This window comes from Girardinichthys multiradiatus, chromosome 4 (genome assembly GCF_021462225.1).
Source record: "Girardinichthys multiradiatus isolate DD_20200921_A chromosome 4, DD_fGirMul_XY1, whole genome shotgun sequence".
NCBI classification, from domain to species: Eukaryota; Metazoa; Chordata; class Actinopteri; order Cyprinodontiformes; family Goodeidae; genus Girardinichthys; species Girardinichthys multiradiatus.
Window position 1 is genome coordinate 47,745,782 of NC_061797.1, and position 267,500 is coordinate 48,013,281.

A 267,500-nucleotide genomic window follows, 5' to 3' on the forward strand; every position below is an offset into this window, starting at 1 on the left:
GGAAACATGTGACACATAAACTCAATCTGTTAACACTGAATCTCTTCCTGACAAGATGTCAGCAGCAGACACATAAAACCTGATTTCTTTTATGGATGGATTTTACAGTACTGACATGAAGGTATTTCCATAGAACTGTGGTTTATTTCTTATACTTCTGTTGAACATCAATGTGTCATTTTTCTAAAAGAAGACTGGGACAGGTTTTTTTTTATTTCATTCCGCCTAAATTAGAAAGTTTTATTTCTAGCCGATTGATCTGTTGACACAGTGATAACAAAGTGAACAGTCAGCAGGCTGAGCTGAGAACAGCTGCAGACTCAGGAATTATGACAATGATGCAATCAGAAACTATTCAAAAAAGCATAGAGAAACAAGCAACTGTTCATTTTATTTTTTATATGTCTACATGTTTACATTTTCAATGAAAAACACAATAAACATAAACAGGAACAACGAGACAAAGAACAAGGGGTTTTAGAATCATCTATAGAAATTGCTATATGATACAAATAGTACAGAGGGTCACACCAATTCTGGATGCTTTAACCTAATGTATCTTTCCATTTATTCCATATCTTATCAAATTTATCAGACTGGAGTCTACTGGAGAATGTGATTCTTTCCATAGTAAACAAACCAGGCACAATCTGCTGCCAATCCTCCAAATATAGAACATTTGTATTAACATTACTTGGTAATACAAACTGTCAGTCTTACCATTATAGCCCAGTTTTCCAAACCTTGCCATGTTGTGGCATTAAGTAGAAAGGGGATTAATGCAGCAAAATCATCTAATGAAGACAAAATTGAGAACCACCTTGCAGACTATAACCCAAGGCAGGTGTGGCAGGGATTGCAGCATCTCACCAGCTATAGACAAAATTTACCTCCACAACCACAATAGACAGTATCTCTGGCTGAGAGGCTGCGGAGGTCTTTTGTTCACGCTCTTCCTGAGTACTGATACACCAGTGAACAAACTGCAACAACATCAAGTGAGACAGGTGCTCAGGTAAGGAAGGGACCCAGAGACTGTCACCATGAACTCTGTGCTGTCTTCACCAGCACCTTCAATCGATCTCTTGCAAAGTCTACAGTCCCATTTTCTCTTAATTCATCATTATTCTTGCACGGTGGCGCAGTTGGTAGCACTGTTGCCTTGCAGCAAGAAGGTCCTGGGTTCAATTCCCAGCTGGTGGTCTTTCTTCATGGAGTTTGCATGTTCTCCCTGTGCATGCGTGGGTTCTCAGTGGGTACTCTGGCTTCCTCCCACAGTCCAAAGACATGCCTGTTAGGTTAATTGGTAACTCTAAATTGCCCTTAGGTGTATGAATGAGTGTGTGCTTGGTAGTTTGTGTGTTGCCCTGTGATGGACTGGCGACCTGTCCAGGGTGTACCCCACCTGTAGACTGCTGGACATAGGCACCAGCTCTCCTGCGACCCACTATGGAATAAGCGGTAGAAACTGACTGACTGTAGAACATAATCATAAAACTTTCAGCCCTAAAGAGAAATCTCTTAAACTGCTTAAACTGGTCCGAACTTGATCGGATCCGAACCTGCAGCTCCTTTTTCCTGACTCAACCTGCAACATGTTTGAACAGAAACAGCAGGACTCCATAATAATGAAGCGCAGTGAGAAGTTCACAACATCTTTCAGCTGCTGAAATGAATGCAGGTTTCTCTGGTTCCGCTTTATTCTGCTGCTCAAACGCTGCTCTCTCTGGCGAAGCTTTTATTTTGTTAGCTGTTGTTTCTACTTCTTGTTACCATGTTCACAATCACAAACTGGGATTGTGAGATTTTTCTTGATGTTAATACAGTTTTACTCTTCCTTGTGCAGTTACAGAGTGGACAAAGCTGGAGCCTAATGATCAATCCAACAGCAACTGATTTCGCTTTGCAGTCTGCCCAGGTGCACCTTCTACAATACATGAGCCAACCCTGGCATACCAAAACCAGAATATCTTTATTACAATGTTGTCAAATTCAGAGTCAATGAGACTGAAAATCAACAAGCAAGGACACAAAATGACTAATACTCATACTCGTCGTCATACACTCATCCGGGTCGTGGGGTCAGCAGTCTCAGCAGAGATGCCCAGACATACCTCTCCCAAGACACCTCCTCCAGCACCTCTGGGGGAAGTCCGAGGCATTCCCAGGCCAGCCGAGAGACGTAGTCCCTCCGGCGTGTCCTGGGCCATCCTCTGCCCTGGGCCTCCTTCTGGTGGGACGTGTGTCTGGAACAATTCCCAGGAGAGGTGTCCAGGAGGCATCTGAAACAGATGCCCGAGCCACCTCAGCTGACTCCTCTCGATGTGGAGGAGCAGCAGACCAGAGCAGCGTCCGCATTACTGCTGTATACTGAGTATACAAGATTTACATAGAAAATTGTAAAAGACAAGAATCACTTACTATAGTTTTCACATTTTTTCTGTTGTCACTGAGTGACCTCTGTTTGTTCAGTGTAAAAAGATAACTACTCTTCAGCTAAAGATTATTAGAATAAAAACTAAAAACAGAATCAAGATTAGATTTAATATTAATTTATTCTCTAAAGAATTATGAAGCAACAAGAAACAAAAGAAAATGAGAAGAAACACCTTAGAAACAACAACAAACAACTAATTTAATTAATAATAAAAAAACGTTTAAAATAGAGAAAAAAACCTTTTCTAAACTGAATGAAATATAATATTTATTAGGAGTTTATCTGTCTTTCTGTGGCCTAAAGAAAAGGTTTTGATTCTAACACCGACTTTAAAGAGAAATAATACCAACTTTTAAAACCAGTCCTGATATGGCAGCTTCAGCACCAGAACCGGCAACATAGAACTGAACAGAGCCATACAGTGTATGTCATTCTTGGGTTGACCTCAGAGCTGAGAAACAGATTTTCCTAAACCATGTCTCAGACTCAGCGAGACCTTCTTAACCGGCTCGCTATGGAGAGAATTATTTAACGATAAGAAACTATTTCAGAGGTATGAAACCCATTCAATTCAATTCAGTTTTATTTATATAGCCGCCAATTCACAACACAGGTCGTCTCTAGGCACTTCAGAAAAGTCAGGTTCATACATTCCAATTAATCCTAATCATTGAACAGTGCAGGCAGAGTTAGTTATTTATTCAAATTGGATAAAAAGTTTTTCTGTCTAAGGAAACCCAGCAGATTGCATCCAGTCAGAAATTTGTAGCAGTCGCTCCTCCCAGATGAGCATGTAGAGACAGTGGACAGTCACTGGCGTTGACATTGCAGTAAACCCTCATACTGAGCATGCATGTAGCGACAGTGGAGAGGAAAAACTCCCTTTTAACAGGAAGAAACCTCCAGCAGAACCAGAACCAGGCTCAGTGTGAGTGGCCATCTGCCACGACCGACTGGGTGTTTGAAAGAACAGAGCAGAGACACAAAGAGAACAAAGAAGCACTGATCCAGGAGTCCTTTCTATGGGAAGGAAAAGTAAATGTTAATGGATGTAGCTCCTTTAGTCGTTTCACCTAGAAAGAAAGAACAGATAAACACTGAGCCAGTTTTCAAGGTTAGAGTCTGAAAGAGAGCACATACAGGTCCTTCTCAAAATATTAGCATATTGTGATAAAGTTCATTATTTTCCATAATGTCATGATGAAAATTTAACATTCATATATTTTAGATTCATTGCACACTAACTGAAATATTTCAGGCCTTTTATTGTCTTAATACGGATGATTTTGGCATACAGCTCATGAAAACCCAAAATTCCTATCTCACAAAATTAGCATATTTCATCCGACCAATAAAAGAAAAGTGTTTTTAATACAAAAAACGTTAACCTTCAAATAATCATGTACAGTTATGCACTCAATACTTGGTCGGGAATCCTTTGGCAGAAATGACTGCTTCAATGCGGCGTGGCATGGAGGCAATCAGCCTGTGGCACTGCTGAGGTCTTATGGAGGCCCAGGATGCTTCGATAGCGGCCTTTAGCTCATCCAGAGTGTTGGGTCTTGAGTCTCTCAACGTTCTCTTCACAATATCCCACAGATTCTCTATGGGGTTCAGGTCAGGAGAGTTGGCAGGCCAATTGAGCACAGTGATACCATGGTCAGTAAACCATTTACCAGTGGTTTTGGCACTGTGAGCAGGTGCCAGGTGGTGCTGAAAAATGAAATCTTCATCTCCATAAAGCTTTTCAGCAGATGGAAGCATGAAGTGCTCCAAAATCTCCTGATAGCTAGTTGCATTGACCCTGCCCTTGATAAAACACAGTGGACCAACACCAGCAGCTGACACGGCACCCCACACCATCACTGACTGTGGGTACTTGACACTGGACTTCTGGCATTTTGGCATTTCCTTCTCCCCAGTCTTCCTCCAGACTCTGGCACCTTGATTTCCGAATGACATGCAGAATTTGCTTTCATCCGAAAAAAGTACTTTGGACCACTGAGCAACAATCCAGTGCTGCTTCTCTGTAGCCCAGGTCAGGCGCTTCTGCCGCTGTTTCTGGTTCAAAAGTGGCTTGACCTGGGGAATGCGGCACCTGTAGCCCATTTCCTGCACACGCCTGTGCACGGTGGCTCTGGATGTTTCTACTCCAGACTCAGTCCACTGCTTCCGCAGGTCCCCCAAGGTCTGGAATCGGCCCTTCTCCACAATCTTCCTCAGGGTCCGGTCACCTCTTCTAGTTGTGCAGCGTTTTCTGCCACACTTTTTCCTTCCCACAGACTTCCCACTGAGGTGCCTTGATACAGCACTCTGGGAACAGCCTATTCGTTCAGAAATTTCTTTCTATGTCTTACCCTCTTGCTTGAGGGTGTCAATAGTGGCCTTCTGGACAGCAGTCAGGTCGGCAGTCTTACCCATGATTGGGGTTTTGATTGATGAACCAGGCTGGGAGTTTTAAAGGCCTCAGGAATCTTTTGCAGGTGTTTAGAGTTAACTCGTTGATTCAGGTGATTAGGTTCATAGCTCGTTTAGAGACCCTTTTAATGATATGCTAATTTTGTGAGATAGGAATTTTTGGTTTTCATGATCTGTATGCCAAAATCATCCGTATTAAGACAATAAAAGACCTGAAATATTTCAGTTAGTGTGCAATGAATCTAAAATATATGAATGTTAAATTTTCATCATGACATTATGGAAAATAATGAACTTTATCACAATATGCTAATATTTTGAGAAGGACCTGTAGAGTTAGTCACAGTAGACGCTCAGTCAGCAGCCATGTCTAGGAGAGAGAAAGGGTTAAACACTAAAAGACAGAGCCATGTGGATCATCTGTAGAAAGTGAGCATTAAGTTGTTGCCAGCAGAAGCTCGGACGATTCCCCTCTCCAGAAAGGTGTCACAGGTAGACAGAGAGTCAGTCCAGTTGTAGCTTCTAGGAAGAGAAAAGAGAGAACATAAAGTTAAAAGCTGAAATAACAAATAATCCAAAATTGGAAAGTAGTGTGAGAATGTAGCGAAGAGGGTGAAAGTGGTCATTATGTCCTCCAGCAGCCTAAGCCTATAGCAGCATAACTACAGAGATAGCTCAGGATAAACTAAGCCACTCTAACTATAAGCTTTATCAAAAAGGAAAGTTTTAAGCCTAGCCTTAAAAGTAGACAGGGTGTCTGCCTCACGGACTAAAACTGGGAGCTGGTTCCACAGGAGAGGAGCCTGATAACTAAAGGATCTGCCTCCCATTCTACTTCTAGAGACTCTAAGAACCACCAGTAAACCTGCAGTCTGAGAACAAAGTGCTCTGTTAGGAACATATGGAACAATCAGATCTCTGATGTATTATAGAGCTAGATCATTAAGGGCTTTATATATGAGGAGGAGAATTTTAAATTCTATTCTGGATTTAACAGGGAGCCAATGAAGGGAAGCTAAAATAGGAGAAATATGATCTCTCTTTTTAATTTTCATCAGAACTCTTGCTGCGAGATTTTGGATCAGCTGAAGGCTTTTAACTGCATTTTGTGGACATCCTGATAGTAAAGAATTACCATAGTCCAGCCTTGAAGTGACAAATGCATGGATTAGTTTTTCAGCGTCATTCCTGGATAGGATATTTCTAATTTTGGCAATATTCCGGAGATGAAAGAAAGAAATCCTAGAAACCTGTTTAATATGGGATTTAAATTACATGTCCTGGTCAAAAATAACACCAAGGGTTTTACTTTATTAACGGAGGTCAATTTAATGCCATCCAGGTTAAGTGATTGACTAAGCAGTTTCTTTTTTAAAGACTCCGGTCCAAAGACGACAACTTCTATCTTGTCTAAATTTAGAAGCAGAAAATTTAAAGTCACCCAAGTTTTTATGTCTTCAAGACATGCTTGTAGTCTATCTAACTGGTTGGGCTCATCAGGATTTATGGATAAGTAAAGCTGAGTATCATCAGCGTAACAGTGAACATTTATCACATGCTGCCTAATAATTTGACCTATTGGAAGCATATGTATAGTAAAGAGAATTGGCCCAAGTACTGAACCCTGTGGTACTCCACAATTAACCCTGGAGTTTTAAGATGATTTATCATTTACATGAACAAACTGGAATCTGTCAGACAAATAAGATTTAAACCAGCCTAGCGCTGTTCCCCTGATCCCTACAGCATATTCCAGCCTTTCTAAGAGAACTTTGTGATCGACTGGATCAAATGCAGCACTGAGATCTAACAGAACCAGAACAGACACAAGTCCATTATCTGAGGCCATAAGAATATCATTAGTGACTTTCAGCAGAGCTGTTTCAGTGCTATGATGAGCTCTGAAACCTGACTGAAACTCTTCAAACCGGTCCTTGCTGTGTAAATGCTCACACATTTGATTAGCAACTATTTTCTCAAGAATTTTAGATAAGAATGGAAGATTGGATATAGGTCTGTAATTTTTCAAGTCATCTCGATCAAGCGAAGGTTTCTTAAGCAAAGATTTAATTACAGCTACCTTTTACTAAAGATAGATTAATCATATCTAGAATGGAGCTGGTAATCAGAGGGAACACTTCCTTAAATAATTTGGTTGGGATTGGGTCTAACACAAGTTGAAGGTTTAGATGAAGCTAATATTTCTGATAACTCAGGAAGCTCCACAGGATCAAAACAGTCCAAACACAAATCAGGTTCTGCAGTTACTTCCAATGTTGTCTCACTTGCTGAGGATAAAGTAATTATCTTTGGGAGTATTTTCTTTTTAATAGAGTCAGTCATTTTCTACTGCTTATTCCATAGTGGGTCATGGGGGAGCTGGTGCCTATCTCCAGCAGTCTATGGGCAAGAGGCAGGGTACATTCTGGACAGGTCACCAGTCCATCGCAGGCCAACACACAAACAACCATGCACACACTCATTCATACACCTAAGGGCAATTTAGAGTTACCAATTAACCTAACAGGCATGTCTTTGGACTGTGGGAGGAAGCCGGATTACCCGGTGAGAACCCACGCATGCACAGGGAGAACATGCAAACTCCATGCAGAAAGACCCCTGGCTGGGAATTGAACCCAGGACTTTCTTGCTGCAAGGCAACAGTGCTACCAACTGCACCACTGTGCAGCCCTCTTTTTAATAAATAAAATATAAAAACAATTAAATAAATATTAAATAAATACAATTGATTCTATCTTTTTAATAGAATCAATTGTATTTAAGAAGAATCCCATAAAGTCATGACTGCTAAGAGCTAAGGGAATGGATGGCTCAACAGAGCTATGACTCTGTGTGAGTTTAGCAACTGTACTAAAGAGAAACCTAGGATTATTCTTGTTCTTTCTATTAATGATGAGAAATAAGCTGTTCTGGCTTGGCGACGTGTCAACAGTAGGCTATTTTTCCAGATTAAATAGGAATCCTCAAGGTGTGTAGAGCGCTATTTTCTCTACAATTTTCTAACACTGTGCTTTAAAGTACGCAGCTCTGAATTAAACCAGGGAGCTAGCCTCCTAAGAATAATTACCTTCTTTTTCAAGGGGGCTGCATTGTCTAATGCACCACGCAATGATGGAGTAAAACTATCAACAAGAGAATCAGTTTATGAAGGGGAAGAAACAAAATTATGGCCCTCCATTGTGCTTTTCTGTGATAATGAGGAAATCAAAAGTGGAACCGATTCTTTAAATGTTACAGCATCGCCTGATAATGATCTACTATCATGAAATTTTCTTTCAGTTGTGGGGTACTCTGTTAAATTAAACTCAAAAGTTATTAAAAAGTGGCCAGACAGGACAGGGTTATGAGAAAATATTGTTATGTATTTACACTCATTGCCATATGTCAGGACAAGGTCCAGAGAATGAAGACAAAGATGGGTATGTTTGTTAATGTTTTGAGCAAAGCCAATGAGTCTAAGATAGCATTAAACGCTATTTTAAGGCTATCACTTCCAGCGTCTACATGAATGTTAAAATCCCCCACTATAATAACTTTATCTGTATTTAACACTAAATCAGATAAAAGGTCTGAAAACTGATCTAAAAATTGAGAGTAAGGGCCTGGTGGACGGTACCAATCAACAAACAGAAGAGGTTTTAGTGCTTTGGAATTTGGATGAGGAAAACTAAGGTTTAAAATTCAAAAGAGTTGTAGCTATTGATTGGTCTGGGACTAATCAATAAATCAGAGTGAAAGATGGTTGCTACTCCTCCTCCTCGCCCAGTATTTCGAGGAATGTGAAAATTTTAATAATTAGTGGGAGTTGACTCATTTATAATAACATAATCCTCTTGCTGCACCCAAGTTTCTGTGAGGCAAAATAAATCAATCTGATTGTTACAAATCAGGTCACTAACTAGCAATGTCTTTGAAGAGAGAGATCTTATGTTCAGTAAGCCACATTTAATAGTTTTATTTTTTCTTTTTAGTCTGAGTTGTGTTTACTTTTATAAGATTTTCCTGATTTCCTCCTTTTAGATTATTTTTTAATCTATTCAATTTTGGCCGTAGGCGAGACACTGTCTTAATAGGGTGATGGATGGGTAGCAGTACAGAAGCTGCAGAGAGGAGTGTTAAACTACGACCCTGCTTCCTGGTCTGAACCCTGGGTTGTCAGAGTTCTGGAGAACTAATAAATTTGGCCAGATTCCTAGAAAGAAGAGCTGCTCCATCCAAAGTGGGATGGATGGCGTCTCTCCGGATCTGACCAGGTTTTCCCCAAAATGTTCGACAATTATCAATGTAGCCCACATCGTTTTCTGACTCCATCAGCTTTGAAGGTTTAGAAATAGATCTTATGAAAGTTTTCTAAATTTCTGAATAAATAAAAGATTATTCATACAGGAAGACATTTGACGTATCAACACCTGGTTTCTTCTCTGACAGATCTTTTCTGACTCTGCTCTTCCAACCATCAGCACATGTAGGTGGACTGGTTGCCATAGAGACTGAGCCAACGCCTGATGATCTGCATGATGAACCGGATCATTTATTTCATACTGACACAAAAACAAACCCTACAGCGAATCATCAGAGAGGATGAGGAGGAAGAACATAATTATTATTGATCACTTGGAGTTTATCTGTTTCATCGCCTGATGTTTAGAGAAATATGGCAAAGACAGTGTACGCCTCAGTGTACTTCCTAGATCAAAAATAGACAAGAAGTATATTTAAAACACTTATTTTTAATTAATGTTTTTCTCAATAATTAACTGAATTTCATCTGTTGACAACAGAAACATTAAATATTTTCTCATGATAATCTGATAACTTTCATTAATTCTCTGCCTGGATCCTGGATGTTTCATAGTGAAACCTGTTGAAGTGGGTGTAACATCAGGAGATGGACTGAATCCAGGTTGTGTCTGCTCCGTCTCTGCTGCAGGTTCCTCTGTGTCTCGGGTCTCTAAAAGAAACACCACATTTTTCTCTCCTCTGAGGTGTCATCAGAAACAAAACAACCCTGCACGCTGACTCTGGTCCTCCCCACAGTCTGTTCCCACTGGGTTTAAGCAACATTACAGTCATATGATAACGGGTCTCATGGTGTTCACCATCTAGATCCCAAAAAACAATTACATTCTGACAATATCTGTGATGCTCACGTTCTTTTAAAGTCCGAATCTGGGTCTCTGCAGAGCAAATGTGGAATATTCTGACTCTTTTGGACCACATCGGACCACATTGATAGAAGATCATATCACAGTAGCACAACTCCACCGCAGGTATCGTGATAAACATGAACTTTGATAGCATCCTATCTCTAAGGTCAAATAAGTTGATGGATCCATCGTTGCCAGCAACAGCAAGCTTAACTATTCTCTAAACATCTTCAACGAGGTTTAATTTAGACGACTCGGAGGATTTTCTAGCATCAACTGCATGTGTAAGACTTAAGTCCCGACTTCAACTAGGCCACACCTTCATGTCTTTTCATTTGAGGCATGCCCAAATGGACTTGCTGGTGTGCTTCAGATTAATGTCAATTAAATTCAGTTCTGTTTATTTACATTACTATTTATTAAATCAGAAAAATTCTTTAATTGTGCTACTATGTATTTTATTTTTTTATTTTCTCACTTTTACCTCTTTTTGTCTCGATATCGTCTTGTTTTTATTCTGGCATCTAAAGCACTTTAAGCACTGTCTATTTATATAGCACTGTTGAAAAGTGCTATATAAATAATTGTTGATTGAACTAATCACATTGTGTTTTTATGCATCACATTAGGGAAAAAAGGCGCAAAAAAACTGATATACATAAAGGATATTTTAAGCATGGTTTAAGTGGGATTCACATCCCTCTTTGCCATGTGTTTTTCAATGCATCACACAAGATTAGGGCAAGATGAGACCTTTATGCTGTGTTTCCAACTGCAAGGGGTGATGCAGTTAGTAACACAGCATAAAGGTCTTTGGTAAAGGCTACAGTCCTTGATGCAGCCGTCGCAGGCTCGGGTCCCAGCCCGTTGACCTTTGCTGCATGCCTTCCTTTCTCTCTCCACCTCCTTTTCTGTTGGTCAACTAACAAAATATAGGCCACTAGTGCCACAAGATGTAAAAGTAAATCAATCGACTGAGGATGCAGTTCAGATACCCAAGGGCACACCCCAACCATCCCTCCAATCCAGAAGCACCCATTAAACCTGACTCTGTGACTGGCCTCCACAGAGTCCTGCCTTTAACCTTATTAAACACATTTGGGATAAATTAGAATGGAGGCTGCAGTTCTAGTGGCCTCATTTAACTATGAACACTCTCAGAAGCTCTTAAGCCCAACGGACCCACTGGTGGGTCCAGCTGCGACACCGTTTTTTTCTCCACCTCTAAAATCACGTCAGACACAGCTGTTTTTTGTTTTTTTTTCATAAATCCCGAACAAGAGGAGGCTTAATGTGTATAAAACAACTCATCAAATGAGTTTCACAAAACATTCAGTTTTACAGTGTTGGAATTATGAATCTGACAATTTTAGTTAATATTTAATATTAATATTTCACCAAATATTTCGGTCTGTTTAGGGTTGTCCTGTGAATACCAGCCCAGTAAGGTGATGGTATTAGGACAAAATAGAAATGTGTGAGACGAGTTCTGACATTATTGAACAGCATAAACTCTGCACACATGGAATGAATTCACATAATTTCTTAAAATACAAGAATTTATTAACAAAAATAAGTCAACTCAAAGTCAAACATATTTCAATCAACAAACTCTTTACTTTGCTAAAACAATCCAACTAAACTACCAAGCAGAATTAAAGAATAAAGACTAATGGGCTATGTACAATATAAACAAGTTGATTAAAGATGATTGGAAATTATGACCAAAAGAGTGATGCAACATTACCATGCAATGATTATGTTTGAGAACCAAGGATTATCTTGAAGAATCTGGAAATGAAGTTAAATTATTCTTGGAACTAATTTAGGAAATAATCAGCAAACGTTTACACAACCAATCACAATGTAAGATCAGATAAAATATTATTTTAATAAAATAATGTTTTACATAATGATCTGTTGAATAAAACAAACCTTCTGGATGACTAATTCTCATCAGTGTCTCATTAGCTGCCTTTATTTATTAAAATAATATTTAAAGAAATATTATTAAGGGAATATTTTGGAAAAGAGCCAAATCTTTCTGGAGAAATGGGGCTTAATGGTGTTTACTTAGTTATCAAATCTAGTAAATGATGTTCAGGGACTATTATTCCCTAGCTTGAAAACGAACAACCTTTCTGTTAAATACTCTTTAGTAGCAGCACGTGTTCTCACCGGTTAGCAGTTAAGCTAACAAAGAAGCTAATAGCTTAGCACCAGAATCAACACATACCTTTAAAATACCAGGGTTAATAAAAGGGTTAAAATGCATGAGCGCGGACGGCGCGTTATGATCAATGTTCTGTTTAAAAATCACCCTTTAAATAAAGCTTGTCTTAACTTTAAAAACACACAAACACAGAACACAACCAGGGCACGTGTGCTGCAGATAGCCTGCTAACACTAAGGTAGCCGAGTTTCACACAAACAAAACTTATAGAATGAAAAACGTTCAGGTCATTTCATCCTAACTGTTATTCTGCCCAAACCTAACCTCATGAACTGTGGTAAGTAATGTTGTCCAAAAGACGATGAAGTTTGAAGAATGTATCCACAGTGAACAAAGGGTTAGCTTCCCGCTAAACTCCAGCTGTGGATGAAGAACGGCTCATTGTCCACCAACTTCACTACATGATGATGCGGTCTCTGTTGTCTTCCTTCCAGACTGGGAGACCGCTCCACTCGGCTTCATAGAGACCGCTTCTCTGTAGGGAACTTCTCTGGGACAATTTGCTTCTGCAGGCCTCAGAAAGAAAGTAAGCAATTCTTACACCTTAATTTCCCCGTTCATGAATGAAAATACCAGATACACAAACAGTATTTCATTCGTACTTATCTTTACATATGATCGATGATCGTATGGCTTCCTTGGATCCAGTTGAAGAGTTTATGTCTGTTTGCCAGCAAAAAGACATCAGCGCGCGTGTCTCCCCTATCCCGATGATCACCGGTGGAAGAGGGCGGATGTAGCAACAGCTGTGCTTTTATTTGGGTAGTGGCGTCACAGGAAGTCCGCAGTTATCCCGTTTCCTGGCTGTGCCGGAAGAATGGTTAATGCACGCTATTTTTAAAGTTTCAGAATAGGTGGAAATTGCTTCTAAAATCTCTTAAGTGGCTTAACATGTTGAATCAATTCTGCAAAGAAGAGTGGGCCAGACTTCCTCCACAGTGATGTGAAAGACTCATATCCAATTCAGTCAGATGACTCATGTTTTAATGTTTAAATACACCTTCATTAGCCAGTGTAGTATAATATAATATAATCACTCCACATGCAGGCTGCTCAACATGTCATGGAGGGAGGACTGATCTCTACCCACTGAACATCTCTTCCACATATCAAGAAGATGGAACCAGGCAGAAGTTGGCAGCAGGACCAGCAGCAGGACCAGAGCAGGACATGTAAAATCGAGGTTTTACATCTAAAATAAACCACCCAATTCATTATTATATGCTTTATTTTTCTGCAGGGTGTGAGAAAGGTCTCGTGTGAAGCAGCAGTTCACTTATTACAAACTCCTAACGACAGCTGTTGCTTCCAAGGGCGGCACAACCAGTTAGTTTAGGGGTAAATTATTTCCACGTGCTTGGAAAGCTTTTCCCATAATCAATGAAATCCCCATTTCAAAACATTTAAGTGGGACCAGCAGCAAAACAAGAAGAAGTGTGTAGGGGGTAAATAGTTTTAAACAGCAGTGTATTTTATTTGGGGTAGATTTATAGAACTGAAAGAAACTGGCAAAAGTCACAGAAAAATAGGTTAAAAATATCAAGAAAATGAAAGCAGATTTTATTTCTGAAAATAACATTGATGGAAAGCATTTTCAAAATCTAAAAGATAAGCAAGGAAAGTATAAAAAAAGAAATGGCTTTTTCATTTAAAATTGTTAATCTTTTTTGCTTTAACATCAAGTATTTTTTAGATACCTTCTCAATCTTCATTACTTTCATTAAACCATTTTAAATCCTGCCAAGACAAGGGTGTTAGTTTCTTGACAACGCAAAAAAGACACAGAAACATGTTTCAGATATAAAATGTTAACATTTTATTGAAATACATTTTTGCATTTGAACACTATAGTATTGAAGTCATATTATTCCAGGTCATGTTTGGAAATAACTAATGAAACAAACAGAGTCACTTATTTTTACTGAAGTTGCCCTACTGGGTCCATCCTAGCATCTCAGCATTTAGTTGGCAGCGAGGATCTGGTCCACCCATCCTCTCAGCTCGGTGACGCGAGCGTAGACGCCTGGGATGCTGGTGGAGCAGCGCCAGCTTCCCCAGGACACAATACCCACTAGAGTCCAGACGTTGTCCTTCTCACAGACCAGAGGGCCACCAGAGTCACCCTGAAACACAGCAAACATGTTAGCCATGAAGGCACAAAGGGATCCAATCAGGTGAGACAGGTAGGTGGGCGAGGTTTCACCATGCAGGAGCTAGCTCCAGCTCCTCCAGCGCAGATCATGATATCAGAGATTTTGCTACCCCAGTACAACTTACAGTCACTGTTGGAGAGCAGAGGCAAAGCGGCCTGCTGCAGATTATTGGGAGTATTGGGAGCTGTGGGAGACAGAGGCACAGATGAACGCCTAAAACTGATCTTGGGTCAGCTGCCTGTGAGGGTTTAATAAAAAAAAAACCACCATTATAGCGGGTCAGACCCCAGCCGGAGGTCACACAGGTGGAGCCGGGGGCGAAGTAGTCAGATGACTCGGCGAGGCAGACGGGGGACACGTTGGTGCCCAGGCGGGCGGGGGTGGCCAGCTTGATGAGGGCAATATCGTTGTTTTTGGTGGAGGGGTTCCAGTTGGGGTGGTTGAACACCTGAAGGAGCAGAAGTGGTCAATTGGGGCGCGGGCCTTTGTTTCTGAAAACTGATTGGCTGAAGGTTTCTGCTTACCTGGGCAGGCTTCAGCACCTGGACATCTTCATTGGAATAGTAGCTCTTGTCGTGCTCTCCAGCGATAACCCGGTGGTAGGTCCTGACGGGAAACATGAAAACACATTGAACACATGATGGCAATACAACAAAATATAAACATAGTAAGAATACAATGGAAACACATCAATATAACACATCATATAAACAAAACACAATAAAAACATGGTGGGAATACAGCCAAATAAAAATATGGACTGAAAACAGGACTTAAACAATAAGAATGAAAACATGACAAAACCCCAATTAAATTGGAAAATATCTTATAAACTATAATTCCCAGTTACAGCACTGCCTTTTGGCCGACCGCAATGAGAACATTTGACCGGAGATATAAGCCCTGCTGCATGAAACAGCACAATTAATCTGAACAGGACTCTGTTTAAAGAAATAAAAGTAGTAGAATGATTTATTTCTGGGGTCTGGGAATCACTAGGAATCACAAATGGTTGTTGGTTCCATGTTTGTGTACGTACGTGACGTTACAGTGAGCAGCGGTCACCACCCAGTACTCGTTGATCAGGGATCCTCCACAGAAGTGGAAGCCGTTAGATTGCTGCGGAGACAGAAACAGAGGTCAGGCTATGAGAAAGAACAGGAAGCTGTACGTCTCTGCTGACTCACCTGCAGAGACACCTGCCAGGGCCAGGAGTGGGGCACCGCTTCTTCGCCATTCACAATGCGGGCATAGCCAGTCACGCGGGGAGGGGTGGCAGGGACACCGCAGCCTAAGCAAAGGACAGGAAGGAGATTTTAAAGGACTATTTTGCTGTTTCAAGGTATTGTTTTATAGTCATTCAATGTTTAATCCACCAATCATGTCTGAGCTCATCTGAGTCTCTACAGGGGTTGAGATCTTTTCTTGTTCCTGTTTGTCCATGATATGAGCTGCTGAATTATTTTACAGTTAAAGTTCAGAAGCTAAAACAACCATTAGTCCGTTTTATATGAATGTGCTGCTCAGTCTGCACAGTTAATCAATCTAAGAGGCAGGTCAGTGCACTCTGCTGCCCTCTGCTGATCATCTTTTATAACTGCTTATAACAACATTTTTAAGAGCTCTATTTTACATCATAAACCAGTGTAAGTTTACACAGGTCCAGTAAAGCTGCAGTTTGAACTAGATTGAAGCTCATTTCAAATTCAAGACTTACCATAGGCGGTGCTGATGAATGCAAGGCTGGAAACGATCCAGAGGATGGCCATGGTTTAGATCATGACGACGATTTGACACTGCAATTTTATGCTGAAGGCCAAAAGGCAGTAGCTATAGTTTTCACATTTTTTCTGTTGTCACTGAGTGACCTCTGTTTGTTCAGTGTAAAAAGATAACTACTCTTCAGCTAAAGATTATTAGAATAAAAACTAAAAACAGAATCAAGATTAGATTTAATATTAATTTATTCTCTAAAGAATTATGAAGCAACAAGAAACAAAAGAAAATGAGAAGAAACACCTTAGAAACAACAACAAACAACTAATTTAATTAATAATAAAAAAAACGTTTAAAATAGAGAAAAAAAACTTTTCTAAACTGAATGAAATATAATATTTATTAGGAGTTTATCTGTCTTTCTGTGGCCTAAAGAAAGGGTTTTGATTCTAACACCTACTTTAAAGAAAAATAATACCAACTTTTAAAACCAGTCCTGATCTGGCAGCTTCAGCACCAGAACCGGCAACATAGAACTGAACAGAGCCATACAGTGTATGTCATTCTTGGGTTGACCTCAGAGCTGAGAAACAGATTTTCCTAAACCATGTCTCAGACTCAGCGAGACCTTTTTAACCGGCTCACTATAGAGAGAATTATGAAACCCATTCAATTCAATTCAGTTTTATTTATATAGCCGCCAATTCACAACACAGGTTGTCTCAAGGCACTTCAGAAAAGTCAGGTTCATACATTCCAATTAATCCTAACCATTGAACAGTGCAGGCAGAGTTAGTTATTTATTCAAATTGGATAAAAAGTTTTTCTATCTAAGGAAACCCAGCAGATTGCATTCAGTCAGTGACTTGCAGCATTCCCTCCTCCCAGATGAGCATGTAGAGACAGTGGACAGTCACAGGTGTGTACTTTGCAGCAATCCCTCATACTGAGCATGCATGTAGCGACAGTGGAGAGGAAAAACTCCCTTTTAACAGGAAGAAACCTCCAGCAGAACCAGAACCAGGCTCAGTGTGAGCGGCCATCTGCCACGACCGACTGGGGGTTTGAGAGAACAGAGCAGAGACACAAAGAGAACAAAGAAGCACTGATCCAGGAGTACTTTCTATGGGATGGAAAAGTAAATGTTAATGGATGTAGCTCCTTTAGTTGTTTCATCTAGAAAGAAAGAACAGATAAACTCTGAGCCAGTTTTCAAGGTTAGAGTCTGAAAGAGAGCACATAGAGTTAGTCATAGTAGACGCTCAGTCAGCAGCCATGTCTAGGAGAGAGGAAGGGTTAAACACTGAAAGACAGGGCCAAGTGGATCATCTGTAGAAGGTGAGCATTAAGTTGTTGCCAGCAGAAGCTCGGACGATTCCCCTCTCCAGAAAGGTGTCACAGGTAGACACAGAGTCAGGCCAGGTGTAGCTTCTAGGAAGAGAAAAGAGAGAACAAAGTTAAAAGCTGAAATAACAGCAAATAATGCAAAATTGGAGAGTAGTGTGAGAATGTAGCGAAGAGGGTGAAAGTGGTCATTATGTCCTCCAGCAGCCTAAGCCTATAGCAGCATAACTACAGAGATAGCTCAGGATAAACTAAGCCACTCTAACTATAAGCTTTATCAAAAAGGAAAGTTTTAAGCCTAGCCTTAAAAGTAGACAGGGTGTCTGCCTCACGGACTAAAACTGGGAGCTGGTTCCACAGGAGAGGAGCCTGATAACTAAAGGATCTGCCTCCCATTCTATTTCTAGAGACTCTAAGAACCACCAGTAAACCTGCAGTCTGAGAACAAAGTGCTCTGTTAGGAACATATGGAACAATCAGATCTCTGATGTATGATGGAGCTAGATCATTAAGGGCTTTATATATAAGGAGGATAATTTTAAATTATATTCTGGATTTAACAGGGAACCAATGAAGGGGAGCTAAAATAGGAGAAATATGATCTCTCTTTTTAATTTTCATCAGAACTCTTGCTGCGAGATTTTGGATCAGCTGAAGGCTTTTAACTGCATTTTGTGGACATCCTGATAGTAAAGAATTACCATAGTCCAGCCTTGAAGTAACAAATGCATGGACTTGTTTATCAGCGTCACTCCTGGACAGGATATTTCTAATTTTGGCAATGTTCCGGAGATGAAAGAAAGAAATCCTAGAAACCTGTTTAATATGGGATTTAAATGACATGTCCTGGTCAAAATTAACACCAAGGGTTTTACTTTATTAACGGAGGTCAATTTAATGCCATCCAGGTTAAATGATTTACTAAGCAGTTTCTTTTTTAAAGACTCCGGTCCAAAGACGACAACTTCTGTCTTGTCTGAATTTAGAAGCAGAAAATTTAAAGTCATCCAAGTTTTTATATCTTCAAGACATGCGTGTAGTCTATCTAACTGATTGGGTTCATCAAGATTTATGGATAAGTAAAGCTGAGTATCATCAGCGTAACAGTGAAAATGTATTCTATGCTGCCTGATAATTTGACCAATTGGAAGCATATATATAGTAAAGAGAATTGGCCCAAGTACTGAACCCTGTGGTACTCCACAATTAACCCTGGAGTTTAAAGGTGATTTATCATTTACATGAACAAACTGGAATCTGTCAGACAAATAAGATTTAAACCAGCCTAGCGCTGTTCCCCTGATCCCTACAGCATATTCCAGCCTTTCTAAGAGAATTTTGTGATCGACTGGATCAAATGCAGCACTGAGATCTAACAGAACCAGAACAGACACAAGTCCATTATCTGAGGCCATAAGAATATCATTAGTGATCTTCAGCAAAGCTGTTTCAGTGCTATGATGAGCTCTGAAGCCTGACTGAAACTCTTCAAACCGGTCCTTGCTGTATAAATGTTCACACATTTGATTAGCAACTATTTTCTCAAGAATTTTAGATAAGAATGGAAGATTGGATATAGGTCTGAAATTTTTCAAGTGATCTCGATCAAGCGAAGGTTTCTTAAGCAAAGATTTAATTACAGCTACCTTAAAAGCCTGTGGTACATATCCATTTACTAAAGATAGTTTAATCATATCTAGAATGGAGCTGGTAATCAGAGGGAACACTTCCTTAAATAAATTGGTTGGGATTGGGTCTAACATACAAGTTGAAGGTTTAGATGAAGCTAATATTTCTGATAACTCAGGAAGTTCCACAGGATCAAAACAGTCCAAACACAAATCAGGTTCTGCAGTTACTTCCAATGTTGTCTCACTTGCTGAGGATAAAGTAATCATCTTCGGGAGTATGTCAAAGATTTTATTTTTAATAGAATCAATTGTATTTAAGAAGAATCCCATAAAGTCATGACTGCTAAGAGCTAAGGGAATGGATGGCTCAACAGAGCTATGACTCTGTGTAAGTTTAGCAACTGTACTAAAGAGAAACCTAGGATTATTCTTGTTCTTTCTATTAATGATGAGAAATAAGCTGTTCTCGCTTGGCGAAGTGTGAACAGTAGGCTATTTTTCCAGATTAAATAGGAATCCTCAAGGTGTGTAGAGCGCTATTTTCTCTACAATTTTCTAACACTGTGCTTTAAAGTACGCAGCTCTGACTTAAACCAGGGAGCTAGCCTCCTATGAATAATTACCTTCTTTTTCAAGGTGGCTGCATTGTCTAATGCACCACGATATGATGGAGTTGTTGATTATATCAACAAGAGAATCAATTTGTGAAGGGGAAGAAACAAAATTATTGCCCTCCATTGTGCTTTTCTGTGATAATGAGGAAATCAAAAGTGGAACCGATTCTTTAAATGTTACAGCATCGCCTGATAATGATCTACTATAATGACATTTTCTTTCAGCTGTGGGGTACTCTGTTAAATTAAACTCAAAAGTTATTAAAAAGTGGCCAGACAGGACAGGGTTATGAGAAAATATTGTTATGTATTTACACTCAATGCCATATGTCAGGACAAGGTCCAGAGAATGAAGACAAAGATGGGTATGTTTGTTAATGTTTTGAGCAAAGCCAATGAGTCTAAGATAGCATTAAACGCTATATTTAGGCTATCACTTCCAGTGTCAACATGAATGTTAAAATCCCCCACTATAATAACCTTATCTGTATTTAACACTAAATCAGATAAAAGGTCTGAAAACTGATCTAAAAATTGAGAGTAAGGGCCTGGTGGACGGTACCAATCAACAAACAGAAGAGGTTTTAGTGCTTTGGAATTTGGATGAGGAAAACTAAGGTTTAAAATTCAAAAGAGTTGTAGCTATTGATTGGTCTGGGACTAATCAATAAATCAGAGTGAAAGATGGTTGCTACTCCTCCTCCTCGCCCAGTATTTCGAGGAATGTGAACATTTTAATAATTAGTGGGAGTTGACTCATTTATAATAACATAATCCTCTTGCTGCACCCAGGTTTCTGTGAGGCAAAATAAATCAATCTGACTGTTACAAATCAGGTCACTAACTAGCAATGTCTTTGAAGAGAGAGATCTTATGTTCAGTAAGCCACATTTAATAGTTTTATTTTTTCTTTTTAGTCTGAGTTGTGTTTATTTTTATGAGATTTTCCTGATTTCCTCCTTTTAGATTATTTTTTAATCTATTCAATTTTGGCCGTAGGCGAGACACTGTCTTAATAGGGTGATGGATGGGTAGCAGTACAGAAGCTGCAGAGAGGAGTGTTAAACTACGACCCTGCTTCCTGGTCTGAACCCTGGGATGTCAGAGTTCTGGAGAACTAATAAATTTGGCCAGATTCCTAGAAAGAAGAGCTGCTCCATCCAAAGTGGGATGGATGGCGTCTCTCCGGATCAGACCAGGTTTTCCCCAAAATGTTCGACAATTATCAATGTAGCCCACATCGTTTTCTGACTCCATCAGCTTTGAAGGTTTAGAAATAGATCTTATGAAAGTTTTCTAAATTTCTGAATAAATAAAAGATTATTCATACAGGAAGACATTTGACGTATCAACACCTGGTTTCTTCTCTGACAGATCTTTTCTGACTCTGCTCTTCCAACCATCAGCACATGTAGGTGGACTGGTTGCCATAGAGACTGAGCCAACGCCTGATGATCTGCATGATGAACCGGATCATTTTTTTCATTCTGACACAAAAACAAACCCTACAGCGAATCATCAGAGAGGATGAGGAGGAAGAACATAATTATTATTGATCACTTGGAGTTTATCTGTTTCATCGCCTGATGTTTAGAGAAATATGGCAAAGACAGTGTACGCCTCAGTGTACTTCCTAGATCAAAAATAGACAAGAAGTATATTTAAAACACTTATTTTTAATTAAACGGGATCCGCCAGGGGAGACGGAGTTAAGGAAACTGAAGTAGAGTTCACAGCACTCGTACACTCCGTGGGAAGTGAGCGGAGGGTGAAGCTGGAGTTACGTTGGAGGGGGAAGCTGGAGTTACGTTGGAGGGTGGACAGGTCTGCAGGAGGAGTACGCTTGTCGTAGAGTAGCATAGGTCCAGTGAAAGATTGAAGATTGCTCGGTCCTGGAGGGTACGCAGAATCCAGACAGGTAATACAAAAGCTCCAAGCGCTAGAGGAACGATTCGAGGGTCGTCGCACAAACAGGTTACAGATACCACATAGGCTCAACACTCAGGCGACGAGTAGCAGGCAGCCACGGCTTAAGTAGCGTACACAGCAATCAGAAGATGGAAAACACCTGTCCACGTTCCTCCTGTAGCTTCGACACCCACTGCTGGACGAATAAGGTTAGCAGAAAGCAAAAAACAGACAGGCTCCCAGAACCCGACATTTTTTAATAAATGTTTTTCTCAATAATTAACTGAATTTCATCTGTTGACAACAGAAACATTAAATATCTTCTCATGATAATCTGATAACTTTCATTAATTCTCTGCCTGGATCCTGGATGTTTCATAGTGAAACCTATTGAAGTGGGTGTAACATCAGGAGATGGACTGAATCCAGGTTGTGTCTGCTCCGTCTCTGCTGCAGGTTCCTCCGTGTCTCGGGTCTCTAAAAGAAACACCACATTTTTCTCTCCTCTGAGGTGTCATCAGAAACAAAACAACCCTGCACGCTGACTCTGGTCCTCCCCACAGTCTGTTCCCACTGGGTTTAAGCAACATTACAGTCATATGATAACGGGTCTCATGGTGTTCACCATCTAGATCCCAAAAAACAATTACATTCTGACAATATCTGTGATGCTCACGTTCTTTTAAAGTCCGAATCTGGGTCTCTGCAGAGCAAATGTGGAATATTCTGACTCTTTTGGACCACATCGGACCACATTGATAGAAGATCATATCACAGTAGCACAACTCCACCGCAGGTATTGTGATAAACATGAACTTTGATAGCATCCTATCTCTAAGGTCAAATAAGTTGATGGATCCATCGTTGCCCGCAACAGCAAGCTTAACTATTCTCTAAACATCTTCAACGAGGTTTAATTTAGACGACTCGGAGGATTTTCTAGCATCAACTGCATGTGTAAGACTTAAATCCCGACTTCAACTAGGCCACACCTTCATGTCTTTTCATTTGAGGCATGCCCAAATGGACTTGCTGGTGTGCTTCAGATTAATGTCAATTAAATTCAGTTCTGTTTATTTACATTACTATTTATTAAATCAGAAAAATTCTTTAATTGTGCTACTATGTATTTTATTTTCTCACTTTTACCTCTTTTTGTCTCGATATCGTCTTGTTTTTATTCTGGCATCTAAAGCACTTTAAGCACTGTCTGGACTGTTGAAAAGTGCTATATAAATAATTGTTGATTGAACTAATCACATTGTGTTTTTATGCATCACATTAGGGAAAAAAGGTGCAAAAAAACTGATATACATAAAGGATATTTTAAGCATGGTTTAAGTGGGATTCACATCCCTCTTTGCCATGTGTTTTTCAATGCATCACACAAGATTAGGGCTAGATGAGACCTTTATGCTGTGTTTCCAACTGCAAGGGGTGATGCAGTTAGTAACACAGCATAAAGGTCTTTGGTAAAGGCTACAGTCCTTGATGCAGCCGTCGCAGGCTCGGGTCCCAGCCCGTTGACCTTTGCTGCATGCCTTCCTTTCTCTCTCCACCTCATTTTCTGTTGGTCAACTAACAAAATATAGGCCACTAGTGCCACAAGATGTAAAAGTAAATCAATCGACTGAGGATGCAGTTCAAATACCCAAGGGCACACCCCAACCATCCCTCCAATCCAGAAGCACCCATTAAACCTGACTCTGTGACTGGCCTCCACAGAGTCCTGCCTTTAACCTTATTAAACACATTTGGGATAAATTAGAATGGAGGCTGCAGTTCTAGTGGCCTCATTTAACTATGAACACTCTCAGAAGCTCTTAAGCCCAACGGACCCACCGGTGGGTACAGTTGCGACACCGTTTTTTTCTCCACCTCTAAAATCACGTCAAACACAGCTGTTTTTTTGTTTTTTTTTCATAAATCCCGAACAAGAGGAGGCTTAATGTGTATAAAACAACTCATCAAATGAGTTTCACAAAACATTCAGTTTTACAGTGTTGGAATTATGAATCTGACAATTTTATTTAATATTTAATATTAATATTTCATCAAATATTTCGGTCTGTTTAGGGTTATCCTGTGAATACCAGCCCAGTAAGGCGGTGGTATCAGGACAAAATAGAAATGTGTGAGACGAGCTCTGACATTATTGAACAGCATAAACTCTGCACACATGGAATGAATTCACATACTTTCTTAAAATACAAGAATGTATTAACAAAAATAAGTCAACTCAAAGTCAAACATATTTCAATCAACAAACTCTTTACTATGCGAAAACAATTCAACTAAACTACCAAGCAGAATTAAAGAATAAAGACTAATGGGTTATGTACAATATAAACAAGTTGATTAAAGATGATTGGAAATTATGACCAAAAGAGTGATGCAACATTACCATGCAATGTTTATGTTTGAGAACCAAGGATTATCTTGAAGAATCTGGAAATGAAGTTAAATTAGTCTTGGAACTAATTTAGGAAATAATCAGCAAACATTTAGACAACCAATCACAATGTAAGATCAGATAAAATATTATTTTAATAAAATAATGTTTTACATAATGATCTGTTGAATAAAACAAACCTTCTGGATGACTAATTCTCATCGGTGTCTCATTAGCTGCCTTTATTTATTAAAATAATATTTAAAGAAATATTATTAAGGGAATATTTTGGAAAAGAGCCAAATCTTTCTGGAGAAATGGGGCTTAATGGTGTTTACTTAGTTATCAAATCTAGTAAATGATGTTCAGGGACTATTATTCCCTAGCTTGAAAACGAACAACCTTTCTGTTAAATACTCTTTAGTAGCAGCACGTGTTCTCACCGGTTAGCAGTTAAGCTAACAAAGAAGCTAATAGCTTAGCACCAGAATCAACACATACCTTTAAAATACCAGGGTTAATAAAAGGGTTAAAATGCATGAGCGCGGACGGCGCGTTATGATCAATGTTCTGTTTAAAAATCACCCTTTAAATAAAGCTTGTCTTAACTTTAAAAACACACAAACACAGAACACAACCAGGGCACGTGTGCTGCAGATAGCCTGCTAACACTAAGGTAGCCGAGTTTCACACAAACAAAACTTCATAGAATGAAAAACGTTCAGGTCATTTCATCCTAACTGTTATTCTGCCCAAACCTAACCTCATGAACTGTGGTAAGTAATGTTGTCCAAAAGACGATGAAGTTTGAAGAATGTATCCACAGTGAACAAAGGGTTAGCTTCCCGCTAAACTCCAGCTGTGGATGAAGAACGGCTCATTGTCCACCAACTTCACTACATGATGATGCGGTCTCTGTTGTCTTCCTTCCAGACTGGGAGACCGCTCCACTCGGCTTCATAGAGACCGCTTCTCTGTAGGGAACTTCTCTGGGACAATTTGCTTCTGCAGGCCTCAGAAAGAAAGTAAGCAAATCTTACACCTTAATTTCCCCGTTCATGAATGAAAATACCAGATACACAAACAGTATTTCATTCGTACTTATCTTTACATATGATTGATGATCGTATGGCTTCCTTGGATCCAGTTGAAGAGTTTATGTCTGTTTGCCAGCAAAAAGACATCAGCGCGCGTGTCTCCCCTATCCCGATGATCACCGGTGGAAGAGGGCGGATGTAGCAACAGCTGTGCTTTTATTTGGGTAGTGGCGTCACAGGAAGTCCGCAGTTATCCCGTTTCCTGGCTGTGCCGGAAGAATGGTTAATGCACGCTATTTTTAAAGTTTCAGAATAGGTGGAAATTGCTTCTAAAATCTCTTAAGTGGCTTAACATGTTGAATCAATTCTGCAAAGAAGAGTGGGCCAGACTTCCTCCACAGTGATGTGAAAGACTCATATCCAATTCAGTCAGATGACTCATGTTTTAATGTTTAAATACACCTTCATTAGCCAGTGTAGTATAATATAATATAATCACTCCACATGCAGGCTGCTCAACATGTCATGGAGGGAGGACTGATCTCTACCCACTGAACATCTCTTCCACATATCAAGAAGATGGAACCAGGCAGAAGTTGGCAGCAGGACCAGCAGCAGGACCAGAGCAGGACATGTAAAATCGAGGTTTTACATCTAAAATAAACCACCCAATTCATTATTATATGCTTTATTTTTCTGCAGGGTGTGAGAAAGGTCTCGTGTGAAGCAGCAGTTCACTTATTACAAACTCCTAACGACAGCTGTTGCTTCCAAGGGCGGCACAACCAGTTAGTTTAGGGGTAAATTATTTCCACGTGCTTGGAAAGCTTTTCCCATAATCAATGAAATCCCCATTTCAAAACATTTAAGTGGGACCAGCAGCAAAACAAGAAGAAGTGTGTAGGGGGTAAATAGTTTTAAACAGCAGTGTATTTTATTTGGGGTAGATTTATAGAACTGAAAGAAACTGGCAAAAGTCACAGAAAAATAGGTTAAAAATATCAAGAAAATGAAAGCAGATTTTATTTCTGAAAATAACATTGATGGAAAGCATTTTCAAAATCTAAAAGATAAGCAAGGAAAGTATAAAAAAAGAAATGGCTTTTTCATTTAAAATTGTTAATCTTTTTTGCTTTAACATCAAGTATTTTTTAGATACCTTCTCAATCTTCATTACTTTCATTAAACCATTTTAAATCCTGCCAAGACAAGGGTGTTAGTTTCTTGACAACGCAAAAAAGACACAGAAACATGTTTCAGATATAAAATGTTAACATTTTATTGAAATACATTTTTGCATTTGAACACTATAGTATTGAAGTCATATTATTCCAGGTCATGTTTGGAAATAACTAATGAAACAAACAGAGTCACTTATTTTTACTGAAGTTGCCCTACTGGCTCCATCCTAGCATCTCAGCATTTAGTTGGCAGCGAGGATCTGGTCCACCCATCCTCTCAGCTCGGTGACGCGAGCGTAGACGCCTGGGATGCTGGTGGAGCAGCGCCAGCTTCCCCAGGACACAATACCCACTAGAGTCCAGACGTTGTCCTTCTCACAGACCAGAGGGCCACCAGAGTCACCCTGAAACACAGCAAACATGTTAGCCATGAAGGCACAAAGGGATCCAATCAGGTGAGACAGGTAGGTGGGCGAGGTTTCACCATGCAGGAGCTAGCTCCAGCTCCTCCAGCGCAGATCATGATATCAGAGATTTTGCTACCCCAGTACAACTTACAGTCACTGTTGGAGAGCAGAGGCAAAGCGGCCTGCTGCAGGTTATTGGGAGTATTGGGAGCTGTGGGAGACAGAGGCACAGATGAACACCTAAAACTGATCTTGGGTCAGCTGCCTGTGAGGGTTTAATAAAAAAAAAACCACCATTATAGCGGGTCAGACCCCAGCCGGAGGTCACACAGGTGGAGCCGGGGGCGAAGTAGTCAGATGACTCGGCGAGGCAGACGGGGGACACGTTGGTGCCCAGGCGGGCGGGGGTGGCCAGCTTGATGAGGGCAATATCGTTGTTTTTGGTGGAGGGGTTCCAGTTGGGGTGGTTGAACACCTGAAGGAGCAGAAGTGGTCAATTGGGGCGCGGGCCTTTGTTTCTGAAAACTGATTGGCTGAAGGTTTCTGCTTACCTGGGCAGGCTTCAGCACCTGGACATCTTCATTGGAATAGTAGCTCTTGTCGTGCTCTCCAGCGATAACCCGGTGGTAGGTCCTGACGGGAAACATGAAAACACATTGAACACATGATGGCAATACAACAAAATATAAACATAGTAAGAATACAATGGAAACACATCAATATAACACATCATATAAACAAAACACAATAAAAACATGGTGGGAATACAGCCAAATAAAAAAATGGACTGAAAACAGGACTTAAACAATAAGAATGAAAACATGACAAAACCCCAATTAAATTGGAAAATATCTTATAAACTATAATTCCCAGTTACAGCACTGCCTTTTGGCCGACCGCAATGAGAACATTTGACCGGAGATATAAGCCCTGCTGCATGAAACAGCACAATTAATCTGAACAGGACTCTGTTTAAAGAAATAAAAGTAGTAGAATGATTTATTTCTGGGGTCTGGGAATCACTAGGAATCACAAATGGTTGTTGGTTCCATGTTTGTGTACGTACGTGACGTTACAGTGAGCAGCGGTCACCACCCAGTACTCGTTGATCAGGGATCCTCCACAGAAGTGGAAGCCGTTAGATTGCTGCGGAGACAGAAACAGAGGTCAGGCTATGAGAAAGAACAGGAAGCTGTACGTCTCTGCTGACTCACCTGCAGAGACACCTGCCAGGGCCAGGAGTGGGGCACCGCTTCTTCGCCATTCACAATGCGGGCATAGCCAGTCACGCGGGGAGGGGTGGCAGGGACACCGCAGCCTAAGCAAAGGACAGGAAGGAGATTTTAAAGGACTATTTTGCTGTTTCAAGGTATTGTTTTATAGTCATTCAATGTTTAATCCACCAATCATGTCTGAACTCATCTGAGTCTCTACAGGGGTTGAGATCTTTTCTTGTTCCTGTTTGTCCATGATATGAGCTGCTGAATTATTTTACAGTTAAAGTTCAGAAGCTAAAACAACCATTAGTCAGTTTTATATGAATGTGCTGCTCAGTCTGCACAGTTAATCAATCTAAGAGGCAGGTCAGTGCACTCTGCTGCCCTCTGCTGATCATCTTTTATAACTGCTTATAACAACATTTTTAAGAGCTCTATTTTACATCATAAACCAGTGTAAGTTTACACAGGTCCAGTAAAGCTGCAGTTTGAACTAGATTGAAGCTCATTTCAAATTCAAGACTTACCATAGGCGGTGCTGATGAATGCAAGGCTGGAAACGATCCAGAGGATGGCCATGGTTTAGATCATGACGACGATTTGACACTGCAATTTTATGCTGAAGGCCAAAAGGCAGTAGCTATAGTTTTCACATTTTTTCTGTTGTCACTGAGTGACCTCTGTTTGTTCAGTGTAAAAAGATAACTACTCTTCAGCTAAAGATTATTAGAATAAAAACTAAAAACAGAATCAAGATTAGATTTAATATTAATTTATTCTCTAAAGAATTATGAAGCAACAAGAAACAAAAGAAAATGAGAAGAAACACCTTAGAAACAACAACAAACAACTAATTTAATTAATAATAAAAAAAACGTTTAAAATAGAGAAAAAAAACTTTTCTAAACTGAATGAAATATAATATTTATTAGGAGTTTATCTGTCTTTCTGTGGCCTAAAGAAAGGGTTTTGATTCTAACACCTACTTTAAAGAAAAATAATACCAACTTTTAAAACCAGTCCTGATCTGGCAGCTTCAGCACCAGAACCGGCAACATAGAACTGAACAGAGCCATACAGTGTATGTCATTCTTGGGTTGACCTCAGAGCTGAGAAACAGATTTTCCTAAACCATGTCTCAGACTCAGCGAGACCTTTTTAACCGGCTCACTATAGAGAGAATTATGAAACCCATTCAATTCAATTCAGTTTTATTTATATAGCCGCCAATTCACAACACAGGTTGTCTCAAGGCACTTCAGAAAAGTCAGGTTCATACATTCCAATTAATCCTAATCATTGAACAGTGCAGGCAGAGTTAGTTATTTATTCAAATTGGATAAAAAGTTTTTCTATCTAAGGAAACCCAGCAGATTGCATCCAGTCAGTGACTTGCAGCATTCCCTCCTCCTGGATGAGTATGTAGAGACAGTGGACAGTCACTGGTGTTGACTTTGCAGCAATCCCTCATACTGAGCATGCATGTAGCGACAGTGGAGAGGAAAAACTCCCTTTTAACAGGAAGAAACCTCCAGCAGAACCAGAACCAGGCTCAGTGTGAGTGGCCATCTGCCACGACCGACTGGGGGTTGAGAGAACAGAGCAGAGACACAAAGAGAACAAAGAAGCACTGATCCAGGAGTCCTTTCTATGGGAAGGAAAAGTAAATGTTAATGGATGTATCTCCTTTAGTTGTTTCATCTAGAAAGAAAGAACAGATAAACTCTGAGCCAGAGTCTGAAAGAGAGCATATAGAGTTAGTTACAGTAGACGCTTAGTCAGCAGCCATGTCTAGGAGAGAGGAAGGGTTAAACACTAAAAGACAGGGCCAAGTGGATCATCTGTAGAAGGTGAGCATTAAGTTGTTGCCAGCAGAAGCTCGGACGACTCCCCTCTCCAGAAAGGTGTCACAGGTAGACACAGAGTCAGTCCAGTTGTAGCTTCTAGGAAGAGAAAAGAGAGAACAAAGTTAAAAGCTGAAATAACAGCAAATAATGCAAAATTAGAGAGTAGTGTGAGAATGTAGCGAAGAGGGTGAAAGTGGTCATTATGTCCTCCAGCAGCCTAAGCCAATAGCAGCATAACTACCGAGATAGCTCAGGATAAACTAAGCCACTCTAACTATAAGCTTTATCAAAAAGGAAAGTTTTAAGCCTAGCCTTAAAAGTAGACAGGGTGTCTGCCTCACGGACTAAAACTGGGAGCTAGTTCCACAGGAGAGGAGCCTGATAACTAAAGTATCTGCCTCCCATTCTACTTCTAGAGACTCTAAGAACCACCAGTAAACCTGCAGTCTGAGAACAAAGTGCTCTGTTAGGAACATATGGAACAATCAGATCTCTGATGTATGATGGAGCTAGATCATTAAGGGCTTTATATATGAGGAGGATAATTTTAAATTATATTCTGGATTTAACAGGGAGGCAATGAAGGGAAGCTAAAATAGGAGAAATATGATCTCTCTTTTTAATTTTCATCAGAACTCTTGCTGCGAGATTTTGGATCAGCTGAAGGCTTTTAACTGCATTGTGTGGACATCCTGATAGTAACAAATTACAATAGTCCAGCCTTGAAGTGACAAATGCATGGACTAGATTTTGAGCGTCACTCCTGGATAGGATATTTCTAATTTTGGCAATATTCCGGAGATGAAAGAAAGAAATCCTAGAAACCTATTTAATATGGCATTTAAATGACATGTCCAGGTCTAAAATAATACCAAGGGTTTTACTTTATTAACGGAGGTCAATTTAATGCCATCCAGGTTAAGTGATTGACTAAGCAGTTTCTTTTTTAAAGACTCCGGTCCAAAGACGACAACTTCTGTCTTGTCTGAATTTAGAAGCAGAAAATTTAAAGTCATCCAAGTTTTTATATCTTCAAGACATGCTTGTAGTCTATCTAACTGGTTGGGCTCATCAGGATTTATGGATAAGAAAAGATGAGTATCATCAGCGTAACAGTGAAAATTTATTCTATGCTGCCTGATAATTTGACCAATTGGAAGCATATATATAGTAAAGAGAATTGGCCCAAGTACTGAACCCTGTGGTACTCCACAATTAACCCTGGAGTTTAAAGATGATTTATCATTTACATGAACAAACTGGAATCTGTCAGACAAATAAGATTTAAACCAGCCTAGCGCTGTTCCCCTGATCCCTACAGCATATTCCAGCCTTTTTAAGAGACTATTATAATCGACTGTATCAAATGCAGCACTGAGATCTAACAGAACCAGAACAGACACAAGTCCATTATCTGAGGCCATAAGAATATCATTAGTGACCTTCAGCAAAGCTGTTTCAGTGCTATGATGAGCTCTGAAGCCTGACTGAAACTCTTCAAACAGGTCATTTCTGTGTAAATGCTCACACATTTGATTAGCAACAATTCTCTCAAGAATTTTAGATAAGAATGGAAGATTGGATATAGGTCTGAAATTTTTCAAGTCATCTCGATCAAGCGAAGGTTTCTTGAGTAAAGGTTTAATTACAGCTACCTTAAAAGCCTGTGGTACATATCCATTTACTAAAGATAGATTAATCATATCTAGAACGGAGCTGGTAATCAGAGGGAACACTTCCTTAAATAATTTGGTTGGGATTGGGTCTAACATACAAGTTGAAGGTTTAGATGAAGCTAATATTTCTGATAACTTAGGAAGCTTCACAGGATCAAAACAGTCCAAACACAAATCAGGTTCTGCAGTTATTTCCAATGTTGTCTCACTTGCTGAGGATAAAGTAATCATCTTCGGGAGTATGTCAAAGATTTTATTTTTAATAGAATCAATTGTATTTAAGAAGAATCCCATAAAGTCATGACTGCTAAGAGCTAAGGGAATGGATGGCTCAACAGAGCTATGACTCTGTGTAAGTTTAGCAACTGTACTAAAGAGAAACCTAGGATTATTCTTGTTCTTTCTATTAATGATGAGAAATAAGCTGTTCTGGCTTGGCGAAGTGTGAACAGTAGGCTATTTTTCCAGATTAAATAGGAATCCTCAAGGTGTGTAGAGCGCTATTTTCTCTACAATTTTCTAACATTGTGCTTTAAAGTACGCAGCTCTGAATTAAACCAGGGAGCTAGCCTCCTATGAATAATTACCTTCTTTTTAAAGGGGGCTGCATTGTCTAATGCACCACGATATGATGGAGTAAAACTATCAACAAGAGAATCAATTTATGAAGGGGAAGAAACAAAATTATGGCCCTCCATTGTGCTTTTCTGTGATAATGAGGAAATCAAAAGTGGAACCGATTCTTTAAATGTTACAGCATCGCCTGATAATGATCTACTATAATGAAATTTTCTTTCAGTTGTGGGGTACTCTGTTAAATTAAACTCAAAAGTTATTAAAAAGTGGCCAGACAGGACAGGGTTATGAGAAAATATTGTTATGTCTTTACACTCAATGCCATATGTCAGGACAAGGTCCAGAGAATGAAGACAAAGATGGGTATGTTTGTTAATGTTTTGAGCAAAACCAATGAGTCTAAGATAGCATTAAACGCTATATTTAGGCTATCACTTCCAGTGTCTACATGAATGTTAAAATCCCCCACTATAATAACCTTATCTGTATTTAACACTAAATCAGATAAAAGGTCTGAAAACTGATCTAAAAATTGAGGGTAAGGGCCTGGTGGACGGTACCAATCAACAAACAGAAGAGGTTTAAGTGCTTTGCAATTTGGATGAGGAAAACTAAGGTTTAAAATTCAAAAGAGTTGTAGCTATTGATTGGTCTGGGACTAATCAATAAATCAGAGTGAAAGATGGTTGCTACTCCTCCTCCTCGCCCAGTATTTCGAGGAATGTGAACATTTTAATAATTAGTGGGAGTTGACTCATTTATAATAACATAATCCTCTTGCTGCACCCAGGTTTCTGTGAGGCAAAATAAATCAATCTGATTGTTACAAATCAGGTCACTAACTAGCAATGTCTTTGAAGAGAGAGATCTTATGTTCAGTAAGCCACATTTAATTGTTTTATTTTTTCTTTTTAGTCTGAGTTGTGTTTACTTTTATGAGATTTTCCTGATTTCCTCCTTTTAGATTATTTTTTAATCTATTCAATTTTGGCCGTGGGCGAGACACTGTCTCAATAGGGTGATGGATGGGTAGCAGTACAGAAGCTGCAGAGAGGAGTGTTAAACTACGACCCTGCTTCCTGGTCTGAACCCTGGGTTGTCAGAGTTCTGGAGAACTAATAAATTTGGCCAGATTCCTAGAAAGAAGAGCTGCTCCATCCAAAGTGGGATGGATGGCGTCTCTCCGGATCAGACCAGGTTTTCCCCAAAATGTTCGCCAATTATCAATGTAACCCACATCGTTTTCTGACTCCATCAGCTATGAAGGTTTAGAAATAGATCTTATGAAAGTTTTCTAAATTTCTGAATAAATAAAAGATTATTCATACAGGAAGACATTTGACGTATCAACACCTGGTTTCTTCTCTGACAGATCTTTTCTGACTCTGCTCTTCCAACCATCAGCACATGTAGGTGGACTGGTTGCCATAGAGACTGAGCCAACACCTGATGATCTGCATGATGAATCGGATCATTTATTTCATTCTGACACAAAAACAAACCCTACAGCGAATCATCATAGAGGATGAGGAGGAAGAACATAATTATTATTGATCACTTGGAGTTTATCTGTTTCATCGCCTGATGTTTAGAGGAATATGGCAAAGACAGTGTACGCTTCAGTGTACTTCCTAGATCAAAAATAGACAAGAAGTATATCCCTAACCCTATCCCGATGATCACCGGTGGAAGAGGGCGGATGTAGCAACAGCTGTGCTTTTATTTGGGTAGTGGCGTCACAGGAAGTCCGCAGTTATCCCGTTTCCTGGCTGTGCCGGAAGAATGGTTAATGCACGCTATTTTGAAAGTTCCAGAATAGGTGGAAATTGCTTCTAAAATCTCTTAGGTGGCTTAACATGTTGAATCAATTCTGCAAAGAAGAGTGGGCCAGATTCCTCCACAGTGATGTTAAAGACTCATGTCCAATTCAGTCAGATGACTCGTGTTTTAATGTTTAAATACACCTTCATTAACCAGTGTAGTATAATATAATATAATCACTCCACATGCAGGCTGCTCAACATCTCATGGAGGGAGAACTGATCTCTACCCACTGAACATCTCTTCCACATATCAAGAAGATGGAACCAGGCAGAAGTTGGCAGCAGGACCAGCGCAGGACATGTAAAATCGAGGTTTTACAGCTAAAATAAACCACCCAATTCATTATTATATGCTTTATTTTTCTGCAGGGTGTGAGAAAGGTCTCGTGTGAAGCAGCAGTTCACTTATTACAAACTCCTAACGACAGCTGTTGCTTCCAAGGGCGGCACAACCAGTTAGTTTAGGGGTAAATTATTTCCACGTGCTTGGAAAGCTTTTCCCATAATCAATGAAATCCCCATTTCAAAACATTTAAGTGGGACCAGCAGTAAAACAAGAAGAAGTGTGTAGGGGGTAAATAGTTTTAAACAGCAGTGTATTTTATTTGGGGTAGATTTATAGAACTGAAAGAAACTGGCAAAAGTCACAGAAAAATAGGTTAAAAATATCAAGAAAATAAAAGCAGGTTTTATTTCTGAATATAACATTGATGGAAAGCATTTTCAAAATCTGAAAGTTAAGCAAGGAAAGTATAAAAAAAGAAATGGCTTTTTCATTTAAAATTGTTAATCTTTTTTGCTTTAACATCAAGTATTTTTTAGATACCTTCTCAATCTTCATTACTTTCATTAAACCATTTTAAATCCTGCCAAGACAAGGGTGTTAGTTTCTTGACAACGCAAAAAAGACACAGAAACATGTTTCAGATATAAAATGTTAACATTTTATTGAAATACATTTTTGCATTTGAACACTATAGTATTGAAGTCATATTATTCCAGGTCATGTTTGGAAATAACTAATGAAACAAACAGAGTCACTTATTTTTACTGAAGTTGCCCTACTGGGTCCATCCTAGCATCTCAGCATTTAGTTGGCAGCGAGGATCTGGTCCACCCATCCTCTCAGCTCGGTGACGCGAGCGTAGACGCCTGGGATGCTGGTGGAGCAGCGCCAGCTTCCCCAGGACACAATACCCACTAGAGTCCAGACGTTGTCCTTCTCACAGACCAGAGGGCCACCAGAGTCACCCTGAAACACAGCAAACATGTTAGCCATGAAGGCACAAAGGGATCCAATCAGGTGAGACAGGTAGGTGGGCGAGGTTTCACCATGCAGGAGCTAGCTCCAGCTCCTCCAGCGCAGATCATGATATCAGAGATTTTGCTACCCCAGTGCAACTTACAGTCACTGTTGGAGAGCAGAGGCAAAGCGGCCTGCTGCAGGTTATTGGGAGTATTGGGAGCTGTGGGAGACAGAGGCACAGATGAACACCTAAAACTGATCTTGGGTCAGCTGCCTGTGAGGGTTTAATAAAAAAAAAACCACAATTATAGCGGGTCAGACCCCAGCCGGAGGTCACACAGGTGGAGCCGGGGGCGAAGTAGTCAGATGACTCGGCGAGGCAGACGGGGAACATGTTGGTGCCCAGGCGGGCGGGGGTGGCCAGCTTGATGAGGGCAATATCGTTGTTGATGGTGGAGGGGTTCCAGTTGGGGTGGTTGAACACCTGAAGGAGCAGAAGTGGTCAATTGGGGCGCAGGCCTTTGTTTCTGAAAACTGATTGGCTGAAGGTTTCTGCTTACCTGGGCAGGCTTCAGCACCTGGACATCTTCATTGGAATAGTAGCTCTTGTCGTGCTCTCCAGCGATAACCCGGTGGTAGGTCCTGACGGGAAACATGAAAACACATTGAACACATGATGGCAATACAACAAAATATAAACATAGTAAGAATACAATGGAAACACATCAATATAAAACATCATATAAACAAAACACAATAAAAACATGGTGGGAATACAGCCAAATAAAAAAATGGACTGAAAACAGGACTTAAACAATAAGAATGAAAACATGACAAAACCCCAATTAAATTGGAAAATATCTTATAAACTATAATTCCCAGTTACAGCACTGCCTTTTGGCCGACCGCAATGAGAACATTTGACCGGAGATATAAGCCCTGCTGCATGAAACAGCACAATTAATCTGAACAGGACTCATTCATTGCTGTTTAAAGAAATAAAAGTAGTAGACTGATTTATTTCTGGGGTCTGGGAATCACTAGGAATCACAAAAGGTTGTTGGTTCCATGTTTGTGTACGTACGTGACGTTACAGTGAGCAGCGGTCACCACCCAGTACTCGTTGATCAGGGATCCTCCACAGAAGTGGAAGCCGTTAGATTGCTGCGGAGACAGAAACAGAGGTCAGGCTATGAGAAAGAACAGGAAGCTGTACGTCTCTGCTGACTCACCTGCAGAGACACCTGCCAGGGCCAGGAGTGGGGCACCGCTTCTTCGCCATTCACAATGCGGGTATAGCCAGTCACGCGGGGGGGGTGGCAGGGACACCGCAGCCTAAGCAAAGGACAGGAAGGAGATTTTAAAGGACTATTTTGCTGTTTCAAGGTATTGTTTTATAGTCATTCAATGTTTAATCCACCAATCATGTCTGAGCTCATCTGAGTCTCTACAGGGGTTGAGATCTTTTCTTGTTCCTGTTTGTCCATGATATGAGCTGCTGAATTATTTTACAGTTAAAGTTCAGAAGCTAAAACAACCATTAGTCCGTTTTATATGAATGTGCTGCTCAGTCTGCACAGTTAATCAATCTAAGAGGCAGGTCAGTGCACTCTGCTGCCCTCTGCTGATCATCTTTTATAACTGCTTATAACAACATTATTAAGAGCTCTATTTTACATCATAAACCAGTGTAAGTTTACACAGGTCCAGTAAAGCTGCAGTTTGAACTAGATTGAAGCTCATTTCAAATTCAAGACTTACCATAGGCGGTGCTGATGAATGCAAGGCTGGAAACGATCCACAGGATGGCCATGGTTTAGATCATGACGACGATTTGGCACTGCAATTTTATGCTGAAGGCCAAAAGGCAGTAGCCAATCAGAAAGGCTGCAGCCTCTAATCTCCGCTGCTTATCACATCTGAGGCAGAAGCTGTGTTCTCACGAGTCCCACGCCTTTACATGAAGCTCTCTGATTGGCTGGCATATATGTGTTCATACCCACTGTGCCTTAAACTGATCATACAGAAACTGAACGGGAAACATTAAAATGTAACAAAAAACTGATACTAAGATAATAACTACTGCCAGTGGAAACATGTGACACATAAACTCAATCTGTTAACACTGAACCTCTTCCTGACAAGATGTCAGCAGCAGACACATAAAACCTGATTTCTTTTATGGATGGATTTTACAGTACTGACATGAAGGTATTTCCATAGAACTGTGGTTTATTTCTTATACTTCTGTTGAACATCAATGTGTCATTTTTCTAAAAGAAGACTGAGACAGGTTTTTTTTTTATTTCATTCCGCCTAAATTAGAGAGTTTTATTTCTAGCCGATTGATCTGTTGACACAGTGATAACAAAGTGAACAGTCAGCAGGCTGAGCTGAGAACAGCTGCAGACTCAGGAATTATGACAATGATGCAATCAGAAACTATTCAAAAAAGCATAGAGAAACAAGTAACTGTTCATTTTATTTTTTATATGTCTACATGTTTACATTTTCAATGAAAAACACAATAAACATAAACAGGAACAACGAGACAAAGAACAAGGGGTTTTAGAATCATCTATAGAAATTGCTATATGATACAAATAGTACAGAGGGTCACACCAATTCTGGATGCTTTAACCTAATGTATCTTTCCATTTATTCCATATCTTATCAAATTTATCAGACTGGAGTCTACTGGAGAATGTGATTCTTTCCATAGTAAACAAACCAGGCACAATCTGCTGCCAATCCTCCAAATATAGAACATTTGTATTAACATTACTTGGTAATACAAACTGTCAGTCTTACCATTATAGCCCAGTTTTCCAAACCTTGCCATGTTGTGGCATTAAGTAGAAGGGGGATTCATGCAGCAAAATCATCTAATGAAGACAAAATTGAGAACCACCTTGCAGACTATAACCCAAGGCAGGTGTGGCAGGGATGGCAGCATCTCACCAGCTATAGACAAAATTTACCTCCACAACCACAATAGACAGTATCTCTGGCTGAGAGGCTGCGGAGCTCTTTTGTTCACGCTCTTCCTGAGTACTGATACACCAGTGAACAAACTGCAACATCAAGTGAGACAGGTGCTCAGGTAAGGAAGGGACCCAGAGACTGTCACCATGAACTCTGTGCTGTCTTCACCAGCACCTTCAATCGATCTCTTGCAAAGTCTACAGTCCCATTTTCTCTTAATTCATCATTATTCTTGCATGGTGGTGCAGTTGGTAGCACTGTTGCCTTGCAGCAAGAAGGTCCTGGGTTCAATTCCCGGCCGATGGTCTTTCTTCATGGAGTTTGCATGTTCTCCCTGTGCATGCGTGGGTTCTCACTGGGTACTCTGGCTTCCTCCCACAGTCCAAAGACATGCCTGTTAGGTTAATTGGTCACTCTAAATTGCCCTTAGGTGTATGAAAGAGTGTGTGCTTGGTAGTTTGTGTGTTGCCCTGCGATGGACTGGCAACCTGTCCAGGGTGTACCCCACCTGTAGACTGCTGGACATAGGCACCAGCTCTCCTGCGACCCACTATGGAATAAGCGGTAGAAACTGACTGACTGTAGAACATAATCATAAAACTTTCAGCCCTAAAGAGAAATCTCTTAAACTGGTCCGAACTTGATTGGATCCGAACCTGCAGTTCCTTTTTCCTGACTCAACCTGCAACATGTTTGAACAGAAACAGCAGGACTCCATAATCATGAAGCGCAGTGAGAAGTTCACAACATCTTTCAGCTGCTGAAATGAATGCAGGTTTCTCTGGTTCCGCTTTATTCTGCTGCTCAAACGCTGCTCTCTCTGGCGAAGCTTTTATTTTGTTAGCTGTTTTTTCTACTTCCTGTTACCATGTTCACAATCACAAACTGGGATTGTGAGCCGCTGCTGCTGTTAATAATAATAATAATAATAAACATAGCCGGTTTAAGGCTGTATGGGGACACAACACCTAGGATAAATAAGGCATGTTTGAACGTTTTACACATTTTTAGCTCTTTTAGAGATTCTGTTGTGTCTTCTGGATATCCACATTAATAATAATAATAATAATACAGATTATTTAGATTTTTCTTGATGTTAATACAATTTTACTCTTCCTTGTGCAGTTACAAAGTGGACAAAGCTGGAGCCTAAAGACCAATCCAACAGCAACTGATTTCACTTTGCAGTCTGCCCAGGTGCACCTTCTACAATACATGAGCCAACCCTGGCACACCAAAACCAGAATATCTTTATTACAATGTTGTCAAATTCAGAGTCATTGAGACTGAAAATCAACAAGCAAGGACACAAAATGACTAATACTCATACTCGTCGTCATACACTCATCTGGGTCGTGGGGTCAGCAGTCTCAGCAGAGATGCCCAGACATCCCTCTCCCCAGACACCTCCTCCAGCACCTCTGGGGGAAGTCCGAGGCATTCCCAGGCCAGCCGAGAGACATAGTCCCTCCGGCGTGTCCTGGGCCATCTTCTGCCCTGGGCCTCCTTTTTGTGGGACGTGTCTGGAACAATTCCCAGGAGAGGTGTCCAGGAGGCATCTGAAACAGATGCCCGAGCCACCTCAGCTGACTCCTCTCGATGTGGAGGAGCAGCAGACCAGAGCAGCGTCCGCATTGCTGCTGTATACTGAGTATACAGATTTACATAGAAAATTGTAAAAGACAAGAATCACTTACTATAGTTTTCACATTTTTTCTGTTGTCACTGAGTGACCTCTGTTTGTTCAGTGTAAAAAGATAACTACTCTTCAGCTAAAGATTATTAGAATAAAAACTAAAAACAGAATCAAGATTAGATTTAATATTAATTTATTCTCTAAAGAATTATGAAGCAACAAGAAACAAAAGAAAATGAGAAGAAACACCTTAGAAACAACAACAAACAACTAATTTAATTAATAATAAAAAAACGTTTAAAATAGAGAAAAAAACCTTTTCTAAACTGAATGAAATATAATATTTATTAGGAGTTTATCTGTCTTTCTGTGGCCTAAAGAAAGGGTTTTGATTCTAACACCTACTTTAAAGAAAAATAATACCAACTTTTAAAACCAGTCCTGATATGGCAGCTTCAGCACCAGAACCGGCAACATAGAACTGAACAGAGCCATACAGTGTATGTCATTCTTGGGTTGACCTCAGAGCTGAGAAACAGATTTTCCTAAACCATGTCTCAGACTCAGCGAGACCTTCTTAACCGGCTCGCTATGGAGAGAATTATTTAACGATAAGAAACTATTTCAGAGGTATGAAACCCATTCAATTCAATTCAGTTTTATTTATATAGCCGCCAATTCACAACACAGGTCGTCTCTAGGCACTTCAGAAAAGTCAGGTTCATACATTCCAATTAATCCTAATCATTGAACAGTGCAGGCAGAGTTAGTTATTTATTCAAATTGGATAAAAAGTTTTTCTATCTAAGGAAACCCAGCAGATTGCATCCAGTCAGTGACTTGCAGCATTCCCTCCTCCTGGATGAGCATGTAGAGACAGTGGACAGTCACTGGCATTGACTTTGCAGCAATCCCTCATACTGAGCATGCATGTAGCGACAGTGGAGAGGAAAAACTCCCTTTTAACAGGAAGAAACCTCCAGCAGAACCAGAACCAGGCTCAGTGTGAGCGGCCATCTGCCACGACCGACTGGGGGTTTGAGAGAACAGAGCAGAGACACAAAGAGAACAAAGAAGCACTGATCCAGGAGTCCTTTCTATGGGAAGAAAAGTAAATGTTAATGGATGTATCTCCTTTAGTTGTTTCATCTAGAAAGAAAGAACATATAAACTCTGAGCCAGTTTTCAAGATTAGAGTCTGAAAGAGAGCACATAGAGTTAGTTACAGTAGACGCTTAGTCAGTAGCCATGTCTAGGAGAGAGAAAGGGTTAAACACTAAAAGACAGGGCTATGTGGATCATCGGTAGAAGGTGAGCATTAAGTTGTTGCCAGCAGAAGCTCGGACGATTCCCCTCTCTAGAAAGGTGTCACAGGTAGACACAGAGTCAGGCCAGGTGTAGCTTCTAGGAAGAGAAAAGAGAGAACAAAGTTAAAAGCTGAAATAACAGCAAATAATGCAAAATTGGAGAGTAGTGTGAGAATGTATATATATATATATATATATATATATATATATATATATATATATATATATATATACACATATATATATATATATATATATTTGTATATACATAGGGGTTGGACAATGAAACTGAAACCACAATAATTTATTAGTATGGTGTAGGGCCTCCTTTTGCAGCCAATACAGTGTCAATTCGCCTTGGGAATGACATAAACAAGTCCTGCACAGTGGTCAGAGGGATTTTAAGCCATTCTTCTAGCAGGATAGTGGCCAGGTCACTACGTGATACTGGTGGAGGAAAACGTTTCCTGACTCGCTCCTCCAAAACACCCCAAAGTGGCTCAATAATATTTAGATCTGGTGACTGTGCAGGCCATGGGAGATGTTCAACTTCACTTTCATGTTCATCAAACCAATCTTTCACCAGTCTTGCTGTGTGTATTGGTGCATTGTCATCCTGATACACGGCACCGCCTTCAGGATACAATGTTTGAAACATTGGATGCACATGGTCCTCAAGAATGGTTCGGTAGTCCTTGGCAGTGACGCGCCCATCTAGCACAAGTATTGGGCCAAGGGAATGCCATGATATGGCAGCCCAAACCATCACTGATCCACCCCCATGCTTCACTCTGGGCATGCAACAGTCTGGGTGGTACGCTTCTTTGGGGCTTCTCTACACCGTAACTCTCCCGGATGTGGGGAAAACAGTAAATGTGGACTCATCAGAGAACAATACATGTTTTACATTGTCCACAGCCCAAGATTTGCGCTCCTTGCACCATTGAAACCGACGTTTGACATTGGCATGAGTGACCAAAGGTTTGGCTATAGCAGCCCGGCCGTGTATATTGACCCCGTGGAGCTCCCGACGGACAGTTCTGGTGGAAACAGGAGAGTTGAGGTGCACATTTAATTCTGCCGTGATTTGGGCGACCGTGGTTTTATGTTTTTTGGATACAATCCAGGTTAGCACCCAAACATCCCTTTCAGACAGCTTCCTCTTGCGTCCACAGTTAATCCTGTTGGATGTGGTTCGTCCTTCTTGGTGGTATGCTGACATTACCCTGGATACCGTGGCTCTTGATACATCACAAAGACTTGCTGTCTTGGTCACAGATGCGCCAGCAAGACGTGCACCAACAATTTGTCCTCTTTTCAACTCTGGTATGTCACCCATAATGTTGTGTGCATTTCAATATTTTGAACAAAACTGTGCTCTTACCCTGCTAATTGAACCTTCACACTCTGCTCTTACTGGTGCAATGTGCAATCAATGAAGACTGGCTACCAGGCTGGTCCAATTTAGCCATGAAACCTCCCACACTAAAATGACAGGTGTTTCAGTTTCATTGTCCAACCCCTATATATATATATATATATATATATATATATATATATATACATATATACATATATGTATGTATGTATGTATGTATGTATGTGTGTGTGTATGTGTGTGTGTCCCTGCCAACATGGTGGCATTGGATTTACCTGAGCACGACGTTCCACAGATGTTCTATTGAATTTAGTTCAGGGAAGCATGGAGGCCAGTCAATGGTATCAACTCTTTCATCCTCCAGGAACTGCCTGCATACTCTTGCCAGATGAGGCACCAGGAGGAACCCAGGATCCACTGCACCAGGAAAGGTCTAACAACAGGTCTAAGGCTTCATCCTGATACCTAGGCAGTCAATTCAATTCAATTCAGTTTATTTATATAGCGCCAATTCACAACACATGTCTCAAGGCACTTCACAACAGTCAGGTACATACATTCCAATTAATCCTAACAATTGAACAGTGCAGTCAGATTCAGTTATTTATTCAAATTGGATAAAACGTTTTTCTATCTAAGGAAACCCAGCAGATTGCATCCAGTCAGTGACTTGCAGCATTCACTCCTCCTGGATGAGCATGTAGAGACAGGAAAATGTTAATGGATGTAGCTCCTTTAGTCGTTTCATCTAGAAAGAAAGAACAGATAAACTCTGAGCCAGTTTTCAAGGTTAGAGTCTGAAAGAGAGCACATAGAGTTAGTCACAGTAGACGCTTAGTCAGTAGCCATGTCTAGGAGAGAGGAAGGGTTAAACACTAAAAGACAGGGCCAAGTGGATCATCTGTAGAAGGTGAGCATTAAGTTGTTGCCAGCAGAAGCTCGGACGATTCCCCTCTCGAGAAAGGTGTCACAGGTAGACACAGAGTCAGGCCAGGTGTAGCTTCTAGGAAGAGAAAAGAGGGAGAACATAAAGTTATAAAATAAAAAAGAAATTAAAAAAAAGAACAAAAAGTTGAAATAACAGCAAATAATGCAAAATTGGAGAGTAGTGTGAGAACGTAGCGAAGAGGGTGAAAGTGGTCATTATGTCCTCCAGCAGCCTAAGCCTATAGCAGCATAACTACACAGATAGTTTCAGTTCAGATTATTTAGTTAAACTGCGCTTATTTACAACAATGTCATCTCAAGGAACCCCACAAAGGGTCTCACTGATGGTCATTGTTATACTAAAAACCACAAGGATTGGGATACCTCTCTCTGTCAGACTGATTGTAACCATTGGAAAAGAGAAGGGGTCATACAGGTAGCAGAAATGGAGGGTGTGTTGTGCACCTCAACCATAACTGAGCTGGTTTAGGCTAAACCTGACTCCCCCCCTTACTCCAACCAACAGGGAGGGAGGAAGGCTCCTTCCCTGATAAACTAAGCCACTCTAACTATAAGCCTCATCAAAAAGGAAAGTTTTAAGCCTAGCCTTAAAAGTAGACAGGGTGTCTGCCTCATGGACTAAAACTGGGAGCTGGTTCCACAGGAGACGAGCCTGATAACTAAAGGATCTGCCTCCCATTCTACTTCTAGAGACTCAGTCAGGATAATTCATCCTGTACAGGTCTGTGTATCCCTCCATGGATATGCCTCCCCACACCAACACTGACCCACCACCAAACCCGTCATGCTGAACAATCTTTCAGGCAGCAGAACATTCAACACAGCTTCTCCAGACCCGTTCCCTCAGTGAGACCTGAGGTCACAGTGAACCTGCTCTCATCTGTGGAAAGAACAGGGAGCCAGAACCCAACCCTGCCAAATCCAGTGTTGTGTGGCAAATGCTGATGGAGCTTCATGGTGCCGGACGGCGAGCACAGGTCCTACTAGATGACATCAGGCCCTCAGGCCACCTTCATGAAGTCTGTTTCTGATGGTTTGGTCAGAGACATTCATGCTAGTGGCCTACTGGAGGTCGCTTTGTAGGGCTCTGTCAGGACTCATCCTGTTTCAGAAAGGAGCAGATTCTGGTCCTGCTGATGGGTTAAGGATCTCCGACGGCCCTGTCCAGCTCTCCTAGAGTAACTGCCTGTCTCCTGGAATCTCCTCCATGCTCCTGAGATTGTGCTGGGAGACACACCAAATCTTCAGGCAATGACGTATTGATGTGTCATCCTGGTGGAGTTGGACTGCTTGTGCAACTTCTGCAGGGTCACGGTATCTCCTTGCTACCAGTAGAGACACTGACCATGGTTGATCAATGCAGGACCATTGAACAGCAGTCAAAACAAAGGTCTGTGTCTTCCACCCGCAGAACTATTCCTGTTTCTGGGGTCTCATTTGTTGTATTAACACCAAACCAGCTGACACTGATTAACAACCCCCTCTACTGCTGTACTGACCAGATCAACATTCCACAAGTTTAACTGACTTTATATTAGAATTTATAGTAATATGATAATATAATATTTTTTGATCAGTGTATATGTATATGGGTGTGTGGCAGGGTGTGTACATACCACTGCAATATTACTGAAAAGTTCATTTATTCCAGTAACTCCATCACAAAGTGAAACAAATTATACACAGCATTTAAGATTAGAATATTGCATCTTTATATATTGCAACTCTCTTTATGCAGGGTTGGACAACTGCCTTCTATGTCACCTGCAGCTGGCCCAAAATGCTGCTGCCTGTCTGCTAACGGGTAATAAGCACATTTCAAGAATCAAGAATCTTTATTGTCACCACGGACCCATAATTACTTTTTTGTCGAGACACTCGGTTCAGAATGCACATATGTAGAGATAAAAAACACATAGATAAAACTTATAAGTCGTGTCAGGAAGAAATTTAGAGCACTTATAGCAGCTGAAAAACATCTCTAAAGAGAAGTATGGAATATGTACATGGGGATGTACCATGGTGTATTTATATAAAGTGCAGCTCATGCTTGAGCAGCCTATGAACAGACATTGGTCATGAAATGGACTATTGAGTGTCTACAGGGGGACCATTGCCTTCACTGCTCTGGGAAAGAAACGGTTTTTAAATCTGTTTCTTTTGGATTTAATGCAGCTGAACTGCCATTCAGATGGAAGTGGGACAAACAGCTAATAGCCTGGGTGGGATCTCTGGCAAGGCGTCTGGCCTTCTTCTGGGCTCATGTGACATAAACCGAGTCCAGGTCTGGCAGACGGCAACCCACAATCCCCTGTGATGTCTTCAACACCAGTGCTAAGTCTTTCCTCTCCTGTGCCATGCAGCTATTGTACAACAATGCCATCTAGATCAATTTAACTCTCTGAGAAAGAAGAGCCATTGTTCTTCACCAAGTGTTCTCAGTCCAGGAGAGGTCAGTGGAAATGTGAATGCTCCAGAACTTAATGCTGTCCACTTTTCCACCACCTTCTCCTGTATGCATAGGGGAGCGTGTTTAGTCCTCCTGGACCTTTTGTAATCCACTATGACGTCCTTGGTCTTGCTGGTGTTCCGAATTAGGTTATTCCTGGAGCACCACAGAGTCACTTCACGATTGTGTTATGGATGGCCGAGCAGTTCTGTGTGAAGACAGTAAAGAGGGCAGGGCTGAGAACACAACCCTGTGGTGTGCCATTTAATAAGGATCAGTGGGGCAGAGTTTCCCTATCCTCACCATCTGGGGCCTGTTGGTAAGAAAGTCACTGATCCAGGAACAGAGTGATGCAGATAAACTGAGGTTGAGGAGCTTCAGGGCCAGGCTGTCTGGGAGGACGGTGTTGAAAACTGAGCTGAAGTCCACAAAAAGCATCCTAACATACAGTATGTGTCAGCATGTTGCAGATGAGTCAGGGCCAAGTGGAGTGCTAATGAGACATCGCCTGTAGAACGATTCTCCCTGCAGAGAACTGCCGGCTGTCCAGGCTGTCCTTGATGTATTTCAGGAAAATCCTCTCAAAGCACTTCATGATGATAACTCCATATTGTCTTCCCTGCACTGGTTGCCTGTACATTTTAGAATTGATTTTAAGATTTTTATTTTGGTTTTTAAATGTTTAAATAGTCAAGTACCTCCCCATCTAACAGAGCTTCTGCACAAGCACGTCCAATGAACTTCTGTTGATTTAGATGTTCCTAGGACTTGTCTTTTAACCAGAGGAGACTTTCTGTTGTTGCTCCAAATCTCTGGAACCATCTTCCTCTTGCTATAAGGAAGGCTGCTACCTTAAATGTTATTAACTTCCTTTAAAAAACCCATCCTTTTACCTTTGCTTTTAATTCCAGTTGAGCAGAAATGTTAGCCTGTTTATAATTATTAGTCTTTTATTTTTTCTTACTTGCTGTTTTTAATGTATTTAGCTATTTTTTTTTTGTTTTGTTTTTTTTTTGTTCTTGGTTATTTGTGGTATTGTTTGTGTTTCTGTCTTTTGGTTATTTTAAAATTTCTGTTTGATTAAAATTTTTGAAGCTGTGCAGCACTTTGGTCACTTTGGTGTGTAAAGCACTCCACAAATAAAGGTTGATTGATTGATCAGACCAATAAAAAAAATTTAATACACAAATATGGGCTTAATGGATGTGATCTTGTATACCAGATTAAAGGTTATTATTTTTCAGAAGGTGATTCACTGCTTAGTCAATCACTTAACCTGGATGGCATTAAATTGACCTCCGGTAATAAAGTAAAAAACCTTGGTGTTATTTTTGACCAGGACATGTCATTTAAATCCCATATTAAACAGGTTTCTAGGATTTATTTATTTCACCTCCGGAACATTGCCAAAATTAGAAATATCCTATCCAGGAGTGACGCTGAAAAACTAGTCCATGTATTTGTTACTTCAAGGCTGGACTATTGTAATTCTTTACTATCAGGATGTCCACAAAATGCAGTTAAAAGCCTTCAGCTGATTCAAAATGCTGCAGCAAGAGTTCTGATGAAAATTAAAAAGAGAGATCATATTTCTCCTATTTTAGCTTCCCTTCATTGGCTCCCTGTTAAATCCAGAATAGAATTTAAAATTCTCCTCCTCATATATAAAGCCCTTAATGATCTAGCTCCATCATACATCAGAGATCTGATTGGTCCATATGTTCCTAACAGAGCACTTTGTTCTCAGACTGCAGGTTTACTGGTGGTTCCTAGAGTCTCTAGAAATAGAATGGGAGGCAGATCCTTTAGTTATCAGGCTCCTCTCCTGTGGAACCAGCTCCCAGTTTTAGTCCGTGAGGCAGACACCCTGCCTACTTTTAAAGCTAGGCTTAAAACTTTCCTTTTTGATAAAGCTTATAGTTAGAGTGGCTTAGTTTATCCTGAGATATCTCTGTAGTTATGCTGCTATTGGCTTAGGCTGCTTGAGGACATAATGACCACTTTCACCCTCTTCGCTACATTCTCACACTACTCTACAATTTTGCATTATTTGCTGTTATTTCAGCTTTTAACTTTGTTCTCTCTTTTCTCTTCCTAGAAGCTACACCTGGCCTGGCTCTGTGTCTACCTGTGACACCTTTCTCGAGAGGGGAATCGTCCGAGCTTCTGCTGGCAACAACTTAATGCTCACCCTCTACCGATGATCCACATGCCCCTGTCTTTTAGTGTTTAACCCTTTCTCTCTCCTAGACATGGCTACTGACTGAGCTTCTACTATGACTAACTCTATGTGCTCTCTTTCAGACTCTAACCTTGAAAACTGGCTCAGAGTTTATCTGTTCTTTCTTTCTAGATGAAACGACTAAAGGAGCTACATCCATTAACATTTACTTTTCCTTCCCATAGAAAGTACTCCTGGATCAGTGCTTCTTTGTTCTCTTTGTGTCTCTGCTCTGTTCTCTCAAACCCCCAGTCGGTCATGGCAGATTGCCGCTCACACTGAGCCTGGTTCTGGTTCTGCTGGAGGTTTCTTACTGTTAAAAGGGAGTTTTTCCTCTCCACTGTCGCTACATGCATGCTCAGTATGAGGGATTGCTGCAAAGTCAACGCCAGTGACTGTCCACTGTCTCTACATGCTCATCCAGGAGGAGTGAATGCTGCAAGTCACTGACTGGATGCAATCTGCTGGGTTTCCTTAGATAGAAACACTTTTTATCCAATTTGAATAAATAACTGAATCTGACTGCACTGTTCAATGATTAGGATTAATTGGAATGTATGAACCTGACTGTTGTGAAGTGCCTTGAGATGACAAGTGTTGTGAATTGGTGCTATATAAATAAAACTGAATTGAATTTTAATCTGACAAACGGGCCACATCAGAATCCAGATTCTAATTTATTGAACTGTGGGTGTATTGTTTTTAACTTGATTTTATTTGTGTTTTACAGCATTTGATTAATAAAGTTATCTTACTAACTGTTTGCAGTATTCTTTAATGTATTTAGTTTATTGATTTATGCACATTTACTCAGATATATCTTTGTGTTTTTATTCATGTAATTAATCTACTGTTTAATGGTTTATTTTCCATAATTTTCCCATCAGTTTCCTCTCCTTGCCACATTATTTCAGTTAGTATTTTCCTTTTCTGGCAGTATTCCTAAAACCCCAAACCTGTAAATAATCTGTTCTTGTATGAAGGAATCATTCTGTTTAATTCCACATAAGAACCATCTCAGCACCAACTCTTTGGTGACTTTCTATTCATAACTTAGTGATTAATTAATCTCCAGCTTTACTTTAGAACCTCAGTCTCAGCCTGACCTTCATGTTCCTGCCCCTTCAGGTGGAAAAACAACCGCACCTGTCCAACCTCCCACCGTTTTCTGATAAGATATCTCTGTCGCTCGTCCAATCATGTTGCTTCACTGATGTATAAAAGCAGCGGGACCAGAGGGAGTCTACATGATCAAGCCATGGCCTTCCTGTGGATCCTTTCCTGCCTTGCCTTCGTCGGCACCGCCTACGGTGAGACTGGCCTTCAGCAGCAGTCATTCAGGGATGAACACGTCTGCAGACCATTTATGCTGCACAAATTTACCCAGCATAGATTGAAGGGAGAGCAAACAGAAATATTTCACCTAACATGTCTGCAGTTTGTTTTTGAATGTTGTTGATAATAATGTAATGATGATGTCATCAGGTTGCGGCTCACCCGCCATCCCTCCCGTCATCACCGGTTACGCCCGTATTGTGAACGGTGAGGAGGCTGTGCCTCACTCCTGGCCCTGGCAGGTGTCCCTTCAGGTAAACTTCATCAACAAAGATGCTTCATTCAGTCAACTTCAGGGATGCACAACTTCACTTTTTATCAATTTCTGATCCATGATTATTGTTGCTACAACTTAGAGACTACAGCATTCATGTATCTTCAACCTTCACTCCTCAGACGATTCCTAACACATCCCCCTGAGGATCATGAGTTACATGAGATGAAGGGTGATTTGATGATCTTTGAATTTTGTTGGACATTTATTTGTTCACGTGAAGCCAAAATTACATGTGCTGTGCAGTTTCTGAAGGACTGGATTTTCTAAATATTTTTAAAGTTTGCCAACTTTTAACAGTAATTGAACAGATCAAACACTTGGGGATTATTTTAAAGGTTTTTCTGAGCAAATAATTTTCCCAGAGTTTTGATGGTCATGGTTGTTAATTCAGGGCTGATTAGCTGTGGCCCTAATTTGGTCTAAGAGAAGATAGAAAGTTGGTTTCATTTAGTTTAACACCGAAAAGGTGTTAAACTTTAGACTTTATTTTGGTTTAGGTATATTTATGTAAAAGCAGCATTCTTCTGTTTTCAGAAGAAAGGCTGTAGATAACAGAAATGCTGCATACTCAGACCAAAAAGAACATATGTTTGTAATTCTTAAACTGCAAATTCCTGAAGTTTGATTGAAAGAGTTCACAATTCAATATTTGGTGAAATATTCCAGATTTTTAATCATAGCTTCTATGCTTCTCGACGTGCTCCGCACCAGTCTGTCATGTAGTGACCACCTGATCCATCCACAAGTTGTGACACTGGATGGGAATTGCTGTCATTCCTGCAGAGATGCTGATTTCAGAAACAAATCGTTGCAGTCTCTTAACTTCTCCAGGAGTGTAAAATACCAATATCTCCTCAGTTCTTATCAAGTACCAACCTTGATGCAGAGCCGTCATCTCCCACAGTTTATAAGATTCATGTATGATCTGAGGTCTGTGCTGCAGTGAGTTAAAAAAATGTGCACAGATGTTATCATCAGACCAATCTCTGTTTCAGGATTACACTGGCTTCCACTTCTGTGGAGGCTCTCTCATCAGTGAGACCTGGGTGGTGACCGCTGCTCACTGCAGTGTCAAGTAAGCATCACACCATATGGTCTTTTTCACCTGAGAAGAAATAATAAAACTTTTGATGTCTTCGGTTTGCAGGACCGGCGACCGTGTGGTCATCGGAGAACATGACCGCTCCTCAAATGCCGAGAGCATCCAGGTGATTTCTCCTAGCAAGGTAAGTGAAACCCATCACATCACATCACATCCTCTTTCTTTTAACTTGACACCACTAATGATGTCACTTCCTGCCAGGTGTTCAGACACCCCCAGTACAACGGCTACACCATCAATAATGACATCACCCTCATCAAGCTGTCCAGCCCCGCCCAGCTCAACATGCGGGTTTCCCCCGTATGCCTGGCTGAGACCGCCGATAACTTCCCCGGAGGCCTAAGGTGTGTGACAACTGGCTGGGGTCTGACCCGCTACAATGGTAAGAGTTTCAGTCAATTCCTTTGGTACATTGAGGCTGGTTCTCCAGTTTTTATAAACTAATATGTCGTATAAATATATCCGGCATGAAAACCATGTGCTTATGTAGTTCAGAAGACAACTGATGAGTTTATAGATCAACAAACAGAACATGCATTATGTTCCTCACTTGAACCAATAACCATCCAGCTGGGGAGTCATTAGAGTAGCTCTTCATCATAACAGTCAAATATCATCACCAAGGATAAAATAAGGAAGAAGCCAAGAATTTATTTCTACTGTTTGTTTAAACCCCAATGGCCAATACAAACAGAAAAGTATAAAACAGCATAAAATTAAGACGTAAGAATTCCTTTACAAAATCTACAGAGGAAAAACATTATAAATATAATTAGAAAATAACACATTTAGTAATCTTGACTGATTTTAAAGGGACATTACTTAATCTCACATCATCTGGGAACATCAACTTTATTATGTAGTTTTAACCATTTTTTTAGGGCCTTTCAACAAACCTGAAATATTTGGGTTATTTTCTTTGACAAGTTATTCTACTGCTCAGTTCTGCTGTACAAGAAGCAGTTTATATGCAAAATGCTTCTACATTTCTCATGAGAAAAATCTGTTAAATTTCCCTGAGTGAAGTACCACAGATTAATCTTATTGCACAACCATTGATCACCTGTTTCAATAAGAGATTGCAAGCAACCGAAGCTTAAATGCTTAACGAATAGTAAATTAAATAAAGGGCCAGGGATACTTCCCTGTGGTTCTCCCTATCCCAACGTTCTTTTCACTTGATAGAGCTCCATTTACTTCTACCATCTGAAAGCAGTTTTAAGATAGGAGCGAAGCATTTATTGTGACAATATTATATATTGTGACAGTAATTATTTTCTAATGGTCTACCACATGAAATGCTTTTTGCACGTCAAATATGCAAATGCTTCTGACCTATTGGTTCTCAGAAGAAATCTTTCTTCGCTTGTAGAGCCATTTGATCTACTTGAATCTTTGAGTTTAAAACGTTGAGGTTTGACAGATTTCTACTTTTTTTAATTTCTCAAAACTAGAAAATAATTTTCTTATCGTCTGGAGTTAGTTTTATATTTTTCAGACCTTTTTTGATTCTGTTTTCAATGGGTCCACTTGGTTCCGTGAATCTATGAAAACAGAAGTTGAAGTGATTTAATGCATCATCCAAGTTGCAATCAAGATCCCAGTAAAATGTTTTTATTCCTAACCCTTCAATTAACGTATCTTTACTGTCTCCTTTAAAGTGAGCAGTGCTGAGGTCTTTTAGGCCTTATTAAATAATTTCATGACATTTAGGCTATTTCTTACAAATCATTTAATGTCATTTTCTCTATATAAATAGTCAGAAAAGCTTTATGTAAATCTTCCTTTACATCTGCAAGATGGCACTGTTGTGTGTGGCTTGCTGTCTGCCTCTGCCAACTTTGTTTGTTATCGTAATTTTGCTGACTTTTTTTATGAACATCAACTCCATGCCGGTGTAAAGATGCCAAACACTTTTAGAGCTTTGCTTTGCTGTGGATAAAAACTTTAAAAAGTTTGATGAGAAAACTGCATGTCCCCCGGTACTGTCAGAAGTACCAGCGCACCTGCTTAGAGCACCCGCTCCATCTTCTAGGACGTGTCGGCCCTGGGGAAAAAGCTTTAGCAAATGTGGTGGCCAGCAGGTGAAGTTAGAAACCTGTATGACACTTTAATGCCCCCAGGGACGTGAGGCCGTGGGGTGGAGTAGCGATGGTCAGTTTTAATTGCTAGCATCTCTCGACACCGATCACTCCCTCCAGGTTTGAGTTGATTATATTTGGTTTGGGTCTCTCTCACCCGGTCCTATGTGCAGTGATCTACCGCCTAAGTATAGTCAGGACTTGTTAAATGACTTCCGTGATCTCTTGGCTGGAGCGATCGCTAAATATGATTGGATCTTAATTGCTGGGGATTTGAACATCCTGAAAAGCCACTGGATAAAGACTTCTTAAATCTTATTGACTCTTGTCCAGTCTGTGACTGATTCCACACATTAACATGGGCACACACTGAACTTGCTTTAATCATCTTGTTGTGGTCATTATACACACAGTATTTATGTGTGGTCTAATCACCTGCCTGTTTTGTTCTGCTCCCTGCTTGGATTCAGTGCCCGCTCCGGCTCGGCGCTGTTGTATGTTCAACCGTTTCGCTTCTGCTCGGTTCTCGCCTGCTTTCAATGATAAACATTTACTCCAAGTGATCTAAAACTGAAGAGTTGACATCAGAGTTTCTGTCAGCCTATGTCCTGTCATGTAAGCTGGTGGCGCCATTAAAACCCAGTTATCCCAAACACAACCATTAGCCCTGGCTAACTGACCTCTCTTGCTGCCAGACGGTTCTTCAGGAGTACTAAGCACAGTTGGAAGAAAGACAAGTTTCAAGTGTCCTTTGACATGTTGAAAGACAGTTGGCATATTTCTCAGACCACTGTAAAAACTGAAAACTAGAAATATTTTTCAGAAATGATTTCCTCCCATTGTCACAAGCCACACAAGACACCATAAACTACATCCTTAATGTGCCCCTGCCCGTCAGTTTGAAAGCTTCATCTGAAATCAGAGAATTTTTTACATTTCTTTGTTGAAAAGGTTTCCCTTACCAGAACCCTAACCCTCTTCTCACCTCCTTCATAAGACCCCCTCCATTTCAGCCTCTTGCTCTGCTGCTTTTAACTAGCTTGAACCTGTCTCATGGTTCTCAAGGAACTTGTTTATCAGATGAAACCTTCTGGTTTCCCCAGTGGGCCTATTCTCCCTTGCCTACTTAAAGATTTTAATACCACAAGTCTTTCGGTCCTGGCTGGTGTAAATAGCACTAGGCCAATCTACAAACGCCCCTTCCTCTCAAAAATAATGGACAAAGTTAATTTTACACATTTAAAGAAAGTTTTCTTTTATGGGTTTTTAATGCTATATTTTTGCTACTAATGCAAGTAATTATGTTGTTCTTGTGCTTTTAGACCTCACAGCTGCCTTTATCACAATGGATCATGGCATGTAAACTTCTCACCTATAACATGGTGTTGCTATTAAAGGTGCAGCCTTTGAGTGGTTTCCGCCTTACCTGAATGAACGTTTTGTGTCAGCATAAATAGGTTTGTGTCATCTGCAGTGTCTTTTGGCTGTGGGGTGCCTCAGGGATTTAAACTAGGACCCTTTCTTTTCTCTGTGTGTCTTGTGCTCTTGGGTCCCGTTCAGAGGAAATTACTTGTTGTTGGTATGCTTATTATTGTCAAATCTACAAGATGCTCATTCTCATTATCCTTTGTTAAAATGTCTAAGTGGAATCAAGGCTTAATGGTAAAAAGACAGAGGTTAAATCATTCAACCCGAGTGGCCTTTGTGGCACCTGCCATGTGAATCTTAGCTCTTTGACTCAATTGATAAAATTCACCGCCACCAATCTGAGGGTGAAATTAGATGGTGACCTGAGATTTCATAAACAAGTCAACAACGTATTAAAAACAAGCTTTTTCCAGCTGTGACAAATTGCTAAAATCAAGGCAATTTCATCCAGGCAGGGTTTTGAAAAGATTGTTCACGCCTTGATTATTGTAACACGCTGTACTTTTGGCATCAAATAGGCTGCTCTCTTTCGCCTTCAGCGTGTCCAAAATGCAGTTGCTCGTCTTCTAACTCGATCTCACAGGCGAAGAAACGCCACTACTGTTCTAGTTGTTCTTCAGTGGTTCAGTGTTTGATTTTGATTGATTTTAAAATCCTTTTATTTGTTTCGAATGTCTTAATTGGCTTGCTCCACCCCCTCTCTCGGACTTGCTTCACCCATACTCCCCTTCACGGTCTCTAAGGTCAGCTGACCAGACAAGGATGAAGCTCAGAGGTGATGGGGCCCCTGAAATATGGAATGGGTTGCCTCTCCATGTTAGGCAGGCTCCTTCACTGTTGTCTTTTAAATCCTTTTTGAAGACTCATGTTTTGTCTCTGGCGTTCAACATAACCTGAGTTGTTTGTTCTTCTGCATGAGTTGTTGTGTCAAACATTGTTTTATGTCTGTTTTTACTTCTTCTCCAAATGTACAGCACTTTGGTCAACCTGTTGGTTTTAAAGGACACCAGAAACAAATCAATAATAGCGGTTGATTGTTGTTGGTTCTTCATTAGTTAACATCACTCAGAACCTGTTAAAGGCCTTAGAGGACTCACAGTTATTCATATCTGTGTTCAGACAATCCAGTTTAAGTCTCTGTTATTTACAAATCCAAATTGTGTCTCTTTAATTAATCATAAATCACTGACATGACCACAAATCGTGGGCGTTGCTAGGAATAGAACCAAGCCTTGGCACAACATGGCCCCATCCACCGAGCCACTCCATCATATAGATACATATTTATATTTAGCTTACAGTTTGGTCCAATGAAATATGTTATTGGGCTATGTGTTAAACCAGCTTTTACTGCTTTAATATTACTGCAAATGTTATAAAATGAAAAAACAAAAACAAAAAGATAATGCAAACGTACATTCATGATTATAAAAACACTGACATTGATATAAGACACTTTGCTCAACCCATTAAAGGAAAACAGTTGAGGCATGAGTCATAATGATCTTCACAGAACCTGCTGAAGTAAACCTAAATAGTTGTTTGTCATGATAAGACTCGTCTGTGTTTGCTGTAAACCGGTCAGATTTAAAACAGCTAAACAGCTAAAACAACTACTGCATGAAGAAACAAAGAGTCAGCCATTATTAATTACTAATTATCAGAGCAAGGAAAAGAACAGAAATTCATGTCGCAGCAGATGGAAACATTCACATATTAAATATGAGAGGTTTAAAAACCTTCAGGACAACCAAGAGTATTATTTCTGATATCAGAACATGTAATGATAGGAGCATTTAACAGATTATAACACTGTCCTAATCTGTTAATTATAACTATGACCCTTTATTAACAAGGAGACAGATTTGTCACACATGAGCTTTAGCTTGGTGTTTTTAGATCTCAGTTCAAATCAATGAGAAAGCAGAAGGTTAATGATTTGAGACCTGACTGCCCTGCCAGTAGATGGCACCATTGTTCTTGTATTGCATGAATATCCTGGTAACAGTGCGGTGTGTTTGTGCAGCCGCCAACACCCCCGCCCTGCTCCAGCAGGCCACTCTGCCCCTGCTGACCAATGCTGAATGCAGCAAACACTGGGGCACCAAGGTCACAGACCTGATGATCTGCGCTGGAGCCGCTGGAGCCTCCTCCTGCATGGTGAGTGATTCGTTCTGATCCAGTTCTGTTTATTCTGTATGACCTCACAGTTTTCATTAACCAGCAGGGTTGTCATTGCTCTCCTCAGGGTGACTCTGGTGGTCCTCTGGTCTGCGAGAAGAATGGAGTCTGGACTCTGGTGGGTATTGTGTCCTGGGGCAGCGGCACCTGCAACACCAGCACCCCTGGAGTCTACGCCCGTGTCACTAAGTTGCGCGCCTGGGTCGACCAGACCATCGCTGCCAACTGAGGATGCTCATTGTGCCTCCACTTCTAGCCTGATCTTCAATAAAACACAGAAACTGTGACAAAACCTGCTGCCATGTGTTCTTCTCCCGTAGACCCTCATCTTCAGTCTGATCCTAACATAGGTGTTGGAATTATGAATCTGAGATTATTATTTAATATTAATATTTTAATATTTTATCAAATAATATTTGGGTCTGTTAAGGGTTGTCCTGTGAATACCAGCCCAGTAAGACGATGGTATTAGGACAAAATAGAAAGGTGTGAGACGAGCTCTGACATTATTAAACAGCATAAACTCTGCACATACATGGAATAAATTCACACAATTTCTTAAAATACAAGAATTTATTAACAAAAATAAGTCAACTCAAAGTCAAACATATTTCAATCAACAAACTCTTTACTATGCTAAAACAATCCAACTAAACTACCAAGCAGAATTAAAGAATAGGGAAGATTAATGGGCTATGTACAATATAAACAAGTTGATTAAAGATGATTGGAAATTATGACCAAAAGAGTGATGCAACATTACCATGAAATGTTTATGTTTGAGAACCAAGGATTATCTTGAAGAATCTGGAAGTGAAGTTAAGTTAGTCTTGGAACTAACTTAGACAATAATCAGCAAACGTTTAGACAGCAAGCAATTCTTACACCTTAATTTCCCCGTTCATGAATGATAAAATATTATTTTAATAAAATAATGTTTTAAATAATGATCTGCTGAATAAAACCAACCTTCTGGATGACTAATTCTCAACGGTGTCTCATTAGCTCGCTTTATTTATTGAAATATTTGAAGAAATATTATTAAGGGAGTATTTTGGAAACAAGCCAAATCTTTCTGGAGAAATGGGGCTTAATGGTGTTTACTTAGTTATCAAATCTAATAACTGATGTTCAGGGACTATTATTCACTAGCTTCAAAACTAACAACCTTTCTGTTAAATACTCTTTAGTAACAGCACATGTTCTTACCGGTTAGCAGTTAAGCTAACAAAGAAGCTAATAGCTTAGCACCAGAATCAACACATACCTTTAAAATACCTCGGTTAATATAAGGGTTAAAATGCATATGCGCGGACTGCGCGTTATGATCAATGTTCTGTGTTTAAAATCACCCTTTAAATAAAGTTTGTCTTAACTTTAGAAACACACAAACACAGAACACAAGCAGGGCACGTGTGCTGCAGATAGCCTGCTAGCACTAAGGTAGCCGTGTTTCACACAAAACTTCATAGAATGAAAAACGTTCAGATCATTTCATCCTAACTGTTATTCTGCCCAAATCTAACCTCATGAACTGTGGTGAGGGAACGTTGTCCAAAGGCAAAGTTTGAAAAAACGTCCACAGTCAACAAGCGGTTAGCTTTCAGCTAACCTGACCTCCAGAGCTGTGGCTTGAAAGACGGCTCGTTCTGTCCGTCAACCAGCTGGTGGTTACAGTAACCATGGTGATGCGGGCCATTGTCCTTCCTTCAGACTCGGCTTGTAGAAACAGTTTCTCTACTGGGGATTTCTCTGCGACACAGTTTCAGCAGGCCTCGGAGAGAAAGTCAGCAATGCTTAGACCTTAATTTCCCCTCTTTATGAATGAAATCACCGGGTACACAAACAGTGCTTCACTCATACTTAACTTGTGTATATGATCACGTGATCTTATGACACTCTTGGATCCAGTTAGAAGAGTTTAATGTTTTTTGCCAGCAAAAGACTTTAGCGCGCTGGGCCTCCCCTGACCGGTCCCACTAGAAGCCATGTTGAAAGAGGGCGGATGTAGCAACAACTGTGCTTTTATTTGGACAGTGGCGTCACAGGAAGTCACCAGTTATCCCGTTTCCTGGCTGTGCCGGAAGAAGGTTAATGCACTTTATTTTGAAAAGTTCCAGAAAATTCTGTACCGGAGTTTAATGTTGAAATCCATGGCTGTGGGTCCCAACATAGGGGAACCATAAAAATAAAAAAAAACTGACAATGCCACATAGCATAAGTCATAGAACAGAGTAGCAAACAGCAGGATTCAGTAAAGAACAATAACAACCAAACAGCTTATATAAAGAAAGAGAGTGAAGAGAAAGACGGTACAAGCGGTTATGAGTAACAGCTGAGACCAATAAAGACTGAGGGACCTAAGGGAGAGAGGAGTAATGAGCAGAATAAACACACAGATGAAAACCCAAAAATTCAGAACATAACTGGTTCCATGAGAGCAACATTAAGAACAAAGGGAGTGTACTGGCGTGGTTTATGGGGCTCCATGTTGTTTACACTGCTCTGCTGTTATTACATCCTAAGCACTACCAATATTTGCATCATTGGTAATATCAAACAGCCACAAAAACGACATGGGAGTAACCAGAGACGTTGCCGTCAAGACAATCAAGATGGCATAACATGGCTGAATAATACTGTGATACGCAAGAAGTCCTGTGGCTGCTGCAGAGAACTTGATGAGTGATTTAATACACCTATGGAGAATGAGATAAAAGGGAACAGGAGTAGAGACAAGGGAGTTGCTTTTTCTTTCTGTGATTGTTTGACTGGGCACCAGGAGGGAGGATGCAGCAAGCACTGCCTTATTCCCTTTGTGGTGTGCTGTGTAGTGTTTAGACCGTGGGGTATAGCGGTCCTGTTGGGTTGCAGTTTTGTGCTGTGCAATCACAGGGGTTGGGTTTTGATTTTTGCAGTGACTGTGTATTGTGGAGTCTCAGAGTAGGAAACCTTACCTAAACTAACCTTGGATGTTGGCCTATTGTAAAGCAAATAACTATAACTAAAGAGACGTTTTAAGTACAGTTTAATGGTCTTCGTACACTATTCTCTGCCTATTTATATTACAATACCATCATTTGCTTTCTATGCACTCTGTCTCGCACTTCTGGTGCTCCCAGTACTGTACATTTATGTCATACAAAGGTATCCGAATGTATGACATAAGTATCCGAATGTATACTTAGTCATGGTCATCGTGACTTCTTAGTGCTGTTTTTTTTGGCCTTGAAGATTCCAGTAATAGCCACAAAGCTGGCTGTAGACTCATCCTCCCTTCCTTGCGCTGGTCTTCAAAAAGATTCGCTGTCAGCATGCAGCTGGCTCTCGTCACTCCTAGTCATCCTACAGTTCTTTCCCTAATCTGCTCAGTTTTAAACTTTACACAGTATTACACATTCCTTTCTCTGCTTTCTACATTTACTTTAAAACACTGTTACAAAACCATCACTTCATTCTTTTTATTCATACATCACAAATGATCAATGTTATATCTCTTTCATATATAGCTGATTGAGACTTTTAAACCTTAATGTTCATTACTTTTATTGTCAGTTCTTAGCCGTATTTCAATCATACATCTTTTAACTTGATAATCAAAGATTTCTAATTTCATTTATTACTTGTAAAAGAATGGAAAATCATCATTTCTTTGGATACACTTGTTCATATTTCTGCCAAAGATAAGACAGTTAATATGTAGCTCCACGCAGGCCTCTCCAGTCTCTCAGTCCCAGAATATAAGAATATGCTTGTTTCACTCTCTACTGCTTCAACTGTGTATTTGAATAATTATTGCATGGATTACCCAAAAGGATATTTATTGTAATTTTTATGGATTTAACTGTGAGCAGTTAATAAATGTTGCATGGAAAGATCTCACCTTATTTTGACAATAGTCACAACATATTTATGGCGTCCCTCTGGTGAGCATTATCATGAACAGCTTGCACTGTACATAAATGCGAATGAATGAACCACAACTGCACATTATTGATGCACCAAGTGATCGGCTTAAAATCAGCTGTCACTGGTCACAATAGGACTCAAAACATCAGAGTTCTAACATCAAATGTCACTGGTTATATTTAAGAGAACAGTATAACTCGTGACATTCCAGGATTTTGCAATTTTAGACTTTCGTCAAATTAATAACTCCAATATCTCCGTGCTAGTAACAATCAACTCTGCTACATAGGCAAATTTTAGATGTTCGGACTCAGTCTGGTTTCTTCTGTGTAAGCAATAACTTGAGACTTGGTTTAACTTCAGTTAACCTCACTGTCCAGACAGTTGCTGCACATCTGTATCCAGAGGCTATGTTTTGTGTAAGACCACAATTTGAAACTTAATTAACTTTGCAGTTAATTTTAGTATCTGACCTAATTTTGATGCATGTATCCATTCAGGAACTTTATAGTTTTGTGTTATGTTTTGAAAGAACAGGATTTATTGCCAGATTAAATCCCAAATTTAATCTAATCCACCCTGCCATAAAGGGGGTTGTATCAAAAGCCAAGTTGCAATTATTACACGTCGAGGTGTTGGAATTATTTCTTTTTCCTTTACATTTTTAAACACAATTCCCTTAAAGGTTAAGAGTAGTGTCTACTCACTAGTTCCTCCCAAGAAAGGTGAAAAATTAATGCTAAAATCACAAAATATCCTTAGAGAAAGGAGTAGCATTGTAACACTTAGAGCATAGTGTTGTCACAAGGCACAGGTTGAATGATCAACTTTTGTGCCCATTTTACAATCATACAAATGTTTCCAATGTATGTATAGTCAAATATACATATATAGCTGGACATACATTTGTTGTTGCTTTTAGCAATTTCTCATAACTTTGTTGTTGTTTTGTAGTGTCTGCCAGAATAATGGAATCAAACTCCATTATGAATTCAGCAGACGTGGAGATGCAGAAAGTGGTGGTTGCTGATCTTATCCGTTTGTCTCCAGATGAGCGGGATGTTTTAAATCAGTTTGACCTTGCCGCATGTGATGAGAGGATTCAGGTGTTGGTAAACTTCATTAAGTGTCTGACTAGAGATGCTCTTATTTCAGATGTTCTTTGTCAGTTTACCTTGTTGTATCAGCAGAAATCACAACTGGAAGCGAAAAGATATTTTCAGATACAGACCGAACATCAGATGGCCCTCGAAACAGAGAATGCTGTTTAGCTTGAGCTCTCAAAAGCTGAGGAGAGGATGGAGAAAGCTGAAGCACAGTTAAAGGACCTGAAATCAGATGAGCTCAAGAGAGCTTCATCCCAAAAGCAGGAACAGACCCCCACCTCTCAGGTACCTGATTTGCATTTTCACTCACAGCAGCTGCAGCAGTCACAGCAGGGGGCAGACTCAGACAGCAGACATCCAGCACCTAGGTCAGAGTCTCCCCTTCCTAAATTTAGTCAAAGTGTTCAGCTTACTTCCACAGACCTTAACAGAAGTGTTGGAAGACAGATGGTCTCCAGTGGTTTCCTGCCAAATCCCATTGCAGTGAACAACCACCAAGATGACCGAGTGTCAGACTCAGTGTGCACAAGTGGCCCAATTCGGTGGGAGGAGCAACCTTCCAGCCTGATCGGCACCCCTCTCCTTTCTGACTCTGTGTTGACCCCTAGGGGCCAGGAGAGACGCACGTGGCTCTCAGGTGACTCAATCCAACCTGACCCACCACCACTTGCATGAGTCCATTCGTTAGAAAGCTCTCATTTAAATCATGAGAAAACTTGTTTCATTCCCCAGAGGTTTTATCATGGTCCTCCACCATTTCATGAACCTAACCAGCATGACTTCTCAGATGGACATGGTCCACCTTGGGAGCATGGTGTCCATTTCAAACAACTTGAATCCCTTGCTAAAGACATAGATGTTTTTGATCCAGGTAGCCAGGAGTCAAATATTGAGGCTTACCTGCTTGAGGTTGAACATTGTCTTCTTGACTTGCATTTTCCTTCTGATCGTGAGAAGCTGAGGCTTATTTGGAAAACAACAGCTAAGAGTGTTCATGTGTTCATAAAACCTCTTCCTCCAGAAATTAGTGACAGCTATCCAGCTCTCTGCCAGGCTCTTAGAGAGGAGTACTATGTTTACAGAGATGAAGCCGCTGCCACTATTGATGCTTTGGCAGTTTTACAAAAACAGGATAAACCTCCCAGAGAATATTTCCACCGTTTGAAGACAGTTTATTTTCAGGGACGTTATGCTCCAGGTCTTGAAAAAAAACACACTTTTAAGTCGTTGTTTCTTCACAACCTCCAAGTTAGCGTGCAGTATGACATGACCATGCATTGCATAACAGAGAATCTCTCTATGCAGGAGACTCATAGATATGCACAGCCTTGTGTGGCAAACACGTGTCCGTTCAGACAGAGCAGGAAAAGGCAAAGTTAGAGTGTTAAACATTCAAACAGAGAACAGGCCTAAGAAGAGGCGCAAAGTCAGTCCCCAAGTGATGCAACAGAATCAGGGGGGTGGTAACTGGCGCCAGCCAAAAGACAAGCAGCCAGTTAAAAGACAAACACCTTTTCACTGTGCAACATCGAACTGTAAGGTTGGTGGTACAGAGTGGAGCCCCTCCAAAGAAGTCATCACAAAAGAAGAGTTTGAGATGATCTGCAGGTGTGTTATAACTGAGGTAACGGCGTTCCTAAAAGACATGGCAAGCCGTTGCAGTCCAGAATCAACCCTGTAAATCTATCAAACAAGGTATGAAGATGGTAAATAATTTCCAACACCTTATATTCTGTTTTAATCTTTTTCTTTCTTATGGTTCTGAACTTGAGAAATTAAGGTTTTAAAAGCAGTATTATTATGGTGTGAAAATAATTACATAACTTTTGTTTTTGTTTTTTCTTTAAAACATTTTATTAGTGTTAGTCTCTGCCCAAACCTGCCTCACTCCTGTCCAAACACTAACCTCTGAACCAAAAATGAACTGTTGAACTCTTCACATAGCTGAGGACTGATGGTTAGCCCCAAAGACTGAACTTCATCTCATTCTTCGAAACTAAAGGGGGGATGTTGGGACCCACAGCCATGGATTGCAACATTAAAATCCGGTACAAACTATTCTGGAACTTTCAAAATAAAGTGCATTTAACCTACTTTCGGCACAGCCGAGCAAACTGTAACAGCGGACTTCCCATGATGCCACTGCCCGTATAAAACCCCCACTTCTCCCACAAGTCGCTCTCTTCCACGCCAGTGATCATCAGGACAGGAGAGACAGCACGCTAATGTCTCTTTGCTGGCAAACAGACATAACTCTTCAACTGGATCCAAGGGTGTCATAAGATCACGCGATCATATGCACAAGTTAAGTACGAATGAATCATTGTATGTGTATCCGGTATTCATTCATAAAAAGGGGTAAATTAAGGTACAAGCGTTGCTTGACTTTCTCTCTGAGATCTGCAGAAGCGAATTATTTCCAGAGAGTTCGCAGCAAGCCGAGTGAAGCAGTTTCTGAAAGGAGGACAACAGGGACCGCATCACCGTGGTTACCGGTAACATGCAGTTTTGGTTGGCCAGACAGCGAGCCGCCCCAACAGCTCCGGAGGTTAGCTGAAGCTAACCTTCTTTCAAAGTGGATGTTTCTTCAAACTTTGTCGCCCCAGACAACGTTTCCTCAGCACGGTTCATGAGGTTAGGTTTGGGCAGAGAGAAGGGCTTTAGGATGAAATTATCTAAACGTTTTTCATTTTATGAAGTTTGGTTTTGTTTGTGTTGCACTCAGCTATCTTGGTGCTAGCAGGCTATCTGCAGCACACGTGCTCAGTTTTGTGTTCTGTGTTTGTGAGTTAAGAAAAACTTTATTTAAAGGGTGATTTTAAACACAGAAGATTGAGCCTTCTCCATCAAGTAGAGTACTTGAAGGAGAATGAGCCCAGGAAAGCTGCTTCCAGGAAGGGGGGAGAGACCCCCACATGCCACGTAAAATGTTTGCACAATCACTCCCAGCAACAGCCACATCAGGAGACAGGCTCAGACAACATGTATCCAGTGTCTAACACAGAACCTAGATGAGAGTCGATCTTTCCTAAATTCAGTGCACAAACGTCAACAGTTTTTAGCGGTGCCTTGCCACATCCCATCGCAGTGGTCAACCGGCAAGGGAATCAGAAGCCAGACTCAACAGGAGTAAGTGGTACAAAAGGGAGGGAAAAGCAGCTTCCCACCCCCTAGGGGACAGGAGAGTCACACATGGTTCTCAGGTGAGTTAATCCAACCTGATCCACCAACACATGCATGAGCTCACACATTGAAAAGCTCTCATTTACATCATGATAAAACTCATTTGCTTTCCCAGAAGGTCGATAATGATATTCCAGCATTCTATGAACTTTACCAACTTGACTTTTCAGAATGGCATAGTCCACCTTAGTAGTACAGTGTTTGTATTCAACAGGTTGAGTTGCTTGCTTGGGACATAGAGGTTTTTGATCCACATAGTCAGGAGTCAAATATTGATGCTTATCTGCTTGAGGTTGAATTTTGTCTTCTTGGCTTATGTTTTCCTTCTTCTCAGGAGAAGCTGAAGCTTATTTGGAAAACAACAGCTAAGAGTGTTTATGTGTTCATAAAAACTATTTGCTCAGAGATGTGTGACAGTTTTTCAGCTCTTTGTCAGGCTCTAAGAGAAAAGTACTCAGTTTACAGAGATGACGTCACTGCCACTATTTAATGCTTTAGCAAACATATTGTCACCACTTGAAGACTGCTTATTTTCACGGATGTTATGCTCCAGGTCTTGAAGAAGGCCACTTTTTTAAGTCTTTGTTTTTTCATAACATCCATGAGATTGGGCAGAATGATGTAACCATGTACTGCAGGACAGAGAACCCCTCCATTCAGGAGATTCATAGATATGCTCAGCTTGTGTGGAAAACACGTGTCCGTTCAGACAGAGCAGGAAAAGTCAAAGTTAGATTGGTAAAAATTTTAACTAAGAACAGGCCTAAGAAAAAGTGCAAAGCCAGTTCCCAAGTGATGCAACAGAACCAGGGGGATGGAAACTGGTGCCAGCCAAATAGATAAAAGACAGACACCTTTTCACAATAAAAAACCAAAGCCTAAGGTTGGTTGTAAAGAGTGGAGCCACTCCAAATAGGTGGAGAGTTTAAGACAATCTGCAGGTGCGTTATCACTGAGGTAACGGTGTTCTTAAAAGACATGGTGAGTCCTTACAGTCCAGAATTGACCTTGTAAAATCTATTAAACCAAAGGTATAAAGACGGAAAATAATTTACAACACACTATATTTTGCTTAATCTTTTTTTCTTGCTTATGGTTTTGTACTTGAGAAATTAGTAAGGTTTTAAAAGCAGTATTTTGATGGTATGAAAATAGTTTGTTTGTTTTTACTTAAACTTTATAAACATTTAATACATGCTGCCCCAATGTGGCCACAGATCGCAGCTAACGGGGAGGCACGCTGAAGACATTAGCTGAAGGTCTTTCAACTCACTGGTGAGTATAAAACAACTACTTCACAGAATCCTTGGATCCAAAGTGACTACAATCTGACAGTGGAATACTTGCCGATCATAACAACTACAAAGTTATGTATGATCTGCTGCTAAAATGCTCGTTTATATGAAAAGGGGTTATAAAGTAGAAGTGTGGCTTGAACTTTCTTTCTGAGGCCTACAGAGAAGCAACCAGAGAGGTCCCAGCAGAGACCCTGTCTCTAACAATGTCGAGTGAAGTGGCTTTCCCCACGACCTTGTAGAATAGGTATCGGAACCTCAGCCCAACCCCACTACACAGCCACTGAAGTAGCCGCAACAGTTCCTTTGTTCTGCCCGCCACGAGACTGGATCGGAACGGACAACTTTGCGCCCCAACTTGTCACCCAGAACATCTGTACTTCAGAACGGTTCACGTAAGAGGTGGTGCTTGGGCAGAGAAAATTTGTTTAGGATGAAATATTCAAAATACTGTTTATCTAATGATGTTTGCTTGTTTGTGTTGAGAAAACCCAGCTACTCAAATGCTAGTAGGCTATCTTCTCAGCTAATATGAACCGACTTTTCAGCCTTCAGGCCAGTTATTTGTTCTGTGTTGTGTTTAAAGGTTAAGACAACTTTATTCAAAGGGTGGTTTTAAATACACATCGGCTATAATGCACCGTCAAGACTCAGACTCATTTTTTTCCTTTTATTTATGGTATTTTAAAGGTACATGTTTGACTTTAAGAAAGCTATAGGCCTTTGTTAGCTGAACTCACTAATGGCAAATGCTGGACAGTCCAGACGTTTACCTTCAACTCATTGCCATCTTATGAGTCCATAGGCGTTCCTCATCGCAATCTTAGTAGTAAGTTACTCCAGGTGTGGCTAGTAAACACCATTAGGAATCATTTATCCAGAAATGTTGTTGATTCCCATTCATAATAATATTTCCTTAAATATTATTTTACTAATTGAAGATAGCTAATTAAAGAACATTGAGAATTACTAATTGAGAGTGTTGGTTTTTGAGTTAAATAATTTTTGTTAATAAATTCTTGTATTTTAAGAAATTGTGTGAATTTATTTCACGTGTGTGCAGAGTCTGCAGTAATGCAAGAGCTTGAGTCACCCTTTTCTCATTTGTCCAAATAGCACCGCCACATTGGGTTGGTATTAAGACAACACGTAACAGACCAAATGGTTATTTCATTAAATATTTAATAATATAATCATATTAATAATCATAGCACTACTAAAAGTAATCTCAAATAAATCTGAACTAATCATATTAGGAGATATGATTAGTTCTTTTTCAACCTTTTGAAACCTTAGCCTCTGACTTAAACCAGCTAACTGATGTGGTGACATCATACATCAGTTTCTGTGAGGACATGTCTGTGCAGACCAGGACCTTCTGCACCTTTGGGAATAACAAGCCATGGTTTACTTCACACCTCAGGAATCTGCGCAGGGAAAAGGAAGAAGCTCACAGCAGTGGAGATTGGGCGCGGTACAGGCAGGCCAGGAACAGACTTACAAAGGAGATCAAAGCAGCCAAGAGAAGCTACAGTGAGAAACTGAAGATCAGCCTTTCTACTGGTGACACTTCAGCTGTATGGACTGGTCTGAGAAACCTGACTGCCTATAGGAGCCCCTCCACCCATCCTGAACAGAGTCGTCTCCTTGCCAACCGTCTGAATGGCTTCTACTGCAGACATGACAAGAAGCCATTCACACCTCAAACCATCTCTTCCAAATCCCATTCAGGACCAATTTCCTCCCATAAAGTAACCAACACCCTACTTTCAGATCCTCTGCCTGCACTAAAGATCTCCGAGGAAGAGGTAAACAGGCTCTTTCAGCGCATGAAAACAAAGAAAGCTGGAGGACCTGATAACGTCACCCCATCATGCCTGAAAGCCTGCGCATATCAACTCGCTCCAATCTTCACAAGGATCTTCAACAAGTCACTGGAGAAATGTGAGGTCCCCTCCTGCCTCAAACGATCCACCATCATCCCGGTTCCCAAGAAACCCACCATCGTAGGATTAAATGACTACAGGCCTGTAGCCCTGACGTCTGTGGTCATAAAATCCTTTGAGCGGCTGGTGTTGAAGCACCTGAAAGACATCACAGGCCGCCTGCTGGACCCCCTGCAATTTGCTGACCGAGCAAACAGGCCAGCAGATGATGCTGTTAACTTAGGTCTACACTTCATCCTGCAACACCTCGACCACCCAGGGACGTACGCCAGGATCCTGTTTGTAGACTTCAGCTCGGCCTTCAACACCATCATACCAGACATCCTCCACCAGAAGCTCACCCAGCTCAACGTCCCAGCCTCCACCTGTCAGTGGATCAACAGCTTCCTGACGGACCGACAGCAGCAGGTGAGACTGGGGAGCATCTTCTCCCGATCTAGAACAATAAGTACCTGTGCCCCCCAGGGTGTGTTCTATCCCCACTCCTCTTCTCCCCGTACACAAATGACTGCATCTCACCGGACTCATCCGCGAAGACGACACCACTGTCATTGGACTGATCTAGGACGGTGATAAGTCTGCATACAGACAGCAGGTGGATCGGCTGGTACACTGTTGCAGTCAGAACTACCTTGAACTCAACCCACTCAAGACTGTGGAAATGGTGGTGGACCTTCGGAGAACACCACCCCCATACACCCTCCTCACCATCCTCAACAACACTGTATCGGCTGTGGACCACTTCAGGTTCTTGGGAACCACCATCTCTGTGGACCTGAGATGGTCTTCACACATAGACACTGTTCAAAAGAAGGCCCAGCAGAGACTGTACTTCCTGAGGCAACTCAAGAAGTTCAACCTTCCACAGGAGCTGCTGGTCATCTTCTACACTGCCATCGTTCAATCTGTCCTGTCTTCATCCATCTCAGTGTGGTTTGGCTCATCCACAAAACAGGACAGGTGCAGACTGCAACGAATAATCAGGAATGCAGAGAGAATAATTAGGGCTGACCTTCTCTCCATCCAGGACTTATAGAGGTCTAGGGTCAAGAAAAGAGCTGCTAAAATCTCTGCAGACCCCACACACCCTGCACATAAACTGTTCAGAACTTTACCTTCAGGCCGCCGCTACAGAGCACTGTTCGCTAAAACCAGCCACCACAGAGACAGTTTCTTCCCCGAGGCTGTTTCTCTGATGAACATTCAATAGAGTAAAAAACAACAGCATACAGATGTTGCAAATGCACGGTTTTATTTATATATGTGTATATTGTACATTGTAAATATGTATATTCTGTAATGCAAAAACAAAACCAAAGAGCAAAGTGTACCAGAGTCAAATTCCTTGTTTGTATGCACGAACTTGGCAATAAAGCTGATTCTGATTCTGATATAAACATAGACTGGTTTTACAAAAATAAGAGGAAAAAATTAACGCTAATGACAAAATTTCATTTCTGTTAGGTCAGCAAAAAGGGGGCTACACAAATCACAATATCCAGTAAGACTCAAAAATATTTATTTTTCTTAAACAGAGAACAACAAATACTAAAGTCATGTATTTTTTTGACCAGATTGTCTGGTCATAGCGAGAAAACTATCTAAAAAAAAATATTCATTAATTTTAATGAGCCAAAATCTAATAGGATAATCCCACTTTTTAAATCGGGAAAAGCAGACCAGGCATGTAACTATGGACTAATTAGTACTCTTTCGGTGTTGTCCAAGGTGTTAGTAAAGATTGTCTTTTCTGCAGCCTCAGGACATACTGCCTCCCCTGCAATTTGGTTTTCGCCCACAGTATTCTACAGAGACTGCCAATTGCTTTTTTATTGAACAACTTAAATTAGCAATGATAAAGGTCAATAAGTTGGAACAGTATTTTAGATTTGGATAAAGCTTTTGATTTGTTAAACTATGATGTCTTATTCACACATTTTCCATATTGAACTTTCACAAACAACATTAAAGTGGTTTGTTATGGATTTTCTTATCAAAGTGGGAGAGAAATCAACCCATTAACAATTAGAAAGACCAGACTTTGTCTTTATAAATTTATTCAAAGGCATTCCGGACTTTATCTTATAAAGTTGATTCAAAGGCATTTCAGCGTTTGAAGACTGTGTCACTGAGTTTAGTCAGTGAAGCAGAGCCCAGAACAAGAGTTTACACACAGTATTTAAACAGTATGTGGGTGTTACCTCAACTTAAAAGAGTTTTAGAATTATGATCCCCTGACCCTCCCCAGGTCAGAGGTAACAATGTTATTTATGAGGGCACCCATCTACCATCCCTTGAGGTATACCCTTCAGGGAGTGTTAACCATAAGCCTCCTGATAATGAATTTACAGCCAAGCTCCCTTATGGTATCTACACCATGCCCAAAAGTCGACATTTATTGCTTTATTGTCCATACAGCCGGCATTTACTGCTTGCAGTTGTTGAGAACTTCCTAACCTCTGTTTCATCCTTGTTCCATCCTGACTCCTGCTGTGATCTGTGATTCCTCCTCAAGGCTCACTCATGTTAAATCTCAGTTTAATGTTCCCACAGGTAAACTAAACTAATAGCATGAAAGTACATGATTTTAATTCTCAACATAAGCAATACCCATTAATCATTCTTCTTGACATTAAAAATAGGTGTCCCACAGAGATCAATACTTGGTCCACTTACTTTTACATTGTATACAAATAATTTACCAAAACGTTTTCCAGATGGGGGATTCTAAATGTATGCAGGTGATGCAGTTGTGTATGTGAGTGTAAAAACGTCCAGTCTGTTACCACATAACTACAACAAAACCAAGAAGCTGTATCATTATAGTTTAAATCATCCGGTCTCGCACTTAATGTCAGTTAAACAGTGCCAGTTTGCTTTCCTTGTAGTGTTCGCCCTGCTGAAGACTTGCATTTAAAATTCAATGGTCAGTACATTGTGCAAGTGAAGGAGGTTAGATATCTTGGTCTAATTAAAAAGGTTGTAAAACTAGCAAAAGCAAGTTTGTATAGTTTCAGATTGTTTGCCATTTTCTGTTGCTAATTTTTTAATGCATCCAATGATTTTCTGTCAGTTGAGTTATTGTGTAACTTCCTGGTTGCAGGAAACAGCCAAAACAATCAAACTATAACAGAGCTTTGAAAGTTCTAGGTAGAAAGCTCATTCGAACACGCCACTGTCAGGTTCTGCAGAGGTTAAATGTAATAAGTTTGTAAAATGTTGTAAAGTATTGAATTTAAAGTGAATGTATAAATGTTTGTACAGGCAAGTCCCTCCTGTTCTCTGAGAGCTTGTAGTTTCACTCACAGCAGTGGATCCATTACACAAGGAGTCTCCAGTGAAAACCTTAAAGTACCTCTGAGAAAACCATCTTTTGGACAATCAGCCTTTTCTTTTTTAAATCATTATTTTGTTTCTTTTTTTTTTTACCAACTTGCATCTGGCCAGAACTGTTCCCTGACAACTGCATGATTCATTAATCTCATATTAGATAACTACAAAACATGCTTTTAGTAAAAATTAGATTTATTGGAAAACAAAACCTGATCCAAAAGTACAGGCAATTAATACCTTGACTGTCTAATCACAAGCGAATATTTCTGTAAAGTAGAAGATGCGTAGACAGTAAAAAAGGAAACTGAGCTTCTGAGAATTTTTATCCAAACCTGGAACTGTGGTCTCTCCTCCTGCAGAGTGGTCTGCCTAAAACTATGAAAAATTTAAAATTTTACATAAATACATATTAGAGGTAAATAAATATGAGTTCAAACTCCACTAAGTTAGGTTTACATTTAAAGGGAAATGTGTATTTTTTATGTACATGGAAAATTTAAAGTGCTCTTATCAAAAACAATAACTAAAAATGTCACAATTGTTTGGTAAAAATATTTTGTTTTATTTTCTTGTACTTGCGGCTATTGACCAAATACTTACTAAACACTTTATATTCACTTCAGCCGCCACAAACATATAACAGGTAGCGGGAATCCCAGAGTGCCAGGCCGAGATCAAGCAGCGGTTAGTGGCGAAGTCTCCGTCCAGCTGGCCAGTTAACTTAGCTTAGTTTAGCAGTCAGACCAGCCTGTATGCAGAGCTCTGCTGCTCCGACCATTTACCCGTGAGAGTGAAGCCCCAGGAAAGTAATATAACCCAGGCAAATTTGTATTAAAACGCGACCTGGGTTTTCAAAAGCATATGCCTTTCTACAAGCAAAAGGGCCAATATTGACTAATTTCAGCTGATTTATTGATTTTTTTTAGGTCATATCGTGAATAAATTCCCATTTATGTTTAGTAAGTGCGGGCTATCATGCGAAACCGAAAAGTTCCCTGTGAGGAATATATGAGAACTGATCAAACATTAAATATTTATTTCAAGCTGCAGCAAACTGTTCATATGCAGTTACCACTATACAGAATCTCATCACATAAGAGAAATAAATATGTTTATTCATCTTCAGTTCTTACAGTTACACAGCATCCTTAGAGGAGACAAATCCATCAGAACACACTTTCAGTTTATTTTACAGGACCAGGTGTAACCAAATGGATCAAAACATCATGAACTGTGCTCAGGTGCCTCTGTGTGGGCAGGTATGGCCCACGGGACGGCAATAGCAGATGGCGTTGAAGAAGCGGCAGTAGCAGGTGTCGCAGGGGTCGCAGCAGGGCAGCGAGTAACCCAGACAGAACTGCTGGTGAGGGATACAGCGGCGAGGGGAGCGCACAGCTCGGCCCTGCAGCTGCAGCGCAGACAAATCCTGCAGGACAAGAGAAAAGTGCTCAGGAAAGTCAGTTCGGTGCAAGCTTACAGAGGGCAGCAGACCTGATGCTGAGGACAATCCTGCACCTCATTGTTGGAGCCTGCCTCCATCAGGAAGCGGTCTTCCTCTGAGTCTACAGACAGGAGGCCGGTTTCCTGAAGAGGGTTGGAGGCGTGGCCTCTATCTGCAGAACACAGGAAGGAAAAAATTATTCATTACCTGAATTGTTCCAACATCTGGTTTGATTGGCTCCTCCATATAACTACATATCCAAAACTGAAACCATTAACACCAGTAATTCTGGAAGGTGGAGGGCCTACAGGCAGAACTTTTTAAAGGCACCCATCAAGGTTTACAACCTTGTTACATAAAGGCTGAGGTTTCACAAGGGAAGGTTTTTGTTTTCATTTCAAAATAAGTGCTGAAGAACATCAGCTGAAAGTCTGGCATTATCTGAGCTGTGGTGTGTCAGCTGACTGCAGAGCTCTCTGATTGGACATGTGTCACTGACCGATGTCAGTAAGGTAAGAGGTGTCGGTATGGAGACCGCGAACCGGGCCGTCATTCAGTTGGATACCCCCATGAACCAGAGAGGAGGAGAGCCGCAGCAGACTGAAGGACCAGCAGCAGAGCAGCAACCTGCCAAACATCCTGCTGCTGTCACTGAAGAGAAGAAGAAGAAAAATCTGCACTGAAACTCCCACAATCCTCAGCTGCTCCGACAAGAACCTCTGAAAGGAGGAAACAGGAAACAGAAGCTGTTTTATTTTCCTGCCACCTGTTTGGAAATCTGAAGACGTTCAGCCCAATTGTGCATAAAATAATCTAACAATAAAGCTATAACAGTGACTGGCCCTAAAAATCAAACGATAATAATTATAATAATAATATGATCTCATTTTCAAAGGGGTGATATGATTAGCTTCAATATATAGATTGCAACTGATGTGCTGTACAGAGCGCTGATGTTCAACTCATGTCCCTAGTTGGACTTTTACATAAGGATAACCACTAATAACTGTAGCTAAAGCTACATTATACCATTTAATAAAATAAATATACATTATCAGTACATTTAGAGAAATAAACATAATTAAACAACACGCACAGCTCAAAAATAAAAATAAACATCTTCTAACACTGGGACCTGCATCAGTATCCAATGCATGAATAGGAGCAGCTTTGTTTTTCCTTCAGCCAGATTTTAAACTTCTAATTAAGTTCAGAAATGTGTTGATTAATTAAGACAGCCTAAATGTAGTTCTTCTCCAGAGTGACATATTACATTCACCATTCTCCGTGATCCTGGTTACTCTGTTCTCATCAGCTCATTGTATGTGAATGGGCTTGTTAGCTATTATTTTCAGAGCTTCATCATACAGAGATGAGATGCCACTAGATATAGATAATGATGCTTGAGCCCAAAAATAATAAAATATCTCCAATTATAAAACTAAGTGCCCTTTTAAAGAATGACTAAAAATTATGAATTTCAAGAACTAAACAAATGTAGGAAAATAAGAATTAAAATCAGTTTGCATTTATTTATTCATTCGTTTATTTATCCAGTTATTTGGTCAATATTTTAAATGCAATATTTTATTTATTATAAGTTAATGTTTCTTACTTCCTTTTTATTGATATTTTGTTTTTATTTTATGTTATATTATTGTGCCCTTTTTAACTTCATCTAAGGTGGCAAAAACTGTGTATATATATTGTATTCTCCACTAATTATTTTCGTGTTATTTCACAAACATACAATTGATCCATCAAAGTTTATTCTATTCTGCTGCGCTAGTCTGTGTTTTTACAGATATATCAATAAAGTATTTATCTTGGATATCAAAGAAAACAACAAATATTTGTAACATTTATGGAAAATATATCATGGATGGAAGCAAATAAACTTGAGAAAACTTTCATTCAGTCTTACACCTGATCACCATCATCAGGGATATAATATGGATCCCAAACACACATTTCAAAGAGTTCACAGCATTAAACAGAAAATTGAAAAAGACTAAAAACTCACCTTCTGGCTGCTATTCCTGCTGTGGTTCTATTTCTGAGGAGATGAAGGTGATTTAAAGCCCAATCAACAGGAAGAAGTCACATGACCAGCTGGGTGGGCGTCGCTGACTTTGCATCATTTTGTGAATCTGGAATAAACACATCATGACACAAAACATGAGTTAGAAGCAGTTTTTTCTGCATTTTTAAAATCCCTTTTAATAATTCTTCAGAATTCAGCTAAGTGAGGAATTTTACTAATAATTTTTTACCAGCTACCAACCAACGGGTTATAAGAAGGCAAAGATGACGAAAACAGAGAGAAATAAGCAAATGGTGCAGTGGGCAACAGGAGGAAATCATAACAATGACAAACAAAACAGAAGGAAAATATTGAAACCAATAATTATTATAATAATAAAACCACAGGACATAAATAATTTATTGTGTCTACAGCATCTATGGCTATATGAGTAACAAGTAGAAAACCCTTTTAATTAGCTGCTGCAGGCTCCCCTTGTGTGCATGTGATTGTTTCCATGTAGACATGATGGGTATGACCATCGTGTCTAAAACACGTTTAGTGGTTGAAACCAAACGAACAGATTCATACACCAGATGTTGGTGGACTAGAACAAACATTGGCAGCTTTGGCTATTAAAGTAAAATTTAATAAATAAAATGATTATATGTTGCCATGAAAATAGTCAGTTGACCAGATACTTTTCAGCAACTGAAAATTCAGTTTCAACAAAATTGTCAGAACAACTCAGTAACAACTGTATTGAAAGAGACACATTACTCTTAAACAATACTATAAAACATGACTCCTGCCTTTAATAAAACAAGACAGAGAGGAGTTAATCCAGGCGTTTCTGCTCCAAAATACCACACTGAGTGTTTGTTTCTCTCCGTGGGACCCAGACAGTTTCCTCACATGTTGAGGTGTTTATGTTGCAGTGATTTTTGCTGCAGTGTTTTCTAAACAAGATTATTATATTAAATGGCAGGAATGCTATCTTTTTATCTGCTTTCGTGACTATTTCCACTTGTTTTGGTCACCAAGTCTGTTTTATTTTTATGCTTTTTTGCAGCACAAGTGGCCTATATTTTCCTTTTTTTCCGACAGTAAGTTGACAGGAAACGGGTGGAGAGAGGGGACACGCAGCAAAAGTGGCCTGGACTCGGAGTCCAAGGCGCCACTGCCGTCTCCTTCCATTACTGTTTTATTGTCCCCATCTGCACTCCCATTAAGACCCAGTAACCCTAAATATTTAGCATTCATCCATCTAAACAATCAATTGATTGGCTGACCAGAAATCAATGAATGTGATTGTCTAATGGCACTGTTTACAAACTAAATCACATAAAAACCATGATAATAGAAAGATCAAAGATAAAATTAATTTCTGCATCAGTCTACCCTCCATCTATCGAATAAAAAGGTTTCATTTTCCTTGTATTGTTTTCAGCTACAACTTTGAGTTTTCATCTTAAAATGTTTGTAACAAAATATCCAAACAACCTTCAACATAAAAGGGCTTTTAACTTTTCATACCCTTTTAATGTTCTAGAAGAAAATTTAAAAAATATTTGAATATCATTAACAAAAATCTATTATCCAGTCTAAATTTAAGATTAAACAAATAAAAATAAAACATTCTCTAGTAATAACAAGCTTCCATAAACTTCAACCTCTTCAACATAAAACCTTCAGAAGATTTAACAGTCTCCTTTCCTATCAGTAAATGGGTTACCAGTAGTTTATCTACAGGTGCAGCTTTTAACTTCTGTAGTACAATTTGCATAAACCCTTTTAGAATCACCCAGAATAAAATAAAATTGTCTGCACCAAGGGTCTGAGAGAAAGGTAATTTCAATCTTCTGTATGTCCTATAAATATTGTAGAACTGACAATAAGTTGACTTTAACTTTGGCTGCTCTGAGGTGATGTTTGGTGTCTGTCTGCTAATGTGGCCTTTAGGTGCTGCTCTTGGGAGCATGTTGGAGTGTTAGAGCTTTTCTACTGTTCTTACTTTGCACATCCAAGTGACAAATTAACACACACACCAAATCAACACAAACACACTTTAATCTCTACACTCTTCTTTTCATTTCTATAGCCTAATCCTGACCTTACCCTAAACCTAACCTTTACCAGTATAAACCTAAATTCCCTTCCTACCCTAAACCTAACCCATGTCCCAAGAACGGAATTTGGAAAAGTGTGGACCAGGAAAACGTCCTCACTTTGTCAAAATGTCCTCACTTTGAAATAAAAATACAAAAAATGGTTCTCCCTCAGCAGCAAGTACAAGAACACACACACACACCTAAACAATGACAAAATGAGGATAAAACCCTACAGACTGCGTTGCACGTGCTAACTGTGTAGCAGCTAACTAGCTAATCTATGTGGTTAGCTTGTGTCAGTTCGCTACTTTATCCCATTTTGCTTTATAGTTGGAACATTTACAGAATGTATTTAAAGGTTTTTGTCCAGAAGTGTTTTTGGTTTGTCTTAATAGAAATGTGCTACAGTAATGGGTTAATGAAGAACATGGAAGAGGCATGCTTTCCGACAAGGACGGGAAACCTCTGGAACCTGACTGGAAACTCAGTCAGGTTTCAGAGCTCATCATAGCATTCAAACAGCACTGGTGAAAGTCACTAATTATGTTCTCCTCATCTCAGATAATAGTCTTGTGTTTGTACTTGTCCTGTTAGATCTCAGTGCTGCATCTGATCCAGTCCATCACAATATTCTCTTAGAAAGGCTGGAACAAACTGTAGGGATCAGGGGAACAACACTAGGCTGATTTAAATTTTATTTGTCTGACAAATTCCAGTTTGTTCGTGTAAATGATAAATGGCTTAAAACTTATCTGTTTAGCTGCTTAACTCTCCTAGGTGACACCATAAAAAGAGCTACTGTTGTTATTAAGTCTTTAGATTTTTTTATAACCTACAAGGTACTTCTAGATTAGTGCTTCTGGGTTTATGGCAAATGGCTGCTCACACAGAGCCAAGTTCTGCTGGAGGTTTCTTCCTGCATGCATCAGGAACTGCAGCAAAGTCAGCCACTTGTTGCAGTCATCAAGAAACCTTCAATCCTTACAACTCACTTGGAAGGGTCAATTGAAAGGGTGCTCTTCAAACAGGTCAGACAATACCTTACACAAAACAACCTCCACAACCCAAACCAATCTGGGGTTCAAATGGGGCCAGTCCATCCAAACAGCTATGTTGGCTGTAAGAGAAGCCCTAAAAGAAGGCAAATTGGCAACCAAGTCCTCAGTACTTAGTCTGCTCAACTTATCAATTGCATTTGATTCTCTCAAAAACTGCATACTTTTCAACATACTGTCTAGCATGGGCATCACAGGGCGAACGCACTCCTGGTTTTTAATCATACCTCACTGATTGACCATTCAACACCATTCACACTTCTGCAGTGCACCACCTCACCACAGGCATTCCCCAAGGCACAGTACTTGGACCTCCTTGCCAAACAACACCTCAATGGGCCAAATCATACGATTCGGTGGCTTTTTATACCACCCCTATGCTGACAATAACCAGTTCTACAGTGTGTTGCAAATGTATTCTCCCCCTTAGATGATTATATTTTGGCAGTGATGTGGAGCAGTTCTGGAAGCTGGATATTCTTGAAGGATTCTTCATCATTGCAAGACCATTGTGTAAACCCACGCTCAATCCGTCTCGTTGTGTCTTTGGGAAAGACCCTTCACCCGCCTTGAGTGCTGATGGTGGTAAGAGGACTCGATTGTACGGCAGCCTTACTTCTGTCTTTCTCCCCCAGGGTAGCTGTGGGTAGTATGTAGCTACAGCTACATTGCTTCAGGTCATTGTCCTGATTGAAGGTGACATCTGGCCGAGTATCAGATTGTTGGGACCCACAGCTATGGATTACAACATGAAAGTCCGGTACGAACTTCTCTGGAACTGTCAAAATAAATCACATTTACCTACTTCCAGCCAGACAGCAAACTTCCCGTGATGTCACTGACTGTATAACCCCCCCTTCCAACGAACTGACCTCTTCCACACTGATCTCGAGAGGATATGGATAGGAGAGACAGCGCGCTAATGTCTCTTTGCTGGCAAACAGACATAACTCTTCAAACTGGATTCAAGAGTGTCATACGATCACACGATCATATGCACTAAGTTAAGTACGAATGAATTGCTGTTTGCGTATCCGGTATTTATTCATGAACGGGGGTAATTAAGGTACAAGCGTGGCTTGACTTTCTCTCTGAGGTCTACAGAATCAAACTGTGTTATAGAGAGTTCCCAGCAGAGACCCTGTCTCTACTACGACGAGTGGAGCAGTTTTCCCGGTCTGAAGGAAGGACAACGGGGGCCGCATCACTGTGGTTACAGCTGTAACATGCAGTTTAGCCGGCCGACAGAACGAGCCGCCCACCCCACAGCTATGGAGGTTAGCTGCAAGTTAACCCTGTTGTTCACTGTGGATGTTTCTTCAACTTCGTCGACCCAGACAACTTTTCCTCAGCACGGTTCACTTGAGAGGTTAGGTTTGGGCAGAGAGAAGTAATTTAGGATGAAATAATCTAAACATTTTTTTAATTTTATGACGTTTGGTTTTGTTGGTGTTGAAACTCAGCTATCTTAGTGCTAGCAGATTATCTGCTCAGCACACATGCTCAGTTTTTAAAGTTAAGACAAATGTTATTTAAAGGGTGATTTTAAACACAGAAGATCGGCCATAACGCGCTGTCCATGCTTATGCATTTTAACCCTTTTATTTGTGGTATTTTAAAGATATGTGTTTTTTTCTGATAATAAGCGACAAGCTTCTTTTGTTAGCTTTAACTGCTAACAGCTAAGAACACATGCTTGCATACTAAGATATTTTACTCAAAAAGGTTGTTGGTTTTCAATCCAGGAAATAATATTTCCCTAAATATTATTTACTAAACTTGATAACTAAGCAAACACCATTAAGCCCCATTTCTCCAGAAAGATTTGGCTCTTTTTCAAAATGATATTTCCTTAAATTTATTTTACTATTTCCTTAATAATATTTCTATAAATCTTATTTTAATAAATAAAGGCAGCTAATTAAACACTGTTGAGAACTGGTCATCCAGAAGGATGGTTTTATTCAGGAAATCATTCTTAAAATATTATTTTATTAAAATATTTGATCTGATCTTGCATTGTGAATGGCTGTCTAAAAGTGCCAATTATTGCCTTAGATCCAAGACTAACTTAACTTCATCAACTTGTTTATATCGTACATAGCCCATTAGTCTTCCCTATTCTTTCATTCTGCTTGGTAGTTTAGTTGGATTGTTTTAGCATAGTGAAGAGTTTGTTGATTGAAATATGTTTGACTTTGAGTTGACTTATTTTTGTTAATAAATTCTTGTATTTTAAGAAATTGTGTGAATTCATTCCATGTGTGTTAAGAGTTTATGCTGTTCAATAATGTCAGAGCTTGGCTCATCCCTTTCAATTTTGTCCTAATGCCACCACCGTATTAGGCTGGTATTCATAGGACAACCCTTGACAGACCAAAATATAATTTAATAAATATTAAAGTATTGATATTAAATATTAAATAATATATTCAGATTCATAGTCACAATACTTCAAACCACAATGTTAGAAAACTAGAGAGAAAATGGCATTCTACACATCTAGAGGACTCCTACTTAATCTGGAAAAATAGTCTACAGTTGTATAAAAAGACATTTTGCCAAGCTCATTATTAACAGAAGATAATAAGAATAATCCTAGGTTTCCTTTTAGTAAAGTTGCTAAACTTACACAGTCATTTCTCTGTTGAGCCATCCATTCCCTTAGCTCTCAGCAGTAATGATTTTATGAGATTCTTTATAAATAAACTTGATTCTATTAAAAATAAAATCCTCAGCATACTCCTGAACATGATTACTTCATCCTAAGTAAGACAGCATTGGAGGTAACTGTACAATCATGGAAAGTACTTCTGGATCAGTGTGTCTGTGTCCTTTTGTCTCTCTGCTCTGTTCTTCCAAACCCCCAGGCAGTCATGGCAGATGGCTGCTCACACTGAGCTTGGTTCTGCTAGAGGTTTCTTTCTATTAAAGGAGAGTTTTCCTTTCCATTGTTGCTACATGTACAGTGCCTTGCGAAAGTATTCGGCCCCCTTGAACTTTTCAACCTCTTGCCACATTTCAAGCTTCAAACATAAGGATATAAAATTATAATTTTTTGTGGAGAATCAACAACAAGTGGGACACAATCGTGAAGTGGAATGAAATTTATTGGATGTGTCAAACTTTTTTAACAAATAAAAAACTGAAAAGTGGGGCATGTAATATTATTCGGCCCCTTTACTTTCAGTGCAGCAAACTCACTCCAGACGTTCAGTGAGGATTTCTGAATGATCCAATGTTGTCCCAAATGACTGATGATGATAAATAGAATCCACCTGTGTGTAATCAAGTCTCCGTATAAATGCACCTGCTCTGTGATAGTCTCAGGGTTCTGTTCAAAGGGCAGAGAGCATCATGAAGACCAAGGAACACACCAGGCAGGTCCGAGATACTGTTGTGGAGAAGTTTAAAGCCGGATTTGGATACAAAAAGATTTCCCTAGCTTTAAACTTCCCAAGGAGCACTGTGCAAGCAATCATATTGAAATGGAAGGAGTATCAGACCACTGCAAATCTACCAAGACCCGGCCGTCCCTCTAAACTTTCATCTTGAACAAGGAGAAGACTGATCAGAGATGCAGCCAAGAGGCCCATGATCACTCTGGATGAACTGCAGAGATCTACAGCTGAGGTGGGAGAGTTTGTCCATAGGACAACAATCCGTTGTACACTCCACAAATCTGGCCTTTATCGAAGAGTGGCAAGAAGAAAGCCATTTCTCAAAGATATCCATAAAAATCTCATTTAAAGTTTGCTACAAGCCACCTGGGAGACACACCAAACATGTGGAAGAAGGTGCTCTGGTCAGATGAAACCAAAATCAAACTGTTTGGCCACAATGCAAAACGATATGTTTGGCGTAAAAGCAACACAGCTCATCACCCTGAACACAAGATCCCCACTGTCAAACATGGTGGTGGCAGCATCATGGTTTGGGCCTGCTTTTCATCAGCAGGGACAGAGAAGATGGTCAAAATTGATGGGAAGATGGATGGGACCAAATACAGGACCATTCTGGAAGAAAACCTGTTGGAGTCTGCAAGAGACCTGAGACTGGGACGGAGATTTATCTTCCAACAAGACAATGATCCAAAACATAAAGCCAAATCTACAATGGAATGGTTCACAAATAAACGTATCCAAGTGTTGGAATGGCCAAGTCAAAGTCCAGACCTGAATCCAATCGAGAATCTGTGGAAAGAGCTGAAGACTGCTGTTCACGAACGCTCTCCATCCAACCTCACTGAGCTCCAGCTGTTTTGCAAGAAAGAATGGGCAAGAATTTCAGTCTTTCAATGTGCAAAACTGATAGAGACAAACCCCAAGAGACTTGCAGCTGTAATTGCAGCAAAGGGTGGCGCTACAAAGTATTAACGCAAGGGGGCCGAATAATATGGCATGCCCCACTTTTCAGTTTTTCATTTGTTAAAAAAGTTTGACACATCCAATAAATTTCATTCCACTTCACGATTGTGTCCCACTTGTTGATTCTTCACAAAAAATTATAATTTTATATCTTTATGTTTGAAGCCTGAAATGTGGCAAGAGGTTGAAAAGTTCAAGAGGGCCGAATACTTTCGCAAGGCACTGTATGCTTAGTATAAGGGATTGCTGCAAACTCAATGCAAGTGACTGTCCACTGTCGCTACATGCTCATTCATTCCTCCTGGGAGCATTCACTCCCAGGAGGAATGAATGCTGCAAGTTACTGATTGTATGCAATCTGCTGGGTTTCCTTAGATAGAAAAACTTTTTAACCAATAAAAAGAATAGGACTGCACTATTTGATATTTAGGATGAATTGAAATGTTTGTAGGGCTGCACAGTGGCGCAGTTGGTAGCACTGTTGCCTGGCAGCAAGAAGGTCCTGCGTTTGACTCCTGGCCAAGGGGCTTTCTGCATGGAGTTTGCATGTTCTCCCCGTGCATGCGTGGGTTCTCACCGGGTACTCCGGCTTCCTCCCACAGTCCAAAGACATGCCTGTTAGGTTAATTGGTCTCTCTAAATTGCCCTTAGGTGTATGAATGAGTGTGTGCGTGGTTTTGTTTGTGTGTTGCCCTGCGATGGACTGGCGACCTGTCCAGGGTGTACCCTGCCTCTTGCCCATAGACTGCAAGAGATAGGCACCAGCTTCCCCATGACCCACTATGGAATAAGTGGTAGAAAATGACTGACTGACTGAAATGTATGTACTTAAAATTTAAATCTGAATGATTCGATTGAATTGCCTTGAGACGACATGTGTTGTGAATCGAGGCTATATAAATAAACTGAATTGACCTCCTGGTTCAGTCTATCTCTCACCTTGACCACTTAAATGCTCCCTAAACTGGTCTGCCAGTCTAAGCTGTAAAACCTCTAGTTTACTTCATTCCTCTCCTGGTTTCATCTTCATACAAGACCAAAAATTAAGGTAAAAACACTTTGATTTTAGCACATTAACTAACAACAAAACTGACCAAAGTGCCCAAAACACAGAGAGAAATGGGTAATATATAATATAAAGTATAAACAATGAAAAAGCGAAAATGAATTGTGATTCAAACTGCCAACAACCAAGGATGACATTTTCAAAAGGGATTTCAAAGGCTTTATGGGCTCTGCAGTACCCGCGTTAGGTATTAGGCTGGTCCAGATTCTAGGGGCCAACACCTCAAAAGCCTGACTGTCTATTATTTACTGAAAACATTTGGCCAGATGATCTCAGAGCTCTTTTGGGAAAATATGGCTCAAGCTGTTTAGTTAAATAAATGGGTGCCAACCCATTTAAGACTTTAAAGGTCAGTCAGTCATTTTCTACCACTTATTCCATAGTGGGTTGCAGGGGAGCTGGTGCCTATCTCCAGCAGTCTATGGGTGAGTGGCAGGATACACCCTGGACAGGTCACCAGTCCATCACAGGGCAACACACAAACAATCATGCACACACTCATACACCTAAGGGCAATTTAGAGTGACCAATTAACCTAATAGGCATGTCTTTGGGAGGAAGCCAGAATACCCAGTGAGAACCCACACATGCACAGGGAGAACATGCAGACTCCATGCAGAAAGAACCCTGGTTGGGAATTGAACCCAGGACCTTCTTGCTGCAAGGCAACAGTGCTACCAACTGCACCACCGTGCAGCCCGACTTTTCAGTTTTGCTTTCTCTTAGTGTGAGGGAGTTTTGTGTCATCCAGTCTATTACTTCTAAAATCAGAACTCAGGAATCACGTAATGCTCAAATACTCAAAAGCAGAAGCCTGTAAAGTGTTTTAAGATGTGGACCACAACAGAGCTAACCTGTTACTGTGTTTATTAGCCTAAAAATTACAAATTCAAATGTTTAGCTTAGAAAGCATGCCTGATCATCTGTTTGGGAGAGTCCTGAACAAAAACAGGCTCTTCATGGTGGAAATCGGGATGTGAATGTGTTTCATTGTGAGGACTCTGAGTCACATGTTATTCTATCAGCTGACCTGCCTGTTCTGAGGATGGTGGTTAAGACTGAGCGTGCTCATTAGAGCTCAGTAATGACCCTCTCTGTTGATGTGATTGGAGAACATTAGCTCAGCTGCTTCCTTCATGTTCCTTCCATTACTGGGAATGTGCTGCTTCCTCCTGCTCATTATCCTCGATCTGCAAACATGGCGCCGTTTCTCTGAAGAGTGACATGCTGATGACATCATAGCTGCACTCAGAACAAACGAGGCGAGACGCTGCTATTGCAGGCAGCGCAGTTTTAATAAGGCTACTGATTAGACCAGTCAGATGGGAACCAGCCTAATGTATATGTTTACTGTGCACATGTCCTCATTCACTTCCTGTTGCAAGTGGCTGGACTGTCACCATAGTAATAGTTCAGCAGGTCAAATGTCAAAAGTTAAGAAGCTGCCAAACAAATTGAGAAAAAATTTGGATGGGTTGAAGGGAAAAGCCTAAACAATAGAGATGTTTGACCGTAATGGACAGAACAATGTTTTGAGAAACCTAAACACAGCAGATCAGCACAAACACCTCATGCCAACTGTCAAGCACAGTGGTGGAGAGATAATGATATGGGCAACAATCCCAAACACAGCGACAGATCTACACCAAAATGGCTACAAAGACAAGAATCAAGGGGTCACACTGGTCCAGTCAAAGTCCAAACCTCAGCCTCATTAAAATGTCACGGTGGAACTTTCAGAGAGCTGATCAGAAACCTCAAAAAAATGAAGCAACGATGGAAAGAAGAGTGAAGCACAGGTCTTTCACAATAAGGAAGACAGACAGATTTTAAATAAAAATAAATAAATAATATATAGTCAATGCTTTACTGAAACAAATAGAAACAAATAAATAAATTTCAGAAAACAAAGGTTTGAATTCATGTTGTGCTTTAAACCATCAATAAAGTGTCGTGGTTTGCGGTTGATCAGGACCAAAGCGGCAACAGGACATCAGCGGGCGCATGGTGGATGTATACAGGACAGACCAAACGTTTGGACACACCTTCTCATTCAAAGAGTTTTCTTTATTTTCATGACTATGAATATTGTAACTTCACACTGAAGGCATCAAAACTATGAATTAACACATGTGGAATTATATACTGAACAAAAAACTGTGAAACAACTGAAAATATGTCTTATATTCTAGGTTCTTCAAAGTAGCCACCTTTTGCTTTGATTACTGCTCTGCACACTCTTGGCATTCTGTTGATGAGCTTCAAGAGGTAGTCACCTGAAATGGTTTTCACTTCACAGGTGTGCCCTGTCAGGTTTAATTACTGGGATTTCAAGCCTTATAAGTGGGGTTAGGACCATGAGTTGTGTTGTGCAGGAGGTGGATACAGTACACAGCTGATAGTCCTACTGAATAGACTGTTAGAATTTGTATTATGGCAAGAAAAAAGCAGCTAAGTAAAGAAAAACAAGTGGCCATCATTACTTTAAGAAATGAAGGTCAGTCAGTCCAAACAATTGGGAAAACTTTGAAAGTGTCCCCAAGTACCGTCGCAAAAACCATCAAGCGCTACAAAGAAACTGGCTCACATGAGGACCGCCCCAGGAAAGGAAGACCAAGAGTCACCTCTGCTGCGGACGATAAGTTCATCCAAGTCACCAGCCTCAGAAATCGCAGGTTAACAGCAGCTCAGATTAGAGAACAGGTCAATGCCACACAGAGTTCTAGTAGCAGACACATCTCTAGAACAACTGTTATGAGGAGACTGTGTGAATCAGGCCTTCATGGTAAAATAGCTGCTAGGAAACCACTGCTGAGGACAGGCAACAAGCAGAAGAGACTTGTTTGGGCTAAAGAACACAAGGAATGGACATTAGACCAGTGGAAATCTGTGCTTTGGTCTGATGAGTCCAAGTTTGAGATCTTTGGTTCCAACCACCGTATCTTTGTGCGGCGCAGAAGAGGTGAACAGATGGACTCTACATGCCTGGTTCCCACCATGAAGCATGGAGGAGGAGGTGTGATGGTATGAGGGAGCTTTGCTGGTGACACTGTTGGGGATTTATTCAAAATTGAAGGCATACTGAACCAGCATGGCTACCACAGCATCTTGCAGCGGCATGCTATTCCATCCGGTTTGCGTTTAGTTGGACCATCATTTATTTTTCAACAGGACAATGACCCCAAACACACCTCCAGGCTGTGTAAGGGCTATTTACCAAGAAGGAGAGTGATGGGGTGCTGCACCAGATGACCTGGCCTCCACAGTCACCGGACCTAAACCCAATTGAGACGGTTTGGGGTGAGCTGGACCGCAGAGTGAAGGCAAAAGGGCCAACAAGTGCTAAACATCTCTGGGAACTCCTTCAAGACTGTTGGAAAACCATTTCAGGTGACTACCTCTTGAAGCTCATCAACAGAATAACAAGAGTGTGTGGAGCAGTAATCAAAGCAAAAGGTGGCTACTTTGAAGAACCTAGAATATAAGACATATTTTCAATTGTTTCACACTTTTTTGTTCAGTATATAATTCCACATGTGTTAATTCATAGTTTTTATGCCTTCAGTGTGAAGCTACAATATTCATAGTTGTTAGGTATTATTTAGTCAACTCAGAGGTAAGAACGATACAGTCAGAGTTACTTGTGACAAGGGTAGCCCACTTTGCAGTGAAACTACAAAGTTTTGACACCCTATCTCTTTATTTATATACACAGTTCAACAGACAGTTCAGACAGGGTGTATGTGTGTGAGACGGAAAGGAGGCTGGTTCACACAGAGATAACAATGATCTCACACACACAGGGAGGAAGGCATAGTGCAGGTGCCTTGCAACCCAAGGTTTTTACATGAGTGATAACAAGTCCTCACACCCATCCAACAGTCCCTCCTTTTATCACAAGTAAAAACATTTAATATAAAAACGAGTAAGAAAAATACTTTGTATGAGCGAAAACCCACGGACGGTAAACAGATTATATTTTGTGGGAAATACTCATACGGCCCCGCCGCCCTCGGCGACCATTAAAAGTTAAATGTTGATTAATACTTGAAATCATAAAAATAAAAGAATGATACTTGAAATCATAAAAATAAAATAATAATACTTGAAATCATAAAAATAAAAGAATGATACTTGAAATCATAAAAATAAAAGAATAATACTTGAAATCATAAAAATAAAAGAATAATACTTGAAATCATAAAAATAAAAGAATGATACTTGAAATCATAAAAATAAAATAATAATACTTGAAATCATAAAAATAAAAGAATAATACTTGAAATCATAAAAATAAAAGAATTAAAAAATCTGCCCTGTTTATGTCATCATTGTACTTTTTCTCATTTCACTTAAGCAACAACTTCTTCCGATTTTCTGCTGTAAGGTCATTTTATGAAATACAATGTATGAGTACACTCAGGCTTTTGATGTGATTTATTTACAACATGTCATCATAATCGGCCCCTTCATTTTTGTGTATTTCTACCTAGTTCAGTGTTGCATATGCCACCATGAACAATACCAGAAATTCTGTAGGAATGGATGTGCGTCATGTTCTTCCGTCAGTGTTCTGAGATGGGTCCCGTCTGATGTCCATCTCTTCTGGTTCGGTATCACCTCCTGTGGATCCTGCTTTAGATAGAGAAAGAGTCCTGCTACCAGAATTAAGCTCAGGCTTATCAGTCCTGTCCACATGTTACAGAGAGCCATTTTATAATTGGGCGCAGATCAGCTGTTTTCTTCACCGGTTTGAGACGCTGGGCCATCTTTGAACCCGGACTTCCTCTGCTACCCCGTCGGTTGGTTTGGCTCCTGTAACGGCAAAACTGGCTTACAGTGGCTTTTATGGATCCAGGAAGGCCTCTCTGCTATTTTCAGAACTGTGGGCGTTGTCAGGAGTATTTGAAACGGCCCTTTCCACCAAGGAGTGCTCCAATCCTTCCGGTGGAGTGTCTTAATCAGGACCAGGTCTCCAGGCCTCATTCTGTGGGATAGGAGCAGAGATTATCGGCAGACCACTGGACATTTGTTCTTCTTTTGTCTGCAACATTTTATTCATCCACTCAGCTAATGAAGTTTCCTGTTGTGCTTTCTCTATTTCATTCATGTCAGAGGGCAGAGAAAACGGTCTGCCATGTACTATTTCTTTGAGAATACAAATTCACATCAGCAACTTGGTGTCACGTGATCTCAGACTCAGAACACAGTGGGTGGAGCCATACAATGATGTACAGTAGGTGGCAAATGGAGTAAGACCAGTTTGATTTGGAGTTATTCTCATCCATAATTAACCAGGGATAGGCATTCGGGTCATGGCCTCCCTGTTTCTTCCATTGTTTTCCTTAATCTTTAACTGAAACCCTAATGCATTAGAACTTAGATCTATTAATTTATTTACAAAATGAGTTCCATTATCTGACCTTATAATCTGTGGGATACCATATGTGGGGAAGAAATGTGTCACTAGGTTCATCTATTACAACTAGGCAATATTTCTTCCCCCGTGTTTGCAACAAATTATGCATGATCTGCAAAAATGATTTGCATAGTCAGAAATATTTATAGTGTAGCATTAATGCTTTACCAGATGTGACATATTCCCCCCTTGACACGTGGGTCTTCCCAATGTGTCACTGTAGCCGCTGTGTTGTATAACTTTTTTGGGAGGATTGGTTTATCTTCTATCTGATAGATGTCATCTTTTTTCTGTGCTCCTCTCTTTAGCCAGGCCTTTATTTCTGTCTTGGGTGCTGACTGTTGGGCGTCTTTCAGCACGTCTGTGTCTATAAATAGCAGATCTGACATTTTCTCTTTAATAGGTTGAAATGAGTTAGTTCTGTCCCTGATGATGTTTTAAAACCTCTATTTTGCCAAATCTTAGCATGGTGATGTACTGATCCGAAAACGTATTGGCTGTCTGTGTATATAGTAAGTATTTGTCCCTCATGTAATTCACATGCTCTTACTACAGCATATAATTCTGCTGTTTGGGCTGAGCATGTATTGGGTAGAGATTTAGCTTCTATTATCCTATCGATGGTTGTTACTGCATAACCAACTCTATTCTTTCCATATTCATCTTTAGATGCTGAGCCATCTACAAACACAACACATGAATCTGGTATAAGGGTTTGAGAAATGTCTTGTCTGGGTTTGGTGTCTTCTTCAACTTTTGCTTTATAAGAATGTGGTTTTCCATCTTCTGCAGTAGGTATTAGAGTACTTGGATTTAAAGGGCACATCTTTTTAGAGTTATGTTTGGCTGTGATAATAATAGCGATGTCAGTGTGATATGTCTTGCATGTAGCGTCAGGTGCTTCTCTTAATATTCCTGACTTCAACATATCTTGTATTACTGGCTTAGTATCTTCTTCAGCTTCTGGCTTTAAGGGGTATTGGCGGACTGATGGCCTTTTTTCAGATATTAGTTTAACCTTGTATGGTGGGAACCCCTTTATAAGTCCTACATCAGTTGATGATTGGGACCACAGTTCAGGTGGGACAGCAGATAGGGCAGGATGCATGTTGCTCTCAGCTAAGCCCTGTATTTGTCCCTCTGCCTCATCTAAATGTATCCTTGGATGGACTTTGACTGTCCACGCCAGAATGAGCTTCCAGATTCCTGTAACTAGGATCTACCTTTGACAGTGTCAGTGCTGTTCCTGCAGAGGATTAAAGCCTCTGTTTTTCCAAATTCTTATTATTCTTTTTTATCATATTTTATAAAGTAAGTCCTTATTACATTTAAAAATGAGATCACTATTTTTGGTAGTTGCTATTATTATAAATAAAGCTTGGTTTAGTTCTTATTAAAAATAAAAAATAAAAACTCACTCACTGATGAACACAAAAAATGAAGGGCATATTATATCTTATAATCTTAGTTTATCTTACCCAGTTTTATAAATACAACATACAGTTTCAGTCAGCTTTGTATTTAGTTCAAGTAACTAAAGTTTGTTTCAATTAACTCAAGTTTTATCTATTTCAGTCCAGTCCAGTAATTCTGTTAAGGTTCATTTCATCTTATGTTAAGTTTGAGTCTAATTCAATCATTTTGAACCTGGCTGGAAAAAGTCTAAACATCTGTTAAAATCTTTTTGTTTTACCATAGAGAACTGACCTAATATTATTATGGTAATGTTGAGGACTCTAATTTTTACATAACATGAAACAGACATTTATTTCACAAAAACAGAAAGTCAAACACAGACATTTGGCCACATGAAAGTTTAAATAACCTGTTTGTACAAGAATTGTGAAAAATTGAAGACAGATCTATGAACTTTCTTATGGTTATCAGTATTTTCAATACAGGTAGAACCTTTGCCATCTTTATATGATTTTTCGAAAAAGATTCTGGAAACCTTATTAAGATATAAATTTGGCAAAGATCATCAGAACATCAGACCTTTATTAGCGCTTTTAAGGTCCCTCAAAGATGCATTACAATGAAATCAGTCATTCCCATTCACACACATTCACACACTACTTACTTATTTCTCTGTCAGAGTAATTTTATTTGCAAAAATGTTAACATAATTTGACTTCTATTATTCTTAAAATGCACATTGTTTCCTCATAACCCCTTTCGTTTCCACAAGGTCTGTTTTGAACGCTTCAATTCTTTTTTTTTATTCACCAAGAATCAATAAGGTGGTCTTAGTGGGTCCACCTTAAAGGTGTTATCTGTTGGGTGTCATGTTATCATTGTCAGGTCAGTGAGGTTCATAAGTCAGTCAGAACCTTGGTCATTTGGTCTGTGCTCATAATGTTTCATAGATCCAGCCTATGATTAGTCAGCAAAACTTCCACCTATAGGAGAAAAATTGATTGTTAATGAATGAGCTGCATTTCCTAGGAACACTGTCTTCCTCCTGGATGAGCATCACCTGTTGAAAAACTTTCATCATTGTTTGTTTCACATATTCAATCAGATCTTTATATTATATCAGTAGGTGAAGTTGTTAGTATCTCATGTAGACTGACATATACTGTTGCATTTGGAGAGGATCTCAGATTAAATAAACATAGTTAGAGCGTCAATCCAGGTTCATTTTGTGTCTGCAGACTTTAGCCAATTTTTCTTTTCTTTCTTTTTTTTTTTTTTTATACATAAAGAGCAAGATTCAAAACATTTTCAAAAGGCAGATTGTGGCAGAATGTAGACAAAACTGCTTATTGATTGACAAAATAACATTCAAGCACACAATCACCATATTAAAAGGCTCTACTTCAAGAGAATCACTAAACTTTTGGGGTCCGGTTTTGGCCCGCGGACCTTGAGTTTGACACATGCAGAGGTAGAGTTACAATTTTTTTTTAGACCTTTCAGCAGAGACAGGCTTCTGCTGTTTGCAGAAGTTTTATCTTTGTTTTCAGGCAGCTGCATCTCTTTGTCAAGGTCGTTTCACAGAGCTGAAATTTAACTTCTCTCAAAGAGGAAAAATCAAGAATGCACACAATCTGAGCCAAATATGTAATTATTTCCCTGTAAAATGAATCTTTTGCATTTTATCATGATATTGTTGGTAGTATAACACCATAGAATGATTTTTAAAGCACCTGTTTCTCACTAATGCTTGCCTACAAAATCTTTTACTCTCAGATTACTTCTTTAACAACATTCTGTTCTCCCTTCTCTAGTCATTGTTCACTGGGTTGTCCAGTTGGACAGTTTCCATGTTGTCCACATTGTCACCTCCTCTTTTAACTTCTTTTACCACGTCCTCTAAAACCACCTCTTAGTCTTTATAATTTGACCTGGGATGGGTGGCGGTCCGCCCCCCCCCTTTATTTGTTTTCAGTTAAGCTGAAAGTTTTTTCCTGTGCTTTTCTTAAGGCCTCAGTATTATGGCTATGTCAGTTAAAAGCTGCTCTTATTGTTGTTTTTTTAATTCATCTTTTTGTTTTAATCTGTTTATCAACTGTGAGCACTCAGGGACTGAAAAGTCCCCTTTGAAATTATAACCTGGCAAGGTTTTTTATTGTCTCTTGAATCTTTTGAATGCATAATCTCCAGTTTAAGATCCCCGTGTAGTTTTAGGATTTCAGTGATAATTAAGTTACCTGAAAATCCGTATTTTTATGCCATCGTGTACATATTTCTGTTAAATCAGAGCTTTTTCTCTGTTCTTTCCCCATTGTTCTTTGTTATTTTTCTCTTTTTAGTTTTCATTATTGCTAATTTTAGATCCCCTTGTAATTTTAAGACATCCTTTGTATCTAATTTGCCCAAAAACCCATGTTTTTTATTTTTTATTCCATCTATGACAGATCATACCTGCTCCTTTTACATAGTTCTCCATAAACTTTACCTCCCCTTCTAAGTCAATTAGTTTACTTTGTTTCTTCCCCATTATGTTTTATGTTAGTTTAATTATAGTATAAATGTCCCAGATAAAAGGTCACTGGCATGAGACTTTAAGGAGAGGACATTAACACGCCTTCTACTGCGACTAATTCGCAGCGGTGTTAATTTTCTGGAATGAAATCCGACCTGAATCTCCAAAGTCACCAGTACGTAGTTTTAATCTGGGCAAAAGAAAACACAGGACTAGCAGAATCCTGCTATGATTCTATTAAAATGCTTAGTCCTCCAAACACACACAACACAGTCACACAGTTAGTTTCAGGTACCTTGTAATTTTTCTAAGTTAACTTGGTGTTATTTTATGAGCTCAATTTACTCCGTTCTTTTTACTTTTATAGCGCTTATTCTATTCCCTCGCAGGGGAATAACCCTTAGTCGTTTTATTTGGCCCCCTTCTTGGCGGGGCCCTACCTTAATTTGTCACTATTCCTTTCACGGTGGAATAAAACCATCCCAATGCAGCGTCCTTACCGGCGACGCACTACCAACGACTTTTAAGTACTTTTCTTCTTTTATTTATATAGCGCTTACTCTATTCCCTCACAGGGGAATAATCCTCAGTCGTTTTCTTTAATCCCCTTCACGGCGGGATTGTACCAAATTTGTCACTATCCCTTTCACGGTGGAATAAAACCATCCTAATGCAGCGTCCTTACCGGCGACGCACTACCAACGACTGTTAAGTACTTTTCCTATGAACTGTATTTTAAAACTGTCTCACCTCGGAGTTGACTTCTTGGTGACTCTTTGGACCCTGGAGAGTCACCCCGCGCAGAGGAAGGCAATAACCCACTGGCCAGGTGTGAATTCACACACACCGGGACTTTCAGCCACTCCGGCTAAAGGAGGCTGTGCAGCGGTGCTTCGCTCGACGTCAGGCTTCCCCCACGGATCCCAGAGTCACTGTTAAAGCAAAGAGAAATAAGGTTATTGAATTAATCCGGCTTCGAAGGACCAATAAATGTTAGGTATTATTTAGTCAACTCAGAGGTAAGAACGATACAGTCAGAGTTACTTGTGACAAGGGTAGCCCACTTTGCAGTGAAACTACAAAGTTTTGACACCCTATCTCTTTATTTATATACACAGTTCAACAGACAGTTCAGACAGGGTGTATGTGTGTGAGACGGAAAGGAGGCTGGTTCACACAGAGATAACAATGATCTCACACACACAGGGAGGAAGGCATAGTGCAGGTGCCTTGCAACCCAAGGTTTTTACATGAGTGATAACAAGTCCTCACACCCATCCAACAATAGTCATGAAAATAAAGACAACTCTTTGAATGAGAAGGTGTGTCCAAACGTTTTTTCTGTACTGTATAATGAAATGCACAGGATGATGAAGTTACAGACAAGAAGGAAACCCAGGAGCAAGGGACACAGCAGCGACAACAGTAATGACAACAGATGACCTGACAAGGAAGGATCAGCAAACAGGAACTTGAGGGGAAATAAACTATGTGGAAAAACAGGTGAGTGCAATCAACAGAAACATAAACAGGTGCAATCATGATATAAATATTACATTGGTGTTATGATGAAGTTTTTCTCATGGCATTTCTGCAGTGTTCCACGAAAATGGGGTTAATGCAGTTCAGTGTGTTTATACAGCACCAGTTCACAACATATGTAACATCTAGTTTATATCCAGAAATGTATAATTAATCATACACACTGTTCAAAGTCAGTTCAGTTTGATCCCAGTTATTAAACAATTTAGTTAAGTTCAGTTTATTTTTCCAATTGGTCAAAAGATTCAAAGGAAACCCAGCCGTATGCATCAAGTCGCTGAGTTTGCAGCAAGCTCTCCTCCTCAACAAGCATGTGGTGACAGTGGAGAAGAAAACTCCCTTTTACAGGAAGAAACCTCCAGCAGAACCAAAACCAGGCCCGGTGTGAGCAGCCATCTGCAGCGACCAACTGGGGGTTTGAGAGAACAGAGCAGATGCAGAAAAATAAGAATGGCAAAACAGTAAATGGACTGAATTATATAGCACTTTTTCAACCATGGTGACCACTCAAAGTGCGGATCCAAGAGCGGATCTATGTTAAAGAAAATTAAAGAACTGATGGCAACAGAAGCTTTTGTAGTAGGAGAGAAACTCAGCTAAGCAGATAAGATTTGAGCCAGAAGTGAAATTTTAATGGATATTAAAATTTATGCAGTGAAGAACAGAGTAAATAACAATTAGTCACACCACTAGTTAATTCAGTTGCAGTGTCAAGCAAAGCGACAAAGACAAACATAAAAAGGCATCGTCAAGTCTATCATCAGCAGAAAAAGAACATGAAGTTATTGGCCGCAGCAGCTAATCCAATGGACCCCTCCAGGAAGATTAAACAGAAACACCAGGCCAGGTGTAGCTTTATGAAGAGAAAAAAACTGAGAGAGGACATAAAGTTATTGCCAACAATAACTGTAGATAATGAATAATTGGAGAGTAGTAGAAGGATGTAGCGGAGCTAGGGAATTAGTGAGAATTTCCTCCAGTAGTATAAGCCTTCAGCAGCATAACTACAGAGATAGCCCAGGAGAACCTAAGGTCTTCTTTAGTGTACCACCAGAAGCCTGAAGGCTTTGTGCCAACATTGACTGATATTTTACACTTTATAATTTCCTTCACTCTCTACAAAGGCCCAGGTTCCACCTAAAGAAATACAGCCCCAGACTGATTCAGAGCCTAGGAGCTGCGGTTGAAAAAGCCATGTCTCCCCTGGTCCTGAGCTGAGTCTTGGAAACAACTAACAGCTTCTAGTCTTGAGATCTTAGAGATCTACTGGGGATGTGTGGATGTCAAAACACATTGAGATAAAGATGTGTCAGAAGAATACAAATTAGATTGATGTGATCATATCGTCCCCGTTAGCAGATGGGCAGCTGAATTTAGAACCAGCTGAAGATGGTGAAGGAGAGACTGGTCAACCCCACCATAGAGAGAGTTGCAGTGGTCCAGTCTAGAAGTGATAAAAGCATGAATAACCTTCTCAAGAACATCACGAGAAAGATAATTTTTGATTTTACTAATAAGCCTCAGATAATAATAGCAGCACTGACCAGTTTATTGAATGTAAAATCTAATTTAAGGATCTCCCAAGATTCCTAACAGAGATACCGCTAGAAGACTCCAGAGACCTTACAGCACCACTGCATCCTGTCAGCAGGTCAGATTTACCAATTAAAAGTACCTGTGTCTTATCATTTAAAAAAATTAAGTTCAGCTCCATCCATGCTCTCATATCTGCCAAACACTTTTACAGTTTCTCAGCTGACTGGGATCTGCCGGATTTCAATGTTATCTGCAAAATACCAAAATACCTGGACAGACAGAGATAAAACCATCCAGGAGCTGATCCACATCTCCATCCTTGTGACACTCCGAAGAGGGAAGCTAAAAGCAGCTGAAAAGTGAGACGCTGTCTGTGATTTAACAAGGAGACAGGAGCAAGCGATGGCGCACGGGCCAAGCAGATGAAGATTAAACTCAAATGAAACAGGTAGATGATCAGAGTCATCCCCGTGCAAACCATAAGTTAAAACCAAGTCAGACGTGTGTACTTTTTCATGCGTGGGACCATTCACAAACTGAGTTAAGTTAATAGAAATGCAGAAGTTTAAAAAATCTTTAGTTTGTGGCTTGCTTTTGGTTGGACTTTGAATCTGGAAAAAATGAATGCCTGAAGCTGCCAACAAGAAAAACCGGATCTGAAAACGACTGTGACTCCCCAACCTTTACCTGAAGTCTGAGGGGTGCTAAAGAACCTGCGGTTCGGAGGGAGAAGCCCCAAAAATGGTGTAAAATCAGCAGCCCGGTCAGGAACATAAGAAAAGTCATATGGAATAAAGGTCTTGTTAACTAGAGATCTAGCATTAATAAGAGCTGAGGTGATGATCACCTCCTACTTGGCTGCAGACGAGGCGCACACCACGCTTGAGCTGCCGGCACCTACCTCCTGACTGATACTTCTTGAGAGTGTGATCCCTCCGATTTAGACTTTTGCTCTAGAACAGAGCTGAGAAACTGTCTTCTACAATGGTCTGATTGTGGTGGTTATTCTGGAGAAAGCCACGTTCCCAGTTATAAGAGGCTGTGCACACCTACGTTTTAGTATCAGGTTGTTTGCTCAGTTGAGTTGCACAGATTATAGGTCACATTACAGGTGGAAAAAGTTCAGAAAACATAAGTATTTGTATTTCACAACCTGCACAAGTTGTATTTAGTTGTTTGGAAGGTAATGAGGACACTGCAAACACTCTTCTGAAGAGGTTTTTATCATATGTCCTCAACATGACAAATTAACCAAAGAGAAACAGAAAACTGAGAATAAAACAACAGTCTTAGTCAGAAATTGACATTTACTCACTTCGGCATGGGTGTCATAACTTTTAAGTTCTGAGGGATTCGTTGGAACTGTTCTGTTTATTTTGTTGTACATTTTTCTCTAATTCAGGCATGGTGTAAATTACACATGAGGCCAAACTTTATACATTCAGTTAAATCTTTGAAAAGGCCCTGGTTAGTGATCATGATAGAGTGCAGCTTATAGTTCCTTTTTGCAGCATGGAGCATTAACTAATTGTATGTATGAGCTTCATCACGTCAACATGCAACATGACCGTCTCAAACACGCAGATTGTCTTAGGAATCAGGTCACAGAGAAACATAAACTCCCTGTGTTCATCTGTTTGTGACACCGTCACATGACTGACCAGCCTTCTCTCTTTTCTGTCACACACACATGCAGGCAGCGCCTGTAGATCACAGAGCGAGTCGATCCTCGCAGCCGGAGCTCAGGTGCAGATAATCCGTGACCTTTAGCGGGTCCGTCCCGGGGCTACCAGCCATGGTCTTCGAGTCTATGGTCAGCGACCTCCTGAACAGGTTCATTGGAGTCTATGTGGAGAACTTGGACAAGTCCCAGCTGAAGATCGGGATCTGGGGAGGTGAGCTACCCAGTTAGCTCGCAGCTATCGCGGTGACAGAGAGATAGACCAGGCTCCGTTCACAAAATCACGCTTTAATCTTTTTGTTTCCGGCATGCAATATTCATAAAATGCATAATTCAGTGGGGTGATTGTTTCTTGGATTATGATGCAGGCTTGAGTTCGGCTTCGACTTTAACCACAGCTCCCCCTTATTTCTTCTGAAATCTAAACTTTATTCAGCAGAGCCCAGGCTCCCTGTTACATTGCGGAAACGATCGCGCCTCTGCGACCATATTTCACTGATTGTAGATAAAATTTACTGACAGTTTCTCAAATGTTCCCCGAACTTAACTCTGGCCCAAAATAAACACCCCGGACTCAAGCAGATCCGTGTACGCAGGTGTAACCCCCGGTTAGAACCGGGCTTTAATAAATCGTCTGTTATTAGAAGGAGGTCTGGGCTGAAAACTTCAGCTTCGTGGAGCGTCAGCAGCTGGTAAACAACAAATAATGGGCCGACCCAGATGGTGGTCCCAGATCAGATAGATCAGTGTGCAGAATGTTAATGCTGCACCGTGTAATGCATTAATGCAGGTAAGGTGCAGCTTATCAGCTCAGCCTAGGAACAAACACACGCACTGCAGTTTTATTATCAGTTATTTTTTTATCAGCATTAAACAGACACATTAACATAACGAAGGCTGTGTGTGTGTGTGTCACTGAGTGATAGGAAGTTTAACAACAAATGAAGAGTCTAATGATCACAAAAACATGTTAGTTTTTAATTTTACATTTACACAAAACCCCCTGGTGGCATAGAGGTCTGAAAAAGAGGCAACCCCGACCATAGATGACATGTTGCACTTTGTCATCATATTATTCTCAAAATGCTAAGAAAATTAATGAAAATCTAGGTCCAGCCCCTGATGTAGAACCTGCTTTAGCAACAATAACTCTCAGTAGTATCTGTCTGGCAGCCTGACTGGACCTGTATTATTAGCCCTCCACCACCATGCTTGACATTGGGTTTAAGGTGTTTGTGCAGATACACTGTTTGGTTTTCTCCAAACGTGTTGCTGTGCTTTACTATACGTGACCTTTAACCTGTGAGGCCTGAGGCCCGTAGAGTCTGATATGAAGCTCTTGGGTTTTTAGTCATTTCTCTGAGGTTCACGCTCTGACCTTGGGTTGAATCTGCCGGACTTCAGATAGTTTGGAGATGACCTAATAACCCTTCATTGATTAATGAGCAGCAGCAGTTGCTTCTTTAAGGTCATTGCTGATGTTGTTCTACCTTGGCATTGTGTTAACACACGACTGTAGGCCCCAGAGCAAGAAACTGCTCTAACTTAATCAATGCATCTGGTCAGGAGCTGCTAGATGATGCTTTTATCTCATAAAAGCAGTATGGGTGGCCTTACATTTTCTTTGTTTATGGATTAAATCTTACCCTAAAAACTTTATTAAAAGAGCGCAAATAATAAAAGATACAAATAGTTCATAAAAACTTTATGGGAGAAGAGTTTATGTCCTCACAGTAAAATCTTTTTAATGAAAGATTTAATCGAGCTGATTTTGTAAATGTTGAGCTTACAAACAAGTGAAGAACATGTGGACACGTATGCTCAGTGACATCCTGATCCTGCCTGTCCGGCAGCATTCCCTTGTTATTAAGTTTACCTGTTTATTCACCTGGGAAGGAGACTCCACCTATCAGCCTCCAGCTCTCAGTGCTGATGGAAAAACCCCAGAAGGAGAGTTAACAGGTGTACTGTTCAGGTCCTGATCAGGTTAATCAGTAAACACATTCCTGTGCTGGTTGTAGTGCAAACGGGGAGACGAAATGGTCTGATTCATTATACTGATACCACAGATTATCACATTAACTCTTCTGTTCCTTCAGACATTTATTGATGGTGTTGTTTGACCATGCAGTCCTGCAGAAGAACTAACAAAAACCAGCACCAGGTTCAGACTGCCTCTATGTATTCTCTGTGTTTCTGTAGGAAATGTTGTTCTGGAGAACCTGAGGGTGAAAGAAAATGCTCTGGTAAGTCCTGAACCTTCAACTGGATTCTGATCTGGTCACGGTGCTTTTATTTTGAAGGAGCAGTGTCTGTCTGTTGCTGCTGCCTGGCTTAATGAAGATGAAGGTATGTCATCATCAGAAGTGTTAAATCCCTGCAGCTGTGAGCAGATCACATGACCTGGTGGTATCTCAGTGGTGCAGAAACTACCCTTCTTGTTTGTTGTCAGCTGTAGTGGTTCAAGATTTACAGCAGAGTGGGACCTCTCACTGTCTAGCATGAATTGCTTGGACAAACCATGACCCACAGCTAGGGTTGGGCATTATTTGAATTTGAACAATTCTGATTCCTTGTTTCGATTCCAGTTCCTATCTATTCTCGATTCGGATTCTTTTAAGAGGCAGGGTCAAAAAAGTTCACATGAGATGGCTACCCAGAGCTCTTTCTGGATGAAATAGTCTCTATGAATTTTAGTTCTATGAACTTTACAATACATTTCTCACAGCAGCTTTGTGTTGTTGGTTAAGAAAAAATATATAGGCTAACTTTAGTTGGGTGTTTGGATTTGAGTTGACCCAATGTTTTAGGTCAAGCATAACTTTGTTAGCTTCCTCAGTGCTGGTAAAAGATGTATTTTATTGTTTTATTGGTCTGGTTCTGACTGCAGTGTGGTGCTAGTGTCAGGACGAAGGAAGAAGCAGACCAGGTGTCGAAACTAGGAATCAAAATGTAAAGATTTGAACAATGCGGGGAGAATCAGAATGTTAGTCCCAGGTCCAATCGAGACTCGATGCTCAACCCAACCCTACCCACAGCAGACCCTGACTGACCTGTTTATGTTTCAGAGCGAGTTCGACGTTCCCTTCAAAGTAAAAGCCGGACAGATTGGTGAGTCCTGAACCTGATTTCTGTGTTTTAATGCTTTTAGACTGAAGGGGATGGTTTTGAGTAAAACCTTTTTAAAACCGATACAATGTTCTTATTTCATACATTAAATAAGTTCTCGCTTGGATCCAGCACCATGCTGAAGTTAGCCTTCGACTGTTGACTGAAGGGATATTCTGATGCATTTAATGACTCCATACAACTGGATTATATTATATTCATTAATGCATATTAAATTAAATCAATTTGCAAAGTGAAACTTAAAAACAGGTGATTTTGGGGTGAGGTCCAGTTTAAAAATTGCAACACCTATACAGGTCATATCTGGACAGAAATATCAACAGCAAAGGCAGATTATAGAAAAAATAAAAGGTTTATTTGTGGTAATGTAGAATAATTGTGTCAAGGTTCGAGCTGTATTGCTGTGATCAACATTCACCCCATCAATGGTGGTGAAGAAGCCAAAAAACCCTTAAACCTATGGTGTTTTAGATTGAATAAAGATTTCAGAAACAATCATGTGTCGAATTAATCTGTCTAGGAATAAAATGACTCCTTTCTGTATTTTCACAAATGTTTTATCGAATATGTGATGATAATCAAATAAACCAGTTCAAGCTTTTGAGACATCAAACTAGAGTGAATGAAATGTGATTCGTTTTAATAAATGCAGCAGAATAGCCTTTTAGTCTACAGCTTAGTCAGTAGCTACAAATCAAAGATTGTTTCTGATAATCATCTGCCTGTCAGACCACATTCAGATTTAAATTCACTAGCATCCTCCTCACCTGAACTGGGTCAGACTGGACCAACATCCCATATGGTGTCAAACCAGCAGATTTATTGCTTCTTACAATAAAACCTTCCCTTTCACCCATGTAGTTTATTCTGTTTGGTTTTGTTTTCACGTCTTGCCTCGGCATTTCAGGCATCCCACATGAAGAAGCTGGTTCACACATGTGCCAGGGCAATTCTGCTATAGAGCAAAAATCTGGTGATGAAATCCTAATTGCCCAACTGAGTTTGGTAAATCAAGACTTTCTTTGGTATCAAAGTAGACAGTTGGATTCAGTGAAATAGGAACTTGTTTTTGTATGACCTTCAACCATTTAAATTGTGTGTGAGTGTGTTCATTAATTTGTTACCTGGAGGTGCAGAGTTTCTACAATGGTGAGAAGGGTATAAAGCTTGAAACACTCAGCGCCTAAGAGCAGCAAAGAGCCAGTAGCCTCTGCTCTTGGAGATCGCTGCAGTAGACAGACACCAGGATCCCCCACAGAAAGCCAGACAACCGACACACAAGTAGGTCTGAACAGCAACATAGCAGTGGTTCTCAGGCCAGAGACACACAGGAAGAAACTCAAGGCACTGAACCCCTCCAGCTCAGCACTGCGGCCATGTCCCCCATTGCAGACCAATCCTAGAGCGCAGTCACCCCAATGGCAGCAACCAGCACCAAGGAAGGGAAACCGCTCCTAACCCCCAGGCAGGCATCAGCCCGTTGCAGCAGCTAGAACTCAGAAGGGCCAAAGGAGAGAAACACAGTGCCTTCCACCTGGTGAGATATGTGGCTTCAGGGAGGCCAAGAGAAAGGGATCCCCACCAGAATCCAGCCCAGTCCCTGAGGCTCTTGGCTGGCCTGACACATCCCCAAGAGGCATAGGCCCTTTCAACAAAATCTGAAGGTTTTCTGGTCAGCGTGTTTCTGAAATGTTTCTCAGATGTGTTTCAAGGTTGCTCTGTCTTCACAGCCTTTTTCTTCCTGAGGTTCTGACAAGAAAATTAAATCTGCCCTTCTTCACTCTATGATCTCAGGCTTCTTCACATGTAAATTAAGTAAAACAACTTTCCTCACACTACCTTGTGTTGGCTGTGTTACAGGGAAGCTGACGCTGAAGATTCCCTGGAAGAACCTCTACAATGATGCGGTGGTAGCCACGTTGGAGGGTCTGTACCTCCTGGTTGTTCCTGGAGCCAGTAAGTCACCTCAAAGCAGAGCTGATCAGCCTGATTAATCAGATCAGACTCTGGTTGTTACTTAGCACACGCAGGAACAAAAATCAGAAAAAACATATCTTCAGATGGACGGCTGCAGCAGCAGGAGCTTGCACGCTGATGAAAGGTAATGTGTGTGTGTGTGTGTGTTCCAGCTCAGTCTCAGCTGAAAGCTACTCCTTATGACGGTAAGCTGCGACGTTTGGAGGTGGCAGTTGATCGGTTCTATGAAGGTGCTCCACAATGACCTTTAGAAGGGAGAAACAGCTGTGTAACAAAATAAAAGCAGAAATTCTTTTATTTTGAAACTTCAGACCCTATTTATGAGGTTGTATTCTGGGGTTCCTGATCTATAAATCTTAGACACAAAAATCATGGCTTGGTACATTTTCAGAAGCTGGATTTGTTCTTTAAAGGGGACAACTCATGCTTTAAAATCCCTTCTTCTCACCCTTCAACCATCCAGCTGTGGTCTATATAAAGTGGAACCTCAATGCTTTGGTCTGAACTCCTTGTTCTTGTAGCTCCACAGGCTCCTCTTTCACCTGTTCTGAGGTGTGCCTGAGAGCAACTCGTTTTGGTGCAGTCTCAAATGCTACTGACGCACTTCTCACTAGGTCAAAGAGCGCTCCACTTTAACCCATTCGGCCATTTTTGTAGTTTGATAACAGAGATACAATTATCTAGAGACACAAGGCAAAAACAATGAAAACTGTTAATGTAATAATATTTACAACACGCAGTACGGTTCTGTCCTCAAGGAGCTAAAAGCAGCACAGCGCTAACATCAGCAGAAGGAACGATGCTGCTGCTATTAGAACAATGGACAGGATGTCATACCAACACAATAAATTAATGTCTAAAATAAATTTTATTGTCATTTTTGCATTATTTGCAGCTTACTGTCGTTTCCACAGACAGAACGAACTGACCCCTTACTTTCAGCAAATCCTTATTGATACTGGAGGAGGTTGCTGAAGGCACTCGTCCTGGAAGTGAATAGGAATTTCCCCACTGATGTGTGGGAACATTTGCAATAAAAATAAAATTTAAACAGGCACTTTGAAGAGGTTCTGATGCTGGGGGACGGTGTAATGAATTTTGTGGGTTAATAAACCCAACAACCGGATTACTGTATCAGTGCTTCTGTGCTCTGTCTGTGTCTCTGCTCTGTTCTCTCAAACTCCCAGTCTGTTGTGGCAGATTGGTTTAAGAAATTTAAATAATAAACTGAATCTGACTGCACTCTTTGATAGTTAGGATTGATTGGAATGTATGAACCCGACTTGAAACCTGTATGATTCAATTGAATTGACTTTGTAAAGTGCCTTGAGATGACATGTGTTCTGAATTGTGGCTAAATAAATAAATCTGAATTAAACTCAGTTGAACCGAGCATTTAGACTTATCCACTTGCAGCTTCGGCATACTTGAGCTTGGACTATAAAATCGCAGCAAGAAATAAAAATGGTGGATATGCGAAATTGGTCAACCGGACGTCCATGACCTTGTTTAGCTGTTCCGCAGCAAATACTGTGACGTAACAGTTATAAAAATGTAACGGATGATAGATAAAAGTAAACGAAGGGAAAAATACAACCCATCTTCAACTTTTCTGCAAGTACACAAGAACATGTATTTAAGGGCTACAAAAGTGGATTTTGCATGATGTGTCCCCTTTAAGCTATTTTTGTACTTTATTGTTGCAGTTCAGAGTCAGGGTCAGTTCAAACAGAACTGAACTCTTTATGTTCCTACAGGGATGTGTTAAGGGCTGAACTGGTTCTGCATCAGAATTCTAGCTGAGTGGACTGGATGTTATGAGATCTTTTTGTCCAGCTGATGTTTCGGGATCAGGACTAAGGCAGAGGTTTCCCTTTCTTTGTAACTCTATGCTGGTGATGATTCTTCTTCTGGTGTTAATCAGTCAAGTGGTTTCTTCAGTTCCTCAGCCACAGCCAGCTTGTGGCTGTTTGCTGTTCTCCTGTAGCTTCCCTTTAAAAAATAATCCTCTAATGCTGCTGTTTGTTTTCCTGCAGCTATAAAGTACGATGCAACGAAGGAGGAGCGATACCAGCAGGAAGCCAAGCAGAGGGAGCTGCAGCGCATCGAGGAGGCGCTGCAGACTGCTGAACGTAGAGGTGAGCTCCACCCGCAGCACCAGAAATGTGGTTTCTTTGGGTTTCCTGTTTTTTTTTCCCTTTCATTGCTGCTTTCAAATGCTGCTTGTTACTTGAGGGTTTCTGATTCTGACCATAGAAATGTCTCATCCAGGCAGACTGTAAGGCCAACGGACGTCCTAATTGGAGACCTCACAGAGACCGTTCTGAGTTTAGCTAAATTTATTTTAATAAAACCAAACCTGGAAAACCAGAAATGAAAGAAAAGACTCTGTGGGTCTGCAGGTGTGACACTACATGTTCAAAAAACTAAAAACTATGAAGTTCTTTAGTTAATAGATCTCCTAGCCATGATATTAGTATAATATATAATCTTGGTTTCAGTACAAACAGTTTATTAACCTATATTTTAATCTAGTTTAGGGTCACTTCATTTAGATTAAAATAAATTAGAATACACATCACAAGAATAGTTTACAGCCAGCTAACTCAATGTGCTGCAGCTATTACTCATTTGATCACAAGAGGTCCTGGACAAGCGGATGCATGAGTCTCCAGGTGAATGCATGAGTCTCCAGGTGAATGCTTGAGTCTCCAGGTGAATGCATGAGTCTCCAGGTGAATGCTTGAGTCTCCAGGTGAATGCTTGAGTCTCCAGGTGAATGCATGAGTCTCCAGGTGAATGCATGAGTCTCCAGGTGAATGTATGAATCTCTAGATGAATTCACGGGTCTCCAGGTGAATGCAATGCCCTTTTTCACTGGCTCCATTTGGCCCAGCTCCACTCCACTCGGCTCACTTTGAGAGTATTTCCATTACAGTTTTTTCCGTACCAGTACCTAGTTTTTTAGTCCCTGCTCCTGAGCAGGTCCAATCGGGGCTGAGTACGGAACTACATGTGATGTGAACAGACTGCTGTTCACTGAGTGGCCGTGGGACCAGAAGAAATGAGAAGGTTTACCAAGAGGTAACGCAGGCAAACGTTAATAAAACTCATGAGCGGCTACCACAATATTAAGGACCACAATGGCGGGAGCGGGTCAAACCCAAATATAATTTTACTATTTACTAATCATAAACCAGCCTGAAGGCTGAAAGAAAAGAACAAGGACACATCAGCTTTCTGAATTACATGCAGGTAGGGGGCGCTTTATTTAATAACATCCTAAACCAGCTGATCACACATAAAATCAGCTGTTTAGACACACAAACATTTCCCCCAAAACAGTAACCATGAAACAGTGAGTTTGGTTCTGACATTTATTGAGGGTCCTTAAGAGAACCAGCATCTGCAGGAGGGAGCCACTGCCTGTAATCAGACTGCCTGCATCGGGTCAAATGGGAGGAAAACCCAGCTGAATTCATGGAGCACAAATATCCAATATCCAACCTAAAACTCACGTCACTCCGGTCAGAAGTCTGCAGGTTTGCGCTTTAAAGTACTTGTCCTCATTATTGCCATGGTTGAGACAAAAACTTCCTCATAAAGCCCAACATTTTAACTTCTTCAAGCAAACTTTGGAGCTTCACCATCCATCCAGACAGCAGCGTTGTCTCCTCTCTGCTTCACCTGCCACCTCCCACACATCAGAACCCCTGAGCCTTATTTTATAAGTTCTGTCTGGGTTATGGTCCAGATAATTATCCCAATGGATCATTTTATACATGAAAAAACATTCTTTTGTAACAGGTTTCTGCCTCACTTCACTGTCGCGGTAGAGCGGTCTCATAGACTGGCAGTGATTACTATGACCAGTTCTATATAACTGACCACAGGGAGAGATGTTAACAGTAGTATAACGACCTGACGGCGGGAGGCGGAGCTTCAGGCCACAGCTACACCGATCAGTTGGTCAATGGAAACACAACCGGTCCTGTGCCGAGTGGAGCGGGGCGTAGAGCCAGTAGGGGGTGCATGAGTCTGCAAGTGAACTTACTAACATTCTGTCTGTCCTGTTCTTGCTGCGTTTGCTGTCAGCGTCTCAGACCGGAGATCTGCTGTTCGGTCTGGAGAGCGTTATTTACAAGGAGCCGCTTAATGGTAACACACAGTGACACACCCAAAACACACAGACACACCTGAAACACACACAGGCACACCTTTAACACAGAGACCTATCTGAAATCTGTGAAATACTAATTACTAAGATCGTTGACGGGTTCTGCTGGGTCTTATGGGTCTTCTTGGTGCATCGTAAATGAAGTAAGTCCCCCATTAGGCTGGTTGGAATGTGGAAGTTCCCTTCACTGTTTTGACCACGCACCAAAGTTCTGCGGTATGGTTTCCAGGTTCATTATAGTTGTAGCAGCATCTCTGGGTGCTGCATGGAAGAGCAGCCGTGCTAGCCTGACCACGTTGTGTGGCCTGGGAGTACTTGCTTGGATGCTCATCAGATAATTTAAGGACCGAGGTGATGGCCTTGGCAAGTGGACTTGTTGGCCGGGCTCAGCCAGAGCTCCATTAGTTTGTTGGTTTCTGAAGCCAAACTGAGGTCTGTTTACACAGTTCCTGAACATTAGGTCCAAACTATCTAAGGCTGAATGTGTGAGTTCTGCTTCCTCCTGCTGTCTGTGTTTTCGGGCTTTTCTCTCACTAACTGCTGTCTCTCTCTTTAATGCTGCCAAAGTCCCAAAAGGGCTTAAAAAACCCAAAAAGCACAAAAAAGCTTTAAAGAAGCTGAAACGACATGAAAACAAAGCAGGTGAGTCTCATATTTCACCTTGAAAGTTTAATGTTGCTGAAGAGACCTTGTTGCTTGGATTTCTTTCATTTTTCTGGCAGATCTTTTCTGAGACGTTCAGGTCGATGCACATGTTCTGATCCAGGTGGAATTGCCTCGGTCTCTAACGTGTCATGCTGTCTCTGGTTGTTTCAGAGAAATCTCAGGAAGAGAAGAAGGACACGTTTATGGAAAAACTTGCCACTCAGGTGATAAAAAATCTGCAAGTGAAGATCAGCAGGATCCACCTGCGCTACGAGGATGATGTAAGTACTGATCCAGAGTTGGGTCCAGGTTCTAGTCCTGTTTTCTGGTGCAATAAGTTCTTGGGGACCTTCCTAAATCTGAGCTTCACTGACGTGTGTTTCAGCTGTCAGACCCACAGCGCCCCCTATCGATGGGAGTGACTCTATCTGAGCTCAGCCTACAGGTACACACACACACTGTGACTCAGCTACTTGTTGTGCAGGTGCTGCTTACAAGTTTGGGTTCTTTTACTTTCAGACCACTGATGAGAACTGGAAGCTGTGTATTCTGAATGAAGCTGCAAAGATCATCTATAAGGTGAGAAGATCTGCTCACTTTCACCTGAACATCCCTGCTTACCTTCTGGAGTCTGCAGACATTGTGTAGAAAAAGGTTTTGTAAGCTGTGGGCCCAGCAGTCTAGACCATGAGGCAGAAGTTGCTTACCAGCATCATAAAACCATTCACTGAGATCTCTATTATTAATTAAACGGAATAACTTGAAGATATTCTCGACATATTACAGTTGCTTTGCAGTGCTGGCTTCCCATTTGTTAATGCAAGCACAGCCGGAGGTAAAACGTTAACCCTAACCCTTACTCAGTTGGTTCTTCATGTGTGTCTGTGTCCATCAGCTCGGTCGTCTGGAAAGTCTCTGTGCGTACTGGAACGTCAACAGTCCCATGTACTACAAGTGTTCATGGCAGGACATTGTAGTGAGTTGATGATTTTATATCATTACTTGTTCAAATGAAGCTGATTATGAAGATATTATTAAAGAGTTGTTGGACTCAAAGACTTCTCCTCCCCTCTTCCTGGTCTTTCTACCTCCACCCCAACCCCTCCTGCAGGACCAGTTGAAGTCAGAGATCAGCAGTAAAGACCAGCAACTGCCTCACTATCAGTACAGTAAGTTCAGGTCTTATCCCTGTCAGAAATATTCATTCTTAGTGATGTCAGCTGAATAAATCAGGATCACTATGAATATACTCGTACCTGTACTCGTCGTCTTCCACTTCATCCGGGACCGGGTCGTGGGGACAGCAGACTCGGTAGAGACACCCAGACGTCCCTCTCCCCAGACACCTCCTCCAACTCGTCTAGGGGAATCCTAAGGCGTTCCTAGGCAAGCCGAGAGACACAGTCCCTCCAGCGTGTCCTGGGCCGGCCCCTGGGCCTCCTCCCGGTGGGGCATGCCTGGATCACCTCACCAGGGAGGCATCTAGGAGGTATCCAGCATAGATGCCCGAGCGACCTCAACTGGCTCCTCTCGATGTGGAAGAGCAGCGGCTCTACTATGAGCTCCTCTCGGATGGCCGAGCTCCTCACCCTATCTCTAAGGGAGTGCCCGGCCACCCTACAGAGGAAGCTCAGTTCAGCCGCTTGTACCCGGGATCTTGTTCTTTTGGTCATGACCCAAAGTTCAAGGCCATACGTGAAGGTAGGAACGTAGACCGACCGGTAAATCGAGAGCTTCGCTTTTCGGTTCAGCTCTCTCTTCACCACAACGAACCGGCACAGCGCCCCATTACTGCAGCAACCGCACCGATCCATCTGTCGATCTCCCGCTCCATTCTTCCCTCACTCGTGAACAAGACCCCGAGATACTTGAACTCCTCCACTTGAGGCAGGAACTCCCCTCCAACCTGAAGAGGACGAGCCACCCTTTTCCGGTCGAGAACCATGGCCTCTGACTTGGAGGAGCTGATCCTCATCACAGCCGCTTCACACTCGGCTGCGAACCGCCACAGCGCATGTTGTAGGTCTTGGCTAGAAGGGGCCAGCAGGACCACGTCATCTACAAATAGAAGAGACGAAATCCACTGGTCCCCAAACCAGACCCCCTAGACCGCCTAGAAATCCTGTCCATAAAAGTTATGAACAGGACCGGTGACAAAGGGCAGCCCTGCCGGAGTCCAACATGCACCAGGAACAGGTCCGACTTAATGCCGGCAATGCGGACCAAGCTCCTGCTTTGCTTATACAAAGACCGGATGGCCCCTAATAAAGGGCCCCCGACTCCATACTCCTGGTGCACCCTCCTAAGGACACCATGAGTATGAGGGATTGCTGCAAAGTCAACACCAGTGACTGTCCACTGTCTCTACATGCTCATCCAGGAGGAGGGAATGCTGCAAGTCACTGACTGGATGCAATCTGCTGGGTTTCCTTAGATAGAAAAACTTTTTATCCAATTTGAATAAATAACTGAATCTGACTGCACTGTTCAAAGGTTAGGATTAATTGGAATGTATGAACCTGACTGTTGTGAAGTGCCTTGAGACGACATGTTGTGAATTGGCGCTTTATAAATAAGACTGAATTGAATTGAATTGAATGAGGAACACAGTCCAGAGACACAGACCATGAGGAATGCCTTCCTCAGGTCCCCAAAACACATGTGGACAGGTTGGGCAAACTCCCATGAACCCTCGAGTACCCTGTAGAGGGTATAGAGCTGGTCCAGTGTTCCATGGCCAGGACGAAAACCACACTGCACCTCCTGAAGCCGAGGTTCGACTATCGACCAGACTCTCCTCTCCAATAACCTGGTGTAGGCCTTACCAGGGAGGCTGAGGAGTGAGATCCCCCTGTACTTGGAACACACCCTCCAGTCACCCTTCTCATGAAGGGTCCACCACCCCAGTCTGCCAGTCCAGAGGCACTGTTCCCGACAGCCACGCAATGTTGAAGAGGCATGTCAACCATGAAAGCCCCACAATATCCAAAGACTTGAGGTACTCAGGGCGGATCTCATCCACCCCCGAAGCCCTGCCACCTTGGAGTTTTTTAACCACCTTGGTGACTTCAGCCTGGGTGATGAAAGAGTCCAACCCCGAGTCCCCAGCCTCTGTTTCCACCAGGGAATGCATGATGGCAGGATTGAGGAGATCCTCTAAGTAGGGTGTCCTGGTGCCACGTGCACTGATCAACACCCTTATGCTTTAACAAGGTGATCATTATGGACAATCTGTGGCTAGTCCAATAATGAAACATCACTCGGATTCAGATCGGGGAGGCCATTCCTCTCGATCATGCCTCTCTAGGTGTCACTGTCGTTTCCCCACGTGGGCGTTGAGGTCCCCCAGCAGAATAATGGAGTCCCCAGGAGGGGCACTATCCAGCACCCCCGACAGGGACGCCAAGAAGGCCGGGTACTCCGCACTACCACTCGGCCCGTAGGTCGAAACGACAGTCGGAGACCTGTCCCTTTCCCGAAGACATAAGGATGCGACCCTCTCATCCACTGGGGTAAACCCCAAGATGAGATGGCTGAGCTGGGGGGCAACAAGCAAACCCAGCCCAGCCTGCCGCCTCTCCCCGTGGGCCACTTCAGAGCAGAAGAGAGTCCAGCACCTCTTCAGGAGATGGGTTCCAGAGCCCACGCTATGCATGGAAGCGAGCCCAACTATTTCTAGTCGATATCTCTCAACCTCCCGCACAAGCTCAGGCTCCTTCCCCTGTGAATATAAAAACCATAATTGTTGAAGATTTGGCAAGTCTTCAGGATTAAACAGATTTTAATTCAGTCTTAGAGATTAATCACAATGAAATCATAAACATGTCTTTAGATAGGAGATGCATCCGTTTAAATGAACTGATGTAGATGGAAGTGATAGTGCTGTTTTAGACATTAAAGTCCTGATGCAGTTCAGTGAACAGCCAAAATGCCTTTAGTGGATCCTAGATAGTTATAGTTGATCATATTTACTATATATAGTCATAGTGGATCACTGTAAACCAGGTGGATCCTAATGGATTATAGGGGATCATAGTAGGTAATAAGAAAGTGGGGGTTCACTGTAGGTCTTAGAGGATCTTGGAGGATCAATGACACTCAGAGGAGATCATTGTTGGTTGTAGAGGATCGTTGGTTTTAGGATTGATTATGGCGGATTAAAGTGGTCGATGATAAGTTGAACGTAAGCTGTCAGAACAGATCTTGGTGATCTGACACGTCACCGTGTTTGCTCTGTCAGATTGTAAGGCCTGACAGTTTGGTCTTCAGGGTTGCAGCTGCTGGTTGCTGCTTCCTGTTGGACTCAGACAAATGTTCGCTCTTGTTTGCTCTTCTTCTGTTTGTAGTCTTCAAGCCGATCTTCGCTTCTGCTAAAATGTGCATCAACCCAAACGCAGAAATAGATCTGAAGTCTCCGAAGGCGAAGCTTCAGCTGGAGGTCCAGAACATCGGCATTGAGATGACCAAACCGCAGGTAAGTTGAGGCACAGCCTGAGGAACAGGGACAGATACAGATAGGTGAAACAACCTTTACCTGTGTGTTCTCCACAGTACCTGAGTATGCTGGAGGTACTGGAGTCCATTGACTTAATGGCAAAGAACGCCCCCTACAGGAAGTTCAGGCCCGATCTCCCCGTCCATAAAAACACCAAATTCTGGTGAGCTTGCTCTGTCCTCAGGTTGTACACTCGATTCTAATGTAACAAAATTAATTTTTTATCCGTGATTTTCGCATACTGGAGCGGAGCAGGTTTGTGACTTAAAGTCAGTCCTGGGAGAAGAACCCGACCAGAAGCTTCATGCACATGAGTCTGCTGAAAACTGTTATGTGTTTTGTCAGATTAGAGAAAACTGTTAAAAAGAAGGAAGTTAATTTATCATACCTGTGTGATGGATGTGACCTGCAGTTATTCTTTCAGATCAGGTGAGATATCATCATCAAAGGTTTTGATGGTTCCTCTCCTGATCCATTAACTAAGACAAAATAAAAACAGGATCGAACTGGTTCTGCTGTGATTTTTGGTTCCTGTTACATTCAGGTGGAGGTACGCTTTCAACAGCATCATGGAAGTGCACATCCGAAGGTTCAGCCACATGTGGTCCTGGTCCAAAATCAAACAGCATCGGAAGAACCTGAGGGACTACAAGACTGCCTACAAGTCCAAACTGCTGAGCCAGAACAAGCTGTGTCCAGATACTGAGAAACAGATCCAGGTGAGGCAACAACCAGTCTGACACAGACTCTCTACCCAGCATCAAGCTTCTTCATCATTCTGGCTGTTGTTTAGCTGTTCTGAGTTGATTTGAGCTGGTTGGCTTGCTGAAACAGACGTGGCCTTCAAACATAAACCTCTAACAGGGTTGAGGTCAGAGCTTTAGGAAGGCTCTTTCAAAGCCCCAGTCTGCTTTAGCCATTAAACCCAGTTTGGATGTGGGTTTTGGGTCATTGTCGTGTTGGAACATCTAGCGTGTCCTCCTTATTAAAGGATAATAATGCTGCTAAATAGCATGATGCTGCCACTGCCAAGCCTCACCTTGGGTCCTTCAAAGATCTTGTCATTGTGTCCAAACAACTCTTATCTTTGTATTTTTTTGACCATCAAACTTTCCTCTGGAAGACCCTTGGCTCGTCCATGTGGACAGCTGCAGATATAAGTCCAGCTGAAGATGTCCATTTTGGAGCAGGAACTTCTTTCTTGTTCAGCCTCTCAGTCCATGGTCCTGTTAAACTGGCTTCTCTGTGGACAGTACCACTGGTGTTCCAGAGTTTCCAGTTTTTTCTGTTTGAATATGCTCCCTGATGTGTTTTTCAACAGATGTATTCTGATTTTAAAATGCAACTCATTTTGTGATTTACTGTACGGTATCCTGAAGGACTACAGAAGAAAAGTAGCCCTCATGGCTAACTCTGGCATGTTCTGCCAGGTTCATTGTCCCTTCTGAAAAAACATCATCATCCTGGCAGGCTTGAGCCTTGATGGCTCCTTAGCTGTTCCTGATTATTGGAACCAGTTGCGTTATATTTGAGGGAAAGTATTCCTGTCTTCTTCCAGATGTTTGCAAAGTGCTGCTGCATCTAAGTAAGTTGGACCTTCTGCTGAAAATGGACCGACGTTGAGTTGAAGTCCAGATGTAACTGATCCTGTCAGGCAGAGCTTGTTCTTCAGGTTGGGTGGTGCTGAATTTCCTTCTCTACTAAAACATGAATTTAGCCACCTTGTTATTAGATAAATCGAGATATTTGAAGTTTTTATTGGATATGTTGCTCAAACAGAACAGAAACTTAAAACTTTTTGTTTTTTTTTATCATGAAATGTTCTTTAAAATGATGGTAAAATGTATTTTGGTCTGTTTTCATCACCCATTAGCACCTCCTTTCCTTTTGTCTAACATGTTTATTAACAAAATAAAATAGAATGTGTAATATTTGTTACTTAAATATTCAGTACAAAAATAAAAATTAAATTAGAAATGTTGAAATTTAAACAGTTTTTAACCCAAATTTATTGGCAGTCTTATTGATCTAAATTGAGCTGGAAACCAAGCCAATGTTACGTGTCAAGGTGTATTGCAATATTACATAAAGTCATAAACCAGAAGAACAGTTATTTATGCTAATTGTATCAAATATATATAGTTTCATGTATTAAATACTGCAAGTTTGGGGAAAATGCACAGAAAACAATTAGATATCCAAGGACTAACGTAAAAATGTTCAGAATTAGTGTGTTTTTATGTTGTTCAAAAAATGTTTGAGGTTAAAAATGAAATACTTCCAAATGAGACAAAATAAATCTGAACTTAAAAGAAAGAAGAAATGTTTCAGTTGCAGGAGTTAATGATGATGTTTTATCATTTCGTTGTTTTGTGATTTGTTAAAAGGTGACGGCAGGTTTTAAGATGACTAACATACATAAATTGTCTTTGTTCCCTAAATACTCAGATGTGTTGGATAGTCTGTCCGGATGAAACGATGGAAGAATAATTTCACCTTAAACCTTTTAGTTCTGGTGGATTTAGGTTTGATCATTGGGCGGTTTTTTCATATTTTAGCATATTAATAAAATACATTCCTTCTGGGATCCCCCAAACTGAGGAATGTCGCTGGAGAGAGGGATGTCCGGGTTCCCCTCCTGGACCTGTTGCCCACACAACCCGATCTCAGACAAGTAACAAAAAAACCTGCTAAAAAAGCTTGTCTCTGCTGTGTGTCTTCAGGATCTGGAGAAAACCCTTGATGTGTTCAACATTACTTTGGCCCGCCAACAAGCCCAGATGGAGGTGATCTTTTGAAAATGAAGCTGATCGCAATGTCTTCTCACGGGTCCTGTCTGATTTTTAGCCTTTCTGCTCCTGCAGGTGATCCGATCTGGACAGAAGCTGGCTGGGAAGAAGCCTGGAGGCCAGAAACAGGGAGGAGGCTTCTTCAGCGGCTGGTTTGGGAGGAAGACAAAGAAGGAGGAGCAGGAGGTGGAGGAGAGCAAGGAACCTGAGAGTAAGGGCTGCTCTGAACCTTCTGAGAATGCTCCATAATTTGGTTCTAACTTAGCATCTTGTGGTTTAGGTTCAGGTCTGGATCAGCTAATGACGGCTGAGGAGAAAGAAAAACTCTACACAGCTATTGGTTACAGTGGCAGCTCCCACAACCTGGCTTTACCCAAACAGGTAGGTACACTCAACAAAATATGTTGACCTTCATGACAGAACAGTTAGAAATTCCCTGAACCAGTCTGGGTGTTTGGAAGGGTTGAAGGAGGAAGCCTCTTCTCTCTAAAAACAAGATGGCAGCATGATTTAGGTTTGCAAAGCTGAATTTGGATGAAGGACAAGACGTCTGGGACAATATCTTCTGGACAGATGAGACCGAGGCAGAGATGTTAAACCATAATACACAAAAACATGTTTGGAAGAAACCAAACACAGAATATCAGCACCAACTCCTCAAAATAATAACTGAGTGGACCATAAAAGTCTCTGTATATCAAAGTATTCTAGAGCCAAATGTGAGACCATCTGTCCAAGCTTGGTCCAAACTGCATCATCAACAGAGCAATGATCCCAAACACAGGAGCAGATCTACACCAGAATGGCTGAAAAGGAAAAGAATCAAGTTGTTACAATGGCCCAGTCAAAGTCCAGACTTCAACCTGTGAACTGTGCAGGAACCTCAATGAACTGAAGCAACACTGGAAAGAAAAGTGGACCAAAGTTCTTCCACAATGATGGACAGAAGCTGATGCTGAGAGTTACTGCTGCTGAAGGATGTTCTACAAGCTGTGGGATCAGGAGGTGGTCCCAGTGTTTAACACGGCCTCTGCAGTTTGCTTTAGTTACTCTTCAATAAATAATGACACTGTGGAACATATTCCCTGAAGTGAGACTGGCCTCATTTCAAGAGCTGCTGAGAACTTGTTTGTGTAAAATATTTGGAGAATTGTCTTTAAGATTCCTCTGCAGTCTCAAGTGATGATGCTCAAGTATTCTGAACATCTGTGTTTTAGTACGTTGCTGTGATCATCACCTTCCAGCTGCTCAGGACCTCAGTGACGATCAGAGAGCAGCACGATGTACCAGAGACCCTGAACATCCAGATGGTTAATCTCAGCACCAAAATATCTCAGAGACCCGGAGCTCAGGCTGTCAGGTGGGCACATTTATTCTAAGTATCTTCAGACTTCTCTTTAAGGTTGTAGAAGACCAGTCTCAGTTAGACTGAGATCATTTCCTGTCTTCCTGCAGGGTGGAGGCAGCGTTGGAGCACTGGTACGTTACGGGCCTACAGCAGCAGGGCACAGTCCCCTCGCTCATTGCCTCCGTTGGGGATTCTTCATCATCGCTGCTCACTGTTGTGTTTGAGTTGAACCCAGAGGAGAGTGCTGCTGACCAACTGCTGAAAATCCACTCTCAGCCCGTGGAGATAATCTACGATGCGGTAAACTGACTTCAGTTCAGAGCTCAATGGTGTCATTTAATTTCTCTTGGAGTGTAATGAACTAGGTTGTTGCACCAGATTGTGTGACCAAGAGATTTTAAGACTCCAGTTGCCGCTGTTAAAAAGCTCGATTAATGGTCACATAGTTAGCTGTAGGGCAGCATATTAGTGTGGTCACATTTAGTAACACCTACCTAGTGTGTCCGCCTGTATTTATCCACACTGCTGTGGCAAATACCTTTTTCATATGCATATTGTATATAAAGTCACGTGTCCTCCTTCTAATGCTTATTCTCTCAGCTGAGTAAGTCTGTGGTTTCATGTTCTGCAGAGCTGGAAGCTGCAGAAAAACAGTATCTGTAGTGAGTCAGGCCCAATTGTTTTAAAGATTTTCTGATTTTCTAAAGCATCAGCATTCAGATGACACCCTTTAAGTGGAACACCTCAGGGCATTTAGAGCATTGCTATTGTAAGGAGAGCAGTTTCTATGAGTGAAAGGTCAAATATGTGTTTATGTTCACCTTACTTTCATATTTCTGATCTTATCTCCTTCTCTGCTGCTTCCGAGCAACTTTTCCTTCAAGTGGACAACCTGAGTCAGCTCTTCCTGGTGTATCCTCTCCACATTTACCTTATTCTCCTCCAGGTGACCATCAACAGTATGGTGGACTTCTTTAAGATGGGAAAAGGTGTGGATCTGGAGGTCCTGACTTCTGCCACACTGTCCAAACTTGAAGAGATCAAAGAGAAAACTTCTGCAGGTGAGGCCAGCAGCTGATGTAGCTGGATCTGGGAAGGTTTAGGATAAGATAAAACCAGACCTTTTAACCTCAGGATGAATTGAAATTTAGTTTTTTCAACAATCAGAGCAGCTGGATCCACATTAGTCTCTGATTGTTTTTTCTCTCTGCAGGTTTGTCTCACGTCATTGAAACCAGGAAGGTCCTGGATCTGAAGATCGACCTGAAACCGTCTTACCTGCTCATACCAAAATCAGGCTTTTACAGCAGCACATCGGATCTGATGATCGTGGATTTTGGTAGCTTCCAGGTCCGCTGTGATTTCATTTGGTTCGGATTTTGCTGAATTATCTTCATGTTTATTTCTTCTAAGTTCAACATATTTTAATTAGTAACTCAGATCAGAGTTTAGGGACTGTTTTTCCAGTCTGGCTTAAAGAAACCAACCAGTCAACTCAAAAAGTGCATGCTTCATTATTACCGCACTTCTTCTAGCACAGTGTTGGAGGGATGATGGGACATGGTTGGATCAGTTTAACAAAAGGTTGTGTGTGCAGCTGCACAGCGTGGATCAGAGCAGTGTTGGTTCATCTTCCTTTTCGTCTCTGGAGGAGATTATGGATCGAGCCTATGAGAGATACGACGTGGGACTGAGAAGAGTTCAACTGCTCTATAGCAAGTCAGGTCAGAAGTTAAACAACAACTCTATTTCGCATAAGGCTCAATATTACAAATGTTTTCAGTAAGTAAACTGATTTTAGGAGAGACCTGGAAGACTGCTCGGCTGCAGAGTTCATCAGTTCAACACATCCTCCAGCCTATGGATCTCACGCTGCACCTGGCCAAGTGTATGGTGGAGAAGGATGCCCGGATGGCCAGGTATGACCCCCACCTACATCCCTGCCTTATTCACCTGGTTACTGATACTAAATTATTTCCTGTGTGGGACTTCAGGTTCAAGCTGTCTGGTGAGCTGCCGCTAATGCACTTCAGAATCTCAGACCAGAAAGTCCAGAACATCATGGAACTAATGGAAAGCATCCCCATGCCCAAGATGGACTCTGCTCCTTCCACCCCAACTGAGAAGGTAAACTCCAGTTCCAGTGAAGTTGAGACGTTGTGTAAAATGTAAATCAAACAGAATGCAATGATTTGCAAGTCCTGTTCAACCAATATGCAATTGAATCCCCTACAAAGACAAGATATTTATTGTTTAGATTGATAAACTTTATTGTTTTTGCTAATATTCACTCATTTTGAACGTAATGCTTGCCACATCTTTCAACAAAACTGGTACACGGGAATGTTTACCACTTGGTCACATCACCATGCAATGAGGTAGTAACACCATGAACAAGAACATCAGTTTGTAAAAGGATAGAATTTAAATTGCCTCTGCTGTTGGTTCTGTGATACTGAGGAAATTAAAAACGAAGCATATTTTTTTAAGTTTTTACAGCATTGTCTGATAAGGATTTGCTATATTTAAATTTTCTTTCAGTGGCAGAATACTTGGCTAGATTAAACTCAAAGCTCATTAAAACTTCTAAGATTGGACGGGGTTAAAAGGAAATACTGTTATTTGTTTACATCCAGTGCCTTATATCTGAACAAGGTCCAGAGTATAAAGACATGAGTGAATAGGTCAGTGGATGTTTTGAGCAAAGCCAATTGGATCTAAGATCGCATTAAAGGCTGTATTTAGGCTATCACTTTCAGGGTCAACATAAATGTTAAAATGCCCTACTAATGACTTTATCAGTATTTAACACTTAATCCAATAAAAGTCTAAGAACTGATCTACAAATGAGAATAAGGGTCTGGAGGATGATACAAAACAAGTGAAAGTGGTTTTAGTGCTTTGCAATTTGGATGAGGAAAACTAAGGGTTAGATATTCCTAATAGTTGTAGCTATTAATCGGCCTGGGATTAATCAATAAATAGCTCCTGAAAGAAGGAAAGCAGTTAAATGATGGCATGCAGCTAAACGAGTCGTCACTGGTCAGATCCTGGAGGGGACCAGATAATTGTTTTGGCAAACATACTCACCGAAGCAACACTGATTATGGTGACCTCCATTTGGCGTAACGTGTCATTACTGTCAGCATGAATAGCAATGTTATTGTATTTAGTCTTATCCTTAGCTGGCAGTTTAAGGTAGTATTTGATGTCGGCCGTTCTCGCACCTGGCAAACCTTTGACTATGGTCGCTGGTGTCTCTAATGCAACATTTCTGATTATAGAGCTGCCAATTACCAGAGTCGCCTTCTCAGTGGATGTGTCACATTGCAAGGAAAATCTGTTAGAAACGCGGATGGGTTTGTGATGACCCTAGGGCTGGGATCTAGGACAATGCTTTGTATGTACCATCAGTAAACTGGCCTAGGGTTCCCTCTGCAGAAGGACTGCTATGGAACGCACCAAGGATGGAGCCGGGCCTCCAATTCCGACAGTTTCGTGTCCAAAGCTACAAAAAACAGAGAAAAACAGGAATGATTCCTAAACGTAAAGGGCAGCCGCAGAAAATAGGTGTTTTAATGTGGTTATGTGTTGGAATATCTCAGAAATGTCACAGTAAAGATAATTTAGATCAAATTGAAAGAGTCTGACATACCAAGCAGATCTGCCGTGTGCCACACCAAAAACAGGAAAGAATGCATTATGCCTTAAAGTGGTTGCATGGTCATTTCTTTCCATGGTCACCAGATGCATATTCAGGGGATCAAGGAGGTGAAGAGAGTTGCATGGAGAACTTTGAGGATAGCTGAGCTGTAGTAGCTCTGTTTGGATTTGACCCTATTGAGATGTCTTTTTTTTTTTTGCAGGTGTTGTCGCTGGCCAGGGCTCGATCTCAAACGCAGAATATAGACCCCACCTTCTTTGACACATTCGAAACAGGTAAACTGTTCATCTGCTCTGATTTGTTGGAAAACGATGTTCATATAACTTCAAAACAATGTCAGGAGTATTAGTCATTGTATTTGTTCTCTTTAGTAATATACACTGAAAAGGAAGCAGTCTCAGTTGTTTTCACCCTCTGAATCCAGACTCTGATGAAGATGCCGGCGGGACATTGACAAATGAAGAGCAGCAGCAGTCCACTCAGGAAGAGCTCATCAACATTCACTTCAAGTTTGAGCTCAGAGAGGTGTGTTAGTGTTTCTGCTTAGCTGAAAGCTCATGGATTGTTGGGGTGGTGTGATCTTAGACCAACCTCTGACATAGCAATGCATATTGTTCTCAGATTCTATTGGAGCTCACACGGCAGGTTGACCAGGAAAAGACCATTCTGTCCTTCAACATCTTGCAGCTAGGAGCTGAAGGCAAAATGCGAAGCTATGATATGGTCATCACCTCGTATCTGCGACAAGTTTCAGTCGACTACTGTGATGTACCAGGTGATTCTAGACTTTTTCCTGCTGAGCTGCTGACTCACCTGGTTCACAAATCGGGTTCATAAACGTTCACTGTGGCTCCATGTCTGTTTCCTTCATGTTTTTAAAGCCTGGCAAACTACTTAACAACTAATAAAAAAATAAAGTAGCATTTTCAACAATAATTGAAAGTAAGGGTATAAAATCTATGCTCAAATAATATTTATCCTTCCGATTCTAACATAGATGACTTTTTTAAATTATATCAACCTTCCTAAATTAAATAAGGAACAGAAAAAGGTTCTGGAGTTACCTTTACCAGCAAGTGACCTCCATGAAGCAGTTAAAAGTATGCCTAATGGCAAAGCTCCTGGACCGGATGGCTTTCCTGCAGAACTCTTCTGGCCACTGCTGGCCGGGTGGTCACAGAAATTCAGGAAACCTTGATGCTTTCTCCAAATATGAATTGTGCTAGCATACACTACCAGTCCAAAGTTTTAGATACACTTGCTCATTTAATGGGTCTCTTTATTTCCATGACTCTCTGCATTGTAGATTCTTACCAAAGGCAACACAAATATGAACGAACACACATGGAATTATGTAGTAAACAAAAAGTGTAAAATAACTCTAAACTTTTTTATGTTTTAGATTCTTCAAAATAGCCACCCTTTCCTTTGATTACTACTTGGTCTCTTGGCGTTCTCTCCATGAACTTCATGAGGTGGTCACCTGAAATGGTTTTCCAAAGAGCTTCCCAGAGATTCATTGAGAGACGGCCAAAGGTTAATATTTTAGTCACCACAGCAAAGTGCAGCTACTTTAAGGAATCAGTTTAGAGAGAGGCTCCAAAAAGGGGTGTCCACTCACCTAACTGTTCGGTATATTCATTGAACCACTAGTGGCTGCAATTCAAACTGCTAATAGAATCCATAACATTTGTTTATATGCGGATAATGTGTTGCTATTTCTGGAAAATGCATACCCCTCTCTAAGAGAAACAATAAACATAATAAATAAGTTCTCAACAATTTGAGATTATTAACTGGAACAAGTCAAAGGCCATTCCTATCTCTCACCCAACCATTCCTTTACAAATTGGACACCTCAGGTTGGGTGTTCTGGCATCGGCAGAACACCCAACATTCCCGGTTTTAAGGTTTTTTGCATAAGCAGCAGTAGGCTTCAAAGTCACTGGTTCCTATTAATCCACGTGTTGTTATATTTGCATTTTCCCATGATGGCAGCAGCAGTACTTCTTCTATTTCCGCTCGTTGACCATCTCGTGATGTTGACTCGCCAATAACACAAAAGCTTAATTGGCTGGCTGTGTGGTTTTACTTGTAAATGCATTCAATAATGCACAATAAAGTGGAAGCATTTTAATACGCATTTGAGGTAGCATTACATGAAAGTACAAATATTAGGACCAATTTAAAATAATTTAAGACTTAAGCATAATGATTTAGTGGAGTAACTTTTTAAGGCCTTAAATTTATATTTTCTAATTCTTTTAAAGACTTGGTGGGAACCCTGTAATCCAAATGGTTGAACGTCATACAGACACAGGTTACTATTACACCCATGTGACTCCCCTACTTTGATGCTGGACATGTAGGTAACCAATTTCTCAATATGGATTGCCTGAAATGCCAAGATAGAACATGTGAAAAAGTCAAAATAAATAAATAAAGCCTGACAGCGGGTCGCTGATTTTCAACAATCACAACAATTTGGCTCGGCTAGCTTTTATTGCTGCTGCATTCTCTAACAAACTCAGTATGATCAGTTTCATCTTTCATCTAGGGAATAAAAACTATTTAAGTTTATCAATATGTTCATGTTTCTCTGGGATAATATATCAATTTATTACCCAATTTTTATCTGAAAGTAAGTTGTGGCTTATATCAAAGCAAGAGCAAAACGTGTTCCATTTCTAAGCTTCTGTCAATGCGTCGTGATTTCAAGTTGAAGTTTGAATTTAAACAAAGATGAGTTGATCTCTCTGTATATTTCATTGTTGGGTGGACTTCAATTAGTGAAATTGTTTCTCCAGCAGTATGACAGTTTAAGGATTTCATGCTGAGAATATTTTAACCTCAAACCATCTGAGAGGACGAACATTCAGATTTAACTGTTTATTATTGAGTTTAGCCTAATGTTTATTAATTCTCTGTAGCGTTTGACCCGGGTCCCCTTCTGCTGTGGTTCCTGTTGAATGATTGAGAGCTCATTTCTACAATATTAACATCCTTGTACAACACAGGTATAATCATTTAACTATAACTATACCTTTATTTAGCTATATAAATATGCGGAGAAACACTTTATAATCATATTATTTCTCTGGATATAATTACTTTAACCATGTCTTGTCTTTTAAGTCTTACATTTAAAATTCTTAACAAAGAGCTTTTATTTTCTAAACATCGCCAAAGTGGGAAACATGCTTTCCCAAACTGATGCTGAAAGAATTATCCATGCATTCTTCACTTCACTCCCAGGCTGGATTATTTATTGCAGTTTTAGCCAGATGTCTAACCAACTCCCCCAAAAAAATCTAAAGTTAATCCAAAATACTCTCAGTTAGAGATTTTAGAGGTACTTCCCACAAAGTTCTGCTGTTTTCTTGGCTCCCTTCATCTCATATAAAGACTCTACCCACATTGCTACTTATTATAACCTAGAGTCGTATAAGACGTCTGGTTTGCTCTCAAGGCGCTGGCCTGAGTTTACCGGGTCCCCAGAACCTGTTACGGAGTCTTTAGGTTTTTGGCTCCTGTGAAGCAGCTCTTAATCAGTGTGAGAAATGCCAGCTCCCTTCTTTGTTTTTAACTTTAGTTCAATCTCTTGAACTTATTAATTTTTGTTTTGTAAAGCGCTTTAAAAATGTTTCAGAATCAAACATTAAACCGATCTGAGTTGGTTGTTTGACTGTTTCAGTGGGCAGAGATCGTCTCCACCTGATCAGCTCTTTACAACAGCAGGGTTCCGACCTCCTGAAGGTGGAGTTCATCAAGGTGAGTTGAACATGTTCTCAGATTTGCAGTGAATCATCACTGATGTGTTTAATATGTTGTGGGAGGGGTTAACACTCTTTGTTGCGTTTGTCTCCCAACACTTCATCTGTGGTGCTGCAGGCTGACCCGAACGGTCCCAGCTTCCAGACTCAATTCAGAAACACGGAGCAGATGCTGAAGGTGGGTAAAATGTCTTGCCTCTGGGTTTTATTGCTCCATGCTAGAACTCTGATAATGTTCTCGGCCCGTGGTTTCCAAAAATGTTTTGTTTAATATCCTGACACAGCTGTCTGACACTCTGCTGTTTCAGGTGGAGGTTTCCTCGCTAGACTTCCTCCTTCACACTAAAGCTCTGCTTGCGACCATTAGCTACCTGAACAGCACCGTGCCGGCACAGTTCAGTGCCACACGGGACCAAGTAACCAAAAAGCAGGTGCAGAAAACCGAGCAGGGTTGGACAGGTAATTCCCCTCGGTATCCTCACAGGTGTCTTTACATCACAATAAATTAGATTTTCATCAGAATGTTGATTTTAGCAGTTCAAATAAAAAAGTGAAACTCATATTAAGTTTCATTACACATACTTTGAAGCCCAGCATTATTCATACGCCTGGCAGGTTTCTGTCTGTCTGTCTGTATTTTGATGATTATGGTTTACAGATAATTAAACCCCAAAATTCTCACTTTCCCTTCACAATTCTTTGCAGGCTGCAGTTATTCCTTTTGCTAGTGCTTCTTTTTCTACAGTTTCTCCTTCCACTTAATTTCAGATAAATATGCTCGGCTTCTGTCTCAACACCCAACTTCTTTAGCAATGAACTAGCTCACCTTCCTTGTGTAGAGAGTCATTGACTGTCTGCCGGACAACAGTCAGGTCACCAGTCTTCCACATTATTGCCAGCCGTTACATGAACATAAAGTAATGTTTATGGATAAAAACATATTGTTCTGATGTCATATTGTAGTTTTCTAAATAATGTAATGCAGAATCTTATCTGAAATAATTGAAAAATCTCTCTCTGTGTCATAAATAGGTTCAATATACGAGTTTCACTTTTTTAAATGAATTGTTGAACTAAATTAACTTTTAAAGAAAATTGTAATTTAATGAGCTGCAGTTGCAGCATTCTGGATGTGATAGGAGGTGTGTGTGTGTGTGGTTCTTCAGTGTCTAAAGGCAGTAAGGATGGTGGCATCTTCAGCTTCAAGCTGTTCGCCATGTTGGACTGCTTCCATGTGGAGGTTTGCGATGATCACTGCAGCATCGCTGACATCAGAGTTCAGGGTACCAATATTTTTCTATTTTTCTGTCTTAGCTGAACTTCTGCAGATGTACAAAGTCTAATCTGCGCTGATGTTGCCTCCACACAGGAATCAATACATCGGTGTTTGTGCGAGCGAAGGATACGGAGGTGTTTGCCCGCCTCAGAGACATTGTGGTCACAGATGCCAACCCCAAAACCATCCACAAGAAGGTCAGAGACACACAAGGACAGGAGATCCTCTGACTGCAGCAGCTCCAGTATTGGTTCTAGCAGTTAGTAACATATGTGATCTCCTCTTCTTCCAACCTCCAGGCTGTATCCATCGTGGGTGAGGAGGTGTTTAACTTTAAGCTGTCCTTGTTTACGGGGGCGACACTGGGGGACGGATACAGCGACATGTCAAAGGTGGACGGGAAGATCACGATGAGTCTGGGATGCATCCAGATTGTCTACTTGCACAAGTTCTTCATGTCTCTGCTGGTCAGCAGCTGCAACAAAACACACACACACATACACACACACTTGCAAATCCAGAGTCTGTAAACCAGGTTGACTCCCAGAGCTGAAAATCTGATCAGAGATAAATTGGAGGTAACCTGGATCTGTTTGATCTACTGTAGCAACCTCATGTGAACTGTTTCTGTTTATTCTGATTGGTTTGTTTCATCAAACTCATCATTTATTCATTTTGAGATTTTAGTGATCAGTGGAATCCCGATACAGCTGCAATGAGTCTTAAAACGAAGTTTGAATTTATTGAAGATTTTCTCTGATTCCCATAGGGTCAAAAGTATACATACACCAATATTTGGTTAAATGTTTGTGAGTAAGTTGCACCTCCACTAAACACTTTCACTTTAAACTGGTAGAGTTCATTTAAAATGCTCGGTGTTCTGGAACACCAGCTTTTAGTCATGGTCCGTAGTTCCCAACTGGGTTGAGGTCGGACATTTGGGAAGGACATTTCCAAGCTTGATGCTAACCCGATTTAGCTATTAAAACTATTAAAACCAGTTTGGACGTGTGTTTTGGATCATTGCCATGCTGGAGCATCCAACCGTTCCAAGGAGGTAGTCCGTCAGCGTTATTTTATCATCATTATGCAATGCAGCCATACCATGATGCTGCCACCACCATGCCTGACATTTGGTACAGTGTTTTTAGGTTTGTAGACTTATCTTGGTTCCTTCAAACATCTTGTCATTGTGTCTAAACAGCTCCAACTTTGTCTCTTAAAACGTTTTTCCAGAGATTTCAGTCCAGCTTGAAGGTGTCTGTTTAGGAGCAGGCGCTTCTCTCTTGTTCACCATTGTCTCAGTACATGGTGATAATGAACTGGCCTCACAGTGGAAGTAACACTGGTGTTCCTGCAGTTACCAGTTGATGACAGACCTGATCTTTAACATTTACGGTTCTGGAACATTTATCGCCTTTTTATCTGAGGGGGATAGTTTGGGTGTTCTTCTAGACTTTGGCAAACGAGACGCACACCTAGATATCTTAATTACAGTTCTATAAATATTCCACCCTGGAAAAAGAACAATAAATCAGTAAATGCCAGAATAAATTTTATATTCATGCAAATGATGAGTGATTGGAAACCTTTAAAGTCAGAACTTCAGCGTACATCTTGGCTTGGAGCAAGAAGTTTTCCTGAAATCTCCATCATTTGCAGAGGGAAACAGCTGTGGGTGAAGTGGTAACTCTGATGTCATTTCCTGTAGTTGGCCTCAGTCAGGCATTCATAGGTGAAGAATACCCACCTGAATGCAGCCTGCAGAAACCTTTCAGATATAAATCTCGTGAACCAGCAGCTACACTTCTAAAACTTCAATGTTTCATGTTTTTACCTGTTTCTGTTCACCGTTGCATGTTTTTTTCACCTGTTAGTTGTTTCTAATATCTTCTGTCTTGTTGGTGTGTTTTGTCCTTACAGGCTTCTTTTAGCTTTCAGTACCCGTCAGCTGATGAGGTACAGCATCCAGCATGCAGCTTCAAACTGCACCAAACCTTCTGCTTTACCTTCACTCAGACACCGCTGTACCATCACCCCTCTTTTAATGTCATCTGATTTAAGGTCCCTGTGACCCAGTTAACCCCATCCTAAACTCAATTTATCGTCAACTTATTGGGTTTCATATGAAGAGATGAATATCAAGAAACCTAACAGTGGTGTTCTGTAGCAACTGGAAGAAATGGAAACCAGTTCCAATTTCAATGCTGCAGATCTTTTATGCTGTAAAAGTTTGGAGGTGGAGCCCCATTGATTAGGTCTGTTTGTCTATTAAATGCCAAATAGAGCTTGAGAGCTTCAGAACATGAATGCCAGTTCAACTCGTCAAACTAGTTTGTGTTTTAAACCATTCTGGACCTGTTATTGGAGAATGGCAAGGACCAGTACCCAACTTGAAGAGGCCACAGCCTTAAATCCAAGAAGAGCTGGATTTGGTCAGAACATAAAGCTAATGGCAGCAATACATGTAGTTGATGCATAATTAATTAATGCATAAGAGTGAAAGTGGTCATTATGTCCTCCAGCAGTCTAAGCCAATAGCAGCATAACTACACAGATAGTTCAGGATAAACTAAGCCACTCTAACTATAAGCTTTATCAAAAAGGAAAGTTTTAAGCCTAGCCTTAAAAGTAGACAGGGTGTCTGCCTCACGGACTAAAACTGGGAGCTGGTTCCACAGTTTAGGAACTACAACAGGCAGTAAAAAAAGAAAACCTGTTTAATATAGTAAGTGACATGTCCTAGTCAAAGTTAACCCCAACGTTCTTTGCTACCGGAGGCCAATTTAATGGCATCCAGAATAAATGATTGACTAAATAGTTTGTATTTCTGAGGTTCTGGTCCAAAGACGACAACTTATATATTCTCTGAATTTAGAAGCAGAATATTTAAAGTTATCAACATTTTTATGTCTTAGAGACATGCCTGTAGTCTAACTGATTGGATTCATCAGGATTAATGGAGAAATGTAGCCGTGTTTCTCATGCTATTAAAATGTTACGAGTGGATGAATAAACACAGCAAAAAAACGGACCCAAACACTGAGCCCTGAGGGACTGCATTAAGTACCGTGGTGTGTGAGGAAGTTTTATTATTAGCTTAAACAAACTGGAATCTGGTAGACAATTAAGACCAGACCATATCCTAACAGCCTAGATTTTCTTCGTATTTATTATTTTATTGTCAGGTGTGGTGCATTTGTCAATTTATTGAGGAGAGTTTGGAGTTTCCTTTGTTTAAATCTTCATGACAAAAGGATACCAGAGTGTAACTCTACAGAACCTGGTACCCCCATATTTGTGGGACTTTGAGTTGTTTAAACTGAATGCTCTGATTGCTGTTGCAGGAACAGTGGCAGCAATAAATGAATGCTTTTCATGCCTGACGTGTAACTGCACCCAGAGCTCATTTTTCAACATATACAGGTCCTTCTCAAAATATTAGCATATTGTGATAAAGTTCATTATTTTCCATAATGTCATGATGAAAATTTAACATTCATATATTTTAGATTCATTGCACACTAACTGAAATATTTCAGGTCTTTTATTGTCTTAATACGGATGATTTTGGCATACAGCTCATGAAAACCCAAAATTCCTATCTCACAAAATTAGCATATCATTAAAAGGGTCTCTAAACGAGCTATGAACCTAATCATCTGAATCAACGAGTTAACTCTAAACACCTGCAAAAGATTCCTGAGGCCTTTAAAACTTCCAGCCTGGTTCATCACTCAAAACCCCAATCATGGGTAAGACTCCCGACCTGACTGGCCAGAAGGCCACTATTGACACCCTCAAGCAAGAGGGTAAGACACAGAAAGAAATTTCTGAACGAATAGGCTGTTCCCAGAGTGCTGTATCAAGGCACCTCAGTGGGAAGTCTGTGGGAAGGAAAAAGTGTGGCAGAAAACGCTGCACAACGAGAAGAGGTGACCGGACCCTGAGGAAGATTGTGGAGAAGGGCCGATTCCAGACCTTGGGGGACCTGCGGAAGCAGTGGACTGAGTCTGGAGTAGAAACATCCAGAGCCACCATGCACAGGCGTGTGCAGGAAATGGGCTACAGGTGCCGGATTCCCCAGGTCAAGCCACTTTTGAACCAGAAACAGTGGCAGAAGCGCCTGACCTGGGCTACAGAGAAGCAGCACTGGACTGTTGCTCAGTGGTCCAAAGTACTTTTTTCGGATGAAAGCAAATTCTGCATGTCATTCAGAAATCAAGGTGCCAGAGTCTGGAGGAAGACTGGGGAGAAGGAAATGCCAAAATGCCAGAAGTCCAGTGTCAAGTACCCACAGTCAGTGATGGTCTGGGGTGCCGTGTCAGCTGCTGGTGTTGGTCCACTGTGTTTTATCAAGGGCAGGGTCAATGCAGCTAGCTATCAGGAGATTTTGGAGCACTTCATGCTTCCATCTGCTGAAAAGCTTTATGGAGATGAAGATTTCATTTTTCAGCACGACCTGGCACCTGCTCACAGTGCCAAAACCACTGGTAAATGGTTTACTGACCATGGTATCACTGTGCTCAATTGGCCTGCCAACTCTCCTGACCTGAACCCCATAGAGAATCTGTGGGATATTGTGAAGAGAACGCTGAGAGACTCAAGACCCAACACTCTGGATGAGCTAAAGGCCGCTATCGAAGCATCCTGGGCCTCCATAAGACCTCAGCAGTGCCACAGGCTGATTGCCTCCATGCCACGCCGCATGGAAGCAGTCATTTCTGCAAAAGGATTCCCGACCAAGTATTGAGAGCATAACTGTACATGATTATTTGAAGGTTGACGTTTTTTGTATTAAAAACACTTTTCTTTTATGGGTCGGATGAAATATGCTAATTTTGTGAGATAGGAATTTTGGGTTTTCATGAGCTGTATGCCACAATCATCCATATTAAGACAATAAAAGACATGAAATATTTCAGTTAGTGTGCAATGAATCTAAAATATATGAATGTTAAATTTTCATCCTGACATTATGGAAAATAATGAACTTTATCACAATATGCTAATATTTTGAGAAGGACCTGTATGCCATGCAACTCACTCAGCTGCCATCATAAACCTCACCTCATCACTGCCATGCCCCTTCAGTTACATAATCACTGCCTAAATGACCTCACTTCCTGACCTGAGACGTTTTCTGACCTTCAGTCTCTTTTCCTAAATGTGGAACTTCCTTTATGAACCTTCAAACAGCTTTTATTGCTGCAGTGAGACATAAAGCAGAGCCAACATTAAATTTTAACAACTTTAAACTCAATGATTTATTTTATTGTACTTGTATTCAGATTTAAAGTCAAGGTTTAAAGTGTGAGAGCTGTTTTCAAAAGGTTCATATTGCTAATGTCATATTTATGAAACAGAAACCAACCTCAATGCTCCTTACATGCAGCGCAGGCCTCACCAGCTCTCTGTGAGCCAATCATCATGTCGTCTCACCCCACCGTTTGTCTTCCAGATGTTCTTCGACAACTTTCAGACGGCTAAAGAAGCTCTGAGCAGCGCCACTTCTCAGGCCGCAGAGAAAGCAGCATCCAGCGTCCGAGACTTTGCTCAGAAGAGTTTCCGCTTGTCCATGGACATCAGGCTGAAGGCTCCCCTCATCATCATCCCTCAGTCCTCCACATCCCAGAATGCCTTGGTGGTGGATCTGGGACTCATCACGGTGGAAAACAGCTTTGCATTGCGATCAGGTGAAGGATTCCCTGTGCCAGTCGTGGTGGAGAAGATGGGCATAAAGCTGACGCAGCTGAAGCTCTGCAGGTATCTACACTACTTGAAAGAGATGAAGGGATGTCTTAAAAGGGTTTGAATTCAAGCTACACCAGAATTTTAGCAACAACTTGAAGGGATTATTAAAACCAGAATATAGTGTTTATTCTTTGGGATTTTATTATTGATTTGCTAAATCCTAATCACAATAAAAGTATAGAATAATTTATTGACATGATGCACAGCTTGGGTTTGGTTCCCCTGGTAACAAGACCAACTATGATAACATCACATTGTGCCCTTTTAAATAATAGATCATATATACAAGTCCTTCTCAAAATATTAGCATATTGTGATAAAGTTCATTATTTTCCATAATGTCATGATGAAAATTTAACATTCATATATTTTAGATTCATTGCACACTAACTGAAATATTTCAGGTCTTTTATTGTCTTAATACGGATGATTTTGGCATACAGCTCATGAAAACCCAAAATTCCTATCTCACAAAATTAGCATATTTCATCCGACCAATAAAAGAAAAGTGTTTTTAATATAAAAAACGTCAACCTTCAAATAATCATGTACAGTTATGCACTCAATACTTGGTCAGGAATCCTTTGGCAGAAATGACTGCTTCAATGCGGCGTGGCATGGAGGCAATCAGCCTGTGGCACTGCTGAGGTCTTATGGAGGCCCAGGATGCTTCGATAGCGGCCTTTAGCTCATCCAGAGTGTTGGGTCTTGAGTCTCTCAACGTTCTCTTCACAATATCCCACAGATTCTCTATGGGGTTCAGGTCAGGAGAGTTGGCAGGCCAATTGAGCACAGTGATACCATGGTCAGTAAACCATTTACCAGTGGTTTTGGCACTGTGAGCAGGTGCCAGGTCGTGCTGAAAAATGAAATCTTCATCTCCATAAAGCTTTTCAGCAGATGGAAGCATGAAGTGCTCCAAAATCTCCTGATAGCTAGCTGCATTGACCCTGCCCTTGATAAAACACAGTGGACCAACACCAGCAGCTGACACGGCACCCCAGACCATCACTGACTGTGGGTACTTGACACTGGACTTCTGGCATTTTGGCATTTCCTTCTCCCCAGTCTTCCTCCAGACTCTGGCACCTTGATTTCCGAATGACATGCAGAATTTGCTTTCATCCGAAAAAAGTACTTTGGACCACTGAGCAACAGTCCAGTGCTGCTTCTCTGTAGCCCGGGTCTGGGGAATGCGGCACCTGTAGCCCATTTCCTGCACACGCCTGTGCACGGTGGCTCTGGATGTTTCTACTCCAGACTCAGTCCACTGCTTCCGCAGGTCCCCCAAGGTCTGGAATCGGCCCTTCTCCACAATCTTCCTCAGGGTCCGGTCACCTCTTCTCGTTGTGCAGCGTTTTCTGCCACACTTTTTCCTTCCCACAGACTTCCCACTGAGGTGCCTTGATACAGCACTCTGGGAACAGCCTATTCGTTCAGAAATTTCTTTCTGTGTCTTGATAATTAGGTTCATAGCTCGTTTAGAGACCCTTTTAATGATATGCTAATATTTTGAGAAGGACCTGTATTTACAAATATGATAGATGTTATCATTAAAAAATGTTTAATTAATTTGTGATATTAATTAACATTTATCTGTTTATGCTGTTTATAAGGATGACGGGTGAAGGTAGCAGGATATAAAAGAATTCAAACCAATCTGAAACTGAACATTCACAGAAAATAACTTTTAAATATTAATATTAATTAGCATTTATGTTTATCAGTTTATTCAGTCATTCTCTTCTTGTTGTAACGATGTTTGGCAGAAGACAATTGTACATACCACTGCTAGCTTTATCAACAAAGTTTGTATGATGTGCTTTGAGACACAACTTAAACAAGAATAGGAACTTTCTGGCATTATGCACAGAACATATCTTAAAGGTTTAAGCTCTCTAGGTGCCAACAGTGATTTTTGAGTAACCTTTTTAAGAGTGAAAGGTCAGAGGTAAATTTTTGCACATAAGCCATGCCCACTTTGCATAGTCGTTACCATATTGCCTACAGTCTGTAGGTGGTATCCTGAAGGCTTGTACCAAGTTTTATTAAAATCCATTCCAACATTTTGGCATCCCCTAGTTTGGGATCTCTCTGAAAATGAGTACATACCCTGATTTAGACCTTTTGAACTGCAGGTTTGAAGATTATTCGTAAATATTAAACTATTTTTACGTTGGGTCAAAAAACTTTTTTATTAACCCTAAAAACGTTTGGTCACGCATAGACATAGTTTAATAATTTAGTAGTACTAGAGTTTGTGATGAAGTAGGAATATATAAGTTTATAGTTCTTCCACCTCCTTTTAAAAAGGAAGAAGGAAATGTAATATGTGAATATATTTGCTCATGTTTAAAATAAATCTAAATAATATGTGAATAACAGACCTGATTAAAAGTTTCTGTTGATTCAAAAGAACACCAAAGCTCGACTTTCCTACCAAAGACATCGAAATCCTTCAGCCGATTAACTTGGACCTGCTCGTCATCAGAAACCTGTCTGCTTCCTGGTTCTCAGAGATCCCCGGGATCCAGGTCCAGGGGGTTCTCCGCTCTCTCAGTGTAAGTCTGTCCATGCAGCATTGTGGCTTTTTTTAAATAAGAGTTTATTCTTCTATATTGAGACAGTAACCTGTCCAATTGGAAATGTAGATGAGTCTGGGTGAAGACGAGCTTTGTGTGCTGATGAAGATTCTGGTGGAAAACATCGGAGAAGGAAGTAAAGATCACAGCCTGGATGTTAAAACACAGGCAGCCAAAGGTACGTTCACTCTGAGGATGTTTTCCCAGTGTTGATTTGTGGCGATGCTACCAAAAATGTCACTGAAGCATTTTATTTTTATTTTAACTTTCTCCAAATAGCTTACAGGTTGAATTATTATTCCATGACTTTGTTTCCCTGGGGTATAAATATAATGTAACACAGAGGCCCCTTTCTCTGAGAAGGTCAACCACTAACCCACTCTTCAAAATGGGAAAGACAATAGAAGGTATCATTAAAGTGTTGATTTTCATAACTCAGGAAGAAAACATCTCCGGACCCAGTTGTGTCCATATCTGCAGTCAGAGAAATAATTAAACAGTTTGAACCAAGACTAATAGACTGGACCAGAACCCAAGCTTCAATCACCCAGTGAGGATGATGGTAGGGGAGGTTAAACATCTCCAAAGATCTCTGATAGAGATCTGCAACAGGAAGTGGCATCTTGGGATCACCAAGTCTCCACAACAGGGAGATTCTGGTCCTGGAGGTCCAGTGTCCTGCAACTTTTCTATGACTTAACTGGACCAGGGAACTTTGATCAAAATGAGATTGAGACTCAGATTGAGCTTTTCAGCAACAAACAGTCCAGGTGGGTCTGCTGTGAAACTAAGGCTGAAGATGTTAAATAACTCCTCATGCTCCATGCATATGCTGGAGAACCTGTGATGTTGTAGACCTGCTTCTCTTCCAAAGGCCCCGGGACCTTATTACAGCGAAAATAGATTATCAATGGTGGGTTTAACTGGTTTACTGATCCAAAACATAAAGCCACACCAACTCAGAATTGGTTCAGAAGACATTTAACCGAACTTCTTCCATTACCATCTCATTCTCGTACTCGTCGTCTTCCGCTTTATCCGGGACCGGGTCGCGGGGGCAACAGACTCAGCAGAGATGCCCAGACGTCCCTCTCCCCAGACACCTCCTCCAGCTCCTCCGTGGGGAGCCCAAGGCGTTCCCAGGCCAGCCGAGAGACATAGTCCCTCCAGCGTGTCCTGGGCCGTCCCCTGGGCCTCCTCCCGTGGGACGTGCCTGGAACACCTCCCGAGGAAGGCGTCCAGGAGGCATCCGTTATAGATGCCTGAGCCACCTCAACTGGCTCCTCTCGATGTGGAGGAGCAGCGGCTCTACTCTGAGCTCCTCCCGGATGGCCGAGCTCCTCACCCTATCTCTAAGGGAGTGCCCGGCCACCCTACGGAGGAAGCTCATTTCAGCCGCTTGTATCCGGGATCTCGTTCTTTCGGTCATGACCCAAAGTTCATGGTCATAGGTGAGGGTAGGAACGTAGACCGACCGGTAAATCGACCGGTAAACAACCTGAGGCTCCATTAAAGAAACTGAAGATTCGAAATGTGTGTTTGCCTTCACAGAAAAGGCGAAGCTCTCTGAGCAAGGAGAGGTGGTGTCGTTACAGTCAGGATCTGATGGTACAATGGCCACCACCAACAATGGACTGTCTGAGAAGGACAGCGTCAAAGTCCTGGTTGACTTTGAAGTCAAAGAGGTGAAGGATCTTTTGTCAACAAAACCCTCGACATTAGAGTTTATCTCCTCAGGATTTAGATCATTCCTCCAATGTTCTTCTGCCTGTTTCAGGTGCTGCTCTCCCTCAAGAAGCTTATCAAGCAGGAAGAGGCGCCTTTCCTGGTCTTCCAGCTCGATCAGCTGGGAATCAACACTAAAGTCCGGATGTACGACATGAGCGCCACCACGTACATCAGACAGGTCTCTGTGAAGAGCCTGGAGTTTAAAGGTCAGATTTTGCTGGAACTGGTTTCTGTGGTTTTACTGGTATCTTCCCACTGCAGAGAGGCTGAAAAGGATTGCTTTTTTTTTTATTCCTTCTGGTTTCAGACTCAGATGGTGATCCGCTGTGTCTCATCAGCTCCTCGGCCGAGTCTGGAGCTGAGCTGCTCAAAGTAGAGTTCTGCAAGGTGAGGAGAAACCATAGAATCAGATGAGCCGTTCCTGTTCAGGAGGAGGGTTTCATTTAGTAACCTTCTGTCCATGTTTCATCAGGCTGACCGCAGCGGACCAGATTTCTGCACCACCCACAAGAACACAGAGCAGATGATCCATGTGAGTTCCTGTTCATCAAGATCTTCCACCATGGTCAATCCATCTGCAAATGAAATGTTTACGGTTCCTACAAAGTATTGAATTCATGAATAGTCCTGCCCTGGACAGGTGTGGAAAAATAAATATGGTATGCTGAAATATTTCCCAATATTAGACAAATTCCTGTTGTCTAGAAGATCCATCCTTGGACAATGGAAAATATTTTAAGAATTCTTAATGTAGGATTTAACCAGGATCAAGCATGTTCCTGTTGGATCAGCTTGTTGTTCTTCTAATTATGTCATGAGAACATCTGTGTTCAGTCAGTATTCATGTCTCTGCAGGTCACCTTCACTTCTCTGGATGTCATGCTCCACACCGAGGCTCTCCTGTCAGCCGTTAACTTCCTGTCATCGTCGGTGTCGTCCAGCAGCATGCCATCTGTGGAGAAGGAGGTCTGTCTAAAGACCGAGGAGAAGATGGCATCTGCGAAGTCCAGTCAGTATCTCTTCTACAGACAGAAGCCGCATCACCTGAACACATTAGGCCCGATTTTCAAAGATTACAAATGAATAGCGCTGAATTGCTGATGCAAAAAAAAAATGCATGTGCAATAAGTGGGTGTGTTGCACTCGATCTACAAAGATTGCGTGCTCAGTGAAGACCAGGTGCTCAGACCAGGTGCTCAGTGAAGACCAGGTGCAAATTACACATGAGGCCAAACTTTATACATTCAGTTAAATCTTTGAAAAGGCCCTGGTTAGTGATCATGATAGAGTGCAGCTAATAGTTCCTTTTTGCAGCATGGAGCATTAACTAATTGTATGTATGAGCTTCATCACGTCAACATGCAACATGACCGTCTCAAACACGCAGATTGTCTTAGGAATCAGGTCACAGAGAAACATAAACTCCCTGTGTTCATCTGTTTGTGACACCGTCACATGACTGACCAGCCTTCTCTCTTTTCTGTCACACACACATGCAGGCAGCGCCTGTAGATCACAGAGCGAGTCGATCCTCGCAGCCGGAGCTCAGGTGCAGATAATCCGTGACCTTTAGCGGGTCCGTCCCGGGGCTACCAGCCATGGTCTTCGAGTCTATGGTCAGCGACCTCCTGAACAGGTTCATTGGAGTCTATGTGGAGAACTTGGACAAGTCCCAGCTGAAGATCGGGATCTGGGGAGGTGAGCTACCCAGTTAGCTCGCAGCTATCGCGGTGACAGAGAGATAGACCAGGCTCCGTTCACAAAATCACGCTTTAATCTTTTTGTTTCCGGCATGCAATATTCATAAAATGCATAATTCAGTGGGGTGATTGTTTCTTGGATTATGATGCAGGCTTGAGTTCGGCTTTGACTTTAACCACAGCTCCCCCTTATTTCTTCTGAAATCTAAACTTTATTCAGCAGAGCCCAGGCTCCCTGTTACATTGCGGAAACGATCGCGCCTCTGCGACCATATTTCACTGATTGTAGATAAAATTTACTGACAGTTTCTCAAATGTTCCCCGAACTTAACTCTGGCCCAAAATAAACACCCCGGACTCAAGCAGATCCGTGTACGCAGGTGTAACCCCCGGTTAGAACCGGGCTTTAATAAATCGTCTGTTATTAGAAGGAGGTCTGGGCTGAAAACTTCAGCTTCGTGGAGCGTCAGCAGCTGGTAAACAACAAATAATGGGCCGACCCAGATGGTGGTCCCAGATCAGATAGATCAGTGTGCAGAATGTTAATGCTGCACCGTGTAATGCATTAATGCAGGTAAGGTGCAGCTTATCAGCTCAGCCTAGGAACAAACACACGCACTGCAGTTTTATTATCAGTTATTTTTTTATCAGCATTAAACAGACACATTAACATAACGAAGGCTGTGTGTGTGTGTGTCACTGAGTGATAGGAAGTTTAACAACAAATGAAGAGTCTAATGATCACAAAAACATGTTAGTTTTTAATTTTACATTTACACAAAACCCCCTGGTGGCATAGAGGTCTGAAAAAGAGGCAACCCCGACCATAGATGACATGTTGCACTTTGTCATCATATTATTCTCAAAATGCTAAGAAAATTAATGAAAATCTAGGTCCAGCCCCTGATGTAGAACCTGCTTTAGCAACAATAACTCTCAGTAGTATCTGTCTGGCAGCCTGACTGGACCTGTATTATTAGCCCTCCACCACCATGCTTGACATTGGGTTTAAGGTGTTTGTGCAGATACACTGTTTGGTTTTCTCCAAACGTGTTGCTGTGCTTTACTATACGTGACCTTTAACCTGTGAGGCCTGAGGCCCGTAGAGTCTGATATGAAGCTCTTGGGTTTTTAGTCATTTCTCTGAGGTTCACGCTCTGACCTTGGGTTGAATCTGCCGGACTTCAGATAGTTTGGAGATGACCTAATAACCCTTCATTGATTAATGAGCAGCAGCAGTTGCTTCTTTAAGGTCATTGCTGATGTTGTTCTACCTTGGCATTGTGTTAACACACGACTGTAGGCCCCAGAGCAAGAAACTGCTCTAACTTAATCAATGCATCTGGTCAGGAGCTGCTAGATGATGCTTTTATCTCATAAAAGCAGTATGGGTGGCCTTACATTTTCTTTGTTTATGGATTAAATCTTACCCTAAAAACTTTATTAAAAGAGCGCAAATAATAAAAGATACAAATAGTTCATAAAAACTTTATGGGAGAAGAGTTTATGTCCTCACAGTAAAATCTTTTTAATGAAAGATTTAATCGAGCTGATTTTGTAAATGTTGAGCTTACAAACAAGTGAAGAACATGTGGACACGTATGCTCAGTGACATCCTGATCCTGCCTGTCCGGCAGCATTCCCTTGTTATTAAGTTTACCTGTTTATTCACCTGGGAAGGAGACTCCACCTATCAGCCTCCAGCTCTCAGTGCTGATGGAAAAACCCCAGAAGGAGAGTTAACAGGTGTACTGTTCAGGTCCTGATCAGGTTAATCAGTAAACACATTCCTGTGCTGGTTGTAGTGCAAACGGGGAGACGAAATGGTCTGATTCATTATACTGATACCACAGATTATCACATTAACTCTTCTGTTCCTTCAGACATTTATTGATGGTGTTGTTTGACCATGCAGTCCTGCAGAAGAACTAACAAAAACCAGCACCAGGTTCAGACTGCCTCTATGTATTCTCTGTGTTTCTGTAGGAAATGTTGTTCTGGAGAACCTGAGGGTGAAAGAAAATGCTCTGGTAAGTCCTGAACCTTCAACTGGATTCTGATCTGGTCACGGTGCTTTTATTTTGAAGGAGCAGTGTCTGTCTGTTGCTGCTGCCTGGCTTAATGAAGATGAAGGTATGTCATCATCAGAAGTGTTAAATCCCTGCAGCTGTGAGCAGATCACATGACCTGGTGGTATCTCAGTGGTGCAGAAACTACCCTTCTTGTTTGTTGTCAGCTGTAGTGGTTCAAGATTTACAGCAGAGTGGGACCTCTCACTGTCTAGCATGAATTGCTTGGACAAACCATGACCCACAGCTAGGGTTGGGCATTATTTGAATTTGAACAATTCTGATTCCTTGTTTCGATTCCAGTTCCTATCTATTCTCGATTCGGATTCTTTTAAGAGGCAGGGTCAAAAAAGTTCACATGAGATGGCTACCCAGAGCTCTTTCTGGATGAAATAGTCTCTATGAATTTTAGTTCTATGAACTTTACAATACATTTCTCACAGCAGCTTTGTGTTGTTGGTTAAGAAAAAATATATAGGCTAACTTTAGTTGGGTGTTTGGATTTGAGTTGACCCAATGTTTTAGGTCAAGCATAACTTTGTTAGCTTCCTCAGTGCTGGTAAAAGATGTATTTTATTGTTTTATTGGTCTGGTTCTGACTGCAGTGTGGTGCTAGTGTCAGGACGAAGGAAGAAGCAGACCAGGTGTCCGCAGACTAGGTGTCGAAACTAGGAATCAAAATGTAAAGATTTGAACAATGCGGGGAGAATCAGAATGTTAGTCCCAGGTCCAATCGAGACTCGATGCTCAACCCAACCCTACCCACAGCAGACCCTGACTGACCTGTTTATGTTTCAGAGCGAGTTCGACGTTCCCTTCAAAGTAAAAGCCGGACAGATTGGTGAGTCCTGAACCTGATTTCTGTGTTTTAATGCTTTTAGACTGAAGGGGATGGTTTTGAGTAAAACCTTTTTAAAACCGATACAATGTTCTTATTTCATACATTAAATAAGTTCTCGCTTGGATCCAGCACCATGCTGAAGTTAGCCTTCGACTGTTGACTGAAGGGATATTCTGATGCATTTAATGACTCCATACAACTGGATTATATTATATTCATTAATGCATATTAAATTAAATCAATTTGCAAAGTGAAACTTAAAAACAGGTGATTTTGGGGTGAGGTCCAGTTTAAAAATTGCAACACCTATACAGGTCATATCTGGACAGAAATATCAACAGCAAAGGCAGATTATAGAAAAAATAAAAGGTTTATTTGTGGTAATGTAGAATAATTGTGTCAAGGTTCGAGCTGTATTGCTGTGATCAACATTCACCCCATCAATGGTGGTGAAGAAGCCAAAAAACCCTTAAACCTATGGTGTTTTAGATTGAATAAAGATTTCAGAAACAATCATGTGTCGAATTAATCTGTCTAGGAATAAAATGACTCCTTTCTGTATTTTCACAAATGTTTTATCGAATATGTGATGATAATCAAATAAACCAGTTCAAGCTTTTGAGACATCAAACTAGAGTGAATGAAATGTGATTCGTTTTAATAAATGCAGCAGAATAGCCTTTTAGTCTACAGCTTAGTCAGTAGCTACAAATCAAAGATTGTTTCTGATAATCATCTGCCTGTCAGACCACATTCAGATTTAAATTCACTAGCATCCTCCTCACCTGAACTGGGTCAGACTGGACCAACATCCCATACGGTGTCAAACCAGCAGATTTATTGCTTCTTACAATAAAACCTTCCCTTTCACCCATGTAGTTTATTCTGTTTGGTTTTGTTTTCACGTCTTGCCTCGGCATTTCAGGCATCCCACATGAAGAAGCTGGTTCACACATGTGCCAGGGCAATTCTGCTATAGAGCAAAAATCTGGTGATGAAATCCTAATTGCCCAACTGAGTTTGGTAAATCAAGACTTTCTTTGGTATCAAAGTAGACAGTTGGATTCAGTGAAATAGGAACTTGTTTTTGTATGACCTTCAACCATTTAAATTGTGTGTGAGTGTGTTCATTAATTTGTTACCTGGAGGTGCAGAGTTTCTACAATGGTGAGAAGGGTATAAAGCTTGAAACACTCAGCGCCTAAGAGCAGCAAAGAGCCAGTAGCCTCTGCTCTTGGAGATCGCTGCAGTAGACAGACACCAGGATCCCCCACAGAAAGCCAGACAACCGACACACAAGTAGGTCTGAACAGCAACATAGCAGTGGTTCTCAGGCCAGAGACACACAGGAAGAAACTCAAGGCACTGAACCCCTCCAGCTCAGCACTGCGGCCATGTCCCCCATTGCAGACCAATCCTAGAGCGCAGTCACCCCAATGGCAGCAACCAGCACCAAGGAAGGGAAACCGCTCCTAACCCCCAGGCAGGCATCAGCCAGTTGCAGCAGCTAGAACTCAGAAGGGCCAAAGGAGAGAAACACAGTGCCTTCCACCTGGTGAGATATGTGGCTTCAGGGAGGCCAAGAGAAAGGGATCCCCACCAGAATCCAGCCCAGTCCCTGAGGCTCTTGGCTGGCCTGACACATCCCCAAGAGGCATAGGCCCTTTCAACAAAATCTGAAGGTTTTCTGGTCAGCATGTTTCTGAAATGTTTCTCAGATGTGTTTCAAGGTTGCTCTGTCTTCACAGCCTTTTTCTTCCTGAGGTTCTGACAAGAAAATTAAATCTGCCCTTCTTCACTCTATGATCTCAGGCTTCTTCACATGTAAATTAAGTAAAACAACTTTCCTCACACTACCTTGTGTTGGCTGTGTTACAGGGAAGCTGACGCTGAAGATTCCCTGGAAGAACCTCTACAATGATGCGGTGGTAGCCACGTTGGAGGGTCTGTACCTCCTGGTTGTTCCTGGAGCCAGTAAGTCACCTCAAAGCAGAGCTGATCAGCCTGATTAATCAGATCAGACTCTGGTTGTTACTTAGCACACACAGGAACAAAAATCAGAAAAAACATATCTTCAGATGGACGGCTGCAGCAGCAGGAGCTTGCACGCTGATGAAAGGTAATGTGTGTGTGTGTGTGTGTTCCAGCTCAGTCTCAGCTGAAAGCTACTCCTTATGACGGTAAGCTGCGACGTTTGGAGGTGGCAGTTGATCGGTTCTATGAAGGTGCTCCACAATGACCTTTAGAAGGGAGAAACAGCTGTGTAACAAAATAAAAGCAGAAATTCTTTTATTTTGAAACTTCAGACCCTATTTATGAGGTTGTATTCTGGGGTTCCTGATCTATAAATCTTAGACACAAAAATCATGGCTTGGTACATTTTCAGAAGCTGGATTTGTTCTTTAAAGGGGACAACTCATGCTTTAAAATCCCTTCTTCTCACCCTTCAACCATCCAGTTGTGGTCTATATAAAGTGGAACCTCAATGCTTTGGTCTGAACTCCTTGTTCTTGTAGCTCCACAGGCTCCTCTTTCACCTGTTCTGAGGTGTGCCTGAGAGCAACTCGTTTTGGTGCAGTCTCAAATGCTACTGACGCACTTCTCACTAGGTCAAAGAGCGCTCCACTTTAACCCATTCGGCCATTTTTGTAGTTTGATAACAGAGATACAATTATCTAGAGACACAAGGCAAAAACAATGAAAACTGTTAATGTAATAATATTTACAACACGCAGTACGGTTCTGTCCTCAAGGAGCTAAAAGCAGCACAGCGCTAACATCAGCAGAAGGAACGATGCTGCTGCTATTAGAACAATGGACAGGATGTCATACCAACACAATAAATTAATGTCTAAAATAAATTTTATTGTCATTTTTGCATTATTTGCAGCTTACTGTCGTTTCCACAGACAGAACGAACTGACCCCTTACTTTCAGCAAATCCTTATTGATACTGGAGGAGGTTGCTGAAGGCACTCGTCCTGGAAGTGAATAGGAATTTCCCCACTGATGTGTGGGAACATTTGCATTAAAAATAAAATTTAAACAGGCACTTTGAAGAGGTTCTGATGCTGGGGGACGGTGTAATGAATTTTGTGGGTTAATAAACCCAACAACCGGATTACTGTATCAGTGCTTCTGTGCTCTGTCTGTGTCTCTGCTCTGTTCTCTCAAACTCCCAGTCTGTTGTGGCAGATTGGTTTAAGAAATTTAAATAATAAACTGAATCTGACTGCACTCTTTGATAGTTAGGATTGATTGGAATGTATGAACCCGACTTGAAACCTGTATGATTCAATTGAATTGACTTTGTAAAGTGCCTTGAGATGACGTGTTCTGAATTGTGGCTAAATAAATAAATCTGAATTAAACTCAGTTGAACCGAGCATTTAGACTTATCCACTTGCAGCTTCGGCATACTTGAGCTTGGACTATAAAATCGCAGCAAGAAATAAAAATGGTGGATATGCGAAATTGGTCAACCGGACGTCCATGACCTTGTTTAGCTGTTCCGCAGCAAATACTGACGTAACAGTTATAAAAATGTAACGGATGATAGATAAAAGTAAACGAAGTGAAAAATACAACCCATCTTCAACTTTTCTGCAAGTACACAAGAACATGTATTTAAGGGCTACAAAAGTGGATTTTGCATGATGTGTCCCCTTTAAGCTATTTTTGTACTTTATTGTTGCAGTTCAGAGTCAGGGTCAGTTCAAACAGAACTGAACTCTTTATGTTCCTACAGGGATGTGTTAAGGGCTGAACTGGTTCTGCATCAGAATTCTAGCTGAGTGGACTGGATGTTATGAGATCTTTTTGTCCAGCTGATGTTTCGGGATCAGGACTAAGGCAGAGGTTTCCCTTTCTTTGTAACTCTATGCTGGTGATGATTCTTCTTCTGGTGTTAATCAGTCAAGTGGTTTCTTCAGTTCCTCAGCCACAGCCAGCTTGTGGCTGTTTGCTGTTCTCCTGTAGCTTCCCTTTAAAAAATAATCCTCTAATGCTGCTGTTTGTTTTCCTGCAGCTATAAAGTACGATGCAACGAAGGAGGAGCGATACCAGCAGGAAGCCAAGCAGAGGGAGCTGCAGCGCATCGAGGAGGCGCTGCAGACTGCTGAACGTAGAGGTGAGCTCCACCCGCAGCACCAGAAATGTGGTTTCTTTGGGTTTCCTGTTTTTTTTTTCCCTTTCATTGCTGCTTTCAAATGCTGCTTGTTACTTGAGGGTTTCTGATTCTGACCATAGAAATGTCTCATCCAGGCAGACTGTAAGGCCAACGGACGTCCTAATTGGAGACCTCACAGAGACCGTTCTGAGTTTAGCTAAATTTATTTTAATAAAACCAAACCTGGAAAACCAGAAATGAAAGAAAAGACTCTGTGGGTCTGCAGGTGTGACACTACATGTTCAAAAAACTAAAAACTATGAAGTTCTTTAGTTAATAGATCTCCTAGCCATGATATTAGTATAATATATAATCTTGGTTTCAGTACAAACAGTTTATTAACCTATATTTTAATCTAGTTTAGGGTCACTTCATTTAGATTAAAATAAATTAGAATACACATCACAAGAATAGTTTACAGCCAGCTAACTCAATGTGCTGCAGCTATTACTCATTTGATCACAAGAGGTCCTGGACAAGCGGATGCATGAGTCTCCAGGTGAATGCTTGAGTCTCCAGGTGAATGCATGAGTCTCCAGGTGAATGCTTGAGTCTCCAGGTGAATGCTTGAGTCTCCAGGTGAATGCATGAGTCTCCAGGTGAATGCATGAGTCTCCAGGTGAATGTATGAATCTCTAGATGAATTCACGGGTCTCCAGGTGAATGCAATGCCCTTTTTCACTGGCTCCATTTGGCCCAGCTCCACTCCACTCGGCTCACTTTGAGAGTATTTCCATTACAGTTTTTTCCGTACCAGTACCTAGTTTTTTAGTCCCTGCTCCTGAGCAGGTCCAATCGGGGCTGAGTACGGAACTACATGTGATGTGAACAGACTGCTGTTCACTGAGTGGCCGTGGGACCAGAAGAAATGAGAAGGTTTACCAAGAGGTAACGCAGGCAAACGTTAATAAAACTCATGAGCGGCTACCACAATATTAAGGACCACAATGGCGGGAGCGGGTCAAACCCAAATATAATTTTACTATTTACTAATCATAAACCAGCCTGAAGGCTGAAAGAAAAGAACAAGGACACATCAGCTTTCTGAATTACATGCAGGTAGGGGGCGCTTTATTTAATAACATCCTAAACCAGCTGATCACACATAAAATCAGCTGTTTAGACACACAAACATTTCCCCCAAAACAGTAACCATGAAACAGTGAGTTTGGTTCTGACATTTATTGAGGGTCCTTAAGAGAACCAGCATCTGCAGGAGGGAGCCACTGCCTGTAATCAGACTGCCTGCATCGGGTCAAATGGGAGGAAAACCCAGCTGAATTCATGGAGCACAAATATCCAATATCCAACCTAAAACTCACGTCACTCCGGTCAGAAGTCTGCAGGTTTGCGCTTTAAAGTACTTGTCCTCATTATTGCCATGGTTGAGACAAAAACTTCCTCATAAAGCCCAACATTTTAACTTCTTCAAGCAAACTTTGGAGCTTCACCATCCATCCAGGCAGCAGCGTTGTCTCCTCTCTGCTTCACCTGCCACCTCCCACACATCAGAACCCCTGAGCCTTATTTTATAAGTTCTGTCTGGGTTATGGTCCAGATAATTATCCCAATGGATCATTTTATACATGAAAAAACATTCTTTTGTAACAGGTTTCTGCCTCACTTCACTGTCGCGGTAGAGCGGTCTCATAGACTGGCAGTGATTACTATGACCAGTTCTATATAACTGACCACAGGGAGAGATGTTAACAGTAGTATAACGACCTGACGGCGGGAGGCGGAGCTTCAGGCCACAGCTACACCGATCAGTTGGTCAATGGAAACACAACCGGTCCTGTGCCGAGTGGAGCGGGGCGTAGAGCCAGTAGGGGGTGCATGAGTCTGCAAGTGAACTTACTAACATTCTGTCTGTCCTGTTCTTGCTGCGTTTGCTGTCAGCGTCTCAGACCGGAGATCTGCTGTTCGGTCTGGAGAGCGTTATTTACAAGGAGCCGCTTAATGGTAACACACAGAGACACACCCAAAACACACAGACACACCTGAAACACACACAGGCACACCTTTAACACAGAGACCTATCTGAAATCTGTGAAATACTAATTACTAAGATCGTTGACGGGTTCTGCTGGGTCTTATGGGTCTTCTTGGTGCATCGTAAATGAAGTAAGTCCCCCATTAGGCTGGTTGGAATGTGGAAGTTCCCTTCACTGTTTTGACCACGCACCAAAGTTCTGCGGTATGGTTTCCAGGTTCATTATAGTTGTAGCAGCATCTCTGGGTGCTGCATGGAAGAGCAGCCGTGCTAGCCTGACCACGTTGTGTGACCTGGGAGTACTTGCTTGGATGCTCATCAGATAATTTAAGGACCGAGGTGATGGCCTTGGCAAGTGGACTTGTTGGCCGGGCTCAGCCAGAGCTCCATTAGTTTGTTGGTTTCTGAAGCCAAACTGAGGTCTGTTTACACAGTTCCTGAACATTAGGTCCAAACTATCTAAGGCTGAATGTGTGAGTTCTGCTTCCTCCTGCTGTCTGTGTTTTCGGGCTTTTCTCTCACTAACTGCTGTCTCTCTCTTTAATGCTGCCAAAGTCCCAAAAGGGCTTAAAAAACCCAAAAAGCACAAAAAAGCTTTAAAGAAGCTGAAACGACATGAAAACAAAGCAGGTGAGTCTCATATTTCACCTTGAAAGTTTAATGTTGCTGAAGAGACCTTGTTGCTTGGATTTCTTTCATTTTTCTGGCAGATCTTTTCTGAGACGTTCAGGTCGATGCACATGTTCTGATCCAGGTGGAATTGCCTCGGTCTCTAACGTGTCATGCTGTCTCTGGTTGTTTCAGAGAAATCTCAGGAAGAGAAGAAGGACACGTTTATGGAAAAACTTGCCACTCAGGTGATAAAAAATCTGCAAGTGAAGATCAGCAGGATCCACCTGCGCTACGAGGATGATGTAAGTACTGATCCAGAGTTGGGTCCAGGTTCTAGTCCTGTTTTCTGGTGCAATAAGTTCTTGGGGACCTTCCTAAATCTGAGCTTCACTGACGTGTGTTTCAGCTGTCAGACCCACAGCGCCCCCTATCGATGGGAGTGACTCTATCTGAGCTCAGCCTACAGGTACACACACACACTGTGACTCAGCTACTTGTTGTGCAGGTGCTGCTTACAAGTTTGGGTTCTTTTACTTTCAGACCACTGATGAGAACTGGAAGCTGTGTATTCTGAATGAAGCTGCAAAGATCATCTATAAGGTGAGAAGATCTGCTCACTTTCACCTGAACATCCCTGCTTACCTTCTGGAGTCTGCAGACATTGTGTAGAAAAAGGTTTTGTAAGCTGTGGGCCCAGCAGTCTAGACCATGAGGCAGAAGTTGCTTACCAGCATCATAAAACCATTCACTGAGATCTCTATTATTAATTAAACGGAATAACTTGAAGATATTCTCGACATATTACAGTTGCTTTGCAGTGCTGGCTTCCCATTTGTTAATGCAAGCACAGCCGGAGGTAAAACGTTAACCCTAACCCTTACTCAGTTGGTTCTTCATGTGTGTCTGTGTCCATCAGCTCGGTCGTCTGGAAAGTCTCTGTGCGTACTGGAACGTCAACAGTCCCATGTACTACAAGTGTTCATGGCAGGACATTGTAGTGAGTTGATGATTTTATATCATTACTTGTTCAAATGAAGCTGATTATTAAGATATTATTAAAGAGTTGTTGGACTCAAAGACTTCTCCTCCCCTCTTCCTGGTCTTTCTACCTCCACCCCAACCCCTCCTGCAGGACCAGTTGAAGTCAGAGATCAGCAGTAAAGACCAGCAACTGCCTCACTATCAGTACAGTAAGTTCAGGTCTTATCCCTGTCAGAAATATTCATTCTTAGTGATGTCAGCTGAATAAATCAGGATCACTATGAATATACTCGTACCTGTACTCGTCGTCTTCCACTTCATCCGGGACCGGGTCGTGGGGACAGCAGACTCGGTAGAGACACCCAGACGTCCCTCTCCCCAGACACCTCCTCCAACTCGTCTAGGGGAATCCTAAGGCGTTCCTAGGCAAGCCGAGAGACACAGTCCCTCCAGCGTGTCCTGGGCCTCCTCCCGGTGGGGCATGCCTGGATCACCTCACCAGGGAGGCATCTAGGAGGTATCCAGCATAGATGCCCGAGCGACCTCAACTGGCTCCTCTCGATGTGGAAGAGCAGCGGCTCTACTATGAGCTCCTCTCGGATGGCCGAGCTCCTCACCCTATCTCTAAGGGAGTGCCCGGCCACCCTACAGAGGAAGCTCAGTTCAGCCGCTTGTACCCGGGATCTTGTTCTTTTGGTCATGACCCAAAGTTCAAGGCCATACGTGAAGGTAGGAACGTAGACCGACCGGTAAATCGAGAGCTTCGCTTTTCGGTTCAGCTCTCTCTTCACCACAACGAACCGGCACAGCGCCCCATTACTGCAGCAACCGCACCGATCCATCTGTCGATCTCCCGCTCCATTCTTCCCTCACTCGTGAACAAGACCCCGAGATACTTGAACTCCTCCACTTGAGGCAGGAACTCCCCTCCAACCTGAAGAGGACAAGCCACCCTTTTCCGGTCGAGAACCATGGCCTCTGACTTGGAGGAGCTGATCCTCATCACAGCCGCTTCACACTCGGCTGCGAACCGCCACAGCGCATGTTGTAGGTCTTGGCTAGAAGGGGCCAGCAGGACCACGTCATCTGCAAAAAGAAGAGACGAAATCCACTGGTCCCCAAACCAGACCCCCTAGACCGCCTAGAAATCCTGTCCATAAAAGTTATGAACAGGACCGGTGACAAAGGGCAGCCCTGCCGGAGTCCAACATGCACCAGGAACAGGTCCGACTTAGTGCCGGCAATGCGGACCAAGCTCCTGCTTTGCTTATACAAAGACCGGATGGCCCCTAATAAAGGGCCCCCGACTCCATACTCCTGGTGCACCCTCCTAAGGACACCATGAGTATGAGGGATTGCTGCAAAGTCAACACCAGTGACTGTCCACTGTCTCTACATGCTCATCCAGGAGGAGGGAATGCTGCAAGTCACTGACTGGATGCAATCTGCTGGGTTTCCTTAGATAGAAAAACTTTTTATCCAATTTGAATAAATAACTGAATCTGACTGCACTGTTCAATGGTTAGGATTAATTGGAATGTATGAACCTGACTGTTGTGAAGTGCCTTGAGACGACATGTTGTGAATTGGCGCTTTATAAATAAGACTGAATTGAATTGAATTGAATGAGGAACACAGTCCAGAGACACAGACCATGAGGAATGCCTTCCTCAGGTCCCCAAAACACATGTGGACAGGTTGGGCAAACTCCCATGAACCCTCGAGTACCCTGTAGAGGGTATAGAGCTGGTCCAGTGTTCCATGGCCAGGACGAAAACCACACTGCACCTCCTGAAGCCGAGGTTCGACTATCGACCAGACTCTCCTCTCCAATAACCTGGTGTAGGCCTTACCAGGGAGGCTGAGGAGTGAGATCCCCCTGTACTTGGAACACACCCTCCAGTCACCCTTCTCATGAAGGGTCCACCACCCCAGTCTGCCAGTCCAGAGGCACTGTTCCCGACAGCCACGCAATGTTGAAGAGGCATGTCAACCATGAAAGCCCCACAATATCCAAAGACTTGAGGTACTCAGGGCGGATCTCATCCACCCCCGAAGCCCTGCCACCTTGGAGTTTTTTAACCACCTTGGTGACTTCAGCCTGGGTGATGAAAGAGTCCAACCCCGAGTCCCCAGCCTCTGTTTCCACCAGGGAAGGCATGATGGCAGGATTGAGGAGATCCTCTAAGTAGGGTGTCCTGGTGCCACGTGCACTGATCAACACCCTTATGCTTTAACAAGGTGATCATTATGGACAATCTGTGGCTAGTCCAATAATGAAACATCACTCGGATTCAGATCGGGGAGGCCATTCCTCTCGATCATGCCTCTCTAGGTGTCACTGTCGTTTCCCCACGTGGGCGTTGAGGTCCCCCAGCAGAATAATGGAGTCCCCAGGAGGGGCACTATCCAGCACCCCCGACAGGGACGCCAAGAAGGCCGGGTACTCCGCACTACCACTCGGCCCGTAGGTCGAAACGACAGTCGGAGACCTGTCCCTTTCCCGAAGACATAAGGATGCGACCCTCTCATCCACTGGGGTAAACCCCAAGATGAGATGGCTGAGCTGGGGGGCAACAAGCAAACCCAGCCCAGCCTGCCGCCTCTCCCCGTGGGCCACTTCAGAGCAGAAGAGAGTCCAGCACCTCTTCAGGAGATTGGTTCCAGAGCCCACGCTATGCATGGAAGCGAGCCCAACTATTTCTAGTCGATATCTCTCGACCTCCCGCACAAGCTCAGGCTCCTTCCCCTGTGAATATAAAAACCATAATTGTTGAAGATTTGGCAAGTCTTCAGGATTAAACAGATTTTAATTCAGTTTTAGAGATTAATCACAATGAAATCATAAACATGTCTTTAGATAGGAGATGCATCCGTTTAAAGGAACTGATGTAGATGGAAGTGATAGAGCTGTTTTAGACATTAAAGTCCTGATGCAGTTCAGTGAACAGCCAAAATGCCTTTAGTGGATCCTAGATAGTTATAGTTGATCATATTTACTATATATAGTCATAGTGGATCACTGTAAACCAGGTGGATCCTAATGGATTATAGGGGATCATAGTAGGTAATAAGAAAGTGGGAGTTCACTGTAGGTCTTAGAGGATCTTGGAGGATCAATGACACTCAGAGGAGATCATTGTTGGTTGTAGAGGATCGTTGGTTTTAGGATTGATTATGGCGGATTAAAGTGGTCGATGATAAGCTGAACGTAAGCTGTCAGAACAGATCTTGGTGATCTGACACGTCACCGTGTTTGCTCTGTCAGATTGTAAGGCCTGACAGTTTGGTCTTCAGGGTTGCAGCTGCTGGTTGCTGCTTCCTGTTGGACTCAGACAAATGTTCGCTCTTGTTTGCTCTTCTTCTGTTTGTAGTCTTCAAGCCGATCTTCGCTTCTGCTAAAATGTGCATCAACCCAAACGCAGAAATAGATCTGAAGTCTCCGAAGGCGAAGCTTCAGCTGGAGGTCCAGAACATCGGCATTGAGATGACCAAACCACAGGTAAGTTGAGGCACAGCCTGAGGAACAGGGACAGATACAGATAGGTGAAACAACCTTTACCTGTGTGTTCTCCACAGTACCTGAGTATGCTGGAGGTACTGGAGTCCATTGACTTAATGGCAAAGAACGCCCCCTACAGGAAGTTCAGGCCCGATCTCCCCGTCCATAAAAACACCAAATTCTGGTGAGCTTGCTCTGTCCTCAGGTTGTACACTCGATTCTAATGTAACAAAATAAATTTTTTATCCGTGATTTTCGCATACTGGAGCGGAGCAGGTTTGTGACTTAAAGTCAGTCCTGGGAGAAGAACCCGACCAGAAGCTTCATGCACATGAGTCTGCTGAAAACTGTTATGTGTTTTGTCAGATTAGAGAAAACTGTTAAAAAGAAGGAAGTTAATTTATCATACCTGTGTGATGGATGTGACCTGCAGTTATTCTTTCAGATCAGGTGAGATATCATCATCAAAGGTTTTGATGGTTCCTCTCCTGATCCATTAACTAAGACAAAATAAAAACAGGATCGAACTGGTTCTGCTGTGATTTTTGGTTCCTGTTACATTCAGGTGGAGGTACGCTTTCAACAGCATCATGGAAGTGCACATCCGAAGGTTCAGCCACATGTGGTCCTGGTCCAAAATCAAACAGCATCGGAAGAACCTGAGGGACTACAAGACTGCCTACAAGTCCAAACTGCTGAGCCAGAACAAGCTGTGTCCAGATACTGAGAAACAGATCCAGGTGAGGCAACAACCAGTCTGACACAGACTCTCTACCCAGCATCAAGCTTCTTCATCATTCTGGCTGATGTTTAGCTGTTCTGAGTTGATTTGAGCTGGTTGGCTTGCTGAAACAGACGTGGCCTTCAAACATAAACCTCTAACAGGGTTGAGGTCAGAGCTTTAGGAAGGCTCTTTCAAAGCCCCAGTCTGCTTTAGCCATTAAACCCAGTTTGGATGTGGGTTTTGGGTCATTGTCGTGTTGGAACATCTAGCGTGTCCTCCTTATTAAAGGATAATAATGCTGCTAAATAGCATGATGCTGCCACTGCCAAGCCTCACCTTGGGTCCTTCAAAGATCTTGTCATTGTGTCCAAACAACTCTTATCTTTGTATTTTTTTGACCATCAAACTTTCCTCTGGAAGACCCTTGGCTCGTCCATGTGGACAGCTGCAGATATAAGTCCAGCTGAAGATGTCCATTTTGGAGCAGGAACTTCTTTCTTGTTCAGCCTCTCAGTCCATGGTCCTGTTAAACTGGCTTCTCTGTGGACAGTACCACTGGTGTTCCAGAGTTTCCAGTTTTTTCTGTTTGAATATGCTCCCTGATGTGTTTTTCAACAGATGTATTCTGATTTTAAAATGCAACTCATTTTGTGATTTACTGTACGGTATCCTGAAGGACTACAGAAGAAAAGTAGCCCTCATGGCTAACTCTGGCATGTTCTGCCAGGTTCATTGTCCCTTCTGAAAAAACATCATCATCCTGGCAGGCTTGAGCCTTGATGGCTCCTTAGCTGTTCCTGATTATTGGAACCAGTTGCGTTATATTTGAGGGAAAGTATTCCTGTCTTCTTCCAGATGTTTGCAAAGTGCTGCTGCATCTAAGTAAGTTGGACCTTCTGCTGAAAATGGACCGACGTTGAGTTGAAGTCCAGATGTAACTGATCCTGTCAGGCAGAGCTTGTTCTTCAGGTTGGGTGGTGCTGAATTTCCTTCTCTACTAAAACATGAATTTAGCCACCTTGTTATTAGATAAATCGAGATATTTGAAGTTTTTATTGGATATGTTGCTCAAACAGAACAGAAACTTAAAACTTTTTGGTTTTTTTTATCATGAAATGTTCTTTAAAATGATGGTAAAATGTCTTTTGGTCTGTTTTCATCACCCATTAGCACCTCCTTTCCTTTTGTCTAACATGTTTATTTACAAAATAAAATAGAATGTGTAATATTTGTTACTTAAATATTCAGTACAAAAATAAAAATTAAATTAGAAATGTTGAAATTTAAACAGTTTTTAACCCAAATTTATTGGCAGTCTTATTGATCTAAATTGAGCTGGAAACCAAGCCAATGTTACGTGTCAAAGTGTATTGCAATATTACATAAAGTCATAAACCAGAAGAACAGTTATTTATGCTAATTGTATCAAATATATATAGTTTCATGTATTAAATACTGCAAGTTTGGGGAAAATGCACAGAAAACAATTAGATATCCAAGGACTAACGTAAAAATGTTCAGAATTAGTGTGTTTTTATGTTGTTCAAAAAATGTTTGAGGTTACAAATGAAATACTTCCAAATGAGACAAAATAAGTCTGAACTTAAAAGAAAGAAGAAATGTTTCAGTTGCAGGAGTTAATGATGATGTTTTATCATTTCGTTGTTTTGTGATTTGTTAAAAGGTGACGGCAGGTTTTAAGATGACTAACATACATAAATTGTCTTTGTTCCCTAAATACTCAGATGTGTTGGATAGTCTGTCCGGATGAAACGATGGAAGAATAATTTCACCTTAAACCTTTTTAGTTCTGGTGGATTTAGGTTTGATCATTGGGCGGTTTTTTCATATTTTAGCATATTAATAAAATACATTCCTTCTGGGATCCCCCAAACTGAGGAATGTCGCTGGAGAGAGGGATGTCCGGGTTCCCCTCCTGGACCTGTTGCCCACACAACCCGATCTCAGACAAGTAACAAAAAAACCTGCTAAAAAAGCTTGTCTCTGCTGTGTGTCTTCAGGATCTGGAGAAAACCCTTGATGTGTTCAACATTACTTTGGCCCGCCAACAAGCCCAGATGGAGGTGATCTTTTGAAAATGAAGCTGATCGCAATGTCTTCTCACGGGTCCTGTCTGATTTTTAGCCTTTCTGCTCCTGCAGGTGATCCGATCTGGACAGAAGCTGGCTGGGAAGAAGCCTGGAGGCCAGAAACAGGGAGGAGGCTTCTTCAGCGGCTGGTTTGGGAGGAAGACAAAGAAGGAGGAGCAGGAGGTGGAGGAGAGCAAGGAACCTGAGAGTAAGGGCTGCTCTGAACCTTCTGAGAATGCTCCATAATTTGGTTCTAACTTAGCATCTTGTGGTTTAGGTTCAGGTCTGGATCAGCTAATGACGGCTGAGGAGAAAGAAAAACTCTACACAGCTATTGGTTACAGTGGCAGCTCCCACAACCTGGCTTTACCCAAACAGGTAGGTACACTCAACAAAATATGTTGACCTTCATGACAGAACAGTTAGAAATTCCCTGAACCAGTCTGGGTGTTTGGAAGGGTTGAAGGAGGAAGCCTCTTCTCTCTAAAAACAAGATGGCAGCATGATTTAGGTTTGCAAAGCTGAATTTGGATGAAGGACAAGACGTCTGGGACAATGTCTTCTGGACAGATGAGACCGAGGCAGAGATGTTAAACCATAATACACAAAAACATGTTTGGAAGAAACCAAACACAGAATATCAGCACCAACTCCTCAAAATAATAACTGAGTGGACCATAAAAGTCTCTGTATATCAAAGTATTCTAGAGCCAAATGTGAGACCATCTGTCCAAGCTTGGTCCAAACTGCATCATCAACAGAGCAATGATCCCAAACACAGCAGCAGATCTACACCAGAATGGCTGAAAAGGAAAAGAATCAAGTTGTTACAATGGCCCAGTCAAAGTCCAGACTTCAACCTGTGAACTGTGCAGGAACCTCAATGAACTGAAGCAACACTGGAAAGAAAAGTGGACCAAAGTTCTTCCACAATGATGGACAGAAGCTGATGCTGAGAGTTACTGCTGCTGAAGGATGTTCTACAAGCTGTGGGATCAGGAGGTGGTCCCAGTGTTTAACACGGCCTCTGCAGTTTGCTTTAGTTACTCTTCAATAAATAATGACACTGTGGAACATATTCCCTGAAGTGAGACTGGCCTCATTTCAAGAGCTGCTGAGAACTTGTTTGTGTAAAATATTTGGAGAATTGTCTTTAAGATTCCTCTGCAGTCTCAAGTGATGATGCTCAAGTATTCTGAACATCTGTGTTTTAGTACGTTGCTGTGATCATCACCTTCCAGCTGCTCAGGACCTCAGTGACGATCAGAGAGCAGCACGATGTACCAGAGACCCTGAACATCCAGATGGTTAATCTCAGCACCAAAATATCTCAGAGACCCGGAGCTCAGGCTGTCAGGTGGGCACATTTATTCTAAGTATCTTCAGACTTCTCTTTAAGGTTGTAGAAGACCAGTCTCAGTTAGACTGAGATCATTTCCTGTCTTCCTGCAGGGTGGAGGCAGCGTTGGAGCACTGGTACGTTACGGGCCTACAGCAGCAGGGCACAGTCCCCTCGCTCATTGCCTCCGTTGGGGATTCTTCATCATCGCTGCTCACTGTTGTGTTTGAGTTGAACCCAGAGGAGAGTGCTGCTGACCAACTGCTGAAAATCCACTCTCAGCCCGTGGAGATAATCTACGATGCGGTAAACTGACTTCAGTTCAGAGCTCAATGGTGTCATTTAATTTCTCTTGGAGTGTGATGAACTAGGTTGTTGCACCAGATTGAGTGACCAAGACATTTTAAGACTCCAGTTGCCGCTGTTAAAAAGCTCGATTAATGGTCACATAGTTAGCTGTAGGGTAGCATATTAGTGTGGTCACATTTAGTAACACCTACCTAGTGTGTCCGCCTGTATTTATCCACACTGCTGTGGCAAATACCTTTTTCATATGCATATTGTATATAAAGTCACGTGTCCTCCTTCTAATGCTTATTCTCTCAGCTGAGTAAGTCTGTGGTTTCATGTTCTGCAGAGCTGGAAGCTGCAGAAAAACAGTATCTGTAGTGAGTCAGGCCCAATTGTTTTAAAGATTTTCTGATTTTCTAAAGCATCAGCATTCAGATGACACCCTTTAAGTGGAACACCTCAGGGCATTTAGAGCATTGCTATTGTAAGGAGAGCAGTTTCTATGAGTGAAAGGTCAAATATGTGTTTATGTTCACCTTACTTTCATATTTCTGATCTTATCTCCTTCTCTGCTGCTTCCGAGCAACTTTTCCTTCAAGTGGACAACCTGAGTCAGCTCTTCCTGGTGTATCCTCTCCACATTTACCTTATTCTCCTCCAGGTGACCATCAACAGTATGGTGGACTTCTTTAAGATGGGAAAAGGTGTGGATCTGGAGGTCCTGACTTCTGCCACACTGTCCAAACTTGAAGAGATCAAAGAGAAAACTTCTGCAGGTGAGGCCAGCAGCTGATGTAGCTGGATCTGGGAAGGTTTAGGATAAGATAAAACCAGACCTTTTAACCTCAGGATGAATTGAAATTTAGTTTTTTCAACAATCAGAGCAGCTGGATCCACATTAGTCTCTGATTGTTTTTTCTCTCTGCAGGTTTGTCTCACGTCATTGAAACCAGGAAGGTCCTGGATCTGAAGATCGACCTGAAACCGTCTTACCTGCTCATACCAAAATCAGGCTTTTACAGCAGCACATCGGATCTGATGATCGTGGATTTTGGTAGCTTCCAGGTCCGCTGTGATTTCATTTGGTTCGGATTTTGCTGAATTATCTTCATGTTTATTTCTTCTAAGTTCAACATATTTTAATTAGTAACTCAGATCAGAGTTTAGGGACTGTTTTTCCAGTCTGGCTTAAAGAAACCAACCAGTCAACTCAAAAAGTGCATGCTTCATTATTACCGCACTTCTTCTAGCACAGTGTTGGAGGGATGATGGGACATGGTTGGATCAGTTTAACAAAAGGTTGTGTGTGCAGCTGCACAGCGTGGATCAGAGCAGTGTTGGTTCATCTTCCTTTTCGTCTCTGGAGGAGATTATGGATCGAGCCTATGAGAGATACGACGTGGGACTGAGAAGAGTTCAACTGCTCTATAGCAAGTCAGGTCAGAAGTTAAACAACAACTCTATTTCGCATAAGGCTCAATATTACAAATGTTTTCAGTAAGTAAACTGATTTTAGGAGAGACCTGGAAGACTGCTCGGCTGCAGAGTTCATCAGTTCAACACATCCTCCAGCCTATGGATCTCACGCTGCACCTGGCCAAGTGTATGGTGGAGAAGGATGCCCGGATGGCCAGGTATGACCCCCACCTACATCCCTGCCTTATTCACCTGGTTACTGATACTAAATTATTTCCTGTGTGGGACTTCAGGTTCAAGCTGTCTGGTGAGCTGCCGCTAATGCACTTCAGAATCTCAGACCAGAAAGTCCAGAACATCATGGAACTAATGGAAAGCATCCCCATGCCCAAGATGGACTCTGCTCCTTCCACCCCAACTGAGAAGGTAAACTCCAGTTCCAGTGAAGTTGAGACGTTGTGTAAAATGTAAATCAAACAGAATGCAATGATTTGCAAGTCCTGTTCAACCAATATGCAATTGAATCCCCTACAAAGACAAGATATTTATTGTTTAGATTGATAAACTTTATTGTTTTTGCTAATATTCACTCATTTTGAACGTAATGCTTGCCACATCTTTCAACAAAACTGGTACACGGGAATGTTTACCACTTGGTCACATCACCATGCAATGAGGTAGTAACACCATGAACAAGAACATCAGTTTGTAAAAGGATAGAATTTAAATTGCCTCTGCTGTTGGTTCTGTGATACTGAGGAAATTAAAAACGAAGCATATTTTTTTAAGTTTTTACAGCATTGTCTGATAAGGATTTGCTATATTTAAATTTTCTTTCAGTGGCAGAATACTTGGCTAGATTAAACTCAAAGCTCATTAAAACTTCTAAGATTGGACGGGGTTAAAAGGAAATACTGTTATTTGTTTACATCCAGTGCCTTATATCTGAACAAGGTCCAGAGTATAAAGACATGAGTGAATAGGTCAGTGGATGTTTTGAGCAAAGCCAATTGGATCTAAGATCGCATTAAAGGCTGTATTTAGGCTGTCACTTTCAGGGTCAACATAAATGTTAAAATGCCCTACTAATGACTTTATCAGTATTTAACACTTAATCCAATAAAAGTCTAAGAACTGATCTACAAATGAGAATAAGGGTCTGGAGGATGATACAAAACAAGTGAAAGTGGTTTTAGTGCTTTGCAATTTGGATGAGGAAAACTAAGGGTTAGATATTCCTAATAGTTGTAGCTATTAATCGGCCTGGGATTAATCAATAAATAGCTCCTGAAAGAAGGAAAGCAGTTAAATGATGGCATGCAGCTAAACGAGTCGTCACTGGTCAGATCCTGGAGGGGACCAGATAATTGTTTTGGCAAACATACTCACCGAAGCAACACTGATTATGGTGACCTCCATTTGGCGTAACGTGTCATTACTGTCAGCATGAATAGCAATGTTATTGTATTTAGTCTTATCCTTAGCTGGCAGTTTAAGGTAGTATTTGATGTCGGCCGTTCTCGCACCTGGCAAACCTTTGACTATGGTCGCTGGTGTCTCTAATGCAACATTTCTGATTATAGAGCTGCCAATTACCAGAGTCGCCTTCTCAGTGGATGTGTCACATTGCAAGGAAAATCTGTTAGAAACGCGGATGGGTTTGTGATGACCCTAGGGCTGGGATCTAGGACAATGCTTTGTATGTACCATCAGTAAACTGGCCTAGGGTTCCCTCTGCAGAAGGACTGCTATGGAACGCACCAAGGATGGAGCCGGGCCTCCAATTCCGACAGTTTCGTGTCCAAAGCTACAAAAAACAGAGAAAAACAGGAATGATTCCTAAACGTAAAGGGCAGCCGCAGAAAATAGGTGTTTTAATGTGGTTATGTGTTGGAATATCTCAGAAATGTCACAGTAAAGATAATTTAGATCAAATTGAAAGAGTCTGACATACCAAGCAGATCTGCCGTGTGCCACACCAAAAACAGGAAAGAATGCATTATGCCTTAAAGTGGTTGCATGGTCATTTCTTTCCATGGTCACCAGATGCATATTCAGGGGATCAAGGAGGTGAAGAGAGTTGCATGGAGAACTTTGAGGATAGCTGAGCTGTAGTAGCTCTGTTTGGATTTGACCCTATTGAGATGTCTTTTTTTTTTTTGCAGGTGTTGTCGCTGGCCAGGGCTCGATCTCAAACGCAGAATATAGACCCCACCTTCTTTGACACATTCGAAACAGGTAAACTGTTCATCTGCTCTGATTTGTTGGAAAACGATGTTCATATAACTTCAAAACAATGTCAGGAGTATTAGTCATTGTATTTGTTCTCTTTAGTAATATACACTGAAAAGGAAGCAGTCTCAGTTGTTTTCACCCTCTGAATCCAGACTCTGATGAAGATGCCGGCGGGACATTGACAAATGAAGAGCAGCAGCAGTCCACTCAGGAAGAGCTCATCAACATTCACTTCAAGTTTGAGCTCAGAGAGGTGTGTTGGTGTTTCTGCTTAGCTGAAAGCTCATGGATTGTTGGGGTGGTGTGATCTTAGACCAACCTCTGACATAGCAATGCATATTGTTCTCAGATTCTATTGGAGCTCACACGGCAGGTTGACCAGGAAAAGACCATTCTGTCCTTCAACATCTTGCAGCTAGGAGCTGAAGGCAAAATGCGAAGCTATGATATGGTCATCACCTCGTATCTGCGACAAGTTTCAGTCGACTACTGTGATGTACCAGGTGATTCTAGACTTTTTCCTGCTGAGCTGCTGACTCACCTGGTTCACAAATCGGGTTCATAAACGTTCACTGTGGCTCCATGTCTGTTTCCTTCATGTTTTTAAAGCCTGGCAAACTACTTAACAACTAATAAAAAAATAAAGTAGCATTTTCAACAATAATTGAAAGTAAGGGTATAAAATCTATACTCAAATAATATTTATCCTTCCGATTCTAACATAGATGACTTTTTTAAATTATATCAACCTTCCTAAATTAAATAAGGAACAGAAAAAGGTTCTGGAGTTACCTTTACCAGCAAGTGACCTCCATGAAGCAGTTAAAAGTATGCCTAATGGCAAAGCTCCTGGACCGGATGGCTTTCCTGCAGAACTCTTCTGGCCACTGCTGGCCGGGTGGTCACAGAAATTCAGGAAACCTTGATGCTTTCTCCAAATATGAATTGTGCTAGCATACACTACCAGTCCAAAGTTTTAGATACACTTGCTCATTTAATGGGTCTCTTTATTTCCATGACTCTCTGCATTGTAGATTCTTACCAAAGGCAACACAAATATGAACGAACACACATGGAATTATGTAGTAAACAAAAAGTGTAAAATAACTCTAAACTTTTTTATGTTTTAGATTCTTCAAAATAGCCACCCTTTCCTTTGATTACTACTTGGTCTCTTGGCGTTCTCTCCATGAACTTCATGAGGTGGTCACCTGAAATGGTTTTCCAAAGAGCTTCCCAGAGATTCATTGAGAGACGGCCAAAGGTTAATATTTTAGTCACCACAGCAAAGTGCAGCTACTTTAAGGAATCAGTTTAGAGAGAGGCTCCAAAAAGGGGTGTCCACTCACCTAACTGTTCGGTATATTCATTGAACCACTAGTGGCTGCAATTCAAACTGCTAATAGAATCCATAACATTTGTTTATATGCGGATAATGTGTTGCTATTTCTGGAAAATGCATACCCCTCTCTAAGAGAAACAATAAACATAATAAATAAGTTCTCAACAATTTGAGATTATTAACTGGAACAAGTCAAAGGCCATTCCTATCTCTCACCCAACCATTCCTTTACAAATTGGACACCTCAGGTTGGGTGTTCTGGCATCGGCAGAACACCCAACATTCCCGGTTTTAAGGTTTTTTGCATAAGCAGCAGTAGGCTTCAAAGTCACTGGTTCCTATTAATCCACGTGTTGTTATATTTGCATTTTCCCATGATGGCAGCAGCAGTACTTCTTCTATTTCCGCTCGTTGACCATCTCGTGATGTTGACTCGCCAATAACACAAAAGCTTAATTGGCTGGCTGTGTGGTTTTACTTGTAAATGCATTCAATAATGCACAATAAAGTGGAAGCATTTTAATACGCATTTGAGGTAGCATTACATGAAAGTACAAATATTAGGACCAATTTAAAATAATTTAAGACTTAAGCATAATGATTTAGTGGAGTAACTTTTTAAGGCCTTAAATTTATATTTTCTAATTCTTTTAAAGACTTGGTGGGAACCCTGTAATCCAAATGGTTGATCGTCATACAGACACAGGTTACTATTACACCCATGTGACTCCCCTACTTTGATGCTGGACATGTAGGTAACCAATTTCTCAATATGGATTGCCTGAAATGCCAAGATAGAACATGTGAAAAAGTCAAAATAAATAAATAAAGCCTGACAGCGGGTCGCTGATTTTCAACAATCACAACAATTTGGCTTGGCTAGCTTTTATTGCTGCTGCATTCTCTAACAAACTCAGTATGATCAGTTTCATCTTTCATCTAGGGAATAAAAACTATTTAAGTTTATCAATATGTTCATGTTTCTCTGGGATAATATATCAATTTATTACCCAATTTTTATCTGAAAGTAAGTTGTGGCTTATATCAAAGCAAGAGCAAAACGTGTTCCATTTCTAAGCTTCTGTCAATGCGTCGTGATTTCAAGTTGAAGTTTGAATTTAAACAAAGATGAGTTGATCTCTCTGTATATTTCATTGTTGGGTGGACTTCAATTAGTGAAATTGTTTCTCCAGCAGTATGACAGTTTAAGGATTTCATGCTGAGAATATTTTAACCTCAAACCATCTGAGAGGACGAACATTCAGATTTAACTGTTTATTATTGAGTTTAGCCTAATGTTTATTAATTCTCTGTAGCGTTTGACCCGGGTCCCCTTCTGCTGTGGTTCCTGTTGAATGATTGAGAGCTCATTTCTACAATATTAACATCCTTGTACAACACAGGTATAATCATTTAACTATAACTATACCTTTATTTAGCTATATAAATATGCGGAGAAACACTTTATAATCATATTCTTTCTCTGGATATAATTACTTTAACCATGTCTTGTCTTTTAAGTCTTACATTTAAAATTCTTAACAAAGAGCTTTTATTTTCTAAACATCGCCAAAGTGGGAAACATGCTTTCCCAAACTGATGCTGAAAGAATTATCCATGCATTCTTCACTTCACTCCCAGGCTGGATTATTTATTGCAGTTTTAGCCAGATGTCTAACCAACTCCCAAAAAAAAATCTAAAGTTAATCCAAAATACTCTCAGTTAGAGATTTTAGAGGTACTTCCCACAAAGTTCTGCTGTTTTCTTGGCTCCCTTCATCTCATATAAAGACTCTACCCACATTGCTACTTATTATAACCTAGAGTCGTATAAGACGTCTGGTTTGCTCTCAAGGCGCTGGCCTGAGTTTACCGGGTCCCCAGAACCTGTTACGGAGTCTTTAGGTTTTTGGCTCCTGTGAAGCAGCTCTTAATCAGTGTGAGAAATGCCAGCTCCCTTCTTTGTTTTTAACTTTAGTTCAATCTCTTGAACTTATTAATTTTTGTTTTGTAAAGCGCTTTAAAAATGTTTCAGAATCAAACATTAAACCGATCTGAGTTGGTTGTTTGACTGTTTCAGTGGGCAGAGATCGTCTCCACCTGATCAGCTCTTTACAACAGCAGGGTTCCGACCTCCTGAAGGTGGAGTTCATCAAGGTGAGTTGAACATGTTCTCAGATTTGCAGTGAATCATCACTGATGTGTTTAATATGTTGTGGGAGGGGTTAACACTCTTTGTTGCGTTTGTCTCCCAACACTTCATCTGTGGTGCTGCAGGCTGACCCGAACGGTCCCAGCTTCCAGACTCAATTCAGAAACACGGAGCAGATGCTGAAGGTGGGTAAAATGTCTTGCCTCTGGGTTTTATTGCTCCATGCTAGAACTCTGATAATGTTCTCGGCCCGTGGTTTCCAAAAATGTTTTGTTTAATATCCTGACACAGCTGTCTGACACTCTGCTGTTTCAGGTGGAGGTTTCCTCGCTAGACTTCCTCCTTCACACTAAAGCTCTGCTTGCGACCATTAGCTACCTGAACAGCACCGTGCCGGCACAGTTCAGTGCCACACGGGACCAAGTAACCAAAAAGCAGGTGCAGAAAACCGAGCAGGGTTGGACAGGTAATTCCCCTCGGTATCCTCACAGGTGTCTTTACATCACAATAAATTAGATTTTCATCAGAATGTTGATTTTAGCAGTTCAAATAAAAAAGTGAAACTCATATTAAGTTTCATTACACATACTTTGAAGCCCAGCATTATTCATACGCCTGGCAGGTTTCTGTCTGTCTGTCTGTATTTTGATGATTATGGTTTACAGATAATTAAACCCCAAAATTCTCACTTTCCCTTCACAATTCTTTGCAGGCTGCAGTTATTCCTTTTGCTAGTGCTTCTTTTTCTACAGTTTCTCCTTCCACTTAATTTCAGATAAATATGCTCGGCTTCTGTCTCAACACCCAACTTCTTTAGCAATGAACTAGCTCACCTTCCTTGTGTAGAGAGTCATTGACTGTCTGCCGGACAACAGTCAGGTCACCAGTCTTCCACATTATTGCCAGCCGTTACATGAACATAAAGTAATGTTTATGGATAAAAACATATTGTTCTGATGTCATATTGTAGTTTTCTAAATAATGTAATGCAGAATCTTATCGGAAATAATTGAAAAATCTCTCTCTGTGTCATAAATAGATTCAATATACGAGTTTCGCTTTTTTAAATGAATTGTTGAACTAAATTAACTTTTAAAGAATATTGTAATTTAATGAGCTGCAGTTGCAGCATTCTGGATGTGATAGGAGGTGTGTGTGTGTGTGGTTCTTCAGTGTCTAAAGGCAGTAAGGATGGTGGCATCTTCAGCTTCAAGCTGTTCGCCATGTTGGACTGCTTCCATGTGGAGGTTTGCGATGATCACTGCAGCATCGCTGACATCAGAGTTCAGGGTACCAATATTTTTCTATTTTTCTGTCTTAGCTGAACTTCTGCAGATGTACAAAGTCTAATCTGCGCTGATGTTGCCTCCACACAGGAATCAATACATCGGTGTTTGTGCGAGCGAAGGATACGGAGGTGTTTGCCCGCCTCAGAGACATTGTGGTCACAGATGCCAACCCCAAAACCATCCACAAGAAGGTCAGAGACACACAAGGACAGGAGATCCTCTGACTGCAGCAGCTCCAGTATTGGTTCTAGCAGTTAGTAACATATGTGATCTCCTCTTCTTCCAACCTCCAGGCTGTATCCATCGTGGGTGAGGAGGTGTTTAACTTTAAGCTGTCCTTGTTTACGGGGGCGACACTGGGGGACGGATACAGCGACATGTCAAAGGTGGACGGGAAGATCACGATGAGTCTGGGATGCATCCAGATTGTCTACTTGCACAAGTTCTTCATGTCTCTGCTGGTCAGCAGCTGCAACAAAACACACACACACATACACACACACTTGCAAATCCAGAGTCTGTAAACCAGGTTGACTCCCAGAGCTGAAAATCTGATCAGAGATAAATTGGAGGTAACCTGGATCTGTTTGATCTACTGTAGCAACCTCATGTGAACTGTTTCTGTTTATTCTGATTGGTTTGTTTCATCAAACTCATCATTTATTCATTTTGAGATTTTAGTGATCAGTGGAATCCCGATACAGCTGCAATGAGTCTTAAAACGAAGTTTGAATTTATTGAAGATTTTCTCTGATTCCCATAGGGTCAAAAGTATACATACACCAATATTTGGTTAAATGTTTGTGAGTAAGTTGCACCTCCACTAAACACTTTCACTTTAAACTGGTAGAGTTCATTTAAAATGCTCGGTGTCCTGGAACACCAGCTTTTAGTCATGGTCCGTAGTTCCCAACTGGGTTGAGGTCGGACATTTGGGAAGGACATTTCCAAGCTTGATGCTAACCCGATTTAGCTATTAAAACTATTAAAACCAGTTTGGACGTGTGTTTTGGATCATTGCCATGCTGGAGCATCCAACCGTTCCAAGGAGGTAGTCCGTCAGCGTTATTTTATCATCATTATGCAATGCAGCCATACCATGATGCTGCCACCACCATGCCTGACATTTGGTACAGTGTTTTTAGGTTTGTAGACTTATCTTGGTTCCTTCAAACATCTTGTCATTGTGTCTAAACAGCTCCAACTTTGTCTCTTAAAACGTTTTTCCAGAGATTTCAGTCCAGCTTGAAGGTGTCTGTTTAGGAGCAGGCGCTTCTCTCTTGTTCACCATTGTCTCAGTACATGGCGATAATGAACTGGCCTCACAGTGGAAGTAACACTGGTGTTCCTGCAGTTACCAGTTCATGACAGACCTGATCTTTAACATTTACGGTTCTTGAACATTTATCGCCTTTTTATCTGAGGGGGATAGTTTGGGTGTTCTTCTAGACTTTGGCAAACGGGACGCACACCTAGATATCTTAATTACAGTTCTATAAATATTCCACCCTGGAAAAAGAACAATAAATCAGTAAATGCCAGAATAAATTTTATATTCATGCAAATGATGAGTGATTGGAAACCTTTAAAGTCAGAACTTCAGCGTACATCTTGGCTTGGAGCAAGAAGTTTTCCTGAAATCTCCATCATTTGCAGAGGGAAACAGCTGTGGGTGAAGTGGTAACTCTGATGTCATTTCCTGTAGTTGGCCTCAGTCAGGCATTCATAGGTGAAGAATACCCACCTGAATGCAGCCTGCAGAAACCTTTCAGATATAAATCTCGTGAACCAGCAGCTACACTTCTAAAACTTCAATGTTTCATGTTTTTACCTGTTTCTGTTCACCGTTGCATGTTTTTTTCACCTGTTAGTTGTTTCTAATATCTTCTGTCTTGTTGGTGTGTTTTGTCCTTACAGGCTTCTTTTAGCTTTCAGTACCCGTCAGCTGATGAGGTACAGCATCCAGCATGCAGCTTCAAACTGCACCAAACCTTCTGCTTTACCTTCACTCAGACACCGCTGTACCATCACCCCTCTTTTAATGTCATCTGATTTAAGGTCCCTGTGACCCAGTTAACCCCATCCTAAACTCAATTTATCGTCAACTTATTGGGTTTCATATGAAGAGATGAATATCAAGAAACCTAACAGTGGTGTTCTGTAGCAACTGGAAGAAATGGAAACCAGTTCCAATTTCAATGCTGCAGATCTTTTATGCTGTAAAAGTTTGGAGGTGGAGCCCCATTGATTAGGTCTGTTTGTCTATTAAATGCCAAATAGAGCTTGAGAGCTTCAGAACATGAATGCCAGTTCAACTCGTCAAACTAGTTTGTGTTTTAAACCATTCTGGACCTGTTATTGGAGAATGGCAAGGACCAGTACCCAACTTGAAGAGGCCACAGCCTTAAATCCAAGAAGAGCTGGATTTGGTCAGAACATAAAGCTAATGGCAGCAATACATGTAGTTGATGCATAATTAATTAATGCATAAGAGTGAAAGTGGTCATTATGTCCTCCAGCAGTCTAAGCCAATAGCAGCATAACTACACAGATAGTTCAGGATAAACTAAGCCACTCTAACTATAAACTTTATCAAAAAGGAAAGTTTTAAGCCTAGCCTTAAAAGTAGACAGGGTGTCTGCCTCACGGACTAAAACTGGGAGCTGGTTCCACAGTTTAGGAACTACAACAGGCAGTAAAAAAAGAAAACCTGTTTAATATAGTAAGTGACATGTCCTAGTCAAAGTTAACCCTAACGTTCTTTGCTACCGGAGGCCAATTTAATGGCATCCAGAATAAATGATTGACTAAATAGTTTGTATTTCTGAGGTTCTGGTCCAAAGACGACAACTTATATATTCTCTGAATTTAGAAGCAGAATATTTAAAGTTATCAACATTTTTATGTCTTAGAGACATGCCTGTAGTCTAACTGATTGGATTCATCAGGATTAATGGAGAAATGTAGCCGTGTTTCTCATGCTATTAAAATGTTACGAGTGGATGAATAAACACAGCAAAAAAACAGACCCAAACACTGAGCCCTGAGGGACTGCATTAAGTACCGTGGTGTGTGAGGAAGTTTTATTATTAGCTTAAACAAACTGGAATCTGGTAGACAATTAAGACCAGACCATATCCTAACAGCCTAGATTTTCTTCGTATTTATTATTTTATTGTCAGGTGTGGTGCATTTGTCAATTTATTGAGGAGAGTTTGGAGTTTCCTTTGTTTAAATCTTCATGACAAAAGGATACCAGAGTGTAACTCTACAGAACCTGGTACCCCCATATTTGTGGGACTTTGAGTTGTTTAAACTGAATGCTCTGATTGCTGTTGCAGGAACAGTGGCAGCAATAAATTAATGCTTTTCATGCCTGACGTGTAACTGCACCCAGAGCTCATTTTTCAACATATACAGGTCCTTCTCAAAATATTAGCATATTGTGATAAAGTTCATTATTTTCCATAATGTCATGATGAAAATTTAACATTCATATATTTTAGATTCATTGCACACTAACTGAAATATTTCAGGTCTTTTATTGTCTTAATACGGATGATTTTGGCATACAGCTCATGAAAACCCAAAATTCCTATCTCACAAAATTAGCATATCATTAAAAGGGTCTCTAAACGAGCTATGAACCTAATCATCTGAATCAACGAGTTAACTCTAAACACCTGCAAAAGATTCCTGAGGCCTTTAAAACTCCCAGCCTGGTTCATCACTCAAAACCCCAATCATGGGTAAGACTGCCGACCTGACTGCTGTCCAGAAGGCCACTATTGACACCCTCAAGCAAGAGGGTAAGACACAGAAAGAAATTTCTGAACGAATAGGCTGTTCCCAGAGTGCTGTATCAAGGCACCTCTGTGGGAAGGAAAAAGTGTGGCAGAAAACGCTGCACAACGAGAAGAGGTGACCGGACCCTGAGGAAGATTGTGGAGAAGGACCGATTCCAGACCTTGGGGGACCTGCGGAAGCAGTGGACTGAGTCTGGAGTAGAAACATCCAGAGCCACCGTGCACAGGCGTGTGCAGGAAATGGGCTACAGGTGCCGCATTCCCCAGGTCAAGCCACTTTTGAACCAGAAACAGCGGCAGAAGCGCCTGACCTGGGCTACAGAGAAGCAGCACTGGACTGTTGCTCAGTGGTCCAAAGTACTTTTTTCGGATGAAAGCAAATTCTGCATGTCATTCGGAAATCAAGGTGCCAGAGTCTGGAGGAAGACTGGGGAGAAGGAAATGCCAAAATGCCAGAAGTCCAGTGTCAAGTACCCACAGTCAGTGATGGTCTGGGGTGCCGTGTCAGCTGCTGGTGTTGGTCCACTGTGTTTTATCAAGGGCAGGATCAATGCAGCTAGCTATCAGGAGATTTTGGAGCACTTCATGCTTCCATCTGCTGAAAAGCTTTATGGAGATGAAGATTTCATTTTTCAGCATGACCTGGCACCTGCTCACAGTGCCAAAACCACTGGTAAATGGTTTACTGACCATGGTATCACTGTGCTCAATTGGCCTGCCAACTCTCCTGACCTGAACCCCATAGAGAATCTGTGGGATATTGTGAAGAGAACGTTGAGAGACTCAAGACCCAACACTCTGGATGAGCTAAAGGCCGCTATCGAAGCATCCTGGGCCTCCATAAGACCTCAGCAGTGCCACAGGCTGATTGCCTCCATGCCACGCCGCATTGAAGCAGTCATTTCTGCCAAAGGATTCCCGACCAAGTATTGAGTGCATAACTGTACATGATTATTTGAAGGTTGACGTTTTTTGTATTAAAAACACTTTTCTTTTATTGGTCGGATGAAATATGCTAATTTTGTGAGATAGGAATTTTGGGTTTTCATGAGCTGTATGCCAAAATCATCCGTATTAAGACAATAAAAGACCTGAAATATTTCAGTTAGTGTGCAATGAATCTAAAATATATGAATGTTAAATTTTCATCATGACATTATGGAAAATAATGAACTTTATCACAATATGCTAATATTTTGAGAAGGACCTGTATGCCATGCAACTCACTCAGCTGCCATCATAAACCTCACCTCATCACTGCCATGCCCCTTCAGTTACATAATCACTGCCTAAATGACCTCACTTCCTGACCTGAGACGTTTTCTGACCTTCAGTCTCTTTTCCTAAATGTGGAACTTCCTTTATGAACCTTCAAACAGCTTTTATTGCTGCAGTGAGACATAAAGCAGAGCCAACATTAAATTTTAACAACTTTAACCTCAATGATTTATTTTATTGTACTTGTATTCAGATTTAAAGCCAAGGTTTAAAGTGTGAGAGCTGTTTTCAAAAGGTTCATATTGCTAATGTCATATTTATGAAACAGAAACCAACCTCAATGCTCCTTACATGCAGCGCAGGCCTCACCAGCTCTCTGTGAGCCAATCATCATGTCGTCTCACCCCACCGTTTGTCTTCCAGATGTTCTTCGACAACTTTCAGACGGCTAAAGAAGCTCTGAGCAGCGCCACTTCTCAGGCCGCAGAGAAAGCAGCATCCAGCGTCCGAGACTTTGCTCAGAAGAGTTTCCGCTTGTCCATGGACATCAGGCTGAAGGCTCCCCTCATCATCATCCCTCAGTCCTCCACATCCCAGAATGCCTTGGTGGTGGATCTGGGACTCATCACGGTGGAAAACAGCTTTGCATTGCGATCAGGTGAAGGATTCCCTGTGCCAGTCGTGGTGGAGAAGATGGGCATAAAGCTGACGCAGCTGAAGCTCTGCAGGTATCTACACTACTTGAAAGAGATGAAGGGATGTCTTAAAAGGGTTTGAATTCAAGCTACACCAGAATTTTAGCAACAACTTGAAGGGATTATTAAAACCAGAATATAGTGTTTATTCTTTGGGATTTTATTATTGATTTGCTAAATCCTAATCACAATAAAAGTATAGAATAATTTATTGACATGATGCACAGCTTGGGTTTGGTTCCCCTGGTAACAAGACCAACTATGATAACATCACATTGTGCCCTTTTAAATAATAGATCATATATACAAGTCCTTCTCAAAATATTAGCATATTGTGATAAAGTTCATTATTTTCCATAATGTCATGATGAAAATTTAACATTCATATATTTTAGATTTATTGCACACTAACTGAAATATTTCAGGTCTTTTATTGTCTTAATACGGATGATTTTGGCATACAGCTCATGAAAACCCAAAATTCCTATCTCACAAAATTAGCATATTTCATCCGACCAATAAAAGAAAAGTGTTTTTAATACAAAAAACGTCAACCTTCAAATAATCATGTACAGTTATGCACTCAATACTTGGTCGGGAATCCTTTTGCAGAAATGACTGCTTCAATGCGGCATGGCATGGAGGCAATCAGCCTGTGGCACTGCTGAGGTCTTATGGAGGCCCAGGATGCTTCGATAGCGGCCTTTAGCTCATCCAGAGTGTTGGGTCTTGAGTCTCTCAACGTTCTCTTCACAATATCCCACAGATTCTCTATGGGGTTCAGGTCAGGAGAGTTGGCAGGCCAATTGAGCACAGTGATACTATGGTCAGTAAACCATTTACCAGTGGTTTTGGCACTGTGAGCAGGTGCCAGGTCGTGCTGAAAAATGAAATCTTCATCTCCATAAAGCTTTTCAGCAGATGGAAGCATGAAGTGCTCCAAAATCTCCTGATAGCTAGCTGCATTGACCCTGCCCTTGATAAAACACAGTGGACCAACACCAGCAGCTGACATGGCACCCCAGACCATCACTGACTGTGGGTACTTGACACTGGACTTCTGGCATTTTGGCATTTCCTTCTCCCCAGTCTTCCTCCAGACTCTGGCACCTTGATTTCCGAATGACATGCAGAATTTGCTTTCATCCGAAAAAAGTACTTTGGACCACTGAGCAACAGTCCAGTGCTGCTTCTCTGTAGCCCAGGTCAGGCGCTTCTGCCGCTGTTTCTGGTTCAAAAGTGGCTTGACCTGGGGAATGCGGCACCTGTAGCCCATTTCCTGCACACGCCTGTGCACGGTGGCTCTGGATGTTTCTACTCCAGACTCAGTCCACTGCTTCTGCAGGTCCCCCAAGGTCTGGAATCGGCCCTTCTCCACAATCTTCCTCAGGGTCCGGTCACCTCTTCTCGTTGTGCAGCGTTTTCTGCCACACTTTTTCCTTCCCACAGACTTCCCACTGAGGTGCCTTGATACAGCACTCTGGGAACAACCTATTCGTTCAGAAATTTCTTTCTGTGTCTTGATAATTAGGTTCATAGCTCGTTTAGAGACCCTTTTAATGATATGCTAATATTTTGAGAAGGACCTGTATTTACAAATATGATAGATGTTATCATTAAAAAATGTTTAATTAATTTGTGATATTAATTAACATTTATCTGTTTATGCTGTTTATAAGGATGACGGGTGAAGGTAGCAGGATATAAAAGAATTCAAACCAATCTGAAACTGAACATTCACAGAAAATAACTTTTAAATATTAATATTAATTAGCATTTATGTTTATCAGTTTATTCAGTCATTCTCTTCTTGTTGTAACGATGTTTGGCAGAAGACAATTGTACATACCACTGCTAGCTTTATCAACAAAGTTTGTATGATGTGCTTTGAGACACAACTTAAACAAGAATAGGAACTTTCTGGCATTATGCACAGAACATATCTTAAAGGTTTAAGCTCTCTAGGTGCCAACAGTGATTTTTGAGTAACCTTTTTAAGAGTGAAAGGTCAGAGGTAAATTTTTGCACATAAGCCATGCCCACTTTGCATAGTCGTTACCATATTGCCTACAGTCTGTAGGTGGTATCCTGAAGGCTTGTACCAAGTTTTATTAAAATCCATTCCAACATTTTGGCATCCCCTAGTTTGGGATCTCTCTGAAAATGAGTACATACCCTGATTTAGACCTTTTGAACTGCAGGTTTGAAGATTATTCGTAAATATTAAACTATTTTTACGTTGGGTCAAAAAACTTTTTTATTAACCCTAAAAACGTTTGGTCACGCATAGACATAGTTTAATAATTTAGTAGTACTAGAGTTTGTGATGAAGTAGGAATATATAAGTTTATAGTTCTTCCACCTCCTTTTAAAAAGGAAGAAGGAAATGTAATATGTGAATATATTTGCTCATGTTTAAAATAAATCTAAATAATATGTGAATAACAGACCTGATTAAAAGTTTCTGTTGATTCAAAAGAATACCAAAGCTCGACTTTCCTACCAAAGACATCGAAATCCTTCAGCCGATTAACTTGGACCTGCTCGTCATCAGAAACCTGTCTGCTTCCTGGTTCTCAGAGATCCCCGGGATCCAGGTCCAGGGGGTTCTCCGCTCTCTCAGTGTAAGTCTGTCCATGCAGCATTGTGGCTTTTTTTAAATAAGAGTTTATTCTTCTATATTGAGACAGTAACCTGTCCAATTGGAAATGTAGATGAGTCTGGGTGAAGACGAGCTTTGTGTGCTGATGAAGATTCTGGTGGAAAACATCGGAGAAGGAAGTAAAGATCACAGCCTGGATGTTAAAACACAGGCAGCCAAAGGTACGTTCACTCTGAGGATGTTTTCCCAGTGTTGATTTGTGGCGATGCTACCAAAAATGTCACTGAAGCATTTTATTTTTATTTTAACTTTCTCCAAATAGCTTACAGGTTGAATTATTATTCCATGACTTTGTTTCCCTGGGGTATAAATATAATGTAACACAGAGGCCCCTTTCTCTGAGAAGGTCAACCACTAACCCACTCTTCAAAATGGGAAAGACAATAGAAGGTATCATTAAAGTGTTGATTTTCATAACTCAGGAAGAAAACATCTCCGGACCCAGTTGTGTCCATATCTGCAGTCAGAGAAATAATTAAACAGTTTGAACCAAGACTAATAGACTGGACCAGAACCCAAGCTTCAATCACCCAGTGAGGATGATGGTAGGGGAGGTTAAACATCTCCAAAGATCTCTGATAGAGATCTGCAACAGGAAGTGGCATCTTGGGATCACCAAGTCTCCACAACAGGGAGATTCTGGTCCTGGAGGTCCAGTGTCCTGCAACTTTTCTATGACTTAACTGGACCAGGGAACTTTGATCAAAATGAGATTGAGACTCAGATTGAGCTTTTCAGCAACAAACAGTCCAGGTGGGTCTGCTGTGAAACTAAGGCTGAAGATGTTAAATAACTCCTCATGCTCCATGCATATGCTGGAGAACCTGTGATGTTGTAGACCTGCTTCTCTTCCAAAGGCCCCGGGACCTTATTACAGCGAAAATAGATTATCAATGGTGGGTTTAACTGGTTTACTGATCCAAAACATAAAGCCACACCAACTCAGAATTGGTTCAGAAGACATTTAACCGAACTTCTTCCATTACCATCTCATTCTCGTACTCGTCGTCTTCCGCTTTATCCGGGACCGGGTCGCGGGGGCAACAGACTCAGCAGAGATGCCCAGACGTCCCTCTCCCCAGACACCTCCTCCAGCTCCTCCGTGGGGAGCCCAAGGCGTTCCCAGGCCAGCCGAGAGACATAGTCCCTCCAGCGTGTCCTGGGCCGTCCCCTGGGCCTCCTCCCGTGGGACGTGCCTGGAACACCTCCCGAGGAAGGCGTCCAGGAGGCATCCGTTATAGATGCCTGAGCCACCTCAACTGGCTCCTCTCGATGTGGAGGAGCAGCGGCTCTACTCTGAGCTCCTCCCGGATGGCCGAGCTCCTCACCCTATCTCTAAGGGAGTGCCCGGCCACCCTACGGAGGAAGCTCATTTCAGCCGCTTGTATCCGGGATCTCGTTCTTTCGGTCATGACCCAAAGTTCATGGTCATAGGTGAGGGTAGGAACGTAGACCGACCGGTAAATCGACCGGTAAACAACCTGAGGCTCCATTAAAGAAACTGAAGATTCGAAATGTGTGTTTGCCTTCACAGAAAAGGCGAAGCTCTCTGAGCAAGGAGAGGTGGTGTCGTTACAGTCAGGATCTGATGGTACAATGGCCACCACCAACAATGGACTGTCTGAGAAGGACAGCGTCAAAGTCCTGGTTGACTTTGAAGTCAAAGAGGTGAAGGATCTTTTGTCAACAAAACCCTCGACATTAGAGTTTATCTCCTCAGGATTTAGATCATTCCTCCAATGTTCTTCTGCCTGTTTCAGGTGCTGCTCTCCCTCAAGAAGCTTATCAAGCAGGAAGAGGCGCCTTTCCTGGTCTTCCAGCTCGATCAGCTGGGAATCAACACTAAAGTCCGGATGTACGACATGAGCGCCACCACGTACATCAGACAGGTCTCTGTGAAGAGCCTGGAGTTTAAAGGTCAGATTTTGCTGGAACTGGTTTCTGTGGTTTTACTGGTATCTTCCCACTGCAGAGAGGCTGAAAAGGATTGCTTTTTTTTTTATTCCTTCTGGTTTCAGACTCAGATGGTGATCCGCTGTGTCTCATCAGCTCCTCGGCCGAGTCTGGAGCTGAGCTGCTCAAAGTAGAGTTCTGCAAGGTGAGGAGAAACCATAGAATCAGATGAGCCGTTCCTGTTCAGGAGGAGGGTTTCATTTAGTAACCTTCTGTCCATGTTTCATCAGGCTGACCGCAGCGGACCAGATTTCTGCACCACCCACAAGAACACAGAGCAGATGATCCATGTGAGTTCCTGTTCATCAAGATCTTCCACCATGGTCAATCCATCTGCAAATGAAATGTTTACGGTTCCTACAAAGTATTGAATTCATGAATAGTCCTGCCCTGGACAGGTGTGGAAAAATAAATATGGTATGCTGAAATATTTCCCCATATTAGACAAATTCCTGTTGTCTAGAAGATCCATCCTTGGACAATGGAAAATATTTTAAGAATTCTTAATGTAGGATTTAACCAGGATCAAGCATGTTCCTGTTGGATCAGCTTGTTGTTCTTCTAATTATGTCATGAGAACATCTGTGTTCAGTCAGTATTCATGTCTCTGCAGGTCACCTTCACTTCTCTGGATGTCATGCTCCACACCGAGGCTCTCCTGTCAGCCGTTAACTTCCTGTCATCGTCGTTGTCGTCCAGCAGCATGCCATCTGTGGAGAAGGAGGTCTGTCTAAAGACCGAGGAGAAGATGGCATCTGCGAAGTCCAGTCAGTATCTCTTCTACAGACAGAAGCCGCATCACCTGAACACATTAGGCCCGATTTTCAAAGATTACAAATGAATAGCGCTGAATTGCTGATGCAAAAAAAAAATGCATGTGCAATAAGTGGGTGTGTTGCACTCGATCTACAAAGATTGCGTGCTCAGTGAAGACCAGGTGCTCAGTGAAGACCAGGTGCTCAGTGAAGACCAGGCGCTCAGTGAAGACCAGGTGCTCAGTGAAGACCAGGCGCTCAGTGAAGACCAGGCGCTCAGTGAAGACCAGGCGCTCAGTGAAGACCAGGTGCTCAGTGAAGACCAGGTGCTCAGTGAAGACCAGGTGCTCAGTGAAGACCAGGTGCTCAGTGAAGACCAGGTGCTCAGTGAAGACCAGGCGCTCAGTGAAGACCAGGCGCTCAGTGAAGACCAGGCGCTCAGTGAAGACCAGGCGCTCAGTGAAGACCAGGTGTTCAGACCAGGTGCTCAGTGAAGACCAGGTGCTCAGTGAAGACCAGGTGCTCAGTGAAGACCAGGTGTTCAGACCAGGTGCTCAGTGAAGACCAGGCGTTCAGTGAAGACCAGGCGTTCAGTGAAGACCAGGTGCTCAGTGAAGACCAGGTGCTCAGTGAAGACCAGGTGTTCAGACCAGGTGCTCAGTGAAGACCAGGCGCTCAGTGAAGACCAGGCGCTCAGTGAAGACCAGGCGCTCAGTGAAGACCAGGCGCTCAGTGAAGACCAGGTGTTCAGACCAGGTGCTCAGTGAAGACCAGGTGCTCAGTGAAGACCAGGTGTTCAGACCAGGTGCTCAGTGAAGACCAGGTGCTCAGTGAAGACCAGGCGTTCAGTGAAGACCAGGCGTTCAGTGAAGACCAGGTGCTCAGTGAAGACCAGGTGCTCAGTGAAGACCAGGTGTTCAGACCAGGTGCTCAGTGAAGACCAGGTGCAAACGTGGTGCAGACTGCCCTATTTAAATGACTGACTGTCACTGTAGAGTGGCCGTAAAAGAAAGATGAAGTTCGAAACCATAGAGTAGGATGTACTAATGATTATAAAAACTATAATAATAATGAATTGCATTTATATAAGTATCTGAAAGTGCTACAAAACAGTAAAACATTTAAAAACATAAAAATAAAATGTACAGTTAAGCGATGAAATATAATATCAATTATAAAACCTAGAAAAGCTGTCAGAAAAATATTTTAAAAACTTGTCCTGCACACAGAACATTTTTTTTATATAATTTGGATGGAAAGGATTACATTTGCACAAGTTTGTACATGATTTTGTACACACAGACCATTGAAGATCAGGGCCTTTGTGTATTCAGACCTAACCTCAGCCTGTGCTGTCCCCTGCAGATGCCCTGGTCTCACCTGTAGACTCTGAGGTCGTAGATCTGAAGGCAACGATGACACTGGGAGCCTTCAACATCCTGGTGTGTGACCAGACCTGCAGCATGGCTGACATCAGAGTCAAAGGTGTGGAATCAGGTCTTAGCTTCTGATTCATGTGATTCACCTGCAGTTTCTCAGAACCGTGATGTGCTCCTCAGGTTTGAACAGCTCATTGTTGATACAAGGACCTCAGACTCACATATCGGCCCGCCTGCGAGACATCGTCGTCCTGGACGTGGATCCTAAAAGCATCCATAAGCAGGTGAGTCAGATGGCCCTTCAGGTTCATGTTAGTAAGGTGTGTCATCTGACATCACAGATAGTTTCCATCCTGCAGAGGACAAATACAGGCTGGTTCCATGTTATTAATGCGACCTACTGTGCTTTTCAAAAATATTCACGCTCCTTAAATGTCTTCACATTTTGGCTACAGTCCTCGAAGCAGCTGTCCTGGGTTCGAGTCCCGGACCCCTCTTTCCTGTCTGTCTACTGTCAAAAAATAGATAAATAAAGGCCACTAATGCCGAAAAAATATATTAAAAAAAAACTTAAAAGCCAAAGAAAACAAAACATTTTGCATCATTAGCTATAAAACGTGCACCTCTGTCAGCCTTATTTGCTTGGCAGTGGCTCTCCATGCATTACATGCTAGAGCAGTGCTACCCGCTTGCAGTTATCCTGTGACGTTGTTTTGACCTCATTGGTTATGTGGGGCCCTCTACGTCTGCCTCTGGGTGGAATCTTGTAATGTGGTTCCTCATGTTTATCGTGTTTTAGGATACTTTGGCTTAGTTTCACACAGCCTGCATATGGTGTGGCTCTTGTTTAAGTCTTGTGTTCACCATAAACTGTGTGGATGCCACACATCTGCCCTTCCATTTATGAAAATTGCGTTTTGAATGAACATTAATAACATGTTTGTTAAAGCAGGCTGCAGTAGAGCAGCTCAGGTTCCTGAAAACCCTTCAGGTCTTTACTGATCTCCTCACTGCAGGTCTGTTTTCATGTTTTGGTCCACTCTGAACTGTTCTGCAGGCCATCTCAATTGTGGGAGACGAGGTGTTCAGCTTCAGCATGAGTTTGACTCCGAACGCAACGGAAGATGCCGGCTATGCAGACACCTCTAGAACGGATGGCAAGATGAAGCTGACTGTGGGCTGCATCCAGGTGGTATATCTGCACAAGTTCATCATGTCTCTGTTGGTGAGTCAAGCGTCTGGATGACAGAAAGACCTCCCCTGGTTTTACCTTCACCAGTTAATATCTACTTAAGTTTTTTTTTTGTTTTTTTTAACAAATATAAATGCTGATTTGTTTTTGTTTTTTTTTCCTTTTTGACTCCGCAGAACTTCAGCAATAACTTCCAGACAACTAAAGAAGCTCTGAGCACTGCGACGGCTCAGGCTGCAGAGAAAGCGGCGTCCAGCGTCCGAGACCTAGCACAGAAGAGCTTCCGCCTGTCCATGGATGTCAGAATTAAGGCTCCCCTCATTATCATCCCCCAGTCATCCATTTCCCACCACGCACTTGTGATGGACCTAGGTCTCATCACAGTGGGGAACAGCTTCTCTTTGCTGTCGGTTAAAGATTGTCCCCTGCCGGCGGTCATCGACAACATGGAAGTGCTGCTATCTGAGCTGAAGCTCTCCAGGTCAGCCAAACTTGGTTGATGTTCCCAGGTTGCTGTGGAAAATCTTTTGAACCAACTATACTACATCTCTGCTTTCAAAATCAATGTAGGTCTAAATTTGTTATTCCTGGTGTTCTTCAGGACCTGGTTGGACTCCGATTCAAAGAAACCCAACGCCGAGCTCCTGAAACCAGTGAACCTGCAACTTAACATCAGGAGGAACCTTTCAGCTACCTGGTACAAGAAGATGGCCGCTGTGGAGGTCAATGGAGACCTGAAACCCATGAAGGTATGAGAATGAAAGGGAGAAGACTAAAGATAATGAATTACAAGACACACAGGTGAATTCCTGATCTGTTCGACTGGTGTGGTGGATCATCTCTTTATCATCTAAAATGCTTCCTAAAATACATTCCAAGGAGCCTGCTAAACAAGTCCACTTCATCACACCTCGACTACCATGCTTGGCAGTAGGTCTGAGGTGTTTGTGCTGATCTGCTGTGTTTGGGTTTTTATGGTGTTGCTGTCTGAGATGTTTTCCACTTGGGAAGAACTTTTCTCTCTGTGGAATGATGGTCTTCAGATGATTTGGAATTGACCCTCTAAATGTCATATGCACTGAGTTCATGTAGAGCTTTTAAGGTCATACTGACCACTTAAAGCTCATCACAGTAGAGCCGGACAGATCAGTACGCAACCTGGGGTTAGGTTCCTTGCCAAAGGGCAAATAGCCAAATGACAAAAGGAAGCTGGAATGAAACCCACAACTTTCAAATTACAAGACAACTACTTTACCCACTGAGCCACTGTCACATCTTATGACCTTTCCCAGATTGATTGGCAGCAACAGTTGCTCCTCTAAGGAGCACATTTTGTCTGTTCCCTTGCAGTTTCATTGATGGTGGGAGGTTGCAGAAGGTGGTGCTTTCTCTGGAATACTATGATGAGGGTTCTTCAGGTTCTTACCCAGTCTCTGTGTAAAATGTGTCCTTTGTGTTCAGCTGGAGCTCAGTCAGGACGACCTGAGAGTCATGCTGCGGATCGTGACAGAGAACCTGGGAGAGGCCGTTGGTCTGGATCTCTGCGCCCCCCAACAGGAGGGCAGCCTGCAGGTTCCAGCTACCAGAGGGGCCCCTACAGGTCTGACAACCACAGAGAAACCTTGAAACTGGTCTTGTTTGAGTCTCTCAGCCATATTTTGAGTTTAGTGTCATACATGGGACCTGTGTGCTACCTGTTCAGGTGAATCTGAGAAGCCAGCTGGGAGCATTGACGGGGATGAAGCTGTGGAGATGGTGAAGTTTAACTTCAACGTCGAGTCTCTCGAGCTGGTTCTGTACCACAATGACCCCAAACAGGTCAGTCAGGATACACTGGGGCTAAAAGAGGAGGTTTCTAATTGTTCTGGTCTGGCTGGTCTCACTGTTATTTCTATTTTCAGGAAGCTGCAGATCTTTGGCACCACCAGAACCTGAGACTGGGGGAGTTAGCTCTCCGTCTGATGAAAGCTTCAGGAAAGATCCTGAACAATGGCAGCATGGAGGTGAACACTATCCTGACGTCCTGCACGCTGGACGACCTGAGGAGTGGAGTGGACCGGGTGACGTCACGGTAACGATCACGTGACTCTCTGAACACCACAGCAGTGAAGTTGCCCCAAATCAAAGAAACTAATCAAACAAACTGGGTCTAACTGAAACTGAAAGCCCTGAGTCCTGGTTGGTCCTTTCAAATTCAATTACATCCAATCAGAGCCTGTGCCAGCCTGGGTTCTGAATCTAAAGAGAAGCAGACTATATATAGGAGAAGGAAACTATATAGATTCATACAGAACTTTAAAGAATTTCTTGGACAACTTTTACTTTGCAATGTACAGAATTGTATTCGCTAACTGTTGCTTTTTTAATCTGTTTGATAACAATTTAACAGATTTCTCTCCAGTTTTGTTCTGGATACTTTTATAAAAAAACATTTCATGTCACTAGAGTAAATTTTGCTCAATTCATTTTTTTTCTTGTTAATTTCCGTTTCTGTTTGTTGATTTAATGTCCTTTGTGCATATTCTCAGATTTTCTGACTGTAACCGTTGATCTGTAACTTAATCTAGCGTCCCTGTATTAGCCTTCAAATAGTACTCTTTTTTTCAAAATCTAATACTACATTCAAATAGACGGGTCTGTGTTCAGATAGTACCCTTGTTCTGATATTTGAGACCCTATACATGTCCCTCTGAAACATTAGATAGTTATCGAGTTGAGCGTAAACCGAATGCAGGTGGGAAACGAAGGTAAAACACTTCGGATCCAGCTCCCTCATCATTAGTTTTATATTTTTTGAAACTTTCTTTTCTCCTGGATAGTATGATTCTGATGTGTCCAGAGCTGGATGTAGTCTAACCACCGCAGATTAAGGTATATGTGCATTGCTTAAAGAATTTCCATTCAGACATGGTGGAGCATAGAGTGTCAGTAAGCAAAGCCCTGTATATAACTACAGATCAGAATGAATCTCTCATCTAAGCATTCCTAGAAAATAACCTTTCTAGGCTTACTGCCATCTTTCATGGCAATGCACTCAGCATTTTCTTCTTCCTGCAGGATGGTGGGACTGAAAGAGGAGAATGGCCACCAGGCCATGATCGATGTAACGTTTCGGCAGGATCCTGCAGAGCGGGAGTTGGTGGCTGTCTTGCAGAAGCTCTATCTGTGCGTGAGCGTGGAGTTCCTGATGGCTGTCGCAGATTTCTTCCTCCAGGCTTTGCCTCAGAGTCCAGCTGCGGCCACACTCGCTGCACCGAGCGACAAGCTGCCACTGAGACGGGTAGCAGAACCACGAGCTGAAACCAAGGCCGGTAAGACTTGGAGATTGAAAACAACCAAGATATGGTCTGAACAATTTTGTGAACAGGAATGTCTGCCTAAGTATAAATTAAATTAGAATGAAATATAAATAAACTGAAAAACGCTGGTTTAACATGAATGAACAAGTTACAGTTATCACAAACCTTTAGGGAAAAATGATTATAGATGATAAATCCTAACATGTAAATGAGAGCCAAATAGTCCAATTAAAGGCTATTTGTGCTGAATTCAGTGCTAGAAATCAAAGCCAAGTGAAGCTGCAGAACCATCCCACCCTCCTGGTTGCATGTTGTGTATTTTTCCATCATGCAACAGAATCAGAAGCTCTGTCCTGTCTCTGCAGCCTCCGCAGTGAAGACCCTTCTACGGGTAGTAATAGTGGACCCAGAAGTTGTGTTTGTGGCCAACCTGATGAATGCCGATGCTCCGGCGCTCATGGCCTCATTTCAGGGTGACTTCAATCTGCTGGCCGAGGAGGACAGTACCCAGAAGATGAGGGCCAACCTGAGGGACCTGAAGGTTCTCGCCTGCCCATTCATTCAAAGCAAGGAAAACAAAGCTGTAACCACAGTAGGTCTTGATCTTTAGAAACTGAACAAGGGCTTGACCAGTTCTCTCCTGCATGAGTAGAAATCCGGACTGACTCAGCTCTTACTTATTCTAATAGGTGCTTAAACCCTGCTCTGTCACCTTGGAAACCAAAACCAGTCCCAACCAACCACTGAGTGGCTCTGTGATGGTGGAGGAAGTCATCATGAAGGTACGTTAATTTAACTCTTTGGTTTAGTTCCTTCTGTGTTTCAGCTGAAAATAATGGTACAGTCTCTACAGTGAAAGATTCAGTCTAAAAATGTAAATGTGTTGTTTCAGTTTCTCTGGTTTTATTTGCTAATAAATAGCTGAACATTTTAAAAGAAACGTTGAGTGGTGCAGCTAGTCAGCCTCATCACAGGTGAGGACAACTCAGAGTACAGACAGAGGACTTTGTGGACTGGTGCCAGTGGAACCACCTCCTGATCAATGCGGGGAAAACCAAGGAGCTGGTGGTGGATTTCCAAAGGCACAAACCCCCACAAACTGATAGTGGAAAACATCCAGTGAACTGAAGTTGAGATAGGGGACTCTTAGAAGAACCTGGATGTTCACCTGAACAATAATCTTTGCTGGAGTTACAACACCAATGTTCTTTACAGGAGGGGTCAGAGCAGACTCTACCTACTGAGGAGATTAAGGTCTTTCAGGGTGCTCCAGGACTCTGACGTCAGCCATTTTCTATGGTGTAGTATGTTGGAGCAGCAGCTTATCTACAGCTGAGAGGAAGCAGTTAGATAAGCTCATCAGGAAGGCTAGTTCTGTCCTGGGACTCTAGCAAAAATAACATCACTGTTGGACAATGTCTCCCACCCCATGCATGAAACTGTAACAGACCTGGTGAGCTCTGTCAGTGACAGACTGCTGCATCTTAGGTGCACAAAGTAACGTAATCACAGGTCCTTCCTCCCAGCGGCTGTTAGACTCTACAACCACATAAGTATTCACATCCCTGCTGGTATTTGCACAATTGTTTTCTTTTCTTGTAAACAGTCTCAACGTTCTTTACGTCTGCGTCTGCATGCTTCCACTTGCCTTTTACGTTGCTGCTGACACCTGAATTTCCCACATGTGGGACAATAAAGGAGATTTCTATTCTATTCTATTTTATTTTCTGTGCAAGCCAAAAACGGCATTTGCACCTTTTAGTAAGACGTATTCTGCAATAAAATCCAACCTCATGAGCCGTGATTTCAGACACAAACTGCAGAGCTACAGAAACAAATCAAGGTATCACAGTGGTTAAGTTCAGATCTCAGCTTTGACAGAGAAGATTTGTTTACTGTCTGAGCTGTAATGATCTCATTGAATTATCTCTGCTGTTCTAATTGCAGAAACAGGAAATGCTGAACTGTCGGCAAACTCATAGTTGTTTTGTATTCTGCCTGCAGATCTCTCCCGTCATCCTTAACACGGTAATGACAATGACAGCCGGCATGACCGCAAAAGCACAGGCCGAACAGAGTCAGGAATCAAAAGCTGATGTCAGCAACCTGTGGTCCACCATGAACGTCTACAACTGTAACTTCTGGTTCCTGGGGGTGGACCAAGCCACTGAGATTACAGAGAGCTACGAGGAGTCCGATGGCAGTAACGAGGGAGAAACCTTCACTGCTCAGGTCAAGGTAATAAAACCAACACAAAATCCAAAAGGATTTTCTGAAATTTCACTCAGATGAGGTAGGAGTTTGCTCTTCTTCATGAGGTGTTTTGGTCTTCCAGGTGGTACAGGTGACACTGGAGTCTGGTTTGGGTCATCGGACGGTCCCTCTGTTGCTGGCTGAGTCTTCCTTTAGTGGGGAGGCCAAAAACTGGTCATCTCTGCTGCAGCTAAAGGCCGACATGACATTGGAGGTAATGCAGAGCTTCGTACATGCAGGAAACGTTCTCACCTTAGGCTGGTTGGGTGCTTTTATTTTGAAAAAATAAAAATAATAATAAAACATTTCTCATTATGTCGTCATACTTCCTGTTAGAGCCATGGCTTCAGTTTTGGACAACAGAGAAATAGAATGACTCTTCACTGGTGAAGATGGGTTTTTAACACTTCTAACAGTTTTTCCAAATTTAATGTTTAAGACGATGTTTTGGGAAGTGAAGCTGGTTCAAACCTTCAATTAATTCTGCTCAACATGCCCCCATGATCCCGACTTTCAACCAACATACGTATTTTTGGCAATTTTTGCACGAATGTAGTGTATTTTAGACAGTGTATCCATCCTTGTAGACATGTTTTGTATTTGGAGATGATTAAATCCTTGTAGGTTTGTGTTTCATCATTCAGTTCAGTTATAATCAGTTTATGTATACAGTGCCAGTTCACAACAAATGCCATCCTAAAGCACCACACAGATCCAGTTAATATAGAAGAAACATAGTTAATTCAGTGTACTGTACTAAAAAGAAACAAGGCTATTCTTGTTCTCCTTTATTGATGGTGAGGTTCTGTTCAGGCATGAGGATGTGTGTTTGTGTTTGCAGGTGAACTATTTCAATGAGGTCCACGCAGTGTGGGAACCTCTGATAGAACGAGTGGACAGCGGCCGACGCAGGTGGAACCTGGAGCTCGAGGTTATGCTCAACACCGTATTTTATCCCCGAGTCTGACTGGATTTAGATCAGCTGAATCTGTACACATTTCACATCCAAGTCCAGATAGTGATCTGATAAAGTAAGTTTTTTTCCATGCAGATTAAGAAGAGTCCAGTCATGGACAAGAGTCCTGTCCATGGAGACGACTTTCTGTTTCTTCCTGAACCTCAGACTGCCATCAGCATCTCCTCCAAAGACACCCTGAACATCACTGTCTCCAAGTGCAGCCTCAATGTCTTCCAAAAGCTCGCAGAGGTACAGAGGGTGCTGTTTTACGTTTTCTTTTTCCATTAGATGGTAGAAATGCCTTTTAAATGTTATTTGTTTATTGTTCTCCTTTAGGCATTCACCGAGGGAACAGCCTCAGCATTTGACCACACCCTGAAGGAGAAACCTCCCTTTACCCTTAGAAATGCTCTGGGGATTTCAATTATTGTGCAGCACAGTGCCAACTTGAGTCCGGTTGGATCCATGACACATGGAAAATTACATGAGCTATCAGTGGATCAGAGCATGGACTTGGTGCACTCTGTTTTTGAATCCTCAATCAGAGGGAAACTCTCAGCTCTGCAGAGACAGGAGAGCTGCCTGTTCAACCTCACCATTGGTCTGAAACCTTCACACTCTCTCTGATCCTTGTTTTTTATGCCAGTTCTGCCTGACACGGTTTTAGTAAAACTCTCTCTGAACCTGCAGTGCCATATGGATACAGTGAGATCTCCAACATCGCTGTGGATAAACCCGGTCGACGTCTCTGCAACGTGCGAGGTCCGATGCTGCAGGAGGCGGTGTCAGTGCTGCTGCAGATTGATGCTACTGAAGGCAACAGGATTATCACTGTACGCTCGCCGCTGCAGGTCAGAACCACAAACACGCCTAGCTCTTATGCGCTTTATTGTGACAAAGACTCATTGTAGATTCATTACTGTCTCTGTCGGCAGATAATAAACCACTTCTCAGAGCCTTTCACTATCCTCAAGTACTGTCCAACATCAAGAAGTCTGCAGAGCATCGGCACAGCAGAGCCAGAGAAAGAGTTTCATGTTGATCTAGATGCATACAGGTATGATTATCTAATGTGACGGCTGCTTGTTCGGTTGCCTTAGGTTTTATTTTCTGTGCTAAAGGGGCTGGTTCTGTCTTACAGGACAGAGCTATAAGTGTCCTGTTGCTGTCTTTCTTGCAGGTGTCAGCTGTTTGTGCGTCCAGCAGGTGCCCTGGATGGGCTCTACGGTTCGTCTTCCAGCTGCATGGCCTGGAAGGAGCAGGTTCACTGCAGCTCCGAGGTGCAGTCGGTGCTGCAGTGTCCTGCGTTGGACAGCAACCTGCTGCCGCTCATGGTCAGCACGCTGGCTGTCCCTGACGACCTGCAGCACATCACTAGCCATGGCGAAGAGGACTGGGACCCTGCCTACGTCATCCGCCTGCATCCTGTGGCCGCGTTGTCCAACCTGCTGCCGTACACTGTGAGCTACATCATGGAGGTACTACAAAACACAAAATATTATGTATACACAACCATCAAAGCACTTGTGCTTTCATGCATCCATCATCCATCCACCAGGTGATGGAGCTCCTCAACATAGGAACAGGCTGTACAGAGGAAATGTTTTTCAGCTGCTTGTTTGTAGGATCTGGTTCTTTTAGCCATTAACTCAGGGTCCTCAGGGGAGGGTTGAAATGTAGGTGCAGCAGTAAATCCAGAGCTTCCCCCTTTAGTCAAGTCAATTTCTTTATAAAGCTAATTCAAAAACAAGAGCTGTCCAAGGTGCTGTACAACTGTAGAATATCAAACAACTCAAGAAAAACACCAGTTTACACCTGTTTAAAACCCAGGGAATAAAATGTATTTTTAATTCAGTTTTAAAAATACCTGATATACAAGAGGCCCCTAATGTGCAAGGCCAGTCTATTCTACAGTGTCATAGCAGCTGCTGCACAAGCCTGGTCTCCTCTGTGTTTCAACCTGGATCTCAGAACAACAAGTAGATTTTGTTCAGCTGTTGTGATTATGAATGTGAATATATTATTTAATATTAATACTTTAATATTTTATTAAATAATCTTCCGGTCTGTTAAGGGTTATCCTGTGAATACCAGCCCAGTAAGGCGATGGTTTTAGGACAAAATAGAAAGGTGTGAGACGAGCTCTGACATTATTGAACAGCATAAACTCTGCACATATATGGAATGAATTCACACAATTTCTTAAAATACAAGAATTTATTAACAAAAATAAGTCAACTCAAAGTCAAACATATTTCAATCAACAAACTCTTTACTTTGCTAAAACAATCCAACTAAACTACCAAGCAGAATTAAAGAATAAAGACTAATGGGTTATGTACAATATAAACAAGTTGATTAAAGATGATTGAAAATCATGATGAACGAGTGATGCAACATTACCATGCAATGTTTATGTTTGAGAACCAAGGATTATCTTGAAGAATCTGGAAATGAAGTTAAATTAGTCTTGGAACTAATTTAGGGAATAATCAGCAACATTTAGACAACCATTCACAATGCAAGATCAGATAAAATATGATTTTAATAAAATAATATTTTAACAAATGATTTGCTGAATAAAACCAACCTTCTGGATGACTAATTCTCAAGGGTGTATAATTAGCTGCCTTTATTTATTAAAATAATATTTAAAGAAATATTAAGGATAAGAACCAAATCATTGAGAAATGGGCTTAATTGTGTTACTTAGTTATCAAGTTTAGTAAAATAATATTTAGGGAAATATTATTTTACTAGATTGAAAACTAACAACCCTTTTGGGTAAATAGTTTTTAGCAGGCAAACACGTGTTCTTAGCTGTTAGCAGTTAAAGCTAACAAAAGAAGCTTAGCATCAGAATCAAACACATACCTTTAAAATACCATTAATAAAAGGGTTAAAATGCATAAGTTATGGCCGATCTTCTGTGTTTAAAATCACCCGTTAAATAAAGTTTGTCTTAACTTAAAAAACACAGAAACACAAACTGAGCACATGTGCTAAGCAGATAATCTGCTAGCACCAAGATGGCTATGTTTTCAACACAAACAAAACCATACGTCATAAAACAAAAAAATGTTTAGATTATTTCACTCTAAATTACTTCTCTCTGCCCAACACAACCTCTTACGTGAACCGTGCTGAGGAAAAGTTGTCCGGAAGTTGAAGAAAGCATCCATAGTGAACAACAGGGTTAGCTGCAGCTAACCTCCGTAGCTGTTGGGGTGGCTCGTTCTGTCGGCCGGCCAAACTGAAGAGTTTATGTCTGTTTGCCTGCAAAGAGACATTAGCAAGCTGTGTCTCTCCGTCCAGTTCTTCTGGGGACCTGCGTGGAAGAGGTCAGTTTGTTGCAAAAGCGGGGTTTTTATTCGGACAGTGACGTCACGGGAAGTTATTCCCTGTTCCTGGCTGTGCTGGAAATAGGTCAATGCGATTTTATTTTGAAAGTTCCAGAAAAGTTCGTAGTGGCCTTTTATTTTGTCCCCATGGCTGTGGTCCCAACACAGCAGATCTTACTGATCTAGCTGGAGTATGTATGGTTAAAAGATCTCGGAAGTAATCAGGTGCCAGTCCATTTAAAGATTTAGAAATACACAATAAAATCCTAGGATCAGGCTTCTTTACCCTGACATGCAGCCAGGGTAAAGAAGTCAGTATGGGAGTAATGCAGTCTTGCTTGCCAGTCGAGCCACAGAAGTTGGAGCAACTACAGTTGGTCAGTCTGTGATGCTTCAGTGCCAACATAAAGACTATTGCAGTAGTCCAGCTCAGCTCCTTCCGAAGGTCTGATGTGACATACTAAACCTTCAGCAGCAGATCATTTAAGCTTTAGAAGCTATGAGGTGAGTCTTGGACTGAGACCTGGTAAATATAGAGTCAAAAGCTGAAACTATTTGTTGTGTTCCTTAAACCTTTCTGGAATAGTTCAAAGAACACAACAACCAGTTGTACTAAGAACTATAAGAGGCCTCATCCTGGTGCAGTCTCTTCCTCTGTCAAAAGAAGACAGCTGTCCAGATGATCCATCACAGCAGACCACCTTCTTCCATTTTCTCCATGGTCCAATCCTGATGTGCCACATGCCCGTTGTAAGAGCTTTGGGTGGCGACATGTTTCTAACTGAACTAGAGGACATCAACAGGCCTTTAACACCCACTACCAGTGTGTTGAGCTCACTGTTTAACTCAGGACAAAATTGGTTTCATTTCATTAAACAAGGAACAAGTTGTTAAAATCTGACCACTGTGGCTTGAGCTGTTATGTTTGGTCTCTCTCAGAACTCTGCTGATGTCTACGAGCTTCATGAAGGCTGCACCTCTGACCTGCTGAACGCTCGTGTGTCAGGTGAAATCATGGCGCTGGCGCTGATCCAGTACCAGGGTCGGGGCTGGCATGGGCACATTCAGATCGACCGGAACCTGCCAGAGTTCTTTGCTGTGTGCCTGACCTGTGACTCAGATGCTGGCCTGACCGTGGACGTGAATGTTCACGTGACAAAAACATCGAGCCGCTTGCTGCTGTCGCTTTACAGCCCGTATTGGATCATCAACAAGACGTCCCGAGTGCTTCAGTACAGGTCAGAGGATGTCATCTTCAAACATCCGGCCGAGTACCGAGACGTTGTCCTGTTCTCCTTCAAGAAATCAAATCTGTTCACCAAAAGCAAGGTGAGAGACGCCTGGGAAGGTAGAGTTTAACCAGACCACCTTAAGTAGCTCAGAGACGTAAAAATGCAGTTGATTCTTAGCAGGTCGTAAAGACTTTCATTTTTATTTTTATATTGAATGTTAAGCTTTCTCTCTCACAGTAATAGTTAAATGTACAATACATGTGGGTCCAGGAGCTGTACAGTATAGCTCCCGGACCCGAGAGGTGGTCCCCTTCATTCCAGGGGTGGAGACAGGCAGACCGCCCAAGCCACCCATCCAGACTACGGCTAATGGTGAAACATGAGGCTGAACCAGGTCAGAGAGGTACGGAGGAGAGGAGCATTAGGGCATTTAAAAGAAAAGAGAAATGCTCTTAGGTGTTTGGACACTGGCAGCCAGTGGAGAGATGACAGAACAGGAGAGACATGTTTGGGTTTGTGTGTTCTGGTTAAAAGACGAGCAGCAGCATTTTGAACTGGCTGAAGGCGTGAAAGAGAGGCCTGACTGATCCCAGCATAAGATGAATTGCAATAATCTATATGAATTGTGATAAATGCATGGATTATCATATCCAGGTCATGTTTAAACAAGCCAGAAACTTTTCTGCAAGACACTTCTAACCTGTTTGTTGAATCCAGGGTTACACCAAGATTTGTAACCTGTTGCTTAACATGCGGTTCCAGATTACCAAGGTTTGGAAGAGGAGCGTGTGAATTACTGTTAGGACTGAATAAAATCACCTCTGATAACATTTGAGGTTAGACTGAAATTCTTTTAGAACCTGTTGAAGACCAGATCCGTTTTATTTTGCCCTAATATGTAAGAACTGAGAGTTGAAACAGTCCATGCTTTGTTTTATGCATGAATGGTGCCTCGTCCTTACCCTTAATTGAACTATAAAAGTGATCAATGACCAATCTCCATTACTCCATTACACCACCATTGTTTTAATTGTTGTCCGTCATGCACCTCAGCTGTAAGTCAGTCCTGGTTCTGACTGCCTGTAAAATTAAATGTTGTTAGCGTTTCGGTCGGATCTAAATCAAACATCTGCTGCAGAAACGGCTCTCAGTTTTGGTCCTGGATACACCATGAAGAACAGTTACCTGATCTATCAGCTAGTGGTTTTGTTTTCTTAACACTTAAAGGACATTTGTAAGACCAGAGCCTGAGCTGCTACTTAAAGCTGTCTGTGGTTGCTTTGCAGCTCCAGCTGTGCATCTCTACCAGTTCCTGGTCTGACACGTTCTCCCTCGATACAGTGGGAAGTTATGGCTGTGTTCGCTGTCCTGCCACCAACATGGACTTCCTGGTAACTCCTGTTGTCTTCTGTTGAGCTTTACGTCACAGGACCGCCCCTCTGATTAAGTTCTTCCTTTTTATCTTTGCAGGTGGGTGTTAGCATCCAGATGAGTAGCTTTAACCTGACCAGAATCGTTACTTTGAGTCCTTTCTACACCCTGGTGAACAACTCTTTGTTTGAACTGGAGGTGGGAGAACTCATCAGCCAGACCTCCATCAGATGGCACTACATCCCATCCACCGAGGTAAGTAAAACTCATGTCCATTTAGATGTTTTCACAGCAGAACCTTTCTTGTCTGGTTATCTATGATCAGGACCTGGTTTGCAGGAATCTTTCTGAAGGTTTTAGCTGTTTTTATGACCATGTTCTGTTGTTCTAGTGCCTCCCTCTGTGGCCAGAAAACACCTCTAAGAAGCTGTGTGTCCGTGTGGTTGGATCTTTATCCAATTCCAAGTTCTTCTTCTTCAGTCAGCAGGACAATGGCACCCTGCTGAGCATGGACATGGTCAGTGTCTGGTCTCGGGTTCTTTATCCCGACCCTTAAAACCTTTTCATTTCTTTTACCTGAGAGTGTCTTTGCAGTGTGGTGGGATCATCGTGAACATCAATGTCTCAAATCACTCTAACATCATCAGCTTCAGTGATTATTATGATGGAGCAGCTCCGGCCCTGCTGATTAACCACACGCCCTGGGCCTCCATCAGCTACAGACAGAGGTTAGAGGTCACACCCAGAATTCCACAAACATTGAAGGAAGGTTTAGCAAAATGAGCCAAAGAAACCAGGTGCCATTTTGCATGTTAGGTCTGCACAATATTAGAAAATATCGCGATGGCGATATCGGGTGCGATGTCTGCCTATTTTCTTCTTTGCTCTCTGCCTCATCTGTGCGTCCGTCACTCTGTGACCTTTAGCCTTGTGGGCGAGGTCATTGGTGTCTGGTTTGAGCATCTGCTGGCGTGAGACTCTGTCCTACTTGCTAAATAATTACATTAGTATGAAAAAGCTCATAACTCTTGCAATATATTAACAGTTATTTCACTTCAGACATTTGTTTTATGAATATTGCACACATTCATATTGCCATGACGATACATTTGCAATATATTGTGCAGCACTAGCATATGTTCTGTTCAAGGTCTGCAGCAGAACCACAAAAAGGAAACACTTGCACCTTTTCCCCCGGGCTGTATTTAGGTTTCACAGCTCTGCTCCACTTGGTCTCGTTCTGCTAGCCACTGCTGGAGCTTTGGCTGGAAGCCCCGCCTCCAGCCATCAGGTCGCTGTGCGGCTATTGACGTTACCGTGTGAGATCTGCGTGAAGCGCTAAAAATAATAAATAAATAGAAAAAAACCTATAAATAAGCAAATTTCTGATAATGTTTGTATTTGTATATGCAGGAATGTCTTATATATGATTTTTCATGTTTAAAATGATCCACTGGGATAATTATCTGGACCACAGCCCAGCCAGAACTTATAAAATAAGGCTCAGGGGTTCTGATGTGAGTTGGGAGAGGAGAGATGCTGCTGTCTGGATGCTGAAGCTCCAAAGAGCTTTGGGCTTTGTGAGGAAGGTTTTACCACGGCAATAACGAGGACAAGGCCCTTAAAGCACAAAAGGGAAGTTAGTTTTAGGTTGGATATTGGATATTCATGCTCCATGGATTCACCGTGGTCTTCCTCCCGTTTGACTCGATGCAGGCAGTCTGATTACAGGCAGCTGCTCTCTGCCTGCTCCCTCCTCCTGCAGACGTTGGTCCATTTATGGACTGGTAATACATTTCCTACCCAAACACATTGTTTCATGGTGGGTTTGTTTTGTGTGTTTTGGGGGAAACGTTTGTGCGTCTGATTTTAAGTGTGATCAGCTGGTTTAAGGTGGTATTAAATACAGCGCCACCTATCTGTGTGTAATTCAGGAAGCTGATGTGTCCTTTTTCTTTTCTTTCAGCCTTCAGGCTAGTTTATGATCAGTAAATAGTAAAATTATATTTGGGTCGACCCAACAGTCTGTTCACATCACATATGGTCCCGACTCAGCCCAGATCGGACCTGCTCAGGAGCAGGGATCAAAAAACAAGGTACCGGTACAGAAAAAAACAGTGATGGAATGGAGCCGGACTAAATAGAGCCAGTGGAAAAGGGCTAACTGTTTCCAAAACTTTAAAACAAAAAGTTCTGATCCAGACCAGACTGTTCCACATGTTCCTTCAAAGCAGGCAGAGCTACCAGTAATCTTTTTAAAGAGGTCTGGATCAGTCATTCTGGATAAGTCCAGTCTGTTGTTGGTCTTATGCAGCTTTTTCACTTTGTTAAAAGATATTTGAACTGGTGCATAAGATCATTTAAAAGATTACAATAAAGTCTGACTTTGCTTCATATCTGTTGATTGTTTCAGTGACCTTTTAAATGTGCTTTAAGTACCGTACATGATTACACCTCCCTACGCACACACTTTAAATGGCACTGAAAGACATGATGCCAAAGGAAAATGAATCTCTAGCATCGTCAATTCCCCCACATCTGCCCTACTGCTACAGAATCTAGGCAGCTGTAGCCGCTACACATAATTACACCTCACAGCCACTAAGGTCATGTCCTGTACCACAAAATAAACATCTACATGTACAGCTTTTAGACAGATAGCAGACAGATTTAGACTATGACAGTTTTAACCATTGTAGACCTGCCGTGTCCTGAGAATTTAAAACTTTATAATTCCAGTCTGCACGTGAACTAAATGAGGTCCAAAGTGGGCTATTCCATCTTAATGCTGAACTAATTTTGTCACTATTTTTATTTTTCACTTCTTTAGTGGATCGGAGGTGGTCCACAAGCTGGAACCCTGCGAAGCTCGGCGGTTTGTGTGGGACGACCCTGCAGGAACCCGCAAGTTCTGCTGGATGTGCAGAGAGCATTCAGGAGAGCTAGATCTGCTAAAGGTCTGTCTCACACCAAAACACATCTGCCAAACCAAATAAAAAATCCTCCAAGACCAGCACTTTTTGTAACATGCAGTTAGCATAAAATATTTAGAGTCTCCTGAGAGCTGGTGGAAGAAGGGACACAGACCCTTATGTTGTTTGCAAGTTTCACCAAATAGGTCCAGGGAATAGTTCATCCTGTCTTGCAGAAGATAAATCTGGATTCTTCAGCTCTGTCATTGCTTTTTCACAACTATCATTCTGTAAGTGGAGATACAGTTTGAGCTGCTTCAAAGAGCATATCTCTGTTAAAAGGTCCATCTGTTTCCTTCAGGATGATGTGAGTCAGTTTCCCTACGATGAACAGTCTCAGATCCACTGGGTTTCCTTTCTGGATGGACGTCAGCGGGTGCTGTTGTTCACCGAGGACACCGGCGTGGTGACAAAAGCTCGGCAGTCAGAGGAGCTCGAACAGTTTCAGCAGGAGCTGAAGGTTTCTCTACAAAACCTCGGCCTGTCTCTCATCAACAACGGCAGCCGGCAGGAGATTGCGTACATCGGTATCACCAGGTGAACACCATTACATTACCTGGCTCAACTTGCTGTCAGCTTACCACTTCGTTCTGCACAGTAAATCCACTGAACCGAATCCTCTAATGCCATTAAATGAAAACACTGATGGAGCCCATCAGACCACAGCGCTACTGAGACTGATGGTGGAGGCACAGATGCCTCCAGTTTACAGAGAAGTTTATAGATGACAAAAACAAGGTTTTGATCATTTAACGTTAAATCGTGGAGCATATCCTTTTAAATTACATGCGGCAATACAACAAAAATGCTCAGGGAGTTTAACAGTTTAGAGTCATTTGTTAGACCTGAACGTGTAAACATCCAGCCTAGGTGAATGTCCTGTAACTCCACTGTGGTTGTGGTTCACAGCTCAGGTGTGGTTTGGGAGTTTAAGCCAAAGAATCGCTGGAAGTCATTCAGTCAGAAGAACATTAACCTGCTGGAGAAAGCCTACCAGAGTCAGCAGAGTGGGAAGATGGACGGCGGCTGGGTCAGACTGGACAACAACCTGGAGGTCAGAGGTTTACAAATACATGACCAAGTGGTCCGCAGGATTGTTTTTATTTGATCCAGACCTCTGTCTAATGAGATGAGTGTAAGTTTATAATGTCACTGGTTGCTAGGTTAACCTCAGCCAAGCTATCATGATGATGCGTCAACCCCATTCGTGCCCTGTGAGGAGGAACTTCCTATCGGGGATCCAGGTGGAGTTCAAGCAGTCGCTGCACCAGCGCAGCCTGAGAGCCCAACTGCACTGGCTGCAGGTAAACATTAACACACACACCTGAACTGAACCACACTCACCTGCATTACTGAAACACTTTTTTTTTTATTGGTTGTAGGTGGACAACCAGTTGTCAGGTGCCATGTTCCCCATCGTCTTCCATCCAGTTCCTCCCCCAAAGTCCATCGCTCTGGACTCAGGTGCGTCCTGCAATCCCCTATTAACCATCAAACTGATTGCAAAGTGTCTTAACTATGAGTTCTTCCTCCTTAGAACCAAAGCCCTTCATCGACATGTCCGTCATCATGAGGTTCAACCAACACAGCAACGTCACACAGTTTAAGTAAGAACCAAGATGTGGAACCAGTTTGCTGATCCAGTATCGCTGCAGAGATGCTGCAGCTGCTTGTGTTTTCAATCAACCAATCATTTATTTGTATAGCTCTTTCTCATCCACAATTTTGGTGACCAAAGTACTTAATAAAATCAACATATAAAAGAAGACAAAAAAGGTGGTTTAAAATAAGGCAAGAAGAAGATAAAACAAGGTAGCTAAAACCAGAAGTGTCATCACACGTTTAAGGGCTAAAAGCCTGCCTGAATAAGAAAGTCTTGATCTGTGATTTGAAGAGGCCAAGTTCAGTTATAGACCGAAGATCTGGTGGTAACTGATGACAGGATTCAGATGGGACTTCTAAGCTTTCTGTGTGTGCTTCAGGTACTTCATGGCTCTGGTTCAGGAGATGGCGGTAAAGATTGACCAGCGTTTCCTAGATGCCGTTGCAGCTCTGTTCACTCCAGCCACTAACCTGCAGAATAATGGACAGAAGGTGAAGTGAAGCAGAAACTGGATATTTCCCCTAAAACTCACAGATGAGATGTTGGTTTGAGCTGTTTGTTTTTCAGTCGGGGCTGATTGAAGGAGATCTGAAGCGTCTGCAGGCGGAGCCAACAGATGCTTCTCTGTCAGATGTGTCGGGACTCAGCTTCTTTGAGTATTTCCATATCTCACCTGTCAAGGTAACTTCAGTCCTCCTCTCTCTGACCTAAGAGTCAATAAGCAGGAGTCGTCTCTGAAGAATGTCCATATAGTTGCACAGCAGTCCTTACTGCTCCTGTTTTACTTTTCAGCTCCACCTCAGTCTGTCTCTGGGCTCCAGCGATGGTGACTCTTCTCAGCAGAACCCCGTTACTCGGTCCCTGAACCTGGTGCTGAAAAGCATTGGAGCTACGCTGACCAACGTTGACGACATCATCTTCAAGTAAGGCTGCAGCTGTTTGCACAGAAAGACCTGCTGAAATTCTTTGCTTCTATGTCTGAGTTTGAACATTATTTCTGCTCCTTTGTGTTTCTGTCAGACTGGCCTTCTTTGAGGTGAAGTACCAGTTCTACAACAAAGAGAATCTGATGTGGGCCGTAGGCCGACATTACACTGAAGAGGTAACATCACCTCCCTCCTCCTTAGACTTAGCCTCATATTGTTCAGGCTGAGGTGTTGAGGAGAACCTTGTTGTGGTATTCATTTTAAAACTTCTGGACCTGCAGTTCCTTAAGCAGATGTATGTTCTGGTTCTTGGCCTGGATGTCCTGGGTAATCCGTTTGGAGTAATCCGAGGTCTGTCCGAAGGAGTGGAGGCTTTCTTTTATGAGCCGTTCCAGGTAAAACATCCATCTCACTGTGAGATCCACATGAAACCAAACGGTAATGGAAGATCTGATGGAGTTAAGGTTCTTTGTGTTTGTCAGGGAGCCGTTCAGGGTCCAGAGGAGTTTGCTGAAGGTTTTGCGATCGGCGTTCGCAGTCTGTTGGGTTCAACAGTTGGTAAGAGCCATGGAGGACGGTGACGTAAAGAGTGACAGGTCCTGAATTCTGCAGTCAGTGCTTTCAGCATGTTTGCTCTTCCTGTAGGTGGCGCTGCAGGTATGTTCTCCAAGATCACGGGCTCCATGGGTAAAGGCCTGGCAGCCATGACCATGGATAAAGAGTACCAGCAGGAACGTCGGGAGGACATGAACCGGCCAACGAAGGACTTCACAGAGAGTCTGGCCAAAGGAGGAAAAGGACTGCTGAAGGTTCGGAGAGGAAAGGTTCTGGTTCCCTGGGAACTGATGTGACCCAATGCAACTCAGTAATAATCTTTCTCTTTGCAGGGCGTCTTTGGCGGAGTCACAGGCATTGTCACCAAACCTGTGGAAGGTATGTTTTTGGATGCTGCAAATATGATTCTCCTGATGAAAAAAAACATGGGCACAAAGTTCAAGTCTCTTTTAGAGAACAGAAACGTATTCAGGATTTCCAAGTTTAGGAGAGATTCAGGAAATTATTAAAGTTCTGAAAGAATCTTTAGGATCCTAACCTGTTAGATTATGTAATCCAAGCCTTCTAGATTGTTTGATCCAGATTTTGATTATTATCATCCTGACCCGGCAGATCCTCTAAACCCAACTCAGACTTGCCTTGCCTTAGTCTTTGATCCAGAACCTTTAGGTGCTGTGATCCACATGTGATTACTTGATCCAGACGAAGATTAACTAACCCTAAAATGTCTGTTTATTGTCTACAGGAGCGAAGAAGGAGGGCGCAGCTGGATTCTTTAAGGGGATCGGGAAAGGTCTGGTGGGGGTGGTGGCTCGGCCAACAGGCGGCATTGTGGACATGGCCAGCACCACTTTTCAGGGAATCCAGAGGTATTCTTTGTTGATGTAGTTTCTCTGTGAACTCTGACATTTTGTAGGGTTTGTGTCTTATTTGTGGGTTTCGTAATGTGGTTGCCGTCTCTGTTTTTCTTGTCAGTTCTCTAATTTACACATTTTCTGCCTGTGTTTTCTGTCTGCTGTGGTCTGGATTTCTGTTCTTTCTGTTCCTCGCTGTTTGGTGTGTGAGTATTTTACATGAATTATTTTGAAGCTGAGCTCTTTCATTGACTGCTGTTGCTGTGAATCAGCTTCTGTTTGACTTGATTCAGAAACCTTTAATGATGGAGCTGAGCTTTACCAAGCTGCAGGTGTTTGCAGACATTTGCATGTTGAATGATGCTGCAGACTGACGGTAAGTCACAGCATTGCGTTGTCATCAAATTTCACCCATGGGGTCGGATTCATACTCGTCATGTTGTTCATTAGTTTAAACCTGCTTGTGGCTTCTCCAATCTGTAAGCTTGTTTCGGGCTGATTGGCCACGCCCCTCAGGAGAACAGGTTGTCCTGGCAGCAGGAGTTAAGGGAACATGACTCCATGAGGCTAAAACGTCACGTCAAACGTTGTCCTTGTTGTCCTCAGTGAATTCTGCATCAGAATGTGTTGAGCCACTTTTGTCTGATTAGTTTTCCTAAAAATGGAGAGGATGCACATCACACTGAAAAGTCAATCAAAGCAACTAATTGGGCCAAATTAAAAACGTACTTTCTGTCTAAAATGCTCCTGGACATAAAAAAAAACAGCTCTTCTAGCAGATGTGGAATAAAGCGTTTTGCAGAGGAATCCCAGAGAACCTCCTGGCAGGACGAGATGTTCAGTACATGCCCACAGAAAGTCAAAAAGTCCCAGGGCTGCTTTCTCCTTTGGGGATGGCAATCTGAATGATCACATGGTTCTGACTAACCCTCACCCTGACTTGAAGAATTAACAGCTGCAGAGTTGCTTTGTTTGAAGCTGCAAAACAGACTGAGAACAATGTGCCAACCTGGGCTCATGTTGATTTTTTTATTTCTTGTGCATTTTGGAGTGCAACAAAAAACTTCAGTGCATAAATTCTTGTGGAGCATCTGACAATTTTTTTTCAATATTTCTAGATCCAAACATTTAAACTCTGACCGAGCATTTAAATGTTTTTGAAAAACTGTCCTTATGTCAAACTGAACAAACTCCCGTCGAGATCAGATTAGCTGCATCTTTTGGAAAAATATTCTTATTTCTCTGATTTCCATCTTGACTTCCTTCCTTCCTTCCTTCCTGCTCCCAAATCATTTCCTCTTCTTCATCCTCCTTGTTGGAGGTGTCATCTGTGAAGTGACCCTTAAATTCATGATAACCTGTTGAAGTCACTGTTTCATGCTGTCACTGTAGAGGCCCCCACAGGTGAGCTATGATACCTGAGTGAAGCTGCCTGCAGCATGGTGTGCATAAGAATAGAATGTGCTTCGGATCAGAGTCAGTCAAGATCAGAACAGTTTGCTTTAGTCAGGTAGACGAGTGCTGGAAAACCCAGCAGTTTTAAACAGGTCACTCATGTGTGTGTGTGTGTGTGTGTGTTATGATGTCAGAGTGGCCGAGGCGACCGAGGAAGTGACCAAACTCCGGCCAGTCCGTCTGATCAAGGAGGATGGGATCATCCGACCTTATGACGTGACGGAGTCGCAGGGTTTTGACCTCTACCAGGTTAGTGTCTCTCCATTTCCATAGCAACAGGACATGTCTTCCTGCATTCAGTATGAGATCAGAGGGAACCTCGAGGAGCAGTTGTTTGAGGCAGAAACATCAGAATCAGCACCTGTATAAACCACCGCCTACTCACTGTCTAAGCAAACCAGTCTGGTCTTCCACACCAACATACAATGTATTGCCAAGTATTTTTCTGTCTGCTTCTACTTGTACATAAACTTTGATGACATCCTATTTTTAATCGATGAGGTCCATTTTGTTAATGGACCCAGTGTTCCCAGTAATAGGAACTTTAACTATTCTGTAAACAGCTTCCTCAAGGTTTAGGAGTGTGACCCAATACAGCAAATAAGTTGAGGAATGGATGCATTTATTAACAAAGAAAGCTGTTTGCAACTTTAACCTCAAATATCTAACATCTGCTCTGTATACTGATAGCTAAACTAGGATCAAATCAATCAACTTTATTTGGACCCATGGGTAGATTTAATGCAGTGCAACACAAACTACCAAAAGGTTAAAGGTTATTTAGTTTAAATGGCATATGAAAGAAATATGATGATAAAAACTATGTTAATGTAATTTGCATCACCATAGAAAAAACTACTTTAAAATTAAAAAACAAAACGTCCAGGTACCCAGGAGGGTTAAAATATTCCTATGCTGCAATGTTCCTGAGCAACCTACCTCATGGGTTTGATGACGTTCCTCCTTCATCTCTTTATGCTCTTCTGCTTCCTCACCTTGTCCTCCTTTACTGTCATTAACTGTTCTGAAGCTCATTTTCTTCCTTTCCCATCTCATTATGCCCTGAATCTTTATCTTATTTATTTTAATAAAACCCTCCATTCACTCATAATAATGTTCAGATTTGCCGTGTGCTTAAATGTGAGTTCCTCATTACAGTTCGTCTTACTTGGCAACAAACAGTAGCAAGTGCTTGATACTTCTGCAACTACTAATAATAAATTAGTTTTAATCAGAAAGAAAACAATAGTAAATGTTATTTCATTGGTTTTATTGCCTCATCTTAGCCTTCTGAATTATAATCATATAAATTCGACTTAAAGGTTCCTTCCCCAGTGTCGTTGACTTTGCAGCAATCCCTCATACTGAGCATGCATGTAGTGACAGTGGAAAGGAAAACTCTCCTTTAACAAGAAGAAACCTCCAGCAGAACCAGAACCAGGCTCAGCATGAGCAGCCATCTGCCATGACCAACTGGGGATTTGAGAGAACAGAGCAGAGTCACAAAAAGGACACAGAAGCACTGATCCAGGAGTCCTTTCTATAAGAAAGAAAATTTCAGGCATAATGGATTTGATGCTGTAAGGTTGCCAGCACATGTTGGTGTTTACTCTGTCTGGTTTGGATCATTTGAAAATCAGCCTTCCGACTCCATTAGCCTGTACCTTTCTAAAATAAGAACAAAAAACAAACTGTTCCTTCCATTGTTTCTGCACTGTGCTGCTCCTAATACTTCTTCACTTCAATCATCGTCATCCAAACACAAAAACAGACCTGCCAGGGTCCCCGGGGGACAGCGTAGGAACATGTCATGCTGCATTCCAGTGTAGATGGACATTAGAGATTTATTCCAGCGAATGTATAAAGCCATTATCTTTTTTTAATTGAAAACTCAACTGGAGTCCTGCTGGAGTGGAAATGCCTTCTCTAAGGGTGGCTTTTGCTAATTCATACCCCCTTTCCCCGCTGATCTGCTCATGCTGAGGGTAATTTCAGCTTTTGAATGAGGTGTGTTAAAACGTGCAGGACATCGGCCCCTGAGGACCAGAGCTGGAGACCACCAACATGACACCAACAGACTGCAGTAAAGCAGTGCTCAGATCAGAGTAAATCTGTGGTGGAATAATTCGTGTTTCTGCTGTTAAGCCTCTAAAACCCATTCTTCTTCTTCCTCTTTCTTCTCTTGTCTTTCTTCTTCGTGTGTTTGCTTCATGCAGCTGGAGGAGGACTCTGCCTGCTCTGGTGACGAACAATAATGCCGAATGCGCTGGCTGTGAACTGTCATATTTGTGTTTGTGACTGACCAAAGTTTTTATTATAACCCTTATTAATCTGCAGATATTTATATATGTTGAAGTCTGATCAGTCAGATTTTTATGCATGCCAAGTGTCTCAGAACATTTATACTCCCATCTGTTTCTTTTTCTAAACTGTATCTGCTTTTTTGTTTTGGTAAAGATTAATTTGATATTATATATGATAATAATAATAATAATACATGTTAATATGTTAATTTCTTTCATAATTAAATCCAATGGAAAAAAGAGGTTCTGTCAGATTTAGTTATTTTTATATAAATAAATTTATCATAAAGTTGCTTCTAAACATAAAATTAATGTCAGTATCTTTGTTAGGACATATTTAGTATAACATGAGACACGTTGCTTTTATGTCGGCATGAATTCTGATCTGTTATCGGTTTGTGTTCAAAATAAAATGAAATATCTGATAAAAATATCTGAAACACTTTTTCTGCTATGAAACATGTTCTAATGTAAGATATCAGATACGATCATGGGGAAAAAAAACTAGTACATCCAATAATCCTTGAAGTTGTAGAACCTTCTTAAGCTGCAGAACCCTTCAGGTGCTGGCCAGATGGACTCACATTGGACTCTAGGATACTTTGGTACACAGAGGGGATCGTGGTCCATTCACACACTGCAAGATATCCTGTGGCTGCAAAACAAGCCCACATAATTACTTCTCCACCACCGTGCTTGACAGTTGCTATGAGGTGTTTGTGCTGATCTGTTGTGGTTCACTGTCCCACCCTGTCTAAAATCGTCCGCCTGCCCAAGAAACCCCACGTTTCCAGCCTTAATGACTGCTGGCCAGTTACATTGACACCGGTGGTGATGAAATGCTTTGAACTTGTGCTCTGGGCTCACATCACACCTTTCTAAAAGTTTCAATCCCCAAAAGTTTGCCAGACAGGGCTAATAGATCTACTGAGGATGCGGCAGCCACAGCCATGCTGCACTGACCCATCTAGAACAGCAGGCGGAGCTATATGCAGCTGCTTTTAATGGACTATAGCTCAACATTCAAGACCATCAATCACCACAAGTTGCTGCTCAACTTTTCCAAGACAAAGGAGATAATAGTGGACTACAGGAAAAAGAGGAAATACATTTCACCACTGATACAGTGGGGACTAAGTGGAGAGGATGACTGACTTCTACTTCCTGGGAGTCCATGTTGAGGAGGACCTGACTTGGGAGTGGGAATACCTCTGATCTGCTGAAAAGGCCCAGTAGAGACTGCACCTCCTGAGGGTGCTTGGGAGAAGTATCATCACACAGAGACTGCTGGTGTCCTTTTATCAGATCTCTATTGAGAGCATTATAACCGCCTGCAATTATTTATCACTATTCACAGACCAGATAGTTTTTCTCAGTTTCATTGTACTTGTGACAATGAAGGATGTTTTGATTCTGATTCTTGTACCAAAGGTGTAGACATTTTTTCAAAAAATGACAAAATGATCAGTCTGTGTTTTGGGGGTTACTGCTCAGGGCTATCATTCAGCAAGTGTTACGCTGGTAAGTGAAACTTGAACATCAGTTCAATGCTGAATAGCTACAGTAAATGTATTGCAGGACTGTTTGTGTTTTTGTGTTTGCAGCACTCAGGGATCAAACACCTGGAAGGTGAAGTGTTTAGGAGTTACTTTTCGTATCCTGGTCACAGGAAGTCCAACATCATCGTCACCAACAGGTCGATTCACCCAGGGCCACAGCTGCATGCAGAGTTTTATTTGTGATGGTGTTTATAACTGTTTCTGCTTCTTGTTCTGTAGGCGGGTGTTCTGTGTGAAGGAGATGGATTTGTTGGGTCACCTGACCACAGACTGGGAATGCTTGTTTGAGAATTTCTACCGTTCTCCTACCGTGACAGGATCAGAGCTGAAGATTTACTGCAAGGTAATAAACCATACTTTGGATTTGTGTTTTCTCCTACACGAAATGCATTTGTTTTCAGGTCCCTTTAAAAAATATCCATGCAGGATCTTTCAGCTCTTTGACCTTTTAGTTCTTCATCCACGGTGGAAAGATTTGAAAGGTGTTTTTGAAAAATCGCAGTTTGAAAGGATCCCAGGCAGATAGTTTTATGTCTAAAGTGGTCATTGTTGGTTTCTCTTAACATAGAAAGGAGCTTCAGAAAAAACAAAATCCGTGTTTTTGGCTGATCAGATCCGCATTCTGATCCTTCTTTGAAGCAGAGTGATTTAGTAGGACAAAAAGAGCAAACCCAACAAGAACACTTTCCCACCAGGGTCAGAGCCAAACTTGACCACCCTGTCACATTCAGTTGAGTTAATCGTTTTTTGGGGGATTGTTTTGCATTGTATGCTACACTACATTTATCTGATTTTGTGTAATGTTCCTGCGAGATCTGACGTTTGGGTTTTTCTCTCACCATCATGTGGTCGTTGTCCCTCGGCAGTGGGACAACTGCTGATGGACAACGATAAAAGTGATTTTTAGATGTTGGCTTCATTCCATTTTCCTTACCTCTTTCTGAGATTAGTACTAACATCAGACCCTGTTTCTTTAGAGTCTAGAGACCAAAAAATCCTAAATCAATATTAAACTTGAAATGGTTGAATCAGCATTGTTTTTAACATTTATTCTATGGTATTAAAACTTACTCTTTTCGCTTGTAGTAGTAGTAGACTAGAGTAGAATCAGAACTAGTATCTTTAGTCAATAGATTCTTACTTAGTTAATAATAAATCTATGTCTTAAATACATTTGTTATGAGCTCCCATTGATCCCTAAATAAATGGGAATCCTGTGAAATCTACAGAAAGTTGAAACTGGATAGTAAAAGTCATCTCTCTTCTTTCATCTTGAATGACTTGTGAGTGATTCATATATTACCATTAGCATATTTTAATGTAGCTTAATGATGCTACAGAGAAGAAACGCATCCAGAACTTTAGGAAGAAAATGACATGGTGGTTACAGGTGACGTGACATCACTTCCTGAATGGAGGTTTCACTGTAAAGTGTGCTTTTTTCCCTTGTCGTCTTTCAGGAGATACACAAACTGAAGCTTCAAAAAACTCAAGAGCCTGTGAGAATGATTCAGTTCAAAGATGCAGATACTGCCAAGGTAAAGTGTGCACCAGTGTTTCTTGGGGTGGGGGTATTAAGGTTGGTAACAGGCGCAGACAACAAGGTAACGTTTAACTAGATCTTAAACTTCCATAGATCTTTAGAAAATGTGAATAAAACCTTGAACTTGAAAATATTCCTTTCAATTTGAATAGATTTTTAAAAGCTAATTCACAAGAAATGTTTTCACAAGACACTTTAGTGTGTTGACACAAAGACATTACACAAAAAAAACTATATGCAGAAATATATAATCAATTCATTCCAATCACAGAGTGATGTTCCAACTGGATTCTATTAATAAAACAATGGAGTCGAATTCAGTTTATTATTCAATAAACTGTCTCAGGAAATCCAGCAGACTGCATCAAGTTGTTAACTTTGTAGTAATTCATCATGATTTTAGCATCACCCCTGAATAGGATATTTCTAATTTTGATGTGAAAGAAGGAAATCCTAAAAACCTGTTTATTATAGGATTTAAAAGACATGTCCTAGTCAAAGATAACACCAAGGTTCTTTACTTTACTACCGGAGGCCAATTTAATGCTGTCCACATTAATTGATGAGTTTCTTTTTCAAAGACTCTGGTCCAAAGACAACAACTTCTGTCTTGTCTGAATTTAGAAGCAGAAAATGTATGCATGGATGTATATACAGTACAGACCAAAAGTTTGGACACACCTTCTCATTCAAAGAGTTTTCTTTATTTTCATGACTATGAATATTGTAGCTTCACACTGAAGGCATCAAAACTATAAATGAACACATGTGGAATTATATACTGAACAAAAAAGTGTGAAACAACTGAAAATATGTCTTATATTCTAGGTTCTTCAAAGTAGCCACCTTTTGCTTTGATTACTGCTCCACACACTCTTGACATTCTGTTGATGAGCTTCAAGAGGTAGTCACCTGAAATGGTTTTCCAACAGTCTTGAAGGAGTTCCCAGAGATGCTTAGCACTTGTTGGCCCTTTTGCCTTCACTCTGCAGTCCAGCTCACCCCAAACCATCTCGATTGGGTTCAGGTCCGGTGACTGTGGAGGCCAGGTCATCTGGCGCAGCACCTCATCACTCTCCTTCATGGTCAAATAGCCCTTACACAGCCTGGAGGTGTGTTTGGGGTCATTGTCCTGTTGAAAAATAAATGATGGTCCAACTAAACCCAAACCGGATGGAATAGCATGCCGCTGCAAGATGCTGTGGTAGCCATGCTGGTTCAGTATGCCTTCAATTTTGAATAAATCCCCAACAGTGTCACCATCAAAGCACCCCCACACCATCACACCTCCTCCTCCATGCTTCACGGTGGGAACCAGGCATGTAGAGTCCATCCGTTCACCTCTTCTGTGCCGTACAAAGACACGGTGGTTGGAAACAAAGATCTCAAACTTGGACTCATCAGACCAAAGCACAGATTTCCACTGGTCTAATGTCCATTCCTTGTGTTCTTTAGCCCAAACAAGTCTCTTCTGCTTGTTGCCTGTCCTCAGCAGTGGTTTCCTAGCAGCTATTTTACCATGAAGGCCTGATTCACACAGTCTCCTCTTAACAGTTGTTCTAGAGATGTGTCTGCTGCTAGAACTCTGTGTGGCATTGACCTGTTCTCTAATCTGAGCTGCTGTAAACCTGCGATTTCTGAGGCTGGTGACTTGGATGAACTTATCGTCCGCAGCAGAGGTGACTCTTGGTCTTCCTTTCCTGGGGCGGTCCTCATGTGAGCCAGTTTCTTTGTAGCGCTTGATAGTTTTTGCGACTGTACTTGGGGACACTTTCTAAGTTTTCCCAATTGTTCGGACTGACTGACCTTCATTTCTTAAAGTAATGATGGCCACTCGTTTTTCTTTATTTAGCTGCTTTTTTCTTGCCATAATACAAATTCTAACAGTCTATTCAGTAGGACTATCAGCTGTGTACTGTATCCACCTCCTGCACAACACAACTGATGATCCCAACCCCATTTATAAGGCTTGAAATCCCACTTATTAAACCTGACAGGGCACACCTGTGAAGTGAAAACCATTTCAGGTGACTACCTCTTGAAGCTCATCAACAGAATGCCAAGAGTGTGCGGAGCAGTAATCAAAGCAAAAGGTGGCTACTTTGAAGAACCTAGAATATAAGACATATTTTCAGTTGTTTCACACTTTTTTGTTCAGGATATAATTCCACATGTGTTAATTCATAGTTTTGATGCCTTCAGTGTGAAGCTACAATATTCATAGTCATGGAAATAAAGAAAACTCTTTGAATGAGAAGGTGTGTCCAAACCTTTGGTGTGTACTGTATGTATTTCTGCTACCTGTACGACCCCTTCTCTTTTCCAATGATTATAATCAGTCTGACAGAGAGAGGTATCCTCAATCCTTGTGGTTTTTAGTATAACAATGGCCATCAGTAGGCTCTACATGGACACAATTTATCACTGTATTATTTTACTTAGTACCCGTACACATAGCTCATTCTAAAATGGCCAAACTCTTAACACTCAGTAGTTTAATCTAACCTCCCCAACAACCCTATACCATTCTGAACCCTTTGTGAAGTGCCTTGAGACGACGTGTTGTGAATTGGCGCTATATAAATAAAGCTGAATAAATGTATGTATGTATGTATACACACACAATCTTATGTAAAATCTAGCATAAAGCCCAGGAACGACATCTCTGAAAACATCAGAGCACCTTTGCAATTAAGTGATATCTTAATATATATTTCAGGTTTACACAGCTACATTCTCACCTACAAACACAGTAAAAGTTAATTTTGTGTAATCTATTAAAGTTTTTGCCCCTGTCCTCCGCCATTGCTATTTCCGTTGGAACAATCCACTTCGCCTCGCAATTAATTCGGACAGCCTTTGTCGCCTTGCTATGAAAGAATCGGCCTACAAATGCAGCCTTCGAAGGATGCAGACCGTGAATTTGGACACAGCTGATGTGTCAACCTGCATCCCTTCCATTTCCTGGAGAGCCACATTTGTACCATTTGGGCCATTTTTACACCCCTGTCCAGACCTTTATCAAACTGATGTTCACAGATGTTCTCCATCCAACCTGACTGAGCTTGAGCTGTTTACATAGAAGAATGGCCAAAAATATCAGTCTGTATATGTTCAAAGCTGGTGGAGACAAACAAAAGACTTGCAGCTGGACCTGCAGCCGGAGGTGGTTCTACAAAGTTCTGAGGAATGGAAATAAATGCTCACCACACTTTTTATTTGTGAAAAAAACCAATTTAAAGCCATGTATAATTTTCATTTTGCTTCTGTTATGCACACTTCATGTTGGTCTGTAAATAAAAAAAAATCACAATAAAAAACATTAAAATTTGTGGTTGGAACATGCCAGGCTCTGTACACCTTACAGAGCTACAGAGGGAAAAGAAAAGATGCGAAAGTGAAGAGCAGCGCAGACAGCAATGAATATAAGTGATGACAGCTAAGAGCAGTTGATGAATCATGAAGTGTGTCCATATGTTTTTCTGTGGCTGTTTGATGCCACTTTTCTCATCTGGCTGTTATGATTATCAACAGAAGCTGCATGAGGCCATATGGGATGCTCAGGATGCCCAGAAGCAGCACCACATGGTCAGACAGAAGTCCCAGCGCTTCCTGAGACTCAGCAAGAAACAGTGATGTCATGTCCTGTCTGCGGCTCTGCTAGGGAATGGGGTTTAAGTTAATCATTGCTGTCACTGAAACCTGCTGGCTCCATCTGTCCAATAGCCCACTCAGCAGCCATTGAATTCACCTTCCTATCTCCAGATTTGGATTATTGTGGAGTCAGCAGAATATTTCAAAATAAAAGCAGGAAATGTGGGGCAGTAATTTCCTTTTCCTAAAGAAATAAAATGTTTATATTGAACAGTAATGTTAAAACTGATCATGTATATGTTCTCAGTAACCTTGGTGGAATTACTTTGTGTCTGTTATTTTGTCCCTGCTTTGTACCTACAGGGTTTTTTGCACTAGATTTGCTTCAACCACTGTGCCAATAATGGATGTTTATGTCATTTTTATAGAAATAAACAAATCTTTAAGAAATAATATTCCAAGATGTTTAAATCTATAACAAAAAATTTATAAACTGGAAAATTATTTTATTAATATTATAGTCCAGAGTTTGCGAAATTTGGTTCCTGTTGTGCAGTCAGGATGCTTTTATTATTTAATATTTAATTAACTAATCATTCAGTCTGTTAAGTATTGTCCTGGGAATATCAGCCCAATATGGCGGTGGTATTAGTACAATAGATGAAAGAATGAATTGAGTTCTGACATTACTGAACAGCAAACTCTGCACACAAATGGAATAAATACTTGTCCTTAAAATGTAAGATTTTATTGACAAAAAAAATAATAAAATGTCAAGTTAAACATATTTCAAACAAACTTTTTACTACTAAATTCAGACCCACCACTAACTAGGGGGCACTATTACAAAAGAAAAATTCTTGTGGGCTGGCAACTACCAATCCCCGCAAGTCCCACACTTCAAAACATCACATCAACTTGTCGTTGGATGTATTCACATCATGTGACATAGGTCACGCCCCTTTCCGCCTTGCTAGTTTTTTGGCAACAGCGTGAATGAAGCTCACTGAAACAAAACAATATGAAACCCCCAGGTCCAAGTGTGATCAGCTTAGGATTTTGCACGTACCATCTAGGGAGGAAACCGGAAAATGTTATCCAAGCGGATTTTTCAAATTTTTTCTGTATTTGAAATTTATACACAAAAAAATATTGTTTGCGAGCTAGTCATAAGTTTTCATTTGGCAATAACTCTCACACTGTAAGGTATTACAAAATGTTCTTCAAAACCTAAATTACAAATGTGATTGTGTGCATGTATTACAAATTTGGCAATCATCCATAACTAGGGGGCATTGTGATATTTTTAGCAATTTATTATGCAAAAGCAGTTTATCGCATTCTCACCAAAGTTTCCATATCCCTTCAGGGTATAGCCCTTAGAAATATTAAATATGGTAATTAGCCCTTAGATATATTAAATATGGTAATTATCAACCTAAGTTGGTGGGACTTTAAAAAAAAATTTTGAACATTTCTTTATCTGACTTCCAACATTGCTAAAAATCCGCCTGTCGTCTTAATGAGCTCAAATTTACAGGAAATATTCCTTGAATAATGCTGAACATTTCATAATCAAAATTTTCATTTATCTCAAAGTCCCTCACTCTACTGAGTCCTTCTACTCTACAGTCCAACAACTGGAGCAGTTGAACTGGAGAGCCAAAGGTAATGCAAAGGCTGACGCACGCTGCTTGCATCCCCAGCAGAGAGAAAGAATATGTCTAGTTTTGTAGTGCTATTGAAGTACCAAAAAACTGTACTCAATTTAGTGTTAAAAGATGATTTTTAATATTTGAATATGTCTCTTGTATTGTTGTTGCTAAATTGTAGGAGCGACTCAAGACACGGTCAGAGATCATTCAGGGAACACTGTAAGTCAAATGAAGCAATGAGAGGGAAGGGATTAAGCATTGGTTTAGTGTTACGATGTCATACCCTTTATTCAGTCCAATGACCAAGATTGTTAAATATAGCGAGTCAAAGGTAAGGTATAGGCCGACTTATGTCATACACAAGCTGATTTCCTAATGTTTAGCCTAGGTAGAAGGTACATGATAAAACAATAACTATTATTATTACTTGTGCTCAAGTTAGGTTTTGGTATGTACAGGGCTAAAATCCTGATTATGAAATTTTAGGGAAGAAGTGAGCACACAGGAGCTGGGCAAAGATCGTCCAGGGAACCCCGGTAACAGAATGAAACCAGAAGGGGCCTCCCCCCACCGGTAGAGGAATTTCCATACTGGAATGAAGCCAACAAGGGGCTCTTATGAGCTTCCAATACAAATCAAATCGTCCAGGACTCCACAGCGGCCGAAGGAAACCCAGCATTGGAATGTAGCCACAATAGGTCTCTGCCCGTCTCCACCAAATCAAACCGACAAGGATCCCTCATCTGCCGTAGGAAAGCAATACTGTAATAAAGCTGACAAAGGGTTGTTTGAAAGTTTCCACACCGCAAATCAAATCAGCAAGGATCCCACAGCAGACAAATAAAACCCGGTTACGGAATGAATCGTAAAGTTATGCATATAACTACTGTTCCCTGAAGGAGAGTAACGAAGTACAACACATGAGTATGAGTATCAGATATCACGCCCTGTGTGTCCTGGCTGAAGCCACCTCTAATCACGCTTCCTAGACAAATGATGTGATGATGACAGGTGACAGGCCCCGCCTGCACTATATTCCTGTCCGTCATCATCGTCATTACTCAGTTCGATAGTCGCTATTCACCGAGCCCAGCTGAGCAGCGGGGCAGCCATGTGTTGTACTTCGTTACTCTCCTTCAGGGAACAGTATGCATAACTTCACATTGCCTTTCAGTCAATTCACTCAACAATACAACACATGAGTATGGGACATATATAAACACCCCGTAGAACAGCCATCAAACCTGGATCATGCATTTCAGACCCAGCAGAAAGAACAGAGTGAGCCACAGAAGGGGTTGTCACATCCAAACGATAAAACTTTACAAATGTGTGTGGCGAAGACCAGCTGGCTGCAGCACAAATGTCACTCATGGGCACCCCTCTAAATAGTGCCCAGGAGGTCGCTATGCCCCTGGTGGAAGAGCACTCACACCACGTGGCATTGGGAGACCCCTGTTGCTGTAAGCCAGAGAAATAGCCTCCACAATCCAGTGGGAGAGTCTTTGTCTGGACAGAGCTTTCCCCCTTGCTGGGTTAACAATACACACAAACAGTTGATCACACAACCTCACAGTCAGTGCACGTAAAGGGCACAGGAAGTGTAACCTCCTTTGTTCCTCAGATGCAAAAGGAGGTGAACAAAAACTAGAAAGCTCCATAGTCATGGAGCTGTAGTCCAAAGGTATAACCTTAGGAAGATAAGCTGCATTAGGTCGCAAGGTGACCTTGGAACCATCAGGTTCCAAGGTAGGATTTACAGACAAAGCACGGAGGTCTCCAACCCGCTTTGCAGTTGTCAGAGCAAGAAGCAGAGCAACCTTATATGAAAGGAACTTCACATCTACTGACTCCAAAGGTTCAAATGGAGGGTCACAAAGAGCTTCTAGTACCAATGTGAGATCCCAGGAAGGAAAACTGGGTTTAATCACAGGTCTGAGTCTACGAACCCCCTTTAAGAAGCGTACAGCCAGAGGATGAGCACCTGGTGTGACTCCATTAAAACCAATATGGCAGGCAGAAATGGCAGCCAAGTAGACCTTAATTGTGGAAAAGGAAAGACCTTTATCCAGCAGTTCCTGCAAAAACGTTAAAACTTCTACCATTGAGCACTGAAATGGAACAATGTGCTTGTCCTCACACCACTGCTCAAAAGCCCCCCCCCGCCTGAGTGAGGAGATCCCGGCGAACGGGGAGTTGCCACGGCTCTGCCGCCAGCAGGCTGGTTATCTTGGAATACCATGACTTTTCAGGCCAATGGGGTACTACCAAAATTAGGGACAGATCCTGTTTGCGCACCCTCTCTAGTACAGGTAGTATCATTACCACTGGGGGGAATGCATACAGGAGTACATTGGGCCATGGATGGGCCAGGGCACCACTCCCAGTGGAGCATCCTGATCTATTATGGAAAATAACAGAGGACAGTGGGTGTTGTCTCTGGTGGCAAAAAGATCTACTGCTGCTGTCCCAAACAGACACCATATCTGTGCCACCACGGAGGGGTGAAGCTTCCACTCTCTCACCTGAGATCCGCCTCTGGAGAGCAAATCTGCACCCAGATTTAGTCATCCTGGGACATGAGTAGCTCTGATAGACAGAAAGTGTATGCTGCACCATTGGAAGAGGGTGTGTGATAGCTTCAGGAGAGGAAGTGAACGAGTCCCTCCCTGTCTGTTTATGTATGAAATCACAGTGGTGTTGTCTGTCCTGACCAGAACATGTTGGTTTAACAGAACCTGGCAGAAATGTTGCAGAGCCAGCAGAACCACTAAGAGCTCCAGGTAGTTTATGTGGAGTTTGGATTGTACTGGTGTCCAAACCCCCATCATTGCCACGCCATCGCACAACGCGCCCCACCCCCTCAGGGAGGCATCCGTGGATACCACCTTGCGAAAGGTTACTCTCCCTATTGGCGAACCTCGGCACAACAGTCCTGGTTCCCGCCAAGGGCTGAGAGCCGACATACAGACAGTGGTTATCGTTAGCTTTCTGCTGCGGTTACGCCATGTACACAACCGGTGAGAGCGGGTCCACCGCTGGAACGGGCGCATCTTCAGTAGACCGAGTGGTATTACTGCAATCATAGATGTCATTATACCCATCAGTTGTAAGATGGTCTGGAAACGCAGTTTGTGTCCCAACTGAAAATGAGCGAGGCAGCGGTGAAACGCGGCCACTCTGGGGTCGGAAAGACGTGCCCTGCTTGTAAGGGAACATATTTCCAGACTGAGAAATGAAAATTGCTGACTGGGATTAGCGAGCTTTTCTGAGAGTTTACCAAAAATCCTAGGGCCTGAATGTGTGACACAACCCGAGACAGCTGCACTGTCGCCTGCTCTCTGGAACTGGCTATTAAACCCCAGTCTTCCAGAAAAGTTAAAATGCGGAAGCCTGTTTCTCTGAGAGGTGATAGCGCTGCCTCTACACATTTTGCGAGGCGCTAGAGACGGACCGAAATGCAGTACGAGGTACTCGTACAGGTGCCTTTGTGCAACCACCGTTTATGCCATCCCTCTGCCCAGGGACAGCGCTGCACAGCGGGATATATGGAGGATGTAGTAGCGGTGATTCTCACCTCATTCAAGAGTGGTATCAAAGGGCTCTCCGTTGATGTTGCGGCTCCAAGCTCCGCCAAGCGCATTGCTTGGTATGTTTGCAGGATGGTAATGGAGCTCAGGGCACGAGCGGTGGTCGCTTGAGCCCTGTAGATTTTTTCCAATTGAGCAGCGGAGAACGTACAGTGCTTAGACGGAAGCGATGTTGGACCACCCACACCATGATTTTGGGACGGGGCCAGACATGCTGCCAAAGACAGTTCCACAGGCGGAATATTCACCAGTCCGGCTTTTTCGGCACCTTCCAGGTCCAGATACTGTCCATAACCAGGCACCGTGACGCGGGTGGACAGTGGCTTTTTCCACGTAGACATCAACTCAGAAACAAATTCTGGGAACATGGGTAGATGGTGCTTAACTCCGGCCGGCTACGAGGGGAGATAAAACGCGGTGAATCGCGATGGGTTCTCCGCAGGAGGTGGGGAGGGCCATTCCACGTCCAGGGTATGACGGCAAAGAGAGAAAAAAGACACGTCGCCCGGGTTTGCTGGCGCAGCAGCGGCAGCTTGACTCGGCAGAGACTCATCCTCATCATCGGACAGACCATGAACATCCAAACCGATGTCCAGTACATCCTCCTCTCCCTGAAGGGATTCTAGTTGAAGCTGAGACCAAGCACCTTCATTATCGGCTAACCCATCAACATACTCCATATGGTCCGCCCAGCTGGAAGCGGGGACTTCAACTGAAAAGCCGTCCTTGTCAGAATCGGACGAAACTGGGTTTCCCGGCTCGGACAGCATGACAGCAGCCCCTCCCAGCACCTTCTCAAGGAATTTAACCCGCCTCTCCAGGGTCGAGTGACGAAGCTGGCGACAGAACGCACATGCTTCGGGCTCCGCCAACGCTTTGCGAGCGTGAACGATCCCGGGACAGACGGGACAAGCCTCATGCTGGTCCTTCTCATGAAGCGAGAAGTCGCACCCCTGAAGACAGGGATGAATAGATGACTTCTGCTTCGCTTGTGTTAGCTTTGTGCTCATCCTGAACCACGAAAGCCAGACCGAACTGCTTAAAATTAGTGCTTCGCAGGCAGACACGCTTACCAGCAGGCAGCAGTGACTAACTCCAGCAAAAGCAGTCACCTAATTCCAAGTAGCCTTTTGAAAAGAGACACAGAGCTAACCAGCAGCAGCTAACTAGCCTGACTCAAAGAAGTGTTCTTAGCAAGGTGAAGAGCGTAAGAACTGAGTAATGATGATGATGACGGACAGGTATATAGTGCAGGCGGGGCCTGTCACCTGTCGTCATCACATCATTTGCCTAGGAGGCGTGATTAGAGGTGGTATCAGCCAGGACACGCTGAGTGTGATATCCCATACTCATACTCGTGTTGTACTGAGTGAATCGACTGAAAGGGAACCACAACTGGTTTCAACCTACCACACAGCAGCACCCCCCCCCCCCCCCCCCCCCCCCCCCTTTCCGCCTAAGGAAGCCCAATACAAGAATGAAGCTAACAAGGGGTTCTAATGAGCTCCTGCACCGCAGTTCAAACCAGCTAGGAATCCACATTAGTCGAAGGAAACCTCTGTATCTTCCCCCAGCAAGTCAAACAAACCAGAGACCCCCACTCCACCCATGCCCCCCATCCACACTTGTGTCCCTCATGCCATTATGGTCAAATGATGGTATGAGGTTAAGTTTGAAAGGTTACTATCAAACTTCATAAAAGTGGGGAATTGAAGTAAGTGATTTAAGTTTGACGGTGTTATGACCCAGCTCAGCCAGGGGAGGAAAAGGGGAGGTAACATTAAAGCAGAGAAATAAGTTTTCTAAAAACGTATTTATTGTAACATTTGAAATAAAATGATTAAAAAAGGGAGGGTACTCACATCGGTGCAAAAGTACTGCAACAAGTACTGTTTCAAGTTAAACCGGAATGTACAAAGGTAACAAGCTGCTTCCAGATTGCCAGGGTTTTTGGGCAACCCGCAAATAGCAAAACAACAAACCGAAATTACACATTCAGTGTGGTCATAGTATCTAGTTTAAAAACTGACCAACAGGTCAGCCTAACATCAGACAGGTCAATTTCAAACAGTATAAAAAGGGAGAACGAGGCGAGTTGGACTCAACAAACATTTAGTCCATCAGGTAAAAACAAGTGTAAACACTGGCAAAGTTTCACAAGGGCGAGTGACAAATGGCTCAGCTTAAATCACAGCCGCGCTCAGTGCCAGGTGTGGAGTTTATAGGCTGGTCGGCTCTGTGTTTGGAGGAGCAGAATATCAAACAGTCCAGCAGGAGAAATGCTGAGCGCCCAGGCAATCAGAGTTTAAAGTTGTGAAGGAGAGAACGAATAGTCCAATGCATTGTCAGGGGGATTTCCAGCAGGAGTCCTACACAGCCACACGACAGCAATGGGGATTTCCACAGCTCCAGCCGGCCAATCAGGAGTCTATAAAGAAAGTTTTACAAACAAAAAAACTGTGCGCTTAGTGGCCGTAATAGAAGGGTTAGGATCATTAATCCTTGTTAATAAAAGTGTGGTATTAAACTAAGATATATAGTTAGGCATTTAAAGCTCTTCCGATGACTCTCCCCACCTCGTCTGACGACTGGAGCAGTTGACCTGGAGAGCCAAAGAAAGTGCACAGGCCAACATGCTGCTTGCAGCTCTCCCTTCCCAAAGGTCAATCCCAAGCAGAGAAAGAGTAAATATCTTAGTTTTTGCTTTTAGACAATTTACAGTCTCTTTTCACGTGTCTTGCCAATAAAAGACGTAAGTGATGAAAACATTATTTATATACATAAATTAGAAGGTAAATTGAAGTATACATTTTTAAAGTCTAAATTATAGTTCACATTTTCATCTTGGGGTGAAAGATGATTCAGGGGTCTCCAATCCGTCGTTCTCTAGGTTTTTTGCAGTAGCTCTCCAAAAGATAATTAATATTTATTCATTCATCTTCTATACCACTTATTCCATAGTGGGTCACGTGGGGGCTGGTGCCTATCTCCAGCAGTCTATGGGCGAGAGGCAGGGTACACCCTGGGCAGGTTACCAATCCTTTGCAGGGCAACACAGAGACACACAGGACAAACAACCACACACACCCATTCATACCTAAGGGCAATTTAGAGTAACCTAATTTACCTAACAGTCATGTTTTTGGACAGTGGGAGGAAGCCAGAGTACCCGGTGAGAACCCATGCATGCACAGGGAGAACATGTAAACTCCATGCAGAAAGACCCCCAGCCAGGAGTCGAGCCCAGTACCTTCCAGTTTAAAGCGCGGACTAGCAAGCGAGAATGGCAGCAGGAGAGTTCAGTCAGGCTAGAAAGAGGCAAAAATCTTTTTAATAAGAGTGGGAATTGGATTTTTGTTTCACAAATGTGAACAACCGGTGCGTGTGTCTGATCTGTGGAGCAAGCCTGGCAGTTGGTAAAAGATGTAACGTCGAGCGGCAATTCTCCAAAGTTCATGGCAACTTCTCGTAAAGAGAAGATAAATGAACTGAACATTGCACTACAGAAACAACAATCTTTGTTTATAAAACCTACAAAGAAGGCCAGCGCATCAACCGAGGCATAATAAAGTGGCACATATTCTGACTAAACGCAAAAAGACGTTCACTGATGGCGAGATAATTAAACAGGCTATGACTGGATAGGAGTTTTCAGACAGATTCTGTGACTTTGAGAGACTGGAACCCTGTGTGACATTTATAACCAACTCTTTCCTGGATGTGGACATCAGTGTGCTCTCAGGACAGATGGAGGAACTTTTCTGCGTTGACCCACTGGAGATATTGATGGAGATCATAAACCTCCAAAATGATGTCCAGTTAAAGTCTTGCGAGATTTCACAGCATTTCTGGAGTCTGGTTGACCCAGAAATTTATAGAAATCTTCACCAGGTTGCTCTGAAAATGGCTGCTTTCTTTGGGTCAACAAATCTGTGTGAATCTGACTTTTCTGACATGAATGTGATTAAATCAAAGTTCAGGACCAGACTGTCAGATCAGCATTTAAATGACTCAATCAGAGTGAACCTCAGCGGGTACATCCTAGCATACAGCTCGCTGGTTGAAGCCCTGCAGTGTCGGCCTTCCCACTGATGGAAACTATTCACCACATAGAAGGGATGAGCTGATGGTGAATATATGTTCTAAAAACATTGTGCTGTTTGTTATTGACACGTACATTTAAAATGGGTCAAATCATTCCAAAATACCGCATACATATCCGAAATCAGAATATATGACAGATCAGTTTTGATAATCTTACTGTTCCATATTACAATGTTGGAGTTCTTGAAAAATGTTTAAACTTCTTAGTTGTGCAGCTTTGATTTATTTATGTATATATATATATATATATATCAGTTGTGTTGTGCAGGAGGTGGATACAGTACACAGCTGATAGTCCTACTGAATAGACTGTTAGAATTTGTCAGTCAGTCATTTCTACCACTTATTCCATAGTGGGTCACAGGGGAGCTGGTGCCTATCTCCAGCAGTCTATGGGCGAGAGGCGGGGTACACCCTGGACAGGCCGCCTGTCCATCGCAGGGCAACACACAAACAACCATGCACACACTCATTCATACACCTAAGGGCAATTTAGAGAGACCAATTAACCTAACAGGCATGTCTTTGGACTGTGGGAGGAAGCCAGAGTACCTGGTAAGAACCCACACATGCACGGGGAGAACATGCAAACTCCATGCAGAAAGACCCCCGGTCAGGAATTGAACCCAGGACCTTCTTGCTGCAAGGCAACAGTGCTACCAACTGCGCCACCATGCAGCCCTGTTAGAATTTGTATTATGGCAAAAAAAAAAGCAGCTAAGTAAAGAAAAACGAGTGGCCATCATTACTTTAAGAAATGAAGGTCAGTCAGTCCGAACAATTGGGAAAACTTTAAAAGTGTCCCCAAGTGCAGTCGCAAAAACTATCAAGCGCTACAAAGAAACTGGCTCACATGAGGACCACCCCAGGAAAGGAAGACCAAGAGTCACCTCTGCTGTGGACGATAAGTTCATCCAAGTCACCAGCCTCAGAAATCGCAGGTTAACAGCAGCTCAGATTAGAGAACAGGTCAATGCCACACAGAGTTCTAGCAGCAGAAACATCTCTAGAACAACTGTTATGAGGAGACTGTGTGAATCAGGCCTTCATGGTAAAATAGCTGCTAGGAAACCACTGCTGAGGACAGGCAACAAGCAGAAGAGACTTGTTTGGGCTAAAGAACACAAGGAATGGACATTAGACCAGTGGAAATCTGTGCTTTGGTCTGATGAGTCCAAGTTTGAGATCTTTGGTTCCAACCACCGTGTCTTTGTGCGGCGCAGAAGAGTTGAACAGATGGACTCTACATGCCTGGTTCCCACCGTGAAGCATGGAGGAGGAGGTGTGATGGTGTGGGGGTGCTTTTCTGGTGACACTGTTGGGGATTTATTCAAAATTGAAGGCATACTGAACCAGCATGGCTACCACAGCATCTTGCAGCGACATGCTATTCCATCCGGTTTGTGTTTACTTGGACCATCATTTATTTTTCAACAGGACAATGACCCCAAACACACCTCCAGGCTGTGTAAGGGCTATTTGACCAAGAAGGAGAGTGATGGGGTGCTGCGCCAGATGACCTGGCCTCCACAGTCACCGGACCTGAACCCAATCGAGACAGTTGGGGTGAGCTGGACTGCAGAGTGAAGGCAAAAGGGCCAACAAGTGCTAAACATCTCTGGGAACTCCTTCAAGACTGTTGGAAAATCATTTCAGGTGACTACCTCTTGAAGCTCATCAACAGAATACCAAGAGTGTGTGGAGCAGTAATCAAAGCAAAAGGTGGTTACTTTGAAGAACCTAGAATATAAGACATATTTTCAGTTGTTTCACACTTTTTTGTTCAGTATATAATTCCACATGAGTTAATTCATAGTTTTGATGCCTTCAGTGTGAAGCTACAATATTCATAGTCATGAAAATAAAGAAAACTCTTTGAATGAGAAGGTGTGTCCAAACTTCTGGTCTGTACTGTACAGGTCCTTCTCAAAATATTAGCATATTGTGATCAAGTTCATTATTTTCCATAATGTCATGATGAAAATTTAACATTCATATATTTTAGATTCATTGCACACTAACTGAAATATTTCAGGTCTTTTATTGTCTTAATACGGATGGTTTTGGCATACAGCTCATGAAAACCAAAAATTCCTATCTCACAAAATTAGCATATCATTAAAAGGGTCTCTAAACGAGCTATGAACCTAATCATCTGAATCAACGAGTTAACTCTAAACACCTGCAAAAGATTCCTGAGGCCTTTAAAACTCCCAGCCTGGTACATCACTCAAAACCCCAATCATGGGTAAGACTGCTGACCTGACTGCTGTCCAGAAGGCCACTATTGACACCCTCAAGCAAGAGGGTAAGACACAGAAAGACATTTATGAACGACTAGGCTGTTCCCAGAGTGCTGTATCAAAGCACCTCAGTGGGAAGTCTGTGGGAAAGAAAAAGTGTGGCAGAAAACGCTGCACAACGAGAAGAGGTGACCAGACCCTGAGGAAGATTGTGGAGAAGGGCCGATTCCAGACCTTGGGGGACCTGCGGAAGCAGTGGACTGAGTCTGGAGTAGAAACAGCGGCAGAAGCGCCTGACCTGGGTTACAGAGAAGCAGCACTGGACTGTTGCTCAGTGGTCCAAAGTACATTTTTCGGATGAAAGCAAATTCTGCATGTCATTCGGAAATCAAGGTGCCAGAGTCTGGAGGAAGACTGGGGAGAAGGAAATGCCAAAATGCCAGAAGTCCAGTGTCAAGTACCCACAGTCAGTGATGGTCTGGGGTGCTGTGTCAGCTGCTGGTGTTGGTCCACTGTGTTTTATCAAGGGCAGGGTCAATGCAGCTAGCTATCAGGAGATTTTGGAGCACTTCATGCTTCCATCTGCTGAAAAGCTTTATGGAGATGAAGATTTCATTTTTCAGCACGACCTGGCACCTGCTCACAGTGCCAAAACCACTGGTAAATGGTTTACTGACCATGGTATCACTGTGCTCAATTGGCCTGCCAACTCTCCTGACCTGAACCCCATAGAGAATCTGTGGGATATTGTGAAGAGAACGTTGAGAGACTCAAGACCCAACACTCTGGATGAGCTAAAGGCCGCTATCGAAGCATCCTGGGCCTCCATAAGACCTCAGCAGTGCCACAGGCTGATTGCCTCCATGCCACGCCGCATTGAAGCAGTCATTTCTGCAAAAGGATTCCCGACCAAGTATTGAGAGCATAACTGTACATGATTATTTGAAGGTTGACGTTTTTTGTATTAAAAACACTTTTCTTTTATTGGTCGGATGAAATATGCTAATTTTGTGAGATAGGAATTTTGGGTTTTCATGAGCTGTATGCCACAATCATCCATATTAAGACAATAAAAGACCTGAAATATTTCAGTTAGTGTGCAATGAATCTAAAATATATGAATGTTAAATTTACATCATTACATTATGGAAAATAATGAACTTTATCACAATATGCTAATATTTTGAGAAGGACCTGTATATATATATATATATACAGGGGTTGGACAATGAAACTGAAACACGTGGTTTCAGACCACAATCATTTATTAGTATGGTGTAGGGCCTCCTTTTGCAGCCAATACAGCATCAATTCGTCTTGGGAATGACATATACAAGTCCTGCACAGTGGTCAGAGGGATTTTAAGCCATTCTTCTTGCAGGATAGTGGCCAGGTCACTACGTGATCCTGGTGGAGGAAAACGTTTCCTGACTCGCTCCTCCAAAACACCCCAAAGTGGCTCAATAATATTTAGATCTGGTTACTGTGCAGGCCATGGGAGATGTTCATGGGAGATGTTCATCAAACCAATCTTTCACCAGTCTTGCTGTGTGTATTGGTGCATTGTCATCCTGATATACGGCACCGCCTTCAGGTCCTCAAGAATGGTTCGGTAGTCCTTGGCATTGACTCGCCCATCTAGCACACGTATTGGGCCAAGGGAATGCCATGATATGGCAGCCCAAACCATCACTGATCCACCCCCATGCTTCACTCTGGGCATGCAACAGTCTGGGTGGTACGCTTCTTTGGGGCTTCTCCACACCGTAACTCTCTCGGATGTGGAGAAAACAGTAAAGGTGGACTCATCAGAGAACAATACATGTTTCACATTGTCCACAGCCCAAGATTTGCGCTCCTTGCACCATTGAAACCGACGTTTGGCATTGGCATGAGTAACCAAAGGTTTGGCTATAGTGTATATTGACCCTTTGGAGCTCCCGACAGACAGTTCTGGTGGAAACAGGAGAGTTGAGGTGCACATTTAATTCTGCCGTGATTTGGGCAGCCGTGGATTTATGTTTTTTAGCACCCAAACATCCCTTTCAGTCAGCTTCCTCTTGAGTCCACAGTTAATCCTGTTGGATGTGGTTCGTCCTTCTTGGTGGTATGCTGACATTACCCTGGATACCGTGGCTCTTGATACATCACAAAGACTTGCTGTCTTGGTCACAGATGCGCCAGCAAGACGTGGACCCAACAATTTGTCCTCTTTTGAACTCTTTTGTGTGCATTTCAATATTTTGAGCAAAACTGTGCTCTTACCCTGCTAATTGAACCTTCACACTCTGCTCTTACTGGTGCAATGTGCAATCAATGAAGACTGGCTACCAAGCTGGTCAAATTTAGCCATGAAACCTCCCACACTAAAATGACAGGTGTTTCAGTTTCATTGTCCAACCCCTGTATGTTTGTGCTTTCACAGGTTTTATGGCAATCAAATATGATAAAATCCTTAATAATCAGATGCAACAAAATCACCTGCCTCCAGGCTGCAGCCACAAATAACTTCTATTCTAAGGTTCACAACTGCTTTGACTTTAATTTGACAAACTTAGAGTGATTAGGCAGCTTTATTACAGGAAGAAGCTAAAGACACCCACAACATCTGGGATCATTTTTAAACAATAACCTTGAAGCACTAAATATATTTTTGATTGTACTTTGTCCAAAATACTTCTTTCCATCAGCAGGTGGTGCCATACAAAATGTTTTACATGGCAGAAAATGGTTGAAGAAAACACAAAAAACCACGACTTTGGGCGGATTTAAGAAACTTTCAAGCTTTTTCTGACAAGATACTTTCAAATGAAAAAGTCCACTTATGTAATAACTGCTCCAGCCATAGGGGGACGCTGCTCTTTATTCATGTGTTTACAGAGAATCTGATCTGAGTGCAGCTCATAAACTGAAACACACACATGATCACAGTTCAGGCTTTGGTCCAATCGAAGTGCCAATGCAGGAGAACTGCACTTCCTCTGAGCTTCCAGCAGGGGGTGTCCCCTTCTCAGTCTTCACTTTGGCGTCATATGTTCCGGAGTTCTTGTAGGCGTTCACGTAGCCCGTTGTCTCCACGATCTCTTCTCGGCCTTCGCGACCTTTTCCCCGGCCGCTTTCATCAAAGCGTTCCTTGTGGGATCCGGTGTAACGGGACGTGTCAGTCAGACGGTCCACCGTCGGGGCCTTCGCCACTTTCTGAAGGACACAAAGAGGACAGAAAGTAAGGGATCAAAGACACATACAGGGAAGAAGACAAATTCTAAACGATATGATCAAACAGTTAATAACTGGTGAATATTTTAGTATCCCTGACAGTGTAAAAGTGCAGCCATTGACACCACAGTAAATATTACAATCAATCAGTTTAAGGAGATTAAAATTTAAGGTGGACCACATTACAGAGAATGAGGCCCCAATCTGTCCATCCATCACCAACTCCATCCAGCTATCACTCCTAAAACCATCTGAGGGATTAGATATCACATCTCTCCAGCTAAAGCTTGTTTCATGATGCTCTGCTCTGTAGAGAGAAATGTCTTTCTGTGATAAACTTTGTTTTTAACCATGTCAATAATTTCCTCATACATTCAGGTTCAAACTGGAGATCCTCAAAACATCTTATAGACCTAGACTGCCACGAATGAAATCTCACCGTCACTCCAACATTGGTGGGTTCTCGACCCTCCACCAGCTTGTGGATGGACTGCAGTGCCTCCTCTTTACTTTGACCTTTAAACCTCTTTGGAGCTAGTTCTTCAAGCGCTCGTTGAAACTCCTCATAGGTGATAACCCGGGCTGTCCTCTGTCTGAAAAAAATCAAGTTCAAAAACAAAACAGAGTCTTTCTTCCAAGAACCTTCCTTTGAGAGCTGTCTGAATATTGAACCGTTTGAACTCCACCTGGGAGAGTACCTCCATATTAGAAATTAAATCCATCCATCCATCCATCCATCCATTCATCCATCCATTCATCCATCCATCCATCCATCCATCCATCCCACACTCATTCCCACCTAAGGACAATTTAGAGAGACCAGTTAACCTAACAGTCATGTTTTTAGACTGTGGGAGGTAGCTGGAGTACCCAGAGAGAACCCACGCATGCCACGGGAGAACATGCAAACTCCATACAGAAAGACGCCGGGCCGAGAATCGGACCCAGGACCTTCTTGCTGCAAGGCAACAGTGCTGCCAACTGTGCCAACGTGCCTCATCAAACTATTAAAATGTCCATCTGAATTCTGTTGATATGAATTTTGGAATGAAATCCAGACATTGAAACAAAATTTGACCAGACTTGAGCCAAATTTGCTTTTGGACCTAAATGTTCTCATTACAGTTACAAGGAACTTAGCTACTATAGAAGGGCTGATGCAAGACACACTCACTTCACTTTAGAGAAGACAATGTCCACATCAGTACTGGTGACGTTCTTGCCATCGATAATCTTGCAGTCTTTGCAGAGTTTTGCCCAGGTCTTCCCGTTCAGCTCCTTTCCGGTTGACTTCGAGTCTCCGTAAACAGAAAACTTTCTGAACGCCGTGAGGAGCTGCTCCATGTCTGAACTTTCTGCCATTATGAGACAATATCTGCTAAATTTCAACAGAGGAGAAGCAGATCATTGTTCAGTGAAATCACCCTCAGGATAAACCAGGAAGAAGCTTCCAGAGACAAAGTGAAAACAAAACCTATTATTTAGCTTAATGTTCACTTTATAACATTTTAATGTTTTTAACAAAGGAAGGACAAGTTGTCCTTTAGTGACACTTTAAAGCTCCACCATCATTACCTCTGCAACTTCTGTGTTGTTTTGCTGCTACAGAGAAGTATGTGTGTGTGTGTGTGTGTGTGTGTGTGTGCCTGCACACTATTAGTAGTAGTGATATTATGTGGTTGTGTTTGCTATCAGTGAAAACGTTTTCTCCACTGGATGTCTCCTGAGTTGCATTTAAAAAAGTTGTTACATCAGTTCTCCACAATTCTTCCTTAATTATCTCATACATATTTTTTATTTATGATTTTTTTGTAGGATTTAACTGTTCTATCTTTACTTTGTTACTGAAAAACATTTAGTGTGTCTGCAAAGAATACCCAGCTCTTTTTGGCATTTCATCTTCATTCTGCATTTTATTTAAGGCTGGAAGTTGAAAAAAAATCTTTAAAAAAATTAAAAATACAAAGAAACAGACAAAAAAGTAAATGCGTGCAGGTAGTGAAAATCTAAATTTCCTTGGCTCATGCATAAGATGTAGCAATAGATGTGCCATGGAGCAAAGGTTTGCTTCAGTTAATATTTTTTTTTTTTCAAATTACATTAAATATTTGCTTTGGTGTGTGCTACACACTATCAGACCCAAGTTAGTCTCAAATAATTATTATATTTTTTCTTTACAAGTTAAAACCACAATAAGATTAGCCCGAGTTTCCATTACTTTAAGATGTTTAAAAATTACCTCAGTCTTCTCTTCCCAGCTGGAATTTAACTGACATTAAACGTTTAAATGTTGTTGAAATAATGTCAGTTTAAGAAAAAACGTTAATTCAACCACAAACAGTTGAATTGGTGTTGTTAACTCACCATGGATACAGCATTGAAACATCAACAGTTTTTGTGTTGCATGTCTAATCAACAGTACTTTTACAAACATGACTTTTAAAAATGTTGCTGAAATATGTCAGTTGAAAAATGACATTGTTCCAACATCCAAACAATGTTGATGAATTAACCGTTGAAAACGTGTTGATACATGAATAATGATGCAATGTTAAAAGCTCAACTCTGAATCTGATGTTTGAATTGAGTCATGATAAAGCCCCAGTGTTACCAGGTGAGAAGTGTAGGATTATCGTACTAGAGACATAAAATTATCGTACAAATACGATAATTATCGTACACCTGGCAACACTGTAAAGCCCTATCTTCATCTACCGGTTAGGTTTCATTTTCTTCTGGCGTACTTTGGGGACACGCGCATATCTATGAGACCAACGTCAGGTGGCCATATTTGATCAAATGTGATTGGTGGATGGTGTGTGCGTCACTAGTGTGGACACGACAACCGCTTGCGCATGCGTAAAGTGGTTGCGTCGCTTTAGTGCGGCAGCACAGGAGACATTGGGTTGTTGTGGTCTGTGGCTACTGCTCGGAGGAAACTTGACAACTCGATCCAGCTTTCTTTTGACTTACTGGATAAACTTGCTTTCATATTGGAAATGGCGGAATAAGGCATAAACTGGTATGTGAATGGTTCGGATGGACGGACAGGCAGGAGAAGATATGGATTTTGAGGGATGGATACCGGTAGGTAGGGGGAGAGGAAGAGGACGTGGGAAAAAGAAGGAAGGAGGGATGTTTGAAAGCTCATTCATCTACAGTGTTGCCAGGGTTACGATAATTATCGTATTTGTACGATACTTTTGCTCTCTGTACGATGTACGATCAATATTCCTAAAAAAGGCCAAATGTACGATAATTTGACCATTCCGTGAATGTGTGGTTGTAATCAGTTGTCATCAGCCTATCGCCAAAGTCTGTCGGAGTTTTTTTGTGAAACCTGAAGGCATCTGTGTCCGGATTCGGGAACAAATGCTGGAAATTCCAGCCAATCGTGCTTTTCTAAATGTGACCTACGAGTGACGTGAATACGTTGGCCTCAGAGCAACGGCCATGATTGGCTGAATAGTCCACTGCGCCCGCCCATGATTGAGGAAAAGAAAAGAAGCAGAGCTCGGCGGCACTGTGGGGCTGCAGATGTTGATAAATCCATTCCGTACTAACGCTACAAAGCTGCGAGTGTCTGTTAGACGCTATTCAACACATCAACAGACATGTTAGTTTGGTTATGACGAGTGTACGATAATTTCCATCAAAATACGACAATTTTATGTCTCTACTACGATAATCCTACATTTCTCACCTGGTAACACTGTTGCGTCGTCTTTGTCAGAAGTTTGGGCGGCTTGGCCGGTTCGGACGGACTGGCTGTATTTGGCGGTACAACAACGGTAAGTAAAGTTTTGAAATTCACATTTTATAATAAACCAGTGACATTATGTAAACTTTGAACGGCATACAGTCAACAGCACCATTTACCAACGGCTTACTATCAGTGCCGACTAGAGTGATATTTTCGAGCCAGCTAGCTCGCGCTAACAATCGCTAACGGCTGTTGCAGGTAAGCCAATGTAAAATCAGGGAGCAAAACTCAACCTGACGCAATTATCTGTTGTTGTAACTCATGTTAAGAAAAATTAAGTTTTTATCAGTGAATGTTAATTATCGTTACACTTGCTGGTACTTTAGGGCCCCCAGACAAGCCAGAGTTCTGCCAGTGCATTTAAACGCAGCGGGCCGCTACGCTGAAAATTGTCACTGCTAGGTTGAAATCAGGCTGATACGCTCATTTTTTTTTTTATTTTTTTTTTTGAACGAATTGACCTTTTGACTGACGTCTGGAATCCCTCTTCGTGTCGGTTTTATGTCCACTATTGCGCATGCGCTGAGTCTGTTCCCGCCGCTTCCTTTGACCCAATGGCCACCAAGCTTTCTGAAATCATGTCAGCTTCGGAGGGTGGGTATAAACGGCGTCGTATCACGCCGTATAAGCGCCGGCCCCCGTTTTTTGTAAAAAAGTTTGAGTTTAATGATTTTGTGGTCTATTTTAAAATTAGGCCACCAAGCCTAAAATGTCCCACAAATATGATTAACAAAAAAAATATATATATATCCCTACTACTACCTATCAATCAATCAATGACTTTTTTTAATCAAATGTTTTTGTTTTTTTTACAATGTTCAGCCTTAGTTATTATCACTTATGACAGCAGAGCTTATGACAGCATTGGCTGTGGTCACACAAAAATAAATGTTAATGTCACATGAATTAATCTCCTGATGGAGAATGTGGCTGCAGATGCCCCAAGGTCACCGAGTACACTTCACACCTGCTTTACAGGTGTGTGTCTTATCAAGAATGTTCAATGTCTCTGCTGGCGATTGTGGCATATTGACACACTTTTCATCCACAATCTTTGAAAATAAGGTTGAGATTTCACATTCCTCTGCTTTCTCTTTTCTAGAGAACATGACCAAAGTTGTCTTCAATGGGGAGTTGCCTCCCAACCTAACCATCCATTTACATTTCAAAGTAACTTACTGTAACCTTCAAAAAATTGTTTACAATTTTGGAACATATAAATACAGGTTAATGTGAAATATGTTAAAAGAAATGATTATCACAGCCTACCTGTATTTGATTGTTTCACTTTCTTATTTTCAAATTTAAAGATGTTCTTTATAAAACATTCAGACTTAGAAATGTTTTGTTTGTTTTTAATTTCACTCCCAGATGTATCACAAAAAATGGAGATGACAAAATGCACAATTACGTGTATTGTTGGAGTCTAGTGACTCAGAAGAGAATCCAGGTCCCTCAAATGAGAATCCAGGCCCTTCTTTGGCCAATAGCCCAATAGACATACAGACACAGGAGCAATCTGATACAGGAGAAGATGAGTATCGACATGATCACCTCCTGACAAACAGTGATAGTGAAAGTGATGTAGAAATTGGAACTTTGTCCGAGGAGTGATTTGGCTAAATGGGCTGTAAAAAATAAGGCAACGCGCATATCGGCAGATGAGCTGCTCTTGGTCCTATGCAAACATGGCCACCGCCTGCCAAAAGATGCTAGAACCCTGTTAAGAACTCCCCCTGAAATAGAAGTCGGGGATCTATGTGGTGGCCAGTTCCTCTACTTTGGTGTGGAGACAGGACTTCTGAAAATGTCTTCACAATTTCCCAATTATTTTTTCAAGCTCTAGAGAATTGTCTGGAGGACAAGAATGAGGGAGCAGAACTGGTAAGATTTAACCCTCAGGTGTTCTTGGGGTCATAATTGATTTGAATTCACCCATTTTCGGGAACAGTCTTCAGTAAAGTGTGCTAAACATAGTCTCAAACTGGTGTTATAATCGAGTGGTACTTCCTCATAAATGAACTTCAGCCACTCTTCTCTGATTCTCTCATCCTTCCAGAGTAAGTGGAAACTTCTATCTGTTTTTGAGCACCCTTGGACCACACTGCTCCCCTTTTTAGTAGCCATCCTCAGTGTAGTCAGACCTGCTAGCGCGACATGCTACTCCAACTCAGCTGGTGTGTCAGCTGAGGGGAGGGGGAAGGCTGTTCGCTTGAAGGTATGCTCTGATTGGTGAATATGAATGACGTAGAAAGGTAGCCTACGTAGAAAGTTGAACTGTTGTCTAATTCAACCGTTTTTGAGCAAAGGAACAAAGCAGAGCCTTTGATACCCGCTCTTGAGATTCACACAACCTCATCAGTGCACAACAGATCATATTATACACCCAAAACCACAGAAAAAGGTAATTTGTTGTCATGATCCCTTTAATCTTGGTGGCCAATACAAACTCCTTGTTCTACATGGGGTAGAGGTTTGAACTCTACTTATCAACTTTTGGTTATATTTTTAATTGATTTCTTGTTATTGCTTTTCAGAGTAAACATCTAAAGAGGTTGGGGGGCGTTGATGCTGCAGATCTAGTCAAGAAATCAATGGCTGTGTAAGTATCTTTGTTCCTTTTTTTTGCATTATAGTATTGTGGTCCTGGTAATATGAACAACAAAAACTATGTGATCCAGTAGTTTTGATTAGTTAAAAAAAATGTATGGAAATGGACTTAACTTGACAAAATGTTCCCACACACACCCCCTTACTTGCTCTTTGCTACATTCTCATAATGAACTAAACTGTACTATAACATTTTAAGATAAATCTGCTTTACCATGGCAGAACTATGACAAATAAAATGAGTCTCAGAGGAAGAAGAGGGAAGGCTGCCTTCGTGAAGACTCAATTGTACAAGATAGTATGTGGTGAGTTAATAATTTGAGTAATTGAATATGGAAAGCAGAATAATCCATTTTTAGTTGGACTCTACAGAGCATGCTCTCATATTTTATATGCTAGCCATGTCTCATCACCCTATGTTCAATGTGCTTTGATAGATAATGCAGGAACATTGTTGTTACTGAGAGGCTAGTGTTTGCTATTATTGATCTGCCATTTTTCCTCCCCTCTTCAGACACTGTCTTCAACTCATTTGACACAACAACCAACCTGGATGAATACATTTCAAAATATTTGAAGTATGCACCAGAGCGGATGGGAGGTGGAGGCCAAAAGAAATAGGGAAGATTCCCTGCTCCCCTGTTCAGTGTTGCCCATTTTGGCGTTTCCAACATAAAACTGTTTGAATGTTGCAGCTCATGCAAAATTTTGGTGTTGCACTACATACCGTCCTTTATTAACTGCTTAAATCTGATTTGTTGAACCAAATTACACATTTATTGTTTTGATTTTACATATCTGTATATAAATAATTTTGGTACTCCAGTTTTAAATACTTCAAAAGATTTGTTTTATTAAGTGCTTCAAAAGATTTGGGCTTCAAAGCCTAGATTTATTCAACTGCTAAAAGCAGAGGCAGAAATGGTTAAGATTTCCCTTGGAGGTTCAATGTTGCCAAATGTTTGGGCCATTTTTTATTATTATCATCTAAGATAATAAATCAGTTTATAACATCATTAAATGTCTTTTTAGTTTTTTTAATCTCCCTGGTTTTAGATTGGATTCTTCCTAGCTGACTGTGTGTATTATGAACATGTAATGTAGATGAAACTTCACATCAGTACTTAAGTGAAAACAGTGTATCAAAATATATTTCTGTGTTAAACTATGTTAAAAGGCAGAGCTTGATAGTAATTTTAAAATGTCCACGATGATTAGATTTGGTAAGATCTAAACTAAAATCAGTAATGATTTAATGTTGGCAAATTCACCTGTTGAGAAACATGACGTGAGAATGACGTTGCTATTTCAATGTTGATTAGATTTACAAAACAAAATTCAACGGTTATCCAACTCAACTACCTGATGTTGATTCAACAGTGACTGTTAAAATGCCAACTCTTAGATTCTGTTCTTTTCTACTTCTTTTATTTTCTGTTTTTCTACTGCCATTATCATCTGAGTTTGGGAAGGACTTTGTCGCACAGACTTATCACCACTCCACCCAGGAGACCACTCATCTCTCACTTCTCCAACCTGCCTTCCTCCTCCTATGCATCCAGCTACCCATTCATCGATTGCCACTATTCTTGGACTTTTGTTATCCCTCTTCTGGTCAGCTCGGGTTTCCGTTTCCACCACTCAGCTGTGTGTGAGAGCTAACCTCCATATATCTTTGCCTGTCAAATTTGATTAGGTATCAAATCTGTTTCAGAATACTTTAATATTATTTTTATAAAACTTTAAAAAAGCTGATAACCTGTTATCTTGTTAAAACACTTAATTGCACAATTAACTACATCCACATAGGAAATAGTTATTTTTGAGTGAGTTGACTCCATACACATTAATAGCAGCAGTGCCATTTCTGCCTAGTCACTAATAAATGGCTCAAGTGATCCAAGTATTGACCATCTAAACAAAGTGTTCAATTCTGTAAAAACAACAGATTGAGCAACAGCCTCATTAGTCTCGCAAGAGGCAAATTCATCCATTCATTCAATTTACTGAAAAAAAAAACTTGATCTAGTTTTCTGCACAGGATTTTTTAAAATCACATTTAAATCTTTGATGGAGAACAGAGTAAAAAAGAACAGAATGTGACATGTAACAGATCCCTGGCCAAACAGCAAAAAACAAAGCAAGCAGATCGAACAATTTACATATTTAACTTATGTTGTACGTTTGTAAGAGAACATCTGCAATAACTTGCTGAGAATAAAAGAAACTTTTCATCTGTGAAGTTTGAAACTTTTTGGGTATCATAATCAGAGTTATATTTATTATGAAGCATAATGGCTTCACTCTTATTTTCTTTATTCAGATGCAACAACCCTTAGTCTCAATTAAATGCATGTCATTGGGTGTTGTGAACGCAATGCACAATGACATTCGGTTTCATCGATCAAAGATTTTCTCTCCTCGCTTGTCCTAATATGCTATTTTGGCCGACCTAATTCATTTTTTGTGTCTTTCTCTGACCGTAAGAGTTACACGAACACCGTGCTGCCGAGCCGATGTGGAATGTGGCTGTATGTGTTTGAACAGTAAGTATTATTGCAGGGGTTTATGTCACTGGTTCTAACTTTCTGTCCTTCAAACAATACACATTATTATTCAGAAATTTTAATATATAAACTTTTTGCACTGCCAGATTGACCTTTACCTACAAACAATGAAAAGTGAAACCATAATAAACACACAATTGAATATGTCCTTCAACAAAAAGTGAGGGAATGTAGATGCCTTGGTAGAAGAATATGATAAATTTATATTTTTACAACCAAAAATAGCTGTTTTACAAACAACAGTAATGGCTCATTGAGGCCCAGTACCTTGTCCCTCAGTAGGTTACATGAAGGCTCCCCTGCCTCTTAACACAAGCCACAGCTCATTGTAGGATGGGAATTTGTTTCAAAACTTGGTGAGTGAAATAACCCATGAACCTAAAGGAAAGGCAGCTGATTCACTCAATGTGTGTAGCTTTTATTTCTATAAAAGACATTAAGTCTCTTGTGAAAAAAGGACAAACAGTGAGAACAACGAAAACACTTTCTCCATTGCTGTCATTTTGGCTGTGTGTGTGTGTGTGTGTTTGAGAGAGGCGTGACCTCGCTGTGCTTTCTCAAGCTCATGGCAATGCAATCCCTAACTGTGGTCGTCACGGTAACAGTGCTGTTTTGGGTCCTGTTACTGGTTGTGCTACTTTTGCAGAAGGAGAACATTTAACTCATGCTCACCTGCATGTGACGTTTAAACACTCTGAGGAGCTCAGCCAATGACTGCTGATGTGGGCCAAAGTGGACAGAGTTAAAGGTCATCAGACAGCGCTAGGGTTTGGATCCCGGTTTGAATTCTGGACTTTAATGATGTTAAATGTAGACATGCAGAGATCAGTGAATACACTCAACTTTCTGGAGAAGCAGGAGATGATGCTATTGTAGAAAGATTTGTTTTTACCAAGACAGAGACCAATGATTGTCACTCAATCAGTTTTATTATAATCTTGCAAGAGAGAAGGATTTTTTTACAGCATTGGAGATGCACTCAGTAGTGCTGCCAAATCGTTCTGCTTAGACAAAGCAAAGGTTTTTCTTATAAGCTACAACAGTTTTCAAGGTAACTCTCATGAGAGAGAATTTAAGTGCACCCTTTCATCAAACATTTTGACAGGTGGGCGGGACTTCCGGTGAGGGCGGGACTTCCGGTGGGGCCATGTGGTTGCCATGTGGGCAGGGGGCTGTGTCCAAGGGGCGTAACAGTGGATGTTGATTGGTTGTCGTCATTAGGGGCGATACCTTAAATGAGTCAATTAAAACACACAGGGGTGTGTTTAAGGGTGTTATTAATAATCTGTATGTTTTTTCAGGCGTTAATACATCTAAAAAACAAACAAAAAAAAAAAAGACATGCATCCTTTTATATTTTTAAAGGTATAATCAACTTAATGTTGACCTATCACATGAAATCCTAATAAAGGAACTGTGTAACCTGACAGAATTGTAAGTTAATTTTGCTTTACAGCAGGACCTATTTGTTGAATATATGAGCCAGTCTAAATCCGTTCAAAATAGAAAAGACCTAAAAAAGTAAATAAAATAAAAAAATTGTGCTTCACTACATCGATGGAACGAGAAAAACCTTCAGCTTCTGCGTCAACATACTGGAAAAGCAGCTGAAAATAGGTAAGACGAATATCAGATTAACAGAAAAAAAAAGAACATCAGTATACTGTTTCCAAGTTACAAATTGACTAGCAATGATGTGTTTGTTTTTGAATCATGAGAGACTCCATTTTAGGAAAAAAAAAGGAATGATAATTTAGTTACCTGTAGCTTTTCTAAAAACATTTTACTTTTTCATCTTAGAGTTACAGGGTTACAACTGTTAGGGGCAATGTCAGGAAGGGGCAGTTACGTCTGTTTCTTAGATAACATATCACCTTTGAACTCAAGAAGGGTTTTGGTCTTAAAAACATAGTCTTTGCAGTTGAGATAACACTGTCATGTTCTGGTATAAATACTGTGTGTAAATGTTGTTCGGGGGCTCTGTTTCATTGGTTAACCTCAGTGTCAGGGTCTTCAAATGCTGAATGTCTTTTGAACCATAACACTTGTTACATTGAAAATACCAGTACTGACAAGAAAAAATGTCGGTAAATATTTCAGGAAACCCGGAAATTGTGGCTTCTTCTTCTGATAATTCACAAAAGCACAATGACATCTTTAAACGTAAGTAAGTAAGTAAGTATCATTAAATGCATGTGAATGTTCTCAAATTTTGTTTATATATATTGTTTATATATATATATATATATATATATATATATTTGTTTCTTTGTCATAGAACCCACCGCTGATGACCTTGATGATTTCATCTTGACACAATCAGATTATGGTAAGTAAATGTTAAATGCAATAAAATATATATATATATATATATATATATATATATTATAGTTAACCCTTGACAATGTTTCAATTTATAGATTTGATGAGAGAGGTAAACCCGAATGATCAAGTTGGAGGGTTCAGCGGCTGGAATCGACACTCCAAATTAAGAAGGCGAATTATTTCCAAACAAGAAAAACCCCCAACAACATCTGAACTTTCTTCTAACACAGAAATTCAAACTGATTCTTTGAATACTCCTCCGCCAATTATCATCATTTCCCCTGAAGACACACCGGATAAGTTACCGGCACCACCAGAAAGTAAGTCCTAAGAACTATCTATTTTTTCTTTGAGAGTGAATGTATTTTAAACCTCAGATAAAAACTGTTTACAGATTCGACTGAGAGCTCTGTGGAAGACATAGTTGTCGAGCAGGAGCAAGGTAAGGAAATAAAAATTAAATAAAAACTATATATATATATATATATATATATATATATATATATATATATATATATATATATATATATATATATATATATATATGTATTTTAAGCATAGCTCAATAAAATGTCATATAAACCTGTTTACAGATACATCCAAAGATGCCACATTGAATCCGCCCACCAGAAGGTCGCTTTTCAAAGATCAAGACAGCTTTCAGCAGAACGGCACCGTTTCAGTCCAACAAGAAGTGAAATCTGGAGGTTTTACCGCAAAGAATCGGAGTAAGATAAAAAAAAAACTTGTGTATTTTAAAAACTATTTTCGTTTTATTTATGAACGCTGTGCTGCGCAGCGTAAGATAACTTTTATTGTCTTCTGTTTTTACAGAATATTTAACCCCGGCCAAAAGACAGCGACTCTCTGCGCTACAAAGCAGAGCAACGCTAGTGAGTGGTTTAATGAACGGTACGTTTTAATTCATACATACATACTGAATTAATTTGAATTCCTTTATTTTTTTTCCAGCTTTAATGTGATTATTTCAATATATATATATATATATATATATTATTATCTATTTATTTATTTTTTGTTCATTCTCCTTACAGAGGCAACGTTGATGGTAGGACAGATTGGATACAGAAACGGACAGCGCAGGAAGACAGTCTCTACAGCCTCATGGGATCTTCGTAATAAGGCCTCATCGTTAACGCTTCTGGCTGCATGTCAGATTCTGTTAAAGAAGCATTTTGGTGACATCAAGGTGATTTTAAACTGAACTGATCACTGTGTTTTGTTTTTGTTTTTTCTGTAGGTTAGTTTTATTTTATTTTATTTTATTTTTTCTTATGTTCATAGAAATGGATAACCGAATCAGACTTGCCCTGGATGAAATAAGAAATTTAGTTAATGAACTTAACGAAATTCCCGTTAATGCAGAAGAAAATAGCACACCGTCTCCACACAGCATTGAGCAAAATTATCATAATCCTTCTACGTCACACTCCGCAGATCGGCACGGGGGTCATTTTAATACGGATGTAGCAGTTAGTTCTGATCAAGTAATCAGACTTGCCCTGGATGAAATAAGAAATTTAGTTAATGAACTTAACGAAATCCCCGTTAATGCATCTCCTGCTAACAGTGAAAATTTAATAAATGAACATCAGCACGGTGACGTTTTAAACGTAATCAATCAGGCTCTTTCCGATTTGAACAGCGAACCGTCTCCACACAGCAGCATTGAGGAAAATGATCCACCTGACACTCATCAGAATCCTTCTACGTCACCTGCCGCAGATCAGCACGGGGGTCATTTCAATACGGACGTAGCAGTTAGTTCTGATCAAATAGAGCGAGATCCTCCAGCTGTGGTTGAACGTGAACATTTTAATAACCATGAAATAAGGAGACCTTTTACCATACCGCCGCCCTGTCCAAGTAACGTTCCAGATTTAGCAGCATTCTATACAGACATCATGCGTATTATAATTGAATTAGCCGACGCTGCGAGATCGTTAACCAGACGTAACGACGTTGTGCAGCTGGAATTAGTGGGTGAAAATCTCAATCGTCACATCACATTTACTGTTACAGATGATGGAAATATGATCCTGCCTGCTTTCGAAAACTTCCTCGACGATTTAGTACAATCGAATGCAAATATACCTGTAGATAATAACATGGAATTTGTTCTTCAGGTTGTTAATGACCCAGCAGGAGGTTCTAAGCGTAAAGCTGCAGGAACGTTAGACTGTGAACTGTTTAATAAGAAAATGCGTCATTTGTATATTATAAACAATACCGGTAATCAGTTATGTTTTGCAATCAGCCTCGCACACGTCTCTGATCCTGAGCTCACGGATCACCGTGCTGTAGAACTGGGGAGGAGATGGCAGCCATCAGGCAGGCCTCGACGAGCAAACAGCAGTTACTTTTAGTGATATTGGTAAATTTGAAACCATTCTGAAGAGAAAAATTGTAGTGTTTCACAGAACCACGGGCTCTACTGCTCTGTGTAAATTTGAGACCAGTTTCCCCGATCGTTCAAACCCTCTGTTTTTGCTGTTATTTCAAGGTCATTACTATGGGATAAAAAATCTCAAAGGTTTTATGGGGTGCAGATATATTTGTAATTACTGTTACACCAGCTATGATAATGCAAATACACACCATTGTGAAGGTTATTGTCCAGTGTGTCGAACATATAAATGTATGCAAGAGATTAGCAATCCTGTAAGCTGTGCAGGCTGTCAAAGAATCTGTCGTAATTCTTCATGTTTCAGCAGACACAGGGAACCGCGCATCAGAAATAGTGCTGAAAGGCCTATGAGTGACTGTGAGTTGGTAAAACTGTGTAAAGTATGCAAACGGATATACGTTATTCCAATCAGTAAACCGAATAAACCACACGTGTGTAATGTAAAATGCAGTATTTGCAGTGAAAATGTACCCCCCAGCCTAGACATTACATGCGATGATCATAAGTGTTACATTCAGCCTTGCAGTGCAATTAATCAGCTTGATGATAAACTGATTTTTTATGATTTCGAATGCCTCGTCAATGAGAGCGGCGTGCATACCCGCTTTCTGGTCTGTGCTAAAACGTTGAAAGGTGATAAATGGTACGCTTATGGACTGAATTGCACCCAAAAATTTCTCCTGCATTTCAGGAGGCCGATGTACAGAGGCTTCACCTTAATAGTGCACAATGCGCGGGGGTACGATGGTTACCTGATTCTCACAGCAATGCTGCAGTTAGGGATTAAACCTCATATCGTCATGGTAGGAAGTAAACTTCTCTGTTTAACCGACCCTGATTACAGGTTAAAATACATTGATAGCCTGTCCTTCATGTGCATGAAGCTTAGTGCCATGCCGAAAGCGTTAGGCTTTACCGATCAAAGCAAGGGTTTTTTCCCCCACCTATTTTCCTCTGAACAACATCTCCAGTATGTGGGGCCTTTTCCTCCTCCATCCTGCTACGCTGTAGAACGCATGAGTCTTCAAGAACAACAGGTGTTTAGCAGCTGGTACAGAGAAGCGAGCAAAGAGGTCTTTGACTTTAAGAAAGAAGCTATTCGTTATTGTAAAAATGACGTTGAAATTCTTTTTCAAGGATGCTTAAAATTCAGAGACGAGTTCTTTAAGGAGACAAGTGTGGATCCGTTTAAAAGTATCACAATAGCATCAGCCTGCATGAAGGTTTTTGTAACCAATTTCCTTCCTCCTCAAACCTTAGCCATTCCATCACCTCTGGACTACAGACGTAGCAGTAAAACGTTCTCCAGCGCGTCCATTCAATGGCTCGGCTGGATTGCAGACAGCAGAGCCATATTTATCGAGCATGCATTAAATAGGGGTGAAAAGAAAATCGGGCCATATTCAGTGGATGGGTATGCAGAGATTAACGGTGTCAAAGTTGCGTTTGAATTTTATGGCTGTTTTTTCCACGGCTGTAAAAAGTGTTACATGCCTCATGACAAGTGTCCGTTGAGAGGGGTCGCATTTGAACAGTTTTACGCAGCCACTGTTGAGAGAAGCAAGGTGTTACAAACTGTGTACGGCCTTCGTCTCGAAGTCATATGGGAGCATGAGTGGATTGAAATGAAAAAATCAGACCCAGGGGTGATCAGCTTTCTTGAGAAAGTTAATGCACCCGAACCGCTATCCCCCCGGGATGCGCTGTATGGTGGACGCACCTGTCCTATGAAGTTGAGGTACACAGCGGAACCGGATGAAACTGTACACTATGTGGATTACACATCTCTGTACCCTTATGTAAAGGCCAACTGCGTTTTTCCCCTCGGACACCCCACCATCATTTACAAAGATTTTGATGACCCCAGCAGCTACTTCGGTATAATCAAAGCTGTGGTCTACCCACCACGTAACCTGTTGTTCCCTGTTTTACCTTACAGAACATCCCAAGGTAAACTTGTGTTCACTCTCTGCCGCTCATGCGCTGAAATAAATAACCAGTCAGGTCCCTGCATGCATAATGATCAAGAAAGAGCTCTGACGGGAGTTTGGACGAGTGTAGAATTCTGTAAAGCGTTGGAGTGTAGTTATCGTCTTGCTAAAATCACAGAGGTGTGGCATTTTGAAAAGAGAAGTGATACAATCTTTAAAGGTTACATTCATTGCTTTTTAAAGGGTAAGCAGGAGGCTTCAGGCTATCCGTCTGAAGCAGTGGATCAGGAGAGTAAGTCAAAGTATATAAGCGACTACAAACTGCATCAGGGCATCCAATTAGACCCTGAGAAAATCGAGATGAATCCTGCCAAAAGGCAGGTTGCAAAATTGTGTTTAAACAGTTTTTGGGGGACATTTGCGCAAAGAAGTGATCTGTCTCAGACCACAGTCATCACTAACCCTGAAGACTTTTTCAGCTTCATGTTCTCAAGTAAATACAGGGTTAACTATTTTCATTTTTTCAACCCTGAAATGTGTGTAGTGCAGTGGAACTACAGCAAACGTGTCATATATCCACCAAGTAAGACAAATAATGTGTTTATAGCAGCATTCACCACCGCTTATGCACGTTTAAAACTTCTCAGCAGCATGGAGAAGTTACAGGACAGATTGATTTATATTGACACGGACAGTTTGATTTATGTGAGAAAAAGTGGTGAAACTCCTCTGGAATTGGGGAATTATCTGGGTGATCTTACTGACGAGTTAGATGGTGACAGCATTTCGGAGTTTGCATCGACAGGACCCAAGAGTTATGCATACCAGACCAAAAACCGTAAAAATGTAATGATACGTGCTAAAGGCATCACTCAGACGCATGAATGCAGCGAGAGGGTCAATTTTGACAGCATCAAAGGGCTGGTCGAGGGCTACTTACAGGGGTCAAGTGAGGGTGTCATTGAAATCCCTCAGCACACGATCAGGAGGGATAAAAAGAGATTCCGTTTGACAAACGCGACATTTCTTAAAAAGTTTCGACTGGTGTATGATAAGAGACGTCTTTTTTCTGACGGGACAACTCTGCCTTTCGGTTATTAGAGTTGAAGAAGAAATAAAATAAAATGTCACATGGATTTACAGGAGATTGATTTTGATCCTAGATTTAGAGCCCCTTTCTCATGTATGATAGTTGGACCCAGCGGCTGCGGGAAAACTTTCTTTGTAAAAAGTATTTTACAAAACTGTAATCATGTCATGGATATTGTTACAGAAAATATTGTATGGATTTACACATCTTTTCAACCCATGTATGCTGAATTGCAGAAGATGAATAAAAATATTACCTTTGTGGAAGGATTGCCTCATTCTTTTGAAGACAAAAACCTGTTTCCTCCTGATCAGAATCATCTGATTATTCTAGACGATGTTATTGCTCAAGCCTCAGATGATGAAAACGTGATGAAGGTCTTTACCCAGTTTCGTCACCATCGTAATATGAGTGTTATGATGTTGACTCAGAATGTTTTTCATCAGGGAAAGTTCAGTCGCACTATTAGTTTGAACTGTAATTATATGGTGTTGTTTAAGAACCTGAGAGATAAGCTGCAGCTGAATATACTGGCCCGCCAAATGTTTCCATCTCAAAAGGGTCTCTTCTTGGAGAGTTTTGAAGACGCAACGAGAGAAGCTCATGGATATTTAATCATCGATTTTACACCTACCTGCCCAGAACATTTCAGACTGAGAACGGGGATACTTCCTCAGCAGTGGCCTGCTGTGTACGTACCCAGAACAAAGTAAGTCATCATGTCAGCGCGTATAAAAAGGAATTTACCATTATTCAGAGCTTTGTACCAGGCCTGTCCACAGAAACGTAAAGATATTCTCGCACACTGCTCTCCCGACTTTATTCAGGCTCTGTGCGAGATTGCACTGAATATCCTAAAAGGTAACATTAAACTATCACCCTCTCAACACCGACAATTGAAGAAACAAAGAAATATCATCAGATTGTTGGGTGATAAAAGAACCAGGATAAAAACTAAACAGTTGGCTCTCAAAAAGCAACGAGGTGGTTTTATTATCACCATCTTAACGGCTCTTGCACCCTTGATCGGTGATCTAGTGGGTGGAATCATCAGGAGATAATGTCTCTCAGAACATCGCAGAAGATGTTTCTCATTTCCCCTCATTGATTCAATTGTCTGACCCAGTCAGACACGTCCATCAGACAGACGGCGGAGGAGAATTTGGATGCTGAAATGAGAGCGATATTAAACGAGCCGGGTTTGACTTCTTATGAAAAAATCAAGAGATACGATGCTCTTCTCCAGAGGTATCTGACTTTACTTAAGCAAGGTGTCAAAGAAGAAAAACAGTGGGTCAGTTTAACGCCGCAGCGTGACACAGAGGTTCCTGAACATGAGCGGTCCCAAGAAAAACAAGGCCCAGGGCAGGACGAGGCCCCTAAGGATCAGGTTCTTACGGAAGTACTGAAAAGCCTACCTAAACACAATCGTAAAAATGCCGAGTACATTTTGAAGAAATTATCCGAAAGAAGTGAGAGTTGGACTTCGCGAGGTGAATTTGTATTTAACGGAAATATTATAAAGGGGTCCCACATGATTGATTTGTTGAAAAATCTCATGCTTCCGTTTAAAAAATCTGGAGCATCACAAACCCGAGGATGGTCTGATTTTCTACACTCCATGTCAGAAGTAAACATACCTATATCTTCAGTCATTAACCCTTATGCTCGTGAAGAATATAGACGTTTCAAAACAGAGGGTACATCGATTGAAAATACACCCCCCAGCGTTAAGCAGAGAAGAAAAAGAAGAAGAAGGCAGATAACTCATTCTCCCTACTGGTCGAGATCTGAGCTGGAAGATCCAAAAAATGCTGATGGGAGATCAAAAAAGTCTCTTCGTAAGACGACACTATGGATTACATTTTCACCATAAACCGTTATAAGAAAATGAAACATGTAGTCTATTTCTTTTATTCAATAAAATATTTATTGATTATATTTTTCAAGTCTAACTTCGTTCTCTACTTCACACACTAACATATGATATCATTACACAAATATTAAATCATAAGAAGAAAAAAAAAAACAAACAATGAAAAAAAAAATAAGACATTTTAAATTCCATAACAATCCAGAAACATCTCCAAAGAGCATGTTCCGTGAGTATAAAATGTACAACTTTGATTAATGACACATTTCTGATATTTTTTCACAAAGTTAGATACCATTAAATCATTCTTAATCACATCTCCGTTGTATTTCGACAACACTTGCTGCATTGATAATCCGCACGCTCTATGACATAGATAAAAAATGCAATGGTGACCGCACACAGTGGACAGAGTGTTTTGAAGCTGATTATTATGATACAATATTTTTGAGGATCTGTCTTCTAAAAATGTTACGATGCTTGACGGGTAGAACTCGAAATCCGGAGAGAATCCATAAGAGTCAAAAAAGCTGGATTGACCATTCTCATCCAATGTCAGAGCTAGCCAGTGTTCCCCCGGCATGTGTGAAGGATGTGTATTCACGATAAAGTAGGCCGGCCCTGGGAATTTGTCAGCTAGCAGCGGCAGCTGGTCGCACGGCCACACACCGCAAAACAAATCTCCCAGCAGATGACGCATCAGGCTCTCAATTTCATGATTATTCATGCCTGATTAGATTAATAATAATTCACCAGCACACGCCTCTTTGAATCAATCTCTAAAATAGAGTCATAACAAGCGTAGATGATCAGCGTGGTGGTATGAGGCAACGGGTTTCTGAAGCGCATTTCCAATCTTAAATTCCCACTGGAAACTGGAGATAGAGCATCTGTGTCCTCGCCCGGGTTAAGATTAAATGTGAATAGAGAGTATCCTTGATTAAATTCCTGACGTGTTATACTCAGTGGAAGATCTTTTAGATGTCGTCCTGTAGCCGTAAACAAGTTGTAATACTCTCTCACTGAATGACCTTGGTTAAAATTTGGCTGGAAGGCTTTAGCAGGAATTTGTCTGCCATCCTTACACAAAGCTAAATATTCCATATCAAAATGATTAAAGTCAAACGGATTGAGATTGCAGTGTTCCTGTAAAAGCGTCATGATCCAGTAACGCAATCACCACATACTTGGGAAAGATGCCTAAAAAAAGATTCTCTTGGTTGCATACCCTTGAATTTTCAGGGATGGAATATGTTTTTACATTCACACGTGAAAGTGGATACAGAGCATTTGCTTTCATTAAAGCTGAAGTGTGCCCCAGTCGTACAGCTGGAGAGACAGTAACTTTTTTGATAAAAAGAGATGCTCCTAATATCCTGAGTTTGTAAGTGGAGTCTCTTGCGGCCATGAGACAAAAGGCATCGTTGGCTCTTGTAAGTTTAATTTTAAGGTCAACAGAGTTTAAAAGAAGTCTCTCGCAGAAAAATATGTCGGCATGCAGGGGGCCTAGGAGATGTACCTCCCTGGAATTTGCCGTAAAGCCTGCTCTGCTGTTAAGACCTTGGTTAGGGCCGTTAGTTGTAACAATAGAGTTCAGAGCACCTGCAGTGTCTTTATAAAAAAGACCAGAGCTAAACTGGGTTTTTAAAGAATCCTCAGAAAAGTTTAACAATGTCTCAATCATGGCTCTATATGGATGTGTAGCGCTGGATTGTGAAATCATTCGATCTCCGAGAGTGACGTCACACTGACTGAAGATGGTGTTTAACGGGTAGTTGATGAGCCCTACAGGTGCATCATCTGGCAGGTTTGTTCCATCCTCGTTAGTAATTTTCACTCTGAGATGCAACAGCGTATCGTTGAGATCCAGATACTTTTCTCCGTCTCCCGGAATGAAAAACTCGATCGGCCCTCCATCAGTGATTGCTGATAAAGGCTGGATCTCGGTGTAAATTTTATCTTCGATCGATAGCTGCGTCATCGGGGCAGAAAATAAGTCCAACTCTGCCAGCGTGCACTCTGATGATTTGTTATGTAAAAGAGCCATTATTTAAATATATCAAAACTTGCGGATGACTTCCTTCCTCTTCGTTTGTCAGCTGCGACTGATCTCCTTTTTCGCGTTTGTCGTTGTTTTTTAACCGTCCTTAAACGATCACCAGGGGGTCTTGTTCTGGGTCTTTTGGATAAAACCATAATTCCTGAACCTTCTTGACCGTCGATGTGTGTAGAACCACTCATTTTACTCACGGCTCTACCGATGACATCCGAAGCGATATTTGATGCAGCCGTTTTAAGATGGGGTTTTGCAATTGCAAATCCTTTTTTAACCAGAGGGGATACGAAGCGGAATAATTTTGAAAATAATGATCCAATTCCGCGTCCGTACATGACCGGGGCCCCATAAAACCCTGGCAGATTACCGCCTGATTGACTTACATAGTAATTTACAAAGCGATTTGGATCACGTCTCAGACTTAGATGTGCCATGTTCTCTCTTGCCTGCTTGATGCAGTGTTGAATGACCAGCATAATATGAATGATAACCAATCAATCTTAGAGGTTATATACATATCTCTGGAATAGTTTATACAAATAAAATTTATCTCAGGCTACGTTGTGATATCACCGGTCTGAAGTGTAGTCTTATGACGGTCTTTCCATAGACGAAATTTACAGGAACGTTTTGGTCCAATTTAATTTCTATATTGATATTTTCAATATGTCTTCTGGAGACTGGAAGGTAGTGGGCGGGGTTAAACGTCTGAGTAATCATATCACTGAATGTGCCTTGTACTTTGACGGTCCGCAGTAAAGGTGCAAAAGTGTCGCCTACTATTTGTGGGCTGACCACGTCGCTGTAACAGTATAGGTGATAGAAACCAGCCTTTATATCCGCCGGAAAAGGAGCCAGTTTTGGTTCAGAAACATGAATCCATTCCCCTGGTTTCACGCCAATCATATAAGCTAGAGTGTTGAAGAAGCGTATTTCATACGGACTATTTGCTTGAAATGCAAATCTCTTTTGAACTTTGCTGAATTTAATGCGTAAACCCGATTTCAATTTTTTGAAAAACATTTCCATTCTCTGTCTCGAGTTGAACAACGCTGTTATAGTAGCCACTTCTGATCCTTTGCGTATTGATCTCCACATCACCAACCTTCCTCCATTCAAAGTAGGCATCATAATCCGGTAAATTATGCCATGTATGAGGGTATGAAATCTCGGCTAATGCAACCATCCATTGGCCTTCTAAATCAATATGTTGAGCTAAATTTACACGGAAACTTGAACTGGTATTATTTTTAAACACTTCCATGCTAGCATTAGATGGAAGAGTAACGTAAAAGCCATCATCCTCTACCTGACGGTTCATGATGCTGTGTCAACTGTGAGGTTTAGTGCAAACCTTTTTTATACGTTTCGAAGTTCATCAAACTTGATCCAACTGTTGAATTTCTCAGGCCAGTTTTTCCAGCTTACAAAAACCTGTTTGACACCCTTGACTGTACGTCGTTTTAATATTTTTTCCACTTGATACATCTTGTCGTTAAATATTTTTACTTTTTGAAGTTCCTCAGCGTAAAAGGAACCCTCGATAGGTTCTCCATCCAAATCTTTGAGTTTGTATACAGGAGGAGAACGGGGTATCCGGTCATACACTATAAACACTTCATCCGTAAAACTCTGTTCGTATTTTTTGTCAAACACTCCACGGACCTTGGATATTCTGACAAGATCCCCTTGTTTAAACGTTGTCACTGAGTCCTTGCAATATCTGTTGGACTTGACATCATACAGATTCTGAAACACTTGAAAGGCATTTTCTGGGGTCACTTCCATAGGGCTCATTTTAATGCTGGAGTGGTAGGAATGGTTGTAGCTTCTAGCTAGGTTTTGCAGTACATCGACGTACCGCCGGGTATTGTTAGCTGTAAAATATCTCCACATCCTTGTTTTTAATGTGCGGTTAAATCTCTCGACCACTGAAGCTTTTGCTTCACTCGCTGTGGCAAAATGTTCAATACCGTGTTTCTCCATTAAAACTTTAAATTTCTTGTTAAAAAATTCTTTACCGGCATCAGTCTGAAGTTTTTTGGGGATCTGACTTTCTGTAAAAACTGATTCAAATGCCTTTACCACCTCAGCGGCTGTTTTCCTCTTCAAAACTCGTACATACGCCCTTTTTGAAAAGATGTCAATGACTGTTAATAAATAATTATAACCATCATTTTCCATGGCCAGAGCTTGCATGTCACAGAGATCAGCCTGGAACTGCCTCAATGGTCTGGTGACAAAAACTCTGTTTCTCGGGAACTTTATTCTTGCAGGTTTATGTAGAGTATAGGTATCTTCTCCTGATAAAAAATCTTTAACTTTTTCAACCGCAACCTTCTTTCCCGTTTCATCTTGCATAACCCTCCTCAGCCTATCTACACACCCAAAACTTCCCGGATTTGAAGGGCTATAATATACTTTCTTCATCAGCCGTCTTCCTGCCATCTCTGCCTTATGCTCACTCTGCCGATTACTTGTTAAATAATGAGAAAAAACACACAGGAGGGTAGATTTATCCTTATTTTTTATTTAATTTTTTATTTATTTATTTAATATAAACAAAAAACAACCAGAAAACAAAATCAGATAAAATGCAGATGAATTCAAACACTACTAGCTTTTTAAACAACACTTTTGGGAAAGGTTACTATGTTCCTACTTCAATTGTATTTAATAGTAAAAAGAAAAAAGAAGAAAAATCATATAATGCAGATTAACTAAAGTACTGGAATACTAAAAAAAAAAAAAAATGATACAACAACAAGTCATCAAACATGTGAGATCAGTTTGTCAGTCCATAGCACTCTGAAACAGAGTTAAGTTGTTTGAGATGTTTCTCATCGACCATGCGATCATAAACGTGCGCTATTGCACTGTGGATGCCTTGTACCGATTTCAGTTCATATAAAACTGTCTTGGCAATCGTCTTCACTCTGAAGTCATCCGCTTGTATGCTTCGAAGTACCAGAAGATTCTGAATAGCAGGAATGAGTTTGGGGGTTACGAGTCGTCGTACGATGCGTTGAAAGTTGACTTGGTAATAATCCTCCCCCAGTACCTCCAGGCAATGGTGTTGACGCTGGCTTGGGTGGTTCGTTATACATCCATAGCAGGTTTCTCTGAGATAGTTCAAAGAGGTTATGTTGAATAAATGAAGTATCGCTGTTTTCACCGTATTGATGAGGGTGGTTGAGAACCAACCGTCAATTTCGTCCTCCTGGTTACTCTCATCCTCTGCTGAAGGCTGAGGGTCCTCCATCGGTTCCAGGGTTTGTGTAGGGGCTTCGGTAGAGGGTGAGTAGCCGGTGGCTACCTCCTCCTCCACGACCACCTTCATGTCTTCAGGCAGGACATTCGCGTCTACAGACTCAGCCATGAATAGCGGTGATGGTGAGCAGAGGTCTGGAGAAAGCGGTAGATATTTCATGTTGTATCCTGTAGGTGATGCAGGACTGTAGTGGTTCTCTGAGAATGAGGATGTTGAGGTGGATGGTGAGAAGAGGTCAGGGGAAGGCGGATGATATGGTCCAATGTTGAAGCTTTCATCGTGCTCAGGAGAGAAGTGGATCTCTGCTCGGTGGTTGTAGAGATCCCTGTATGGTGTCGGTCCACTCATTCTCATGATACGATTCTCAGTGTCTGTGAGCTTGCAGTTATCCCCCCCGTATATATATCATAGGAAGGGGCGTGTCCTCAGAAGAGGGTTCGTTCTAAACGTAAAACAGGAAACGTCAGCGTTTTTTTCACTGACATGACATCGATCCAACTTCGTGACTTTTGGAAAAGGTCGGAAAGACGATGTCCAATTTCACTCATCTTCTCTGCCCAAGCTTCAAACGGCAGAGCCAGCATTGTCTTGAATACGCCGCAGTCCTGATTGAAGGCCTCCAACACAAACAGATCTGAGGGACTCGTCCGGTTGTTCCTGCGTCTGCTTGCCCGAAAAGACCAGCGGCCATTTGCTGTGGTTTTTGACCCCCACACTGCGCTAAAGAGAGGTTCTCTCTCAGCTATTTCAACATCGGATGGTATATGAAACATTCTCGCCCGTTTTACAGGTCGAGGAGACAGTTCATTTTCTTCTTCTTCTTCTTCCTCCCTCTCCTGCCTTGAGACTGTTTCAGGGCTATCATTAAGGTGCGGGATTGCAAGCTTTAACACAGCCCAGTCGCTGTGGGTGAGTGTACACAGAGCCAGTGATCCATTAAATACCTCATCTTGATCCAATTGATACAGGCAAAGCTCTCCTATTTCATACATGAAAATATAACCCCAGCTGCCAACCAGGCCATATGGCTACAAAGACCATTCTTCCTGCAGAGTCTTGAACAGGGGTCTTTGTACCCTGCAGATGTAGTATGTTGATTTCTTAGGAGCATTCAATTCACGGGATGAATACTGGTAGACGGTCACTGGGTTTTCGCACAGAACTGACATACCTCTTGGCCGAACCGAGGTCTGATTTTCAACCATGGTTGTTGAAGTTGATTTTGGATCCTCATCATCGGTAGAGTATGTCACGACGGGAATTCCGATAGGTATCTCCGTTGAGGAAGTATATGATGCAGTTGCTTGTTCATCATCATCATCTTGGCACGCGTTGCGTTTCTCCTCCGCTTGACGATAAACTCTCTTAACTCTAGCCATTGTTGAACGGGTGTTCTTTTTTTTCCAACGAATGCTGCATGTAAAGTGCAGAGTTTTATCTCTGTATTTAAAGTAAACACTAAGGCACGCCCTATTGTTTTCATTGGGTTATTCAAGGTTTAACGATGCTTACAAACACACCCCCTCTATTTTTAATTGGTGCTGATGCCAAACAGTTTCCGATAATACCATATTTGTCTTGTTCTATTTATAACAAACACACCCCTGTGTTTTAATTGACTCATTTAAGGTATCGCCCCTAATGACGACAACCAATCAGCATCCACTGTTACGCCCCCTTGGACACACCACCTGCTTGACCACGTGACCTCCTGCCCACATGGCGCCCATATGGCCCCCACCGGAAATCCCGCCCTCACCGGAAGTCCCACCCACCTGTCAAAAAGTTTGATGAAAGGGTGTACTTAAATTCTCTCTCATGAGACCCAGAGAGACAAGGTCCCAGACATAATCTTAACAGTGTGGCGTACATATTATCTCACACAGCTGCAAGAAGAAGGCTGAGAAACCATTACTCTAAGACTAAATAAGAGAAGAATGGAACAACACTGAGGGGTTCTAATACTTTTGTCAGTTCCTGTAGAGAATCAAGGAGCAAATCAAGCAAGGAACTAAAAATGTCCATAACAATGCTTACACACAGAAAGATGCTTCAGCTCCTCACAGGCTCTCTGTTCTGGTTGGTATGAAGGTGTCACATTCCAGACGATGAAGACAACTACATCCATAACTTGAACTCTGTACCTCCTGACTGTCATCAGAGAAGATCAAACCCAGCATGGTCTAACAACCATGTGACCCCACCTGGGAGCTGTGATTGGTTGATGATGACAACAAGAGGGACTACTGTGATTTGCTCAGAAGGTTTTATTGCTTGGTTTGTTTTTTGTTTTCTAATTTTTTTTACAGAATTTGTGAGATGATCAGATCTGATAAATAGATTATAAATCAGCTACAGACATTTCTGGATTCAGCACAGCTGGTGGCTGAGAGATTCAAATTAACTTTAAAAAGAAAGTAAAATGTAAATTTTAAATCAAGATGGTCACAGTTGGAGGTTAAAGGGTAAAAACACATCTGACTGGTGTCCAGAACCAGAAGCAGCAACAATCCTGCTTCACCTCACCACACTGATGCTGCATCAGGGCTGAAAGTGTCTCTCGTTCCTGATGATACGTTTGCAGAGTCCCCCTTATCCACAAATGTTGTGGGATGGAGGAACATGTCCCATCATTTAAGGATGTCAAGTTTAAACCTTCAGCTGATTCAAAATGCTGCAGCAAGAGTTCTGATAAAAATTAAAAAGAGAGATCATATTTCTCCTATTTTAGCTTCCCTTCATTGGCTCCCTGTTAAATCCAGAATAGAATTTAAAATTCTCCTCCTCACATATAAAGCCCTTAATGATCTAGCTCCATCATACATCAGAGATCTGATTGGTCCATATGTTCCTAACAGAGAACTTTGTTCTCAGACTGCAGGTTTACTGGTGGTTCCTAGAGTCTCTAGAAGTAGAATGGGAGGCAGATCCTTTAGTTATCAGGCTCCTCTCCTGTGGAACCAGCTCCCAGTTTTAGTCCGTGAGGCAGACACCCTGTCTACTTTTAAGGCTAGGCACAAATGAAGAAAGCTCCCTGAGAGCTGCTGGCTGGATCAGAACCTCTCTCTGTAGCATTCTGGACCAACTGAAGTGATGGGTGATATACAGGTCCTTCTCAAAATATTAGCATATTGTGATAAAGTTCATTATTTTCCATAATGTCATGATGAAAATTTAACAGTCAAATATTTTAGATTCATTGCACACTAATTGAAATATTTCAGGTCTTTTATTGTCTTAATACGGATGATTTTGGCATACAGCTCATGAAAACCCAAAATTCCTATCTCACAAAATTAGCATATTTCATCCGACCAATAAAAGAACAGTGTTTTTAATACAAAAAACGTCAACTTCAAATAATCATGTACAGTTATGCACTCAATACTTGGTCGGGAATCCTTTTGCAGAAATGACTGCTTCAATGCGGCGTGGCATGGAGGCAATCAGCCTGTGGCACTGCTGAGGTCTTATGGAGGCCCAGGATGCTTCGATAGCGGCCTTTAGCTCATCCAGAGTGTTGGGTCTTGAGTCTCTCAACGTTCTCTTCACAATATCCCACAGATTCTCTATGGGGTTCAGGTCAGGAGAGTTGGCAGGCCAATTGAGCACAGTGATATCATGGTCAGTAAACCATTTACCAGTGGTTTTGGCACTGTGAGCAGGTGCCAGGTCGTGCTGAAAAATGAAATCTTCATCTCCATAAAGCTTTTCAGCAGATGGAAGCATGAAGTGCTCCAAAATCTCCTGATAGCTAGCTGCATTGACCCTGCCCTTGATAAAACACAGTGGACCAACACCAGCAGCTGACACGGCACCCCAGACCATCACTGACTGTGGGTACTTGACACTGGACTTCTGGCATTTTGGTATTTCCTTCTCCCCAGTCTTCCTCCAGACTCTGGCACCTTGATTTCCGAATGACATGCAGAATTTGCTTTCATCCGAAAAAAGTACTTTGGACCACTGAGCAACAGTCCAGTGCTGCTTCTCTGTAGCCCAGGTCAGGCGCTTCTGCCGCTGTTTCTGGTTCTTGCTTGAGGGTGTCAATAGTGGCCTTCTGGACAGCAGTCAGGTCGGCAGTCTTACCCACGATTGGGGTTTTGAGTGATGAACCAGGCTGGGAGTTTTAAAGGCCTCAGGAATCTTTTGCAGGTGTTTAGAGTTAACTCGTTGATTCAGATGATTAGGTTCATAGCTCGTTTAGAGACCCTTTTAATGATATGCTAATTTTGTGAGATAGGAATTTTTGGTTTTCATGAGCTGTATGCCAAAATCATCCGTATTAAGACAATAAAAGACCTGAAATATTTCAGTTAGTGTGCAATGAATCTAAAATATATGAATGTTAAATTTTCATCATGACATTATGGAAAATAATGAACTTTATCACAATATGCTAATATTTTGAGAAGGACCTGTAGCTAAAGGTGGGCAGTGACTGCTGAACGTATACAAACCAGAAATATGGAGTCAACGTCAGACTGTTCATCCAGCCCCTCTGAGCTCTCCTGATGATCTCTGTGCAGAACACCAAAGTACAAGAACAATAGCTTAGAACCTTAACTTGTGATGCTATAACTGACCAAAAGACAAAAACAAGGATGGATTAACTAAAGCATATTTCATCCATTCTTTTCAAGCATCACTGTTGCCAAGGGGGTTTTATGGATCTAGCCTTTGCTCCTAGGGCTAAGCTCTCCTCAGCTGAAATAAAAGCTATAAAACACCACTTCCATGTGGACTTCTGTCCTTTGAGGAGAATAACTAAGGTTGGACGTAATGTGAACAATGTTAACATTTGCAAACATCATAAACAGAGATGAGGCAAAATTTAAGGCTGTGTTTTCTGACTGGTTACAATTGTGCTGAACTCAGTTGTAACATGACCTCCCTTTCACAGCTCACTTTTGTTATTCACACCCCAAATTTTGTTAACTCGTTGAGGGACTATACAGGTCCTTCTCAAAATATTAGCATATTGTGATAAAGTTCATTATTTTCCATAATGTCATGATGAAAATTTAACAGTCATATATTTTAGATTCATTGCACACTAACTGAAATATTTCAGGTCTTTTATTGTCTTAATACGGATGATTTTGGCATACAGCTCATGAAAACCCAAAATTCCTATCTCACAAAATTAGCTTATCATTAAAAGGGTCTCTAAACGAGCTATGAACCTAATCATCTGAATCAACGAGTTAACTCTAAACACCTGCAAAAGATTCCTGAGGCCTTTAAAACTCCCAGCCTGGTTCATCACTCAAAACCCCAATCATGGGTAAGACTGCCGACCTGACTGCTGTCCAGAAGGCCACTATTGACACCCTCAAGCAAGAGGGTAAGACACAGAAAGACATTTCTGAACGAATAGGCTGTTCCCAGAGTGCTGTATCAAGGCACCTCAGTGGGAAGTCTGTGGGAAGGAAAAAGTGTGTCAGAAAACGCTGCACAACGAGAAGAGGTGACCGGACCCTGAGGAAGATTGTGGAGAAGGAAATGCCAAAATGCCAGAAGTCCAGTGTCAAATACCCACAGTCAGTGATGGTGTGGGGTGCCGTGTCAGCTGCTGGTGTTGGTCCACTGTGTTTTATCAAGGGCAGGGTCAATGCAGCTAGCTATCAGGAGATTTTGGAGCACTTCATGCTTCCATCTGCTGAAAAGCTTTATGGAGATGAAGATTTCATTTTTCAGCACCACCTGGCACCTGCTCACAGTGCCAAAACCACTGGTAAATGGTTTACTGACCATGGTATCACTGTGCTCAATTGGCCTGCCAACTCTCCTGACCTGAACCCCATAGAGAATCTGTGGGATATTGTGAAGAGAACGTTGAGAGACTCAAGACCCAACACTCTGGATGAGCTAAAGGCCGCTATCGAAGCATCCTGGGCCTCCATAAGACCTCAGCAGTGCCACAGGCTGATTGCCTCCATGCCACGCCGCATTGAAGCAGTCATTTCTGCAAAAGGATTCCCGACCAAGTATTGAGTGGATAACTGTACATGATTATTTGAAGGTTGACGTTTTTTGTATTAAAAACACTTTTCTTTTATTGGTCGGATGAAATATGCTAATTTTGTGAGATAGGAATTTTGGGTTTTCATGAGCTGTATGCCAAAATCATCCGTATTAAGACAATAAAAGACCTGAAATATTTCAGTTAGTGTGCAATGAATCTAAAATATATGAATGTTACATTTTCATCATGACATTATGGAAAATAATGAACTTTATCACAATATGCTAATATTTTGAGAAGGACCTGTACATCCCTTCTGGCCTGGGACCACATAAGAATCCCCAAAGAGGGGCTCAGAAGTGTCTTCCTGAATCCATTACCTCTGCAACAAGACCTCAGTTAAAGAAAAGACAATAAATAAATGAATGGATACCATTCATCAAATTGCTGTGCATCTTTAAAGTCAATACGGCGTTCGATGGAGCTCTCACTCTGCATGGACATACAGGTGAGGTCAGAGCAGGTTGGTCTCTGCTGCTGCATCCTGACATATTTAAATAGAATTAGACGTTAAAAAAGTGATTTTTACAGGAAGAAAAGTGCAGATTTTCTAACCAGTTAAGAGAAAAACCATGACTATATGGGAAGGTTTAGGACATTCATTTTAAGATAAGACAACACACATCTCAGTGTATGTGCATACAAAGTTTTTATTTATTGCATCTTACAGAGAAACGTTAGTGATGGGTCACCTCAGGACTGTATTCATGGCTTGTAGGCTGGATTCTGTCATTTCTGTCAATTAAAATGTGAGTTTTATCTCTAATTAAATGTTCTGACCTTAACCAATTAAATTAAAATGGCTTCTTTTTGTCATACATTTTTATTTTATATTTTGAAGAGTAATTTATGATTTGGTGTATTTATTCTGCAGCAGTAACTACAAAAAGATGATGTGAAAATAAAACTCTAAAACACAAAGAACATGAAAGTGAGACCCAAGACACAGCCTTTCAGTCTTTATCTGCAGAAAGAAGAAACCTCGTTTCTTCATTGCAGCATCTAACACAAGAACATATGGACTTCTATCACATAAAACAAATGGGAGTCATTTTCCCCAAAAAAAAGGGATTTTAGTGGATTAAAACCTGGAACCTTGCCTGATTTGCTCTCACATTCCCACAGCAATAGAAAGTAAACAAGAGGAAGTTGGTGTTATTTACCGAAGTTTGGAAGCAAACTGATTTCTGTTAGTGCAAAGTGTCTCCTTCTTCTTAAATAAATGCACACCAGAATTTCCTTGAATACAACTATGAGAAGCTTTCAATATGGAATCATTTAATAGGCTAGATCAGTGCAAAGAATCTGTTGCACTCGTGAGAAACTATACTGACCTGAATGAGTTCTGTAACATCCTATATTAATAATAATAATTACAATAATATGCTGAAGGATTCTGTCAAATAAAGCAACCCCTCGATAAAAATTTGATTTTATTGGAACAATGTTGAAGATAAAACGTACCTGAGGTTTTTAGGGTCCATATTATTTTACATCAATCCTGAAGGAAATCGGAAGGTGGATTTTTATGAGTGTTGATTTTATTCTGTTGTACAGATACTGGTGGTGAGGCGGAGTCTTCTTGGACTTTAAACAGCAGGTTCAAGACTTACTGACCAACCCCGATCACATGACTGATCCAAACAGTTTTGGTTTAAAAAACAAGAACCAACAGTCTTAACCCAACTAAATAAGCCAGCAAACCTTGCCATTTTACTAAGAAATGGATATGAATATTAATCTTTGACATTCCATCACAAAAATGTGATGTTGTTAAGGCTGGGTTCAAAATAACAGCTGGCCATGAATCTCTGTTTTTAGTAGTGTTGTGGTTATTAATCTGAGATTATTTAATATTAATATTTTATCAAATTATATTTGGGTCTGTCCTGTGAATACCTGTAAACACACAGAATAAATTCACACAATTTCTTAAAATACAAGAATTTATTAACAAACATAAGTCAACTCAAAGTCAAACATATTTCAATCAACAAACTCTTTACTTTGCTAAAACAATTCAACTAAACTACCAAGCAGAATTAAAGAATAAAGACTAATGGGTTATGCACAATATAAACAAGTTGATTAAAGATGATTGGAAATTATGACCAAAAGAGTGATGCAACATTACCATACAATGTTTATGTTTGAGAACCAAGGATTATCTTGAAGAATCTGGAAATGAAGTTAAATTTGTCTTGGAACTAATTTAGGAAATAATCAGCAACATTTAGACAACCATTCACAATGCAAGATCAGATAAAATATTTTAATAAAATGTTTTAAATAATGATTTGCTGAATAAAACCAACCTTCTGGATGACTAATTCTCATTGGTGTCTCATTAGCTGCCTTTATTTATTAAAATAATATTTAAAGAAATATTATTAAGGGAATATTTTGGAAAAGAGCTAAATCTTTCTGGAGAAATGGGGCTTAATGGTGTTTACTTAGTTATCAAATCTAGTAACTGATGTTCAGGGACTATTATTCACTAGCTTGAAAACTAACAACCTTTCTGTTAAATACTCTTTAGTAGCAGCACGTGTTCTCACCGGTTAGCAGTTAAGCTAACAAAGAAGCTAATAGCTTAGCACCAGAATCAACACATACCTTTAAAATACCAGGGTTAATAAAAGGGTTAAAATGCATAAGCGCGGACGGCGCGTTATGATCAATGTTCTGTTTAAAAATCACCCTTTAAATAAAGCTTGTCTTAACTTTAAAAACACACAAACACAGAACACAAGCAGGGCACGTGTGCTGCAGATAGCCTGCTAACACTAAGGTAGCCGAGTTTCACACAAACAAAACCAAACTTCATAAATGAAAACGTTCAGATAATTTAAATTTAAATCTATTATTTTTCTGCCCAAACCTGACCTCATGAACTGTGCTGAGGGAACGTTGTCCAAAGGCAAAGTTTGAAGAAACGTCAACAGTCAACAAGCGGTTAGCTTTCAGCTAACCTGACCTCCAGAGCTGTGGCTTGAAAGACGGCTCGTTCAGTCTGTAAACCAGCTGGTGGTTACCGTAACCATGGTGATGCGGGCCATTGTCCTTCCTTCAGACTCGGCTTGTAGAAACAGTTTCTCTACTGGGGATTTCTCTGCGACACAGTTTCAGCAGGCCTCGGAGAGAAAGTCAGCAATGCTTAGACCTTAATTTCCCCTCTTTATGAATGAAATCACCGGGTACACAAACAGTGCTTCACTCATACTTAACTGGTGCATATGATCACGTGATCTTATGACACTCCCCTGACCGGTCCCACTAGAGGCCGTGTGGAAAGAGGGCGGATGTAGCAACAACTGTGCTTTTATTTGGACAGTGGCGTCACAGGAAGTCACCAGTTATCCCGTTTCCTGGCTGTGCCGGAAGAAGGTTAATGCACTTTATTTTGAAAAGTTCCAGAAAATTCCGTACCGGAGTTTAATGTTGAAATCCATGGCTGTGGGTCCCAACAGTAGAAACGATCTCTATAATTTACCAGGAGGTGTAGTAGAGTAATAGAAAACCATCAAGGTCTTGACATGCAAATAGGTGGTCCAAACACACTCAACTTATGTTTTACTCTTTTTAGTACTTCTATATGAAAAAAAAAATTTAATCTCTTGATTAAAAAATAGATTTCTACCAGTTTTATTGAGTGAAAATAGCCTCATCTCCACACCCTCCTCTTCCTCAGGGCTTTCCTCAGCTGAGTCACTATGCAAATACAGACAATAGAGCTGGACTGAAAAATATTAAACTTGGTATATATAGTCATATTCTTCCCTCACTGACCAAAGACAGTTGGTTTTCAACCACAGGGCAAACCACAAAGCCAGATTGTTGGCCACATGGTTGATGATGGATCGATTAGCTAACAGCTGGCAGCAGCAAGGATAGCAGTGGTGGTCAGCTGGTACGCCACAGCTGATAAAACAAGCAGTCCAAATACTCTCTGTTTCCTCAGATAGATTTGAGTTGGACGTACAAGAAGCAAAACCACAGGAGTGGCGAGAACCCAGTAGAAATTCAGAAAATGTAACAAAACATTTCAAACGCAGAGGAAAAAGCTGGAGAGCAACAGCAGCGTGGCCTTTTTTAATCCAGAGCTGAAGACTGGATGGTCAGACTGTTTAACAGCTGATAAACCTTTTTGAGGGCTTCCTGATCAAAGTGCCTGATTCCTCCCATACATTTACTAGTCTTGTCAAATCTAAAGATCATGACATCATTCAATGTCCTGAACGCTTAGCACAAAGAAAGAAGATGCTAGCCTCTGCTAGGAGATCCAGACCACTAAAGACCAGGTTCAGCGGAATGAAAAGATGCTTCATTTCCCAAACTGTTCTTCAGTTAAACTCTGACAGTCACTCATTTGGATTTTTTATTGATGTTGAATAGTGATGATTTTCTGTAGCTGTATTAAACATCTGGATGCATTCATTATATCCCTGTTAGAGTTCTGTTATAATCAACTACAGTTATACATAATTTAAGGACCTGCCTTCAAAGGCTTTCATTGTGACTCATTATAACTTTAAAATAATCGAAATTTCTTTGGTGACTTACTTCTATTTGTGCTTTCACAGGTTTTATGGCAATCAAATATGATAAAATCCTTAATAATCAGATGCAACAAAATCACCTGCCTCCAGGCTGCAGCCACAAATAACTTCTATTCTAAGGTTAACAACTAATTTGACTTTAATTTGACAAACTTAGAGTGATTAGGCAGCTTTATTACAGGAAGAAGCTAAAGACACCCACAACATCTGGAATCATTTTTAAACAATAACCTTGAAGCACTAAATATATTTTTGATTGTACTTTGTCCAAAATACTTGTTTCCATCAGCAGGTGGTGCCATACAAAATGCTTTACATGGCAGAAAATGGTTGAAGAAAACACAAAAAACAACGACTTTGGGCAGATTTAAGAAACTTTCAAGCTTTTTCTGACAAGATACTTTCAAATGAAAAAGTCCACTTATGTGATAACTGCTCCAGCCATAGGGGGGCGCTGCTCTTTATTCATGTGTTTACAGAGAATCTGATCTGAGTGCAGCTCATAAACTGAAACACACACATGATCACAGTTCAGGCTTTGGTCCAATCGAAGTGCCAATGCAGGAGAACTGCACTTCCTCTGAGCTTCCAGCAGGGGATGTCCCCTTACTTCTCAGTCTTCGCTTTGGTGTCATATGTACCGGCGTTCTTGTAGGCGTTCACGTAGCCCGTTTTCTCCACGATCTCTTCTCGGCCTTCGCGACCTTTTCCCCGGCCGCTTTCATCAAAGCGTTCCTTGTGGGATCCGGTGTAACGGGACGTGTCAGTCAGACGGTCCACCGTCGGGGCCTTCGCCACTTTCTGAAGGACACAAAGAGGACAGAAAGTAAGGGATCAAAGACACATACAGGGAAGAAGACAAATTCTAAACGATATGATCAAACAGTTAATAACTGGTGAATATTTTAGTATCCCTGACAGCGTAAAATTGCAGCCATTGACACCACAGTAAATATTACAATCAATCAGTTCATGGAGATTAAAATTTAAGGTGGACCACATTACAGAGAATGAGGCCCCAATCTGTCCATCCATCACCAACTCCATCCAGCTATCACTCCTAAAACCATCTGAGGGATTAGATATCACATCTCTCCAGCTAAAGCTTGTTTCATGATGCTCTGCTCTGCAGAGAGAAATGTCTTTCTGTGATAAACTTTGTTTTTAACCATGTCAATAATTTCCTCATACATTCAGGTTCAAACTGGAGATCCTCAAAACATCTTATAGACCTAGACTGCCACGAATTAAATCTCACCGTCACTCCAACATTGGTGGGTTCTCGACCCTCCACCAGCTTGTGGATGGACTGCAGTGCCTCCTCTTTACTTTGACCTTTAAACCTCTTTGGAGCTAGTTCTTCAAGCGCTCGCTGAAACTCCTCATAGGTGATAACCCGGGCTGTCCTCTGTCTGAAAAAAATCAAGTTCAAAAACAAAACAGAGTCTTTCTTCCAAGAACCTTCCTTTGAGAGCTGTCTGAATATTGAACCGTTTGAACTCCACCTGGGAGAGTACCTCCATATTAGAAATTAAATCCATCCATCCATCCATCCATCCATCCATCCATCCATCCATCCATCCATCCATCCATCCCACACTCATTCCCACCTAAGGGCAATTTAGAGAGACCAGTTAACCTAACAGTCATGTTTTTAGACTGTGGGAGGTAGCTGGAGTACCCAGAGAGAACCCATGCATGCCACGGGAGAACATGCAAACTCCATACAGAAAGACCCCGGGCCGAGTATTGGACCCAGGACCTTCTTGCTGCAAGGCAACAGTGCTACCAACTGTGCCAACGTGCCTCATCAAACTATTAAAATGTCCATCTGAATTCTGTTGATATGAATTTTGGAATGAAATCCAGACATTGAAACAGAATTTGACCAGACTTGAGCCAAATTTGCTTTTGGACCTAAATGTTCTCATTACAGTTACAAGGAACTTAGCTACTATAGAAGGGCTGATGCAAGACACACTCACTTCACTTTAGAGAAGACAATGTCCACATCAGTACTGGTGACGTTCTTGCCATCGATAATCTTGCAGTCTTTGCAGAGTTTTGCCCAGGTCTTCCCGTTCAGCTCCTTTCCGGTTGACTTCGAGTCTCCGTAAACAGAAAACTTTCTGAACGCCGTGAGGAGCTGCTCCATGTCTGAACTTTCTGCCATTATGAGACAATATCTGCTAAATGTCAACAGAGGAGAAGCAGATCATTGTTCAGTGAAATCACCCTCAGGATAAACCAGGAAGAAGCTTCCAGAGACAAAGTGAAAACAAAACCTGTTGTATTCTTTGTCTTAAATCATGAACTAACTGAGATTAACCACTTTTTGCAATTTCACCAGCTACCGTTTAATTCTAGACCTCAGTTATCATGAAATTACTGAACTGGAACCTGTCTGACAACATGAAGTAGGCTGAAGAACTCAAAACCAAAACAGCAGAAATTGAAGAAATCCATCAATCTGGAAAGGGCTACCAAGCTATTTCAAACGTGTTGGGACTCTAGAGAACCACAGTGAGAACCATTACCCACACATGGAGAAAACACGGAACACTGGAGAACCTTCTCAGGAGTGGATGACCTACCAAAATTACTCCAAGAGCTCATCAACGACTTAGAAGAACACTTGGGTTCTGCAGCAGGATCTAAAGCACTCCAGTGAGTTCATCTCTGATTGGTTAAAAATAACAAACTTCTGGTACCATGAAAAATGTACACATGGATTCCAACTGTTAAATATAAAATTGAGAATGCTGCATTGGTGTGTTTGATATCAGTGCTGCAACAGGCTGGTAAAATGCAATCAAATGAACTCCTACCATGGTTGATCTCAGAAAGCACAGCTTTTAGGAATGTGCTACATTCCACTGGTATTATGCAGCTGTAGTGGGAACACATATTGGGACCTTCGTGGATTTAATTGGTGCATCTTGGACAGAGTTAATCCAAATGAGCACCTGATTGGATTACTGATTGGATCAAAACAGGTGACTCACCTGCTTATGACTTTACTGATTTTAGATCTCTTGCAGAAGCTTCACAGTTCTTCACAGTATCCATCAACAAACCAGTTCCTAAGTGCAGTGGTACCAGCTTATGGCTCGTTTGGATCATTTTTACAATTCAACTTCAACCTGTTATTTAGCTTAATGTTCACTTCATAACATTTTAATGTTTTTAACAAAGGAAGGACAAGTTGTCCTTTAGTGACAGTTTGAAGCTCCACCATCATTACCTCTGCAACTTCTGTGTTGTTTTGCTGCTGCAGAGAAGTATGTGTGTGTGTGTGTGTGTGTGTGTGTTTGAGAGAGGCGTGACCTCGCTGTGCTTTCTCAAGCACATGGCAATGCAATCCCTAACTGTGGTCGTCACGGTAACAGTGCTGTTTTGGGTCCTGTTACTGGTTGTGCTACTTTTGCAGAAGGAGAACATTTAACTCATGCTCACCTGCATGTGACGTTTAAACACTCTGAGGAGCTCAGCCAATGACTGCTGATGTGGGCCAAAGTGGACAGAGTTAAAGGTCATCAGACAGCGCTAGGGTTTGGATCCCGGTTTGAATTCTGGACTTTAATGATGTTAAATGTAGACATGCAGAGATCAGTGAATACACTCAACTTTCTGGAGAAGCAGGGGATGATGCTCACACACAGAAAGATGCTTCAGGTCCTCACAGGCTCTCTCATATCACATTTCTCCTATTTTCCCTTCCCTTCATTGGCTCCCTGTTAAATCCAGAATAGAATTTAAAATTCTCCTCCTCACATATAAAGCCCTTAATGATCTAGCTCCATCATACATCAGAGATCTGATTGGTCCATATGTTCCTAACAGAGCACTTTGTTCTCAGACTGCAGGTTTACTGGTGGTTCCTAGAGTCTCTAGAAGTAGAATGGGAGGCAGATCCTTTAGTTATCAGGCTCCTCTCCTGTGGAACCAGCTCCCAGTTTTAGTCCGTGAGGCAGACACCCTGTCTACTTTTAAGGCTAGGCTTAAAACTTTATTTTTCCATAAAGCTTTTAGAACAGCGGAGGACTTGGTGAAGAAAGAAAATAAATAATTTCATCAAATGATTCTTTGCAAATATGATTTAAGTATCAGAATAGATAAAGCTCATTTTACCTTCATCAGATCTCTCTGCCAGCTCTAAATAACAAAAACCATCACGTACAAATGAAGAAAGCTCCCTGAGAGCTGCTGGCTGGATCAGAACCTCTCTCTGCTGCATCCTGGACCAACTGGAGCACTTTAATAGAAGTATATGGACCCCCATCTTAAATTGCATAAAGGTTATCAGATGCACCATCTTAGAACGAGCGACCCATGATTTCTGACATCTGCAGTTCTAGAGACTAACCTTATATATGAATCAGAAAACGTCTTGGTAATTAAGGCCACTAAGGTAAAGCTGGAAAGTAGTTATATGGTTGGTTATTGAATCTTAAATATCAATAAACTTAGTTTACATCAGTGATCTTCTAGGTTTCACAAGTTTCTCACAAAACATATTTACTGATGGCATTCCCCAAAGGAAGCAAGTGTTGGACCGCTTGTTTGCTGAGTGTTGGACTATCTGCACGCTGTTGGACGTCACTGTGCCTCTCCAATGGCATCGGCCATTTTGTATCCGGGGCGGCCCGCTCCTGCATGTCCCGTCGAGCATTGCGGCTGATGTGACGGGACGCCCCAAGTCTGACCTCACAGGGCGCTATATATGGAGGCACCCATTTTGAACACCCCGCCTTCAGCTGGAGATCGTGACCCGATCCCCAACATCTGAAGCATCACCTGGAGAAGAGTCCCGAGTGGATTTCATTTATTCTCTCTCGTTGGCCAACGAACAATTCATAACTGAGGTTTCTGGACTAGGAAGGCCAGAGATTTCACTTTGCCGATCGAAGACGTGAGTTTAACACGTAACTAAAAACACGGAGTTTCGAGGAGACGAATCGCCATCGTGTTTCATCCCTAGTCGACTGCTGATGGTCAGATCAGGTTTTTCCCTTTTCGCCAAGGAGACCAAAGGACGAAGACTGACCGCTTTCTTGGAGTTTAACTGCGGACGCGCAGCAACGCTTCACCCCCCTTTTTTCCCTCTCACTCGTTACCCTAGAAGGAAACTTCACCAAGTAAAACCCATCCTTTATTTTAATCTTTTTATTTCTTTATTAGGAATAGCCGGGCAGGGTAGAGGAGATTTTTAGTGCAGTTAGAATCTAATGTGTTCTGAATGATATGTGCATGTAACCTTGTTATTGAAACTTTGATGTGCTGTGTTGACATCTGGAAGCCGCTGTGCTACTCAGCTTTGTGTGTGTTTTGCAGGGTTATTGAACACCTGAGAGTCAGCGCAGGTGCGCTGTGAGACTGGACTGTTAAAATAACCTCATGGTGAAATTCCCCATTTTCTTTACCTCACTGCTTGCTCGCTTGCCGCCAAAAGTTTTATAACTCTTTGTCTGCTCAGGAGTTGGGGGAGGTTTTATGACTGAGTATAACTGAGTTACAGTTGGAGCTGCGCCCCACCCTCCACTCACCACCACACCCCTTTTTCATATTCTCATTTTTGCCATAACTGCTGGTTGATTCAATACACACCCACTGCTGTTTTCTTTATTTTGCTTAGTTAGATAATTGACCCCTTTTATGTAGAACTTTGCATGTTGAGTAGGTGATTTAATAAATATTCACGTAGATAACAGAAGGCGTTCTGTGTTTATTTTGTGCAAAAGTGATTCGTCAGTCAAGATAAGGTTAAAGTTCCACACGTTTCGGCAGAAACGGTCGATTAAACAGTGACATCTCCGGTAATAGTTATTAATTATTACGGAGTATTTAACGGTTGTAATTGTCAAAGGCGTTGAGCCACAATTACAACACCAGAAACATCTCTGGTCTCGATTCATAAATGAGGATTTTGGTTAAGAAATTGATTTTGTCAAATTATGATTTTTAATTATAATTATTGATCAAGATTAATCAATCAGTAATCATAAATCCCAACACAAGTTAAAGGAGAATAACACAGGATCGAGACCAGAACCCTGTAGAACACCAGCCCTCAGAACATTTACACCCGCTGCAGTACATTAATGATTTTAAACTTGCGGCTTTTCGGCTAATGATGAATTTCATCTGCAGATTTAGCTAATCAAAAAACGTTTTCATTTAGTTTACAGCTGCTACTCTGCTGCAGTGTGTGATGGTACCCCCATCCCATCACCCCGCACACACACACATACACACACACACACACACTTCTTAATCCAGTTTTCTCTGCAGGAAACAAGGAAAATGCATCAAAATAAACCCGAAAGTGAATGCAAAGATGAGCTGGGAACCAGTTACTGGAAACCAGAACCCAGTAGATCCACTAAGAAAACAATTCAAGGTAAAAACATCAAAATTAAAAATAAAGTTTGGTGAATAAAACTTCTGCAGCTGAGTCCCCACCTGAATGCACTTATCCCTCCAGATGTTTTACGTCCTGCAGGGTCCTACCTGTCTGTCCTGTGTCTGCCTCTGTCTTCTTCACTCCTCTGGTCCTCAGCGGTGCTCTGAAGCGCTTGTTATCATCTGTTTACCCTGTCACCATGACGATTGCCTGTCCCACATCAGGGGAGGGGCCGTAAAGGCAGAGGAGGAGGAGGATGAAGTTCCCAGAGCTGCGGGTCGGAGGTCAAAGCACTGCAGGCTTTGGTTTGGGTCTTTATACATGAGCAGAGGTCAGCAGCATGCAGAACGGACAGAAGAGACTGAGATATGTTCCTCTGGAAACAAACATTCACCCAACAACTGCAGAGACACGTCCAACACAAACAGGAGGAAGCCAGGAGACACTAAATTACTGCACACACACACACACTCACTCTCTCTCTCTTAGTGAGGTCACAACATGTTTCTGAAACAGTGCAGATAAAAACTAATGCAGCTTTGCTGTGGAAACACGGTGATGTCAGGTTTCTGTGTGTCAGTGCAGAAGCTCAGAGGTCCCGTTCTTCTCAAAGTGAGGCTGAAACCATCAATAATCACCCAGTTAGATTTTCATCTCCTGATTTAATTAGTGACCATCAGCAGATTGGTTTTCAGGCTGATGATGAAGACGTTACAGAAGAGATGTCCAGAAGATTTGAGATGTTTAGGTCTGATGACGTGAAGCAAAAATGAAACAAAGATACAGAATTTCATATTAACTGTTTGTAAACAATCAGAGTGTATGTAAACACGTGGAGAGACAGAAACACTGATGTAACCACCTGCTTTTCAGCAGGAAATCGAAGCTCAAAAACTTCCTGCCAGTCACCTCCTGGTCACAGCTGATGTCCCGCAGCTGGTACTGTTTGTGTGGCTGTTGCCATGACAACAGCGGCCCACATCCAGTCAGGCAGGACCTGCAGCTCCTGACAGACAAACTACAGTAAAACACCAGTGGAGTTAAATACGTTTCTGGTTTTTAAAGTTGCTGATACCGATCTGTGTCCTTATGGCAGAAAAAACCAAATGAAACAATAAAAATTCACAGAAACAATCAATTAGGGTATTAACTACTAAGCAATGATCCAATTAATTATGGAATCAATCAGAGGAACACTGTAAAAGCTTGATCTCATTCAACTGTTGCTGTTAGCTGGCTCAGCTGATGTGTTCCTGTTGTCGCTGAGACTTAGGATCCATCTGAATACCTCCATCTTTAATGTGGAACACTGGTACCTACTGGTTTGAATGCTCCGACAACCAGGACAAGCGTGATGATTCAGAAAGCCCTGCGAGATGCCAGCGAGCGCTTCAGTTACCAGCCTCACCAACTCTTGGATTGCTAAAACTTCAGGAAAGGAATAAGATGGCTCACATGGCATTTCTCTAAGTTGAAAATACATCAGGTCCTAGACAAGCTCATCTAGAGGACCTTAAGGTCCAATGATGTCCAGGAAGACTAGGTGACGTGAGCATTACACGAGTCCTGTCCAAGGTACTGTGAGGAAATCAACCTAATCAGCACTGATCTAGACCCTTTCTTGGTGACAGGCGACCTTCAAAGACTACATCCCTGGACAATTCTCAGCACCAGTCCAGTGTTGGTGGATCAGCAGAAGAAAAACAGACCTCAACATCAGTTCTGCAAACATCACCATCACCAGAGATGAATGAACCAGCTCAAATGACTGGGTCAGATGGAAACACCTCACCTGAATTATGCACAAGGGTCAACATGGGTCACATTAAAGCAAGTTACCAACATGATGTGTTGAACAAAAACCTACATGACAGAGGGGTACCTGTGGTCCTTTACAGGTCTGAATGTTGGTCCACAAAATGGAGGCATTAGAAAGCAGTCCATATGGTGAAGGTGAAGATGAAGATGCTCAGATTGATGCCTGGATGACCTGGCAGGACCACACCACAAATAAACACGTGCAACAAAACAAGCCAGAGTGGTGACTTCATTATTTTGCTTCCAAGGTGACGGAGAACAACAGCTGAGAGCGTGGCTGAAGCAGGAAGCAGCTGTTGGTGTCTAATGGCATCATGTGTCCAACGTCTCCAGAACACCCAGAGGTCATGAGAGCACAGAACACATTAGAAAAAACACTGCCACTTGTGGAAAATGAATTACCCCCCATCATTGTGTATTTACACAATGAGGAAAAGATGTAGATTCTCTTAAACTGTGTGGAGGTTTCCATTAGAGGAGAAGGTGGCATCTGACCAATAAGGACCTAAAGGCAACAAAGTTTAACCCAGCTGGAGACCCACAGATCAGCGGACCGGGCTGAAAGCATAATTACAGAAGACACTGCATGATAATAACTGGTCCAAAACCTATGAAGCCATGGGCTGAGGTAGACGACACCATAAACAACGTTCACATTTGGCTTCTGTTTCAGATTCTAAATAATGAACCTTGTGAAGACGTGTTTCTAAAAGAAACCTAAAAACACAAAGAGATTATGCCTGTTTAATATTTAAGGGTAATGTTCTCCAACGTTTGGGAGCACCAAGAGAAATAGCTTGATCTCCGCAAAATTTTACTGCACCGTTTTTGAAGCATGTTATCACTGACTATGGCTGTAAACAGGCAAAGGATTTGTTTGATGAAAAATACCTTCGTAGCTGGAACACAGCAAATTAATGTTTAGCTGCTTACCAGTGACAGAAGAAGATGGAGTGAGCATTCCCACTTCCCCCAAAGATCCTGTATGCAGGAAGCATGTTTGAGCTTGGTGAAACGTGACATTTCTCCCCACACACACTCCGTGTCTGAGCCATGTCACTGTGTGGGAAACCAACTCCAGACTTAGTTCCACTGCCTTGCAATACTGTAAGACAGTTAAACCTTCACCTTCACATGGTTATGTGGAGAAACGTGAGATTTCCACAACCACCACATGACTCGCTGATATAAAGTACTCTGGAAACACAGTTATTGGGAGCAATGGGAGTACTACTGCACTGCTCTTGGGAATCAGAAGAACAACTCTGGTGAGAACAGGTGCAGAAATGACATCTACTTGAATGCTGCCAGCATTTGTATGTTTTCAGTTAATGTTTCTGTCACAGTAAGTCATTGTGCACTGTGGTGAATTACAGGTGCTTTTCAGTCTCTGGACAGGGTGCTGGTTTGTTAGGTCTTTCAGACATTTCTCCTGACATCGTCGTCCTCACCGGATAAAGAACCATTAAAAACACTGCCAATAGAAAGGGTTTCCTGTCCAAACAGGAAACAGAGAAACTGCTGCCTGCCTTTATTTCCAGTAGGTCAGATCAAATGTCTCTACTGGTCTCTGGAAAAAATAAATCAAGCAGCTGCAGCTCATCCAACATGCTGCTACCAGAATACTGAGAACACCAGGAACATGGATCGTATCTGAACCAGGTCGTCACTCACAGTTGTGGCTCCATGTTTGTCAAAGCACTGAATGGTCTTGGTCCACAATGGTCAGGTAGGAAACATGGACCCCTCAGGTCTTCAAAGACCTGCTTACTCTGTGTTCTCAGAACCAGAACTAAACCAAATGAGGAAGCGTTTAGTTTCTATGCTCCTCAGATCTGGAACAAATTGTCTGGAAACCTGACATTTTTAGAAACTGTTGGTTCCTTTGAATCAGGACTAAAAACCTGACTGTTAACCGCAGCTTTTGATGAAAGAACGTGTTTGTCGTTATCTAATGTTTTTCTGAGCTTTTTTTCTTATTTCAATGTTAAATGTGCTGTATCAACACATTAACTTTGCCTGATGGACTCACATTGTCACACATTCATGTCTCAGTTGATGTTCCAACTCTTCCTCTCTGCTGCGTCTGTCATGCTTCGCTCATATTTCTCAGTACCAGAACAATGAACAGAACTATGCTGAGCTGGAAGCCTGAACACAGCTGTGAAGTTGTAAAAATGATGGCTTATGCCTCTTAATGTTTCTGTGATGTAGTTTGTTTCTGGTTTAATATTGATGGTTTTTAACTGTGTTGTATCTAATGACATTATTGGGCTCTGATAGCACTGGGACGGGTTTTCACTGACACTAACAGCAGGGTAATGCTTTTGGAGACAGCTGGACTGAGTTATTATGGCAACCTGTCCTAATGTTGTTGTGTCCTCCTGTTGGCCGTCATGGCTCTTTAGAAACCACAACTTGGCCTCACAAACGCTTGCTTGTGTGTGTGTGTGTGTGTGTGAGTGTGTGACGGGTCCCTGGTGTCGCTCTATGAACTTCCCACGATATGTGTGTGTGTGTCATTGTGTGTGTGTCACATACTTCTCGCTGCCCCTCCTTCGTGATTGACGTTGTTTTGATGTTGTCGGGGCTGGTTACCAGGGCAACCCCTCCTCACATCCTGGGCGGATGATGACATGTAGCAACAGCGCAGAGATTATATCAGACTGTCAAAATAAAAGCCTTAGGTGTTGCTGATGACTGATGGATCAGATTTATTGGGTTTAATGTGTCGTCGTCACGACATGGATCAGAACAGAAGCTTGTGAATTTATCAGCAGGTCCAGTTTTAATAAACAGATGCATCTGAATAAATTAGAATAGGGTTAAAAAGGTAGTTTTTTTCAGTAATTTAGTTCCCAACGGGAAACTCATTCAGATCTATTTATTTCACTCTTTATTTCTGCTGGTTTTGATCATTCTGGCTTACAGGTAATGAAACCCCAACATTCAGTTTCACAGATAATTATAAGATAACATCAGACAATTAAAATGATTTTACCCCAGAAACCTGGTCTGAGCCCCTTTTGCATGATTTACTGCATCAATGCGGCGTGGCATGGAGATCAGCCTGTGGTTCTGCTGAGGTGTTCAGGAAACCCAAGTTGCTTTGAATGCT

General features: G+C 41.6%; 6 protein-coding genes and 1 pseudogene across 10 annotated transcripts; 2 read left to right on the top strand and 5 right to left on the bottom strand.

Moving 5' to 3' along the window:
• Positions 1 to 14,048: 14,048 nt before the first annotated feature.
• Positions 14,049 to 28,505, bottom strand: LOC124866634 (transmembrane protease serine 9-like). The gene is made up of 14 exons (XM_047362511.1): positions 28,384 to 28,505; positions 27,854 to 27,957; positions 27,706 to 27,785; positions 27,191 to 27,272; positions 26,934 to 27,114; positions 26,717 to 26,850; positions 26,478 to 26,636; positions 16,127 to 16,181; positions 15,597 to 15,700; positions 15,449 to 15,528; positions 14,934 to 15,015; positions 14,677 to 14,857; positions 14,460 to 14,593; positions 14,049 to 14,379 (listed from the first exon to the last, which is right to left on the bottom strand). The coding sequence occupies exons 1-14, from the start codon at positions 28,433 to 28,435 to the stop codon at positions 14,218 to 14,220; spliced, it is 1,590 nt and encodes a 529-aa protein (XP_047218467.1). The 5' UTR covers positions 28,436 to 28,505; the 3' UTR covers positions 14,049 to 14,217.
• Positions 28,506 to 34,699: 6,194 nt separating this feature from the next.
• On the bottom strand, positions 34,700 to 36,852 carry LOC124867162 (annotated as a pseudogene).
• A 12,283-nt stretch (positions 36,853 to 49,135) lies between these two features.
• On the top strand, positions 49,136 to 56,644 carry LOC124867538 (chymotrypsin A-like). Its single transcript, XM_047364025.1, has 7 exons — positions 49,136 to 49,258; positions 49,434 to 49,537; positions 50,556 to 50,635; positions 50,708 to 50,786; positions 50,864 to 51,044; positions 56,198 to 56,331; positions 56,420 to 56,644. Exons 1-7 carry the CDS (start codon positions 49,162 to 49,164, stop codon positions 56,579 to 56,581), a joined length of 837 nt encoding a protein of 278 aa, XP_047219981.1. The 5' UTR covers positions 49,136 to 49,161; the 3' UTR covers positions 56,582 to 56,644.
• A 15,501-nt stretch (positions 56,645 to 72,145) lies between these two features.
• On the bottom strand, positions 72,146 to 97,379 carry LOC124867518 (agouti related neuropeptide). The gene is made up of 5 exons (XM_047363993.1): positions 97,274 to 97,379; positions 74,589 to 74,715; positions 73,065 to 73,284; positions 72,640 to 72,737; positions 72,146 to 72,550 (listed from the first exon to the last, which is right to left on the bottom strand). The coding sequence occupies exons 3-5, from the start codon at positions 73,201 to 73,203 to the stop codon at positions 72,362 to 72,364; spliced, it is 426 nt and encodes a 141-aa protein (XP_047219949.1). The 5' UTR covers positions 73,204 to 73,284; positions 74,589 to 74,715; positions 97,274 to 97,379; the 3' UTR covers positions 72,146 to 72,361.
• Positions 97,091 to 207,307, top strand: vps13c (vacuolar protein sorting 13 homolog C). Its single transcript, XM_047362512.1, has 130 exons — positions 97,091 to 97,507; positions 99,496 to 99,539; positions 100,362 to 100,404; positions 102,283 to 102,378; positions 104,436 to 104,537; positions 106,495 to 106,557; positions 107,144 to 107,218; positions 107,393 to 107,502; positions 107,607 to 107,666; positions 107,741 to 107,800; positions 108,117 to 108,197; positions 108,333 to 108,390; positions 111,568 to 111,695; positions 111,773 to 111,879; positions 112,261 to 112,435; positions 114,440 to 114,502; positions 114,581 to 114,716; positions 114,786 to 114,886; positions 115,723 to 115,865; positions 115,961 to 116,153; positions 116,800 to 116,914; positions 117,067 to 117,203; positions 117,451 to 117,577; positions 117,655 to 117,772; positions 117,848 to 117,980; positions 119,720 to 119,792; positions 119,942 to 120,042; positions 120,139 to 120,292; positions 123,212 to 123,288; positions 123,409 to 123,468; positions 123,599 to 123,749; positions 124,457 to 124,573; positions 124,660 to 124,763; positions 124,866 to 125,033; positions 130,028 to 130,332; positions 132,737 to 132,881; positions 132,972 to 133,080; positions 134,454 to 134,587; positions 134,680 to 134,836; positions 134,938 to 135,017; positions 135,103 to 135,162; positions 135,486 to 135,639; positions 136,188 to 136,328; positions 138,317 to 138,360; positions 139,198 to 139,240; positions 141,119 to 141,214; positions 141,388 to 141,420; positions 143,268 to 143,369; positions 145,308 to 145,370; positions 145,957 to 146,031; positions 146,206 to 146,315; positions 146,420 to 146,479; positions 146,554 to 146,613; positions 146,930 to 147,010; positions 147,146 to 147,203; positions 150,369 to 150,496; positions 150,574 to 150,680; positions 151,062 to 151,236; positions 153,242 to 153,304; positions 153,383 to 153,518; positions 153,588 to 153,688; positions 154,525 to 154,667; positions 154,763 to 154,955; positions 155,602 to 155,716; positions 155,869 to 156,005; positions 156,253 to 156,379; positions 156,457 to 156,574; positions 156,650 to 156,782; positions 158,522 to 158,594; positions 158,744 to 158,844; positions 158,941 to 159,094; positions 162,014 to 162,090; positions 162,211 to 162,270; positions 162,401 to 162,551; positions 163,259 to 163,375; positions 163,462 to 163,565; positions 163,668 to 163,835; positions 168,822 to 169,126; positions 169,390 to 169,402; positions 171,583 to 171,717; positions 171,808 to 171,916; positions 173,290 to 173,423; positions 173,516 to 173,672; positions 173,774 to 173,853; positions 173,939 to 173,998; positions 174,322 to 174,475; positions 175,829 to 175,948; positions 176,023 to 176,126; positions 176,900 to 177,067; positions 177,211 to 177,515; positions 177,636 to 177,783; positions 178,496 to 178,634; positions 178,737 to 178,852; positions 178,936 to 179,105; positions 180,092 to 180,345; positions 180,699 to 180,925; positions 181,023 to 181,115; positions 182,338 to 182,571; positions 182,669 to 182,800; positions 183,428 to 183,517; positions 183,638 to 183,793; positions 183,881 to 184,145; positions 184,235 to 184,395; positions 184,480 to 184,601; positions 184,725 to 185,022; positions 187,825 to 188,214; positions 189,404 to 189,508; positions 189,588 to 189,743; positions 189,880 to 190,005; positions 190,083 to 190,216; positions 192,319 to 192,445; positions 192,762 to 192,997; positions 193,370 to 193,514; positions 193,624 to 193,764; positions 193,843 to 193,924; positions 193,998 to 194,067; positions 194,443 to 194,554; positions 194,631 to 194,744; positions 194,856 to 194,986; positions 195,084 to 195,165; positions 195,271 to 195,384; positions 195,472 to 195,547; positions 195,635 to 195,798; positions 195,877 to 195,922; positions 196,290 to 196,413; positions 197,988 to 198,102; positions 201,761 to 201,852; positions 201,935 to 202,058; positions 203,176 to 203,253; positions 206,793 to 207,307. Exons 1-130 carry the CDS (start codon positions 97,408 to 97,410, stop codon positions 206,892 to 206,894), a joined length of 15,999 nt encoding a protein of 5,332 aa, XP_047218468.1. The 5' UTR covers positions 97,091 to 97,407; the 3' UTR covers positions 206,895 to 207,307.
• A 13,982-nt stretch (positions 207,308 to 221,289) lies between these two features.
• Positions 221,290 to 224,053, bottom strand: LOC124866676 (tubulin polymerization-promoting protein family member 3-like). Of its 4 annotated transcripts, none has more exons than XM_047362565.1 (4): positions 224,025 to 224,053; positions 222,835 to 223,038; positions 222,100 to 222,253; positions 221,290 to 221,642 (listed from the first exon to the last, which is right to left on the bottom strand). In XM_047362565.1, the coding sequence occupies exons 1-4, from the start codon at positions 224,036 to 224,038 to the stop codon at positions 221,370 to 221,372; spliced, it is 645 nt and encodes a 214-aa protein (XP_047218521.1). In that variant the 5' UTR covers positions 224,039 to 224,053; the 3' UTR covers positions 221,290 to 221,369. The 4 variants fall into 4 exon arrangements, with proteins under 4 accessions (XP_047218521.1, XP_047218522.1, XP_047218523.1 ...); XM_047362566.1 differs by lacking the exon at positions 224,025 to 224,053 and adding an exon at positions 223,900 to 224,022; XM_047362567.1 differs by lacking the exon at positions 224,025 to 224,053 and adding an exon at positions 223,900 to 223,998 and having other exon boundaries at positions 222,835 to 223,035.
• A 32,261-nt stretch (positions 224,054 to 256,314) lies between these two features.
• On the bottom strand, positions 256,315 to 262,647 carry LOC124866644 (tubulin polymerization-promoting protein family member 3-like). Of its 2 annotated transcripts, XM_047362523.1 has the most exons (4): positions 262,624 to 262,647; positions 258,147 to 258,347; positions 257,420 to 257,573; positions 256,315 to 256,962 (listed from the first exon to the last, which is right to left on the bottom strand). In XM_047362523.1, the coding sequence occupies exons 2-4, from the start codon at positions 258,332 to 258,334 to the stop codon at positions 256,768 to 256,770; spliced, it is 537 nt and encodes a 178-aa protein (XP_047218479.1). In that variant the 5' UTR covers positions 258,335 to 258,347; positions 262,624 to 262,647; the 3' UTR covers positions 256,315 to 256,767. The 2 variants fall into 2 exon arrangements, with proteins under 2 accessions (XP_047218479.1, XP_047218480.1); XM_047362524.1 differs by lacking the exon at positions 262,624 to 262,647 and having other exon boundaries at positions 258,147 to 258,350.
• Between the last annotated feature and the right edge of the window lie 4,853 nt (positions 262,648 to 267,500).

Coding starts and splice junctions, on each gene's coding strand:
- vps13c (XM_047362512.1), top strand. CDS start 97,408: ATGGTCTTCGAGTCTATGGTCAGCGACCTCCTGAACAGGTTCATTGGA. Junction 145,371..145,956: donor TTACAAGGAGCCGCTTAATG/GTAACACACAGA, acceptor ATGCTGCCAAAG/TCCCAAAAGGGCTTAAAAAA. Junction 177,784..178,495: donor GAGACCTGAAACCCATGAAG/GTATGAGAATGA, acceptor CTTTGTGTTCAG/CTGGAGCTCAGTCAGGACGA.
- LOC124866644 (XM_047362523.1), bottom strand. CDS start 258,334: ATGGCAGAAAGTTCAGACATGGAGCAGCTCCTCACGGCGTTCAGAAAG. Junction 257,574..258,146: donor ATTGTCTTCTCTAAAGTGAA/GTGAGTGTGTCT, acceptor GATTTTTTTCAG/ACAGAGGACAGCCCGGGTTA. Junction 256,963..257,419: donor CCACCAATGTTGGAGTGACG/GTGAGATTTAAT, acceptor TGTGTCCTTCAG/AAAGTGGCGAAGGCCCCGAC.
- LOC124867518 (XM_047363993.1), bottom strand. CDS start 73,203: ATGTTTGGCAGGTTGCTGCTCTGCTGCTGGTCCTTCAGTCTGCTGCGG. Junction 72,738..73,064: donor CTCTTACCTTACTGACATCG/GTCAGTGACACA, acceptor TGTGTTCTGCAG/ATAGAGGCCACGCCTCCAAC. Junction 72,551..72,639: donor AGGCAGGCTCCAACAATGAG/GTGCAGGATTGT, acceptor CTTGTCCTGCAG/GATTTGTCTGCGCTGCAGCT.
- LOC124866634 (XM_047362511.1), bottom strand. CDS start 28,435: ATGGCCATCCTCTGGATCGTTTCCAGCCTTGCATTCATCAGCACCGCC. Junction 27,786..27,853: donor CCTGGCAGGTGTCTCTGCAG/GTGAGTCAGCAG, acceptor CTGTCTCCGCAG/CAATCTAACGGCTTCCACTT. Junction 14,594..14,676: donor GGGTCTGACCCGCTATAATG/GTGGTTTTTTTT, acceptor TGTCTCCCACAG/CTCCCAATACTCCCAATAAT.
- LOC124867538 (XM_047364025.1), top strand. CDS start 49,162: ATGTATAAAAGCAGCGGGACCAGAGGGAGTCTACATGATCAAGCCATG. Junction 49,538..50,555: donor CCTGGCAGGTGTCCCTTCAG/GTAAACTTCATC, acceptor TCTCTGTTTCAG/GATTACACTGGCTTCCACTT. Junction 50,787..50,863: donor AGGTGATTTCTCCTAGCAAG/GTAAGTGAAACC, acceptor ACTTCCTGCCAG/GTGTTCAGACACCCCCAGTA.
- LOC124866676 (XM_047362564.1), bottom strand. CDS start 223,572: ATGCAGAATGAAGATGAAATGCCAAAAAGAGCTGG. Junction 223,039..223,537: donor GAAATGCCAAAAAGAGCTGG/GTATTCTTTGCA, acceptor GTTGAAATTTAG/CAGATATTGTCTCATAATGG. Junction 221,643..222,099: donor CCACCAATGTTGGAGTGACG/GTGAGATTTCAT, acceptor TGTGTCCTTCAG/AAAGTGGCGAAGGCCCCGAC.